Source organism: Seriola dumerili, unplaced genomic scaffold, assembly GCF_002260705.1.
Source record: "Seriola dumerili isolate Sdu_G_001 unplaced genomic scaffold, Sdu_1.0 BDQW01000079.1, whole genome shotgun sequence".
NCBI classification, from domain to species: Eukaryota; Metazoa; Chordata; class Actinopteri; order Carangiformes; family Carangidae; genus Seriola; species Seriola dumerili.
In genome coordinates, this window is record NW_019174334.1 from 1,532,927 (window position 1) to 1,821,284 (window position 288,358).

The following is a 288,358-nucleotide window of genomic DNA, read 5'->3' on the forward strand; positions in this document are numbered from 1 at the left end:
GACACACTGTGTGACAGCCCAGAGATGAACCCTCACTAAAGCTATCTACTATCAAGATAAGGTATTTCTACAAAAAGGTAATAATCACTTTTGTGCGCCGTTTCCACTTCAGAACATGTTTGTGATTTTGCCTAAAATGGGACACAAGATGTTGCTTGTTAATTCCAGCAACTTGTAATGATTATAAATGATTTCCTAAAGCCCGGGGTGATTTCATCAGATTGTTTTGTTTTATCTGACAATTACACCAAAATCTAAATATGCACAGTTTATTATTACATACGGCAAAGGAAAGCTCGTCGCAACTGAGCAGCTGGAATTTGTTTGTTTGAAAAATTACTTAAACAATTAATGGATTATGAAATTAGCTGCTACTTGACAAAAAACAGCTTATTGTTTCAGCGCCTGAACTGACATAAATAGAAATTTCTAATGGTCCCACGTTGTTTGATGGGAGCAGTGACACAGAATCAGTGACTGTCTCTGTCTCTTAGCTCATACTGTTGAAGTATTGTGTTAAATGCTCCAAGGATTAAATCTGGGAAACAGATGTGCTAATATCTTAGCGAAAGCACCATGGCTGCTGTCATTGCTGCATATGAATTATTCCATTATTACTGTATTATGGAGAGGTTTCAGCATTTGTCTATAGATGACATCACCGTCGCAGGCTGTCTCCTCTGAGCAGGAGGAGACAGCCTTAACTTAACATTTATATTTAGACTGAGCTATACAGGATTTTAAGAATAAACATTGAATTTGTAGTGGGTGAATTTACTCTGTACTCTTCGCACTTGACCCATGACCCATGTTTCCACAAAGTCCTTTACAGCATTGTTAAAGGAGTAGCTTTGTTAGTTTTGGACTAAGCCACACTAGCTGCTTCCTATTGTTTCCAGTATTTTGGTAAGTTAAGCCAACTGGCCGCTAGCTGTAGCGTCATATTTCATATTCTTCTGTAACTATTCACTAAGAGAGTGAATTAGGAAATTTCCCAAAATGTTGGAAGTGCTTCTTTTTAAAGGTTTTTTTTTTTTATATTAGAACAAACAAAATCAGGCTGTGAAACGTGTAAAACAGCTGGCGTGATTCAGAAAACATACAGCGGTTAGATCTACGATACACATTCAATAACTGTTTACTTTGCCCTACTTGATTTCTTTTTACTCGACATATAAACACTCAGCTACAGCTTCACCACATCTGCCTCGAGGAATAAGCCAGCTCATTTTATAGAACTATAACTTTTCCTTTCTTGTGCTGCCCACGCCTGTATTACAAAACCAAAACCAAAACAACACAAATTCAATAGCTACCCTGCATACACTGACACACTCACACACACAAAAAAAAAAAAGAAAAAGAAAAATCACATTGTCAAGAGATTAAAGATTTATAAAGCAGACAAAGAATGTATATATATAAATACAGCTATAAAATTTTAAATTGAGGGTATTGTTTTTGAGGAGTCGTATTATCTAATCAGAGATGTTTTAGTGCTTTTAAGGCATATGTGTTTTGGATTTGTTTGGCTAACAGTGGAGCATTGCTGAAGCCTTTGGGGTACTTAACCATTTGGAAATGCCATAAAAGTGCAGCGATAGAGAACGGTTTATACTCAAGGGCACCAAACATTCCAGCTGAGGGCTCTCCACTCCTTGGAGCTCTATAGAACGTTAAATGAAATCTGGTATGCATTCTGTAAACCATTAAACCAATTGACACATTAACAAGCATGTGTGCCAGCCTGCGTGTCTCTGCCCCCATGCTGGAAATGAAGGCCAGCTGAGGACGTTCACACACATCTCTGCAAACACAGACGTGTGTGAACGTCCTGAATGTACAGTATCCTCTATCTCTTCTCTCTGTGTGTCGTTTGTAGATCAGTGCTTTTCCAGTTTACTCAAAAATACTCTTTTTGTCTTTCTCTTAGTTTCTCTTCCTCTGTTGTTTTATCACAGTTGCCACATGGTGTCTGTGTTTATTTGGTTGGCCAGCACGATCGGCCAATGGGCTGTCCATTTCAGCTAAAGCTAACAGACCGGACTATCACGGCCTGATAACAAGTGCTGAAAGACAGGATTTTTGTTGCTAATATGAGGTCAAACAGCGGAGAGTGAAGCGGCCGTTCGCTGCTGGTTAATGGGACACGGCAGAGTGTGTTTTGTCCCATTAACGCTGTGGAGTCATCAGGATTCCCCTGATTTACTTCATCACTTGAGGGTAGAGACCAGAGGAAGGTTAAACTGTCAAGGTCTGACTAAAACAATTTGGTCATCATCAACAAATGTCTGGTGCTGTTTTAAACACCCAGCAGATGAGATAATAAGGTCTTTCTTTTGGGCTTTAGTTTTGTTTAGTTTAGCATTATCAAATGACACACATCTAAAGTACAAATATCAGTGAGGAGACAATTTTCTGTAAGTTGCAGACTCCACTGTGTTTTTTGATGATTTTTGAGTTTCAGTGTTTTCTGTCTATTAAATACATTCATTTCATTTACTGGATCAGCCAAAAATAGACATTAATTTCTGGTTCTTTTGCAGTTTCTCAATTGATTTTCTGGGATGTTTAACTATATCATAATATACAGTATAGTATGTGTTTTAAATTTTTTCTTTTTAACTTTTTTTTAATGTTGTTGGAGATGGATCACGTCACCAGGTTTTTTCTTACATTTTGAAGTAAAATATATTGATATATTATGATGTAAAAATACATACACATTACATATATCATGACAGAGGATTCACATCCACATCTCCCACTCATACCTCACTGTAACTTATGGTTTGATATCTTTGTTGTGTCCCTGTAGGTGGACTTTTGGCAGCCCAACAGTGTTTCTCTCATCTGTCACAACGCCACCGTGGATGTCCACGTGAAACGCAACAACACGCGAGACCTACGTGCACGCTTAAAGCAGGAAGATATTGATTATCGGTAAGACCGGAAAGACCAGGAGCCATAGGTGCAGAGACATACTGCAGTGCACATGCATGTTCGTTAGTGTACCCTCACATATTGGGTGATTTTGTTAGCAAAGCAAAGCCTTTACACCCAGCGATACATCTGCTGGGCATTGCAATTACCCAGCTTTCCCCTATCCAGAATATATGATTTGCACATGCAGAGTCGGCCGCAGTTAGCATGCAAAAGACCTCACACTTCCTCAAAGCTGGGACACACATAAACACACACATACACACAGCACATCAGAGCCTGTCTCCCAGTCTGCTCCAAAGAGCAACCCTTTCATCTCTCTACCCCATCCTTCATCAAAATTAACGTTGAAATGATGGAGTTTTATCAAAGCAGCCGCGGCTGAAGCTAGACTTCCATTGTCATCTCTGTCCTGAGGGAGGAATTGCAGATCTGAGGATGAGTTTTTTTTTTTTTTTTTCTACTCTCTGTTGATTGACTTAGGATTTTTCAAAAAATGGTTTACACTGCAGGGGACACAGTCTTTGGAAGGTGGTTGAGGTTTTGAGGGTGAATTTTCGAGAGCTCTAACATCTCATTTTTTTAATCTGACTTTTTAAAACGTTATTCAAGTAGTTATGGATAAAAACGTACATGTAGCTTATGAAGAAGTATATTTTAGGGGAATATGGCTGCCCACATAGCTGCTGTGAAAAAAGATCACATCATCTGTTTTACGTTGGCGTGGGATGTGAAGAGGCATAGGGTCTGATCAGACAGGAAACAAGTCTTTAGACAGATAATGATGGTGATAATTATGGTTTCGGCTCATTTTCAACACATTTTATTTGCTGGTAGGCAGCAGCGGCATAAATGGTATCGCTTGTCCTATCAGACAGAGTGAGTGCTGATGTGGAAATCTGGTTTAACACTGGAATAGAAGAGGATGAGTGAGAACAGCTGTGTAATTGACATTAGATATGTGTCAACAGTAGATCCAGGACCCCCTGCGCCACCACTTCATACTCAACACTCAGTAGATATATTACATTCAGTTAGAATATATTGACATTAGGGACCCACTGTTACAAAATATTAAATTTGAATATCTGTATTATTTTGATTTTATATTCTTGCATGTCACTTGTGTTGGCAAATGTCAAACTGTGACAGCAAGAACATTTTGCTTACAAACACACAACATAGAAAAACCATCAAAGTGTTTGTAAGTTGCAACTACAGGCTTTATTAAGGGCAATTAAATCATTCATCAATACTTTGTAGATGAGCAATAAGTAATCCATTAGAACAGTCACAACATTCAGGCTTTCAGGTTGTGAAACATCTTATAAACCCCCTTTGTGATCTGTCACGTTTCACCGAAAGCTTTTGGCATTTTTATCCTCCCCTATCTTAACATTGTCTTCCTCTTTAACACCTAACGCAGGGTGTTTTGCTTTGGTATTACTTTTTTTTTTTTACATTTTGTTAACTAATTGGACAGTCATGAATAAATAAATAAAATACATATTTGCTGGATTATTGCAGTGGAACAATGTAAGCCTACAGCCCTGCACTAACATTTGTAAAATAAGTGCAGGATGACTTCTTATGAAGTCAGACTCTGTAGTATTTGCTTACTCACTTCCATATAAGCTTCAGTAAGTCATGAATATTGGTGTATTGTATATAATCATGATGTATTGCTTTGTAATAATCCATTGAGATAAATTACAAAGCTAAAAGACAGACTATGCTATGCTGGAGGAGGATATATAACCTGACCCACACTATTTTTCATGATCTGGCAACCCAAATGCTTTTAATAACTGATCTATAAAGCCTTTTTAAAAGATTTATTGACCAATAGTTATGACATTTGTCACAAGAATCTCTGTATTAAGAACAGGTGCGAACATATGTACAAAAGAAGAAATTTTTTTTTTTTTTTTTTTAAAGTAAGTAATCCACGTAAGTGTCCCGACTCTCCCCATCCACAGGGTGTTTATCTCCAATCTGCAGAAGGAAATTGAAAAGCAGACAGGATATCGCTCCTCTCGCAAGCGGAGGTCAGAGTCTCAGTATGACTACGAGGTTTACCACTCTCTGGAAGAGGTAGATGCAAAACAAAACCCACCATCTTACCTTACCTATCCCTCTCTCTCCTCTGCTCTCCAATCTAATGCACGCACAGAGCAAACAAAACGACCTCCCTAAGGTGCTCTCAAACTCCCAATTACCCCATTCCACAGGTCGCTCTCCCACAACCTCGTGCTCTCACACACAGACACTCACTCTACGTCAGACACTTCACGGCTTCAGAGTGTTTATTTTCCCAGGTCGATCATGCTCCCGGTTCATGAATCTGTCAGGCCCTACGAAGCAGCAGGAATTCCACACACACATCCCGAGAGCCTACATTAAATCTTTAGTGCTCTGAGCTTTGATCCTCTCCTCCACTGTAAAACACACACACTTACACACATACACAATGTCTGCACTAATGTGTGACTGTGCAGACGCATCCTGAAGGCAAAGACAGAACCTCACACGAATTGACGCACCGGAGCATATACACAAACATCACACATCACACTCATAAAAACAGTAGCATCTTAGAAAGTTTTTAACTCTATCCAGCTTTGAAATATTATATTTATTCCTGAAAAAAAACTTATTAACAATTCCTGGATTCACATTCTAAATTATTTTCTGCCCTGAAGATCCAGAGCTGGATGTTTGAGATGAACAGAACCAACCCAGACCTGGTTGAAATGTTCTCCATTGGGAAATCATACGAGGGAAGACCGCTGTATGTGCTTCAGGTAGGAGCGAAGGCATGAGACACACACTTAAAAAAAACAAAACACAGCTTCATACACATGCTGCTGTAAATCTGACAGCTCTTGTCTCCTGTCAGCTAGGAAAGAGAAGTCGTCCCCAGAAGAAAGCCGTGTGGATCGACTGCGGAGTTCATGCTCGAGAGTGGATCGGACCTGCCTTCTGCCAGTGGTTTGTCAAAGAGGTAGTCTTGTTTTTCCTAGCCTACAAATTTGAAAATGAAATCATTGTTTGAAGTTACGGTATCGGTTTGCACCATCGCATGTTTCTACAGTGTCTCTACAGCAACGCCCTACCTTCCTGAACGTAAGCCTGAATGATGGCCTGCAGCGAGCAGTCTGTGATGTTTGGTCTCTTCGGTCTTCGAGAAAACATGAACATCTGTTCGCTTGTCATGCGTAGTTATGCAAATACTTAAGAATACCCTTTATCGTTCAGATGTTGAACATGGACCAAAACATTTACACGAATTCCATCACAGCCTTAAAGTCTTAGTTAGTACCCTCTGAAGTGTGGACGGTACACGACCAGAGTCAAACATTAACTGCAAGAACCTTTTAATTGCTCGTTTTGTACTTAAATGCCAGATGAGTGGGATTTGTAACACAGTGACTGCCAGGAAATTCTGGTAATTAAAGGAAACTATATGAATATCAATTTAAAGCACTGAGTCGTGGCCTGTTTTGAGGAATTCTTGCATTATGAACCTCAACTATACTAAAAAAATAAACAAAAAAAGGTAATAAGGTAATGATTTGTTGTGCTCTAGAATCATTCTGTTTGCATACACTTCCCTGAATGATGGATTACTTCTATCTTATCATAGAGAGACAAAAATCAAAGTACATTACTAATTAACCTTTGGTCATTATATGGACTTACATGTTCAGAAGGCAATTCTTCAAACAAGGATAAAAGGAGAGAGTAGGACCTGAGTGAAGGAAGGAGGGAAAAGCAGCAGGAAATCAGAAACAGATTTACATAAAAGTAAATAAGGGGGGGAAAAACAAGGGAAAACATTTGATTTGGGAACAGTCAAAGATGCCCTAACCCAAACACATGCCCCTAAATGCGAGTTCACTGTGATGTAGTAGCTCGGGTTGGCCACCGGAGGTCAGAGTGCTATCTTTGTTCACATTAACCTTGGCCTGAGTCTGATTAATGAGCAGGTATTAAGCTGCATTAGATCAGTGCCTAGATCTCCTCTCTCCAGCCCTCATTCCTACTAGTATTAAGCCACTAGAGCGGTGCATTCATTGAACTGAGATAATGAACATGCATAAGCTTATAAAATCTTAAAAAACAATGTGTGCATACTAATGACATATAATTGTATTGTTAGACCTCAGTCTAGATCTGTGTGGTCTAGTAAACTGTGTAATCATACTGATTTATATTATAATTACAGGCCATCAGCTCATACCAGTATGACTCAGTGATGAGACGACTGCTCAACCAGCTCAACTTCTACATCATGCCTGTCTTCAATGTGGATGGATATCACTTCAGCTGGACCACGGTACATTAGGGACTTTCTACTTATGCAATACCTCACCGTTGATCACTTTCATTTTCAAACAGCATTTATCAGAATTTTTTTTGAGCTAGTTTGTTTTTTTTTTGTTTTTTTTTAGGCATTTTACTATATTATTCTGATACTTTGCAGAATGCAGGGCTCAGTGGAGAAATCCCTTTATTTCATTCAGGTTCAGTATTCAGATAAAAACTGGTAACTCATTGCTCCTACAAGATATGAATGCATACTGTAATTGAAAAAACCCAATAGCAGAGAGATAATGTATTCTTTGTCATTATGCAGCGCTTATCTCTGTATGAGTATCTATGTATACTTCAGTGAAAGTAATGCCTGTGAAAACTGCCTCTCACTGTCTCCATATCTGTCTGTTAGTAACAGACCCACTGAGGCTCAGTGAGTGACAGATGGATTATTTCGGAGCTGGCAGAGAACTGTATTTGTTGGATGTGTGTGACAGTAAGTGGACATACAGTGACAGTGTCTTTTTTATTTTCCCTGTAGGATCGGTTCTGGAGGAAAACACGGTCCAAAAATCACAAGTTTCACTGCCGAGGTGTGGACGCTAACAGAAACTGGAAAGTGAAATGGTGTGGTGAGTTTGCACACACACACACACACACACACACACGAACCCTGCAGCTTGGCAAGGCTGCTTGTAGTCTGTTGCTGATGTAGTCTTTCCTGTCTATTAATGGGTGTAAGCTGTGGATAAAATATTTGTGTGGTGACAAAAGTCTATGTTTGATGTCATTTAGTGTCTGTTGGGTGGTTGGTGGTGGGGGGGTGGGGGGTGGGGGGTTCTGCTGAATCATCATCACTCCGGGAGGACTCTGAGAACACAGCAAAGATTTATGTGGTACAGACAGACATACAGAGATATAACGTGAGTTGCAAAACAGAGTGATTGAAGTACCATGTGTTACGTCCCCAAAGGAACATTAGCTCATAAAATCTGGCTATCTGCGTATCTAAATCAGAGCTTTTCTAGTTGTGTTTAAGATTGTAAAAACAGTGTGGTTCTCGGGCGGCACGATTCATATGACACTCATTACATGTGAGGATCTGTTTCAGTGTGCTCTTTTCTTCTCTGAGTGAATCCTTTCAGAACGAGTCACGGTCTCGTTCACAGGTTTATGTTTACTTTTTGCGTCACTCGTTTACATCGGACAAGGGCACATGCACTGATGTTCACTGTTCGAAGCACAAACAGTGCTAATGTAGTATGTTAGAGGAAGAGACGGGGGCAGCGTGCTTGTCAGAACCTCAAACATCACAGCATCCAGAAACATTTATTCCTGTTTGGTAGGTCTTGGCAGTGGGGTCAGTGGTTCTCTGTAAAACATTTTGGAGCTGTATTGTCTTTGGCTTCTGTTATCCTTGGCATTATGATGTGACTGGTGATTTCAATCTGTGTCTGCATTAGTTTTTCCCCCACAATATTGCTCTCTATGTCTTCTCACTGCCTGCATAGTCACCGTAGCTGGACTGGGTCCAGAATATATTGAATCCACATCACGGTGCCCAAGCTCTTTCATTTTTTAAAGATATGATAGAAATTTGAGCAAAAATTAGATTTGAACATCCAGATCTGTTTCTTAATGCATCCTTTGAGGGTTTTAATCATAAGACTGTAGCCTCTGCTCGCCTTTACCCACTCCCAGATGAGGGTGCCTCCTCTCATCCCTGTGACGACACCTACTGTGGTCCCTTTCCTGAATCGGAACCCGAAGTCAAGGCCGTCGCCAAGTTCCTGCGTAAGCACAAGAAGCATGTCAGAGCATACATATCCATCCACGCCTACGCCCAAATGCTGCTTTACCCTTATTCCTACAAGTATGCCACTATCCCCAACTTCAGCTGTGTGGTAAGACATTTGTTTCTTAGTAACAAACCAATAATAAACCCATTATTATCTATCTGCGAGAGCTCCTTCGTTTTTTAACCAAATCAACCTGATATTAAATCCTACTGTGAAGAAACGAGCTGACCTTTTGCTTTCACTTTCCAGGAGTCGGCGGCTCACAGTGCAGTGACAGCCCTGTACTCTGCCTATGGAGTGAGGTACAGATACGGACCTGCCTCCACAACTCTCTGTGAGTTTATTGTATCTCTCAAGATTAGCAAACCAAACAGAGCTACTATTATTACTGTTGTAATCTTTTTTTCTTGCTCTCTCACAGATGTCAGCTCAGGCAGCTCTATCGATTGGGCGTACAGGAACGGGATCCCGTACGCGTTTGCGTTTGAGTTAAGGGACACAGGATACTTCGGCTTCCTCCTGCCCGAATCCCTGATCAGCCCGACTTGCACTGAGACTATGAGGGCTGTGAAAGCCATTGCATCAGGTCTGCTGAAGAAGTGCGAGACAGACAGGGACAGATTTCCATATATATGACCATACTGTAGGTCCCTAGAGCCCCACCCTCACGGCTACTTATCTGAACACCTCATATTCCTCTGAGATTTCATATTAATCCCAGATGTTATCAGGTGGAGAGCTGCAACGGACAACCAAAGCATAATTTGTTTTTCTTGTTTTTGAGGCTCTTCACTTTATTTTCTTGTCTTTCTGATATGATATGAACTGATGGTGGTGGGTTTTTTGTGCCAAAAACCAAAAATCCTTCAAGTAACCAGCTTGTTTACATACAGTAAGCTCTCACACACACACACACACACAGTGTCAGAGAGCATCCTGTTGGATCAGTGAGCTACAATTTGTGCCATCTAAGTTGTGAACATGAATCTGGCCCAGGACTCTCTCCAGCATGTAATCCTCTCTTTGTCCCCCAAGATTTACTGTAGCTCTCCACTAACAAAGAAACAAACAGGATTGATGCAGATTTTACTATCAAATAAGCTTTTTTTTCCCAGTGAATGGCAGTCATGTAAGCACTTGTCATGATACAGCAGCACTTTTTAAACACATTTAATATTTTAATGTCATCCAAAGATGTGTTATATTAAAATAAACGTCTAACAAGTTTTAGTTTTTTAATGAATATAAGAGCATCATTGATTACTCATTATTCTGGTTGCTGTTTTATTACTTTATTTTGGATTAGTCCTACCATGTGCCAGTTTAGACTCAATCTATGCTGTTCACGTATTAATGCCTTTATTACTGCAATATTGTTGGTGTACATAATGTGCTATCACCTGACAATCTAGGGTTTGGTTTAAATGGATATTTCTTTTTCTCTTTTTTTTTTTTCGTTAGACATGTTTTTTTTTTGTTTTTTTTCCTTTTCATTTGGTTCAGACTAAATTTGGAAAGTCTAGCCTGTCAGTTCAGCAGCTTACTGTGTCATTACTCAGGTATGGATCAGTGACAGGGTCAGAAATGTTTACCTTTCACAGCTTATGTGCTTAATGTGAGACTTTAATAAATGTATAATATCAGACTTGAATAAATGTTGTTATATAACACAGTACATATTTATCTTGTCACATTTATTACATCTTTACATACATTTATTTTGCTCTGTTTTTGACTTTATCATTAGAAATGCACTATTTATATAACGCCCCCGCTTCCATTTATCAACAATGAGAGAAGTGAGATGTCACATTTGCAGCCCTTAATTGTGTTCTATAAATGTTTTGTACACATATTCATGGGCATGTCTGATAATAAAAATTATTATCTAAGGGACATTTATTATGATTAACTTGCTGACCTCTTTAATTAAGAAATTATAGCTTTAAACACTTTTAATCCAGCGCTCTCTACTATATTTTTCTTCTCCACTCTTCATCTCCAGTCTCTGATTCTGCAGCTCTTATTTATGGATTCAGAAATGGTGGAACTGACACGCAAGACAGTCCAAAGTGAAAGTGAACTCTCCCGCCCACAACTGCCAAATCTGTGTTGTCAAATTGCCAGATTTCCAGGATGTATTTGCTGTTGGATTTTGCTAAATGTTATTCGAGGCTGTAAAAGGCACTGTAGCAACATTAAACGCGTAGATACACAGTTATAGGTGAAGTGAAGCATTAAACAGTCACGGAAGAACTAAACACACAGGTATGATATTTGCAACATAATGACAAACACAAATGTGAGGGGCAAAATCTGAATACTACATATTCATGTTTCACAAAACGTTTCACGCATTTGTGATTATAGTATTGTGAAAAGTGGAAACTTTGAAGACAAATAATAATAAGAGGCCATATGGAGGACTAATCATGTCCTTCCAAAGTAATACATGCAACATATTAACTACCACTAGGAAACAGCTGATTCTCTATTAAAATGTTTTCTGATTATGTTAAAGTTTTTTTTTAAAGGTATTATTATTCTGAAGAGGAAAAACATGTGTTTATCAATGGGCAGCATAAAGAACTACAATCTACAATTGTTGAAGAAATTGAGGTGGGATTACTGCTTCTCACTAATCAAGTTCCATCAGGAAGGTGCTAGACTTCCCAGAATTCTCTGCAAACCCATATAAGGGTAAGAAGGTCGACCTTAGGGCTGTTTTGCCTTGTTTACCTCACAGTGAACTAGATATTGCCAAGCTGAGCCTTCTATCGGGACATATTACTGTGATTAATCTTGAAGAATCAGGGGGAGATTGTCTGTATTTGTTAGTTACTTCGTATCCTACTGACATTATACATAAAACATCTTGATCTCACCTGAATCAGTACTCATGAACATATCCAGGAAACACTTCCATTCAGTGATGCTGCAACCAATATACCGGATTATGCAAAACCTATCCCATGCAGTATCAGAAACAACATTAACATTTACATTGATCCAAGGCTGCAGATTATGTTTACTGTTTGAAACTCCCAAGATTTTCTACAATTTTTGTCAGGAGACTATATTTCCTTTGCCACTATCTGTGGAACGGTGAGATAACAAAATACAAAACAAAGTAATCCCTGTTGAATGAGTGTTGAATTGGTGCTTGGCATATTGACACTGCCACCCCTTGTTGTTACTGTATCAATTATTTTTCCACACAAACAATGATGTGACTAAACTAATCATTTTATGTACAATTAACTAATATTTATTGAAGTCTTATAGTAAACTTAACACTATATTAATTTTCCAACCAGTATTTTTAGTGCATTTAACAAAAATCTTTTAAAACATAGTAACACATTTGTAATTGTACATTTGAACTGTATGTTTTATGTCGTTTAAATTTTCTTTTACGAAACTTATTGTGTGCATTAAGTAAAACATTTTTATGCGGTCCATTAAGCTTAACAATGCATTCAAATTTAATGTTAAATATGTAAATTGAATCGTAGCACAACTTTAGGTTTTAAGACAAGACAAGACAAGTAACTTTATTATATCAGGTGGGGAATTTGTATCGTTACAGCTGCAGCAGGATATAGTTGAGGGCAGGTATTAAGCATAGTTAGAAAGAAAGAAAAATACATCAAGAAAGAATATTTACATTAGAAAACAATATTTACATTATTAGTGTTTGCTTGAGGTGTAACATTACACATTGTTTTTCATGAAGTGTTGCACATATGTCGAGCAGTGCCATCTTCCTCCTGATCCTCCCTGACTGTTCTCCTCAGCTCATTCTGCTCCCTCTGCAGGGCCTTTAGATCTGGAGTAACCCAGGGATTTTTGGTAAAAAAAAACAAAACAACTTTATTGTCTTGGTGGGTACAGTGTTCTGATGTGGTATGTGATACAGTGTGTGAGACTGTTCATTTCTATAATATATATAGGCTTTTAAAATCACATTCAGACACAGCCCTCTACATAATACAAGATTCTATATATAGTCTTAAATCCTGCACTTTAAGTATAAATGTGAATATGTTGTTTATATTTAAGTGATGTGAGTGAATATGGGAAAACCTCTGCGCACACAGACGCTGATATGCTGTTTAATTCATTACATGCATATATTAATATCAAGTATTTTACATATGAGTTTAGTAAGCCTGTATGGGCTTCAACATGAATATGTGGAGAAAGCTTAGCTGGGAGCCGACACTCATGACACCTCTTTCCTCTTTCTCTCTCCCTGCTGCCTCACTGCGGCCGTTCTCAAACGTACGTGACGTCGTTTCCTCTCTCCAACATGGCGCAGGAGGCAGGTCGTTAATGGAAATCTGAGGGATTTACCCCACCTTCTGTGTTTATTTATGTTTGTCTGTTAGGGGCTCTGCGGCTGACATTTGTAAGGGAATACATTTCCATTCGAGGCGGCTGCACCCCCCCTTGGGACCAGGCACACCTCGCCCCAAATTCCGGTGCGACATGTTTGAGGGCAAAAAGACGAAAAACATGTTCCTAACACGAGCTTTGGAAAAGATCCTGGCCGACAAAGAGGTGAAAAAGGCTCACCATTCACAACTGCGCAAAGCCTGCGAGGTGGCACTAGGTAAGTTATGTTGTTTTAGCATCACATTTTAGACACGTCACGCACCCTTTCACTTATTAAGCGGTTATCCTGCAACAATGTCGCAGTGTTGGGCAACACAGTGTATTTTCCATTCATTGAATGCTGGCTGCTGCTGTTGTCTTATTGTTTTACGTTAAAATTCAGCTAAACCTGCATATTTAATTGACGTGGCACGGGCTAAGTGGAAATGATTCCGTATCAAACACGGAAATGGTGCAGGAGGGTTGGGTGTTTGCAACACTGAGCCGATGCTGCGAAACTAGTAGCGATGTGAGAACAGGCCGAACACCGGACAGAAAACAAAGTTGTTGAAGGCTGTATCCTCCTTTAATATCAAGCTTACCAACAGCTACACCATAAACATTCGTCAAGTGCAAACTATATTTATCTAAACTGTTTAATTGTATGGCTTTGTCCCCATAAAGGCGAGATGTTTGCGTCTCTTCCTGGTACACACGAGACGTGGCCGGCCAATACAGGGAGTGTTCAAGACACTTGTGTCTTTTATTACATCTTTTATTTATTAACTAGTTTAATCATTATATATGCTTGGCCCCCCTCTTCCCTGTTATGTCGTAAAACTACATCTGAACCAGGACAGTGAGAAACAGAAGGTGACAGCTGTCAATAGCACCTTCATGCTAGAACAATGTCAAGATATCGGAAATAATGAAACCATTTCCGGTAATGACTTAAATAAAATGATGAAATAATGAAAAATAAAATGTATACATGTGATGTTGGCGAACGGTTTGATTAGTTGTAGCCACCACGATAAGAATAATTAATATGTGTAAGAATAACTAATGAGATACAACAGATTCTCTGTTCTTGTAGCACGTGTTTCGTCATTAATACCAATGGCTCAGCAGGTCTTGTCTCGTCGAGTACGCTTTTATTTTGAAGTCAACATCGGTTAACGTCCGGTTTTAATTTAACTGTATGTGGTAACTTTATGAAACTATTTGTTAGCAGGTGTATTTTCTGAAACGTGTTATTTGGGGTGGCTGTTAATAATAAACATACACATTTTACAACAATTAGGGCAAACAGAAATTCACATTGGATCAGAGCACTTAATAGTTTACCTTAATAATTGTACAGTTAATGTTTTTTCACATGCCAGACTTTTTCATCTGCTCTGTGTCTTGGAACACCCTGGGGTTTTTCTTTTCTGCAATGGGAGTAATATGACACTGCCAGAGAAACAATGAGTCCATGTTGTGCAGTAGCCAAAGATCCTACCTGTCCCAACAATAGCTGCCTTTATCAACGCATTCAGCTGTTAGGTGTTCTGCAGTTGCCATGAAGGCTAAATACACGATGATGTTTGTCTAGGCTTGCTTTAATGTTTTGCAAAGCCAACCCACCCACACAAATGATATATTCCTTCCCACACTTCATTGTCAGTAGAGAACCAAAGAAAAAATGTGGTGAGTGTTACAGGTTGAGCTTCATTGAGGGAGCATAGCATGGATTTAAAGGGAAAATACACCCTACACTGGAATTTGCTGCACCAGTGATTTATGGAGAGTGAATATTGTTCCTTTGCTTCAGAATCGGAGCATGAAGACATGAATTGGTGATATAATCAGGTGACGCTCATTTGTCCATTGTAAGTGAATTAATCACTCACCCTATGGGCTTTATTGTAATGTTGGGCTTCCAACTGTGAGTCAGAAAAAACATAAACCAATAAAACCATCATGGCTGCCTTCTATCATATAGCATCTAAGCAGTTGTTCTATTATTCGCTGTTAATGGAGCAGCCTCATATTTTTTCCAGATGACATCATCACTACAGTCTGTCTGTGTGCTGCTGATTGAAATTCACCACTTAACACTGAATTCTATTTTAGGGTGTACGTTCCCTTTAAAAGGCAGCATTAGTCACACAGTCAGTGGTTGTGGGTCTTTTCAGGTCAGAAAAGGGAAGAAATATTCAAGTAAAACCTCAAACATTGTATGACAGCACAGCGCAAAAATGAAATAATATAAAGTCTCAGCTCAGTTTGATCTCATAATTAAATGTGTGTGCTGAGTTTAACTTCACAGTGCAGCTCAGCCATACACTCAAAATATATGAAATCTCTGCAATGAGCGTAGCATTGGTACAGTAGTAGTGCATATCAAAAACGACTTGGTGACCCAGTATACTGAGTGACTTACATAATCCCCTGTAGCTCTTGGGGCTCTGAGACATCTCAGAGACATCTGAGCGTGCCTGTGCCAGAGTCAAACCTCTTTGCTGTCACTAAAAGTCTTCCTGTTGTAGGTTGTCTTTGTTCAAACTATACATTGTTTGAAATTGTCCTTGTATAACACAAGATAGTATTTTTATTTCGCTTTTGATTCCAGTCTATTTAGCATACAGATGTAGACTCGTGTTTATGTATATACCTGGTAGTGACTCACTGCAGGTTTGTTACATAAAGGAACGAGGTGAAAGGTTCTTGCTAGGCTACCTTTGCCAGACAGTCCACCCTCATAGCTCCCAAACTGACCTTTCTCTTGGATTATCAAAATATCACTTAGCAGTTTCCCAAAAAGGATAGCATCTCAGTTTCTCACACACCCCAAACTGTAGCAGGGTCCTGTTATCTTGGATCTCACTGTCAGCTTCGTTGAGACAAGCTATCTGATAGCAAGGAACAGAAAGTGGGTAAGACTGACAGTTAACTCAATATATCAAAGGCCCTCAGGCTGTATCTGCCCACCACCTCTTAGAAGAGGGCATAGAGGCTTTGGTTCACTGTTCTCACGCATTACTATAATCATATGATGTTGGCTTTGTGGATGGTCTTCTTGTTTTTGAACCCAACCTGTCCCCCCTGACTTGAGAAGTTCATGTTGCTTTGCTGCTGATGAAAAATAATCATACTGTGAATGTAACACACTAAATCAGGCAACTCTGTACAAGCTAGCACGCTAAGAGGAGTGAGAACTTATTTCCAGGCTAGTAGTCACTGAAAGAGTAGAGTCCCGCTGAGCACACTGCTCATTATCTCTCCCCTTAGGGTGTATGATCTTAGGGTCAGCTGCAGAGGTAACGGCAACCTTGAACCTGTTGCAGCTGGAATCTTGATGCCTCCTTTCATTTATAGTTTACCTGCGGATGCAGCAACTGTAAAGAGAACTCCACTCTCTTTGAATTCTCGCTATCTTGCTGTATACTCAACATTTCTTTGTTTTTTCTTGTTACTAAATTATTTACTCAATACCTGTAGCTGTACCTGAACTTGAGTGTTTCAATACGTTGAGTGTGGTGTGGTCAGAGTATTGTACAGATGTAGTTTTATACCGACATTTTACTGAGATTCTCTGAACTGGCTGTGCTTTCGAAGTCACAGCTATTCTTTTCTGTTATGGAAACCTAAACGCATCAATGTCACAAACTGTGTATTAAGATACTTGAGGGCAGTATGGACAAAATTAATATTATGTCACTGTTATGGTCTTTTCTCTACCCATATATTACAAAAAAATCATATAGAAGAAAATCTGTGTTAGTATGTTTGCCAGCATTTACCTATTCACATTCAACAGACACAGAGTAACATGGGTATTCCAATGGATACATCTTTATTTCCACCTGATGAAATGTATTATTTGGTGGTGTTTTGTTCCTGCTTTGGTCCACTTACTCTTGAGAAAAACACCGAGCTCTCTAGCCTGTTAGATGCTCCATTTTCTTCATCAGGAACTTGTTTACTTCAGCTGTTAGGGTTAGAGTAAGGGCACTGGGCACTGGGCAGGTAAGCTTTAGTTGGATTGACTGGTCTTATTTACCAGGAAAAGCTTACTCTGGTTTTGTAGGTATTCCAGAGCAGTTGTAGGTCAGGTAAATTATGAATTTCAATGATGAAATTCAAAGTTGTTTTTTGAGCCAGTGTCGTGCTGTCAAGTGGCTTGTCAGCTCACTTGCTCTGAGGTATTGACAGTTTGAGTGCCTGTGGTGTATTCCTCAGGGCCTGAGGGTCTGACATTAAATCTGAATGTTTTGCAACAAGAGGTACTTATGAGAAAGGGAATTACAATAAACCAAGACCTAGCAGCTATTCTGACATGGTACACTGATTCTGGGCAAGCTATGATGGTAGTGTTTTTTTCTTTTTCTTTAAATGATTCACTCCATCTCCTCGGTAGTTCATGGACATTATGATTTCAGAAAGTTTGTTGCAATTATTTAATTCTTTTAAAAGTTGGTTTTATTTCTTTTTTTAGTTTTAGCAAGATACTGGAGCTCCTACATTTTTTTTTTTTTTATCTAAATCCATTTAAAAAACTGTCAACAATTCAAAGTCAAAAGGTGTCACATTGGTCCCATTAGTTTTATTCAGAGCGTTTCAAGAAAAATGTTCCCAGTGTTGACATAAATATCATGTGCAGAGAGCTCTCAAAGATCCCTATGAATCTGTTGTTTTCATAAACTCTGAACTATAGAAGCAGATTTGAAGCAGTTTTCTTAATTGATTGTTTGCCACATTATTATCTATAATCATGTGATAGTCAAAAGCTTTCCCAACACACCTACGATCTATTAAATTCTTAACACAGTTAACAATCCTGCCAGCAATATACAAAATTTAAATAAACAAAGGTTTCGTGCTCATATTTGGGATTTTTCCTTCAGTGTATGATTTTATTAAGCCCAAACACAAAACACATGGGTTGACAGGTTTAACTAATGTCGCTGTCTGAAGCAGAAATCTGTAGCAAACTATATTCTCTTCCAAGGTCAAAAGAACCTTGAATAAAAGCTGTAAGCACAGACAAAATCAACAAGAGTTTGCAAGCTGTTCTTTTGCATCAAACTCAAGGCCACCGCTGACACGAGCCACCTTTTCTTCATCATCATTAAGAATGGTGAACACATGCTCCTCAGTGATAAGCTGCACCATAGCCACCACATGCTGACCCATGATAAGCACCAGGCTATAAATGGTCCCATTTGTTAATTAAGGTTTTTACCATGACTCCCCAAAGACCCACACAACTCTCCCAAAATATGAAGTGCAGGAGATGAGGGCTCTCTACTCTTACTGAATAATAAAAGCCTTTCTGATTTGTTTACCTGACAACTTTTTTTGCCAGCATCCTTCATATTCCTGACAGAAATTCATCAGCCCAGAAGTTGAAAGCAGGCAATTTCATTCTAATTTCCATTCAGTAGAGACACACCAGGTAACCTACTGAAACTAGCAGGCATTTCTGGGGATGAGAAAGTGTAAATGAGGAAAGAAATGGCAGCCATCAGCTGCATTTTTATGTCACCTTAATTTGCCGGGGTGCTGTAAATGTTCATGGCACTGACTGAGTTATCCTAAGGTTGTTCCACTGTTCATCTTTAACTGGAGTCAGATATATGCACTTGTGTCTACAGTTCAGTTCAAATTCTTATCAATAAAAAAGACAGTCATACTTTGATCCACAGCAGAGCTACAAACAAAGGAAGTGAGATCAACACTTCTAGAAAAGCAGCCAATTCAAGGACAGAAAGCAACACATTTCTCACATTTGAAAATCCTAAACCAGCTAAGGTTTCGTTGTTTTTCTTGACAAGTGATTTGAAAGACTAACTCATTGTTAGTATTGTTGTCAACTTATGTTTCAGCACTCTGTTGTTTCATAAGGTCAGATGGAATAGGGCAAAAGGTCCTACTGGATTCTGAATCTGCAGTATTTGTCAAAAAGTCCAGTAAATGTTGAGATCAATTGTTCCACAGTCAATTCTACCATTTCATTTCCTTGAAGGAAGGGGAGAAATGAGAGAGGGTGAGGCCTCATGCCTGGTTTCTGTCTCGTTTTTCCCCTCCAGACTAAGTGCAGACGCTTAAGCTGCTTGTAACCCCAGAGGTTGACTGGTATTCAGATAATGAGCAGTGGAGTAGTTAACATGGCATGGCCAGTGCTTGCTCTGAAAGCATAAATAATCCTTTTATCTATATGGAGGAGACTCTTTAGAACTTAGAAGGAAAAGTCTGTTTTTTTTCCTTTCCACCTTCTTATTTATTTTCTTACACTGATACCTCCATACATAATACATTATTTTTCTCCACTGATGCCTCCTTTAGTCCTGGGACAGGTGATAAATTAATTATACCGCAAACAGATGAAGCGAATGAGGAGGGACCCTCCTCTCTCTCTCTCTCTCTCTCTCTCTCTCTCTCTCTCTTTCTCTCTGTTTCTATTTATCTGTTTTATCCATCCTGTATCGATCCATCATTTGTATTCATTTAAGGAAATTTGGTACCAAGCTAAAAATTCATCACAATTACTGTGGGAGGAGGGAGCCAGTTAAATGGAAGGAAGGGCTGTGAATAATAAAGTAAGGAGGAAATGTTATTCTGAAGAAATAACAAGTCAAACTGAAATTAAAACAAATGGTTGCTATGAAATCAGCATATATATCTTTGGTGTTTGATTTTGATTTGTGTACTTACCTTGGCAAAATTGTAATTAAAGAATAGAAGAAATAAAATTATTTTTTTTTACAGTGATCCATTACAGTGGTGTTATCCAGTGTGCATGAGGTTGTTAACTTTTGCTAAGTCCCATCTGTCCTGTCCGAGGCCTTTCGTTTTTCCGTGACTCTGCCTTTCTAAACATTACTTCATGTTGTAATTCAAATCACAGGGTAACTTCATGTTCCTTGATGGTGTGCCGGACACCCTAGTTATTTCCTCTCATCACTTCTGGACCCATGTAACATTTGGAGCCCCCATTCTTTCTTTCTTTTTTTAAACAAGTAGTCCCATGAAGGATAAGAAACATCTTGTAGGAATGCTAGCAAATGAGGCTAACTAGCTTCCTCTTTTTCGAGTAAAAGTTAGTTAGCCTAGCTTGCTAACTTCCACCTTCTGAATGGAATACAAATTTAACAGCATGGCTGGTTCTTCCAAATGTACATTGTTAAATTGCTAAAAGTACAAAGGTGTAAAGGCCTGTTCTCGAATGCCACTTAATAACTGTGATGGGAAATACCCAGCCAGAGGCTTGAAATAATCTGTTTCACAAATATGCCCAAAACAGATTTCATCCTCTTTTTGAAATATGGGTCATTGTGATTTATATTTCATTTCACAAAAACTAAAGAGAATTCAAATTTCAGTTTGACCGAAAGCAGTGAAGAAGTGAAGTGGTTGTGAAAGCCTCACACAGAGCTCTTGGGTGAAGTTTTTACTCCATCATGGCTTGCCACTAAACATGCTGGGCCCTAAAAGACAGCAGGCATGATGACAAAGGCACTTTGAGTGAATTTAGGAGGATGCAGTTCAGTGCACATATTTATCCTCCATCGACTCACTATTAATCTCCAGGTTGTGCAGCACAGTCCTGCGCAATAATAAAAATAACCCCATTTTAGAGGTCCGAAAGTGCAATTCATAGCGTTAGAAGCAGAGAAGTGCCAAATCATGTATCTGGTGCAGAGTTATTAAAAATGAATTCATTTCAATAACAAAGCCAACAGCTGAGTAATCAAGGGCTTGTGGAGGCTGAGTGCTTTGTGACTTTTTGGCTAGAAAATGAGAGCCTTGATTCAGCCATGGGAGTGAGACTAGTTATTAGACACAGGCTTATGCAAGAGTGAGTGAAGGGGCTTGTTGGATACACACACACACATAGACATAACATACACATACAGGCATGCGCACACACATGAACGCACACGCGATTAGGTAGCCCAGACAACCTCAGACAGGGTGCCCCCCCTCCCCAAATGTAATTACTGCTGTGCAACCTTTCCTTTCAGCCTGGACAATAGAAATGTCAGGGGTCTGATTTTTCTCAGGCTCTCCGTGGTGGTCGCCCCCTGCCCCTGTGTTTTGCTGGAGGTGGAAGTGGACACCTACACACTGATTCATCCTTAAATTAGCCCACCTTACAAAGCTACAGAGTGGTCTTCGTTATTATGCCTGTGGACATTATCTTATTACAGATTATCTCACAACGCTTCTCTCTGATTAATGAATGGACTGGGGACAAAACTTTCACTTTTAACATCTTGCACCATTATAAAATCACATCTTGTGTCCATCTGAGTCCTCATCAGTGTATTTCTCTCCCCCTCTTCTGATACACTCGCATCCTCTCTCTCTCCTTACCTGTGTAAACTTACCACACCGTCAGAGGTCCATATCTGGAGACCCACAGTCACTGTAACCACCAGCGTTTTACCGGTGTTAAAACAATCTGGCACTGATTGAATTTTAGCTGATCACTGAATATGGAATGGTTAGTGCCAACCATTGGATCCATGCCAGATGCAGATGGGCCCTAAGCTCTTTGAAATGCAAATGCTACTGCAGGAGGCGGGTTATCCTTTCCAGTTCCTCGCTCAGGTGATGGAAACTGAGTCAAAGGCTGACCTCTAACCTTTCTTCCTTCCTTGCTTCCTTCCTGTGCTGCAGGATTTTAATGTAAAAGGCCACACACAGAAAAAAAAGACACACATCTCCCACTACAATGTTAAAATGGGACCTAACATACTTTCCCTGTCTGGCAGCCTTGAGCACACACACTCACACTGCACATGTACACAAACCACAGAGCTGGTGAGAGACAGGTTTATAAAGCTGATTTGTTTTGGAGGCCAGCCTCGTCTTTTGTCCCTGTTTTCTCTCACTTTCTCCCGTTTTCCGTCCTCACTCTGTGTCTGTGAACTCGCTGTCCCCTCCCAGCGAGCTGTTTTCTTGCTGCTGGTCTTGTGAGGTACTGCAGAGCGTCTCCAGTGAGCTGTGTGTTTATCTCTCTCCCTCCTGCCGGTGGAGCAGCCGCGTGCAGGCTCTGCTGTGTCTTAATTGATGAAATGTTAGAGCGCTCCTGAGAATTTTGGTGTGTGTGTGTGTGTGTGTGTGTGTGTGTGTGTGTATACTATATTTGTGTATGTTTGATTGATATTCTGTGTGTGAACATCTTGCTGGCAGAATGTCTAGTTATTGAATTAATGTTGATCCAACAGCTTTAGTCGGCAAGAATATTTGCCCAGGTGGGCGCAGCGTCCCAGACTTGTCATTGTATGGTTCTATACACAGTTGAAGTCTACTGTAAATGATGATACCATTCAGAAGAGCTCACTATAGTACAGAGTAGCGTAAGTGGATCAGGGCACTTTGTTACACAGCTCTTTGTTAGGGTTTCTTAAGCAACAACCTCTCCTCGTCTCCAACCTTATGATTAAGGGTATATGGGTTGATCAAGGCATTTTAAGTAGATATGTATCTACAATGTTACTTCGTGTACTGTAGTCCATTGCACCACAAATGTACCATCTCTTGTTGAATTTATTCCTGACACACAGCTTTGCAAAAGAACTGTAGGGCTGCATGAACAAATAACTATCAGCCGGGGATTTGAAATGAAGTGTCCACATTGACAGCATGCGTCAGTGCGCAAAGCAAGCAGAGCCCCGTTGGGTTAAAATAATGGTTGCTTTGCCTGGATTTCGGCAACATTTTGCAGATGCACTGTACCTCAGACGAGCTGCTGGACTTCTGTATTTGTTTATGCTTGGGATGAATAGAAATCCTGTCCGAACCTTATGCAGGCATGCACGCGACATTTTCTTACTAAGGTGTCTAGCATACCTCACCAAAATTCAGACAGTTTAAAAAAGAAGTTAATGTAACAAACAATAACAAATTATTGAGTCACAGAAAAATATGTTAATTGTTATTCCAAACTTCTATGTGTACTTCCCTTAAGCTTGCTCCACCTGTCACCTGATCCAATCTCTATCTTGTCAATAACAATGGAATGGTATTGAACCTTTTGGGATGGACAGCTTTGTCATTTAACAGTCTGCATAAATGAATCCATACAATGCCTGAAATGACATCCATTACTTTCAAGAAAGATCCTGTGGAACCTCACTTTCTACCCATTACATTTGCTTATTGCACTACTGCACAACTCAATTCAATTACATGAACCCAGACACACCAAGGGGGTGGGGGGGAGTTGGGGGGCCAGGGCCTGCGATTTCTGTGTTAATGGTGCTGGCTAGCTGACGTCCCTGTGGCGAACACTCCCAGCAGGGTGCTATGCTGCTGCTGGCTGAGGAGCGCTTTGTCACGCCATTCAGGGAGGGTGGCACCCAGGAAGGAGGAGACACAAGTTTAGCCTGCCAGCAGTTCTCGTCAGCAGTTGGAGACAGGGAGCAGGCTGTTTTGTCATGCTGCCTTGAGAAGCAGTTAGACTTTGATGCGATACAGCATGAAAGGGGACTGCCTTTCTGCCTGTAGGTGTTAATGGATGTTGTATTTACTAAAATGCATCCTCATGTATTGTAGCTGAACCCCCCCCCCCCCCTCCCCCAGCGCATACAATCTAGTTGGCCTCACTAGTGTTTATTTATTCAGTGAAGCTGGTAGGGTGTAAACTGCAATTCTCCAAGGATGGTGGTAGTAGTTGCTGCAGGAGGGGGAGCTCATTGCTCATTCACACTCAGCTCCAGATATTCAGGGGATTTGAATCGGTAACCCCTCCACAGACCTGCTTCTAACAGGGGGGGGGGGGGGGTTCCCCAAATACTTCCCATGCTGATTCATCAGCCTTATCTATGACAGCTGCACATTTGCATCCGAAGAGGCTGACTACACCATTGTATAGCTGATATTTAAGCCATGATCAGCTTTTGTTGTAGCTCAGTGTAAGTGTGATTGACGGTATCACTGATAAGCCCCTTTGAAACACGTATTATGTAAGGCACTGCAGAAACCTGTCTCCGCTCATTGTCAAGTTCAACGATTGAGTGTGATGTTGCCGTTTTTCTGTCTGGATCAGGCTGTTAATCCTACCATCACAGTCAGACACTGTCACCTGTAGCTGTGATGGTGTTATTCCGTTCTCCCTCAGAATAACAGGTGTCCTCCTCCTAGGATTTCACTAGACCTCACATAGAGTACAGTACTGAACACACATATACCATCCATACTCATGATTGTTCCGTGTAAGTGCGACATTGTAGCAGCTGTGCTCTGTACTGCTGACAGAGGTGGCATTTGGTTGTTTTGCGTGAGCTGACTTGAGGCTGAGGTGCTGAAGCTTTTCTTTTGATGTCGTCATCATCTCATGTATTTTTCACAGACGGTTGTTGTGTCGGTGTCGCATGTCAGACTTCGCTGTGCCGAGGGACCCGCGCTTTAATAAGTCTGTCACTTAAACTGATGCACAGGGATGTTTGTGCAATGTTGTCTTCACTAGACATGAAGAGCCGCAATAATAAATATGATTCTAAGGAGAATATGTTTCATAAATCACGTTGTAATGGTCTGCAGCATTGACTCAGCAACTTATATGGATGTCATGGTTTGTAGACAATAGCTGAGGGCGCAGGGCTGGGTGTTTTTTTTTTGTTTTTTGTTTTTTTTAATTTCAGGAAGTTTTTTATTTCCCCATGTAGAGGACAAAGGCTGTTAATATTGTAGGTGCTTCAGTATCATTTGTCACTGGGAAAGTACCTGACTGGAGAGTGCATGAATGCAACCGGCGGCATTCATGCATGTCCATTTTGTACTCTTGCCTACTCTCAGAAATCTCCCTCTCCCCACTCTTGCCTTTATCCAGGCTTGGAGACTGTAGTCGCTCCAGAGCAGAGTGGAGAAATGATTAGCCAGCTTTTGACTGACCTTCTCCACAGCTTAGAGGCAGCTTTAGGGGGTACTTGAATAGATGACAACCTCAGGGTATATGGGATTCCATATAAACTGAAACCAGAGTAAAAGGCTCACACTTAAGTATCTGGGCTGACTTTGGTCAGGACTGGAGGGGTTAGCTGGCCTTTGCGGACACTGCTGCTCAATCCAAGTACTAGCAGAAGTAACTTCATTCAATAATACACCAGAGAAAAAGGAAAATTTCAACATGTATTTGACCCATTTGTCTCTTGATGATGAAATATATGTGAAATGTAGGCCTGAAATGACTGTCTCCAAGGGGGATTTGGCATACTGACATTAATGCTCATTTAATGTCTTACTGTCATCTACTGTAAGGATCTGGGTCAAAGTCAGAGTAAGAGGAAAAAGTATCTTGAGGACGAGGAAAATTGTTGAGGTGATTCATGGCTTAGCAGGCTGTTCTCAAACATTATAGTGCTCTCAGAGGCTTTATGTTGAGGTATGGTCTGGGCTATAGCTCACAGGAGAGCAGGATGACTCCCTCTAATGCATCTGGTCAGTCAAATAGGTGTCTTATGTATGCTACTTCCCCTATAGGGTTTAGTAAAGGCAATGTTGGAGTGTTTCAGCCTCTGTGTTTTTAAGAGCTGCATCACAAGGGCCATTAAATGCATCCGTAATCCCGTTCTCACCTGCTGAGGCATCAACACAGCACTAATGTACAGCAAGTATTATGATTAAAAAGTTATTTATTTTATAATTTATTCTATCATATGTAATTGTGCCTTTGTTTTTGCAATTGTATTTTCACAAAATTATTTCAACTTCTTAGATATTATGTTTTTAAGATGTTACGTATATTTGAAATGAATACACCAATTGTGGGCATTGTGGTAGTGTGTTTCAGTAGTTGATTCACAAAAGCCCCTCAGTGGGCCCCTGGTCTTTTTCACATGGACTCATTAGGTTGAAAAGTGGTGAGCCATTCAGTTTCATCTGCATCACTGTCGTTCTGCGTGGAGGAGGTTTTACCCACTCCACTGAGCTACTGCTGCTGTTGTTGTTTCTCCTTTTTATTATACCAGGGCCTTGGGACAAATCAGGGCACAGAACACGGCGTCTTCAAGGTCAGCAGTATTTAGCATGACTGCTGCAGAGAGGTGGGAGAGGGAGAGTGGGGTTGGGTAAACAAGTGACAAAAAGCTGCCATTTCTTGTGTCATGATAGCTTAAACAGAAGGAAAACAAAAGCTCATATTTAACCAACTATTTAAAAAAAAAATTGTTGAATTTGTTTTTATTCCCTACAGTATTTTCTTTAAATTCTCTACTAAATTAAACTTGTTACTTTTCTTCTACCCATAAAGTATTCTCAAGCTCCTATGGCTCTTAATGTTTTGGGCAGTTTTTGATTTATTCTGGGACACTTGAACAGACTATGATCAGCCACCTGTGATGAAGATATCATAGCTCAGTTGGTAAAAATGAGTGTGTGTTTGTGTGTTTTTAGTCCCACTCGGCTATCTGTGCCTTCTTTCTGGCATATGTCTGCGCTGTGTAACTGCGTGTGTTTGTTTTGAAACCGGTAGCTGACAGATCAGTCGTGATTCCACAGCTTTAATCTGCGGCTTGTGTCTGCCCAGTCCCAGAAGTATCCAGCACTTATATATCTATTCTTTCTCATCACCAACACCACCACTCACTGTTGCCATGGTTTCACTGTCCAAATCCTGGGGTGACAGCTCCTCATCAAAGCTTCTGACACACCAAGCTAATTATCTGATACTTACTTATACAGTCAATATGACGGTCTGCATGTCTCCCATCAAACTGTCTGCGTGTGTGCCTGCTGTCCGTATTCTCGTTTGACTTGTGTGTGTGTGTGTGTGTGTGTGTGTGTGTGTGTGTGTGTGTGTGTGTGTGTGTGTGTGTGTGTGTATGTGTATTTGCATAAATCTGATAACCCTGCGCTTCAGAAATCATTTGAAGTGAAGCTAATATAAAAAAGCGGAATAGCCTGTGCATGTTTGTAATTTCACACATCCAGGGAAAGAGACCTCCAGGGTCCTGCAGTAACTTTTGCTCTATGTAGGTCTGTGACAGAGCAGCAGACTTACATAGAGCAAAGCAGAAGAGAGACAAACATGTAGTTTCTTCTTTACAGCACAGTGTGATATTACACTGGTATTCTTTGGGGTCCAGCTCTGATGTTGGGCTTTATCTATTGTGAAAGGGAGCTGGGAGAGATAAAAGGTTGGACTGTAGTTTGAAGGGGATGCACAGGGCACAAGCAGAGAGTGAGAGGATTACATTGATTAGTTTTCATTAGTATCATAATACAGTGTTCCTGATTGTGATAATTATTACTGAAACAAGTAGTCAATTAATGGATTAGCCGATCGACAGAAAATTAATCAACATTTCTGATAATAAATTAATCATTCCAGTCATTTATTAAGCAACGTGTGAAACATTTGTTGGTTTCTCCCTCTCAAATATGGAATTTTGAAGTTTTTCTCCATTTTACATTTGAGTTTTTCGACTGCGGGTCAAACAAAACGAACAATTTGAAGACGTCACTTTGGATTCTGGGAACTTATGACAGGCATTTTCAATATTTTTTTTAATTTATATATTTTTTGACATTTTATTGATTAATCACAAACAAGTCACATAATTAGTAATAAGCAGTAATTGTTTGCAGATGTAGTATAAAACAACTGATTTATTGACTGAATATATTTTGTATAGATCATACCATATGATATGTGTACGGGCAGGACAGACAGCAGCAGTTAAATTAGTTAATATACATTCACCGAGTAAGTCGACACCTGGTGGATAAAACATTTCTGCATTAAGACCATTTCAGTGGCGCACTCAAGTCACAAACAGAATAAAACAAACACAATGTAATGAGAGGCTTCCCAACAATGGTTCCCACAATAAAAAATCAAAAGGTCAAAGACAATATGAGAACGCTGTCATCATTATAACAAGTTAATTGGCACGGCCTGGTATCTCTCGGCACATCCACTTTCTTCTACACATCTCCATCAGTACGTTTGTATCTCTCATCTCTCTGATTTAGTTTGTTTCTGTTAAGTGTCATGCCTCACGCTGCCTCTCCATCTTACTGTGGCAGCTGGAGTGCATTTCAGGTCGAACATGCTTTAGATTTATCCGTCATGTGCTTCGAATTCAGTGCATACAGCAGACATTTTTGGAATAGCTGCTTTTGTTCCAAGCACTGGAGAAATAATATCCTGTCAGCTTTTGATGTTTTGTTAAAGGTGTGCCTTTCCACACTGGCTGCATTGAGGTACTGATATGACTTTCACTGACATGACATTTGTGGTTTTGCTGAAATGTCAACTGATTGATTAATTGCTTGTTTATTGCTAAATCATTTATTAGTCATTTATCAAGCAAAAAATGCCAAATATGAAGGCTACTGGTTCTAGCTTCAAAATGAGATGCTGAGCCTCTTTTCTCCGTCTCATGTTGTTGTACATTTAATACATTTCTTACTTTTACTACTGTTCATACATTGGGATTAAAAAAAAAATAATAATAATTATTATTACATGGTTACGTGGTCACAATTCTGTTCACTCTGTCTCAGAATTAAGACATGAAAAGATGAAAAGATGATATGTGCTTGGATCTCAAGTCAGATCTGGATCCACATGGACTCATTAGCACTTTCACACAGGTCCTTTAGTGACTGCATGTACAGATTGGTGACAAATTAAAATTCCTGCAAAATGACAATGGTGAGTATACAGTCACCAGATCTCAGCCCAGTTGAATACCTGTGGGAGATTTTGAACAGATGTGTTAGACAGCACTCTCCAGCACCATCACCATAACACCAAATGAGGGAATATCTTTTGTGTGAATGGTGTTCATCCTTCCAATAGAGTCCAGAGACTAATAGAATCGATGCCAAGACACATTGAACCTGCTCTGGTGGCACGTTGTGGCCCAACATCTTACGAAAACACATTATGTTGGTTTTCTCTTTAATTTGTCACGAGTCTGTATTTAAGAAATGTACAAATTATGAATAAATTATCATGTCCCTCACGAGTCGTACAGTAAAACATGGTTGAAAACAGCTTTAATTTAATTTCACACAGTATTAAGTGCTAAATATTCTCGACAAGTGAATTTCTTTGAAAGGACTGTTAGCCTTCCAGCAGCGAAATAATTGAGCTGTCATTGTATTACTTGGGTTTTTCCAACCATCGCAGGCTGGTGCAATTCTGTGAGGACTTTGCCGATTGCCACTGTGTTTTAAAAAGCTTCCTCACTGAAGGCTCCCTTTAATGTCTAGTACCAATTGGCCTCTCGTTCGCTCTCGCAAGCTCTATTTCTGTCTCTATTTCTCTCCCATCCCTCCCTCTGTGGGTCTGTCTCTCTTCTTTTTTTCTTTTTTTTTCTGCTTTTCGGTGCCAGTGCTCAGCAAGTTCATACAACAGGAGATCTGTGAAATAAACACAAGTGTTGGCCTGGCTCACGGACACGGTGCTGAGTTAATAATGATTACATTTTCGGGACGGACTTGCAGCCGAGGCAATACATCCAGCAGGCACTCGGTGCTTGGTGGTGAGATGTAAACAAGACCATTGCCATGACAACACAAAGACATTCATGTGGGGAAAAAAAAAAAACCCAACTTGCTTCACATGTTTTCAGCTTGAATACTTTTATCGCAAGCATGTCTGAGAATTCACAGTATTCGTGCACCGAGAATACAAAACATGTCGTGCAGTTATATGTCGTGTAAGTGTCAGCACAGCACAGTACAGTATGTAGGCTAATCCACTGGGAGGGAAATCATGGACTACATACACACACATTGGCTTCCTAAAAGGCTTTGATAAGCATGATCTGATCTGACGTGCATAAACACTTAAGTTGTGCATTCAAGAATTTCAAAAAAAAAAAAAAAATCCTCTAAAAACCATCCTTCATAAATAAATTCAATTCTGTGTGCTGCCAGGCCTGATATGTGCTCCACTCCCCATGGAGTCATTAGCTGAGTAAAATACTGCAGAATTAACATTCCCCATGGCTCATAATTGACTAATTTAACATCTCTTCCCTTTCTCTTTTTGTTTCAGAGGAAATCAAAGAGGAATCAGAAAAATTAAGGTAAGCAACTGATGAATTATACAACACAATAAGGCATCAAGGGTCATTTAATGGGTTTTAGTCTCTGTTTCTGCAGGCGTGGTAAAATTCATGGCTCAACTGCAAGCCTCTCTGTTGCTTTCTCCTGTGTTCAGACCAGTAAACGGGATTAGAACATTGTGTGTGCAAGAGCATGTGTGTGTGTGTGTGTGTGTGCGTGTGTGTATATGTGTGTGCAAGCCTCTAGTGTGTTTTTGTTTGTGTCTTTCTGCCTGGCCTGTTCCCAACAGCCCCTTGCCTTCTCATTAAAGGCTTTCTTCATGAACCCCTGCCTAATGCTAAACTTGTTTTTTAGAGTCTGTGTGTGCGTGTGTGTTTGGTGTGCTCGTGTATGGGCTGCCAAGTAACGTGGGCTTTGGAATGAAACATAGCACAAGTGCCACCTCTCCTCTTCAGCAACCTTTCTTCCTCCTGCTGATTCATTTTTATTTCCCTCTAACATTCTTTATCCCTCACTGTTGTCCCTCTCACTCAGTCCCTCCCTCCCTCCTTCCACATACCCCCCACCCCCCACCCCGCCCTTTTTCAATGCCCATTATATCTCCCCAGATTTTCCATTCTCTCCAAATTAGCATTACCAGTAACTGACTTCATCCAAATTATGCCCTTAAGGTTAGGACTTCTAGATCAAAGATAGATAGATGTAGAAGCTATGATCAGCCACACCCAACTCATACAAACGCTGCTGCTTTTGGATTCATCTCTGGTATTTTACAACTCTAACCTATTTTCCATCATATGTAGATGCAGTAGTCCCGCAGTTCCACTCAGGAATACATTTTTTTGTCAGCCTGCCGCCCTATTTAAGTTCTTTCTTTTTGTGCATTTATTGTGTAGCGTAGCATACAAGGACAGATTTAAAATCCCAACATATTGGTGGGCATTATTTAACACTATATATGTAATTTTAGCTCACTATAGAAATATATATTTTGATATAACAGATTTTCTGTAAAATCAGTTGATCATGTTGATGTAGTAGATTACATTTATCTGGTAGATTAAAAAAAAAATGGCCACATCATATTAAAGTGAATATGATTCCCAAATAAGTGAAAAGATTTACTGTTCATTTACACATACACATCTAGAAAATGTAAACTTAACTGTAACACCACTTAAAGACCTGGAAAAGGAAGTATTTGACATTTCCAAAACAATCTAGACTCAAGGTCCACTTACTCGCTTGTTCTGGAGCTTTCAACCATATCACTCATCGGCATATGAAGTTTGCTCTGTTGTCATGGAACTGTAGATGTTCAAGCTTTTCTCCTGAGCACTTTTAGGACTCCACCTCCTGGAAACAACCAGCTTGGCTCTGTTCAAAGTGTCCTTTGAATAAGTAGTTAACATGTCATAGCTTGTTTATTGAATCTATCCAAAAACTGAAGTGTAAAATGGACAGGTTCTGGTATTATGTGCTGTTTTAGCCAGGAGCAATAACCCCCTGGAGTCCTATTGTCACTGTAAAGTTGCAGAGATACCAGTGGAGACCCCAGGTGGTACTGATCTTCTCATCTTACCTGAAAAAGAAATATTTCCAAAAATGTCAAACTATCCTTTCAGAAATTCCATGACATGTAAGTAAACTTTAATTACTGATGATGACCATGTGATACAGTACCTTCAAAAGCTCCAGACCAAGCGAGTAAGTGGACCTTGAGAGAAGACGGGGTTTATGGTTAGAATTTCTGTCAACTGCTGCTTACAAGGATAAACAGTCAAAGCTCAATGTTTAAGACGCATATCAGTGTTCTTATAACCAAATAGCAAATTATATTTAATCACATTTCATATTATATTAATTTACTGCCATACAGATACAGTACGTCTTCTCTTCCATGACAAACTACACGCTGCTAGCTTTAAATGAGGGACCCAACAGTAACAGCAGCGAGTCAGGGATGCGCACCTTGCTGTCTGATGTCAAATCAATGTCCATATTATGTTTTAGAAGCAGGCTAAGTCCGACATTTGGGCTGATTATAAGGGAGAGAGCAGGCCAGCTGACATTAAGCAGGGAGTCCAGGAATAAGCATGAGTAGAAGTGCTCCCTGCAGACACACAACACAATAGCTGAGAGAGATGGAGGCTGGGTCAGACCATACTCGTGAGACGACGCAGTGGATGCTCTTTGCTGAATCACAGCTTCACTTTGATGGTGTTGTTGAAAAGGTTTTGAAAATGGCGAGAAAGCTGTTTAAAAGATTCTAGGTGTTTGTGCCTTATCTTTTGTTCCCTCACGAACTCCTTACTTTTGTTTTGAGACAGCTATAGTAATAATTTTTTTTTTTGTTCCCTTCCTTACTATGCTTTTCAACCTTCCTCCCTTCTTCTATTTGTCTCTATGATTTCTTGTTTCTTCCGTTAATTCATCCTTAATTCCTGTTATTCATAGTCTGTTTCCTTTTTTGTTTCCAAATAGCCCCCTTTATAATATTTTCAACCCCCTCCCCTCCTTTACGAGGCACCTCATCTCTCTTCTTCTATTTCTCTCTATGTTGGTGTCCTGCTACACTCAGTGAGGTCGTCCCTCTAAGAAGAGCTGAAGTCACCCTTTTTCATTGCCAAGGCATAAACAATGCAACCCTTCCCTCTCTATCTGTCTCCCTCCCTCCTTCCCTCCCTCCCTCCGTCTCTGGCTCTCTCCCTCTCCCTCTTTTCCTGTTCCTCTCTTGTTCCAGCAAGTGCAGTCTGGGTGTGGTGGTTGTGCTTGGGGATGCTGTAGACACATGGCTGCTGATAGCAATGGTCCATATTTTATGTCTGTTTCTCTGCGCTTTTAAAAAATTCACAAGAAAATAGCCGTATCATTTGATTTGAGGTATAGTTACTACTCCGAGGCCAGGAGATGCTTCGTCAGCATGAACACATGGCAAAGTCTGAGCCTGGATAACAAACCTCTGGGGTTACTACCCCTCCCTTAGAGAGCTATAGTGAAAAATTTGAAGTAGTCAGGCACCGTATTAAATTCAGTGTAATAAAGATTTTGTTACTCTGCATTTTCCCTCTGAGGAACAGGATGCAGGGCAAGACGTTTTTAGGTTGAGCAGGTTTAATGTCCTGTACGAGCTGTGGATGAGTCTGTTCTGTACAGTGAAACATACCATTCTTAGCACTAACTTCTTCATGCACTGTTAATCATGCCTGGATGTCAAAGGGGGGTGTGAGTCTGTTAGTGCGATTTTTGAACTCTGCTTCTTCTTCTCCAGTTGACGGACTGGACCGTGCGATCACTGCGTTTGTCTCACAGTCTGTATCTCTTTTTCTTTTTTTTTTTCTCCCTGTATTGTTCCTCTCTAGTCCCCCCAGTGGAGACGGCAAATCTGGTTCCAGCACTTTACCGCCAATCAAATCAAAGACCAACTTCATTGAAGCCGACAAGTACTTCTTGCCGTTTGAGCTGGCATGTCAGTCCAAATGTCCCCGCATTGTCATCACCTCGCTCGACTGTTTACAGGTCAGTGGCAGGACAAGTTGGACCGCATACCCCCAAATGTTTGCATGAGTGTTTTTATATGCCAGACCGCTGTATGCTAGGCTCTTCATTTGCAATATCTTTGAAGATCTTACACAAGCCCTTTTGCGGAGTCGATGGAAAAACATTAATGGAAACTCATTTAGGTCATTATGTGGAAAATGGTAATAACAATATAATGGCTAGCAGGCCATATTCTCATTCATCACAAATTGTGTTTGTACGTGAGTGTGCTTATGTGCCTGTGTATTTACATTCTGTTTGCATGTGTATCCGACTTGTAGAAGCTGATAGCGTATGGCCACCTGACAGGGAGCGCCCCGGACAGCACGGCCCCAGGCAAGAAGCTCATCGACAGGATCATCGAAACCATCTGCGCTTGTTTCCAAGGGCCGCAGACTGATGAGGGCGTTCAGCTACAGATTATTAAGGTGTGCTACTCTCCTCGTCTTCTGCAGCATCACATTTGTTTGTTTTGTGGTCACTGCTGGAAAATTAGTTGAAAATTTTTGCCGCCAAGGTAGAAGAGCACTCACAGTTCTGCCTGAATGATACATTTTAGATTTTATTTTAGTGTTGATTGACTGTTTATCCTCAAAGCTTGACTGCTGACAATAGGCATTATTGGGTAGAAGCTTCAAACCTCCCACAGGCTGTAAAAACCTCTTAGCGCATGAAATTTGTTCATCAATTTTATTATCAGTGAGATGTGAACTGTCATTTGTGTTGTTGGACTGTGGGGGAAAAATATATTTAAAAACTATGATCACATCTCTCCTATAATTTGACATTTTGGCTGATGTGACTGATGTTTGTGGTTTGACACTGTAAGTGAGTGTAAGAGCTGTAAGTTACCAGGTCCTGAGCAGAAGAACTAGTAGAAGGACTTGGGGAAACCTTTCAGGCTGCTTTTTAAACATGACACGGTCATGTGAACTTTCCACAGCATTTATGTAGTGAAGCACACGTGTCAAAGAGGCTTTAGAGACATACTGACATTTGACAATTGGAGGTTCATGTCAGAAATTTTACCCCATAGCTCATCTGTAAAAGTTAAAAATAACCACTTTGTTATAAACTCCAGACAGTATTATTGAACCATGATACAGAAAAAAGCTTTTGATTGAGTCAATATGAATATAAATACAGAAATTTTATTTTTAAAACTATTCAAGTATTGTATAATATCCCAAGAGCAAGAGTAAAAATAAATGGAGCCATATCGAATGTTGGTCTGGAAAGAGGGACCAGACAGGAAAGTCTATTGCAGTTTGCAATGTTTATTGAAGTGTTATGTCAGTGGGTCACTCAGGATAATAATGTTACAGATGCTAGGTCAAGAACATAAAATGTTTTTATTAGCGGATTACATTTTAATTTAGGCAAATTTGTTTCCAGGTGTCTGTAGCCAATAATGATATTTGCACCTGAGGTGGATAACCAATGTTGATAGCGAATGTGATTATTTACACCCCATCTATAGAGGGTTTATATGATTTTGTTTATGCAATCTTTGTAATGGAAAGAATCACCTTTTCCATGAGGCTTTAAGAAATTAAATTTGAGGAAATTTGGAAATGGAAAATGTAAATATCCCTGAAAAGTCCTTCTTTTGTTTAAATTAGTTTTTTATCCTGTGAGTCCAAAATAATTTATGTATTTCCCTATATAATATATAATTATGTTAATTATGTAACTTTTTGTTATTTTACACAGTCTTTCTTTACCATTTCTTCCAGGCTCTGTTGACAGCGGTAACCTCTCAGCACATAGAAATCCATGAGGGCACCGTCCTGCAGGCCGTCCGCACTTGTTACAACATTTACCTGGCCAGCAAGAACCTCATCAACCAGACCACAGCAAAGGCCACGCTCACACAGATGCTCAACGTCATCTTTGCACGCATGGAGAATCAAGCAGTATGTCTTACCCTCATCTTCGCTTATAACACTGAATGTTTTTTTTTTTGTTTTTTTTTTACATAGAAAGACACACATGAGAGAGAGGGCAGTCACTGTCTGACGAAATAATACACTGACGAAAGCAGATAAAGCCAGTGTAGCAGTTTCTTCAATCACAAACTGCAATTCTTAGACTTAAAAAAAAAAAAAAAAAAAAAAAAAAAAAAACGAGGTTGCAGTTTTAAAATGATGCAACAAATTACCAATATGTAAAGCTATTTTGGCATGGATTCAGATTAGATTGTAATATAATGAAAGTCATTATATTCTGTGCGAAAGGTTTCTGCCTGATGGGTTTACTCAAACCGCATATTCCTGATTTAATTAAAATCTGTTTGCTTTACGTCCAGAGGGACATTTTAGATGTTGCCTTCAAAAAAAAAAAAAAGCTTGCTCTAATGTCATTTTTTTCTTTTTGAATGACACTTTCCCCCTCTTCACCTGCCTCCCTCCCTTCCTTTTGGACACATAGCTTACAAATCACAAGCTATCTTGGTCTCTGGCCTCCAGAAAGCGTGACCGCCAGGTAAAGCGTGCAGGACTGCCGTGACTTGCCTGATCCGAACTCTTAAACTCTTCTCTGTGTATCTGTATTTGCGCATTAAGCTTTTTCCTCATTCATTCATGCACTCATCCGTTTCCTTCCTTTGCTCCTACACTGCACAGGAGCAGGTATGCTGTGTATTTCTTCCACCATATGCTTGCCGTGGCTTTTGTTGACTTGCCTACAAATCATCTCGTTTTCCTGCACCAATTTACATTTTAGTTTAAAGTCACACCTGGGTGTGGTAAATGTTTTATCACAGGTCAGCTACGCCTGCCTCAGTCCTGGCAGCTTTTTGGTATATTTTCTTTCTCCAAAGGCCTTACATAGTTCTTTTAGAACAATGAGCAACTAGTATTGAGTCAGACATAGACAGAGAAATATAACAGAACAGTCAGTGGTAGCGACAGAGACAAGGCAGACTTTGAGGCAGTGGCCTATTGTTGTGTTGTCACCGCCTGCATAGTGTTGTGCTGCTGCACAGGGAGATCCACTTTCTGTGTTTGTGTGTAGATGTATCCTCCTGGCTGCAGCTCAGCATGGTATGATCACACACACACATGCACACGTAGGGTTAGTCTCGCTCACTCTCACACGGCCTTCACTATCCGACTGAGGTGGCATTTAAATAATGAGCTTAGTTTGCCTGTGCTGCCTCGCCTGTCCCCTCCAGTCGAGGTGTGTTTGTCTGGCCTTGTTACTGTTGTTCATATTCAATACTAATTGTCGCATTCAGAATACTTTGTCATTGACTTTAGGTGTTTACATTTAAATGTGACAACAGCAGCATCATTTAATTGGAGGCTAAATCTTCTGATGGAAGATAACAAACCGCAACGGGTTTAATAAAAGGAGTTTGTGTATGAAGTAGATATGAAATGCAGTCGGCTTGTGAGAGAAAATAACTTTCTGTGAACGTCATAAAACAGATTGTATAATTGTGTCCTGTGGCTAGAAAGGGAGATGAGACAGACTACAGAAACAGATTCACATTGGCCGTCAGTCTCCTGCATTTGGCAGATTTATACTGTGAATTACAGCTATGAATTTCAAAGCAAGTCTGATTTAGATTGAAGGATCACCATCTATCACCATTGGTTTGTAAATGTGTCACACTGTTTATATTTCCAACTGTAACCCATGTCTCTCTTCAGTTACTGTGCTTTTTCTCTTTGAGTCACTCAAGTCTTTTTTTTTTTATTTTTAATTTTTAACATTAACGCCCAACAAATCTACAAATGCACTTGGATTGAAAATGCACCATGGGCTGTTGTTAATTTATCTTGGCTGAGAGAATTTCCACTGCTTGTAATTGTTTGCTCTCTGTTTTTGGAACTTGTATTGGTGTTTGCTATGACTGTGTAACTGTGCATAAAAGTACTTTTTTTCCTCTATAACCAGCAGAGATTAGAAGTAGAGATAGTTTTATTGTCCTCAAAACCAAACTTTACCTCTGCCATGTGGCAATCTGTTACCTGAAATAACACACTTTTCACTAACAGCACGCCACAACCACGTGCAAATTTCTTGTGACCCACTTTTAGCTCATGACCTACCAAGCTAAAGCATAGCAGCGCTTTCCAGCACTCCCCATATGAAGCAGTGGTAATACATGTCAGTCATGCCGCATCAGCCAGGAGTCAGGACATGGCTGTATGAGCCATTTTCCACCAGAAATACCTCCTGCCACCAGACTGAAATAGAGCCAGTCCACACGGGCCAGCATGAATTGATTCCACAAAGTTTGTCTCATTGGTGTTGTTGTGGCGTGGCCTACTTCTCAATGAGTGCATAGTCATATACATAACCATAAGAAAACACATGTAATATATGCTCATACCTTCCTGATGTTACAAAGAGTTTTGAAAAATAGTCCCATAGCTGTCTTTTGCTCTCTGCTTTCACATCTGGAGGTGTTGTGGCTCTGCTGTGGGCTCACTCAGCCCTCAGGGAATCTAGACAGGTTGTTCAGACTTGTAATTGTTGTTATGAGTTTGTTTATACAGTCTTAACCTGTCTTTTTCTCTGTGTGCGTACGTGTGTGTTGCATGTGCCTGTTCTCTATGAATGCTTTTGCCGTTCTTTGTGGGTGCTGTCTGTGGATGTGTGTTCTGTTTTGTTTTTTATTTTTTTGAATGTGTGTGTACCCCCACACCACCCCCCCACTCCCCACCCCTCCCACAGCTGCAGGAAGCAAAGCAGCTGGAGAGAGAGCGGCACCGGCAGCACTCCCCGGTCACCCAGCACACTGAGCCAGACTCCCCTCAGCTCCAGACTCACATCCACCCGCCGGCCAAGGGTCCAACCCAGGAGGCCAACGGGCCCGTCACCCCTCCAACCCCCAGCGTCACCATCCCATCCACCCCGTCCACCCCGTCGACACCAGCCCCGGAGGGCAGCAGCAGGTCTGTGTCGGGAGAGCAGGAGGAGCAGGGGCCTGTCTATGAGAGCCCTGATCCAGAAAATGGTTCTGATTTCTGCGTGGCTGAAAATGAACAGACTGAGGCAGACCAAGCTACTGCAGCAGCACAGAGTAAGTCTGCCTAAAGGGGCCTATTTTAATTCTCTTGTATTTTTGAATACCAGAAAATTTAGTTTCTTTACTTTTCATTATATCAGCAGGCGAGGATAAAATTTCAATCAGTGAAAAAAATCCCATCATTTCGGCCATCACATGACCGTCACATCAAATGAAAATCACATTACTCAGTGTCAAACACTATCACAGTGACTTTAAATTTATTTTTTATCCACACTCATAAACAGAATTGTTTAAGATCATATATTTTAAATATTGCATATCTTCGTTGGCATATTTTCCGATGGAAACATTAAAGGTTATAATGAACACACTGAATACGCACATTAAAAGCTTCACTTTCTCAATCTGCGTAGTTTTATTCAAAGAAAATTAAGCAGCCACTACCATTGTTTACTATTGTAAAACATTTGATACCAAATTCATTGAGAGAACTGGTGGAGAATATGAGGAGCAGAATAAAAAACGAAAAAAAGTCATTCAATGAGTCTGTAATTTTATGCACACTGGCCCAGAAAGCATTATGCCTGTAGCAGAATAGATCTGTTGATTGCATTTTGCACTATTTTAGTTACATAGAAAGGATGATGTGTGTCCCCTGAACCTGTGTGTGTGTTATTCAGATGCAGCAGCACAGCAGCATCCAGAGGCGGGTGAAGAGGAGGAGGGGACCCCGAACTATGAGGAGAAAGCCCAGGAAATAGTCCAGAGTATTCTGCAGGAGGTTGTCAATACTGTTGCAGGAGGTGAGACATGTCCTATATGTAACTATTTTTAAATTGATGTGTGCTCTGAGTAAAAACATATAGTCAAATCATAATTGTTTTTATTTATAGGCACATGCTGTAGGAGTCATTAGACTGATTGTTAAAGAAATGAGTACAAAAGAAAAATTTACTTATACAAAACAAGTAACTATCAAGTCAGTGGCTTCTTGTTATGGTGCATTACAATTTCAATGAACAACAAGTTGAAGTACCAGAGCCACAGTTACCTCTCTTGTCTTTGTTCAGGGCAGCTCCTGTGTGCACCTTTTGTTTGCTCACTCTGTTTGCTGACTGTGACATTTCAGTAGAATACAGATTATTTGAATTTTCACTTCCCCACCAAATACCTGTGCAAATCCACAACTGACTCTTGCAAATGCAGTGGTCCAGTAGAATGCAGCTCATCTGAAGAAGTAGCCCAGTGTATAATTTTTCCTCTCATTATTTGTACATCTGTTTCTTTAATGCGTATGCAAAAAAAAAAAAAAGAGACACATTGCAGATTAACCAAGCTGCACCTTACATGACAGACAAACTGTTTCCAGACCGGTGCCCCAGCACCTCTCTGGGTACAGATTGTGTCTGAAAGGCAAAGAACCAAAAATCTCTAAACTCAGCCCTCTGTAAATAAATAACAGCCCACGTTCCTGGGAAGCAACACTATAATTTTAGGTCAAGTCAAGCTCCCTGAAGTTCCCTCAGATGCTGACAAAAAGAAGGCATAGCAGTCTTTCTTTGTGTATAAAAGTAAAAAAAAAAAAAAATCTTGTATCTTTTTATGGTAGCAAAAAAAAAGCTCCATAAACTCACAACACACAAAAGAAGAGTGCTTTGGCGTCCTTTTTTCAATTCACTTTTACCCTTTAGCAGCAATTTGACGAACAGGCTTCAATGGCTGCGAAGAACATTGAACAGAAACGCACTCTGGTATCCTCTCTTAACCTGAAAGTTCCCTTAGAGTGCTGTTGAACACGCTGTCTGGCCAGTGTGCCACTGTAATTTTCTCTCTTTGTACTTGACAAGAACGTCATGCCAAACTTCAGAGTAAGATCTGACAATTTAATGTTGCCTTGCCAAGCATAAAACATTCAATCCTGGAGGAGGATGAATTAAAAATATATCCACATATTGAGGCTCAAGTTCATTGAGTCACCCTTGTCAATCTAACTCCTCCCTGCTCCATCATCACCACAGGACACTGCCTGGACCCTGCGAACCTCTGCTCTGACACCAAGGAGTCTGGTGGTGAGGGTGAGCCTGCGGAGTCAGAGCCGGCTGAAGCGGTGACAGAGGGCACACAGAGCTCTCTGGAGGACGAGGGCACCCTGGGTAGCGACAGTGAGCACATCCATGCCAACGGGATCCCCGGCACGCCTATTTCTGCCAGCTTCACCCCCTCGCTGCCTGATGACAGACTGTCTGTCTCATCCAATGACACTCAGGTGAAGGACGGACCAGGGGTTGTGGAAACAAAGCATGATTTATACACATTTAAGTCAAGGGCGAGTAAGATCCACTCTCATTAAGAGCAAGTAGAATTACACAAGAAATAATTTTAGCTTTGAATATAAATCTTCCTTTTTTTTATATGCATTCATATTTATTTGTCATGAGTGTCAGCTGGAATTCACCCGTCTTCAAAACTATTTAATTTCTCCTGTATGATGTAACATTTTCGAGCTGTACTGGCTGAGAGCCAGAGGAAAATTAACCACTTGATTTAATCAAAAGACAAAATAATGACAAAGATTGTCAACACACTAGGGCCACTAAAGCCAAGTTCTGTAATTAAAGTGAGCATATTTCCTGGAATGTCTTATGTAATCATCCATCTTTTCAAGCTATATATGAACTCTGCAATTATGTTTGATTGCACTCCTGGGTGATCAAGGTTAAACAAAACTAATAGATGTGGGAGCTTGTAATCACACTGTTTATGTTGAGTAGGCTGGAGGATGTGAGATTCAGTGGAAGAAGATGTTGCTAACTGCACGCTGATTTTCCTGTTTTTGTTGCCGTGCAGGAATCAGGAGCAGCACCGGGCCAGCCGCCTGGTGCTAAATTCTCCCACATCCTCCAGAAAGATGCCTTCCTCGTCTTTCGCTCACTCTGCAAACTGTCGATGAAGCCACTGTCAGACGGACCACCTGATCCTAAGTAAGAATTAATTCCATGTTGTGTGCAAGAATAGGATTTACTTTTAGCTTAAATTTCATGGATTGTTTCTAAGTGTCTATGTGTCTTGTGCACAAAGAGTGAGAGAAATACACTTTTAGACAATGGAAGGAAGTGCACTGTTGTCATACAGCTGTAAACATTTACCTTGCTTTTGTCTCCAACATCATGGATTCACTTCCCAAATTCATACAAGGAATAATTTCCATTGGCTAGTTAAAGTCTTTTCCTGCCTGACTATTTTATCTGATAATCAGTCGTACCGGCGATAAAGAGTAGCTTTGGATTTAAGATATAAATATATATATATATATTTAAGAATAGTCGACTGAAAGGAACATTTATTTGCAACATTTTTGTTAAGCGATTAATCAAGCAATTTTTTAAGCAAAAATGCCAAACTAAATCTGGTTCCAGATGTGAATATTTGCTGGTTCTCTGATAATAAATGGGAATATTTTTGCTTTTTTTAACTGTTGGTCCAACAAATTTGACCAGTTTAAACGTGGGCTCTGGAAAATTGTAATGCAGATTTCTCAGTATTTTCTAATATTCTAAAGATGAATCAATTACTCAGGAAACTAAGTGACAGATTCATCAATGATGAAAAATAATCAGTAGTTGTAGTGCTACCCCTGAGTTACAATATGGGTGCATCCCTTCCTATAAAGGCTGTACCAACTCACTTAACTTTAAACAAACCCAAATGTTAATCTCTCCTTTACTCATTGCTACTTTACTTGCCTAAACATTAAAGACAGTGAAGATCAGAGCTTCCACTTCATGTCGCTTCCATACAGTATAATATATATATATATAGATTTAAGATTTAAGAAGATTTATAGATAATATATTTTAGATTTTGTCGTTTGGATATTTTCCAGCTTTCTAGGTGTCTGTATAGCTGGTGAATATATGTTAGTCAAGTCAGAGTAAAAAAAAAAAACGTGGCTAGTGCTCTGTATGAGTGTGTTGTTGTAAGAATAGACATACAATATATCGTGGTTTGAAATGAGGAGTGCCTCACTGATAGTAGTATTTTGAGAAATGGTGATGAAGAAGACAATGAGGCATTGCTCAACATTTTATGAATCACTTCCTGTTTTCATGAAGCAGAGAATCCCCTTTTAACTGTTTCCCTTTTTTTTTTTCAAAGCAGCATAAAGGGGACAGGAATAATCTGATTTTGCCAACAGTCAATATTTCTTCTGGTCATGCTCTGTTTGCCAAAATAGAGGCATCTGATTGCCTTGTCCTGATAGCAATATCTTTTGTGAAACAGGATTTCCTGCATCTGGTTTCTGTGTATAACTCAATTCACATAGTGTCTGCTGTGTGACTCTGATGTTTGTTTGTTTACTTTTTTAAAATCTATTTCATCTTTTCTATTTTTTGTGTCTGTTGGCAAAAATGTTAGCTCAGCCCGCACTTGAATAGCTTTCAAAATGAAAGTGGTGAAAATGCAAAGCAGCAGTGTGTGTGTGTGTGTGTGTGTGGTGTGTTTGTGTGTCTTTCTGCCTGTCTTTCTGATGAAGGCCATGTCAATTACCTCAGCACTGATGTGCCATGTCAGTGCCAGACAGAAACCTTTTACTCTTCTAACAAGGCTGCTCTGCCTGATGTTTCCCTCTCTGTACCGCACACATACAACACAGCACACAGGCTGAACCGCTGCATTATTGTGACCTTAACTATCAGTAACTACTTTATATCTTCATGGTCGATCAGAAACAACACTTCTACTCACCAGAGGGCTTATTATTTTCCTGTTGGACATCAGAGGTTATTTTTTGTAGCACAAAATGTACAAAACTGACCTGTGTTGTCAAATGGGAGATTCAGGCACTCAAATCCAAACAAGGATTATTGTTGTATACATATTAAATATAGACACATCCTCTTAACCATGGCTACGCCCGAATTTTGTCAAAGCTGATGTAATTCCCTCTTTGTTGTGTCCAAATTATATGTCGGTTATCAAAAATACTGACAAGTGAGAATCTGAACTTGTTACTTGTTGTTACTAGAACAATAAATGAACATGTAAATCTCTTTAACGCACCACAAGTGATTTGCTTGAATGTGCAAAACTAACAAGCATTGTGTCATCCATCCAAGTGTTTTATACAACCCTTGGATTGAGATTTATTGTTGCATTTTTTTTTTATCATGACTTCATCAGCAAATGACCATTTGATAAGAACAATTACTAATAATTCCCTCACTTCAAATTGTATAATTTCAGATAAATATGATTTTTGTTACAATTACTGTGAGGTTTTTGTTATAGTTTAGTATAATCCTATATCATTTTCCCCTTTTTTTGTGTGTGTGCACATGTTACCATGTAAACGTGTGTCAGTTTGCTGTCTCATCTCATCATGACCATTTTTCTAACTTGAGTGACAAAGTGTCAGATTTTCCCAGTCCTTGGCAAAAAAAAAAATGTCCATATTTGTGACCATTTGCAGTGCAAAAAGTAGAAACACATTTTTGTTGTGCCACATAAATCCTGTTTTGTCTGCTCGCCAGAGATGGAAGACATTGCAGAGAAGCAGCCAATCTCAGCATATAAAGTAGCTGAAAGTATGTTTTTTTTTTTTTTTGAGCTCTATGGGTTTTTTTTTTTTTTTTTTTTTCTGTCCTGCTGCTGCAGAAAAACAGTTCAGACAAGCTGAGGCTCCACACGCCGAGGAGATTTGATTTAGTTGTCCAAGCATTTCTTTGAAGGCTGTTGCAGATTGTAACTCTCTGATGGAGAGACACGGTATGATGCGATGTGCATTACACTGCTGTTTCTTTGAGGTGTAACTTTGCTTGAAGGACAAATCATTTCACTTATAAGAATTTGGTTTAAGTGAGCCTACTTTCTTTTTTTATTGTTAGTATGCCTGAAATGTTAATGCTCATCAAATTCGATAATGTGTTCTAAGAGTCTTGAGCAGATGGCTGGTAAAAATCCTTTAAGTTGTTTTATTCAGCAGCCAGCCTCATTTTCAAAGGGTTAGGGAACACAGTAGAGTAAACAGCCAAAGATACAGACATGGAGCTGAAATTTATGCACTAACAAACAAAAATACACATAGTCCATATTTGCTCTGTTACTGTGTCATCTCCTTCCCTATTAAAATATTCAGCCTGACTTTATGATAATAATCTATTGAACTTCACATCACTACCAGCACTGTCTCTTTTGCTTGTTTTTATTTTCATGGGTAAGTGTAATAATTAATAAGACACTCCCTCATTTTGCTGAAACCCCTCGCTTGAACCTCCTCAGGTCCCACGAGCTGCGATCGAAGGTCTTGTCCCTCCAGCTGCTGCTGTCCATCCTCCAGAACGCCGGGCCCATCTTCAAGACCAACGAGATGTTCATCAACGCCATCAAGCAGTACCTGTGCGTGGCCCTGTCCAAGAATGGCGTCTCCTCTGTGCCTGAGGTCTTCGAACTCTCACTATCCATTTTCCTCACTCTGCTCTCCCACTTCAAGACGCACCTCAAGATGCAAATCGAGGTAACGTATTCACCTCCGCATTTTGTGCTTATCTATAAAATGTCTCTGTTGTCAGCCTCCCAGACTTTTAAGTGTAAAGGTAATGACAGACAGATTTGTCACAGTGGCAGTCTTAATACACCCCAACGAGTTGAGACCATAAGATGTAAAATTTTCAACTGGAAAGCTTTTAGTGTGACTCAGTGAAGGCCATCCAATAAACAATACACACTTTCTTTCTGATAACTGTTACCTGCTACTCTTATTGTTCAGCACCATGCTCTCCATGATGTTTTGTCTTCAGTTTTCTCTTTCCATTTTTTCCCCTGTTTCCCCTATTTGGATTCAGATAGTGTACGCAGAGAAAACCTGATGAAGTAGTTGGCTAAGTATAGTAGCTTTATTTATGTATCCACCCACGCAGCAGTTTCACACCTTTTCTGGCAGTTGACAGTCTTTCAAGAAAACACAGGAAATTCATGACTGAAGTGAGAAGGTGGGTGCAAAATATTAATTTCAACACATGAGTGCAGCATAAATTCATCGTAATCTTTTTTTTTTTTTTTTTTTTTTTTTTTTCCTTGAAGCATCATTTTTTCTTTTCATAACAATATAGGTTATAGTTTGGTTCCAGTAGAAAATACACAAGATGCGCATCAGAATGGAGGCTCTCATCTTTTCAGTATCTCTCTTCTTTCTATTACCACCGGTCTTACCAACATCTCAATGCAGCAGGCAGCTGGTATAAATGATATATGGGAGATACGGTTTCTCACAGAGTGCTGCACACATTCTTCCACATTGGTGTAATTGAGTCGCACTGTTACCTGCTTTCTGTTGCCTACAGTTTATTGTTCTGTCTGAGTTTCGAATGTGTGACCACCACCTGCTCTATTTGCTGTGTCTACAGAAGTGATATCATGTGGGTGGGGGGTGGTGGGGGAGGGTGGGGGGTTCTGATGGTGTTTTCCCTTTTGTGTGCCAGTTGTTTTCCTCACTGTCACATGGTCTCTCTGTCTGCAGGTGTTCTTCAAGGAGATTTTCCTGTACATTCTTGAGACGTCCACAAGCTCCTATGACCACAAGTGGATGGTCATACAAACCCTCACTAGAATATGTGCAGGTTTGTGTCACTGTTTTCACTCCTTTAAAGCAAATTAGCCCTTTAACACTGATTCTTTGTAGGTAATTAAAACATATCTGTACTCTGATAATGAGGCAGTAATGGAGGCTTAGAAGTGAAGCCTCTGGTACACATAAACCAGATGTTCTGCAAAATACTTGTCAGCTAAACATTTAATTACATCATCCTTTTTTTTTTTTTTTTAAATGCTTCAATTAATTCAATAGTTATAATTAACCTTTGATAAAGGATATAATTATTCCGATGAATGCGTCAGACTCCATAAAAGCGGTGCACACAGTTTAAATGTGTTTCATAGATTCTCATTGACAAATTCCATCTGTGTCCTGTCTGTCTCGCTCAGATGCCCAAAGTGTGGTGGACATCTACGTGAACTATGATTGTGACTTGAATGCTGCTAACATATTTGAGCGTTTGGTCAACGACCTCTCGAAAATCGCACAGGGTCGCGGTGGCCATGAGCTTGGCACAACACCACTACAGGTTATATATATTTTCTTCTCCTTTTCTTTCTAATAATTTATTTTATGTGGTATTACCATTATTTATTGTGTTAACATTGAACATGTTTTTTTTTTTGTAACCCTCTCTAGGAGCTGACCCTGAGAAAGAAAGGCCTTGAATGTCTCGTGTCCATCCTGAAGTGCATGGTCGAGTGGAGTAAAGACCAATATGTCAACCCCAACTCCCAGACCAGCCTCGGTAAGACACCGATAGCAACGTGAATGTAATTTATCAAGACTATCTGGCAGCCGTCATACCTGAACTGAATACAAGATACAAGGAAATGACCTTTCTCTTCATTCTGATTCTGCACACCGATCAAATATTTAGTCTTTAGACACATCACTGCCAGAATTCATGTTTCTCTTCTAGTTCAGGTCATAAGCAGAGAGGCTACACATAGAATAATCTGTTACTGTTGAACTGGTCGTCCCATCACTCTTGTCAAAAGCTGAATTAAACTCCAAGGGGAAGTCTGTAGTAATCTCTGGAAGGGATTTAAAGAGGGTTTCGTTAGATTGCACAACGTGATGCACGTAACAGTATTCTGTATTATTATTGACAAGGAGTGTAATTGGTGGCTTAATTGGCTTAAATACATCTTAAATGGTTTTTCCTCAATGATCTGGTATTTGACTTGTATTTTGGAAAGTGTCATAGATGAGACTGCCAAGGTTATAACTAGTCTTTCCCCTGGTCACTCGGTTCTGGCAGCAATTCGTCATTGGGGTTAACTGGGGTTAGTGATAAATCTCATATCCATCAGCCCGGCTGCAGTCAGTTGTAAGATTGACAGTTGGCATTCATCAGGGAAAGCTACTGCTCTGAGAGGGAAAGCGAGCATTCATAAACTCAGCTCCAGCCAGAAGAGAAAGCGAGATGCTGCCCAGAGGCCAGCACAGACAGGCTAATCCAGAAAGTTTAGTCTAAAGCAGAGCGATACCTTTAGGTCGAACTGTGATGACATGCCCTTCTACAGCATACCCTGTGTGTGAGACTGGCTCCTATGTCTTCTGCACACCAGAGAATCTCTGTTGTTTGCCAAAGGTGGAGCTCAAACTAAAGAGAAAGTGCAACTTTGCAAAAGGGCTGGATAGATATCCCACAAGCCCTTGGAACTAACCACAGGCTAGCCTCAGGCTAAGCTGTCAAGGCCAAACAGCAGAGGAAGTTACATTCACTCACAGGGACGTTATCTTGCCAAAACTCATGACAACTCATTAGCAATGTAGCAGAAGCTCGTCAGTCAGAATTTGAAAGATTAGATTTAGCCTGTTGGCTGTTGAAGATTTTCTTTCTCACAAGATTATGATTTCTGATTTCAAAACACAGAATTAGTGTAATGCATAACAGGATTATAGAAAAATATTCATCTCCATTCTTTCAATTGTCCCTTGTGTCATTTTTCTCCCCTTTTTGGATGACTTCAAAGCAAGAGCAGGTAAAACAGTACAAAGTGTTTGCTACAATGTGTTGCTGTGATGGGAATCGTCCATATTAAGCCCTGTTGTGTCTGTAGCATTAGACAGTTATGTATTAGTCTTTGCATTATGTAACATGTGTTGTTTTTAGGGTTTCCTGTTACCCACTTACACCCATAGATTGTAACCAAAGCCAAGTTTGGAGTTACTTAAACTAATTGTAAAAAGCACTTGTGAACTAAATGGGTAAAGATGCTACTTTTTAATTTTATGAAAGTGTTATTAAGTGTTTCCCCAGTACACAGCATAAACTTTCAGTTTATTTTCCCCTCCTCCCTTTGTATTCCTCCACCTTTTTCTCTCTCCTCTGTAAGCCTAAGAATGGGAAGCACACTGCCAGCTCACATTACCGCGGCACTGTCCTGAATGTTTTAAAGAGTTTCCGATGGGTAATCAGACGCCTGGCCTTAACACAGGGTTACAGGGTGTACCCGCTCCAGCAGCAGCAGATCCCCGAGCTCGTCTCTGCAGGCTTAAGAACCTTTTTCAGCCTCTAAATTCTGGCTGCTTCCTCTTTGACTCCCTGGAGCCTTTTAGATTAAACCACCTTTTTTATAACAGCCTCCTCCCCTGCCCTGCCTTGCACCTGCTCTGCGTGTCTGTGTGAATAAGTGTGTGTTTGTTAGGCCGTGCATGTGAGTAACGCCAGTGTGCAGACCCTCCCTGCCAACAACAATCATTAAGAAGGCCTCAGGGTCGTTTTGATCCGTGTTGCAGTTTCCCCTTTCAATTACTAAAGTCTCTCTCCTGCAGTTCTAGCTGTAAGTTAGCTCATTCTTAAGCCTCCAGGCTCAGTTTGTGCCAGCAACAGAGTTTCAATTTAAAACTCTCATCTTTGTGATGATTTGAGGGGGGTTGCTTCTCACAGTAACAATAGAAATAGCTGGTTTATTTTGACTCATCCCTTCTGGGTGATCTCACCTTGTGTTTTTCACTCCTCAGGCCAAGAGAAACCATCAGAGCAGGAGAGCACAGAGACCAAGGCTCCTGAGACCATAAACCGCTATGGGAGCATCAACTCTCTGGACTCCACAGCCTCATCTGGCATCGGCAGCTACAGCACCCAGATGTCAGGTACTGACAACCCCGAGCAGTTTGAGGTCCTCAAACAGCAAAAGGAGATCATCGAGCAGGGCATTGACCTGTAAGTTTTGACACACACACACACACACATTTTTTCATTCTGTTGATACCATGGTACTGTGTTGGCTACATGAAATTTTGTTCTCTTAATTCTACACAGCTTCAACAAGAAACCAAAGAGAGGAATCCAGTACCTTCAAGAGCAAGGCATGCTGGGTACAACCCCAGAGGACCTTGCTCAGTTCTTGCACCAGGAAGAGAGGCTTGATTCGGTAACAAATCACCTTGTTTTTGGTTGAATTCTTGTCTAAAAACCAAACGCTGTAATAAAACTTATCTAACAACATGGAGTTACTGTGCTGCTCATGCCACAACACATTTTAAATCTGTGAGGGTGCACCGATCACACAGCTGATCTCAGTCAAGGTGTTCTGACTAAAACATGTGTTTTATGTATCAATCAGAAAGTGTTGTTTTATAATAGGCACAAGGAAGGGTTTGGAGGAGAAAAGAAACAGAAATGAATCTTTATTGTACAGAAATCTTACCCATAAATGATTAAAGGGATTCTTAGATAGAATTTGAGAGTTTGAGAAAAAAAATATGTTAAATATCCCCACATGTGTAATTGTAAAGGCAAACAGAGAGTTGTGGTTTGTGTTATGATGAACTTTAATTTGAACATGTCATTGAAATAATTGTAAAATCATTTCTGGCCGCAACTGCACTCTTGATGTTTTGTTACTGCATTTATCTCATTATTCATATCAACATCATCGTCAAGCTTCCATCTTTCTGCCAACTAGATTCAACATCAGCACCTTTATTGGGTTTGTTTTTAGGAAAATTGACATATAGCAGCCGAAGAAGCAGCAAAGCGCTTGGCAAATAAACACATAGCCAGTCCAACTCTGCCTTTTGTATCAGCTAGCCAAACCACGCAGAAGCCGCACAATAATCTAATGTCTGTCCACGAGCATTAAACAGCCACCCAGCCACTCTGACCCAGAGTCTTATACAGTAAATGTTAAGTCTGTCGAGGAGCACACTCTGGCTTGATTGGACAGCCTTGAGCGCGTCTGTGCACAGTGGTAATCAGCAATGAAGAGTGTTCATAGCATCTGTTAGAAACAAGGGCCCTTAGCTGCAGTGGCATCACAGCAGCAGCAAACAGAGTGGATAACCATGGAAGTGTAACGTGTATTTATCCAATCCACACTTATTGGATGGTCCTGCTGTTAGTGGTTCTTATTAGCTTCTAGTGGAAAGAAATAATATGGACAGACAAATAAGTTGCTCTTCTGTGGTGCTGAAATTGATTTTCTCCCTCTGCTTTTCCCTCTTGTGGAGAGGGAAATTATAGGTGCAGGATTTTAGACTCATATGTATGATATTGCAGTATGAAAAACGCAAGACTGACCTCCGCCCGATCCTTTCTTAGACCCAAGTGGGAGAGTTCCTCGGGGATAATGACCGTTTCAATAAGGAGGTGATGTACGCCTACGTGGATCAAATGGACTTCCAGGGCAAAGACTTCGTTTCTGCTCTAAGGATGTTCTTGGAGGGCTTTCGGCTCCCTGGAGAGGCCCAGAAGATCGACCGGCTCATGGAGAAATTTGCAGCAAGATATCTGGAGTGCAATCAGGGGTGAGTTTAGATGTTTTGATTTCTGGTTGGAAGACCCTGACTATGGAAATAGCTGAATTTGATTTGGCCTACACGCTTGACAACATGCTGTTCTCTCTCTCCCTACTTGCCACTTCACTTTTCTAGGCAAACCCTCTTTGCCAGTGCTGACACCGCATACGTCCTTGCGTACTCAATCATTATGTTGACAACAGACCTTCACAGTCCACAGGTAAGCATCTCACCTCAGCGAGGTGGCAGCCTTGGGGGACAGCAGTCATTCCATCAGATATCAGTGCAACATAAATCAGAGCGATTTGCATGAGCAGCTTTTGAGCCATATCTTTGTTGTCGTCTGCAAAGGTGAAGAATAAAATGACAAAAGAGCAATACATCAAGATGAACCGCGGCATCAACGACAGCAAAGACCTACCTGAGGAATACCTCTCAGCCATCTATGACGAGATCGCGGGGAAAAAGATTGCCATGAAGGAGACGAAAGAGCTCACCATGAAATCCAACAAGCAGAGTGAGTCTCACTGCGATGAGATGAGCCGTTTACCTGATATCTTTGTTGCTGTGATGGTTTTGGGTGAGACTTACAGCCCCCGTAGGTGTGTCAGCTGTGAACTGATTGGATTATCTGAAGATGCTTGTAAGTCATCTTCAGAGCAAAGGAATCACAGTAACCCTCATTCAGGAGTTACATGCACTACTGTTATAGCTATTTTTGAAACGTCATGAGAATATACAGCAGACAGTACATTTGCTTACTCACATTTGACATCAGTTGTTCAGTGGGAAACACTTAAATTAGCTTTTTAAAATTTTAACAGGCATAAAGAGGCCTATTGTTAAATTTTTCTCGACATATTTGATCTTCTTTTTGAAAGTTTGCAGAGCTGGTTGGATGAAAAGCTGCAGCGTTTTCCAGCCTGAGCTTGTTTGGTTGCTGTAAAAAGCTCTTTGTGGGCATATCTGTGTAATGTTCGACTCTCTGGTGTTGACTCTCGCTCAGGTGTGGCGAGTGAGAAGCAGAGGCGTCTGCTGTACAACGTGGAGATGGAGCAGATGGCCAAGACGGCCAAAGCTCTGATGGAGGCCGTCAGCCACGTCCAGGCTCCCTTCACCAGCGCCACACACCTGGAGCACGTCAGGCCCATGTTCAAGGTAACACAAGGAGACGCACACAGACGCACCGTGAGGCACATACACACCCTTTCACACACAAAATTGGACAGCTCATTCCTTTCTGTTGCTCCTCAGCTGGCCTGGACACCCTTCCTGGCTGCTTTCAGCGTGGGTCTTCAGGACTGCGACGACACCGAGGTGGCCTCTCTGTGTCTTGAAGGCATCCGCTGTGCCATCAGGATAGCTTGCATCTTCTCCATACAGGTAGTGCTGTCAGAGCTGGAGGAATAATTACTGTGTACCTCCTCACCCTGCACTGTTTCTGACACCCACTGCCTTGTCTTTTTGTCTCTGTAACAGTTGGAGAGGGATGCATACGTCCAGGCCCTGGCGAGGTTCACCCTGCTGACAGCCAGCTCCGGCATCTCAGAAATGAAGCAGAAAAACATCGACACTATCAAGACCCTCATCACTGTGGCTCACACTGATGGCAACTACCTGGGCAACTCCTGGCATGAGGTTTGATATCCCTATCTGTCACACACTGTATTTCCTCACAAAACTCTCGACTATCTTACCTCACCCTATCTATCCTCCTCGTATCTCCTTTCCTGCTTCAAGCAATGAGCCACAAGAGGCCTCCAATAAAAACCCTGGTACCGCTTTTAGTGATTTTCAGGGAGTGCAGTGCAGATATTTCACATAGCTGTCTATTTATTGGGCTTTGGAGTCAGACTGGTGCAGCTCTACCATTCCTTTAAATTTTGGCCTGTTTTGTTCCTGGCTCTTGCCTGATATCCTCCTCCCTTTCGCTCACTCAGCAGATATCCCTCTCTCTTCCATTCCGTCTCAATTTGCACAATGTCCATTTCTATTTCAATGTCTCCAAATATGTCACTGTCTAAATATGTCTCCTCTCAGATCATGAAGTGCATCAGTCAGTTGGAGCTGGCTCAGCTGATCGGTACGGGGGTGAAGGCACGCTACATCTCAGGGACGGTGCGGGGCAAAGAAGGCTTTGTTGCAAGTACCAAGGAGCAGAGCAACGATGAGTACCTGGGTCTAGGTCAGTGACATCTTTCTAAATACACGCTCCTATTTTTGCATTGGGTAGGGTACTTTTAGTAAATTGGTCAAAGCTAGACTCGCTGCAGCTCCACTAACTGTAAAACATGCTCATAAAAGAATGATGTTTTTAGATGTCTCAATCCTCTTTGCTTTGGTCTGTAGTCGGAGGGACGGTGGACCGTAAGCAGATTGCCAGCATTCAGGAATCCATTGGCGAGACCAGCTCTCAGAGTGTGGTGGTAGCTGTCGACAGGTAATGTAGTCACTCTATACTGAAAAAAATCCAGGAAAACCAAACTGAGTTGCTTGGGTTGGACTCCTAAGTCTGTTTTTTTTTTTATATAATTCCTTCTCAGTGCACCATAAAGGGGTATAATGAACCAATTATTATAGTTATGTATACATATATATATATATATATATATAATTTCTAGAACATTTCATGGTAGCAGAGAAGGACAAAAGGTTCATCGATACTACAGAAACTAAAAAGCATAAAGATGGTAATCAGTTATTATCAAAAAGGTACCATTTCATGAAAAGTAGCACAAATTAGAACCCATTCAGAGGATGTCGAGCATTCACTGGTTATGCAAGCTGTATATTGTGAAGAGATATATATTTCTTTTTGTTCACATCCCCTTATTTTTCTATCAGCTTCTGCTAAGTGCAGATTTACGTTGCGAAATTTGCCTCCTAAGTAATCATTGTCATCTTTCTCTGCTTTAGGATATTCACGGGTTCTACCAGACTGGATGGCAATGCAATAGGTGAGTCTACCTGAACTAGCTTCATACTGTATTATGCCTGCCTCTCCAAGGACAGGTACATTCTAGCTATTTTTGATCATCGTGAGTCACTTAGCCTGCAACAAAAGCAAAACCTTTTTTTCTTCGCTCATTGCCAACATCTTCTGTCTATTCGTCAGTTGATTTTGTGCGCTGGCTGTGTGCTGTGTCCATGGATGAGCTGGCCTCGCCCACACACCCACGTATGTTCAGCCTGCAAAAAATAGTCGAGATCTCCTACTACAACATGGGCCGCATCAGGCTGCAGTGGTCCAGGATCTGGGAGGTTATCGGAGACCACTTCAACAAGGTGGGTGAGGGTTGGTCACTCGCTACAGGCTTGAAAACATGAGACAGAAGCATATCTTTAAGGCATGGGTGCAATTCTGTTGTATTAAATTCTGTTGCATAAATTGTTTTAAATATTGACTAGCTAGATGTCCCTAAAGCCTGAGGGTAAACAAGAGACAAACAAATGTTTTTTTTCCCTCTCCCACCTTCTGTTTTGCAACATGATTGCAGTCACTGATGAACACACATTGATGCCAGAAAAGCTTTCTGGCAATTCGGTATTGAACACACAATTTTTCAGCGAGGCTCTGTTTCTCACTCGGTAGCGAACTGCATTTGGCGTGTGTAAAATGAAATCCTCAAAGTAGTCATTCATCATACCGGAAAGTAGATTTTAAGAAAACATTTTTTTTTTTTTTTTACCTGGGGGGGTTAACTGTTTTCACCTGGATGCTTGTTTCTCAGCTGTATCTCGTACTGAAAGAACAGTTTGTCCTTTAGAAGCTGCACTTGACTTGTGAAATTTAAGAAAATGTAAAAAAAAAAAATAATAAATAAATAAATAAAATGTTGAAAATCCAGCGTGATGTTACTGAAATATGTTTCATCTCTGTGCAGGTTGGCTGTAATTCCAATGAAGATGTGGCAATTTTCGCAGTGGACTCTCTCAGGCAACTGTCCATGAAATTTTTAGAGAAGGGGGAGCTGGCTAACTTCCGATTCCAGAAAGACTTCCTGAGGCCTTTCGAGCACATCATGAAAAAGAACAGGTAAAAAAAAAAAAAAAAAAAAAAAAAAAAAAAAGACTGTACATTTAGTTGTGTGTAAGTGCTCATGTTACAACACCAATGTAAGCCTGTAGTGCTGGTTTGTGCGAACACAGGGTCTGTATTGTGGCCGAGTGGTGACTATTTCTGGGCTGCAGACACACACTCCCCTCCTCCCCTCCACCCCAGTCGCAACTCTCTGTCTTGACTGTTATTCATTCTCTTTCTGTCCGTCTTTTTCTTTTTACTGCAGTGAGTAAGCATATTGTTTGGTTGTTCACTCAGAGCGAAAGCAGCAACACAACATTTCCACTGGCCCATTTGAGTCGGTTTGCATTTACCCTTTCAGTGAATTTCCTTATATGGTCCAAATCTGTCTTGAATGGAATTTTAGCAGCTATCGGTTATAAATGAGTTTGATTTGGCCGTCGTAATTATCTGCGTGCAGCGCGTCTGAAGGCAAGCTGTTTTACTGCACCACACTTTTCATTGATGTGAAAGAGGAGCAGTGTAAGTACAAATCCACCCACACATTGAACAGACTGAGAGCTTCAACAGAGAGGAGATGGCAGGCGGCCATGTAAACCCTGCAGCGCAGTGTGGCCATTAGACTCACTCATATTGCCCTCCTCTGTGTGTGTGTGTTTGTGTGCGTGCGTGCGTGCGTGCGTGCGTGCGTGCGTGCGTGTGTGTGTGTGTGTGTGTGTGTGTAATGGTAAGTGGAGGCAAAGCTTTTCTCTCATTCATAACTACTGAGCAATTAGGAATGCTCTTCACTATGGCAACAGTTGCTGTACAAGCCTGTTGTACCAAGACTAACCAGTGCTGGAATAATGATTCTGTCTGAAAATGGAATTGAGGATGTTATTAGGAGCTTTTAAAGCTAATTGACAATGAAGAGATGAATTTCTGTCTTTTGACTCTTATGCTTCTTACTTTCTTCTTCACCCTCACCCACTCTTTCCCTCCCCTCCCTTTCTATCTGCTCTTCCTCCTTAACTCTTGACCCATTCCTTTCAATTGTGCAATTCACACCTCTATCTCTTTTTCCAGGTCTCCCACCATCAGAGACATGGTGGTGCGCTGTATAGCCCAGATGGTAAACTCCCAGGCGGCAAACATCCGCTCAGGCTGGAAGAATATCTTCTCTGTCTTCCACCTGGCTGCCTCGGACCAGGACGAGAGCATTGTAGAGCTGGCCTTCCAGACGACTGGCCACATCGTCAGTAAGTCCAACACACACACACAAACACACACACACACACACACAACCTTCCTAATTTATTTTCTTAATCAGTTACATTCATCTTGTGGTCAGCATGTATCGGCTCTGACATTCAAGTCTTGCTCTTTCTCTCCATCTTTCCCCTTCCTCCTGTCTTTATCTCCCTTCACCCGCCTCTGACTTTTATTCCCAGCGAATGTATTTGAAAAGCACTTTGCCGCCACCATCGACTCCTTCCAGGATGCCGTTAAGTGTCTGTCAGAGTTTGCCTGTAATGCCTCCTTCCCCGACACCAGCATGGAAGCCATCCGCCTCATCCGACACTGCGCCAAATACGTCTCAGAGAGGCCACAGGTCAATATCCGGCTGGTTTGTTTCTTATTTAAAGGTGCCCCGTTCATTGTCTTCATTCATTGTGAGGAATGAAGCAAAATGCGTTGACTCAGCGGTGCTTCATATTAGATAGAAGATGAATAATGTTGGTTTGTTGAAGCAGCAAATCATGGCTGTGATAGGAACAAGAATAATAAAGATGATGAAGCTTTTATTAAACATAATGCGTCTGAACAACACATTCAAAAAGCAACGTCAAGGCTGTAATCATTTTCTGCTTCAACTAGAGTACAGGGATGAATTAATGCCGAGGTGTGCAGTTGTATATCTATCTCATTCTATCTATTCCAGCGTGTATCAAAAGATTTAGCGCAAACAGCTTCGGCATTCCACTATCATTCTCCTCATGTTTGACATAAAGAAGGAGGATCTGTGCATCAGGAAAGCATGAAAGAGAGAGAGAGAGCATGTTCGTGTACGTGTATGTATAGGGCATCCATGAAAACGTGTATCTGTGTAGGAGGGTTAATTCTTCCCTGAGGCAGAAATGGTAGAGTGGTGAATATGCCTCCTGTTTTCTCTGGCAGGCCTTCAAAGACTACACCAGTGATGACATGAATGTAGCGCCTGAGGACCGCGTGTGGGTGCGGGGATGGTTCCCCATTCTCTTCGAGCTGTCCTGCATCATCAACAGGTGTAAGCTGGATGTCAGGACCAGGTAGGCGAGGGTTCACCTTTAGCCTGCTATTTCAGGGCTTGAAATGTCTGTATTGTTAAAGGTGTGAAACTTGATTTTTTTTTTCTTTTTTTAACACATATGACTCGAAGTTTCAAATGTAAAGGCAGCGATAAAGATAAGTGCAGGCTCTGTGTAGTCTCACTGAACATTCGCTGTTTGACTTTAAAATGTGTAGTAAAAGAGCAAATATCTGCTATGGCATCAAGGAAAGTACAAGTGTGTGTGTGTGTGTGTGTGTGTGTGTGTGTGTGTGTGTGTGTGTGTGCGCTTTTCTCAGGGGGTTAACGGTGATGTTTGAAGTAATGAAGACGTACGGGCACACCTTTGAAAAACACTGGTGGCAAGACCTGTTCAGAATTGTCTTCAGGATCTTTGACAACATGAAGCTGCCTGAGCAACAGACTGAGGTATATGACAAGTCTTTCAACCATCTCATCCTGTGTTTTAGCAGCTGTTTGCTTCGTCCTCTGCGGTGGAAATCCATACAAATACTGTGGAACGCATGCCCCTAAAACATCACAATACAACAATCTGTAATCTTCCAGTATATCGCGGTGTTTCACCGAGGTTGTGTTTGCGCCCTCAGAAAGCAGAGTGGATGACCACCACCTGCAACCATGCACTTTACGCCATCTGCGATGTCTTCACCCAATACTTCGAGTCCCTCAATGACGTCCTGCTGGATGATATCCTGGCTCAGCTCTACTGGTGTGTGCAGCAAGGTGAGCAAACGGCAACCTCTTATTTACCCTGTTATTTTTACTTTTAAACAAGTAGGGACTTTTAAAATTTCCAGGATGCAGGGCCCATTAAGGCTCAGATTGTTTGGGAGGCCAAACAATCAACCGTTACAACAGTTACTGGAAATAGCTTTAAACTGGGCTCGGCTGCAGAACTAAGAGACGGCCTCTGAGCTTTCATGTGTTGCATCAATACTGGCCCATCACTTAATAAAAAGAAGAAGGTTAAGAAAGAGATCAATAACCGTTTTTAGTGTTTTTGAGTTGTTTATTAAAAAATAGAAAAAAAGGAGAAACCTCAGCAGGCTTTATAAATCGATACATCTTACTTTATTTGTCACTCCTGTCTTTTTCAAATTACCCTTCCCTCGTCTCTCCCTCCTCGCGGTCCAACCTCTCCTCCTCCTCCTCCTCCTCTTCATCTCTGCGTCTGTAGATAATGAGCAGCTTGCCCGGTCAGGCACCAACTGTCTAGAGAATGTGGTCATCCTGAACGGAGAGAAGTTTTCCCCAGAGACCTGGGACAAGACGTGTAACTGCATGCTGGACATCTTCAAGACCACCATCCCACACGCGTAAGCTGCTGCCCTGATTACAGAACCAAAAAAACAAAACAAGCCGTGCTTTTTAATTTACATACAAATAAGGACTTCAAATCTCTGTAATGATTGGAATCATAAACCTGACATTAGTTGCTAAATGACAGTGGTAAAAGGAATTGTTATTTACCACATTCAATTTTGCTATGAATTTCTTGTGTAATCTGATTGTTCCAAATACAAACCAAACAGAAATCTGTAAGGAGGTAGAAATGATAATCAACAGAGACTTTAACTAAATTAAGACCTCGTTTAGCTTGATGTATTATCCAGCTCAGACAATTTTCTAGTGTGGAGCTTGTTTGTCATTTTGTACGAGGCTGAACATGATTTATTGAATAAATGCTTTTCCTGTTTCCCAGGCTGTTAACATGGAGACCAGCGGGAGCAGAGGGAGAACACTTGACAACACAGAGCCTGTCAGACAAACAGTTGGTGAGGAAATACAATATTTTTCTGTTTTGCATGCGAATGAATTACTGTTTGTTCTGGTGCTTGCATGCGGTGCAGATCATTTTTGTGAACTTAACATATTTTCCTTTGTGATGTTTGTTGAATTTTATTTACATATCATTTTCATTTCTCTCTTGTTTTAATTTTACTGCTGGGAAACAAAATATTTGTCTTTGTCTTCTTTGGTTTTAATTTGTTATACATAATTTATATGCCTGTGCTGTGTGTGTATAATTTGAAGTAATGTAAATTTATTGTAAAGCAGTAACTCTTTCCACTTTGCCCTCAGGACTCCATTTCCCAGAAGTCATTGGACATCCAGTCCCGCTCTGACGACCAGCATTCCATCAGCAGTGCTGACAGGGTTGCCATGGAGAACCGTCGGCAGAGTCAGTACAGCGCAGCCTCAGGCATGTGTGAGGACGGCTCCAGGGGCAGGACCCCAACAAGTAAGCATGTTGATACGTGTTGACTGACCACCACTGTTTGTGTGTGTGTGTGTGTGTGTGTGTTCTGATGGACATTTACCTGTATGACCCACAGAGGTCCAGGAGCAGCGCTTATTCTCAGCCTTGCTGATAAAATGCGTCGTGCAGCTGGAGCTCATCCAGACTATCGACAACATCGTGTTTTTTCCCGCCACCAGTAAGAAGGAGGATGCTGAGAACTTTGCTGCCGCTCAGGTATAAACAGCTGTGGCTCAGTGATAATCACCATCACTAATTAGTATTATTGTTTCAAAGCTAGATCATGTTACTTTAACATGGTGCATCATTCTTTTTCAAAGCTATGTGATTTGAGAGAATAATAATCTGTCATGTGTTTGTCTTTCTGAAGCGGGACGCTGTATATGCAGCAGACGTCCCAGTGGAGACCCAGAACCAGGGGATGTATCGCTACCTGACCTCTGAGCAGCTCTTCAAGCTGCTGGACTGCCTGCTGGAGTCCCACCGCTTCGCCAAAGCTTTTAACTCCAACAACGAGCAGAGGACCTTGCTGTGGAAAGCAGGTGGGGCAACAAACCAGCATCTGCAGCTTTGTTCCTTTGCTTTGGTTGAACCTTAGGGCACATTACCAAGCTGATTGTGGAAGGATTTTCTGTGTCGCTTCTTGTGGCAACTTCGCATTTTTGCCTTCATGTGTGTGTATTCAAGGTTTCAAAGGAAAGTCAAAGCCCAACCTGTTGAAGCAGGAGACCAGCAGCCTGGCCTGTGGCCTGCGCATCCTGTTTCGTATGTACACAGATGAGAGCCGCCAAGACGCATGGGCGGAGGTCCAGAGACGACTGCTCAAGTAAGAAACCACATATGTGACCACATGCATATCCTGCTGTATCACCACTGCGTCTACTGAATCTTCCAAGAAATCAGTGGATCTGAGAACGACGCCCACTCGGCTACCTCCATTGACACTTTTCTAATATTGTTCTGACACAAATTATTGCGGTTAAGCTTCAGTTCTCTTCCTTCCACCTGTATTTTCAAGCTGCCCACAGACAGTGACTGTAGTGCACCGAGAGCATTAGCACAGCATTATGAAGCAGACTGTAGACTTCCTAAACAGCCTGAACCACTGATCTTGGTAATGGTTTCTGTTGTTGTCGCTCGGCTCCCACTAATGATGGTGTCTGCTTTTCTTTACGATTGTTTATCATTTTTATGTTCAGCAGGAGTAAACTACTCCTACTCCTACTAAACATATGTTTAGCGACAGCTGGAGGAATAGATCGGTGCATATGCCTAGAAATGTGCCCTCACTTTGACAGAATTCAAAAGCTAATTGGTGCATTTTTTGTTGAGACTTTGCAATGGAAATATAATGAATACATTCAAAACTTGTCTGTGTAAAATTAATATGCGGCAACACGCTTGTACAAAATTTCTGCTTGAATAAACTGGCTCAGTAATTTATTTATGGATATCAGAGTTTTGGGTCTGATTAGGTTTCAAAAGTTTAAACTTCCATCTTTCATTATTTTTAAGTTTTAAGATGTCCTGAAAAAAATGAGAATGAATACATGAGTTAATAATACAGAAAGTCTTGAGGGCAGTTTCTAGTTCTCGGGTCCTTTTTAACCATCATTTGTGCAGATTCAATTGGCGCCATATTAGGGACCTTTTTGCCAATACATCTGTTAAATATTAATATCAGCTGATAGTAATCGGTTCCCTCAACCCCCGGTCTATGTGTGCGTGTGAGTATATGCATGTGCTGTGAGTTGAGGTCAAACTGGGGTTAAGCTAAAGATGTCTGTCACACATTCACCATCACTAGCTCCAATGTGGGGATAAAGAAATCACACTTCTCCGGGCAGAAACGTCAATAGCCACCTCGGAGGAAGGAGAAATGGACACTGGCACTCAGAGGAGGGGAGGGGAGGGGAGGGTTGTTTTGATGTTACTATCTACAGTCGGTTACTCACAGGCACAGCTCGGCAGTTCTCTGAAACGGATGCCGTGCGCTGTATAGATCCAAAGCAATCAGCACACTGATCTCTCATTGTTCAGTCAGCACTGCTGTCGTCGCTGCATCTTTATTCACGCGCCTTGCAAACAGTCGTCACCCCATTTCTCTCGCCGCCTCACCCTGATATTGATGATGATATCAAGATAAAGCAGAATCATCGCCTGTCTATCCTACTTGCATTCATTATTAGAGAGAAGAGGAGAGTGAGGAGGAGGAGGAGGAGGAGGAGGAGGAGGAGGTGGAAGGGTGGTGTCTGCATGTGAGAGTGGCTCAGAAATCCTTATTCACTGAGACACTGTTATGTGTCATCAGGCCTGTATTTTGTGTTGCTTCCCTCTTTCTCAAACACAGCTCATCCAACAAAGGCACAGATTTATTCTTAAATTGAACAAACACACACACACACACAAACCCTTGTTTACCAGAGGCCTTGTACAGCACACATGCAAGTTTGATTAGTGCAGGGTGCAGGGCAGATTTGGGAGGTGATTAACGTCACAGAGATTGGAGTGCAAGGGAGCTGTGAGTCTGGAGGAGGAAGAGGGAGGGGGATGAATGGCTAACAGATGGCGTTGATGTCAGGAGAGGGCCGCAGGGTCAGACAAGAAAGGTCAGAGGTCACGTCAGTTTTCCTCAAGCTTGAAACTGTGAAGAAAAATGTCTAATTGTTTTCATAATAACCTCAGTCAGTGGCTTTAATTAGCAGTTACTGGGCGAAAACGATCTTCATCATACTCCCCTTGGCAATTTTTCATGTGATAAGCAAGGCAGAGAAGCAGATGCCGTCTTGCCACAGTACATTACAGAACAACACAGCTCTTACTCCTTCTTTCGTAACACCCAGTTTGTTTGTTTTTTGTTCAATGTTCTCGCAAAGTATTAATACATGTTTCTTTTTCTTTCTTTGTGTTTCTCCTTGTCCGTGTCCTGTAGTGTGTGCAGTGAGGCTGTAGCATACTTCTTGGCCTTGACCTCAGAGAGCCACAGAGAGGCCTGGACCAACCTGCTGCTGCTCTTCCTCACCAAGGTGCTAAAGATCAGCGATGAAAGGGTGAGGAGCCGAAACTTTCCTGACCACTATGCTGTGTGTGTGACCTGTCGCACACATACCAGATCATTTACAACTAGGTCTCTTATCCAAAAATAACAGATGAGGCTGAGCTGTGAACCAGAGTGGTATTTCAGACCATTGGTATAACGAGGAAAAAATAATGGCTATGCTTTTTGATAGTTTTAGATTTGTGGTTTCATTGTTTACTAAGATCATGTTTATGGTGTCCTGTTATACAATTTTAAAAGAAACCTCAAGACAATCAGAAACATATTTTTGGTGTGCCCATTTTCTAAATACACCAAATCAATGAGAGGGGGGGGGGTCTCTCCATGCTGATCACATTAAGGGTGCAGATGGAACAATGCAGCAGAGCAAGAACAGAATTGATTGCATTTTATGGATTAAATCATCACATTGGAACCTTTTTGATATTTTAAGACTTGGAGTCATAAAACAAATACACTACAAAAAGGATGAAGGTGCAGCCCCCCTCCCTCATGCGCAAAATTGAATGTTATGTTTTCACTTGAGTCGTTGCGAGCTCTTTATGGAGCTCATCAAAAGATACCAGAGATTGATGCTGTCACTGAACAGCCAGCATATCAATGAGATTTTAGTCCTTAAAAGTGTCACTTTATTCTGTGTAGCACCAAGCACTAAGATTTCTGTGCCTCTGTCTATGTCTCACTCTATCTTTCTCTCTGTCTCTCATCCCACTTCCACCTTTAGTTCAAAGCTCATGCATCCAGATACTACCCTCTGCTGTGCGAGATCATGCAGTTCGACCTGATCCCTGAGCTCCGGGCTGTTCTAAGAAAGTTTTACCTGCGGATTGGCCTGGTGTTTAACATTGCACAGCTACCCGAGCCTCAGCCGACACATGCAGAGCAGGAGACAGATACGGAGGTGGGAGAGGAGGCTGGGGAGGAGGCCCAGTGATGCTGCACCACAAACAGCCTGGAACACAGAGCTCCAGTGAAGCCTCCACCTCAGATCTGTGCGACTGCGCTGTGGCTCTGTGTTGCCTCAGCGCCATCCATGTGGTTTCTGCCGAACACTTGGCCTAAATAGCTGACTATAAGTCGGCTATGTGCTACCACCCACCCGCACCCTTAACCCTGTCACCACACACACACTCACTCACACACACACACACACACACACACACCTACACACTCAAACAGCCCAGATGGAGTACTTGATATCACAATAAAAACAGTAATGTCTTGTACAAGGTGTAGCGATGCCTCCACTGGATAAAACTACTGATAAACAACTGACAGTCACCCATATCTCTGATCTGCTCAGAAGGAATATATTTCAAAAAAATGTGTGCTTCTTACTGTATATTTAAAACATTAAGAATGAATGGTTTCAACAACATGCAAAAAGACATATTCAGTAACTATGAAATGTGACCTTTGTCACACATTGATAGTGATGATCTTTCTGTCTGCACCGCAGATGGCTAACATTAGTATTGATAGCCTCTTGGATGAAACTAGTTGTACAGATCTGCCGCTATGTAATATAATCTTATAACACTAGATTTCATTTATTTTTGTTTATTTTTTTCCTCCTATGGATTTGCTGCACTTGATCCTCTTTTTTTGAATGCACTGGAGATTTTACTTTTATGATAATTTATTTGACTGTACCATCTCCTGCAGATTGTCCTATACAGTACGATTTGTAACTGAACAAGACCATGGAAAGTGAAGGGTTAAATTATTCCATTTTATATGTTCTTAGGTTTGTATCGAAGGTAGATGATAACTGGGCGTCTGAAACTGGAAGACAAGAGAGCAACCTGATGCTAGCTGCTTTTGATTCACTAGTCTGTTTTCATGTTTGAGTTTAGTTTTCACTCTTGTGTACAAAATCAAAAGTTAATAATATATTTAATGTTTTTTTTTTCTTTGGTTTGGGGGAAAATTATATGTATAGAGAAAATGACAAATGTTAGCTGTGCTTTAAGTATGAATGGGATGCATTCCTGCTCATGGATGTAGAAAACAAAATGTATATGATACAGCAATGTAAAGTTTTCTATGTTGCAAAAAAGATTATGTACAACTTTCTGTACAATACATCATCTGGCATCCTAATCAGGTTCTAGGTCAATAAAGTTTTTGAACTTGGTTGATTTGAAATGTTGAATCACTGACTTCTAAATGATATGCAACTGCTAGCTCTTTATTATCCACTTTAATGATCAGCCAGGACAACATTGAATAATAATGTTTTTTATCATAAAATAATACTCTACAGTGTGTATTTATAACTAAAATAACTACATTAAAATGTACAGTACATATGTCTATGGTACATTCACAGATATTCACCTTATCAAACATGCATAGGCTAAGTCGAAGCCGTTAATTGTGTGTGGCTCAGTAAAAAGTGTTCTTTTCCTGCAGAGAGGAACTGACCACAGTGAGTTTTGAATAAGCTGGTTATTGTCTAATCTAACAGAAATCAATATTTATACTGGAAGATTCTGGTCTCTCATAAGCTTTTGAACTAATGTAACCAAAACCCATATTTAACATGTAAGACGGTGTTAAGTGATTCAAGCATCATGAAGCAAGGACATTCTTTCTCCACCACCACCTGCATCTACAGAAAAGGGAGGTTGGCGAGCCTCACTCAGTGCAGTTTCCCATCCTTGGAGATCATGTAATGAGAGCTATGTGACGCAGTCTGTCAGCCACGGTGGAGCATCCATCCCTCTGTTTGGCCTCTCTCTACGGGCTGAGCGTTTTACAGAAGCTGAGGTGCCAGGCCGCAGCCAGGGCTCTGTGGCAACAGTCTCCACAGAGACACGCCTCTCCAGAGCAGAATGCAGAGATGAGACATCCCTTTCATCACCAGACAGCCTCTCTGGAGAGTACAGAGGTTTATCCATCGCACATTTCTTTAGGCACACATTAAAGGATTCTTAAATATAACATGTTGTACACACATAATACATATTTCTGCAGTTTCACAGTTTAGAGTCAAGTTATTAGTATAAACAAACAGACTCAAACATTCAGGAAAGCACTGTAACAAAGCCAAATTGAGATCAGGGTTAAAAATCCAGTTTAAATATAAAATTTGAACGCACTGCATTTTAATTAGATTCAGTGTGTATTTACAAGAGAAAGCTATGTTAATGGGACAGTCTCAGTGGATCAATGGCTATGTGCCCTTCTATCCGTTGTTATTGTTATTTAAAAGTTTCTCATGGACAACAGCATGGAAATTGTTTCATCTCACCTGATTTGCTGTTATGTTCCCCAGTGTGCGAGTCTTGTCTCGTGATGCGGCGCTGGTTGTGTGTTCTGACCTTGGCCTCATCGTTCAGACTGGTCGATGACGGCAGAGACTGAGCGTATGTTTGGGTCTCATGCTCCCTCTGATCCACAGAAATCTGTTAAAGTTGTAAAATTAGAAAAGTAAAGGGACTTGAGTGATTCAGTACTGAAAGCATCAGAGCGGGATACTGCTTCAAATCATCAGCGCCATACATCATCGTCATGTCTCCTCCGTGGGGCTGTCCTCTCCCGATGCTGTGCTGAGGGCTGAGGGGATCTCTGCTGATCAACTCGCTCTTCACATGCATCACCACTGTAAACATCTGACAAAGCCCAAAGCCATTCATCATTAGACACACCTCTTTACAGCTGGACAGAGATTAGGGACCTAAAAGTTCATTCAGTTCAGATATGTGTAATGTGAAAGAGATGAAAATCAGTCTATCCAGCAAAACTTTTTTTTAATGAAAGGAGGGGAGATGGAAAAGGGTAGGAGGGAAAGTATTAAAAAATTCTACAACAGGCTTTTCAACAATTTCTGTACTGCCATCATTCCCAAAGCCTGGCACTGTGCTATCGCCACCCTGCAGCTGTCAGTGGCACCTTGCACCCAGCATTGGCAACAGCTGCAACACAGAGACATGAGCTGGCATGTGCCACAAAAAGCCTGGCACAGAGACAAAGAGGTAAATTAGCCTGGCACACAGGCTGTTGTAGTGTGTTATTGTGAGGGTGCATGTAGCTGACCTCCCGAGCCATGTCACCTTTGTAGAAAACATCTGGAGCCTTAGAAAAAGAAAAATCCCAGAGTGCATTGTGTATGTGTCTCCACTGATGTAAACATTGTTTTCTTGCTTGAAAGAAAAAAGAAAAGAGGAACAGGGACAGCCTTTACAAACAAACTATGTTTAGCCAGGCTTACCAATAAAAGCAGTCTCAGATGGCAACATGGAGTCTCTGTGGATGAAGTGCCCAGGTTTGTTCCTCTGAAAGAAGATGCAAACAAAAGTAGGCGCCAATAAAATATCTCTAAGCCAAGCAAGTCTGACTGTCAGAATGAAAATACATATAAACTCACAGGATTATAATGGTTCAGTTGCTGGTCCAAAAAGTCTGGAGAGAAACACAGCAATTAGTGAAAGAACACAACAATTTGAGACTTTTGTTTGTGTGTCTGTGTGTGTGTCTGCTTGCTGACCGTGCTCTTCTTCTTCTCTCTTCATGAGCCTAATTTTGCGTCGCTGTTCACGTAGAAGTGCCTGCTGTTGGATGTCTAGACTTTGTGCGTCAGTCGGAGGGTCAGGGTACATTTGAAGGACCTCCTCACGGGATGAGGTGTCTGACGAACATAAAGGGAAGAAGAGGAAGCTCAATAGATATTTGTTATATATGTATATATATATATATATATATATATATATATATATACATATACAATCAAGGGGCTGTCAGGTTGTATTCTTTGAATGATGCAACCATAACAGTTGCATTAGCACAAACAAATCTAAGGTCAGGAAGCACAGACTAGAGATAATTAAAAAGAAACCAACAATTTTCATATCTGAGCAGCTCTAATTGCTCCCTCTCTTACTGTCTCCCTCTCCCTCCACTCTCTCAAACAGCAGGTTGGCTGTTGGCTCCACGGCCTGGCTAAAGCCTTCCCACTTCATTCCATCAAGGTTTGAAAACAGAGAGCAGATCTTTCAGATGTTAGGTTGGCAAAAATCCAAAATTTACATGTGGAAGTTTGATAAGTGATTTAGTCAATTGGTCACAAACTAGCATTTCTTCCAATTTTTTAGGTTTTACAAGCTGCAGCTCCGCGTGTCTTTCAGACCCCTGCATTAACTCGGTCTGGGAACACATCCAAAGCCATTTCCTCGGTCGCTTTCGTTACATTCTCTGTTCACACTGCCAAGCTGCTGTCACTGATGGACGTCTCCCATGACCTCATGAGATTAAAGTTTCAGTGTGGCTAGAGGGAGACAGAGGACTGATGAGACTCTGGAAAGTCTGAACCATCTGGCAGTGCACAGCCGGTTTAAGACTGCAATGATCCTGTTCCTGCGTCCTTACACCAACACCATGACCAAGGCAATTATAAAAGGGTTCCTCAATGACTTCCTCAAAGTTGGAAAAGTGGGTTGGTTCAGAGTATAAAAGCAAAGTAAGCAATGTCAAATTCGTTTCAGTTCAGTGAAATGAACTGATTTGCCATGGAAAGGTGATGTGTGAATACATTCAATTAATTTATAAATAAATATAGGCATTTGTGAATATCTTCCTAACATAGGTTAGTTGGCGACTCTAATGCCTTACTATACTATTGAATTTTTTTATCTTTGCTATTGCTATATTATGCCTTTTTACCTTACTATACTATTACTTTTTTGCCTTACTTTATGTGACATTTTAGTGCCTTACAATACTATGACTTTTTATTCCTTGCTATACTACAACTTTTTATGCCTTACTATAATACGACTTTTTATGCCTCAATATGCTCTTTTTTTTTGGAGTGAAAATGAAAATGCAATCTGTCAGTCCTCTCATCAAGGCAAGGTCATCAGTTAGGATGTCACTTCCTTGCTACTTGTTTGTCTGTCTGGGGCAGTGGCAGCTGCTTGTTTTACCAGGGCATAAATGACACAAAGATCCACTATGATACACAGTGTTTAGTGTTGAACAGTTGAACAGCTTCTCCCCACCCCCACTTCCCATTCACTATTTAAAATGTATCTTCATCATCATCACAGGGCTTTCATTCCCACAACATGAATGTTTACTGTCGCCATGGGAACAGGTGTCAGTTTAGTAGTTAATGTTAGCTCAGCCTACATATTAACAATGAACAATAAAATTGCAATACGTCACTTCTTAACAAAACAAATATCAATACCATACTTTCAAAGACCTTAACCAGGTCCTGTCACTTCATATCTTACAACTGTTGACGTGGTGCACATTACTTGTCACCGATTATTTGGGGAAAAAAAACAACACATAGAGGACTACGTGCTCTTAAAGAGTAATACAAGTCACTTTTAGTTCAGACTGGTGGAGAGTTTGTTTCAAAACTGTGTGTGTGTAAAATTGAAATCCACAAGTGTAGAATTGAGATCCACAAATGCTTTTTTGGTTCACAAATAGAAAATTGATTCATAAATGTCTGTTTGAAAGTTGTTGTTGGATGTCTAGACTTTGTGCGTCAGTCGGAGGGTCAGGGTACATTTGAAGGACCTCCTCACGGGATGAGGTGTCTGACGAACATAAAGGGAAGAAGAGGAAGCTCAATAGATATTTGTTATATATATGTATATATATATATATATACATATACAATCAAGGGGCTGTCAGGTTGTATTCTTTGAATGATGCAACCATAACAGTTGCATTAGCACAGTGATAAAGAACAAACAAATCTAAGGTCAGGAAGCACAGACTAGAGATAATTAAAAAGAAACCAACAATTTTCATATCTGAGCAGCTCTAATTGCTCCCTCTCTTACTGTCTCCCTCTCCCTCCACTCTCTCAAACAGCAGGTTGGCTGTTGGCTCCACGGCCTGGCTAAAGCCTTCCCACTTCATTCCATCAAGGTTTGACAACAGAGAGCAGATCTTTCAGATGTTAGGTTGGCAAAAATCCAAAATTTACATGTGGAAGTTTGATAAGTGATTTAGTTGTAAATGTTAGGAAGATATTCACAAATGCTTTTCATTTATTTGTAAATGAATTGAATGTATTCACAGATATTTTTTTTATTTGTGGAATTTGTTTGTGTATTTGCAAACGCAATTATATTTGCAAGATATTTTTGTGAATTTGTACATTTATTTTTTGTATTTGTGGAAGGTGTTTCCTATTTACAGATTAAACATTTATGCATGGATTGCCCATCTATTCAAACAAATAATACTGAAACAAATCTACTTCCATAGAAGATGGCACTAGAAATCAGAAAGTCACTGCTCATAATACTGTAGTCATGAAGATTTAAGGCATAGCAATCTAATAGAAAATTGACCAAGGGTGTTTTTTTCTTTCAGGGCCTAAGGCTGACCTGATTAGTGAGTAAAATGTTCCTTGATAAAATGAGACCTGTGTCTAATTAATGAAGTGTCTTTCAGTACCTCTGTATTTAAGTTGGTTGAACTCCCTGATGTTTTGCATGTTGACACCTGCAGCATCAGAGTAAATTGCAGTTGACGGCTGGTCAGCTTGATGCGCTGATTCAAAGGCATCCACTCTCGGACGTCTTCTGGGCCTGAGCAAAGGAGGTAAACCCCACAAACAACAACAACTACCTTTAATAACACGCAAGCGTCTTTCTGATAATGTGGCAGTAGCACATTATCCTGGATGTTTTTCACCTGTGCACAATGAATAAAACAACCAGTTAAGTTTCTGTGTAACAAGCTTAGACTGTAACCAAAGAATAGCCATGAAACAGGCACAAGTTCGAGGCCATCTCTCAGATGATTTGGAGTAAACTAATTTGAATATAAGCAGAGACTTTACAAGTAGCTTGTTATACATAAATCATTTTTGCAACACACATATATGGTTAGTAAGGCCCTGTTGAAGAGCCCTTCAGCAACATTCTGAATCCCTATTGCATCCTGCACTTCAGCTGACCTTGCTGATCTTGCAAGGTGATGACAGATGAAAAGAAAATTTCCTGTTGGGGATCATGCTGTTATATTAGTTCAGTAATGAGCCCCTGAAACAAATCTGAATGGAGAATAGAAGATAGCCAATCTGACCTGGGTCACTTTCATTAACGCAAGAATGCCTTTTTAAATATATATATAGCAAATCAACATTGCCATTAAAAAAGACAGAATTAGTATTGTGTCTTGCCCTTAATGCATCTGGGGGTGCATTAGGTGAAATTGGATCTGAAAGGCTACAGCACATCTAATAACTCATCTAAATTAACTAATTTTAAGCCCAGAATTACCCCTGCTGCTGGGTGTCTAACAGTATTACCTGCTAGGGGGAGTGTAGTGACTCTCCTGTCGATCTGTTTGGCCCAGCTGAACCTCCAGTTGTCTCTGCTCTTTCCTCAGGTACCTACGGAGGGCTGACAGCTCTCTGATCACTTCCTGTTGACCATCTAAAGCAAGCAGAGGGAGTGAGAGGAGACAGACACAAGGATGGGAACAATACATTTTTGAGTAACAATTTATGATTTACAAGAATTAGATCTTTTAGAGATGGGTGGTGTACAGACAAAGACAGTCTTACCTTGTAGCTGGGGTATTTCCTCAGGGACTGGTTGGTAGTGTGGTGCTGACACAGTGCGCTCCTATTATGTCAATTTTGAACATTTTTTATTATAAATTCACACCATTACATTACATGTTTGATGTAAAAATATTTGCACTGATTGACTTACCGTCCTGGAGGAGAGTTGGCTCACAACAGAGGGAGAGGGAGGGCTGGATGCCACAAGGTTTGTCCGGTTCTTTTGCAAGGCTGGGATGGGAGGAGATGGCTCTCTCTGTACATTTATGAGCAGAATCACGTTTCTTGACAAAGATGTTTAATAAAACTATAGCTGCAGTGCCAATGTCTTTTCAGGTTTACTGTACCTCATAACTCAACTGCGTCCGTTTTTCCTCTCTGTCCCTGGTTACCTCAGGTAACCTCTTCTCAGTCTCTTGTTCCTGTCTCTTCTTCTTTTCCTCATTCTGACGATGTGTCTTAGGTTCATTGATCCAGCTTTGGTTCTCCAGCCTGTGCTGCAGAGAGTAAAGACAACCATTTCTCAGTGGCAAGTCCATTGCAAAGAGAACCCCTGCCCCCAAATATGCACCTCTCTTGAATGATGTACTCTTCATCAAAGAGATGAAGGCTCCTCACCTCAACCCTCTTTTTCTTCTTTTGCTCCTCCTCATATTCCCGCTGTATGCGAACCCTTTGCTCTGCCAACCTCCTCTCTTCGTTCTCCTCCTCAATCCTCATTCGTTCCCTCTCCTCTGCCTGCTTTCTTTTGTTTTCCTCTATCTGTTGGTATTGACAAAGTAAAATTACAGTTACAGTGTATTTACAAATTCTTTAATACAAGTTCTTGGGAACATTAAAGTAGTTGGAAACAATAAACCGTATTCAGATTTCACAAAAAAGACACTCACACACACTAAAGCAGCTCATGTTTTGTTTGATCAGTGCCTTTGCTTAGTATTCAGGCAGTTACCTGCACAGATTGTAGAGTGTGGCCTACCTGTTGTTCAAGGGCTTCTCTGTATCTGTCCTGCATGGGGAGCTGCTGTTGAGTTGTCTGATCATTGAAACCTACAAGGACAAGTGAGACAGAAAGTAATCTATCAATAAGGAGAACAATGCACACAGCATACACACAGATGCTCAGTAGAGAGTACACAAAATAATCTAGATGACAGATGAATTTGGCACAGTTATCCAGAGGGACTGAACACTACCTGATAGTTGTGGGGAGATGGGAGTGCTGGCCTCAACTCCAGGAGTGTCTCCGTTCCTCATCAAAACGTTTTGTGTCTGTTCTCTATTCTTGAACACAGGATTCCTACATGACTCCTTATTGATCTTGTTCCTTTGATTCAAGTCATCTGAGAGCATGGAAATATTTATAAGTAACTAAAATATGCAGTAATAAGAGACTACCCTGAACAATCATAAAAGAATCTCAGGTTTAGCAGACCTCGTAAGGAAGTGAAAGCCAACTTACGAAAAAGGTTGCCATTTTGGTCTTTAATCGGAGCGCCACCCCCACTTCGCCCCCAGGGGTTGTAGGCCTTCATCTCAGCCTCTATCTTGGCATCATATCGCTCCTTTTCTTCTTTTTCTCTTCTTTTACGCTCCGCTCTTTCTTTGATCTGGACACAAGGATGGCAGGATGTTTGAAAAGTTGATGCACTTTCAGAGACCACCTCTGTCCCTTGATATAGTGTAGTGAAAGTCTGTCTTTGTCTTGCTACAGTGTATTTCTCTGCCCATGACTCCACCATGATCTACTGTCAAAATATTGAAGCCTGTCCCTAAAATCAGCCGATGCCTGGGGGTCCTCTGCCATCAAAATGGAGGAAACAGCCTGTTACAGGAACCATTAGCATATCAGTCTGTTGCTGCCACCCTCAACCCTTTGACTGAATTACCAAATCTGTAAAAAACACCTTAACACCAGTTAACAGAACTGTAAAGTGGGCACAGAGAATATTTCCATTAATAATTTGAGAAGTTAGTTTGGGGTCTGTTTATGGCGGTCAGGTGATATATCATAGATCTCATGATGTACCTGCTGCCTGAGTGCTTCCTGGTAGCTCAGTGCACTCTCTTTCCTCTGCTTGGACTTGTCTACAGGAAACTCTCCAACATCCAGGGGTGACGCTCTATACTGATCAGTTGCTCTAGAAGCAGACAGGCAGAGTGACAAATGATAAGGCAGAGAGACACAGTTATTTTGCAGTGAGGGCCTTCTTCTGGAAGAGAGGAAAAATATCTAATGATCATTGACTAATGTAAAAGCTATCACACCCTACAAATTGATTGCACATATTTTGAAAATGTTTAAAATTGTGCACACTGAATTAATCATCTACTTAAATAAATTTCTATTCTAAACATCAAGGTGGTTTGATAGACACTGACTCAGTGCAGCGACTGGGTCTGAGAGGAGGTGGTTTCTGAGGAGAACTCTGGACATTCCCAGACTGCTGCACCCTTCCAGGTAGATCATCTAATGAAGAAAATACACAAAACACAAGATAATAAATACACACAATTCAACAGTTTCATCAGCTATCTGCTGCCACCGTCTGCCAGCTTTTCTTTCCAACATTACTTTTATTTTACCCAGGCCGGGGCAGAAATTTAGCTTTAAAATAAAAATTGAAAGGAAATAAACGTCACCAAACAGACCAGCTGGATGAAGTCAGATCCATCTGGATCTGCTAAACTCATATCCAATAAACTGTACGGTATATCCCCTTAGTAATAAAATCAGTTCTGCTGTAAAATGAGATTTATGAATTGCTATGCCAAGTCCTCTTGGCCATTGATATGGTGATAAAGTGGCTCCATAATAAATGCTAATTCTCTACAGAGAGGTCTGGGAGTTTATTTAAGGCAAGGTGAATTACTCCCATCTAAGGTGATTGTGCCAGATACTGCAAGTCAGTTAATGACCATGAAAATACTAGACACAGTGTTGACCAGTCTTGCAAAAATATCGAGTTGAAACTCGCTGGAAATGCAGTAGGTAATCCATCACAGTAAACAGTAAAGTTGTTTTTTTATTGTGTGTTATTGTTGCTTTTTGTTTGTCATGACTGCACTTTATGTCAGTCTGCCATTAAAACCACATTGCTAGAAACATTTCTCAAAATTAAGAAACTATACTTTGATAGTGAGGAAGATTAGGATCCAATGGATTTCTTGTTCCATAGTAGTAATAGGGTGCATCATATGGAGTCTTGTAATTATTAGTTACAGTGGGAGGTATTGGAGGAGGAACACCAGCAACCCTGAAAAAACAAAATCACAGATACTTCAATGAATATAAGCAGAGTTGTTAAGTTCACCCATGTAAAGGAACAAAAAGCAGCAGTGAACTACCTTGGAATGGCCAGCTCTCCAAGCATGTTTGAGAAGTTCCTGTGATAGTCCTCATTAAAATAGTCCAGTGAAGGGACACCTTGTGCTGCTCCCATCACAGACCCAGGCACCGTGTTTCCTGCCAGCTGACTGAGAGCTGTACTGTAGTCCACCTGGGAATTTCCCAGGAGGTCTCTCTGTTCTGTGTCTTCAGTAGGTTTGTTATCTTTTGGCCTTGGATTTGGGTCCTTCCCTATGGCCTGTAGATCTATTCTGAGCTTGTAGGGAACATCTCGTATCCATCTGTCATATTGGCGATTTACAGCTCCAAACTGCTTAAGTCGGTCAGGCTGAAGAGGTGATGCATCACGGAAAAGAGATCCATCACAAGAATTCAGACAAGAATATTGAGAAACCCTCTCAAAATGTGAGGTGTTGCTCAAGGCAGTGTTGTGACATCACATCAAATCATTATCATCAATGATTGTGATAAATAGTGACATAAGAGAAGTGTGTAATGAGCTGTAGAGACTACTTCTACAAGATTACAAAACACAGCATTAAATGCAGGACTGTGACGATTGTATTACAGCAAGATGGGATCATTATGTTATGTTATGTTACGATGCTACATAATATGTTTTAAAAACTGTATTAATTTTTTAGCTCTTTCTTGTAATGCCATATTCCTACCTCTTTTTCAGGGTCTGTGGCTCCAGTGGCTGCAACCCTCAGCTCAAGTGTCTTCTCCCTGAAAACAAATGCAAGTGCAAATCATCCCATCATTTCTGTCTTGTTGACTACTGACATGCCAACTCCAATGAAATTGTTTATTTAGGGAATAAATACTTACCTCATCTTGTTTCTCTGTTGTTCTGCAATTTGTTTCTGAAGCTCTTGCATATACTGTTCTTTCCTCAACCGAGAGGCCGTCTGCTCTTCTGTTGCCCCTGCATGACAACAGAGAGTCATAAACATACAAGTGATGATGCTGAAAAAAGATTTCAGGTGACAAATTCCATCAGTAATCACACAAGTCAATAGATGTCTAAAAGCATCAAAAGATAAAACTGGTATTTACCAATCAGTAATCCAGTAGCAAACTCAGCTTTATCTTTGCTGCTAGCAGGTCTAGATCTTGCAGCCATCCTCATGCTGTCTGTTTGGAGGCTATTGAACACAGATGCACAGACAGAACCAGACACTCCACAAGATACCCTTATACAGTGGATAAGGATAACAGCACAGCAATCAGTTTCCTTCTTAGCCACACCCAGCTACTATTTTACATCAACACTGCCTCACAGTTTGCCTGCAGAGCTTTCTGGTCTCTAACACAGAGATGAAGAGTGAAACCCCATTCTCCAATAAATCTGGCCCCTCTGATAGAACTGGGGTGAGTAATTGTTTGCCTGGAGCTGGGCCAAGGTTCACCCTCGTTCACTGCCCCATACGTTAAAGACTTACTGACAGTAGCTCAACATAATGGCATAAACCGGAAACAATGAAATGCAACAGCATGTAAGAGAAGTGCTGAAGAGCAATAACTAAGTATGCAGCAACAATCAATACCTGTCTGGTGTAACAGTTATCCTGTGTACTTTATTGATTGAGAAAATTTATGTGACTATCCAGGAGGATGTTATTGGCTTTTGAACATTGTATGTGAATACGGTTGCTATCTAGAATGATTCTGTCTCAGCAATACAGTTCTCACAAAGAAATGGATCTTTCTTACTCTGACTTCCAAAGCCAGTCATTGTTGTTCTGATCATGAACGCCAGGGGCCTCCACCTCCTTTATGTCCAGAGGAGCTCTGCAATAGAAACAGACAAGAGAAGAGGAACTATATTACCATGCCCATTACTCCATGGTGATGGCGAATACCAGTAGCTCAAAATCATACTTAGGAAAAAAGTTACACCTGTTAGCTCTGTGCTCTCTGATTCTCCTCTCCTCTTTGTACACAGGCTCTGGGTTGTGTCTGTGCTTTCTCCTCCTGTGTCTGAACTCCAGCTCCTCCTCGTTGTCTGTGAATAGCTCCTCCTCAGAGGTATAGGGCTCTTTTGGTCTACAGATTTGCCAACGTCTTCGCCCCCGATAGCCTGGTTCCCAAGTCCCAGTGCTTTTTCCATTATCCACTGCATCAGTAAGAGTGGCAGCATCTCTCCTGGATGCAGGGCACTCCCTGGCAGGAGGGGGTATGTTTGTGTGGGTGTTGAGGTTGGGTAGATGAGAAGCTGGAGAAAAGATGCGTACAGCATCTGAAGCTTGAACCTGTCCAGGCTGAAAGTGAAAATGTGGAAAAACTTTAATTTGAAAAGCATTTACTTTATACCAGTGTGCATTAAAAGTTGCAAGGCACATAACAAAAATCTTTTTCTATAAACAATGTATTTTGGTTAGAAAGTAGAATTGCAAAAAATATAAAGATCAATGTGCTTCATTGTTTATTGGCTATTCTCATTACCTTAGAAGTAACAGGAGGTGTCCCCCTCTTTAATCTTCTGATTTGAGTTTTTTCCTGGAGGAAGAGGTTGTATTCTTTTTTTCTCTCCTCTCTCAGTTTTTCCTGTGAGAGAAACAAATGTAGTCATGTCTCCAAAGCAACCATCTCATTCAGGCAGGGCAGCTACATTTCGTCACTATAATCATCAAAATTTCTATACCATTTCATGTCTATTAGAAAACTAAACATACTGTACAAAGTGATTAACATACAGTAGGTCACCTTCTGAAAAAAAGACACCTTACTATATTTTTCTCATATCTCAGTTAAAAGTTCCCCTACACACTGAATATTCAATACTTAAAGAAATTTCTTACACAACGATTAAGACAATTGTTGACAGACACTTCAAAGCAGAGGGATCTATTTCTTGCTAAAGCAGGTACCTCCTTCCATAATAAAGTACTTGTATTGTATACTAAACTTTGACTTTCTCCAAAGTTCAAGTTGATCAGGTTTTCTTTGGTTAACCTCACTCAACCCAGGTGGGACTTGAACCCACAATCCCCAGCTCCGGAGGCTGATACCTTATCCATTAGGCCACTGGGTCACAATAGCCCATTGTTAGTAAGTTAGTTAGTTAGTAAGTTCTGAATTCACTTGTAAACAAAAGCTGTTGCCATGAAATACATAGCACTATATAATCAACAATTTATATCACCTTAAGTTGAGACTCTACAGTATATCAGGTCCATCAGTGTTGTTGTGAACAAGTTATATCAAGCCAGGGGGAAAAAGTCCAATTTTGATGACCGGGCAGAGTTACAGTACCTGCCTTTCAGTCGTTATGTCACACTCAGACACACACACACGCACACACACACACAAATGTACTTGTCCAAGTACTCACCTAGGCACACAAAATACACAGACACACACCTTAGCTGATATCTTCTCGTCAATAGGTAAGGAGAGACCCTGTATTTGTGGATGAGGTTCTCTAGGATTTGGATCCTTTTTCTGGACGAAGAATATGACAACAAAGGGATGTTAAGTCAGAAAAATGCAACAGAGAGGCAACTTGAGACATAAACATGTTTGTACTAATCATTTAGTTTTCCAAAAACATCATCAGACCTTGGCAACATATTGTTTATAGTCAAGCTGAAGCTCCTGCTGAAGTTTCTGTTTTCTCTTTTCATAGTCAGTTCCCAGCAGCAAACTAAAGCCCAAGCCTGGAAAATATAGCAAATACAGTATAAAACACACATTGTATGATGAAGACTATACTCAAAGAATGCAACCTGTTCACTCTCAGAGACTTGCACAATACCTCTGTCTAGATTAGGAATTATTCCTTGTGCTGCTGATGCTGGAGGCATATTTACAGTCTCACCAACCGTAACTGTGGAGAACATTCACATATAATAATCTAATTAATCTCTAACATTGTTATGCTCATTGATATTTACAAGGGTTTTCAATATATTGATATTTTACGTACCTCAATTTGCATGAATGACTGGTGTATCCTTCTTCAGTGATGGTATATCTTTGTGTATTTCCTCTTAATGTCCTCGAAAAACGTCCCATCTTCGTCTATTTCTATGTACAGCCAAAGAGTTGAACCAGTGTACAACAGCTAATATAACAAATGTGTACTTGTTTAAATGCTCAGCCATAACCCTGGCGATAGAAATAAAACAGTGCTGTAATATATATCACTCATGTTGAAATAATTTGCCTCCACAGACCATAACCTGACAAATGCTCTTGTCTAGACTGTCTGCAAGGCGTAAAGCATCATTCTGTTGTTAGGGGCAACCATAATACAAACAGTCCTCCCAGGAGAGGCTAACTAACTAACCTAGCTGACACCAAGCCCTAAAACAAAAATATATGACTGACGCGTCTAACACGTCAAACTCAAACTTAGTCGGTAATATTTACTATTTGATATCACTTGTCTAAATGGTTATAACAATATAAACCTTTGCGATAGTGAAATTTACAAACAACTAAGCTAATTGTCAAGTACCAACCAGCCTTTTTAGTCCTTTAAGTCTCGCTTTCGGGCTTTGTCGTAAAGAATTTCGTTTCGTTAAACACATTACCATTAGTTTCAGTTTTATCAATTCGTGAAACACCCCAACCCTCTCCAAAAGTACAGTGTTGCAAGTCCACACAGGCCTCCCAAACAAACATACCTGTCTTTCTGGAAAGCACCGCTAGATGTCAGTGCGTCCCCAACGGTTAGTTGACTTCCTCTCAAGGTTAAACCATTGGTTTCTGTGAGAGGGGTGGCTGTACTTTAACACGAGTATTAAACACGGAAAAATCCTTGCAAGCCGAATAAAATTGTTACATGTGTGGTTCAGTTTTAATGTAAAAATGTTGTGTAGCATATAAACACATAAAACTCATATGTATATGACATTAAGACAAACGTCCCCTGCGATTGCATTTTGGCGTATTGGTATCGTTCACTGTCATGGCTCCCTGAGCAAGTGGATGTTTCGCCCTGTTACGGTAACAAATACTTGAAAAAACAACAGTACTTCGCTTACTTGAGCAGAAATAGGGGCTTAAACGACTAATTTTTGTGCTCAGCTAAGTCATCATGGCGGGCAGCAGCACTGCTCAGAAAACATGGGAGCTATCTAACAGCATGCAGGAAGTTCAGAGCATAGATGAAATTTACAAATATGACAAAAAGCAACAACAAGAAATCCTCGCTGCGAAGCCATGGACAAAGGAGTAAGTATACAATAGTACTGTTGTATTTAGTGGTCAGTTTAATTGTTAATGTACATTTCTGGTATCGTCTGGTGTATCACGGTACGTGTTTTGCCATAAACTAGCAGTTGTTTGTCAGTTTGTTTGTCAACACCAGTACAGCTAACGTTGTGTGGTGTGTACTTGCAAATTGATCTACTACTTAAGATTATACTTAACGTAGCTAAGTTTGAATATATATGTATATTTCTTTGACCCCGCAGCCATCACTACTTCAAGTATTGCAAGATCTCAGCTTTGGCCTTGTTGAAGATGGTGATGCATGCCAGGTCTGGAGGGAACCTGGAGGTGATGGGCCTCATGCTGGGGAAGGTCGACGGTGAAACCATGATCATTATGGACAGCTTTGCCTTACCTGTGGAGGGCACAGAAACCCGAGTCAACGCACAGGCTGCAGCGTATGAATACATGGCTGCCTACATTGAAAATGCCAAACAGGTCTGATACTGACTTCCACTCACCTAAAGGACATCTCAGTTAATTCATAATTGAGAAGAACAAACCAAACTCTCCTCATACACTGTTAAGAGTTAAATCATGTCGACTTGCAGTGCATCACTGTCTGTAGATGTTATTAATTGTAACCACATTTTTTATTTTGAGACTTGGGCAAATGTTACTCAGTTGTTCTAAAAAAAACCCTTGTTTGTAATGTGTGGATTAAACATACACCAACAGGTTTATTTCTCAAGATGAAACACAACTCTGATATTTTCTCGTCAGATGATATAAATTTGTCTACCTTCAGAGATTTTTCCATGTTTACTATTTAGCTATTATCTCTGAGTGTGTTCAGGCACTGTTGCAAACCAATGAGCAGGACTACTGTATGGAAATATTGAAATTTGTATAAGGTTTTTGCATCAATATGATGAAGCGCCATGCTCTGTAAAGTATTTAATTTGTTGGATTAGTCAGAAGCAAACAGTCCCTTCTGGTTATTTCATTCACAAACTCTTTCTCAATGGATTACAGATCAAATTTACTATATCTCTATGTATCAATATCACAGCAAGAAATTACATATACAGCGATCGAGGAGGGTTATCCATATCACCCAGCCCTGTCTCACCTGTTCAATACTGTTATTAATTTCTGAGTCTTGGCTCAAATGGCTGTGCAAAAATATGCTTTCTAACATGGCTGCACTACCACCATAATTTAGTTCTGTTTCTGTGACTCAGATTAACAGTGTCATATTCTTAAAAAAGATCCCAAAATTGCCACTTCTACACTTTACCATATACTGGTGGCAATGATAATATTCAATCATTATTTTCATACTATTCGTATTTTTCCATATCTGTCGTATTGCTGTATATAACTGCATTTTGAAATAGTACAGGCTTCATGTCTTGAATAACAAACTACATCTAATCCCTCAGGTTGGCCGGCTGGAGAATGCTATTGGTTGGTATCACAGTCATCCAGGCTATGGATGCTGGCTCTCGGGCATTGATGTCAGCACTCAGATGCTCAACCAGCAGTTTCAGGAGCCCTTTGTGGCCGTTGTGGTAAGACAAGAAATAGTAACCATTGTTATTTCAAGTCAAACACTTGTTTTATAGTGATTTCTAATTATGCCCCATTAAAAACTGTATTCAGGAAAGTAAGTTCTTTTCTTTCTAAGTATGACAATATGTAATGTGGTTGTAACTGAGAAGGGGGTGAGATTGTTGATGTATGAGTTGTAGGTTTCCATGTAATACAGATGAATAATTAGCTATTGCAACCATATATGCTATTTACACTTCATTTGGTTTAGCAGTCTTTAAATGCCATGGGCGTCATATAATTAAGTGTGTATTTTCAGCACACTGACAGCCATAGCAAAGGGCTCCTGGTGGCCAGAATTGAGTAGTCCCTTGAGGTCCGTATGACCCCTGACTTTGTTTTCCTGTTCTACTGTATCTTGCTTCCAACAGATCGACCCCACTCGGACTATTTCTGCGGGGAAAGTCAACCTTGGCGCCTTCAGAACCTACCCAAAGGTAAAGCAAATATAGCAGCAGTTCTCTTAAGTTTCAAGTAATGAAAATATTAGCTATTAATGCTTTCTGGTGCATTTGTGTTTTTGTTCATATTTGTAGTTTTTAAATTTTCGTTTTATTGTTGTGTATTTATTAAGCTGTATGAACTAGAATTTGTGATCTTGTAATTGCCTTTTTATCTCGTTAATTAATTCCTTGTTAATGTAGAAAAGCTTTTTCTTCTGTTGTTATTTCTCAGTATTTCCTCTTTTGGATTTTCAGGGTTACAAACCTCCCGATGAAGGACCCTCCGAATATCAGACAATCCCTCTGAACAAGATTGAAGACTTTGGTGTACACTGTAAACAGTGAGTGTTGATATACAGTATATTACAATGTTGTCACCATATTGAATACTTACATAAGTATGTAAATTATTTTTAAATTAATTACAGTAATTAAATACAGTTTTGTTCTTTACTCTGTGACTGAATACATGTATGTCTCATGTTTTTGCTTTGCTTTGCTTTTGATTTGTCTTATGTAGGTATTACGCCTTGGAGGTAACTTACTTTAAGTCGTCCCTTGATAGAAAGCTCCTGGAACTCCTTTGGAATAAATATTGGGTCAATACCTTAAGCTCCTCAAGTCTCCTCACGGTATGTATGCAACTTCAAAAATCAAAATATTCACTAATTGTTTGACATTTTGATTTATGGTTAATTATTACACTATAACTCATTGAGACATGTGGTCACCAGCTTGTGATGTTGTGATTTATTGCAGCCTGTTAGCAAAGCGCCTTTGTTTATTGATGTTGGTAATAAGCTTAATTTAGACTTTTTAACAAGGGAGATAAGTATTAAAGCTGGACCTGACTCCAGTGATACAGATGCTGTCATAGTTCACTGTGGATCATCTCCTTTTCCCCTGCAGTTCATTCTAAAGATTGAAAGCCCCTCATGTGAATTCCCATTGTGGTTGCAGTCACTCTGTCCCGAGCTTGACTAAACAGTCTAAATAGGCATCAGGCTTATCCAAACAGTTAGCTCTTTGGCATTCTGGATGAAGATGAATTGACTAGATGTCAAGAATGAGCTGCTCCATGGGTGACATGCTTTGTCAGTTGCTACACTGTCACCCTAGTCAGGGGCCCCTGTGTCATTGTGTTTTAATTACCTTTTCCACTAAAAACACGGCCTCACCTTAAGCAAACTTTTCCCTGACTTCGTTTCATTCACCACAGCGCACAAAGTGTTCCTATAGCTTGTTAGACAGATTTGTTGCCATTCTGCAAAAATTCTTCTTCTTTGTGGAAAATCTGTTATATAGCTTTTGTTAGCAAATTGTGCATGAATTGGTTTCTGTGTGCGCGTGTGTGTTTGTGTGTGTGTGTGTGTGTGTGTGTGTGTGTGTGTGTGTGTGTGTGTGTGTGTGTGTGTGTGTTGGATGGTCAGAACTCGGACTATACCACGGGCCAGGTGTTTGACCTGTCGGAGAAGCTGGAGCAGTCGGAGGCTCAGCTGGGCAGAGGCAGCTTCATGCTCGGGTTGGACACACATGACAGGAAGTCTGAGGACAAACTGGCCAAAGCAACACGAGACAGGTAAATATTTTTCCTTAAACAACAACTCGTGATTTTCATTTATTTTGGGCAGTATAATTTCAGTGTTGTTTTGGCTGTAGCCTGCTTTCCCATTGCTTTCTCTATATTGTACATCCTAAAAAGAACTTTTAATTAATTTCATTATATTTTGTTTCTGCATGATTTACAGTATTTACCAACTCTACTGATTTGTCAATAGTACACTTTTATCTTTATTTTAATTTAATTATAATCTCATAAGAAGTTGTTTTTATTACATTTTAACAAATAATTTTAATGACAATTCTTGTGTGTTTTAAAATCTTGTTGAATGTTTGATTTAATGCTACAATCAAGCTTATGCTTATTATTGATTAATCTGCAGATTATTTCTCAATAAATGTCAGAAAAATACCCAGAGTTTGAGTTTGCAATGAAATAAAACAGAGAATGATTAAAACAATTAATCAATTATAAAAAAAAATAGTTACTGATTAATTTCACGTCAATGGACTAATTGATCATCAATCATTTCAACTCTAGACTCATTTTATGAGTTGTGGGGTCTATTGGTTTTTTTTTAAAACCCTTTTGAATTACAAGTAGTGTGAATAAAAACAGAAAAAGAACAATGTAAACCATGTAGCATTATTACTTTTCAATGATTTTGTCTTATTTATACACTATAAATAATTATTTTTGTGATTAAAACCATCCAAAATATCATTCAAGCTAAGATCACCAATGTTTATTAATAATAGTTTCATAGTCATATCTGATTCACGGATCGAGAAAAAGTACTATTAAGAGGTTACAAATCAGAATCACTATTTATTACTCTTGGAAGTCTGCTGATAGCAATGTAAATCTTACATCTCTATGTACGCTGTATCTGTTTGGGATAATTACTAATCTCCATTTTTTTCACTGTGCTTTGTTTTAGCTGCAAGACAACCATAGAGGCAATTCATGGCCTGATGTCGCAGGTCATTAAGGACAAACTCTTCAATCAAATCAACACATCAAATTAAACCTGAACTATTAGCTGATTGATTACAGTCTCACCTGGAAATGTTTTCTTGTGCATGTCTAGCACTTATTGGTTTATGGTTTAACTGCTAAGAGTAGTATTATCTGTGAGTTCTCTTGGGAGTACTTTTTTTATTCAAATTCTTCTTTTGTCTTTGAAGTAGCTAAGGAATACACCCAGGATTCATGCTGCAAAAAATAAAACCTAAAAATGCAACCACTGTATGTTGGTATTTCATACTTTTTAAACAAAATCATGAGTTTATTTAGGTCTGTCTTATGCAACATAATGTATATTGTACCTGGGAAATTGAACAGTTTCACCGGGGTATATATCTTCAGTCCTATGTAAATATATCTTAAGGTGTGAGGTACTGCAGCATTGTTTCCCGTCAGTTGCTAAAAATCTTAGGGCCTATATTCTCCTGCACCCGAACATTTAGATACACACTATGGACACATTTAACGCACAGCCTAACCTAGCATCAGTCAGTCTTTCGAGTGTAGTCTGTCATAGCGTTACATAATGGAACAACAAACTCAAGTTTCTGCATACGCTCACAGGGAATCAGCTGCCATGTGTGGGATGTCTCTGCGGAGTCACTCCCAGCACAGTTTGGCTCTCGGTGGTACACAGTCCGGCAGAGTGGCCAGCTCGTCAGGCTGTGGTGTGGCAGTGATGCAGTGCAGAAACAGAAGCCGTACACACTGGAGTCTATTCACCCAACGTGTCTGCTCTCCATCGAAGCAGACACTCACCAAGTCTGCCTTTTTTTACAGACAGCCACTTTGACATGGGTTTGTGTCATGTCTTTTTTTATGGTATTGTAATGGCTACATGTATATTTTTGATGTCATGTATTGCAAAGGAGAGAATCCCAGTGGGACAGAGGAGGTGTCTGTTTTTTCTCATGCGCATGAGTTTTGGCACCACTTCTTATAATGATTTTCTTTTACCATTATTTAAGCCATGTCTTAAAATGGAGGGTGTTCAGTGTAGCGGTTCAGGAAGGGGAAACTTATTAGATTATATTTAATGTAATTTAGGATTTTGAGATTGTTGTATAGGTTTTCTGCACACACGTTCTACTGAATAGCTAATGTTTTTGCCAGATATTTAAATGTATTACATGGATGACTGTCACAGTACTGAGAAAATATTTAGAGTATGCACTTTTAAAATAGTTTCATCTAATGTTTGGTCTTTCATGGTGATTTAAGAATCAGTGAAACATATTGAACTCGTTGGAGATGTAAATATTGTGATTATCACCAGATGGACATTTGTATGCATGACTAAAGGTGGAATAGGAAAAATTATGTAAATTCTAATCAAGTCAAATTGTGGGCAGCCAAAAATCCATTACCTGTGAATTTTATTTTATTCTTTTAACATTTAGCAATTTTATAATTCCAAAATATGTTCCTCATTACTAACAAAAAGCTTTTACAGATTGCAGTGGAATGCCTTTGCCTTTGCTGTCCACATAAAAATAAAACCTTGAACAACTGGGAGATTTGGCACTGATATGAGAGCAGCAGATTGATGAGGCTCATGATTAATAGTTATGGGAAGATACAGTATTTAGACCCTATAGATCTAATGACCCTACTAAGATCAGGCGATATTATGTTTAGTTTGGCTCTCGGCAGAAATAAATCTACAACCGTGGTGCTGTGTGTGAAGCTGAACCCAGCTAAGAAGGTGCTACATTTCCTTTCTGCCATGTGCTCCTGCATAAGTGGCAGCAAGTCACTCCCTCACAGGAAACCCAGGTCATGGCATGAAATAGATTAACAATGCAGGGGTCACTGGGAGAAGAGAGTTGTGGTCCTGACTTGGTATGTTGCCTTGATAGACACTATAGCCTGGAAAAATGTCCTTGTTGCTGCGTAGAGAGAGCAAGTAAGAAAATATGAACAGAAAGTTTTAGTTCCATTTAGTTCAGTTGATATGATTTGTGTTCACGTGTGTGTCATAAGGACATTGTTCACCTTTTTTTTTTATTTGTATTTATTATTTATTTGTTGTATTTTGAAATACCACTTACACTACAAAATAGATAACATTAATACATTTTGTAAATTCTTAGACCCATAATTTATCTATATCAATTTCTCTTTTATTTTTTACTTGCAATTACACAACTAAAATGCCAATAACTTAAATTAATATGATGTTTAATTTAGTAACTATTGGTCTTTTTCTAAAGTTGCAACAATGGTTATGAATGTGTGTTTGTAACATTAATAATATTGCTAAAACTAACTGAACAAACATGGCTGCTTACTTCGTAGGTGTTGCACCATATTCTGTGACTTGTGTGACGCACTACTTCCGTGGTTTCCATGGCAACAGTTTTGCTTGCCTCAAACAAAACAGCCGAACTTGCGATACGTACGTAAAAATGTTTAGCTAGCCCGCATTTTAAAGTTTGCTACTCACCAGAGAGGTAGGAGAGTTTAGTTCATATTTTACACATGTTCAAATTCATCATAATAAGGGGAAAATCAGGCTAAATGTGGTTACAGAAAATGCTGCAGTGTTACAATAGCTTTTAAGCTAACTGGAGGCAGCCTAATGCTTTTTAATATGTCCGGGGCGAATTTTTAATTCATAACACCCTTCTGAGATTTTTTCTGGGACTTCTCTGACTATGTGGATCCCACCTTCCACTGGTTATCTGCATTAACTTTAATAGATATGTCTTATCCCTTGCTCACTGCACCCGGACAGCCTTGAGTGTCGCACTTTATTTGACAGTGATTAACTGCTGTCCACAAGTCTCCAGAGAGAAGATGCCCAGGGGTGTATAAGTTCAGTTAACCAATAGCTTATGTCCATACTTCAGCTCAGCCGTATCGATCAGTGCCTCTTGTCTCCTACTGCTCGGTCCGATGCTTTGAGATCAAGTGTGGAAAAGACCCGCTGTCACATCTTTCTTCCATGCGCTCCCCACTACTATATTTCAGCTTACTGTCACTATTAACACGTATTGACTGTCGTATAACTAGCAGATGGAGAGGTGATGTATTATAATGCCTATTTGCAAAGGGAGATCAAAGTGCAATTTTATATCTCAATGTCAGGTCAAGCTAATATACAAGACCCATGGGTACTGAATAAGAGGAAGTAGTGGGAGCTCTGCTCAGACTGCTTGGGGAATTGACCATTCTCATTACAACACAAATTGAGTGGCCACTCACCCGTTGGCCTCTTCACAAGTTTCCTGGTGAATAGTGATGTTTTCTTTCATCAATTATCCCTAATTGTGAATTGACAGTTAGGCTTTATGCCATTTAAAGTTCTGTACAAGGTTAATGTTTGTCTGTCATTCCTGATTACAAATGCTTAAGTAAGTTGGTATTAGTAAATAGTTCATCAGAGTAACATTTGTTTGCCTGCTAAGGTCTATTTCAGCTCATATGTGTCTTTTTTCTTCTCCAACAGACAGCTGTAGCCACTGCTGCGGGCTGAATGCTTGGCTGAAGCTGAAAAGGATCCTCTCTGAAGCAGTGTCTGTGACGGGCCACCATGGTACATCTGAACATAGATCTGATTGCTAAATCTAGAAACCACTTTAAAAAGAAAAGGGGCCTCTCCTTCCCAGAGTACCTCAAGACACTTACCCACCTCCACTTTTCAGGCAAGAATATTGAAGATATTGTAAGTAGGCATAACTAACGCTGACATTTTAATTCTGTGATTTTCTTGTTCTTTTATGCCTGACGTTGTCATTTTATTTTCAGGGTGATCTCTCCATGTGCAGAAACCTCACTGTTCTTTACCTCTATGATAATCAGATCACACACATTTGCAACCTTGGCTTTGCCTCCAACCTCACCCATCTCTATATGCAGAACAACAACATTACTCATATAGACAGTCTCTCTAATCTGCAGATGCTCTCCAAACTGTAAGTAGACAATTTTAACTGATTGTTGTCCTGTGCTGTTTTACGTTTGTATAATCATGTGTGTGTTTTGTCTTCTCTGCAGGTATCTTGGTGGAAACAGAATTACAGTGGTGGAGGGCTTAGAGCAGCTCACTGAACTCCAGGAGCTTCATCTGGAGAATCAGAAGCTGGCACCTGGGGAAAAGTTGCTCTTTGACCCCAGGACTCTCCTCTCACTCGCTGTATGACCTATTTTTACACTGTTCACTACAAATATAGTATGAGAAAAAAGAGGTTGATACATACTCCCCACATAATTTGGTCTCTCGTCATTTGAAATTATACATTTTTTAAGTAATCAAAAGGTTAGAGGAAAGCCTAATTTTAACTTTTTATACAAAAGGATATTTGTGGTGTATCAACCCGGTAGGTTATCACATATCTCTGATTTCTCAGAGACGAGTGATCCATGTAAAAGCAATATTGTGCTTGGATTGATGATGTCAAAGAGACCTCTGTTGCTCTCTCTGGTCTGACAAATCAGTTAGGTCTGTTTGCTTGAAGGCAGGCCATGGATAAACACACCAAAAGTCTCAGCTTCTTGTTTGTTTGGATAATTAAAGAAATTGCTGTGCAAATTTAAAGAGTTCCAGCTTTTTATAAATGTGCCGTTATAGAACTTCAAACCAAGATGAATATTTAACAACAGCACTATCTACAGTATGATTTGGACATGATCCTAGTAGTTCAGGCGTTTAAAGAGAGCAAATGTTGATGCCTAATCCAAATGGATAAAAATACTGTAAAGTGCAAATTTATTTTGGGCACACACAATAGTTCTGTAATGTGCTTCCTCTCAGAAGCTGTGACCATAAAGAGATTATCTGACAATTATGGTTATGTAAACAGACCTATTAGGTGTGTCCATAATAAATATGTGTTAAAGTACTTTGTGATTTTTGCCTTTTTCTGGGAAGTTTTGTTACATATTTGAATAACTGTAAGGTTAAACATTCAACCACACAGAATGTACCTTGTTTAAGTGTGCTTGTTTTTCTCCTTCTCTTCCTTCTCTCCTGGAGATGCTCCTTCAGGGTCCACAATGAGATATTTGTTTGTAATAGTCATTGTATTAACTGTAAAATTAACTGTGTAAATTTAACTTTGTGAATCTGAATTCTTTACACAGGAATCTCTTTGTGTCCTGAATATCAATAATAACAACATTGATGATATCAGGGACCTGGCAGTGTTAAAGGAACTCCAGCATTTTTATGCCTCTGACAATAAACTGCACAATATGGAGGTAAATATGGCTTTTTAAAAACGTAACTAAAAGTGTTTGTGAAACAAGTTGCCATTGAAGAATTCTTCTCCGGTGTAGCAGAAGTAAATACTGACTGCTTGCTGTACTCTGTGAAGTCAAAGGAAATAATACCACACCATATGCATGACAGCGTATTAAAGTCAACATACCGTCTAGTAGTTGATCAGGTCATCATAAACATTGTTCCGTAGCTTTCTGCAGTGATGTGTGAAATGATATGGAGAACAGGGTTCTAAAGAACCAAATCCTGCAAATCCTGCTGTAGGTTCCCAGTCTCCATGACTTGCACAGGGTCAGAATTATTCAACAAATCAGCGAGCCATTCCCCTGAGACTTTTCTCACTGACAGCTTTAAACAAGCACAAGTTTCTCCTTTTCCTTGGGAGGCTGATTTTTCCTCTCTGCCTTAGAATCCTCTATTTGATACCCTAAACCACCAGTACTTAACTTTATGGGAGATTCATCTGTGGCAGAGATATGATTTATGCTCTCTCACTTCTTTGAAAAATGACCTGCTTGTTTTTGAGGCTCACTCTCTGATGGCAGTCATTTTTCTGTTTGTATTGATATATTAACTGAAAAGGTTGATGACTTCATTTAAAAGGACTTAAATTCTTCTTTTTTTTAACCAGGATTTAACACTGGGATGACACATTGAAAGCACTTTATAATTGAATACTTTGCTAAGGCTACTTTCTCAGCATAAGTGATTTCTTTTGCGAACGGTGATGCAGGTAATTGTTGTACACGTGTCATTTTTAGCAGAAATCTCCTATAATTTATACAACCCATCTGCCACTATTGATTCTGCAAAGACAGCACTCTAAAGGATTGATCCATTTTTCTGCACCATTTGGTCAGAATCCAGAGGAAAAGTTATGGATTTTTAAAATAGATTATGACAGGCAGTCAGCCAGGGTGACAAATGGGGAGCATCTTCAGAGGCCGTTAGCTGTGTGCAGGGCAGAGAGGACAGGGGAATCGAAGCCCTGGTCAAATACAGGTTCATAACTGGCCCATCATTAGTCCAGGCAAGAGAGCCAGCCAAGCTCAGTGAGTATCCAGCCTTTGCTGTTCTCCACGCCCCCGCGTGGGGGGCAATTTGGCGCTGGGCTGCTCTTCAGTGAGGGCCTTCTGAGTGACGGCCCTGACACGATCATTTATCAAAGCCTGGGAGCGCGCGGTGCTCAGGGGTCCCCTCTGAACTGATTGCAGCACGAGCTGGAAAAGTGGAAGCGCTTTGGCCAAGACAGGAAGGCAATGAACAATCAGAGCGTGTCCAGAGAGTATTCATATTTCCAGGCTTGGATTAATGTGCCTTTAGATAAACATACAACTGCAGGCAACTCGCTAGAGGAGCCAGCCTCACACTGCCCCAGGAGAAAACTTGTAGTTACATGACACCGGCGACAGTGTTTATTAAAATAGACTGATATGTTGTTTATGCACTTTCCACTGGCCCTTGTACTTAACATTACCATTCACTTATAGCATGTCCTTTTAAAGTTTGTCTGATGTTTGTCTTTGATTAGTTATCATTTCATAAAAATGCATTACTTTTGCGTTTTACGTTTCCTGTTTAGTTATTGAGCATAGCAAAGAGACACAGTATTGCCATTTGAAACATTAGTGGTTAAAACAAAAACAACACACGTTAGGTTAAATTTCTGTTTTTGTGCATTTTCAGGAGTTAGAGGATGTGTTCAGTCTCTGGCCTCAGCTGCTTCAAATGGATTTGAGTGGCAATCCTGTGTGTAAAAAACCAAAGTACAGGGACCACCTGATTACTGCATGCAAAAGCCTCGGTAAAATATTATTCATTTTGTTGCTCAATGGCATCCTAATCTGTAAATGCACTTTATTGCTTTGAATTACCAAGACTATTTTTTTATTTTATTTTTTTTTAAATCTATCTTCACTTAATGGTAAAATGAAAAAAATATACTGTTCACTTTTGAATTTCAAATTTTTCTTTTGTTTGTTTAAATTATTTATTAATTTTTGCAGAGGTTCTCGATGGAAGGGAAATTAAAGAATTAACCAGACAGTTCCTTATTAACTGGAAAGCATCTAAAGAGGCCAAGAAGAAAAAAAACAAGACACACATGCTGTCTGTACCCTTAACAAGTAAGTCAGTAAATTCTGTACTTTTTTAATTGTCCTGCTTTTTATTTGCTATCCTCTGTTTTAGCACGGCAATGTCTTTGATTTAGTGATGTATTGATTATTTACATGTATTAGAAGTTTGATAATACTTGACAATACTGAGAAATAGCTACATCCTTATATACTTCTTTAATATAATTTGGAAACCACAAAAATAGTGTGAACTGGATTTTTAAAGACTCACAATATTTTCTGCTGGCATCACTTTCATCATTCTTTACTTCATTATGCTGGGTTAGTTTTGACACATTTGAATTTGTGTGTGTGTATTCTATGTATAACTTTGACTTTGTTTATATTCCAGATGACTTTAACATGGGTCAGGGTCCACATCCTGGTCACATCTACAGCCATCCTAGCATGCAGAGGTGGAAGCCGCAGCAGCCTCTCAGGTCCAGTTCACATGGATCTCAGTTAATTTGAGAGTAGACATTTTTCCTGGCTCTATTTTATTATTTGCTTTTGTAGACATAAAATAATGTTATATGTTTTCAACTATAGAACCAGCTGTTTTACAGAATTGATGTGTTATATGACGAAATGATCAAAATTCTTTCTGATGATGTTAATAGGTTTTGATCTCTCAGAATTCTCCCCAAAATCAAGAAATGTTTTTTAGATCAGTGTTATAGTATCAGTTATTTTTATTTCCCTCAGTCTTCCTGCTTGACAAATAACTTTCTATTTTGTGATTATGTTGTCTTGATTAACAGTTTTATTTATGTAATGGGAATATCATAATAGTGCTGTCAATCTCTATTAAATATGTACTAAATTTTAGGCCACAGTCTTTGAGGGAGAACAGTTCTATGATTGTTGACCCATAATCTGATAATGCTTCCTCTTGTTTTTATCTGATCTCATAGGGTGCAAAAATTAAAGATTCCTATGATTGGGCCTCTCAATCATGTGGCTTTCTCCTCAGCCATCTGCAGTCATGTGGATGCTTAAGACAAACCTTGCAAATCCATGAACTCCCCACCCACAGCCCTAACAGGACTAACAGTGCTACTGCTTTATTTAGACAACTTGGTCATAGCAGCTGCAGATCCTTTATCCTTGTATATTAAGGAAGTCATAGAACAATCACTGTCGTCTGCCTGGTGTGATGTCCAGGAACTCTTAGCTGCAGTATTCTTGACCTCATGAATTATATAGTCTGCCTTATCTGATTTCAACAACACATTAAAATGTTAAAATGATAATGATAGCAAAGATAAAATGTATATAACGAAATCTGCATTGTTATAAATGGGTTACTGGGGCTCAAATTGTCTACTATTGTTGAAAAAAATTAAACAATTAAACAATGAATGAATGGTTTGCACACTTCCACTCACTTTCACAGCTGGTTCATTTCTAATTACATTTTTTGGGTCTGAGGATATAAGTAAATTTATCCAACTCAAACTGTTACTGCTGATATAGTGTGTGTAATTTTTCTTCTGCATGCATTTGGTAAATAAGTGATCCACAAGATTCAGAGTGGCACGATCTAAATGATCACTTTGCCCTACTATTACAAGGCTTTACATTATCCAAAGCTAACAACATATGCTTCTATTCAAACAACTGTGATCAATGATCCAGCCCTCTTTTATAGCAAATACAGTAACGGATCTATTTGTTGTCATCGTTGTTGCTAAATGTTTGAATGAGTTTTAAGGATCCACGTGGGTGTGTAACCCCTGAAAGATGCAGGGTAATTAGGGAAACAAGCTTACTTAACCTTCTTTAACTTCTCCTTATAATTAGTGGCCGGGAGCAATACTGTTACTCCATCCCTACAAAAACAATGTTTATTAAGAACAGTCCTAGGATATACATATTATGAATAATTCCTTTCATTAATTTGCCGACATCTCCGTTTGGAGCCCTGGAAATCAGAGTGATTAATTTATGAGTCTAGCAAGAATTTCCTCAATGCCTGCCTGTTGATTGCAGTGCTGGGGTTTATTTATTAGCTGTTCCAATGAGCTTGCAATTCAAGACACCCTGGCAATTAGTCAAATGTTTTGCATATCACCTTACGCTTGTCAGCTTGTCTTCATGGTCCATTGCAAATTGCGTTTTGAAAGAGTAGTCTTTATTTTTGACCATGACATTTTTGAGGTAATTTTGACTAAATTTCTTCCCGTTACCACTTTTTGATAGGCTTAAAAAAAAATACAGTGTCGGGTTCTCAGCCAATTAGAGTGGGGTATGTCCTACCACATATCAGTGTTAAAGGAAAAGAGAGTTCTGCCTCTGGCGTTGAAAACGAGCCTCTGCTGCCCACAGACAGAAATAAGTTAGGAAAGGGAAAAGAGCAGTGTTCTCTATTGCGAGGGAGTGTTATGGGGCGAGTGATTAATTACGTCGGAGTGAAATACTTGTCCACCGCTTTGTGTATCCAATAAATTAAGGGCTCCTGAGAGTTTTACGCACACAGGTGAAGTGTTGGATGCGCATACAGGGACTGCTGCGCACCTTTCTGCAGACGCACCACTTTATAAGGATAAGCTGGACGTCGACCGGGACTAGAGCGAAGAGCAAATTCTCTGTCCTATCGAAGCCCTCTTTGGATTGCCTTCATGTCGTTTTTCAAGACAGCGCCTTTGAGAAATACCAGAGGTAAACTCCATATCAGACCATCAACCAGAAACTGTTCTTATGAGTTTGGCAAAATTCCTGGCACGCACTTCATTTGTACTGCAGGTCTTCTGACATGCCACTGAGCAATCAGCATACATTTGGGTGTCTTTGGTGTAGCTATGGACAGCTGTCTGTTCTGTCATTTGGCTTTTTCACGTTTTGTTTGTTTTTTGGGGATGAGCTGTAGACTTGGAATGTGTTATCTGTTTAATTTGGAGCACCCTGCAATTTGACAACAGACATTTTTAATAATGAAAACTTAAGTTATGGTTTAATAAATAATGCAAATGTAACAACTTTAAAACTGTTGATTTCGACAAGTTAAGTCCAACAAGTTCAAAGTTAAGTTAAAGGTAGAACAATTGTATAAGTAAATAATTAATAACTTGTCTCTAAAATAGTCTTTTCAGTTATAACTTCAGTTCAAATAACACGTGCCATAAAACGACCTGGTTAAACTACTTAAAGTGACGTGTGTTTGTAATATAAATCTTCAGGACTATAAGTGCACCCTGATGGTTGGAAGACAGACGCTCCGAATGGACAGCGGTACTTGCTCCGGGGCGGTGGTGGATGATAGCCCTGCATCTAGTCCCAGCTCCAGCCCCAGTCCGGACGGTCGTCGTCGAGAACTCCAGCGGGCCAGGGTGCTCCAGACCGGCGGGCTCGGCGGGCTCGGCGGCAGAGGACGCCCGGCAGCAGCTAACGCAGCACGGGAGAGGAGCCGAGTGCAAACCCTGAGAAACGCGTTCCTGGAGCTACAAAGGACTTTGCCGTCAGTGCCGCCGGACACCAAGCTGTCCAAACTCGACGTGTTGATACTGGCCACCACCTATATTGCCCATTTGACTCGAACACTACAGGAGGAAGGCACGGAGGAGGGAGAGAGCACAAAACAAACAGAGGCATTACACTCTTTGAAAGGTGAAGGCTACCTGCACCCAGTGAAGGTCAGTGATAACAACAACAACAACAACAACAACAACAACAACAACAACAACAACAACAACAACAACAACAACAATAATACTAATAATGATGATAATAATAATAATAATAATAATAATAATAATAATAAAGGTCTGTTAGATTCGTTTTTGTTGCCAATTTGTCAATATAGACAACATTATTAAATTATTTTTGATAAACAATTTCTGAACAAAACTTCTCACTACACACTGTAGCTTAAACTGGAAAAGAGAAAAAATCAGTAATTCTTACCATATAGATTATGTAACAAAATTTGAAAGCATGCAACAACATCCTCGGTAGTATTTTAGATTTTTTTATTAACATATTAATTATCTTCCACAGAAATGGCCAATGCGATCCAGACTGTACGTCGGGGCAAGCGGACAGTTCCTGAACACCACAACTGCTTCAGAGTCAGAGAACCAAGGCCCATCATCGTCCTCCTCCCAGTAATAGGCTTAAATAATTTGTATGAAACAATTTCATATTTGCATGAGTTCATGCTGTTTACTTTGGCAGCAGCATATGTCTTATGATTGTAGAACAATTAGCCTTCCTGATTTCACTTCCAATAAGCCCTACCAATAGGAAGACATTGTAAATTAATATATTGTGTGAATTATATTGTAAAAATTTTGAGAAAGCATTCATTATGTTTCTGTTGTTATTTTGGCTAATCCTGTTTGCCCTGCGTTGTGCAGTTCCATACATGTCCCAGGTATGATATTTGTAGAGATTCCATGGGGTAACGAGCCCGTCATGCTTGAGGTGTGCACTTTGAGTTGAAACATTTGCACTAAATGCATGTGTGAATAACTTAACATCTGTCATGTGAAGTGGTCTGTCAGAGAGTCAACAATAGAGGCTCTTCATCTCATGTTCCTTCTTATTTTTACATGCATGGTTGTAAATGTGTTTGTGAATAAATGACTTCAGTGAAAGAAGACGAGTCTCTTCGGGTTCTGACGATTATAAATAATCAATGAAAATGCCCTTTTGTCAATTAGGAATATTTGAAAAAAGAAAAAGAAAACGTACAATAATTGGAAGCCCAAATTGAGTTTGTCTGGGCATAATCATTATTATACTTACTATTATAATTATCATTAGTTGTAGTAGGAGTATTACTATTATTATTATTATTATTATTGTTATTATTATTATTATTATTATTATTATTACTAGTAGTAGAAGTATGCTTTATTTATTCAACACCGAGTTATCAGCTATATATTTGCTGGTCATTTAAGATTTTTCATAATCAATTTATCATTCAGGCGGTCAGCTGTGGTTGCTTGTAGGTTAAACAAAGAATTAGATTTTAACAGGTGAAATTAAGTGAAATTAATTTGCAGCACAATTACTGCACCTGGCTGGAGAATATATAATACACCTCTAGGCTGATAGGTTAGCGCTGACTTTAGAAATCCACTGGGCTAAACGTCAAAAAAAGAAGGAAAGAAAAATAGATATTTCAGCTGTGTTTAAAGTTAAAAAGAAAGCAAACAAGAAATATCTACCTATATTTATACAAATCAACAACAGACTTTTTAATGGAGTTAAATAAGAAAATGAACCTATGTAGCTACATTAAACATTTCAACAATGTAACATTTCAGTGGAACCAGAAGTGGTATGATGGTGCTTGTGTCTATTCGACACTCAATCGACACTCGATCACTCAATTTTCATTTATTTAATTTTGTTGGATTAATTGATCTGACTCTATTATATAACTTTTTCAAATATTGCTAAATGCATGGGCAAATCACAACATTTTAAGGAGAAAGAGTAAGGGCAGTTGCTATATGTTTAGTCTAGACAGTTTGAAGGAAATGAGGTTGTAGGTATGCAAATTGTTGGGCAAGACGACTCGTGTATGTTTTAAATGTAGTCAGTTTAAGAAAATAAAATTAACTATTAAATCCACCATAGATCACTAATTTGTCACAAACCTCGTGCTTATATGCCATGACATGGAGAGAATGCATGAATTGGTTATTTCTGTAGTTTAAATATAAGCGTCAAAAAGTCGGAGGTGGTTGGTGCTGATTACTGAGTCACTGTTCAGCTGTGCACTTCAAGTGTTGCAGTGCGCAGCTCCGAGGCGCATTTACTGGGGGACGGACCGGAAATTCTCCCTCTTGTCCTGGAGAGACCGTGGCGAGCGGTCGTGCTTCCTCCCACGTCTTAACTTAACGATGACTTCTGCAAGATTAATCTTCAGTACGTAGGTAGGCAATGGCGAAATTGGTGTTTATGTTTCTGTAGTTTAAAATGTTGCAATTCCTTAATATGCTTCTAAGCTAATTCGGAGTTACCTCTTGGAACGTCGCTGTGGGTAGTTAGCATAGAGCTAGTTAGCATTCCGACCACGTGGACAAGAGGAGCACGTGTTACAGTTGCCTTGTAATAGTTTTCTTAATAATTCAAATACTTACGATGAAGTTTCTCATCTTGCTCTTGTAACAAAGCCAGTCATTATTGGTATCTTGCATTTAGCATAACACGTTAATTTCTCTCCGCTCGTCAATGATGTAAGGACGTATATCGTGACGCACGTGGAGTTGGAATGGTATTTAATGTTATATTGACTATTAAAATGCCCTATTCGGCCCGTATCACGTCTGATATGGAATCACATCTCATTTTAAGGTGTTGTTGCACATGTGGGCATACATGTCGGTACAAAAACTAATTCCACGCTACACATATACCACAACGGCAGACTGACCCACCAGTAATTCGGTTTCGATGTCTCACTACAGACAGGTCCGATCCCTTAAGCAATGCAATAAATCATTCTTTTAGACAGTTCAAAAGGGAAAAGCGCCCTCTGTGTCATTCGGCTTCTTACAGCACTGTCCATATCTGGTTTTGTCCAGAGGTCAGCAGAACAGCGGCTGGTCAGGGAATTGCCCTCTCCCATTATTTCACTGTGGAAAGTCATCATGATCCCTGCTGAGAACGTAAGGTCATGGCAGAGGTCGTGACCTGCTGTTGAACCCGTCCTCAGACCTGCGATGTTAGCCGTGCTCCCAAGCTGTGTTACATTGTACCCTCTGACCTTCATGTAATCAGTCAAAAGTCGTCACCATATTGGCTATTCCTTCAGTACATCTTATTCATGCAAGCTGAAAATCAATACAGCACTCCAGAGAGTAATTAGTTGTGAGGATTGGTTAGGTTACTGTGACAGACTTGTGGGGTAAAATCATGGCTGTCTGAAGGGATGACCTTGTATTGAAACTAACTATAAAAATTGAAAATGTATACGAATTTAAATGTGTGACTTTTGTCTTTTTAGGAGTGCTGATGAAGATGGCTAATTCCAGCTATGTCCGGCACACCTGATATGGTAACATTAAGGTGCATGCTAGTTTTCAAATAAATTTTAAAGACAAGTTATAATCAGCTCAGGAGAGGGCACATACATGGTGGAATCTGTGTACTCAATGATCTTTTTATTTTAGATGTCAGGCTACCACCGCAAACTACAGATGGCGAAATGCTGGTCTTCACTGTGTGGACCTTAAGGTGAGTGCTGAAATGTTGGACTGATTTTGTGTAGTGATGATTTTAGGCTAGAGGGCATTCCTGCTGCTGGCACAGTGATGAGTTCACTTTTTGCCGTTTACCCATCAGACAATAAGGTGGTGAAACTGTGACTACCTGAATCACCAGCATAAGATCAGTCGGGACTGGTTTTTACAAAACGTGGCTAATGGCATGTAGATTTTTTAGAAGTTAATCTCAATCCTGTTATTTCTTGTTTTTTCCCCTTAGCATGTTATCTGAGGCATCTATGGTGACAGGAGATGCACCTGATCTAATCCTTTGTTTCCCGTGCTGATCAGGAGGTGAGTTCCTACAATTTATTTCTTGCACCGCTGAACATTTATGCTGCTTTAACAACATTGTTGTATTTTAAATGATTTTGGTAGAATGACTTTAGAGGGCATTGCTCAACTTGCCCTGCCTAGTTAAAGATTTCCCAACCTGGTTATTGAAGTTTTATCAACTTAAATCTGAGGCAGAGATATTAGACATAGCTAATGCTGTGCTGAGTCTTAGATCTTTTTCAAACATTGAGCACTAGAAACTTTTGAAGCTGGAATAGTGATGAGTACACCTTTTCGCCGTTTACCCATCAGACAACACAGTGGTGAGATTGTGACTACTGAATTACCAGCTGCACCCTTAGTTTTGTCTACAACACTGTTGTCCCAGTGAGCTTGACTTAATGTATTTACAACAAAGGTTTCACATTTACAGAAGAAACAGCTGTGTATAGAACTAACACATTCATTTTCCATATTCAACAGATAAGCAGCCGCTGTAATGGAGCAAACACATGAGCGTCATCCTCATCTCATCCCTGGTAAGTAAGTCCAATTCTAAAATGTATTCACTGTTTTGCATTTGAAGTGGCCGGTTCATGTCGCTGCTTTATTTCCTGTCTTTAAATAGTAATGATGAGTTCACCTTTTCGCCGTTTACCCATCAGACCAAAATGGGCTGCTGAGAATGTGACTAACTGAACTAAGACAAAGTTGTGACTCTGTAGAAATCACTGTATTTTGACTGAAACTGATTTATTTATTTATTTATTGGCAAGGTTACAGAGCCAGTTGATTGACCAGGTGTCTAAGGGAAAACCTCATTTGAAAGGTAAGTATCGACCCCCAAACCCTGTAAACTTGTAACACTAATGGTGTATTAAGATTTAGTTGACATTTTAGTTACTTTTAGTTTAGTTTGTCTTCCTCCAGTCTGCCTCGTTTGTCTGAATGTCTTTTCCATGTCTCTTACAGTGTTGCTGAAGCAGATGGGGTCACAGGTTGACAGAGACCTGACTTAACAGATTTTTTTTTTTTTTAATAAAATTTGTAAGAAAAATGCCTTGACTTAATGTTCTGAATTATTCTGCATATTTTTGTGTTTTTAGATGTTTTTTTTTTCCTTCCAAATATGTATTCAGATCTTGGTCACCTATTACCAGCATCCTTCTATCAGCATTGCATTCAATTCACGGTATTTTTGTGTACCTGTATCGATTCGATGAATATACAACTATGAAAGGAACAACACCCATGGTCATTATTGTGGTGTATGGTTAGTGTGATCTTGTTCTGCCTACCTGTGTTTTTGGATCTTCAAAGAGGTCCTACTCTTCTGTGATGTATGTTTCTGCTCCTGGTGCGTAAGTGTAAATGAAGCGCAGGATATTCTGGTGTAGCTCATCCAGGGTCGTGTCTCTCCTGTGCAAACCCTCCACATCTCTCAGGTCACAGGGAAACACTGCATCAGGTGGAATAACAAGAGCAGAGGCTCCTGTAAGAAGAGATGGACATCTTTTGAAAAACAATAAATAATCATGGCCACTTATGTATTTTATATGCATCTATTAAATGACATACTTCTAAACAGAACCATATAGTTGAGAAAAGCATTAAATTGCATTAATTACATAATGAAAATTAATAGAACATGATGGAATGATTGAGTGTAAGTACACTGTTTATTAGTGTCAGTGAGAAGGGCAGGGTGGTGATTGGAAAAAAGATGTACCATGCTTGAGAGTGACAGAGTTTTCACAGAGGAGCACAGCAATCACAGCATCTTCCTCCAGCACACGTGTCCTGAGACATAACTTGCAGTGGGCCTCAGCCAAAGAGATCCTTTGAATAAAAACCATGAAAAGGACCATTTATAAATGAACGGTTGCCCAAGTAATACACTGAATGAAAAGTAGTTTAAATTTGTAACAAGTAGGATGGCAACAGATAAATTCATCAAAAGTGGTACAGGTCATGTAAATATTTTGAAAATTAGTACATAATTTGACATTTTCTTCCTGAAGTCTAACTGAAAACAGATTTATTTTCATAGTTTTAGTTCAACATAAAATATGTCACCATAGTGAAAAAGGTTTGTAAACATATGTCATAACCAAATGAAAAATAGTCATCTGAAGATGTGGCTTGGGTGAGAGTTCTCCACCTAGTGGATGATAGTGACATTACACTGGACACTGACTCTTGATCTCTTTAGTCTAGTTGTGAGGCAGAAAGGGAAGATGGAATATTAAAACAGCAATTATTTAGTCTAATTTTGCAGTAGAGTGCTTACAGTAGTTTGATAGAGGCCACAGACATCTTGACACCCTGACTCTGTGTTCGGACTCTACGGCTCGCCATGTAGTAACCGTGGATTATCTTCTCTGCTCCAGGACTAAGCTCCACTTGTAAACTTTGTGCGTGGGCTAACAGCTTGGGAGATATAGAATTGAGAACAGCAATTGCAATTTAAGGTAAATATATAGGCATGAAAATTAAGGCTGTGTATTTTAATTAAAAAGCAATACAAAGGACGTGGCAAGAGAAAAGAGAAAATGTTTCTTAACCTCCTGGTAGTCTTGAGAAGAAAACCCCCAGCAGGATGGGTAGAGGGGTTTTCCAGGCTGCACTGCCTGCTGGAGGGTGTGGACAGTCTGGGCAAGAAGGGTTTGCTCTCCCATCATATCCCTACACTGAATGACCAGGCCAAAGGCATCTGCCAACTGAATTGGTACGGGACCCATTTCCTGCTCACAAAGAAGAGACAGGACATCGAAAAGCTGTCTTATGTGCTGTTTTCAAAGTGGTAACCTGCTGGCATTCTAAAATGATGAGACAAACCTCTAAAGAAACCTCTGTTTGACTAGTTATACAGTTTATTGTCTACCTCTTCCCTGCAAAAGAAAAAAACAAAGCAATGATTATTCTCAAGGGCTCTGCTGTGAAGTAATGTTTTCTGGGCAGGGCACTTCCTTCAAGAAAAGTAAATTGTCTCAGTTTCCTGTTTTGCCTGTGCTGTCTACAAACAACATCTGAGTTGAATGAGATGTGACATTTTCTGAGCTCAATGTACTGTGCAACACAAGCTTAAGTTTCATCAACATAAGAGACAATGTATTTTCCACAAAAATCTCAATTTAGACCTGATAGTCCACATTCAGAGTATGTTTTAAGTGAGCTATACAATAGTAATACAACACTGTATTGTGATTGGACTCACTGCTATTCCCAGTACGTCACAGTCTGCCCTCCCAGACCGCTGAGAGGGGTCTGTGAGGGCCCAGAAGCTGCACTGGATTGGGAAGGAAAGCTGCTGGTCAGCATCCTCGCCATACTTCTTCCCCGGGATGAACATAGACATTGTGCGGCCCTCCAGAACTGAGAAAAAGTCATAAGAGGAAAGTACACCAGTTACTGTATTTTGTAGAAATTATCCATCATTTTTGTAGCTGACAGACTCTTCTCCTTTTACCTAGGGCCATAATTTATTATCATATATGAATCACTCTGGTGCTATACCTGACTGAATGGAATCCAACCTGTCCTTTTTGTAAAAGCCAAGATCTCCCAACATGCATATGCCCCCAGTAGCTAGCAGGGCAGACCCAGCATGGATGTTGGCAGTGCCTGCTCCATGTTCGTCCCGGGACAGAGATGCAAACATCTCCCCTGAGGCCTGATGTCTGACCCCACGACATGCCAAACCCAAGCTGTATGCCATTAGTCTAGCACAAACACAAAGGGTGGCGGATAATGACAAAAATTAAATCTCAGGTTCTGTATGCAGTTGGTCCACTTAGAATGCACCAAGTTGCGTTAATTCAAATCACTTAACTTTCCTTTACCTGTCTAGTATGAGAGTGTCAGTGGTGACAACTAGGAGATCCAAGTAATGAAATGTGTCTTTTGCATCTGCTCTTGTCTGCACCAAGCTGAGCAACAAACACAGCTTTAGTGTGTTGTAAAAGCCTGGAGGAGCCATGTCCAACCCAAAGTAGTGAGCTACAATGGCTGGGAACCTCCAGGGAGAAGAAGCTGTGGCCTTCAACAGCTCCTGGAAACTGACACTGACTTTATGGGGATCTGTAGGTAGAATTGTGAGACATGGTAGATATTTCAATATGGTAACTATGCACGATGTTGCATATAACATATGAAAATCATGTAGACTAATCAGAATATACCGTATCAAAAAGTGTTGAGATTCATATCTGTTATCAATATGTCTGTGCCAGGGATTTCTGTTGATTTGAAGCAGGATTTAATATGAGATCATTTACTGCCTTACACTCTGGCTCCCACAGTCGGACGCTATTTGCCTCAACACTCCAGGTAATGTTGGGCCACTGGTGCACATGCACAGGAATGCCTAACACCCTGTAGAGTCGACCGATTCTCATCGAGTTACACAGCTCATCTATGTGAATAGGGGAAACAAAGCAATAAGACTCAAAGGGGTTGTTCTCCACTGCCTAGCGATTATTAAAGAAACATGCATGCCACCTACAAACCACTGCCAAGAGAAACACACAGTGAGGCCATAAGAACAAAGATTTCTCTGTGTGCGAATTGAACAGCCAGCTAATGAGTGTTCCTTGCACTTATTAACATATATGTTTAGTAACGGGAACCCTGTGTATTGAATTCCTCACCAGGACTGGGTCAACAGAATATGTTAATTCTGGTGCGGAGATTTGCTAAGCTCTCAGGGGTACCGACTTGACAATGTTATTAGAGGGGACAGAAACACTTAATATCCCTCCTTGAGGCACTGTGTGCGGCTAGCTGCACAAAAAATCTGTTTATTTGAACTCTCCCCCACTAAGTTTTTGTTCCAAAGTTAGCCTCATTTAGAAAACCAGAGAAAATTAATGAGAACCCTCAATACATCTGACTGGGTGTAAACATAACCTATTACAACCACATTATTCAGGACTGGGAGTGAATATAACAGATGAGAATAAGATTTTACAAACAAATATTACACTATTCAATTTTGTGGATATTAATCTATAGTACAATATGTCCTTTATAAATGAAACTGAGCCTTTTAACCAAGTAAAACTCAAATTACTATTTTGTTCTATACTATGCAAACAAAACGAGTGCTTCACAGAATAGACTCAACTACACAACAGAGTCTCTGAAGCTGGTCAGGCCTGTCAAGGACTCTTCAGCAGACATGAATGCTTGACCTGCTCATTGGTTGATGGACAGTCTCCATCAGAGAACAACTTTTAGCTGTCATGCAGTATACTGTCAAACCTCATAACACATAAACCAGGGGGTTTTCATTGCTAAGACTCTTACAACAAAAGCTTTAGATGATTCAAGGCTGAAAACACAGTGGAGGAATCAAATAAGTTCTTACTAGAGGTATGTTTATTGTAAAGTTCAAAATCACCTTATGGACTCTAAAATATAACAGGGATGTGTACTTACACTCCACCAGAGGGAGAAGAACTAATTTTGTGCTGTTTAGTTCACCATTTATTTAGAAAAAAAGTCATTCTTGTGTTGTGTCTGTAGCTGTTCTTTGATGTAAAAAGAGACTTGAATATGCCAAGAAACACAAAGAGATCAAGTCCTGCTTGAAAAAGCAGATCAGGTGAACTTTATGAAAGTCCTTACACTCTGTACTGTTTATATTATGATTTGTATTCTTTGTTGTTTTATGATTGATTTGCTCTTATGTGGACCTTTGATATTGTGATGTGTTTTTGATCTATGCTGATCATGATGTGTTGTAATACATGCTGCTAGTGCACTTTTTTTCACCTGCTGACACATTACCCTCACCTCTTCCGGATTAAAATGGGATGTAAGATTTCTCTAACATTTATGTTGCAATTATCAGATAATTTAATAGATCACAATAAATATCTGATAAATTACTACATATATATATATATATATATACATACACACACTCTAAACTTGTCTGATATAAACCTACCTCTGAGAAACAGTGTGACAGACTGGTATCTGTGTTTACTTTGCTGATGGGCATTGAGAACATCCAGTGCTTTGACATGGATGAGCTCCACAAGCTGTTTGTCTGTCTCCAATAGGACACACATGCACACATGCAGATTATAAAAATGAATACTCTTTTCATTACTTCTACCCAGTAACCAATTCTGGTAATGTCTGCATTGTCACCTCCCAAAACTCTGAACTTCACATCCTCTTTCAGCTGGGAATTGCAGTTCATGCAGCTGAAGTCATTTCTCACAGTAGCTGACTCTGTGGCTCCGGGTGCATGGACTCGGATGTGGTGAAACCCTAGAGCCAGCATTGCAGAAATATAATCAAATGTGAATCCACTTAAAAGTCTATGAATACTGCTTGTCTGAGGATTGCTTTAAAAACATACAATTTTGTGTGTACAAACCCAAGTGTGTGTGTGGTGTGTCTTTATAGTCAGTACTACTGGAAGCTCAAAGAAACCTAAAATGAGGGTTGAGGTAACAGTGTCTTCTCTGAAGTACCTGTAGAACTGGGGCAGTCATCATTAATGCAGAGGAACCGGGCCCCCTGGGTGTATTTTGTGACCCTTGTCATAGCAATGACCAGGCCCTCCATAGAGACAGGCCTCATGGGGCCATATTCACGTGGAAAACTACAAAGGTCCAACATGTACTCAGGGAAAGGAGGAAGGTGTGTCAACTTCAGAATCACATTCACCTCAAAAAAGAAACCACACAACACATTATTACAGGAGAGTTGATAGTCCAGTCCAGTCAGGTGCAAAGTAACATAGCGTACTAATAAAGTAAACACAGTGTTCTCAATAACCACAGCAAAGAAGAAGCTGTACTATTCATACCTGACTCTCTGTGTGTATTTTTTCAACAAGTGAAAGAGTCTTTACTGCCAGGAAGCAAACCTGAATGAGGAATTAGGCAAAGGTTGTTAACCTTACAGTATAAGTTTACATTTCATTTTAGATAGCTATTTACTCAGTTTTCACTTACAGACTGAAACAATGCTGTTGCCCTCAGGGGGTCATGAAGAACACAGTCACCCAATACTGGATCCACCTCTATGACATCAGAAGGGTTCACACTGATACAAAACCTGTACACTGCCTCGTTGTGTTGAGGATCTGGAAAAAGGGACAGTAGTTAGTAAAGTTGAAATCCTACCTTAAATGTAGCTAGGTGCTTTTAGTCGTCATGCTAACAACTGGCGTAAGCTAATTTTTAATTTTTCTCACAGCAGGCTTACCGCTAAATTGTTTACAGTCTTCGGTCAGTTTCTGAAGGCCACCACTTCTGTCTAAATAGAACAGAACTGATTCTTTCAACGATAAATTGTCAGCCATTTTCATTCAATGGTAAAAAGGTAAAACGTTGCAATAAGTTAGCATGACTGGCGTTTATAGGTTGAGTTGCCGCGCGAGCTTGAACGACGTTGCCATGGAGACGACTCAGCAAGGGGGCCAGGATATGATGCGATTGACTGTAATAATTTCATCAAATTCCACATTAAAGATAATGATGATAATAATAACAACAACAACAATAATAATAATAAAAACAAAGACACTCTCAGAGTATGTTTCTTTGATTTTTTTTAATTACTGTATAGGAGTATAGGACTACTGAATTACCAGGCAAAGCAAAGCATTGTGGATTTTAAATTTCTGCAATTATGAATAAATGTTAAAGCAAGAATAGCACAAAAATAAAAACAATAAAAAAAAACAGAAAAAAAACAGTTTACTCAATACTCGCAAACACAAACTGAAAGGTAACTGAAAAAGAAGACTTTTTTTCTTTTTTACAAATGTGACCTATAAACCAAAATGCTTAATTCAGTGGTCTCTCAAGTAATCCCTATTTCCAGCTTAGTTAGTATGAATATGATACACAAGTTTATTTTTACAGTAATTACATGGACAAACACCCTTCAGTCACCCTACAGTCAAATGGTGTTATTTTAAGTCCAGTGAATTGTTCAAGTTTTTCAGAAAACTACTTATTGATGTCATTTAAGGGACAAATTTAAGACTTTATAAAGGCTCTTTTAGAAACCACCAGAAATTACATTAATAGAGAATGGCTGTCCTTAGTTCTTAAAAATATCATCTGTTATGTATATATATTTATATAAATACAAATAAGTAAAAAATAAAGACTTTTCTGGCGCTCTTTGTTTCAACCCAAATCTGTTTTAAGTGCTGTTTCTTCTCAGCTGCTCGCTTTGGCTTCATAGAACAAGTTCATCATGGTATAAATTTCTTCCCTTTAATCAAAAGAAGTTACAATGGTTAAGGCATTGACGAGCTCATTGGAAATGTTTCATTGGAAAGAGTCATCAGAAGGTGGGGCATAAGAGAAGCCCAGAAAGGCATCGTCAGCCTCCATTACACTGGCATTGACTATGGAATGTTCTTGAGACCAACAGATCGAGCTGGAGACCATCTCTTCTGTGAACTCAGGATCAAAGTTTGAGATATCAGAGTAAGAGCTCTGTGAAAACATTGGGGGAAAAGGGAAAAAAAACACGGGTAATATTAGCAGTCGTGGAACAAATGCAAAACAAACTGCGTGTATTCATGAAGGTTCATTTGATGACATAAAATACAATAAAGTTCTAGATTTAGTTAGTTCTACATTTAGTTCTACATTTATCTTGATTTTACAAAGTGCTTTAAAATGGGATGAAAAAGTTAGGAGTCAAACATATGGAGGTCATTGAAATTACGAAAAGTTTTCCAAGGTTTTCACCAGAATACAAGACAAAAAAAGAGAAAACTCCAAATCATTACATGAAATTAAGTTTCAAAATAAATTTTATGAAATAGTTTGAAAGATAGTACTTAATTAAGAAACCTCCACTGTTAATTGGAGCACAATCTTGTACAATCAAATGGAATAGAAGTGCAATAAAGTCTATTACTGAATTGCGTTTGACTGAACAGGTGTACCTTATAAGCCTTTCACACGTATTTCACTTTGTTTAGTGCCAATGGATCAGACAAATGGCTCTATCCAAGAATCTCAACTCATAGCAGATGAGGATCTGCACTCTATTAGGAGCCAGACCTAATCATACTATTAAAACTAACAATAAAATGTTTGTAGACCCACACAGATGTTTTCAGATATTCAGTCTGATTTCACCTCTGCTCAGATTGATGTAGTGTGGTCTGTGCACAGTCACATGAGAAGAGCTCTAATCAGGTAGGGAAGTGAAAACAACAGTGTGGGTACATTATACTGTGAAGGTATTTGAAATCATTCTAAATCTGACTACTACAAATTCACTAAAATACAAACTGCCTGTCTTGTTCTTAATGCACTAAATGCTGCATTGTGGATTTACTGGATGCATGCAAGTGTCTTTTAATGAAGCCAAGAAAAGTCAAAATATGATAAAATTTTGATAACTGAGAAAGACACAAAATGCTTACCACTCTGGGTATGAATGGGGGAGAGATCTTCTTTTGTTCAAGGTCATCCCAGTTTATGGAGGAGAAGAAGTTGTGTGCTTTGATCTCATTCTGAAAATGAAGAATACATATCAACCTAGACATAATTTTGTATTGATAGAAAGTTAGTGGGAAAAGAAATCATCAGTGCCATAAAATTGTTATGAATTAGCAGGTGTATGGTGTATACAGATCAGCCACCAGAGGGAGCTCAAAAATTGGACATTCTGCTGCACATGTAGTGTCTGTATTTGGACAGTGCAAGTGCAACGATCCCACTTACAAAGTCATCCATGGACCCCAGTCTGTGTGTTCTGTCTTTCTCCAGCAGGCCCTGGAGTATAGACCAGGCGGTGCTGGTCGCACCAGGACGCATCGCCAGCGGCTTGTGGAGGATGTTGTCATACATCTCATGTGTGTCCCTGCTGTAGAATGGCGGCTAGGAAATAAAAAAAAAAGAGAGAAGTATAAGTCAGTGTGACAGTACAACAAGGTGCTTGAACATCTAGCATTAAAACCAATTGTCAGATTTTCTGCAGTTCACCAGTACATCCTGTCATTACTAAAACCTTTCTGTGCAAAAGTAGTTGAGGCTACCAGTCAAAGAGAAAATAATCATAATCACTGTCAACTGTGTGGTATACTGTGAAAAAAAGTACAATGCAGAGGGAGATTTAGGGGAAATAGGGTTCACAGTAAAAACTCACCAGGCCGAAGAGCATTTCATACAGCACTGAACCCAGGCACCACCAGTCTACTGTATTATCATATGGCTGCTTCCTCAGGACCTCTGGAGCCAAGTACTGGTCGTTGGAAGCACATAAACATAATAACATAACATTAACTTTGACATTTTGCTTCTGGCTTAAAATACACCAACTAAATGTATTTCAACTATTTTTGCTCATTAAAACCTATTTTACTCTCTGTAAAAAGTGACTTATATCCTACACATACAGCAGTGTGGCAAGTTGGAATATGCTTATACTTGTAAAATGGTTAACCACACTTTATTCCAAAAAGGCTGTTAATGATTGCTACTTTTTGACACTGAAGGTGAGACTGGTTTTGAAATACCCTTTTGCAAAATTGGCAGTAAGCAGACATGTAAATACCCATACCTCAGGTGTTCCACAAAATGTAGTGGTGGTGTCTGTCTGGGAAATGCCTTCCTTGCACAATCCAAAGTCTGTCAAAACGATATGCCCCTTTAAAGAGAGGACACAGGGACGATTTTAGACAACATGTGCCACACAAGCAGCTCATTATCCGCAGGGACTGAGGATTCTATTGTTGCCCAGGAATGTTGGCTGCAGCGTAGCTCAGTCGGTCCTATTCACCGTTCTTTCACTTTCTCATTAAGACTAGGCAGGAAAATCATTAGTAAGACCTAATCCAATCACACGCATTCTGTTCAGCTGGAGCTGGAAATGACACCGCTGTTCGCTGGTGGTCCAAATATTCCTGGATAGTAATTAAATTTGAGCTGTGTACTGTATGTTATGTCCTTATGTATTAAATATATAGCCATTGTTCAGGCACTGTAGTTCCATAAACTTAAGTACAAGCACTCTCAACATAATATTTAACTGAAAAAAATGGGTGCTGTGCCATTCATGCATATTTTCTGGAATTTACTGTCATTATTGTTATAGTGATTACATATAACAAGTGGGTCTGGTTAAAAAACAGGAATACTCACTTCCTGGTCAAGGAGGATGTTTTCTGGCTTCAAGTCTCTGTAAAAAATTAAAACCAATCAATGAATTTCATTGAGTAACACAGGGCTGAAGGATTTAGAAAAGTTAAAATTCCCCATTGCAACTCAACATTCCTGAGAAAGTGTTGATGAGCCACCAGAAACAGTATGTAGAATTGTCTTAACATATTTTATATTAATTTAACTGCAGTATATTTCTGTAAAATTAGATTAATATCTAAATGCTGCTTCAAAGACCTCTGTACAATGTTTGGCATACAAATGCAGTGATTAACTCAAAAAACTTGATGGCATCAACATTTATTTTAGTAAAAAAGAAACATCGTAGTAGTTTGATCAATAAGAGCACTTCATAAATGTAACATTAAGCATGTGTTAACTTACATAAACCTCCATCATACCTGTAAACAATGGTGAGGGAGTGCAGATATCCCAGTGCACTTGCCATTTCAGCAATGTAGAATTTAGCTCTGGGCTCTGGAAAGGTCCGCTCTTTTTGAAGATGGAAGAAAAGCTGAAATGAAAAAGTTGCAGTTGATTATTATTATTCATAGTACTCAGCCATTATATGACAGACACCTTACACTGACTGCAAAAACTAATGCACCACTGAGCTGTTAAACAACTAACATACATATATGTAACATATATGTATGTTAGTTGTTAACACTGGCACCTTGACTGGAAAATGTAAATACTGATCTGATTTTATTTTTATCTTTAAGGTCTTAGTAGTCATCTTGTTGAGAAAGGAAAGAGGCGGATTTACTTGGCAGCAGATTGTAGTTAGTCACTCTCACAGTCAGTCACACATGGCAGCTTTAAAAGGCTGAGCACACATGAACGATATCCACTGAGGAAGTCACACTCAGAGCCATTCTTTATTCTGAGTAATGCTGTGACCTCTAATAAGGATTTTCACACATGAAAGCATGCTAGCTACAGTGCTTCTCCGAGGAATTGTATGAAAGCTGTTTAATACATATTTCCTGTATTACTGCCATTCTCAGCTGTTATTGACCTTGTGACTAATTTCTATGTGACCACATTATTCACAAAACTAAAAACAACTCACTTCTCCTCCATTGATGAAATCCAAGACGAAGTATAACTTGTCTGCGGTCTGGAAGGAATAATGAAGCCCAACCAAGAAAGGGTGTTTCACGTTCTTCAGCAGCACATTGCGCTCTGCCATGATGTGTTTTTGCTGATTTGAAAAAGGATAATTTAGTAGGAGACTAAAAATTCACATACACATGCCTGATATGTGGACAGGGTCATTTTCCTATTTGATTGTAAAATTACCTCCTTTCTGTTGAGAATGACTTTTTTCTGTAAGACCTTGACTGCATAATACTTTTCATCATGTTTCCATTTTGCAAGGAAAACCTGCATCACAAAGGAGAGGAATCATGTTAAACATTGCATCAACAGTGTAAAGCAAGGCAATTCCCGGTTTGACTCTCACTTCCTACGTGGAAAGGCCAAAACATGCAGAACTAAAACTTGTTGCTACCTCAGAAGACAAACAACACAGAAACACTTCAAAACAACTGTAAAAATACTGTTATAACTCACATAATGTAAGTATAACAAAAATATAACAGTCAACATAATTCTGCCAAGTTGATTTGTTAAAGTGATTTCAATGAAATGAAATTATTACAATAAGGAACTATTTTATTTATGTAAACAGTCTTGCAATGTTGTGAATGTTCACTCTATGCTGAAAAGAAAGTAACTGTTCTTTCCACTATTGCATAGTTCACATACCTTCCCAAAACTCCCCTTTCCTATGACCTTTAAAAAGTCAAAGTCTGTGGGCTTGGCACTGAAACACAAAATTACAGCACATTAATTTCACAAATGTAAAAATGTAATTCATGTGATTACACGATTGCAAAGTTTAAAATGATTACTAAACACCAATGCAGCCCGCTTTGTACTAAAACATAACGTTTTTAAATAAAACATACTGTGGATTTCCAGAGGGTCCCAGGTTAATGTTTCTGGAGGTAGAGCTGTTCTGTTAAATAACAGAGAAAACATTATCAAGATTAGCCACAAAGATGTAAGTAAAGACTAAAACTGAGACACACGCAAAGCTGGCTCACAGGCAATGAATCTGAAAATTCCCTCCTTTATCTGTGCTACACTGACAAAATGAGCAGAATTTGTTTATTACCTGTATTTATTTTGAGTAAAAACTACAACTTGGGATACAGAGTCAATAAATCTCTGGCATAGCCTTGGACATAACAAAAACAGAGGTGGACCAACATATCAACATCAAAAGATGTAGTCATCAGGAAAACAAAACAATAAATGAAAGACAAAGAAGAAAATGATCCAGTCAGCAGAAACTGGTTGACTGGTTTCTTACTTTGTCATCTTCATCCTCAGAGGCATCTGAAAAGTTTTGCATTTTGTCCATCAGTAGAAAGGTCCTCACATCTGGACTGAAAATTTAAAGAAAGACCAAACAGTTAAACAATAGTAATAGCAGCAAGTAAAGCAAGACCCAGCAGAACTTTCTTTATTTTCAATCTCAATCATATCAAGCCTGGCTTGACAATTTTGATCTCATTAGTTTATTGGATATAGATCATTGACGCCATTCATCTTAACACAGTCGGTCATATAATGACAGAGAGAACACCAAAACTTACTGGTTGCAAAGCTGAGGATGTGAGACAATTCGCTTGATGAACTCATGCAACCCTGCTCTTCTTTGCTTGATGAACTCTATTGGATGGATGAATTTTATGTGTTACAAAAATGAAATCAAACACTGCCCTCAAGGCCATAAACATGCATCAGGCAAAAAATTGCATTTATGCTTTTGACATCTGGAGCTGGGCTTCTGTCTGGATGTGTGTACTGGATTATGGTGTAAGGAGTTTTTACATCACTTAACACGACATAAGCATAGAATGAAGACTTACCGGGGTCAAAGTTATCCCCAAATATCCTCTTGGCTGGAATTTTCAAGTTCATAGAGGGAAACTGCTTTCTTAACTGCATTAAAAAACATGAGAGCGACAGAGAAAATTACATAAGGGCTAGGAAACATCTATGGTCACAAGTATATAATTATTCTAAATGTCAATGTGATCAGCAAGACACAAACGTTACTTCATATGCTATTAAATCAAAATGTCACTTTGACACCACTCACTATGTTGTAGAGTTTGTCAAACTCTGCGTATCTCCTGAAGACAAACCATTCCTGTTGTCCAACAGAGACCATCACTTTGTAAACCTAAAAAAAGGCAAAGACAGTCCATATAAACACAAGGAGTACTATCAAATGTTAATATGGTCTACACTGACATAATCATTTGTAGAATTAACTTTACTCATGCCAGCTGAATATGAATGAACAGAATTTTTTTGCACACACCGTGTAACGTTTTCTCTTGTCCCTCTGCTCATTGTGGCAGGGGATGCTGACATTGGGGAGACTGGATTGCTCCTCCATCTTAGGGGCTGTCGGCATTCAAAGGTGCAAGGTCATAAAGTAATGTGTCCTCCAGGATAAAACTTCAAGTATACAGCTGGCCCATCCCCATTCTGGGTCACTGCTGCAGAAGAGAAAAGAGAACAGACCACTCTGTTATTCAGGAAGTGAAACTTGTGTGTTCGTCTGCTCGCTACACATTTCATCCTGCAGTGGCTATGTTGCCTACACCTGATATGATAAACAGTCATCCCTGAGTATTACTTTATAAGCAATTATTCATTTATTAATGGTACTTATAATTTTTCATAAAGGTATTTCTTTGATGTTTGAGACATAGCTCTGTTCATTCTTCATCTATTAATCTGTCCCTCTTTTTTCTCACTAGTGGCCCAGAAGTCGCAAAGGGCTGCTTTTTTCAAGCCGTGATTGTCTGTGTTACAAAAGAACACTTGGCCACCACTTGCTTGCCTGCAAGTATCTCATTTGGCTTTAGGAAATGGCCCCATTCCAGGCGATGTTCTTGTAAATACAAATAAATAAATACCTCACTCAAAAGGAGTTGTCTGGTGGGGACCTTGACCTAGATCAGTGCTTGCTTAAAGAGTAAAGATTGTTGCAAGAGCGCAAAGGCAACACCAGGCAGGTCAGTGAGCTGCAACATGTCAGTAGGCAGGCTCCCTCCTCCTGGGTACCCAGTTAACACACTCCTTCCTCTGAGTGTGAATATCTCATCCTGCCTCTCATCTGATTATTCACTGCGAGAAAACACTTTGATTAAATGGGACAATATCACCAGAGCAAACTCTAGGTTTTTCTTTTGCTATTAATGGAGATATTCATCACCTTCATGTGAGAGATATGAGTCTTTATCTGCACAGCCTCCTCCACATGTATTTATCTCACACACACCCAACATGTGAAAGCATACAAGCCCACATTCATTCACGCACACATATACACACACACACACACACACACACACTGCCTCTCTCATACATGCTGGGTCTGTGGCATTCTCGTCTGTTCTGGTCAGTGGAAAGGTATTTTTAAATAACCTTCCAGGGGTCTTTGAAGCTGGAGTTACACAATAGGTTAAGAGCAAACCCCCCCCCGGAGCTGCTCTTCCCCAACGTTTAAAGAGGGAAATCAAGCTAACTGCTGAGGAGACTCCTTCCCCTGACAACTGTTAACAAAAGGTCAAGACCTCACTTTCCTGAAGGTGAAGAAAGGGGGCAAACTTCATTACAATGGCTAATAAGTCAATTACAATCAGTACAGTTGTAATAAATTTTATCTATCTCCTGTATTCATCTGAACTGGGGAAAGGACATAAAACTATTATATGTACAGTAAATACTAAACACTGTGTGATCTGACTGGATCTCTGTTATGTAATGTCTGTTTCTTTTACAACAAAGCTCTTTGTCTGCTGCTCTGATTTGTCCATTGTTTGATTTTCGTGAGGTCAGCCTTGTTTGTTCGGTAGTTTTTGTCCTTCTAACCACAACTGTTGCTACTCTCACTGTTGTTTGTTCACAACACATGGAAAACCTGCTTTTGCAACAACTTTCTCGCTCTGTGTATTGATCCTGAATGCATCCTGGAGGGATATCTCATTCTGCTCACGTTGGAGTGAGGGAACAGCAAAAGAGCAACCCTCTTTAAAATGCATGTGCGCTATCGGAGAGACCTTCATGGCCTCTTCATCACTAGCCCCTTTTTCTCTTTTGTTCCTACTTTTGACTTTCCTTTAGTTTCACTTTCCCCACTCTCATCAAGACAATAGCTTTAACAATTTCATTTTTCACAACTGCTGTTATTATTGTGCTGAAATTGTTAAAACTGGTTAAAACTAGGGATAAGGTTTTTTTTTTTTTTTTTGTCTTTTCATAGGGGTAATTTAACCTATAAATTTCTTAGGCTATGAAATGTCAACAAAAAAAAAACAACCACGATTTCGCAGGACCCAAGGTGACATCTTAAAATATCTTGTTTTGTCCAATCCAAAGATATTAATTTTATAACAACATAAAACAGAGATGTGGATGGAATCCTCACATTTGAGATGCTAGAAGAATTTTTGGCATTCATTCTTGAAAAATGACTGAAACACCTATCAAAATAGTTGCGTACTAGTTGTCATTTCAACTAATCGATTATTCCAGTAAGAGTTTCAGCTCTAATTAAAACTAGATCTTTAATACACTATCGGTATAGGAAATCAACACCAACAACAAATTTACACTGTAACTACAAGGTTTGTCCCCTCTACCAGCCACTTTGGAGGGAAACAGATCCTATCTGTGTTTTTAAAACCTGAAGTTTGAGCGATTGTGACTGGTACACACACAAAAATGGCCGGCTACTTTCCTGAGCTGCCTCACATCTGGGCCTGTTTTCATGGTTAACTGACTCTGTACGTCACAGGGTAGGACCCACTTTTTAACATTCCAGAAATATTTGTGTTCAAGGGGGAAATAACCTATAACCATCTAGTGCAACTTACATTTTCAGCTGACACTGATACTGCTCCTTCATATGGAATGCTGCTGCTCAGCACACCCACAAACAGACATTGTTAAGTTTGTTATAAAGAATGAAAACAAGCCTGGAAAAGCATGATGAGTATGAAAAGGAACAAAATTAATCATGAGCATATTCCCTAACCACAGTTTACGCCCAGCATCCCCTGCATTCATTCCACAACATGAATTAACTTGTGCTGACAGCCACAAATACGCTGGGCTACTACAGGGGATCAAAAATAGCTTTCTTCCTGCTTTGCTCAAACACACATCCTTGCCTGTGGATATCCTACAAGGATGTTGAACATACATTTTTCTCTGTGTGTGGCTGTGTATCATGCGTGACAAGCACATTTAGCGAGCAAACAAAGCAGAAGTCACCCCAGAATGGTAAATCCCATGTGAGAGCTCAATCAGGCATGCATCCACTGATAAACACAGAAACAAGGACCCATGCAAGCCCAAAATGGTTAGTGGAGAGAACCACACAAAGGCCTCTTTTGAACTTACTCGTGAGCGCATGAACAGGAAAACTACCTATTTCAGACAACCTGTCAGATAGAGCCTTTATCATGGGTAGGTTTTAGCTTCACATAAATACCAATACATTCATTATTATTAATCTAATTATCTGATTAGGTTCACTTAAAATGTTTAAACTTTAAAATACATTTGAACAGTTTGGAAAAATGTCAATTATATGCGTTATGCGTGGGATAAAACGGAAAGTATCTCAACATAATGCAACAGAGACAGATCTCTGATTGAGGAGGTGCAGCTGGAGACGTGTGAGGGGCATGAACTCAAGTCAACCCCAGTACGTGCAACCGACCTCAGCATCTGGACAAATTCCTACCCTAACCTGACTGTCCAGACGGCTTACAGACATCCACAGTCAGCACACTGTGTCTCTGACTTCCTTTTAGAAACAGGTCTGAATCAGCTCACGCACTGACAAAATAAATGGTTCATCAGCTGTAAAAAATTAGAAATCACAGAATCTTAGACGATCTAGCTGGTCAAGGCTTAGAAAATTCACATTAGGTCTACGTGCGAGATTTGAATTGATGTTAATTGGTGTTTTTAAACTCCCACACCACAGTTATCACAGATTAAATCCATCTTGCTATATTTCATAACTTTAAATTTGTCTTGTTATACAAATCATGACCTCCAAAGCCACTTGTTACATCAAAGAACCAGCTGTTAACAGTCTCAGCTCATGACAAACCAAAAGTAAATTAAGCAAACTTAGACACTAACAGAGTTTGAATATAGTCCGTGGAGAACACAGAGGAGAAAATTTGATGTTAAGCTGGGCTTTATGTAAAAGGATGACTAGTGGAAAAATATTCACATACACATCATCCACCTTAGAAATATTGACGTGCCACTGGCCATACCACACAGCTGAATCAACACCCAACATGGGATTCGTTTTGACAGTCTGTGAGGTTTGTCACATCATTTCTACATTCAGAGTACAATTATATGGAAGTGGATAACATTTCCGCAGACCACAGCATGGAAAGGGCCTGACTTACTTCTGTTTTCTGTTTTGTTTTTGTTTTTGGCTCAACCATTTGGTAAACTTTAGTAAGATTTTTACCTGAGGCTACGTGTGTATTTGCACCTGTACAACTTTTTAAATCTCGGCAAAAAGATCACGTGTATTACAGGAAAAAGCCTAGCATCTACAGACGACGAGAGGAGGAAAAAATGAACCAGAGGAGGGAGGAGCTGAGCTGAACACACACACACACAAATTGAATACCGACACGCACAGACACACACGAAATGAAAGGTTTGACATGTTCTAACAAGCTCCCATATGAAATACAAACTGTAAGCAATACAACAAAGGCTCATAATTACACATGTTCTGAGATTGTCGTGTGTGCTATAGTAGCTAACTTAACTTTGTTTATACTATTTTGCTTCGGTTGAACTTCTGTTCAGTGTGGTCTCCGAATAGTAAAAAGTTGATGTTATGTAATAGCTAGGTGAGATATTACTTACATACAACGATATATTACTTACATTAACATAGTGATTCGAATGCTAGGTAGACCCTACAGCTAGCCAGCGCTACGTTAGCTAAATGAGAACAAGGTAACGTTTACATGGACATCACGTACCTTACAGTATTTTGATGCAGTATTCATCTATTTTCGTTGTTCCAGTGGGGGTATTTCGCTCTACAACATATAAACTGCCAATGAACCTAACATTTATCCCGTTTTAGTTATGACAAAAGCCCCCAACCCCACAAACTTTAAGTGTAATTTCTCGCTGCCCATAGGCGTCTGACAAGTGAGAGAAGCAGGAAACATCAGTCTTTCCTGGCCGTAGAAAGTTCCAATGAAATTTGTCACGGGACCTCACAGCTACAACCACTGTTAAGTGACAGAGAACAAACAAGTGTACTTCCGATACGGCATTTCAAAATATAACCAGAGAAAATACCAGAAGTAGTCATGTGGTTGAATACTGATAATACATTTTTTTTTTTTTTTAATGTACATTTTACTACACTTGATTTAGACTAGAACAGCTATAGCTACCAGTTAAGTTGCAGTATAAGGTTTTATACAAAACATACGACCATCTTATAAACCAGCTATAACATTAAAATTCTGCTTACACATAAATGCAACAGTATTAATAATCAATTCATTTTCAATTCTATGGTTTTAAATATCATTTCCTTTTTCTGTGGTATTTTTATAGTGTGGTATCTGTACTTTGATTATTAATTATTACCTATTATTTGAGGTGATATTGCAATTTAGTGGTGCCTATACTCAGATGAATCTGCCATTAATCAAATTACTAAAGACCATGCTCATAATAAATCCTGCCCTGGGGTATTTGCCCACTTGCCAATGACATGAGCAGCAGAAGAAATCTGCTCTGTACAAGATGGCCTTCAAGATCTTTACCCATGACATAAGTTGAAAATAATGGAGTAGTGTTTGCATAGCACTACAGAAAATACAAGTTTTTAAGACAGCTTTTCATACTTCTTCTGTTATGTTTATCTAGTATTACAATATCATGACATGTTTTTGTGATCACACTTCACGTAATTATTTCTTTCGAATTGACACGATTCCAAACAAAAGGCTTTTATTTTTCGAGGCAAACTAAGTATTTCCGGTCTTGTTGTGGTTCCTTTAACACAACTTTTTTTAGACTGAGAAATGACAACATTGAGAAGTAAAACAGTTAAACAGTGTCACCTACAGGTAGAAAGGCAGGACATGCGTAACATCCAAAAATCCTCCTGATCACGTTAATTTTACATAGACAGACAACGAGAGTTCATCGTCCATAAACGTCAGAAAAAGAAATGAATAGATGAACAAATAGGAATGTTTAAGATAATATGACAATTATGACTTAGTCCAAATATAATATAATACATCAAATATTCAATAAAAATTATTAATGAATTAATTACAAGTGACAAGTGTGGAATATCTCCGAATATATCTCCAAATTAACAAATGGGGTTTAAACTTCGAGTGCTGATATGTCAAAATCCATACAGACGCATTGCACCACTTACCCCTTAAAAAAAAGCTATGTCCCGAGTCGACCTACCTGCCATGAGCTGATACTACGCAGTCGAATAACAACCAGAGATGCTGTGATAAAACAAAAGGAACAGTGCAATTTGTAAACATAACATACATGAGATAACATAAATAAACACATTTTCAGTGGTAAATATTGTCTTAATATGCATTAAAGCAATAAACCGTGCAAAAAAGTTTTGTCCAGAAGGTGTCAGCAGAATACAATCCAAAGGGGCTGTAGAATGTATTGTGGGCATGCAAGAGGCTGAATGCTGTAAATATTCTCTAGAACCTTTGCATGAATATCAAGCCTTTAATATTATGCAGTTATTATCTGATTTATTACAATAGCTTCTATCCCTTGCAAGTCACCACATTGATGTAATGTCAATGCAAAGGCACTGGCCTTAGGAAGCAGCAGCATAAAGTGACATAACTCACCCATAAAGCACTCCAATATAGATATGCACCCTCTGGTAAAAAAAAAAGAGAAAAAAAGCTATATTCCATGTTCAGTAAAGCTATCTGTTTTTGTGAATACGTTTTATAATACGTTTTGTTCAACATCAACACTTATAACATTTCAGCCATGTGGATTAAGGAACAGAATTGGAGATTAGATTCATCGCGCTTGTTTCCAGTGAAATTGAGGGGCTGGAAACCTCCTGACACCCCCTCAAGGGGGCCCCTGAAAGTCCCCGCACCCCATATTGAGCCACCACCGCCCTGATGAAAAGATCCATTCTCCTGCATAAGGTGACAGTACAGTTATCTGAACTAACGCCCGCCTCCTCAAAATTTTAACCAATGAAACTAAACCTCCTTCAACTTCTTACCAATCACCCGCCAACATCTCTTCATCTGTGACCTATCAGTTTCGAGTACTGACTCTTCTTTTCACAGCCCCATTCTTGCCCAATCAGAAGCGAGGCCGCCTGCGCAGAGGGCTGGGCGCGAGAATCGGCGGGATGGACAAAAATCATAACGCCAAATAGAAGTGCAGAAAAGTAAGATAGAAACAGCCCGGACAGAGAGTAATGGGAGTAACGTGTTAGTCTCTCCATCTTAATATCGACTTTTTGTTGCGATATTTTCTTTTTAGAGAGAAGTAACAGAAGAGACACAGTGACGTTTTCCTTTGGAAAGATGTTATTGACCACAATCAAGGCTTTTACCGACAGAGCGTAATGTTATGGACTGCAATAAGTTAGCGCGCTGGCTAGCCGAATAATGCTAGCTAGATACTGCCACGGCTCAGAAGAAACCAGCAATGACTGACAGCGATTTCTATGGATACACATCTATTAATGTGGATTTTTAGAGAACTGCCAAACACAGGTTCGTCTTTGAAAAGGTTCAATCATCCCACCGACTGTCATGGACAACGCGAAAACACGCAGGTGGGTGCCAGCAATAATAGTACAGTGCTGATTATCCAGTGCGCTAGCCATCTGTCACAGTAGCGAGTGCTTCTGTGCAGCTCGAGTAAAAATAACATCAGTTGGGTTTCGATCAGTGAGCTGTGAATGCGGAGTGGACATTCACACGGCAAGTTTCATCTCTGACAACTTAACATATCCTGCATGTGCACCTGCACAGTTATATTATAAGGAGGTCCACCTATGAGATTTATGAACGGTAGTGAATGAGGAGTACCTATAATAGATACATAATAATGAACGGTTCCTCTCTCAGTAGCCTGAAAATAAGTATGGATAGTGTGAAATATAAACGATATTTAAAAGTATAGCTTGTAAATCCGAAACGTGTTCTAAACATGGGCTACACTGTTGTTTTCTAAATGTTGTTGGAACTATAAAGACAGCGAATAATATATTTTGCTCTGCATGGGAGGCGCGCAGCACACAACAGTAGTTATGTAACAGCAGCATCATTGGAAACACATTACTTTAAGGTGACAGGTCAGTCAGATAAGTTGCAATAAATAAAAGTTTTTACAAGTCAGATTCTGTGCTCTCCGAATCAAAAAACAAGGCACAGATAAAAAAAAAAAGCTACGTCAAATAAAATATGTTTCATCTTTTGACATTTGGTCCTACTGCAACACTGTGTTGCTGCCACAAGAAAAAAAAGCCATTGGGGAAAAGTACCTAAGAGTTTCCAAAGCCCTCCTTTGTTCTTCAGAAACCCCACTTTCAAAAAGTACCTGAGAAGACACAGAGTGTGTTTGTGATTAGACTTTAGAAGTTATATTGGCCTCATGAGTTATAATGACCAAGGTCTTCAGAATATTGATTGTTTACATTCAACAACAGTAAGATGCATAATATTAAAGATATTTCCAATCAAGTGCTGTCAAGTTTGTAAGTATTTGTATCAAAAACATACAATTCATGATAAAATGATAAGTCAATTAAGTTGTTAGTTGATCAACACAATATCAATAGAAAACTATATTGATAATGGATTCATCTTATCAAGCCACTGATCAAGCAAAAATGGCAAATATTTGCTGGTTCCACCTTATTTAAAGTGAGGATTTGCTACTTATTTCAGATTTTTAATGTCATAAATTAAATAGGTTTTGGACTGTTAGTCTAGCAATTTGAAGAGGTAACCTTAAGCTGTAGGAAATGATGATGGCAAAAATGAAAATAATTGTTAATTTACTGATAATTATGTGCATTTATTTTGAATTAGGTGTTTTTATCTCATCCTCACCAAATACCCCTCCTTGTTTTCACATCTGGAGAGAGTTCATTGGCTATTTTGAACTGCACATCCTGTATCTTACAATATCCTATTAACTGTTTATGACTAATGATGAAAAATCACTAATGCAGGTATTACAGTGAATGGTTGGTACATTGGGGTCTATGTTAAGTGGGTAAATAAGGTGTTAAACAAAAAGTTAAGAGGTTATATAAGTCTGGCTGTTTTTGAAACTTTTTGAACAACTGGACCGTTAGGACTTTGCCATTCCCCTGACCACACCCCAGTGCACCGCCTCCTCCATCTAAATGACGCACACACACTCGCACACCTCTGGAGGTGAAAGAGCCTGTTGATGTGGGATTGCCCCTCTCCTGCAGCCCCTTCATGCCCCTCCTGCCTGTTCAGCCTATGGTCCAGAATCATTTCCCCACTTCGCTTTGCTCTAGTGAGGGAATCAGGCCACACCAAAATTTCAACTGGCATGTTCAAGTTTCCACACTGAGGAAGAGCTTTCAACCACAGTCTGATACAAGCCCTGAGGAAAGCAGTGTTTTCCTCTCATGTGTGCTTTCAAGTACATTGTGTATTTGTGATTGCTAAGCTTTTCTATATGGTAATACATCTTGGGAACAGCAAACTTAATTTCTCCTTTATTTATTTAAGTCTGCTCCACTGCCACAAAGAAAGTGTTGCCCAGCAGCAAGTTTTATGGGAACACAGACATCCAGTGTTACCTGCCAACTTCTTGTGTCAGTAGAGAGGAATTTTGTGTTCTTGTATGTAGTCATACATGAATACATGAATACATGTTGTTTCTTTCTTTTTCACTCTGACAAGGTTCTGATAAATCCTATCATGGTCCTCTAGATAAGACAGTGACTCATACAGGGTTATCATCTTACTAAAAACATGTTACTTGAGTAATTTTTTGCGTTGCTAGAATGACTGAAATCCTTTTTGTGTTCCCTTTTACTCTATTTCCTTTTATTGCTTGTGTTGGCTGTGATCTTGAAACTGTAGTGGCCGACCACAACCAGCGAGTTTACTTGCTAACTTGCATACAGTGTGCATTGATGTTCTTCTTACACTAATTGAAGCTTGTCAAATGAAATTGACAGATGCTGCTTCATGGGTCACAGTGATTAGTTTTCAGTAGCCACATCTTTCTCCACACTTCTTTGAACCTGCATCAAAGAACAAGAAAACCTAGTTAAATTGACAAATTAATTAAAAATCTACTTAAAGCTGAGCCTTTCCCAAGTATTCTCCTTTACCCTGAGAGCCTGCTCACTGACAGAATATCCTTATAGAGAACTTTGCATGTATGTATTTGCACAAGCATAGATTTTAATTCATGTCTAATCTGGGTACAGCAGTTAGTAATTTCCATGCATTACTATATTCATATTGCTATTCCTGCTTAGAATCATTTACCTTATAAAGACATTTTGGCTTCACCAAAAAATCTGCTCTTCTCTTACTCACTCCACATTTGCCCTTTGTTTTTTTAGCAATGATGAGGATGAAGAGCTGCACTCCACAGATCCAGAGAGTAAAGAGAAGAGCAAAGATAAAAAGACACTGTGCAAAGTAAAGTGGTCCCGAGATGAGGTAAGTTTGTTGGGAGGTCTGCACTCACAGGGGTTTTGTAGGTTATTTGAGTGTTTGAAATGGAGACTTTACACTGCATGAGATTTGTATTTTATCTTCTTGTAAATAAGAGCGTGTTTAAGTACATCATAGGGGAATATTATTGATCACTGCTGTTATTTTGTTCAGTAATACAATGAAGAAAGTTCATCCTGTAGTGCCTTCACTCTGTCTCTTTTTCTTTCTCTTTCCTTCCTCTCCCTGTTTTAAGGATGAAAAGCTGAAAAAGCTTGTCGAGCAGCATGGAACTGACTCCTGGAAATTAATAGCCAACTTTTTTCCAGTAAGTATACAGTGTAATGCATTGTGATAATTAAGAATATTATGTCATTGCTTCGTGCAACACCGGTCCACCCTTTTCCATTCCAACAGTTAATAACCACCCGAACCATTTAGAAATCCCATAATTCACATTATTCCTAAATAGGATGTTTTCAACAGTGATGGTGAGTCATGCGAGCAGTGACTGGAGAGGCAGATGTATTTACAGCTGTCATGAGTAGGTATAACTGTGAAGCAGTGGATTGGTGTAATGAGGTGTTGCGCTTTGTGTGTCTCTGTCACAGGGGAGGACAGATGGCCAGTGTCAGCACCGCTGGCAGAAGGTGCTCAACCCTGAGCTGGTGAAAGGACCCTGGACAAAAGAGGAGGATCAAAAGGTAAGAGGAGATGGGAGTTTCTGTTCTGGACAGAAAGAGGGAAGACTAAATAGGTAAATGATAGGTGAGACAGAAGGAAGCTGTTGGGAGTGCTAAAGAGCTTAGTTTAAGTGAAAGAACACAATACAAACACAAATGCCACACTGTGCAATGTATCTTTTACCTTCAGACCAACAGGGCTGTGCACATGCGCAAGCTTCCTTCCCGCCAAAAACTTCCTTTGCTTAAGCTTCTTGTTTTCTTTTTTGCAAAGTCAATTCTCCACTACGTCATCCGTAATAAAACACAGACTTTCCAAGTCACTAGTTTAGAGCCGAGCCCTTCTTTGTACAGATCGAGGCTCTGATGTCTTCCACAGCTCTAAGATGAGCAATGCATTCCTTAAATGGATCACTGTTCTTCAAGAATGTCAAGAATGGTTTCTCATTCCTGTGAAATCTTGGCATCATAACAGAAACAAAGAGCTATCAATAATAGCCGGGGCTGCCAGCGATGACATCACACCGTTTTTCAGCTGGAACAGAAACAGCCAAACAAGCTCTGCTGCTTCAGTCAAAGTTTTCTTAACACTGGAGCTGCTGTTGGCTATAAATACGCAAAGAAGAAAAATGTGATTTCCCTCTTGATACAAGCTTGTAGCCTGAATGAATCCATGTACGGTCTTACTCCATCCTTTCATATGAGTGTGTGGATTATAATGTTCTGATTTAGAAATCAGAACCACCTGCTAAATATCCATCCTTTGGTGATGTTTGTCTAGGTTATCGACCTGGTACACAAGTATGGCCCCAAGCGTTGGTCGGTGATCGCAAAGCACCTCCAGGGGAGGATCGGAAAGCAGTGCCGTGAACGGTGGCACAATCACCTCAACCCAGAGGTGAAAAAGTCTTCATGGACTCAGGAGGAGGATCGAATCATCTATGAAGCCCACAAACGTCTGGGCAACCGCTGGGCAGAGATCTCCAAGCTGCTTCCTGGACGGTAAATATAACCTCACACATTCATTCCATATCTCTGCATCCAGTTTAAGTAAAGAGATGATAAAGAGGTGATCTGGTACAAAAATCCCATCTCCTCCCCAACAGGACAGACAACTCCATCAAGAACCACTGGAACTCTACCATGAGGAGGAAGGTGGAGCATGAGGGCTACCTGCAAGATGACTGCAAGACTTTGACTTCCTCTCATACCGGAGCGAAAAGACGCCACCACAGGCTGTGTCCTCCAACTCCAGCAGAGCCACAGAACTGTGATCGCAGCCCCCTGTCGATACTGGGGCCCAACCAGGTCCACTTGCAGTTTTCACTTCAAACTTATATGGTGTTTTAATCTCTTTTGTTTTTGTCCTCAGTGAGTTTTTACCTGAGCGTGTTTCTCTGTGTTTCAGATGGGGGGATATCCATATGATCCTCACAGTGGACATGTGATGGACAGTGTTCCTGAAAACTCAGGCTTCATACCGGTGAGTCTTTGTGGGTTTCTCTGCATGCTGGTGGGGACAACTTGTCACATTCTTTATTTTTCTGGACTTTCTGTAGATATCCTTGTGATTGCTAACTCTGGACTTCAAGTCAAATACTTGAATGTCCTGTTATTTTCATCTAACATTCAATAACTTACAAAAGGGGGTAAATCTCCATTGCTCCCGTAAATATTTTATGTGTAAATCTGTTTTTTTTTTTTTTTTTTGTCTGGTTTTCTTAACTCTTTCCTTTCCTCCTGTCCTCTTGACCTCTCCTCCCTGACATTTGTTTATTCCAGCCATCCTGCCTGGATGATCCTGACAGAGAGCAAAGAATTAAGGAGCTTGAGCTGCTGCTTATGTCAGCAGAGAATGAAGTCCAGCGACAAGTGCAGTGCAGAGGTCCATGTGTAAGAACACACTCTGAATGTGTGTTAGCATATTTAGCCAGCATAGCCCGCCTGTGTCTGTAGCTTACATACACTGTAAAAAGGGTCATTTTAATATTGAATATGTTACTTAAAATCAAATTAAAGTGAGATAAAGGCAGAATCTTACAAATTTTCTTGAACCAGATGTTATTTTTTAGCCTTTATCTGGTTTGATTAAATAAAATACTCTGACATTTGACTCTAAAAAATTCCCAAATCCCATCTCCTCAGTTAACTTTACCTCGCTTTAAGGAAAAGAAGATTTTAATGCTCAAGTCTAATTGACTCAGTGATGGACTTTTTGCAGTGTATACATGTGAAAACAAGATTGGTACACATCTATGCGTGCCTGTAGCCTGGTTTGCTGTAGTGTTGCTATAGTAACTACCTTCCCCATCTTGCTACTCATTCAGACTGGCCTGAGGCTTTGCTTGGTAGCCACCTCCACCCCCTATTACCATTGTTCCCAACATGAACCTGCTCCCTCACCCCCCCCCTCCCCTCCCCTCCCCAGTCCCCATGGCCACGCTCAGCCAGCAGTTTGGTTTTGAACCAAGCACTCTCTCCTGTTCCTATTCTGTTCCCCTCAACATTGTTTTCACATATCATTCACCGCATTCATTTACTACCCCATTCTTCACAGACTTCATAGTGTAAGATTTAGTGGTCAAGACTGGTTAAATACAGTGGGGTCCACTTTAGTCTCAGACTTTTGGACACCACTGTATTTTATAGTATCACCAGTGTTTTCCACATTTTCTTCCTAGTCACAGATCATTTCAAATCTGATGCATATTTACAATAATTTTACATGACATCTGCCAGTTTCACATCAAATCAGACACCAAACTGCAGCTGGATCCAAAGATCTAACACCAGTGTTGTCTCCCTCCTGTCCCTCAGAGCTTGGAGCAGTATTCAGCGTGGTCAGACAGCGTGTCAGATGACACGTTGACCACAAGTAGCAGCAGCCTGGAGGAGCAGGCAGAGAGAAGACCCTGGACAGGACCTGAGATTCCCCAGGGTCCTCCAGCGCCGCTTCCTGTCTCTCCCAGCAAGTTCCTGGCTGTGGAGGCCAGCACTGTGCTCTCCACCCTGCAGACCATACCAGAGTTTGCAGAAACCATGGAGCTCATTGACTCTGTAAGTAAAAGAAAGAGCACAACAGGGAACAAATGGAAAGCCGTATGAATTTGTTGAAAATACTCAGGAATATATTAAAGATCTACTGTAGATGTGTCTTGCTCTGCAGGACCCTGTTGCATGGAGCGACGTGACCAGTTTCGACCTGTCAGAGACAACGACGCCGCCCAGGCACAATCAGGCAGGCTACACCACTCTCCTGCAAGAGAGGACGATTGATAATTCAATGGGCTACACAGTCAATACATCGACCGCCATTTCAGGCCGAGACAAGAACTGTGCTTCATTTGGTCTGGGCAGTGTCACCTCCCTGACTCCCATCAACTCATCCAAACCCTCCCAGGGATCCATTGGGAGGAGGAAGAGAAGAGAGAAAGGGGAACCGTCTCCTTTGTGCGACAGGACCTGCTCTTCTTTTTTGGAAAATAACTCAAATTCTCCCAAGAAAACGCCCACAAAGTCACTGCCATTTACCCCGTCCCGAGTAAATGAAATCTGTTTTTCTTCACATTTCATAATCCCAAAATTTGTGGTTGCTCTGGTCATGTGACTGACGTGCCTCGTGTGGTTGTTTCCCCAGTTCTGCAACATATCGGGGGTGGAGCACCTGAATCTGGATAACCCTGCCCTCACCTCGACTCCCGTGTGTGGCCAAAGGTGTCTCCTTTACACACCGGTCCACAAAGAAACCACACCTAAGCACCAGAAAGAGAATGATGGGTAAATAACTATATAAAAAGCAGTATACATCTTTCCAGAGCTGGCATAACAACCTACTGTTACTATTCTTTGTGGGGATTTGCCACAACGTTTAATCAGCTAGTTAGAAGGAGTCTACTCTGTGTGTAATATTCTCTGTTAACTCTCTAGTTCACGGACCCCCAAATTCCGTAAAACTGTAATGATTCCAACCCCAAGGACACCGACTCCTTTCAAAAATGCTTTGGCTGCTCAGGAGAAAATGCACGGGCCCCTGAAGATGGAGGTAAGACGTCAAATGCGGCCTTCTGTCTGCATTTACCTGTGCGTCTGCATTCATGATAACTTTCTTATACATACAGTCTATGCCTGCCTGCTGCCGTGGTTACATTTATGTGTCCTTGTGTTTTTCAGCCGCAGCCTTTGGCATTTCTAGAAGAGGACATTCGAGAAGTTCTGAAGCAGGAGACTGGAGCAGACATCTTCAACAGAGCAGACGTTCAGCCAGACTACAGAGCATGGAAACATAATGTATGTGTTGCATGCACACCTTCTGCCCCATGATTAATCTGCTCTGTTATCAGAAGAAATTAATAAATACAAATGTTTTTTTGTTGAAATAAATATTTTAACACATACTTACAGATATACAAATTAAAAAATGTCCCTAAACTTAATCATAGCACTAAAATAAAATTGCAGTCTGTCGTTGATGGAAAAAAAAAAATTTATGTTTGTGTCCTTTGATTTCAGATGGATGGCCCAGCTAGAAAAGTGCGCAAGTCCCTTGTGCTAGACCCTTGGGGGAAGGACTGCCTCAACGTCCAACTCTTCCAAGAGCAGCTCAACAACGCACAAGTAAGTCACTTCAAGGACACTTGTTTAAAATCACTGGATCAGATCCTGTAGCTAGATGTGAAAACTAACTTGATAACTATTACTGATGTGTGCTTGAGTGGGGCACCTAACCTCTCAGTGAACAGCAGCAGAGAGATGTGGTTTACTGCTACTGTATTCATGCTTGACCTGTTGATTCGGCGTTTGGAATTGTCTCTAAGTGTAACAAGACATTTAACACGCTTTCATATTTGAATTGAATTTAGTGTCACCATTCCTTTTCGTTGTTAATCTACTGCTTTATTATAAACTACACCATTCACTGAAGGTCATATTGCAGGTGCCAGAGGAAAGTCTACTGACAAGCTCCTCACTGATCACCCCCGTCCCTGAGCAAGAGGAGTGCAGCCGCCCTTTGACGTCTGCGAGAGAGGAGCCCTCACTCGTCCCTGTACATCAACATCGCTTTACGAGCCCACGGGTGAAGAAGCTCCCCGCCTCCCACAAAGCACCAAAACACGCCGCTGTGCAGGTATGTGCGTCATTTATGGTTTTATGGTATAGCAGCGGTGGCAGAGATCTTCTGCCAATATGGTACATTGCAAACAAAATGATGTGAACTACAGATACAGGGTCGTGGAATAATAGCTCTTGGTCATTTTCTCTGCAGGTGAGTGAGTGGGAAGCAGTGGTTTATGGGAAGACGGAGGACCAGCTGATTATGACAGAACAGGCCCGTCAATACCTGAACCCTTACCCGTCGTCTGGCTCTACCTCAAGGGCCCTTGTGCTTTAAAGCCGTCCCTTCGCTGCGCAGGCAACACTACTACGCCCATCCAACAACTAAAACCTCCACTGAATCCTGTAAGAGACAATCCAGTGAAGACAAATGATTTTATTTTTTTTCTTTTGACGCAGAAATGCACTGCCAAGGACGTCCACAAAAAGGCATGGCTGCTGGTTTTGTTTTTCAACACGTTTCTAGGTAACTGCCCAAGTACTTCGTTGTTTATAGATTTGGCCTGTACTTTCTTTTGAACACACACAACTTGGCTACGTGAGCAGTTTTGTACAGATATGAAGAAGGCTAGATTTTTTTTTCTGCACTAGTCAGTAATGTTGAAACAACCTGCACATACCGTAGGCTGTAGAAATAGTGTTTATTACTAGCAGTGGCTGCTTCTGAGTTTTATATTGTTAATATATTGTTTAAATAACAAGAAAGACATTTTATGACGTAACGCTACTCATTGTGTATCTCCTCCAACTTGTTTTGCTAAACTGCCCCATTGCTGTGACCAGATAAAAGCCACGTACATGCAACATTTTGTAGCTTATTATCAAGACCCGTGTGTTTTTAAAATCGCACCAGGGGTTTCTAAACAGACACATACAGTACAGAATATCATTTTAACCGTCGCTTTTACATCAGAGACACAAAAATGAAGGCGTGTGGTTTTTCTGGGACAGCAGTGTTACATTGCTGAATGCTTATCCATGGTGATGTGAAGTTTTTTGCGGATGGAAATAGGAAGCTGTCAGTATTGCACTACTGAGTTGATTTTGCTGCTGAGAAAGGAGCAATGTTTTTAAGGGCAAACTGGATAGCACTTGTGATGGTATCTTTCTTTTTTTTTTTTTTTTTTAACAACACGGCGTTTCCTTTCCAAGGCCATAGTGTCCGTCGAGACATCGGTTGAATGTATTTCATTGCAATGTACATGTGTAAGAACCTCAAGAATGGAAGGGTACCTTTATGTTTATTTCTGTTTGTTTTATTTATTATCTGACAGCTCTAAAGCTTAGATATTAATATAAATCGGATACCAGGAGTTTTTTCTTTTTTTTTTTTCTTTTTTTTTTTTAAGAAGTTTAACATTGCTGACAAAACAGCCTTAAAACCCTCACTTACTCTAAAAGCAGTTCTCTCTGTAATCCAAAATGAATAGTCACCATTTCTTTGGTCAGTCGATTCAGTGTGTCACGGCCTGTGCTGACCAGTTATCATATCATCAGTGTTCTACAACAGGCATTTGGTCAAGAAGGATTTACTTTTTATGTGAAGGCTGTAGGTTTTATTTATTTAATGTCTACTAATTTATTTATTTCTTTAAAAAAAAAAACATTTAAGAGAAATTATTGAAGAATTTTATTGTCTTTTTCAAAATCAGGATTGGGCTACCATTCAGTTTCATTACTCCAAGTTAGAAGAACATGCACTGCCACTAATTTAATGTTAATTTCTTTTCCTGAACTGGCAAGATCTAGCAAGTAATCATTGTGTAGTTGAATCTGTGATCTTGTAACATATAGATAGGACATTTTTCTTCCTTTGATTCAAATGTGCTCTTCGAAATTAGGTAGCAGGACTCCATCTCCGACCTCTAATCATAGACAAATTGCACTTTTTACTCATCATTTAATTTTAAATGTTTGTTCGTTCATTCTGATGATGTAGCTCTTGTCCCCTTTTTTATTTTTGTTTTTGTGTGCGTGCATGTGTGTGTGTGTGTGTGTGTGTGCAAGATGGACGTCTCCCCATTTTGTAATGAATGCTGACATTAAGATCATGCTGCTTGGTTTTAAACATGTTCTCTTCTCCTGTTCTGCTGCAGACAAATGTGTGTAAATACACTACATAAAAGCCTCTCATAAAACATTTTTAGACAGATGGCTGTGGGCAAAAAAAAAAAAAAAAGAAGAAAAAAAAAACACAGCTAACACAGACCATCCTTTTACAACAAGATCTAAATTTGACCACTGCAGCATCAAGTGTGTCAACAATATTTTATCCTGCTGAAATGCCCTTTGGCAAGACCCCATATCTCTGCCACTCACTCACTATAAAATGTAATGTAAATACACACGACTTTTGGTGTGATTCTGAAGAAATGTACTGCTGCACTGTGCTTCCATGTTAACAGATTGATTCATTTCATTTTTAACCATCCTGAAACAATATAATCTGGTTAAGTAACACTACAGCTATAAATGGTCTTTGTATTATCGGCATTAATGGATCCAGTATTAGTTATAATCTGGATTATCCTGCATTAAGCATTTGAGTGAGAATAAGAAGGGAATCTTGTCAGGGAGATCAAGTGGAAAGATCAGGAGTATAGCACACAACTCTAAAACAGAAAGTAGACTAACATCCACACAAGACATTTGTATTTCAATCCGGTGTCTGAGATGTGTCTAATCTGTATATATTTGTGTTACATGTTCTTTTTTGTTGGTTTGACTTGTTGTGTTTGTACATTCCATTTGTTAAAGTCCAAGTTAATATGTTTGTATGTTAACAACACTTGGCCATGTAACATCATAGGTTTTGAGGGAATTAAGTACATAGACAGGATAGTAGCATCTATCATATACTACTGCAGTTATGCATGAGCAATACACAAGATGCTGGACTTTGCTTTCATTTACAAGGTGAATCACAGATGTAACACTTGCGCTATGTTTTGTAGCATTTTCAGTTGAACTCATAACCAAGGTACCATAGAAATCTTGCCAACTGTCTTTGTAACCATGTACTTAATTTGGAAAAATAAATGCATTTGTTGCATGACTTCCATGGTAATTTTCCTGTGTAGTATTTCTTCCACGTCTTCCTTCTCTGGCGAGTGCCCGACTACAAATTAGCGTATGTTACATGTTAATAAAGATTTCTGACGATTCTTTAGTTTTTCTGACATGCTCACAGCGGGGATAACAACCTCTTGAGTTCTTGCCAAAAACTGATTTCTTGAAAGCCATTTCCTTTGGGGAAAAAAATGGAAATGGGAATCCGCTAGCTTTAATTGTATTTTGTCACATTTCCCCAGGTGGAGTTGACAGCCGAGCAGGTGAACTGTAGAAGCCTGGGTTGGACGACTGATAGAGTGGTTTAAAGATGACGCCCCCTGTAATATCTGTATGTATATGTTGGGATGCTGTCAACTTGGCCTGGGGTTTAGGGACACGAGCCCCCTCCATCAGAACAAGAGGCCTCTCCACAGGGTCAGCTGCTGGCCCTAAAGGGGCCCACTCACCCATGACTTAATGCCCCTGGGCTCCTTTGTCCTCGGGGCTGTTGGTTTTACAGGCCCATTCACTCAATTGCCCCCCAAATGGAGGGAGGCAAAGAACGTGACGACTTGCCTTATGCTGAAGGAGCAGCAGTGCACACGCATACAAACAATGCGCACATAAACACACGGGCACCGCATGCACGCCATGTCCACTTAATCAATCTGTCCTCCCTTCTCTCTCATTCTTGTACAAGAGGGTCTTTTGTTCTTGTTTGACCCACACTGAGAGTTGAAAGATGTCAGGGACCTTTTGCCTCTTAATTGGTTATTGGCAGCAGCCTTTCCACCTTATGCTTCATGCATGTATTTAAGGGAAGCAATCCTTCCATTATAGTGACTTATTGACACGTAGAGAGATACCTGTTGTACACAGACGTGTTGGATTTACAAAGCTGTTTCTGTGAGAATTTTTTTTTTAAAAGTTTGCAATCTTTTTTGCAATTTTTTATTCCAATATACTGTAACACTTGACATGCCGTGGTGTTTACAACTCCAATTTTATCACCCAGAACAGGTCCTGTCCCTCTGTGTCTTCTGTCACTGATTTAACCATTCATGGCTCAGTAAGGTGTGTGTGTGTGTGTGTGTGTGTGTTTTCATATGTGTCTAACTTGTACACTGAAGACATGAAACAGCCTGCAGGCGCCCGACCAAATCTCCTCTGCCTTCCTCCTCTGAGCACACACCCATAGGCAAGCGCACCAACTCTCTCTCTCTCTCTCTCTCTCTCTCTCTCTCTCTCTCTCTCTCCCTCTCTCTCTCTCTCTCACACACTCACACACACACACGCACACACACACACACACACACACTGTTTGCCTTTGTGTATGCTAGACAGCAGATGGCAGCCCATTATAGGGCTGACAGAGCAGTCATCTGGCAGGCACCCTGTTACCCCTCCTCCCCCTCTCCTTCCCCCCATTCCCCCGAAGACACCCAGCACAAAACAGCAGGGATAGGACACTTTTAGGCGGGAGAGTCCACAGCCCTGGGATTGTGTGTGTGTGTGTGTGTGTGTGTGTGTATGTGTGTGTGTTACTGGACCCTGGCCTTTCTGCCCAATATAGGTCACTGTTTCCACTTGTGTGTGTCAGCACCGTGTGAGGTAAGCCAGCGCACACTGTAAGCTTCTCTTTGACTGAGGACTTGCTATGTTTTGAAGCAACAGTATGTGGCCTTATCTGAATTTGAATAAATCACTGTCAAGCATATATAAGTGAGTGCCAATCCCAGCTATAAGAGAAGTGATATGTCATACAGCTCTTATTTATCCACATATTATACAGAAACCTTGTTAAAATCTGTAATCTGGTTTTATGTTTCCTACTGAAATAGAGCCACAGGCTAGAGATAAGCCGTAACAGTAACGGCAGTGGAAAGCCCTCTCAGATATTCTTCTAATGAATCACAGTTTGCTCAAGGGGACCAGTGGAGCTGTCTTTTTTTGTAACATTTACGCCCTTCCCTGTGCAAGACATGCCTCCCAAACACTGGCCCCAGAGTGACTGCCTCCTACTGCCTTTATTACAAAGGATTATATCAAACGGTGGGGGAGGAGGAGGAGTGTGTTTCCCCTGCGGAGGTCAAGGCCAAGGTTAGGATTAGGTTTGGTGTTTGTGTCCTCTGCAAGGAGGTAATCTACAGCCCACCCTATAGAGACCCCGCTACGGGGACATGCTGGGAGGCACCACAGAAGAAGACTACGTGTGACTTCTGAGAGCTGCTTTGTCGTTGCCGGGGCAACCGGCACAATCCCTGGTCCTTTGGCGAGGCTTTCAGCAGGCCTCAATCACACTTCCTTTCGCTTGAGAGAGTTCTCTCTCCAGCACTGTTAAATAGGAGGGAGGCCCAGTGTGTTCAAAGGAAAATGAACAGGAGTTGAAGTATGAGGTAATATACTGAGGCATGTTTCCACTGAAATAAAAAGATGTTAGCTGGTGAGCATTTGCTGGTTTTATAACCATAATAATTATAACTTGAATATTATACAGCCATATATATATATATATACATATGTATACACAGATTCACATGAGCAGATGAAGTAAAGAAACATGAATGATGAAACAGACAACTGAAATAACATTTCTCCTAGGTAACAGCATCAGAGTTGTAGAAAAAGGATAAACTGGATCAGATGCATCACTTGTCCCATCACTGATCCCCTCTAGTTAATACCCTTAATAACACTTATGACTGCAGTGACAGTGATTATATATTTTTCAAAGCATATATCTGGCATTTGATCTTGCTTGCTGAAAAACAGCAAAAAAAAACAAAACAAAAACAGCAGCTGCTCAGCTCTCTGTAAATTCAATCTTTCAGGTATGTTGCACTTCTGGCCACGCCCCCATCAATGACGTCACAGCAGGCGCTGTCCATTAGATGTAATAGGCAAAACACCTTCTGTGACGTCATTAATTTGCGTGTGTCTGTGTACGTTCGCATTGGGATGGATTTAACCTCTTGTTTCTTGGAATGCAGCCAAGTCAAGAAAACCGGATTTGGCAACAAGTACTTGCTCAAATCGGGATATTCGAGACCTGTCTTCGATATTTCAGAAGCTTCTCTCCTCACCCTACAACCTGGCAGTCCGCCCACCTCAGTGAACTCAGCTCAGCCACCCAGGACAAAGAGGAGGGCCTCTTAGTCACCCTCGAAGGCCCCGTTGGTGGCTCCCTGGCATTCACTCTTTTTCCGGCACTTGGACAAAATCCTGTGGAGCAGGCCTGGGGATCTGTGTGTCTGAGGTTGGGAGGCCACAGGCTGAGGCAGAGGGATCTGGGGCCTGCGCACCAGGAAGGGGCCCTCGCGCTCACCCTGGCTCCCATCCAGCGCCATTCCTCCTCCCCCTCCTCCTCCACCTCCTCTGCTCCCCCTCCTGAGCGCCTGCAGAATGTGTCCACTGGGGGACAAAGAGGAAATAACAAACACAAAGGCCCTGTTTATTCCTCGTGACCCAAATTCCACCGCGAGCAGACAAGACAGGCACGGAGTTGTACAGAGGGTTCTGTGTAGTGTGTGTGTCTATGTGTGTGTAAGCAAAGTTTAGTGGCAGGCCGTCAAATATAAATACCCCCTACCCTCACACAAACTGCAAGAGAGATACAGTACCCTAGCAGACAGCTCTAGTTGTAGCTGTAGTAGCTAAAAGATTTAACATGTCCCTTATAAAATAATGAATATTTGACAATACATCGTAAAAATGATTTTAAGAATTTGATTATTCTGTCAAACATTTCCACATCCTTTTAGATGCAAAACTACAGTCTTTCCTTTCCCTCCTGCTTCTCTTTGGCCTTAATGAGATGCAGTGTAGTGAGAGGGGATTGACTAGTGTGTGTGTGTGTGTGTGTGTGTATGTGTGCGTATGCACTTCTGCATGTATGTGTGCGTTTGGGGGTTTAGTAATCAGTGTGCTTTGTCAACTAATGAGAGACGAGAGGGGCCACCTGTTCAGGGGCGCTGGGCGGAGAGCAGTGGGATGGGACTCGGGGATGGGGGATGTGGGGAACAGCTGCTGGGTGCCTGGTGTGTGTGCATGATGTGTATGCATGCACCTTTTGATGGGGGGATGTGTATTTTTTATTATGGCTGCTGTATGGGTTTACACTTACTTTCCATATCTACTGCGTACGCCTGAGTCGTTGTCCCACGCTGAGGTTCTCAGAGATACACTCCTTCGCGGGCCTCTGGGAGGAAGATTCGGCTGAGAGTGAAAACAAACTGCGCTTGAGTTAAAATTGTCTTGATGTCCTGAAATAACCCGCACACTGTCTCTGATGCTGTCCTCTATCGGTTCTACTATTTTCACACTAAATCAGTTATTTTTGCTTTATTTTCTTTATCTAGACATTTGTGGAACAGAAATCTAAGTTTATTTGCACTATTTGATCCTTAGATTGAACATGTCTTTGCCATTATATGATCTGTGGTTTTGCTATAGTAAAAATTAAAGTATTGTCCAAAACTAACTTAAAATATTATATCAAGTCTATTCATACAGCAAAACACACTAATGACGGAAACATTACCATATTTATGTATATAATATGTAAATACGACACTCAGGGATTCACAGACACATCAAGTACCTGTTGTATCATATTTGATAAATACATTTTCAATATGGCATTATGACACAATGCATACAGAACTTATAATTATATACTGCTTCATTCCAGGAAACACTAATGTTAAAATATTAATAAAATTACTCTTACAATTACTTTCTCAAAATGAGCTAAATGAGTAGCTTGGTAAGTCATCTGAGTGCAGCGCTGAGCCATCTTGAATTTGATAAGTAAGCAATTGCACTGTTATTCACTAAAGAGCAGTTAACATGTGCCAGACTGTACACAAATGGTGATTTATGTATTAACCATTAATAACAGCTTAGAGGTCTCAAAAAATCATGTGATTTGTATCATGTATCACATGATACAAACAGCTTTGTAGCTCTCCTGTTAAACCCACCTGTAAAGGGGATGATCTCAAAATTCTAAATATTTCTCTGTAACTTTAAATGATGAAATGATTTAGTATAATATTATAATAAAGTGGGGGGTTCACAAGAGCCAAATAAAAAAAAGTTAGCGTTAGATTAGAGTCTGAAATATCCTGACTTTTAGTCTCTAGTCTGTGCCAAGATCCACAAACACTGGATCTTACATTTCCCATAATGCAACTCATTAGTTTGTAATGCAGACTTTTTGTTAGAAAAATGTTAGAAAATCACTATGACATCATCCGGGTTATTTTTTCAAACCTCAGAAAACTCTCACTAAAACATAACACAGTGTTTTCACTGGCTAAGTAGTATTCCTCATAATGAGTTAACTAAACTCAAGTTGTAATATTAGTTACATTAAATATTCATGATTGAATATGCAACAATCAGGGTTAAATTGTGAGAAAAATACTAGGTATTATTATTATTTATTAAGAATTTACCACTCAAAAACCAAACAAAAAGAGAGAAATATCTAAATTGAAATAATCAAAATTATTCTGAGAAGAAATAATGTTTTTCTGTACAGTCCCATTGCTCACAGTATTAAACTGAAGCCTACACTGTTATGGAAGAGGAGAACAGAATAGAATACAAATGACAAATCTGCCCTCAGATATAAGCAGCAGCAGCAGCAGCAGCAGCAGCAACAGCACAGTCCAGTCATGCTGCATTGCTGAGCAAATTCAGGGGCAAACCAACCTGGCTCAGCTCCATCACACAGGAGGCGGGGAAGTAGCCCTGCTGGCCGTCCTGCAGCCGCCCAAACCACCTCTCCTCCTCATGTTTGGACAGCACCAGGATGACGTCACCTAGAGACAGCTCCAGATCATCTGGCCAGTGTGGCCTGTAGCTATGCACCACCACCATCTAAAGGACAGAAGGAGAGTAACAGCCAGTTTTAGTCTGAATTGTGTATTTCAAACTTCAAGAGGCTCTTTCACATTTTTATACTAAATTTAGATCAGGTGTGGTTGGTCGCATTGCTTTGTGTTCTAGTGTCAAAAGCTGTTGTCAGTGTCCGAGTGGTCTTTGCAGTTTACAGGTCAGACTCAGTGAGGAGAGAGGATTATGTGTCAAGACTCAGAGATTAACTGCTGTGCAGTGAAATAGAAACCCTAAATCTGGGTCTACTCTCCATTATCTGTTCCATCTAAATATGGTGCATGTTCGTCAGAAGAATTAGATAAATGAAACACATAATGGAGTTACAGGAAATTGGTTGACTTTACATAACATCAATGTCAAACTCATATCCATCAGTCCGGGTATATGTGACACTTATGAAATTGTGAATTTTGCTTTCTATTTCTGTCTGACATGAGAGTGTAAATTAACAACATGCAGCCAAAGATCCAGCTTTATATTAATGAATATTTGATGGATTTTTCTATTAAGAAGAACGGTCAACTTGCCTTTTCAGCTTCTGCTCTGTATCGATACCTCCCTGTTAACCATCAAAAGTGGAGATGAATCAGCAAAAAGGTTAGTTTCATCATGTACATTTGAATCTTCACGTAAATGCATGTGCAAATGTATCAATGCAACCATGACCTTCAGTAAATGAGCTCTCTTTAAGGAGAGAAAACAAAAGATTTACCCCATTATTTCTTAATCATCTGCCATCTTTCCCCCCACCAACAGTGCAAATAATGTCATGCTAAGCCACGCTTCACTGCAGATATGATTCCACTCACCTTGTGGAGCAAGGACAGTGGTGAAGACTTCAAAGTGTTCATTGCTGTGCATGTAGATGCGCTGCATCTTGAAGATCTGAAACTTGCACACTGACCGAGGCTGCTGCGCTCTCTCTCCACTACCTTTAAATAAATGCAGCTGACTAATCCACTGCAGCACTGACTGGAGCTGGACACAAGCAACAACACATCCTTGCTAGGGTGCAACACACACAAGCATGTACTGCACAAGACTAGGGACAAAAAAATAAATAAATCTGAATTTATGGTAGAAAAGTGAATGATCATTAGATTAATGTTTGAGTTTTACTTAGATTTCAAGGTTAAATATCACAGATCTTTTTTCAACAATTTTGAGTTGAGCAATGGAATAAAAGGCGGACTTCATCCCAGAGATCATGCTTGACCACCTCATCATCATGCCAGTGCCTATTGTTCTTTGACCATCTGGTCACATGCAAGATAAGTTTAGAGGCCACTGCCACCGCCCGCCTGACGTGGATGAGAATTCATAATTTTACCTCATCAACAGGGCTTGATTGATTTAGGGTTATTGACTGTGTCCCATTTTCCAGTGGCCTGGGTGAGCAGGGACAAAGATGAATGGGCTTGGGACAGAGTGGCGGATTGCTCAACAGATGGTGATTGAACACCCCCCGACACCACCACCACCACCTCCCCTCTCCCGCTCCGGTGCGACGGAGCTTGGCTGTGAGCTTGTGTCGGCGATTAAAAAGCATCCATCAATAACACGTGAGATCACTCAGCCAGATGATCATATCTGAGCACTGGAAGTTTCTTGCAAGCCTGCAACAATTATGAAACATGGCATTTAATAACCCATAAAAGGTTGTGATGAATGTATATTGAACTTCATTAACTTTATTTTCTGTAACAAATCTCAATAGAAAAAATGTGCATTTTATCTTCCCAAATAATTACAAACCGTTACCAGGAAATAAGGTTGAAACCCTGTCAGGAAGACCACGGATTAGCTTGGTGAACTGTGCGAGGAGAAGTGTGTTTGTACACATGTCTGAAAGAGGAAACACCTGTAAATGGATGAGACAACTAATTAACCTCATTATCTATGGCCTCGAGAGTCCTGCAGAATACTCTGCTGGATTGCAGCCCCTCTGGGTCTAAGACAGCTCTCTCTCTCAAAACAGACAGAACATGAAATTATAAACCTGTGCAGACCAAAATACCATTCAAGTAATATGGTGACTAAAGAAATGCTACCTAAAGTGTTATTAACAGCTTTAAATGGTTTTAGGATGTGTACAAATGTACTAAAGATGCCAATTCTTGCATCGAGAGCCCTCCACTGCACTTCTCACTGCTCCTAATTCAGTGTGATGCCTCAGTCTAGACACCAGGGCCAAAGCAAAGCCTTACATAACCAATAACCACAGCTAAGCTTCTTAGAAAACTGATCTGATGTTCACTTCTCGGAAGAAGAAAATACATGAGCACTGGGCAGCTCAAAGTTCAAGCATTTATCTGTTAAGACAATTTAGGGTAAGTACGAAGAAAATATGGGACGTGCAACAAATATATATTGTGACCCACATGTTTTACACTGGACATGAGCAGAGATGAAGGAGATATGATAGAAATATAAGATTGCTTTATACATCAACCATCTCTGCTCCATTAATTATTCAGGCTGACATGCCATCACCGGCCTGTTTGTTACTGCAGTTGAATTTAAGGAACCTGACAAATGGAAATATAAATATAATATCAAGATCTTTCATAGCAGGTTGGGGCAATATGAAAATATATAACATTTGTCAACTGTCAGACTTATGTATTTCTTAAATATTATATTGACACCAGTGCTTTTCTTAGTGTCATCTTAGAATTTAACAAGTTTTTGAACATTTCTCCGGGCATCATCACGGCGTAATGACTTCACCATTACTCCAGTACATCTACTGTCTTGTTTTCTATTGCGGTTCTGTTACACTACAGCAAATTATGGTGTACTGTTTTATGCTTTACAGTGCCACACATGACAGCTTTGACGATTACAGTCAATTAACAAGTGAAGGAAACGTCTAATGTTTGGTGTTTTGAATGTGTTTATGAGCCCTCTAGAACTCTTAGATCATCAGGGACCAGTCTACTCAGTGTTCCTAGGGTTAAAACAAAACAGGGTGGAGCTGCATTCACTTATCATGCTACACATAACTGGAATAACCTTCCAGGAGAGATGTTAGATGTGTCCCAACTAAGGCTACTTTACAAAACAGGCTAAAGACCTCACCTCTGCTGCTAGTTGCCTGTGTATGAAATGTTACAATTCACAATGCTGTGATAAACGTGATGCATTGCCTTTTATCATAATGTGGTTTTCATTTTTGCTTCCTATGTTAGATTTAGAGTCCAAAATTAGATGTGTAGACTTAAATTTTTTTATTATTTCCATTTTAGATTGATGTTTAAAAATGTCTTGTTTTGTCCAACTAACAGCCCCAAACTCAAAGATGTTCAAAGTTATGAAACAGCTGGAGTCAGGTGATGTTTAAAAATAGTTGCTGATTCCTTTTCTGTCAGTTGACTAATGGTATGTAGAATGACACTGGGGAACAATAAGCAGTTTTGAAGCTACTATTTTGTAAATCAGAATATTTAATATCTTTCATAGCTGTGACGACTGTAAATTCAGCATTCAATTAAAAACAGGAGAGGAAACAATATCACCTGATTTTAATTTGGGCTGCAAGATTTAAGTGTATTTATCAGTGTTTTACATTAATATTACACATACTGGGACCAATTTACAGTAAAACTAATTTACATAAAGTGGAAGAGCCTCAAAAATCCTGGACAGTCACAACATCACACCCATCATTCACAGATGAATCAAACAGTCACTTATTGCATCATGAATGTCCAGTCCAACGCTTTGATGCCAAGGCACAACAGATGTAGCAGGACGCAGGAGATGAGAGTCCTCAGCGCTTCCCAGGTTTAGATCTCTTCTTTCCTCCACCACCTCCTCCTCCTCCACCTGCTTTCCCAAATTTGCCTTTCCCACCCTTTCCTTTGCCTTTTCCTCCCATGTTGCCTTTGCGTCCCTTCTTCCCTGCTCCCTTCTTGTATTTTGCTGCGGCCTCCTCCCTGTCCTCCTCTCTCATCTGTTTGTTGACAGCCTTGGTGATGTCCAACTTGGGCTTCTTGCTGTCCATGATTTTCAGAAGCTCCAGCTGCTTCTGCTTCTCATTAGAAAAGTCACCAATGAGGGGCTCAAACTTCCTCTTCTTGCCTGTGTTCTTTGGTGGTTTCTCTTTAGGCAGCCGGTCCTGGAACCTCCCCGCGGATGCTGTGGAGGATCTGGCCACACTGACGGCTCTGGCCAGCTCGTCTTTGGACTGCTGGGCTGTAGGGGTCAGCCCCACTCCTGGGATTTTGACTTTCTGCGCCCTGGCGATGTTCTTCAGCCTGTTGAACTCGTTCTTGGCCACCCTCTCCTTCTTGGCTTTGACGCGTTTGGCGAACTGGTCCTCATTCGGGTCTGCGGTCTCCGGCACCTCAATCAGCCAGTCCTTGGTGTCATCGTTGGCCCTCTTGTAGCCCCAGCGCCTCTTCCACTCCTTCGCAGTTTCATCCCAGACCAAGTTGGTCTTCTTCTTCTTCTGTATGCCCTTCAGTTTGGCGAACTGCTCCCATTTGGTCGGAGGTTTGGGCTTTGGAGGCGGCTTCTCTCTGGGCAGCGGGGTCGTCGGCTCCGGTAGTTTAGCCACTATCGCCTCCTCGACCCTCTCCGTGGGCTGCTTCCAGATCTCGTTGATGAGGAGTTGTGTGTTGTCACGAGCTAAAGACCGCAGGAAGTCCTCTTTCTTCTGCTCCTTGAAGTCCCGGGACTCGATGCGGTTTTTGTCACACGCCAGCAGGTTACCGACGTCAAACTCCAGGTCCAGCTCTTTGTGGACGGAGATACTTCGCAGTTTTTCTGCCTCTTCTTGCTCAGCTTTAGCTAACAGCTCTTCCACACTGCACGCAGCCATGTTGCCCAGTGCTGTTAAATGTTTCACTCCCCACGTGCGAACCAGAAAAACACACGGAACTTCTTCCGGGTCACAGTTCGCGTGGGGAAGTTCCACCTGTGGCCACAAGAGGGTGACATTGTTACATTTCCTCGTGTGAGTTTTTTTTATTTTTTAATTCAACAACATACAGACAATGAACCAGTCATAGTTATAGGGGAAACAATAGGAGTGAAATGAATGAGCCTACAGGAATAAATAGATGACAAAAAAGCCTAAAAAAAAACCGAATATACATAGAAAAATATGTATAGCTACTCATCTTTTGCAGTAATATGAGAAATTCCTTTCAGACATGTTTCAAGACACATCAAAATACTCTGAATTTTTACACAAAAGTTTACTTCATTTTAAAAGATCTTAAAGATCTTAAAACTATGCCTACTGCCTCTGGAAAAATCCAGAATCTATGAATATGCAAATATTTCTTAATACAAACATTTAACTTCCATCACCGCTTCACTTAACAGTCCACTCTCAGTATATGTGCACTGGAAGTTTCAAGTCTCCACTTTGAACTTATGTAAGTTGCATACTGGACCAATGACTGGCTTCCAAACTTTATGACCCCACAAAATCATCTCATATCTATAAGTCTGAACTGAGAGGCAGGGTGAGCTCAGAGAAACTTTCCCTCATGTGAAAACAGTCAACTAGTATCAAACTGTGTGCATGCGTAAATCATTCCGCAGAGAGAAGCTCAAACATCCAGGTAAAGTAATACTAAGCAAAACACATTTGTTTTAGTGTTTTTTTTTCAAAATTTTTCTGAGCACAAGGGTTTCTTGTCCATGTTGATTTAAAAGTTGAGTGTTAACGTTCATTCTTGACCTTGGAAACAGCGGCTGACAAAACATGCCAATGATCATGTTGTACAACAATCTCAAATTCAATATTTCTATATAGAGTTACATTCTTTTTTAATTGGCATACTTGAAATTAAAAATCCCCATAAGTATAAGCATATGTATACTTATTAGTGCTCATTAGTTGGTTTTCATGCTGATTTTATTTCTTTCATTTTATTATTGAAACAGCAAAAACAGCCAAAATGCAAGTGCATTTCACTTACCTGTGCTAAACATGAAAGAAAGAATAATTCTAATAATAAATAAACTGCATTACTAATTATTTGAGTGTACAAACTCATTTTGTATTTAATATTAAGATTGATCAAAATACAATAATTATATCAGTGACAAAATACAACAGTGTGGGAAAAAACCTAAATAAAAGTGATATATATTTCTTTGCAGCACATATCTTTTCCCCGCTAAAGTTAGGGATACTTTGGAAGCTTTTTTACTTGAGTATATATTGTTTATAGAGTCAAGAAATATATTAAAGTCTTCTTTGGTGTTTTCTTCTCTGTGAGTTTCTGTGCCGTGACTTTTATAATGGCTGCATGTCATTTTAAAGTTCTGTGTGATAAACTTTATAATAGGATTACTGTAAGTGTTTTCATGAGAGATTAAATTCAGTAAAGTATTAATATCCTCCCCTCTCTGTAATGTATTCTGTATGTGTTTCTGCCATAGATCCAGGACTATAATAACTCTATTTTTGCCCTTGTCTCCACTAATTTGGAGGGGGGGGGGGCGCGTGGGGGTCCTATTACGACAGACTGGCTGCCGGTTTCTCTACGACAGTGGTGTTATTATTTTGGGCTCCTGTAATTACATTCATCACCACACTTGCCATGTGAATGCTAACACTCTGACAGGCACAGAGATAAGGTCACAAGTGATGCTGTGTTTGGAGATGTGAGGAGGAAATGCGTAATTAGTGGCCCAAAGTCCCTGTTGTGATTTAGAAAAGGCTATAAGGTCCTCTGTGACGTGGATGCATATTGTCTAAAAATCAGCCAATTTAAACACAGTCCACTAGTTAGTCGCTGGCCTCAGCTGCCTGCATGTGTCATCCACTGTCTCCACAAGTGTTGAGGATTTTTTTGCTGACTTTTGATCCGGGGTAAGTTCATCCAAACGGGATTACTTTTCCATGGTGTTTCTCTTATGGAAGAATACACAGCACAGGCCAGATAAAGCTCTCTTTGAGCTGTGACCATGGAGCAAAGTCATTCTCACTGTCAGTGTCTGCGTCTCCACAGCTTTTAAATGTGCTTAAGAGGATAAGATTTCGAAAGAGTTCTCTTCATAACACATTAATGCTTTCATGTGAAAACCCTGGCAGGTTTCGATTTTTTTCATTTGTTAGTTTCAGCCAAAGGAGCTCAGTCCTCTTTATCAACTAGATTCTTTGACTCTTTTTTTTTCCCTGCAAGCCCCTGAAAAATTGATGTTTTGGACTTGCAGGAGGATTTTAAACTGACATTAGTCCTACCTGAGTTCCTAATGCAGAGTATCGTGGTAAGCAGTAACATAAAATATCTCAATAATGGGGAATTTCTCTTGAAATTTTGTAAAGAAAATTAAACCTAAACTAGGTTTTTTATTTTTGTTTTAAGAAATGTCTCCCCTTACATAACAGCCTGCGGAGGCTTGACCCTGTTTATTCACAAACTCATCACTGTAATTTATATGGTCAACTGAATGGACCTCCCTGAAAATACATGTATATCAGCAAAGTTCACGTATGTCTTTTTGTCCTATTTCAAACAGCTAGATGGATGAGCCTCAGAGTCTGAACTGTGCATAAGACTGCATTTGGAAACACTACCTTCATGTCAGGCATTCAACCCACACATCCAAAAGGGGTTTTTAGGAGGAATGTAACTATTCTAAATAGTCACATTTGCTCTCTTATGCCTCTCAAGGTGTCATGGTATTGTGGTAGACTTTCTGGTTAAATAAAGGTTAAATCATTTTTTTCGTTTGCATGTACTGTTTGTATGATAGTATTGAACACAAGGGGGATCATGAACAAAATCCTAAACATTTCTTTCTCTATACACGACCATGAACTTGATTATTTAAGCAGAATATATCACATAAGTGAATGTATCTTCATTTTGAGGGCAAGGCTGACACGTAATAAAATAACTGAGATATAATGAAAAGATTAAGCACCTTTGCACAGCTACGGTTTTTTTTTTTATGAATGAATAGAACTTGTGAATGGTTCACTAAACAGGGGCAAACCCGTAACTCTAACACGATCAGTGTTTTGCATTATTTAAAGGGCTACAAAAACCGTTCATGCCACATTTTATAGCCCTATTTATAGAATGCATGCACATGTGCAGTTAAAATGCTGTGTTTCTCCGGTTTATTTGAAGCTTTTCACACAGCTTTTCACGGGTTACAGCTGTATCTCTATTCTGTATTTGTGAAAAAACGTTGGTCATGTGACGATGTGTGCGCTTCTCTTTTTGTCATCTTCATCTTTAAATACCTACTAGCTGGTGGCCATGATGATCCATGAATCACAGGGGGAAATAAAAGACATTCATTCATGCAAAAACGAGCCTGAGGCTTTGAAACTTCCCTCTCCTTCCCAAAGTTGACCTGTTAGCATCAAAGAAGAGGTGAGAGCGCTGGAGGGCCAGATATAGAAGGAGAGCAAAATAATCTCATCAGCACCATCCTGGCATAAATCAGACATGATTAGCTGCTGACAGTTTGCTTGTGTATTTATAGTCGTTGCATTATTACATAAAATTCTTTGACCTACTTGGTTGGAGGACAGAGAAGGCTTTTTTTCACATTTTACAGTATTTTGTAAACTATATTTCAGTTTCTGTCTTCAATAACAACATGCTGTATTTTTGTATGTTTTACAAGGTGATGTCCGCTTTTATTAAGGAAAAAAAAGGGAGTGAGCACGCATAGGAGACATTTCAAGGTTCATACATGTCATAGGAGCATATAGGAGGATTAAAATATTCCCTGTACATACAGTGAGCCTACAGATCCATCACTGTGGTAAATATGGGTAACAGCTTCACGTGACATGATTTCTCAGACAGAAATCAATAAAAGGGTCTGTCTGTCCGCGTTAACCCTAAGCTGCTCATGCAAAACACACAATCCACATGACTGCGCTGTTAGCTGACAGGCTTAGGCACTTTTGTAGATTACATTCAATACTTCCTGTTTCCACGTCGAGAGGGAAATGAGTGTCCCCTGGCGAACGGAGTTTAGTTGGCTGACAGTTGAGGTCAGAGCTTTTTTATTGATCTGCTGTGGTTGGGACAGAAACACCATTTGGCCCAGTGCAATGCCTCACAGCTACCTGCTGCTCCCAAACTACTGCCTGCGCCGCATGGTACCTCACACTCTAATAAGGACAGGCGAGAAGATAAACTGCATCAACTGCTTTTTTGCAAGGTAAAGAGGCATCAACAAAGGGTTGCTGTCACTTTGCTGCATCTCTTGTATTAATTTCAAACCTTTTAAACCATGACAACAGAGGGCAAAAGGTAATCCTGTGTTTAGACCTCATGCTGTGCCAGGTATTACCCAGCTCTCCGCAGCCAGATCACAGTGGGTGTGCCGTTTGCAGGTGAGCAGGAAACAAAGCTGTGGTCTCCCGGAAGTGAACACTCTCTCCCTCCAGGTGAAGAGAGTGAAACAGTTCAGCTGCACCCCAGAACCTGGCCCGCTTCCTAGAACCAGCACGGCATGGAGAGGAGAGTCCTTGAGATATCATTCCAACCACATTACCAGTGTGTGTGTGTGTGTGTGTATGTGTGTGTAGCAAGGATACCAGATCATGCAAGCAAGTGCATGACGTATGTGTTTGTATGTGTGTGTGTGTGTGTGTGTGTGTGTAGCAAGGATACCAGATCATGCAAGCAAGTGCATGTCGTATGTGTTTGTATGTGTGTGTGTGTGTGTGTGTGTGTGTTTGTGTGTGCTGCAGTGGCTCCATGCTGGATGTTGGAAGCAGACAGAGCTGGGTAGCGCCTGGTGTCATGGCAACTTACAGAGGTCGTCCCTCAGTTTTGTATTCAGCAGCACTGTGGGGGCTTATCGCAGTGACATCATCGGGTACACCCTGTACTCTGATGAGCCAGAGCCTCCACCAAGTCCACCAACTTTGTGAGAATAATGATGAAATGATTAGTAAGTGATTAACAAATCTTCAAGTCTCCTTCACCAACAGCTGGTACTTTTTTCTGTATTTTTCGGCATCAACAGTCAGTCAGGATCCACATACAGCACTTCACTGCAGGTCACAGCCTACCCATCATTCCCAGTCAATTAAAATGATATCTATCTATTTTGAAGTATTTCAGTAAGACTGAGCTTAAAGGGATAGTTCTCATTTTGGTAAATAAGCCTATTTGATGTCTTGTGGAGACAAGGGGGAACAGCTAGCATGGTTTGGCATGTTATATCTTGCCTGATTAATCCATACAAAACCGAGGTGTAAAAACAATACACATGGTTTAACAGGGTTTTATTTTGGTGGGGTGAAGTCACTTCCTGGAGCAATCTCCTGTAAAAATATTAAGTGTTATTTTTTCACTTCTGTTTTCATACTAATAAAACAAAAGAGATATGATGTGTTTATTGAGCTGGTAAGTGGATTTTTTTTTAAAACTTTGGACAGAGCCACACTTTCTGTTTCCTCCTGTTTCCAGTCTTCATGCTAGGCTACACTAAGCTAAGCTAATTAGCTGCTAACCCTAACCCTGTAGCTTCATATTTACCCTACAGATATGAGAGTGGTATCAACCTTCGTAACTAATTATCCGAAAGAAAGTGAATACGCCTATTTTCTAAAATGCCAAACTGTTCCTTTAAATTCAGCACACAATAACTGGATAGAGATTTAATATATTAGCAATGCAGAAACATTATGGTTAAATTTACACTGTCACAGATCCTTCCAGTCTTTCACCTCATGATCACGTCAAATTTCCACTGGGTTTTATAACTTGTGGAGTGTCTTAAAATAGCTTGTCATCTTCTTCTACAGCCTGTGGTATTTTTCACATACATATAATCAGATCCCCCATCACACACACACACACACACACACACACACGCACATGCACACGCACACACACACACACACAGAAAAAGAGAGAGAGGAGCAGAGACACCAACTTTTGCCGAACCTGTGCAGCCTAATGTGTCATCCAGCCCCTCGGGTAGAGCCTGAGAAATCCTCTTTGAAGCCTCGGTACAGCTCCAATAATGAGGGGGCTGAGCGCCGGGCCCCTACGTGAGGGGCATCCAGGGCCCTTATTGATCCCCCGTTAATTAGTCCATAGGTGCACACTGGCGCATAATTAGACTGATACTGAGCTTAATGAATGCAGACAGCCATTAATTCCTCTGGGGAATTGTTCACTGCAGGAAGGATGTAGAATTTGGTCAACCACACATTATTTTGGGAAACAGCATGCTTGTTACAGATATGACGTACACACCGACAACAGCAGAACAGAATGTATATAGTTTCATGTATAGCACTGTTTTGTAATGCAATTTAAAGAGCACTGATCAGTTTGTGTGAAAATGTGACTTACAAAAAGACAGAAAGCTGTCTTGATGATATACCCTCACATGCGTTATTACAGACAAGAAGGCTTTTAGCCACTAAGTGCTGCTCAACTTGACGCCCACCATTTGATGGCAATGGATCATGGGGAATGTAAAAAAAAAAAAAAAAGATACAAAAAAATGATGATACAGAAAGAAATTGTTTCAAACAAAATATGTATTCTGACAAGTGACAAATTGGCCTTTTTAGAGATTCACTGAAGACCCTGTGGAAGTGCTGTCGCCTCCCTTGTGGGATAGTCAATCAGACATTTTATTGAACTTCAAAAACTCATACACATTTGCAATAGTAAAGCGTTGAGCAGGAGATGCAAGCGAGGACGTAAATGATGACTCCAAATCAGTGACGCAGAGCTCAAGTTTAGAGATGAACTTGTCTTTTGGCTTCTTTTGCAACTCAAGATCATTTTTGTTGTTTAAATGATTCCACTATAGTGGCTTTGGTGTTTTTGCATGTGTATCCCTAATCATGGACTGACTTGACAACAGCGCCGTTCAACAGGAGCAACTCCTCCTGGATCAGTCGATGTGTGACTCAGAGAAGCGGTGCTCATTAGCAAAAGGGCAGAAATCACCTTGCTCTTCTCATCCTCAGGGCCACTGTCACTTATCGCTAACAGAGTGTCAGTGCGTTGCTGGCATGCTAAGCGTCCCTGCATGATCAGATTCATGTCGGAGCGGAGAATCAGTGATAATAATATAGAGACCTTCTCCTGCTGTGATGACTGTGTGACTCCTGTCAGCCAGTTTGCTTTGTTCTCCCGAAAGTTGTCTGATCAATGCCGCGATTAAATGTTGGTCACGCATCATGCAACCCTTTGGCCTGACATGATGCAACAGTCACTAATTGCAAGCTACATTCACCCAACTGTCCTCTCTCGTGGCATGACAGACGCCGAACAGCATCAGGATCCCAGGGGAGGTTCCTGAGCTATAAATAATATGGATCACATACATCTATGCAGGGACCCTCAAGCATCGGTACGCTCGCTTTGATATGTAAATTTAATCCGTGCCTTTCCCCACCCCATGCCCTAGAGTTTGAGTAAGTGAAACAATTTAGAGGAATTTCACAGGGCGTCTCAGGTTTAGAATACTCAAACACCCCTGGTTTCTAAAAAAAAAAAAAACATTTGATCTAGGAGGTAAAGCTTAATTTGTGCTAAACTGTATTAAATTCATCAGGTTGAATTAAACCTTAAGTTGCAAGCTTGTATGTTCACACAAATGAGTAATAGTCATGATTTTACAGCTGAAGCTAATTCATCAATGAACTGACAACTCTGTGATTTGCATTTAAAAGCCATTCTTAGGTATTTGCGAAACGTAGAGACACCACGTGAAATATGGAATTTATACCACATTACAGTTACAAATGCAAAGGTGACTGTCGGCTTTAAATGACGACTAAAATTAAAGTATGTTTGCCCCTCAACATGAGGCAAATACCTGACCTCTACAAATCACGACAGCAGTAAGTAAGTGCATCCGTGAAAGAGAAACAAATGGACACTTAAAAGTATAGCGGTTAAGTAACTCGAACAAACAGCCTCAGATATGACCACTAAATTGAACTGGCACCTCTGTCATCATTCTTCAGAAAACTGTACATTATGACCTTCAGCATACAAAACTTGAATGTAAGGCAGGGCTGCCTTTTAGACACCACTTTTATCTAACGCCTCTGCACAAAGAAGCAAAAAAACCTGGCGTAAGGAGCACAAAACCTTCCCCACCTCAGAAAATGAAAAGATCTGAACATCAATGAACTTCTACGGGTAGTTTTGGATCTCAGCGTGCAAAGCAGATTTCTACCTCCTTCATCCTCCAGAGGGATTTTTTTTTTTTTTTTTTCCTATTCAATAAACAAAGTTTCAGACTGTGACAGCACCTGAAGAAGGCTTGAATCTCTTTCAAAGCAAAGCGCGACACTGCTCCCTCTTAGGTGCTTGATATTATTTGGTGTTTCTGTTATTTCGTCCACACTTGCTCAGGCTCTGAGGTTAGATGCGAAGTGGTGGCTTTGAAACGTTACACTCTTGCTGCTCTGCTGTCATTCTGGACTCCACAGGAAGTGAAGAAAGCCTTTCATTTCTATTATTCGCAGTTGCTACAAACATTCTAAGTTCTTTCATAAGAATAAGACATTGCGCTCACACATCCACTTTTTCACTCAAACAAGCACCTCAGAGTGAAATCAAACATCACCAGCCCTGTGCTAATTCTCAGGTTTATTTTAAGGGGTTTTTTTCTTCCCCGAGACTTTTCTCTGGAGCAGAGATTTATGGGTAATTTACACCCCAGTTTCATTTGCTCATTGCCTGCGTACATGGTGTCAATGGAGAGTAATGCGTGTGACAGCCGCAAGGCCTCGACTCCATATGTACTCCCAAATAAAACATGATGATTCAGTGTCACAGATGATTTACAGCAGATAACGGATGACGGATCCATTTTGTTATTCTTTACGTGCTGTTACAGGCGGGGAGGAGGGGTGCAACAAAGCAGCATCTTGACTTTAATTGTGTGAATCGCCGCAGGCTACGTACAACCTACTTGTGGTTAGTTAGGCTCCTGTTCATTCTGCCTTGTTTGAAAGTCATTGCCAACCCAAGTTAAACTAAACTATGTCCACCCCGGGGCTCAGTGTTATATCACACAACTCAATCAAGCAGATGGCTGCGCATACTTATAGTCTCAGCTCTTGCTTTCTGCCGGAGGTTTATTAGTGCAAAGTATACATTGTTGTGAGCATAACAGAAACACAAAGCCATGCATACATGCATGTGCGCTGGGATACAAACACAAACTTGTGTATAGCCGAGAGCGATGGCTTCCAGCTCAACGCAGGGCGGGAGATTGGTGTTGTGCCAATATCTAAATCCCTCATCTAATTAATGTTTACATAACTGTGGCTAATGTAATTCATGCTCGCCCATCTTGAGAGGGGTCAAGGAGCTTGGGGAAGCCCACCTGAGTTGACAATAGCCGGTGTGGGAGTTGAATGCACAGCCCAGTGAACTGGACACATCAGGGATTGAGAGGAGGAAAAAAAAAAAAAAAAAAAAAAAAACACACTCTAATTACAAAGCCCAGCTTGCAAATGTTTGGTCACAGAGCAATTCAGTAATCAAATTGAAAGTTCCAGGAAAACTTATTTGTGAGTGTTACCCATGATCAATAAATATCTGCCTCCCACACACATCCTATCTAATTTAAGTAATAAAACATCTTTGCGTCGAGATAACTATGTTAAAAAGACATCATTTCAACATGAAAGCAAAGTAATTAAACAGACATTACTCACTGGTATGTAAAAGTGGAAACAACAATTAGCTATGTAAATGCAGTTACTCAAATATAATGACCCCAAAATTGAATTAATTTCTTCTATATTTATAGTGTCCTGCCGCAGAAAAAAAAACGCTAAAGCAATCACAGCCTGCTGCCATCACAGAGCACTTAGTGAGTTTTAAAAGGCGCTGTAATTTAATGGCAAGGAATCATGAAAACTAATCTAAATTGCTGTCTCGACAGAGCAACGGCGTCGAAGAACAAACCTCACCTTTACTACATTTGACATATACTGCTGTATTATTTTTATTTTCAAGGAAGATAATAAAATACACACTTTCTCTATTAGCCAACTTATTCTGCAAAAAAAAAAGTCCATATAAAGTACTCAAAAAGTTGTTTGTTGTAGGTTGTCACAATGGCAAGAATAAGTGTGCGGTGAGAGCAACACATTCAATCTTCACTGTTTTGTTTGTGCTACGTCACAGAATGAAGGTGAAGGGGAAAAAGTGCATTGTAATAGTGGAGATACAGTAGAAATACATGTGAAAGTGACATCACTACATTTACTCATTTAGCAGATGCTTTCATCCGAAGCAATTTCGAAGTGAGGGACATCACTAAAGCCTCAGTGCAGGAGGAGGCCTTGGTGTAAGTATTTAGTACTACATCTATTCGATAAGTGCAAGAGGATCATGTAAAGAAGTGCATAAGTGCTAGTTAGGCACATTAGGGTGTTAGAGGAGGTGCTCTCAGAGGAGATGAGTCTTCTTGTGCGATTGAGTTCAAGTAGGTGGGTGCAGACCCAGAAGTCAAGCTGACGGCAAGCGTTAGTGACGTCAATTTGATTCGTGATGATCAGTTATGATGACGTTCGTCTTCCGTCTTGCTCGTGACTCGGAGCGATCAGAGATTTACTGAGGGTAATGATTGTTAAGCTGAACTGTAAGGTAAAATAAAAAAAATACAGTGTATGGCAAAGATACAATTTTGTGGATATTGGAGAAGCTTTTGTAAAGATTAGGAAGATGGTATAATATGAACCTTACAACAAAGAAGAGATTTAGAGGCTGAGGCAGGATGTGGTAAAGCAGCTTAGACTACATACAGAGGTCAGTGTTAGCCAGCAAACTGAAACTGTTCTATAGACAGATAGTGTTAGTCAGACAAAGGGTTCAAAAGAGCAAAACTTGATGCTAAGAGAGGCCAGACGTAGGATGTGTAGTGGTGAGAGAGAAGCAGCTGCAGCTACATGGACAAAAGCAAACACAACAGGGCTGCAGAGGTGTCACTCAGATAACCATGTATGGAAAGAAACCCCCAAAAAAACAAGCCATTGATAAGCGGCATCAATGCTTCGCCAGCAGGATACGCATAAGATCTGCCAAAGCAGCTGAAAGCAGGGACAGTGGATAAACCTAAGGAGCGTATAAAGGAGGAAAAAAGATGGAGGTGCTTAAAATTACATTATATTGTAGGCAACCGGCAATGTGCTGTCATCACCTCGGAAGTTGTGTGTGAAGACCACGCGTGTCCTCGGGGCGCAGACACAGCGGTGCTTAAACATATCAGGATGCAAAGTCTTTCACAAGGTCAATATGCTTGGCAGAATAACAAGAGCCTGGCAGCTGCAATTGAGAACATAATAAACAGAAACAATTTTTTTTTTTTACCCTTAAGCAAAATTGAACACATTAAATAAAACTTTGTAGAACTAGGAGGAGAAAAAAGCTTCACTTGCTGGGCTAAAGCTAGGGCGGCTAGGAGAGTTGGGGCATTAGGAAACCCTTAGGACATGGAGATAGAAACTTTAGCTTATCATATAAGAAATTACATGTTGTTACTGTCCGGAGAAAACCACGTATCTCCGAAATCACCAAAAAAAACCAGCTGAAGAAACAGGAGAATTTCCTCAACCCACAACTCATAACCCAGGTTTCCTCCCGCGTTGACTCTGCCAGGGATAGCTACATCACATCCTCTGTACTGCTAAATGGTTGGATGACCTCCCATCATCACTGGATAAAGGTGTGTATGTGTGTGTGTGTGTGTGTGTGTGTGTGTGTGTGTGTGTGTGTGTGTGTGTTCGCGGGGCAGTGAAGGACAGAGCAGTCCCTGGCACCTCTCCCGTGCCTGACAGCTGTCTCTCCATAGAAACGATGTCACTCTTAGAGTCGTCCAGTCACTCACACTGATGAAATTATGAGACAGGACCAGCTTGTTTTTCCTAACTACCTGCAATCCATCTCTCACCGCATCTCACTCCTCTCTCTCTCCTACCTGTGCGTTTTCTGTATCTCTCCTCATAAGGCCGTCTGTACTGCGTATTCACCCTTTCCTCTCTCTGGAGGGTTAAGCCTGACGTTGAAAGGCTTCTGACAGAGGAGCTTCAGATTAATGTGTGTATCTCTGCTGATTGATTCATTACATTAGTTTTATTTGACTAGTTCAGTTGATTGATGCCGAGCTCTGGAAGCTTTTAAATTACAGTCACTCCATCGAATTAATGACAGAGAACAAAGTTCAGTCCGGCAATGATTCTCTGACACCCTTTATGCTTTCAACACCAAAATGTATTAATTATAAAAACATTTTTATTCATTGCACGGTAACAAAACCAATTTCTTTCCACATAATTTGTATTTTGTGTTCAGTTTTGTTCACGCTCACGGTAGAGAATTGTGTTTTTTTTTCCCCTCAATCCTCTATGAAGAAAAGACGAGTATCTTTTCTTTTCCTGTGCTGTTCTCAGATTTTTCCCTGAGCCGCCGTTTGGTGTGATTGTCTGTTTTTTTTGTTTTTTTTATTTTGGCCTGGTGCCACTGTGTGATCAGCGTCTGTTAGCTCCTCGCTGATGATCAGAGAGAAACTAAGGAGGGAACTCAAGACACCTACACAAACAAGGAGAGAATAGGAATACTTTGCAACTACTTTGCAGAGAAACAAAGAAAACAAATGATTAGTCATTTGATTTACTCAAGGGTAAAGCATGCTCAGCTAATGAGGTCAGTTATGTACAGCATGCTTTTATTGCACGGACACTCTTTTAATTATTCTCTAATGCGGTAAACACTGTAATCAAGACTATATTTCTGTGGCGAGGATAGTCCCATTTCTGCACAAAGGGCAGCTCTTTGACCTCCATCAAAATATGTAACCCACCCCTACATTTATTGTTTTCCTCATTAGACTATTTTGAATGCACTTTCTGAAAAAACAACAAATACATCTCATCCTGCACAAACACAGCTGATTTCACTGCATCTTCACTGGCTTGCATCCTGTCTAATGTGGTGGAGGACATCCATTATGTGTGCTACGGGGCAAATGCCCAGCGCGATCATCTCAGGGGGCTCGGGGGTTTGTGCACATTTGCTTTGAGCGGCGGCAGGAAAGCCCCCCTGTTTGTACACACATAGAGAGAGGGCGAGGCCTCCTCACGAACTGGCGACGTTCGGTCAATTGGATGAACTTTTCACCACCCCAGACTGAGGATATCACGTCTCCGACCCCTTGAAGAGAAAAATCCAGGAAGTGAACGCTGACATAATTGATGTCAAACGTGCCTTTTGCATCGTGTTGACTGAACTGGTCATCGCTGTGTGGTGATATATGTGTATCGCTGTTATCTTTGCAGTCTTGGCTATCCTCACGCTGAACCGTAACTTGTGAAAAAGTTGCAACAGACATGCTTGGTTGAAGAAAGGCAGAAAAATAAAGCACACTGCCCTCACTGCACTGACAGTTCTCTCTCATTAGCGCTTCTCCGGACAGCAAATACATCTTCCACCCGCCAAAACTGACTGTATCTGCTCTTCAATACAAAACATACAACAGGGAACTTCTTTGCCACACACTTTAAAGTATTACATAAGAAAATAATGGTTATATAATAACAGCCCAAAACCAATTTAATCTGCATCTTGGCAACTTTGCTCGGTCTTATGAACTTGTTTTGGATCTTAACCCAGATAAAAAGCCCTTGTATAAACATTTCTGAGGTCACCATTGATCGGTGTAAGACAGACCAAAGTGACAGACATCCACAGAGACAGGAAGAAACCCATTCAGCCATTTCAGCCTTTATGCTTGTGATTGTTATTTTAAATGAGGGGTAGCTGCACTGAAAGCAAAAGAGATTTTTAAGGTCATTGACGCTCAGAGACAAGCTAAAATAGAGTCTAAAATAAGGAAAACCATTTGAAATGTTTCTTTTCTCTGGCTGTTTTCTGTCACATTGACCCATATGATAACTGTCAAAGTCAATGCATATGATGTTTGTCATTCTGCACTGAGACCTGGAGTTATTTTTGCTCTCCTGTCACTGATCACACTTTAAAAAACAGCATCAAATTTGACAGAATTACTTGGGTTATAAATTATTCAAAACCTGAGCCATGACACTACTCAATGAACACGGTATCGGCATTGTATGTTCACATTAAGGAGCCCCAAAGAGCCAATTATGGTCAGAGTGTGTTATTAAAGAGCAAAGAAAACTGGGTTACAATTTTGATGGAATGGCTTTGCCCTAGATTTCTCAGAAATGGCCATTTTTGTAACATTACGAAGCAGTCAAATCTACACCGTCTAAGAGGGGACATCTGCTGCTTCACGGATTGGAGTAAAGAATTATTCAAATAAGAATCACTGAAATAAAATATCACCTAATATAATGTGAAATCATGCACAGAAGCAGAACTGTCATTAGGCCAAACTCTCAAACGTATCTTGTTTCATGAACATAGGAGAATGAGGATGAAATCCTGAAAAGATTTACATATACACATATACAATGTGCAATGTATAGATTGGAAAGTAGTTACAACTTACAGTATTATATATATATTATATATATATTTTTTGACTCAAGAGTGAGCGACACATCCTGCGTCAGCGCTGGATGGAATAAAAGACAATTCCTTGTTAAATTTTGAACACCAAAGGCGACACGCTCTGGTCCTGTAAAGTCGTCTGAATCCACACGTGGACCAGTGACGCGGCCAATCACCGAAAACATTTATAGTTCCGTTTCTTTTGTCTGTTTCCACACAATTACTCTGTGTCTGAGCAACCTTTGCTAAAAACTACAGCCCGCAGCTGTTCTAGAAAATTATTGAGCCCTTTGTAAAAATGAAACTATGTATTCGTGGCCCTTTTTATAGAAATTTATGGCTTCAGTTGGAACTGATGGGCTCGAGGCAGAATGTCACAGACAGGGTAGAGATGTCAGAAAGTAATGAAAGCTGGGGCTGACAGGTTGTTGGTTTGGAGGTTTCACAGGATTTGTTGTCAACAAGAAAATGATACATAAACCCCAGATTTATCCCTTAATTTAATGTATTCAGTGGATCATGCATAGACAAGCACTGAGATCCAAGTATCAACTATCCAATTTAAAGATAAGCTTTTTGAATGAACGAGGATGTTTAGTCTCCTGATTGTTCATAATCATGGCTGGATTTTGCAGTTCAAACTTTCAGACTTATAATAGATTAAATATTGTCTCCACAGACCTCATTTTCCCCCCAAGACCCCTGTGTGAAGAGACTGGCATCCACTGTGTGAACAGGCATTAGGAAACCCTCTGATTTAACACCTTCAGAGGTACGCATGCTAGATTCACATGGACAGAATGGCCCTTGAGGGTTTTGCTGCATTACGGACAGCTTTGCTTCACATGTTCTCATGCAGGCGATGCACACACTGTTCAGCTGCATGCAAGCCATAGGAAAAGCCCAGCTGTCTCACATTTAATTTTTCAAGACGTGATCAAGAGCTGTGGAAGATTGTTATATTTCATATTACAAACGCAATGGTTGTGAAATGCTGAGAGCTGCATCAGGACAAATTCAGAATAGTTCCGTTTTAAAAAGCACTTGACTTGCACTGAAGAATAGTTGAGCATCAAGTAAACCAGAGGGGATACTGACAAGCAGCTTTCATCCTGCATATTTAACGAGTCTGTTTAGTCTTAAACTGCCATGACTGAATATTTTCATACATTTAATTACTTAAATCCAGTGGGCTGGTCAAATGAAAGCTTTGTGTAGTTTTGTGGTCAATTGTAAAACAAGAAATGCCATTTCTGTAACATTTCCAATGTCTTTTTTCTTAAGATGAAAGGCCAAGCTCCCACTCCTATTAAAGAGGTGTTTTTATAACAGGTTATATCACTGGGCTATAAACCACAAGGACACCTGAGCTACAGGACTGAGGTCAGGTGGTGGTCTAGGTGCTGTGACCTGGGCTCTGCAGTTCAAGCGAGCAGCACCAGAATACCTGTTCATTCTCATCTAAACAGCCAGAGTGACCTTGTTTATTAAAATGAGTTTGTCAAAGTCGAGCAGAACACCGGAAGTATTAGGAAGAACACAGCTCAATCTACTGGGGAAAGCGGCCCAGTTACTTAGGAGGGGACAGTTTGTCGTGAAACACTTGTTCCTCTTTGTAGCTGATCACAATTAGAAAGGCAAATGATAAATTAAAAGAATCGGTTGCCATGGAGTTTCAGGGATTCTGCGAAATCCCCTCTCAGAAGCAGCTGGCAGCATCTGCTGAGGAAATTCAACTTTACACAGTTAAATCCAGTGCAGTGGAAAACATGATTTTCATCATTTTTTTGTATTTTCTACCTGCACAGGACAGAGTCAGAGTCAGAGTCAGAGGTCATATTAAGTGGCAACATCCCAATTTCCCTGCAGGAATCATTAAAGTTTAATCTAATCGTCTGAGCGACTGGCTCTAATTGAGGAAACAAAGGGATAATAATTTAAGCCTGAGTCTTTTCCGGTGTGGCATCGCAGGAGAGGATTTTTCTCCCAGTCATCTGTTCAGGGACAGTGATTTGAAAATGAGGTGACATGAGCTGACCACAAGCAGTCACTCTGTCATCTGGCGGTGTTTTCTATTTGTGTCAGGCAACATGTGTTTCTCATGATGGGACCTGACACCTCCCCCGGAGCAGCACGGAGCATGATGAGCGACAAAGTGGAGAGGCTATAGGAGAAACAATTTCACGCCGACCGCAAACTACGCTCTGATCCACTAAAATGTCAACAGATAATGTGTGAAATTTGCAAGATGGCAGAAATGTTTAAGAAAAGTCCATCTTGTGCATTTACAAAATCAAATTTCCCCCTCTCCTCACTCTCAAATTGACTGTGTTGTACTTGAGTGCACAGTATGTGCTAAGTCACTTTGACCTCTGCATATGCTGTATGTCTGGAACTTAGTTTTTCCCCGGGCTGAATGTCTGGGTGAAATGGATTTGCTACTCAGGATTAATGGGAAGGGTTTTACCATATTGTGAAGGGTTACTTAACAAATACAGTTCATTCAGAAAGTCTTCAGACCCCTTCAGGTTTTTTCAAATCTCGTTATGTTCCAACCTGCATGCTAAAATAGAAAATAATTTTTACCTCATCAATCTAAACTCAATACCCCATAATGACACAGTGAAAACTGAATTTTCAAATTTTTTGCAAATTTTTTGAAAAGGAAAAACTGAAATATCACATTGACATAAGTATTCAGACACTTTGCTATGATACTTTAGCTCAGGTGCCTCCCATTTCTCTTGATCATCATCTGAGATGTTTCGACACCTTGATTGGAGTCCACCTGTGGTAGATTCAGCTGATTGGATGTGATTTGGAAAGACACACACCTGTCTGTATAAGGTCTCACAGCTGACAATGCATATCAGAGCTAAAAACCAAACCATGAGATGGAAGGAACTGCCTGCAGAGCTCAGAGTCAGGATCGTGTCGGGGCACAAATATGGGGAAGGCTACAAAAATGTTCAGCTGCATTGAAGGTTCCCAGGAGCACAGTGGTCTCCATAATTCTTAACTGTTCTGCAGACTCATATGTACAGTAGGTTGCGGGCAGGAGTGGTATGAGGACCATACGTTACTAAGGGATCTTATAACTGTCTGAAACAGCTATAAAAATGGCACTAGTGTCTTTTCTTGCTAGATTCCCTTTGACAGAAATAAATGAAAGTGTGTGTGCGCACACACACACACACTCATGCAGACAGGGATGAGAGTTACCAATTTCATTGCTTATTCAGACCATACACATAGAGAAAAGGTTTGGAACAACCAGGACTCTTCCTAGAGGACAACCATCACTGCAGCACTCCACCCATCTGGGCTTCATGGCAGAGTGGCCAGACGGAAGCCTCTCCTCAAGTTTGCAAGAAAAAGCACCTAAAGAACTGATTGTCCTTCTGGAAGTTTCTCCCATCCCCACACGGGAGTTCAGCCAGAGTGACCATCAGGTTTTTGGTCACCTCTTGTACCAAGGCCCTTCTCCCTTATTTGCTCAGTTTGGCTGGTTGATTAGCTCCAGGAAGAGTCCAAACTTTGCAGCAGAAATGTGTTTGTAGTCTTCCCCAGATCTGTTCCTCAACACAATCCTCTCTCTGAGAGAGGCCCTGCAGGCAGTCCCTTCCTTTTCTCTGATATGCATTATCAGCTGTGAGACCTACATAGACAGGTGTGTGCCTTCCCATATCATGTCCAATTAACTGAATTAACCACAGGGTGGACTAGAAACAGCTCAAAGATGATCAAGAGAAATGGGACGCACCTGGGCTAAATTTCAAGCGTCATAGCAATGTGTCTGAATATTTATGTCATTGTGATATTTCAGTTTTTCCTTTTTAATAAGTTTGAGATAAATTCTAAAATTCTGTTTTCGCTTTGGCATTGTGGGGTATTGAATTTAGATTGATGACGGAAAAAATGATTTTCTTTATTCGAGGATGAGGCAGCAGAAATGTGAAAAAACCGAAGGGGTCTGAGGACTTTCTGAATACACTGTATGTTGTGCTTGAATTGAATTGTACCAACTTTTGCTCATCGTTAATTTGTAATGTTTTACTGTACGCGAATAAACAGACATTAGTATTAGAAATTTCATTGCATTGCACTATAGCTGAAGTAAATGTGAAACAGACGAGTTTAAGATTCCAGCTGCATGTTTAAGATTCTAATGGCTTATCTGATGTTGGATTGAGCTCTCCATCTTGGAAGAGTGGTTTGGCGGTTGCAGACCCCTTCTGCAGAGAGGTGGCCGAGGAATCCATGTGGCATAGATAGTGATGTAGTATGTGCAGCAGCAATGAATCACTGGGAGACAATGCCCCTCTCTCAGCCTGAGCTGTTTGCAGATGCACATTCATTGAAAAACACGGATTAGATGGAAAACTGCTTTGGAATCATTAGCGTGGTGCAATACAGAGACAAAGTCAACCCTGAAGACTGCACCAAAATCTACCTGTTGTATCTGCAACTATTTGATGCATTTCCAATATGTTTGTCTTTTAATCATTAATCATTCATACAATGTGGCAAAGCAAAAGTTGATCATAAAGACCAGTCACTGTAGTTTGTATTTAATAAGGGAGATTTTTGTCAGGTAAAGAACATTGAAATCTGATTCTGCACACAATTGTGAAGATCAGCTGTGACTGAGAGGCAAGAAAAAAAAAACACAATTTCAAACTTATCTTGACTTGATACTCGGTCTTTCACTTTCAAGAGTATTTTCCTCTTACAATTCAAGAACCTCCAAAATTTATTTTTAAACTTACTCAGTCGGATGAAAAATGCCAGCAGGTGTGGCACCTATAGGGCCTATTCTGAAAGCACAGAGGTAGACGCTCGTGCACACGCGCGCACACTCACATATGACTCATCTCATCTAAACTAAAGCACTTTGTCAGAGGCGTCCATTCACGTTACACCCATGCAAGAACGCGCAGACTCAATCTCAGCTTGGAGCGCGACACTTATAGTGAGGTTGGCTATATAAGTCCATTCAGCATCTACTCTTTAAGTAACTATATACTTGTTTCTTCAAAGAAGTGAAGGAGGGCGGCATCTCGCCAACTACCTGGCAACCTACACGGCTGTACTGGACCTCCTCTAAAGACTGAAGGTATGAAAAGCTTCATTTATTTTATCCACATATGTGACATATTCTCTTTTCCTCGGCACGACTTGCGCTTTGGTTTTTACAAACGTTTAGAGAAATGTTTTTTTCCAGATTACAAAGTGGATTTTAGTCCTCAGTAATCGCATTGTAATTTCAAACTTGATTTTATTTCATAGTAATGGAAACAAGTGTAACGTCAGTAAAGGCAATAATAGTTTAACTTCCACAGTGTATCCATTAATGAGCCAAAGATACAGTATCTCTTTACGCGCAAATATTGCACAGTTTCAGAGACCCATCCGCATTGCTAATAGACATGAGGGTGAATCACAAAATGTTTTACAACAATAAATAAACTCTTAACACTTTAATTCGTTGTTACCAACCCGTTACATTATTGCTGTGCCTGTTTTACGTGCGTAAATTCGTCTTTACGCATCACATTTCACACTAGAGTTAAATTGAAAAGCAAACATATCACATGAAAATAATCCGGGGATTTCTTTTGCTTCTCAGATTCCTGTTGATATCCTGACATGAAGCTCAATTTACTTGGTACCACCGTGATTCTGCTAGTTGCCTTCTTACCGCGCTACGAATGTCGGGCTATTGAGAGCCCTGGCGGTGCTCTGCGCGTCCCAGCTCCCCAAACCCAAAACTCCCAGCAGCAGCAGCAGCAGCAGCAGCAGTCTGGTCCCATCCTGGAGCGGCTCGGAGAGGAGTATTTCATCCGACTGGGCAACGGGGACTCTAACTCTTTCCCATCATCGTCCATGTATCCCGGCGGATCACCTGCCATCTACAACAGAGCCTTGCAACTCCAGCTGACGCGGCGTCTTTTACAAGGGAAAGTTGGGAACATCAGGGCGCTTATCAGCGGCTTCGGAGACCGCGGGGACGAGTCGATGGAGAGGGGAAGGAGGTCCGAGGATCCGCCGATATCCCTGGATCTGACCTTCCACCTGCTTCGGGAGATGATGGAGATGTCCAGGGCGGAACAGCTGGCCCAGCAGGCGCAAAATAACAGAAGAATGATGGAGCTCTTCGGGAAATGAAGACCTCTTTCCAGTCCGCCAAAGATCTCCTTTCCCTTTCTTTACTTTCTTTCTTTTTCTTTTTCTTTTCTTTCTTTCTTTCTTTTTGCATTTTTACCATCAGCACAAAACATGCTCTGTACAATATAGTGCTGCTGTATCACTCTATTATTTATAGCTTTAACCTCAAACTATGGAGCATAAACGGGCTTGACTTATAATGATCCGATTGTACCCTGCCATTTTAATGTTGGTGTCAAATCTGTGGAATTACACGTTCTTCACATTTGAGATGACATATTTCTGTTTAAGACATGAAATACTGCATTGACAAAATTGGCATTCTGTTTTGGATTATGGATCACTGTATTTATGATATTTATGTTTGTTAATAAACTTATGTGCAACCAGTCATTTTCTGTTGTGCAAGAGAACGTCTTATATCTATATTTTTTAATAAAAAATTAAAAGCAATGCTTACACTTCTCTGTTGACATCCTTACAAATGAGTTAATAATAACTCCCATGAAAACAAACTATTCCCAGCTACTTTAATTACTAATTTGATTAAGATACACTTTCCAACTGTTTCTTGACATACAAATTTGCAGATTGAAGAAATGGTTAAAGGTAAAACACAATTGGAGCGAGCTCAAATGACCACTGCATCTTGAGACTTGCCTACACAGATATCGATTGACTGAGAATGTTTTTTCTATCTGAATACAAAAAATCGTACACGTGTGTAACCATGGCATTGCTCTGGAGCCAAGTCGTGGGTTAACACAGTGCCTCCTCTCCAATACACACACACACACACACAAAAGCTGTAACAACAAAAAATTAACAGAAGGCTGCTGTTAAGAGCGGCTGCAGCCATGCAGGTGAAGAACATTCACACAGCATCCTTTCTCCTAAACCCTTAATCCTCAAGAGGCAATTCTCATTATACCAGCAAAAGACAACCACAGACGGCTCAAAGAGGCACCACTGATAGCTAATGAGTGTGAAAGACACTGTGTGTGTGTCTCTGTGTACGTGCATGCTGTGTTGATCCTTGACCCACAGTGTCAGGGTAAACTAAACAAGAGCTGTGGATGTGAGTCATCCTATTCTGTTTGGCCCACTTAGCAACTTGGGGCTTAGCGCTGCATTGAGCCCATTTGTAAAGGATCCAACTCAGTGAGAGATGGTGTACAATAATTAGATGGGACTACATGGTGGACTACCTCAATAGTGGAGTCACAGCAAGGTGAGACCATGGCAAGGCAGCAAATACATGAGTGACAGCCTGAGGCTCACTGCAGCCTCATCCGTACAGTAGGTTGCGGGCAGCAGTGGTACGACGGCCATACATTACTGAGGGATCTTATAACTGTCTGAAGCAGCTATAAAAAGAGCACTAAGGCCTTTTCCAGCTAGATTCCCTTTGACAGAGATAAATGAAAAAGAAGTGTGAAGAATAGATAAAGGGAGGGAGAAAGAGAGTAATAAGTCTTTTTCCTTTACACATGCGCGCACACACACACACAGACACGGATGAGTGTTACACAAAATCTATTTCATTGCTAATTCAGACCATGCACAGACCTGAAGCAGAGCGACACGTGTGGCAGGAAGATGAAACTGAGGGCTGTTGTTCTGTTTGTTAATCTGGTAACAACCAAGACTTGAGAAATACTTGAAGTTGTTTGTACAATTCAGTTTTAATGACACATATAATAAGCCGTAACATTGCAAAATGTGACATTTTGTCTGTAATAGGAAAATATACCTGTGTTGCACAACAAAGAATATGATCACATAATGCAAGCCGGTTGTATGTATGAAATACTGAAATGTCACACTGACAGTTTTTTGCTTGGGCTACCCTACTCATAAAGTTATATCAGTCATTAAAATATACGACAGCGAGGAAAACCTGACGCACTCTCGTCTATCTGTCTAATGATGTAGTTTAAGCTGGGAGTTGGAAAAGGTCAGCTACATAAAAAATGAACTTGACCATATCTGAATTTTGGAAATAAGCAATAAGCGTCACTCATAGCCTGTCTGTCATTCAGTTTATCCAGACTGAAAAGGAAGAACCAAAACATTTATTTAATAGAAAAAAAAAAAAAGCATAAGATCAGTCAGTATGAAATGATGCACGCTAACACAATCACAATAAGAGATAAAGAAGTGAACAAATACTTCTGTCTCTTCATTTACATTTACCTCAGTAACTCAGACTTTCCCTCTGGCACCGATCTAAATCTGTCTCACTGTTCCCCAATCTGGGAGAAAAAGTATCACAATTGACCTGAAATCAACGTCTAGGAGCAACACTTATCCTGCTCCTGGTTTAGGTGTCGTCTGTGCCAGCGGCTGACAGCTAGGTTGAGGCTGCGCTGGGGGATGAGTTTATCTGCTGGGGGGGAGTAGGTTGGACGGAGGCGGCTGTAACAGCACTGCCTCCAGAAACAGTCTGGGCCCCCTCTCCTTCCTCAGCCTCTACCTCTTCCGCTTCATCCTCGTCATCCTCGTCTTCATCATCTGTAAACGGAACAAGGCGGTCAGATAACTGAGCTATACGCAGTAAACAGCAGTCGTGACCAATCTCTGTCCTTTCACCTTCGATGAAGTCGATGCCGCGCAGGGCCTTGCTCTCTTTCTTGAAGTCGACGTTGTAGTGATCCATATTCTCATAGCCGCGCTCAACTTTATCCAAGTGCGCTGTACTGGATGCTTCTGCAATCCTGAGTGCAAAAGGTGCAATTAGGGTATTTATAGGACAAATTCACCCTCAGACAGTCAATGTAGCACTTGTTCCATATCATCAATCTGTGATGTTTAGCACATTCCACAAGTTATTTTGGGATGCCACTGCTAAAGACAGGGATTTGCTACATTTCACAGAATTACTTTCTGTGAAGCTTCCAGACAGCAGGTGTAACCTTGCTCGCTGCATTAGGCTGGTGATTTTATGTGTAGGTTCTGATATAAATGTGATAAATGACTCACTAGAAAATTAAAAAAAATAATAAAAAAAACTGAAAGAATAAACAGGCGCTAAAAAAGAAAACATATCCAGTAGTAGTGTTTAACAGTGTTAAGTTAGAAATATGTCACCTTCTTTACATAGCAAACATACTGTATTTCTCCTTACCCATTGTAGGTGTAATTATGGATGCATAAAAACATGTACTAACTTTTTGAGGAGAGGCTTTGTGTTCTGAAAGAGATAAGAGAAATAAAGACTAAATATCCATTCAGCTTATACATAAAATATCAATAAGTGTAACCATTTTATATGAAGTTTATGCCAAAATTAAAACAAATTTTGGTCACCCATTCTGACTCTGACCTGCAGGAATAAGGCCATCTCTGGCTCCTCCATGGTCTGGATCCCCTTTTCCACGATCTTACAACTCTCCTCCAGGTGGTCTCCGTACTTCCTGGTCAGGCCCCGTATATAGTTCACCTTCTCTTCCTGTTCAGCCGTCACCTTCTGACTCATCTCCCTCTTCTTCTCCTCCAGGATGGAGTACAGGTGGTCAAACTTCTCACACACCAGAGTCTTCTGCCTCCGACCATTCTCCTATACGCTCCATAAGTGAGAAATCCATAATTAATCATTCATCACAGTCCTCTGGGTGACAAATGTACTGTATGTAAATGCAACTCTAGGGTACAAGAGAGTTTAGCATATTTAAAACCAAAGATCGAACACAACAAAAGTGAGGCGATAGTTGTTGCCTTCTGTGTACGTGTGTGTAAATACTGTAAACGACAAATTTTGTGTTTAGCCTGTCTTCCGCTCATGTGGTAGTGCCATATGTGCAGGGAGGACAGTGAGGCTCATTCTGCATGTCCGTCCTGAGTGACACCACTGAGGGCGACGCATGGGGGACTGGAGCCACTCCAGCTTCCTCTCCACTAAAGCCAACTGTGGCACGTGAACCATAGGAAAGCTGTCTGTTCTCCCCCCATCAATTACACTGCTCGTTCTTAATGTCAGTGGGCCAGAGACAGGGGCGCCCTGCTAAGTGCATGAAGAAGAAAACGCGGAAAAGAGAGAGTAAGACCGACTGAGGCATCATAACATTAATTTTCCTCTCTCCACCTCTCTGTCTAAATCTCACAGACAGATAAAAAGATAAAAGCAGCGAGAGTGGTGATGACAAGGACACATTAGTCTGTCGGTACGTCTGTGCAGGTGAGTGCAGGTGCATTAGTGTGTGCACTGAGCGAGTCTTGCTGCGTGACTGAGCGGCCAGGCGCTGCAGCAGTTGGACACTGACCTCTATGGCACGACAGGCTTCCTCTAGCTGACTAATGATGCCTTGCATCCGGTCGTTGTTCCCAACCATCATGGCAATCCCGTCACTCAGCTCTGTCTGGGGGGCAATGACATGGCAGAGTAAACACCTAAAATCAAGTGTGAATCAAATCTGGGACAAAGTTTATGATGCATGTTAAATGTACATCACGATGTAAGATGGTCATATTGAGATGTTCATGTTTTCTTTTTGAGAAATGACATTATTTAGACATGATACATTTTCACAAATCTATCTATCTATCTATCTATCTATCTATCTATCTATCTATCTATCTATCTATCTATCTATCTATTAGATATTTCAGGCCTCACCTTCTTTGTCTCATAAATGCTGTTAATAGGTGCCACCTCACAATCTTTGTGAGCTCCAAAAACTTTACACATGGAGCATGTGGGCACTCCGTGGGTCACACAGAAAATATTGATCTTTTCTTCTTCATGGACATCACACATGGGCGTTTCTTCCTTTCTCTCCGGCTCTGGCTTGCTGCTGTCGAGGTGTAAAGAAAACAGGGTTACCTTCTAGATTAATGTGCATAATGATGTGATGTATAATGTCAGCTTGATAATGTCAAAGGCACACATGTCAGTAGCTTACGGATGATCCATCACATGATCTGTCAGCACTGTAATCAATACATCAGCATTACACTTACACTGTGCATTATACAGGTGTGGGTGCAGATTGATTGATTTTTTTAATAGTTTCTGCCTTTTCTGAATAACTCAGACCAACATTTTCAGGACTATTCATCCCACAAGAATTACTCAAGGTATCAGTTAATTGTCCATAAAATATGTTATTTCCCACATCATCTTGATCCATACTGAGGTTGAGCATCCTGGGTTTGTGAGTGTTGTGGATCTTATGTCATACAAGCCTTTTGGCTATACAGTCAACTACTCACATTAGGGAAATCATCTGTGTAGACATATTACTAAAACTAGAAAACCTCTTGGCACCCAGTCCAGCTCTCTGACTCAGACGCCACTGGCACTAAGGCCACACCAGCAACTGCTACACTTCGTGCCATCACACCACCAATTTGTCCTAATTCTCCTTTACTAGCTTTATTCACTGCCCCCATGGGTAAAGGCAACTTTGACTGATAAACAAAGCCTGTCACTGAGCAGTCAAGGTGTACAAGTGCTGATAATTTCCTTTGATTTTGTGTTATATTAAGAGAGACTGAATGTGTGTCTGATCTGCCTCACCTGCTTGACTCCTGCTTGAACATATCAATAATATTTTCAACAAGCAGATTCCTCTGAAGCCCGTAAACACCATGCCTGTCCAGGACCACCTCGTGTCTGCAGGATGGGCATCGGAAGCGGCCACCAGACGTCAATGAGCCACTTCTTGTTGTGGGAAGGTATGGGTTTGAAGCCTGTAAGCAGTTAAACATTTAAAAGCCCAATATTTAGTATGATGACACAGGGTTTTAATGGATACATTCATCTCACCTGTAAAATTGAATTTAAGCAGTTATGAAATGTTAATCCAAGGGACTCCATATTACAAAAGTGTAACCCCATCACCAAAATGTTCACATTGGTTGAGAAGTGTTTTAGGGACCACTTAACAACAACTAAATCCAAGTTCTAAATGTTCACTGATGTTCAATGATTTTTTTTTACATTAATGTTTGTAAACACAGCCTTAAATGTTTGTTTATGATTAGCTGTGACACATAAAGTGCTTATTTTCTGACTAAACCTATACACTTTCATGTTAGACTATACAGTACATCTGTTATATATGTCATGTAGTTACTATCTGAATCTTTACTACATCAAAGATGTAGGGCAAGTAAAAATACCGATGGGTCAAATGACAGACTGTTAGCTGGAGATGTTAATACAGAACAACACCGCTATTTGAGATTATAAATATGTTTCCCATAATGTTCAAAACAAATCAGTGGCATTTTGTTCAATTCCTTACCTGGAAAACATCATTGGCACATTTTCTGCAGAGGTTGTGCTGGCAGGGTAGGATGACCACAGGTTTTGTAAACATTTCCAAGCATATGGGACAAATCAGCTGTTTCTCCAAGTTATCCATGGTATTCATTTTGAAACAAAAACGTTTATCCAAGCATAAAAGAGTGGCAAAACCTAATTTAACAAAACTACAGGTAAAGTTTCTCGTCCGTTTCTAAAATCAATCTACGGTAGGCCTAGAGTTAGGCTGGAGAGTGGGCCTGCTGCTCTTGTCCTAACGGGTGTGGGCTCCTATCTTGCTGGTGTCAGTTCTGTTTTTAGCAGCTATTGCTGTCATGTCACAGGTTGCCATTTTTACCTTGCCCATATTTGAAACTGTGTAGGGCAGTACTGAACAGCTGCCTACCAGACTCTACACTGCTATCAGAGGTGACTGGGTGATGGTACAGAGTGTGTGTGTGTGTGTGTGTGTGTGTGTGTGCGCGCGCGCGTGTTATCAGCTGCAGTATGCTCAGTGTCAGCTATAGTATGCTAACAATTAAATGAAGTCATTTTAACGTAATTTTAATGATGCATCTGTGCTTAAGCGCTCATGTAACAAATATGTTTAAACAATGGACGAATAGCTGTATTTATAGAAAAGGTATACACTCAAAAGTCAATATCTGTGCTAAGCCCAGACATAAGCATTAAAGTTAAACATTTATCTATTCGATGTTAGCCTGACGCTAATGCTAACTTTTTAAGAAAACGAGACACGTGACGGGGACACACTTGCTAGCTCCATCACAGGTGATGCAAGTTGTCCAAAGCGACAAATATCCGATCTTCCAATCAGTAATTCTTTACACCAAGATGACAATGCCTACTAGAAGGTATGTTACAACAAACGCAAATTACAGCTGGAATGGAAAGCAGTAATTTACTTAGCATTGAACAAATTGTCGCGTCTGTAAAATTAGTAGGTACCAAGTTTTTGTCTAGTAATAGTTAAGCTAGCTAGCTCTTTGCACTTGCTAACGAAAACTAGCTTAATGCTATCACACATGAGGGTTGTGTCTAACCTTGGTTGTATGTTACTCCATTGTTAAAATAAGCAGTTAAGTAAATAAATTAAAAACAACCCGATGTGAAGGTAATACTTTGATATGAATTGGTACAATTTTATGTAAACAAAAAAGAGCTTTGGAGAATGCGGGCATCGATCCCGCTACCTCTCGCATGCTAAGCGAGCGCTCTACCATTTGAGCTAATTCCCCTTCGAAACTAGCTCTTTCTGGCGCTACTATTTGAAATTAGCCGTTCATCGTTGTCTGGACAGTAGTTTGTCCTCATATTGCTCTTTTATTTGTTGTTCAGTACCTGAAGAAGTTTTTTTGTGTTATGCAGAAAGGTAAGGTGAAGCGCTAGCTAATTTAGCTACGTTAATGCCAACAGCAAACTAACGGTAGCTAAACAGAACTTAACTTTAACGTTCATTCGTGATTTAATTGCATGAGCTGTTCATTGTTTTCGAAGCTTGTTAAGTTCACGTCTCTGTAATGTGACATTAATGACAGGGTCTCCTTGAACACGGCATAATTTCAACGATTTCGCATAAGTCGAGGTCATTTCAGCTGGAGCGAAATATAGCGACGAAAGCGAAACTGCGTTCATTCGATGTCGTTCGTCTTTGCTCGTGTATGTACACGATTCTTAGTATGATTTCATAAGATTACAGGTCCATGTTGTCGAGCAGCTCCCTTCGATAGCTCAGTTGGTAGAGCGGAGGACTGTAGCGGATACATGGTAATCCTTAGGTCGCTGGTTCGAATCCGGCTCGAAGGAGAGATTCTTTTTCCCATAATGCAATTGGTGTTTTCCCATAGCTGCGCCAAATAAAGGTAGTGTAATTAGAAACGGTGCTAAACTCTTTACATGCCAGTGTTTTGTATTGACAAATAAGTTAAAGACAGTGTACTCTGCAAAGAAAAACAATGATTGCATTGGTTTGATGATGTGTCACTAGAAAAACTACACCAGAAAAGACGTATATCAGTTTCTTGTTTTTTATTATTATTATTTTGTTTAGCTATTCATACAACTATATTCAGCTTAACTCATACTATAGAGAATTCACAGTCTGACACATTTCGTGGTTTTCTCCAAATTGCTAAAGCAAATATAAACTTACTAGGGAGAATTTGAAAGCAGTGCCTAATGTGATGTCATTTTCTGTTATTCTGATATTATAGATGACAAAAACAGAGTCTTTATATCGAGTAAAGATTTTGAAACATCCTGATCATCAATTGCCTGACTACCCTCTGTTAACCTAGCGAAAATTAAACATTTGTTGACAGAATGAGTAGAACCTTTGGTGAAACAGTTTTTCACTGTCAGACAAGAAGGCTAGTGTACAAATGTTCAGCACAGCTTTGATTGCAGTGGAAGTCTTGTCAGTAAACATACTGCATGCTCTGCATTGTTGATCTGCATGTTAAATAAAAATCACAATCACACCTGCAAGCACTCTGTTCATAAGGGAGTTTAAAGGTAATTGTTTAGAGTCTGATTTGGTTGCAACTAGTGATGAATACAAACATTATCATTTGCTTTGATTGTGAAATGGCCTATAACTGCACTGCAAACACATTCAAATGGATTACTCAGAACCAATTGTCTTTGTTTGTAATGGCGGACATGTTTCTATGTTGCTGCTCAAATGTTGTAATTATTTTACATACATCTATGAAGTCTGAGTGTCCTCTCAAGGATGGTAGATAAGTGAAATCTCTCAAAGAATGGAAATTTTGCAGTTCCTCACTGCTTAATGAAAATATTCTTTAGTTAAAAACACCAAACTTTTAAAGTTTCATGAGATGTTTCCAAAAATGTAATAACTAAAGGTATGACTTATAAACACTTGTTGTTATCTTTGTAGGTATTTGAATGGATCCAAACCTTTTTGTGTTGACTTTTTTCAGGAGGAATCTCACATGGCTCCAGATCTATAGGTGGCTGATCTTCCACATTCCTCAGAGTGCATGTCCATGGGTTTACACGTGTGGCAACAGCTCAGGCAGCAGCCACTTTCAAGGTCACAGACAACAAACAATCCCATACATGGATTAAGAGTATTGAACAATCTCCTGACAATAGACAATGGCGATAAATTCACTTCTGTGGAAGCAAAAGTGCATGAACTTCCACATTCATACAATACCTTTCATGAAAAACCAACTAGAGAACATAGAGGAGGTGATAATATTTTCCTGCCCATACTGCTCAGCTACATATAGACCCAGGAAACTGTAATTGTTGTACATTTCTCTTCTTTGTAACATCTGATAGCAATGAATGAGCATAGTTAAGATCAAGAAGGGTTGTTGTCAGGATGATATTTCAAAGCTTCATTTCTGGAAGAAAAAAAAAAATCCAGCAAAGAAACTTCCAAATTTTCTCTACACATACCAGGATAGTCTTGCTCAAGGTCACTTCAATATATAGAGACAAGAATAGCAAGGGATCAAACAATGATTAATGGACCCCTCTACTAGCTGAGCTAGTGCCACCACATATTAGTGCCCTTACTCAGGGTGTTTTTCCATTGTTGGGCTGCTCAGTACCTGTTGATATTTTAAACAAATGTTTATTCTGTACATTTCATTATTGTTTTGGGTTTTCAGGTGTCGATGTTACTATTGGACTGTCAGTACTTTGTCAAAACACTGTTACAGATAATAATAAGGTATGTTGAACTATAACCAAAGTAACTCAAGTCAAAGCAAGCATGGCATAGGATCCTCAAAGTTATGGCAGCTTGTGACCTATCTAAGCATACCTAATCTGGTTTTTCTCTGACTCATACAATATAGCATTTTCCGTCATGGCACCGCTATTCCTGGCCACATGGCTATGCACACAGTGCTTTTCACACAGGCACATTAGAGTCAGTCAGTGATTCAAATTTAAACATTTTAGACAGATGTTATCACTGAAAATGAATGAATGCCATTTTACAGCTTTCCCCCTAATATGCCTCTGTTTGTTTAATTTGGTGTGCATCCAGGGACACCGGACCACTGGTTGGGAACCACAGCTGTAAAGACACAGTAAGTATATACCAATGTAACACCTCAAAGGTGACAATCATGCCTTGAAAAGATAGCTAGACAAATAAAAATAGAATGGAAAAAATCAGCACCTTCATACCCCACTCTTAGCTATAAAGTTTCTGTGAGGTGTGTTATGTAAAACTGTGCAAATGTAGAATAGCAGACTCTTTGATTTTTAACATTATAATATATGATAAGTATAGGCATGTACATTTCACCTCATTTCTCCTTCCTGTTTATACCCTTTCCTGTGATCTGCTACAATTGATGTTTTCTCATCACTTTGTCATGCTGTGGGCATACCACTTCATTCATTTCTAATCAGTAGTTTGAAAAGGCTAAACTAGTATGATTACATACAGTATTCATTAACTATTAGCATGGACCGCTAAAACCCTTTAGATGGCTTCTAAAAGTGAATTCAGATTAGATTCATTAAGAAGATGTTCTGGGTTATGTCTTTGTGATTGAAGTGAATTCATAATTTTTAAGCCGTTAATGTCTGACTCATAATAGTGCAGTGCCTGTTAATAGAAATGTAATAAAGATTGATGATTGGCAAATTAAGAGCAGTATGGAGACTTATTAATGATGAAAAGCCAATATGAAAGCCAGACAGTGCTGCTTTTGAGGCTGTAAGCTGCCATTTTGAGCTTGGTGTGACCCTAATGTTCCTCTGTTTTGCTCAGTGGTGGCACATTGTGTTTGAGTATATAGTAAAAGCATCCGCAGGTAATTCTAAAGCCACAAAATACTCAACATGAGGTGTTACACATGCACTTAGAACACACATAGAAAGGTCTACAAGCTCATAAGCAAGATAAAAGTGCATATGGGACCAGAATAGGGAGCAGAGCAAAGGGTGCCATCTGTTCTCTAGTATGAATATTTCAGTTAGGTGGAAGTCATATTGTATTCATACAGATGGTAAGCAGTCACTGCCTGTGATTTAAAAGGTCCTGGTAAGCATCCTCAGACAATACCGTCTATTTCTGCATTTCTACATTCGTCCTAAAGAGACCCACTGAAATGAAATTCCTCAGTTAAAACCTTAACTTAGGATGTGATCAGGAAAGTTTTACCATTATACCCTAACTAACAACTAAAAATGCTGTGACCTCACTGCAAATGTAATCCTATAGAAAAAAAACTAGTAAAGACTAGTATAAATCTACTTGTAATTGTGAGAAATAAATAAATCAAGGTAATTATGAAAAGTAAACCATAGACAGAAAACTGTTCAGTATTTCCTGTATTGTTTTAGAATGTCAAAGACTTGATTCTTTAAGTTGAACACTGAAAGTCAGTCCGTCGGTCCTTGGGCTAAATGACCATTCAATGTGAGAGGTTGAACTTTTGGTGAGTTCACGCTTGAACCAGTATGTAATGATTTTGGACAGTATTTGTATTCTGTAGTGATTGATTGATGAGTGATTTAATGTGTAGTAAAGTACAAAAACACCCTTGATTAAATATTAAATTTCTCAAAGTTTAAAAGGTACTTAAAAGTTCACAAGACAGCTTTTTAATTATAGCAACAAGAGTAAATGTAATCTGTGAATCCCTTGGTCATTTCTATTGCACTCATTTTTATTGCACAAATAAACAAAAACATTAGTAACAGATGGCTTCACACTTTTAAACAATTTCACAAGCAGACACGTGTGCAGAATTCGTGATAATGTGCAAAATAGAGTTGTTTTCACATCTATTTTCCTTTTTTGTTTTTTAGACTGTGAGCTTCAGAACATCCTCTGACATGGTTCCAAGTCCATGTGTGCCTTTAAGACTTCCCAGTGGCTTCTTGTGTGGAGGACTTCAGCAGACCCAGACCAGAGAATAGATCTTCTCTTAAGGTAGACAGTGACTCTTGCAGCATTTCTGACATCGTTCTTCATCACGACCTGCTAAATGGAAGCCAGGTCAATGACCATGTACTGAAAATCTAACTAGGCATTTACATATTTAATTGAAAATACAGATATGTTTTTCTTGTTATAATTGTTACACCTTTGCTTTAGTCCTCCTTTTTTACATATCGCCAGTTGTTGTCAAGGTGGCAATGACTTTTCCTGCTTGAACTCAACTCGATTTGAAAGTTCTTACAGTGTCCTTTTGACTGATTTTTAGGACATAACTTCTTTTAGAAGCAGCAACTTCTCAGATAATTGGCATTTGAAGCAGGAAGAGCATAAATTCTTTTAGAATTTAATTATGCAAAACTTCACTTCAGACGGATTGAACCAAGCAGTCTTTTGTTCAACCAAGTGAGGCTACTGTAAAAACAAACTACTTATGCAGTACAAAAACCCAAATAATGATGCATTGAAAAAAGTTGAATGCACATTTACACCACAAGCCACATTCTGTTTTACTTTAGATACAAGTCTAAAAAGTCTGAAGTCTCTGCTGGCGAGCCTTGGCATTTTCCATAATTTACCACACTGTTTCTGGAATGAGCTCATTAAGTATAAGTTAATAGTGGATTCATGTGATCAATTTAACCATCACACTTTTGTTGAATGTCATATTTGACATAAGAAAGATGAGGTCAAACAGTCAGATTTCCATATGGAGTTTTATGTAACATCCTCTCCCATACAATGACGTAAAAGAGACGTCAGTCTGTTTTAACAGGCACCACTGCAGCTCGTGGTCATGGGAAGCTGAGATGTGCTCAGCATTCAAGTGCTTCTCTCAGCCTGGCTCAAACATCACACCCTCTGCACCATGTGGAGAGCAGTCCACATTGTCTCATCTCAAACACTTTAATTCACCGTGTAGTGAAGCATGGTGATTTCATCATCCAGCAGCTGGGTGTTTACACAAGAGTCTGCCTGCATTAAGCAGGTTACACTAAGGGTACAGTAGACATGCAGAATGCAGGCATTATCATTATCAAGTTATTTGAAAGACAGTTGTACAATGGTGTGTAGCCTTGTCTCTGAATTGTTTCTTTTAACTTGTAGACTAAGATCCTAAGAAAGAGACTTGGAAAGGTGTAGGATAAAGTGGGATAAAGTTTTCTTTGATGCAGAGATAGTGTGACTTAAGATAGTAATTCCCACAGATTTTGTGATTTAGTCTGTAAATTGGGTACACAGTACACAGCGTATTATCTGTGACAAAACACACACCCTCTGGGATTGGCCAATTACTCATCGTTTAAATCTGGATCAGGTGTCTCAACAAGTGGTAGGTGGTTGTATCTTGGTAACATAATGAACTTACCTATTCTCAACAAAGAAATCCATACAAGCTGTATTGCCAACTTATTTTTTATGTATTTGTTTTACATTTTTTGGTCATTTTATGCCTTTCTTGGATAGCCCTAGTGCGAGATGACTAGTTTAAATAACAAGCTTCACTATTACACAACATGAAACTTTGGACGATTGAATTCTGTTGTTGTTTCTGCTACCATTATTTTTCATATATTTTTAATTTTTTTTCTATTCATCAAAATGTTTTTGAGAGAAACAATGCCAATCGATAAACAGTCTGAATTTAAATGCTGATTAAAAGAGCATCATACTGAAGCCACTACAAAGGTGTGATTGCAAAGCCCACTCACCTTTAACACAGTAAAAGGGTGCTATCTAGTGGTAGAAAGAGGGCAGGTTATGTCCAGTAGATGCACTATTGCCTACTGACATCATTGCAGTCGTCACCAAACAGGGCTTACATTGTACTTGGGGTTATGCTGCTGCAGTTAGATCTTATGATTCATACTCTTCTCAGTAAGTATGAATAATGTGGATGGAAATGAGGTTTGTCACTTCAGTGATACATAAATAACTAATTACGTTTTCACACATTGGTGCTATGTAGGACTCTGTCATTATGTTTAACACTTCTGGACTTATTTTACACTAGCACCACATACTTTTACCTCTTGCACATATCTAAATATAGAAAACCTTTGATTAAACTGCAAGCGTTGCACAAAGATGATGTTTCAGGTTTGAGACATGTTTGTATGTGGGAGGCATTATATAGTGTAGTTGTCAGTACATTGGAGAATATAAGCCAAATAGAAAACCTAATATGAGTTTATTACTGCACAGTTAATACCATCTGATTAGAAACCAAACTAAAACCCTACTGTTTTAAAATAAACTTGAGATACACTGTTATTAGCCTCATTATTTTTTTAATTAATTTTTGCTCCACGCCGTCTTCGTAAGGGCTCTTTTTCACCACAAGATGGCTCTACATACACACAACGATACATCTTTATGTGTTTGTAATGGCATCTAATACAAGAGTATACTGCAGTATAAAAACGCTGTTTCTTTCTTTCAGTCCATCCTGACGATTACAGTTAGACATTTTGATATAAGTAAGATAACTGTTAACTATAACCGCAAATTTAGTTAATAATTGGGATGAAAATGCAATTAATTTGTCAAGAAACATTTAAAGAGGATGTGCAGTTATGTCACATACAATTTAAGAAAAATCAGAAATCAGGAATGTGTGCAAACATGTATTTGTGTGTTAATGTGTGGTGGTGTGTGTGTTTACAGATGCACGTATAGAATCTGTCAGAGAGCACTAAAGGTGTAAAACTGCTGCGCTGGCAATGAAGCACTAGCTAATAACTCCACTGATGCTCACAGTGTCGTCAGAGGGTAACAGGTAAATCAATTAGGGACACCAATGCAGATTGCAATCTGCCTCTAGAGAGCTCTCAACAAGACTAGAGTCAAGGGGGAGTGGAGCATTAGGGGCCTCACAAGCAGATACAGTACCTGTGACCTCAAGGGGAATCAGCAGGTATGCAGCTCACCTGTTTTATCAAAGCTCCTGAGGCTGATGCTAGAGTAGTTAAACACATCTGCCATACTAAGAAAGGTGTGTCTGTGCATTGTGTGTGTTAGTTTGCATGTATGTGTGAATGTGGCAAAAAAAAAAGGGGCTCCGGAAGAAATTAATTAACACAAATGCTTCCCAAATCCTTTTCCCACATGTACACTTAGAGGAGTGAGTGTAAAATATGTGCTGTCCTGTGTGCACACATGTGACATGCTATTGACGTAGTCATATACCAGATGAAGCAGTTTCAGAGTTGTCTGGCAACAACAGGTTTATAAACTGTGAATACAAAAACAGTACCACCCATGTGTGGTTGACCTCTGTTCTGTTTGGAGCAAATACCTTTAAAAGTCAAGATGTGACATGTTAGTCATTTACACTAACACTTGAGGAAAAATAGCAGTTAACATCAAATTAAAAGGTTTAGAGTGTATTTGCAGCCACAAGTACCACCATCCAGGGTGGAAAGTAATTAATTAAAATTACAGTCATAGAGAAGCTTTTAAATCGTTCAACTTGTACAATATTACTTACACTATTTCTTATTAAGCATTCTACTCAAGTTTGCAAAGAAAAAAGTTGCTGAGAGCTTCAGTTATTGCTAATTTAAGAAGATATTAAATACAAGTTTGATCCTCTGTTCCCTCTAAATAAATTCTCAAAAAATCTGTTGAATATGTTCACTTCAGTACTTGGCAGGTACTGGTGAACTGATGAGAGTTTGTGTGGTAGGGCATGAGTTGTGACATGCTTTCAATCAGAGTACTACAGTTGCTTTTTAGATGAACATACTATAACTGTTATGTTTTGCTCAGTCAAAACAGCTGCTGTTGTGGTTTCAAAGACAATCACTTCACCTAAGTCAAATTACTGTAAACCTCTAGTTCAGTTTAACATTCTAGTTCTCTTTCCACCCGCACCAATATCTAAGGACACATTTGTTGTTGTGTTATGTTTTTCAGTGTTGCCTTAGTTGCCTGGAAAAGATGCAGGACCTCTTTGTGGGGGGTATGATTGTGGGGAACTACTTTCAGACCCATGGAAATGGGAAGGGGGGGGATTATGCCTCCACTGGCACTGAGCCTGACTGTTGCCATGGCATCTATTGTCCCCCAGCACATGGGTATGGCACAGAAACCTCCAGTGAAAATGTTCATGTTCTAGTGCCTAAATGCTGTATGTTTTTCTCTGAGATTTATTTGATTCACTCAGCTGCAGTATGAGATCAGCAACACCTTATCATGCAAAAAAAATCAATAGGCCAGTATCTCAGATGCATTTTGGTGCAAACAGATAAAACCAAACAGTACATGCAGGCAATAAAATGCGAAACTCTTGTCTACTTTACAATGTAAAGTGCATGTGTCTTGAGTCACCACACATAGTCATATGGAGCAAATTGTCTCAGCCTAACAGAACTACAACATTTTGCTGTATTTCCTAGGCTGTATTTCAAACTCCCGGTGAGTCTCAGCTCCCAAGTAGTATGAGTCATGAGAGGAAGGTAATCACAGGCAATGATGTGGACCGCTGCAGGGCAAGCCCCGTTGTTGAGGAATACCCTTGAGAAAGTCCACGCCGTCTGCAAACGACTGCTCATATAGGTCTTGGGATCGCCCTGACCGCATAGCTAATCCTTAAAGTCGTTATATACCTCGTAAGCAAAGTTGTCCAATCAGCGTTCAGGTTACTATACCTGCCTCGGCGCCATTGGTCGAGCTTAGACAAGGGCGTTTTTTACTCGCTCCAACAGCACCATCTCTGGCAGGTGGTGTGTGCGTTTTTAAACCATACAGTAGGCTAATGTTTAGGACGATAGGTAGGTAGTTGTAGAGAAAAATACACACTTTAGGTTGTTAATTTGTCGTTTTTCGGTTGATAGTTTTGCGTAACGTGCCATTACGTGTCCTTTAAACCCACCGGAATCGCAGTGAATGAGATGAACGTCGGGGTTCCCCTCTCTGAGCCAGACACTTTCTGCTTTACGGTCAGCGGTGAATTAGACAACTGCTCCTTCATCATGCAGCTTCTGAAAAAAGACGGAAAAGGTCTACATTTTGATTATATTTCGCCAACGGTTTCAGTCTGAATAAGAGAAAACCTCCCGGCTACGGCTGACAAGGTCTAACATCTTGGAGCTGCCTCACTTCATCCACCGGTGTTGCATACAATATGATATGTTGATGACATTTTTGGAAGTGGTCGTGCCTTTTGTTTTCATTTCGGGATATGTGATATGCGGATCTGTAAACGCCACGAAACGCAAATGAGCGGACGTTTTTTTCTGGTTTGAAAATGAGGAAGCGTTTTCATAAAGACCCAGAAAATGGCAAGAAGGTCTCGTTGTCCGTGGGCCTGGATTTGAGTAAAATGAGAAGGAAAGGAGCAAATGCAACAGCAGCATGAAAATTTTCCTACAGAATGACACCAAAGGAGGTGAAACGGTGGAGGTAGAGAAGACGCAGCATCAATGAAGGCGATCTGGGCAAGTTTTGAGTCGCTCATAATGAACAGAAATACTTTGCAGCTCGATAGCAGATCGTTACCACAATATTGAAAGATTTTTTCGGCTTGGGGAGATTTTCTAATTCACCAGACATCTATTTTCGCATTGCATTTGTTATCTTTTTCATTATATATTTGATTTTTTTTTTTTTTTTTTTTTTTTTTTTTTTTTTTTTCTAAATATTTTTGATCCGGATCCAGCCCCGACTATTCAATGGAAGTATGTTATCAGCTGCCGGTTTTGCCTCTAGACAGGCCGGTTCCCAAGCATGTCCTCAGCCGGAGGGGAGCCATTAGTTTCAGCTCCAGCTCTTCTCTCTTCGGGGCTCCTGATCCAAGACAGCTGTCACAGGTAAAAAAAAAAAAAGAAAGAAAAATAACTCAACTTATCGTAATTTGTGTATCATTTAGTCACAGTGGGTTTGACTCTGGGAATGGCACAGGCCTCAAAACCGGCACCTTTTTAACAAATATATCAATAATCCACAGGAATCTTGCAGGTGGTTGTTGGATATCTAGGCCCTAACACACACAGTGAACACTCACTTGCACAGATGCACGCAACATTTTCTTATCTCTTAGACCTAAAGCACGCACCAAGTAGCCATCTCTTAAAACCAGTTTGCATTTGTGCATGTTGCCTACAGATAAAGGCCCTCTTGGCTTACACTTTAGCCAACAGTACTCCTGGGACTTGCTACATATGTCAGAAGGAACGTGCCACACTCATGTTTATGTTAACATCCCTTGACACATTGACAGAAGAAACATAAATCATTGAGTCATACTTCAACTTCCTGCTTTCTCATAGTCTTGAACTTTTGAAAATGTGCCTATGGTAAGCCTTTGTCTATATTTTTTCTCTGTGGTGACAGAAAAGAACAGGTAGGCCACAATAACAGTCTTCATGTTGTGGGCTCAGGTTTTGCTTGACTTTCATGTACACAGAAAAACTGTCACGCCAGTAAAATGCATCCCAAATGCATAAGCCAAGCATTGAGACACTGTTGTGTATGAGCTTGTGTCTCAGAAGATGAACCATCCATTATGCCGTTGTCAAGTACACTTGCTCAACTAACTGTAACACACGTGTGCCTGCAACTATAGCTCAGAGAAAAGTTGCACATCAAGTCATGAGTCAATGAACTCCTTCCCCACAGTGGTACAGTTTTTAAAATGAAATAACAACCTTACTATTGCTTCAGTAGTTTTGCATAAAAGCAGCACAATGTGTTCTCATCTCTTTGGGTCACATCCCGCCAGTTGTTCATGAACAAACTCTCACAGCATTGCATGGCATCTCCAAACACATTAACTAAGTATTAAGTCACCGTCTTTGACTGTGTTAGCGACCTCTTCAATGGGCTGTCCATTAGTGCTTTGTGCGGGACCCTGCTCCACATAACCACCCATGTGTGTCTGCTTTGAACCTACCACACCATCACAGGCAGCTTTTTCAAAGACTAATGCATAGCCTTCCATAGCATAGCATTGCCTTGGCTATCAAAGGCCCCCAATGTATGTCCCCCTCAGTGGGTTTTTTTTTTCACTGGGTTATCAGTGTTTTCAAGAGATGCCATTAAATCTTGGATAAATTGGTTGGACATGACTTTTTTGACCATCAGTTCAGCCATCCATCCATCCATTCACTCCATACTTGCAATCATTATCCTGTCACACTGTCATCACTATGTGCCTTAGTTAGGAAGAATTATAAAAATATACTGTTGGCCTTTGCAGGGCAAGTGAGGGATTCCTGGCTTTCGGAGACTTAATGCTAAGATGGAGAAAATCCATCTTGGCATAATGCTACGTTGCTTATTCTCTGCATACAAACACACGTGTAAGGCTATTGTGTCTCGTGTTCAGGTTCACCAGTTGATATCTCAGTTGGGCCAGAGTTCATTTTCAATCGGCAGGTGTGAAATGTGCTGTTACTGTGAAAAAAAGGTTAATTTCCTAAAAGCAGTGCACTCTGTAGTGTTAATCGAGCTATCAGTGAAACAGTTATGATGTATGTAATATTTGTGGAGACATTATTTAAACGCATAAGGTTTACAAAGACTTTAAGGCTTTATGTAAAAAAAAAAAGAAAAAAAAAGAAAAAAAAGCCAGCAACAGCGAGGGGTTCATTAATTCAACATAAAGACATGCTGACATTGTCGTTTGTCTTTTTTTTTTCTCCCTCAACATTGGCAGAACTGGGTTAACATACATGCACGCATACGGCAATGTCACTCAGCCTTTGTCACGGAGCAATTACACTTCTACAAATATTGTGTTTCGGGCCCTATTTATGACCATAAGGGTGCATTTGTCCTTGGTGGCTGCTGTGTTTTTGTGTGTGGTTCCACAGGCCTGTTGTTTGTGGAAGCAGGGCTGGACTACCATTGCAGAAAGAGGCAGTTAGGCATGTGCCTGGGCTCTGTGGGCAGTGGTTTGGCTTGCTGCCAGACTCACAGATGGCCAGAGTCTCAGTCTCTTTTCTTTCCCTGGCTATCTTGTTCTGCTCACTCACAAGCTCCCCTCTTTCTTTCTCTTTTTCCTTTACCCCCCTCCTCCCCTTCCTCCGCAGATGAAGACATTTCCTCTTGTAAACAGAGGACGAAAGAGTAGAGTTGAGGACGTGATAGAGTCTCAGAAGAATATGTCACTCTGTGGTCATGGAATGCTTATGATTGGGTGTGAATATGCTGTTGAAGAGGCGTTGAAAACGGCAAAGGCAATAAATAAATGGGCTCATTTATCTATTACAATGCTGCAATTGTTTTTATTACAAAACATGTTGGCTGATTGTTGATTAATTCCCAAAAGTGAAGTGGAAGATGATTTGCATGTTGCTTGTATGTAGTGATGCGTGTTGGTACCCTCTGGCTTCTCTGGAGTGAAGGGCAAACACAGCACTGAGATGAGGTTCATGCAGAACTAAAAGACCAGGAGTACAAAACAAGAGTAGAACATAGCAAAGAGTTTTGTGGTTCCCATAAAGTCACACATATATTTGCAGCATAAAGGTTGTTTGGCATTACTGCACACATCTCAGCCACTGCAAGGATGTGTGCTGTCATGATTTGATACTTAACTAACACACACTCACACACAGTCGCATCATTCTGATGAGGCTGTGTAATTGAAAACTTTTTCAAAAAGAAAAAAAAATCCAGCAGAGATACAAGAATCAATAAACAGATGCGTGATATTGATGTGGTCTGAGTAGTCACATGACTTTAGGCCATAATGGGAGGAAAGCAGCTTAGACCGGAAACACTGATCTGTTGTCATCAGTCTGTCATATCACAGTCAGAGATACCATCAAGTGTACGTTAGTCACTGACCCTAGATCGACTCCTTCTCATTTTAGATCTTTAGGCGCAGGAGATGATGTGCGTAAGGGTGGAAGACAGCGCTGCTTGTTTCATCCACAATATGGATGTTTCTGTGCAGAGTCTGATAAGGAATACACAACAGTGCTTCTTTCTGAGGGAGTTACTGTGTTGATTTTAACTGAACCGATAAGGGTTTTTTCTGCTCAGTGCCATCGGATTGACGTCGTTTCAGGATGTGGTAAGAATGCTGAAGGAGCCGTTCAGACTCTGAGCCTGGTGTTTCACAACCTTTCACACAAACTTTAACCCTTACATTGCCAAAAGTTAGGTTTTCTCAGAAATTAGCATGAATGAGCTGGAAAGCACGGTGCTGTTTGTTATTAAGCAAGGATGTGTATTATTTAGTAAATATACTGGAGCCAAACCTTACATCCTGTCTTCATTTAAACATACACACTCTCCCTCTTTCCCTGCCCGTCTGTCTCTCTCTGTAAGGGGCCCCTCTTATCACATGACCATTCTGTTTTTGTGCCGCAGTGTCGAGTGCAATCGGGCGTGAGAATGTGGCTCCACACATCAACACACTAACGGACACAATGTCAGGGGCCAACTGCTCTGGCTGAATATTAATCATATTTCCTGTAGTTCCTATAGACATATGAGATGAGCCTGTACAGGAAGGGATAATTTAGTTACCAGTGTTACTAGTTTTAAACCTCAAATAGTTGTCCAGTTGTCCACAGGTGAGACCTGGGGTTTGTTTGCCCTCCTCAGAAGCTTAAGACATCCAAAAGAGGGGGGTGGCTTTAAGTTGGCCCAGAGAAGTAATTAGAGCCTGGGGATGATGTTTGAAATGAATGAAATTCCTGCGCAGGGTTGACAGCAAGTCTCCCCCTTTCCCCACCCTTGATTTTACTTGTTTCATAGAGCACAGCTAAAAGCACATTTATACAAGGCCCCTTAAAGCTCTCTGTGTAAAGAAGGATTAAATCATTTTATGACACTTAACCTGCCATTTTAAAAAAACAAAAAAAACATAGGCTTTAGATATATTAGCCTACTGCTCGACAAACATGCTGCTTTGGTCTTTTGCCACAATACTGCCCTGTCATTCGCCGACTAAGGCATAGGGCCAATTCACCCCAGGCCTCTCCTCAAACCAGCAGCCCTCTCTGAAACACTTGCTGCAGCTGGAGTGTATCAAAGTGGACAGTGTTCTCATAAAACACTCTTACAACAGGTAGACTCCATCTAGGGCTTTTGTGTATGCAGCAGCTGGTGCACAAACACGCACATACTCACTCACTCCAAACCTGTCCACATTTATGGCCTAGCACTCAGTTACTGGAATGTGTCGTCCCACACAGCACAGCGCTGCAAGAGGTCATAACTCAGAAGGAAGCTTTCAGTTTATGAAACCGTGCTGAGTCCTGCTGCTTTTATCTCGGGAATTTACATGTGTGTGTGTGGTATGCGTGTGTGCACTGTTTTGTTTCTGATATGTCAGTTTATAGGAATACTGCTGGCTTCCTCATTTGCTCAGCCCTAGCTGACTTACTGACTATGCAATAGGCCTGTCTTCAGCTAAAACCCAATTTTAAAGCTAAGTGACATCGTAAACGCAGGTTTTATACTTGTGTTTGAAACAAGGAAGTGTGAGAATGCTGCAGTGTGCACTGTACCGTTGAATACCATTCAAAGGTCGTAAGACTACAATATCAGCTCAATCGCAACGCTATAATGACAAGAGAGAATGTTTGAAAAAGCCACTGAGCTGTTTTAAATATGAGTTCTTGCAACTCAGCCGGTGCCTTTTGATTTAAACATGCAGATACACAGTACATTAGTCTGTTTGCTTTGAGCAAACATTCATGGGAACAAAAAGCAGACACTCAACACACCTCACTCGCAGAATTTCAGAGTCCAATTAGGTTACTTGAATACACATTTCTGAACATTTCTGATGTTGTTAGCATCTATTTAGCTGTAGGAGTCCGAAAATGACAAACACTGAAGTGCTGGGGTTACTTACACAGTCTGAAGTTTTGACATCATGTGACCCCTTGACCTCAGAAACCTTAGTGGCGTGACCCCAGGCAGTGGGACTAAGCAGAGAAAAGAAACGGAACCATATGTAAACAAGCTTATGTGGAATTGCAGGGAGCACAATAAACAGGCTGTTATGCATGTAGTAGACCCCAAAAAAGCTGAATTTGGCTAGTTCTCAGACTGCTGTGAGCAAATACCAATTGACTGCAGTTCTAGGTGTTCGGCTAAAGGCACCCAAACGGGATGACATGTTTCCATATATTCCTCAAAAATAAGAGTACAGTTTTACTTACAGTTATAAAACTTAATGGAAGTAAAAAGAAAAATACGTGGCCTGCAACCAATTTGTGACATTATTAACCAGTTAAATGTACCTACAAAGTTTGCTTTAATCCAGTTTGGTGCCTCTTATGGTTGTAAATCCCAATTTTTTTTTTTTCTGGAAAATACTCCCAAGAGTAATTTCATTTGAAGTATATTCATAGGCTTATTTCACAATGAAATACTAATAGTCAGTTTTGAGTTAGCTTCCTCACTCACACAAGCAAACAGACAAAATGTAAGTGGTAAAATAAACTAAGGTTTGAGTTAGCACTTAACTGTGTACTACTGAGCTGTGACTTGATTTGACTACATATACATGTATATTCCTGTCTGGAATACTAATTCTTGGGGCAAGGAGAGATTTAAAAAAAAAAAAAGACCTGTTGTATTTCTGGATGTTTCAAAAGGTTATCTCTGTCCAGGATACATCAGAGATGGATAGACGATGACTTAATTCCTTAATAAACATGTGAGTCCAACTTTTCCCTTTACACCCTAGTTTTGCATGAGCCTGAAGAGAAAAAAAAAAAAACACCTTAGGCCGACAGGTCGGTAGAAATTTTAATCCCAGCCTCGCCTTGTTTGATGCCAGAGGCTGTGGGTCAAATGCAAACTGGCAACCAGTAAGGCTCAGCAGTGAAGCCAAAGCATAAGCTACTAGACGCTGGCACTGTATTAATGTCATTTGAAAAATCCAACATTTCTCTCTTCAAATGAAAAATTTTTCCTGCAAAAAAATTTTGCTATTTCAATTTCAGTTCTTGTCTATGTGTACCCTGGTGGGCTATTTGAAACTCATTCATCAGGAGATGTTTTTAAGGCTTGTTTGAGTGTATTTACTTGCTCAGTCCCGTCCAGACTTCCCAAAGTTTCCCATAGTCAGTTATGACTGACTAAGATGGTGTTTAAGTGGAAGCTGAAATCCAAGCTTCAAATGTTCCCTAAGAAACCCATTTGTGATGTCTCAGGTGTTTTGTTTGTGCTTTTCTTCAATCGGTCTATGATCAACTGGCAGATTTCCATTAAGCTGGATGCCTTTGCTGTGACTCACCTGTAAGCAACCATGATGAGAACCTGAGATATGGGCATTGTACCACACATCTTTCAAGTTGGTGGATTGAGATTCACCTCTGCTGTGTCTGTTGTTTGATTGTCTTTGTATAACCAGTCCATTTACTTTGCAAAACTTAAGCCGGACCCACAGAGTAAAATGCTTTGAAAAATACCCAAATCTATTTTAGACGCTCAACAGTTTCTATCAAACAAAGGAGTTAGCAGTCGGTCACTATTCTCAGTGACCAAGTCAGGACCTCCTGTAGCTGCTGGTGGAAAGGTTTTATTATTCAGTTCACTGTGAACTCAAGATGCAATAGAAATACAAACAAGCACAACATACTGTTTCTAAAAATCCAAAACAGGCTTCTGACTTTTATAATTAAACAATATTTTATCTATCAGGTTCTGATGCTGATACTAACATGTGAGTACAGTGTGGAAAACTTTTAGATCAGATGCGCAGCTCAAATGGATAGGTATTTTAAAAAGGAGATTAACTTCTGCTGCACTGCATTCTGAATGTTTCATGTGATTGAAATTTCTGATAAGCATGTACAAAGAATGACAACAAATCACAGTCGTCAAACTTATGTTAGGTTTAATAAATGAACTGCGCATCTGTGAGAGTATCTGTATCTGTATCTCTGTCTCCCTTATTTCCCATCACCCTCAGCTGTGAAGCATAAATGCCCAAACACACACAGCTTACAAAGGGACTGAAGTTAATGTCGGACCATGACAGGAGCACAGGCGGATGGTTTCGTGTGTGTTGGCACTGCAAGGCATGGCAGGGGTGTGTGTTGTGGGCTGACCGTTTCAAGGGTAAAATGTGACTTTGCCCTCCATTCACAGAGGGAATGTGACATTGACAAAGTGTTTTCTCTGTCGCCCCCTTCTTACAGCTCACAAGGGAGCACATGCCGGTATCCACTTAAGTGCCAACTGGTGGCAGCACCAGTAACAGTGTGCGTGCGTGCGTGTGTGCATGTGTGTGCTGCAAGCTTTGGCCAAAAGGTTTGCTTGGGCACTTGTTGGCAGGGCTGGTCACTCTTTTCGTTCCCAGCCCGAGAGCCAGAATTATACAGTTCCCACGCATGTTACAGCCGATACCAACCCTCTGACACACACACACACACACACAACCATTGACACATGCATACACAAAATCAGACACACACAGCCCATGCGTACATACACACAATCTATAATGCTCACACTAACCACCGGTGCTGTGTGTAAACACAGAGGCCTGTTGACACTAAAATACAGCTTTGCAGATTACCCACCCTGAGTCAAGCTGTTTGCTAGCCGGTAAAATATTAGCTTTGGATTGGCGGCTGTCATGAGCTTAGAGGACAGACAGTGTCAAGTTGTATGTGTGTGAAGGAGATTCATAGTAACCCTAAGGATATGAAGTAATGCGTATACAAGCATGTACATTTGTCTTTGCACGTGTTTGTGGTGTGACCAGTTCATAGTTGTCATTAAATGGTCCTAGACAGATATATCAGCCCTATCACTGTGCTATGGTTCAGTCTTTATATCATATGACCATAGTATGACCTTGTCTTTCTATTACTTTTTTTCTTGTTTGTTCATGGTCTCAGTTTTTAAGAGTATCTGGAGATATAACTACAAAACTCTTTGGCTTTCTTTGGACTGGTGAGGGGACCCCTAGAGGTTGGTTGGTGTGGAGGTGGCCAGAGTTGACTATGAGCTATCTGTCCAGTCAGCCCCTTTGTCATTCAGTCAGCCAGCAAGTCAACAAGTTGTCTATCACCAGGCCAAACACTAGTCCGTTTCATAAACAGTCTGTAGTACCAGACAGTTAGTCCATCAGTCTAGCAGCATGTCAGTCAGTGAGCCAGCCGGCTGGTCATACAGGCTCCCTGTGGAATGGGTAACCCTAGATGAGGGTAGCCCCAGAGGGGAGACTGGAGAGTCAGCCTGGAGGCGGGCCAGGATGTGTGGAGTGCAGAGAGAGGTGAGCCAACACCTCAGTGTAACCCAGAGCAGCTGTCTGTCGACATAGCAAATATGCACTAACCACTGTTACACTTGCTGCAACTACCACTGTTGGCACTAAATGGTGTTGTAGGTACAAGTGAAGATGAAATGGACAACTTATCAACTTTATTTGCTGGGATCTTTTATCCATATTTTGTTCCCCTTCCGAGATCAACAGAAGAACCTTAGTTCAAACCAGATATAACATTGTTTAATTTCACAGTAGATCAGTGGTAACTCCAGAAATGTAATGGGATTTTTTTCTTGTTTCATTTTTTTTATTGTTGATATGTTTGATGCAACACTGGAAACTTTCCAGAGCCAGTATAAATAACTTATTCAAAACATGCACATCTAATGTTTCTTTCAGGAAACTGTGATCGGATTTGACTTAATGTAATTTGATTGTTGACTCACTCAGAGTTATAGTGTTTATTAGAATGGAAGTTCTGATCTCAGAGTTCAGTTTACTTTAGTTTATACTGTATATTATGTCGTGCTTAGGAGTGAATGATATGAGCGGTAAAGTGATACACCAGTAGGAATTTGTGCCACAATTTCACGTTTCATGTTTTGACAAGTTTGCATCAGGTTGGACATCCCTGTCCTTTCAGGCCTTGAAAAAGCATGATCACACACCATCATGTAGGTGATGTATGTTCATAGCACAAGAATGGCACTATGAATAGATGACCTCTTACTGGAAGAGAATCATGGCTATTTTGGCCTGTCCTGATCCTTGGAGGACAGAGATAAAAATATTTTTTTCTTGGTTGTCTTGTAGTGTGAGGTTTGTGAAAACTCAGTTTTGACACCTGATCAACTTCAGATCCACCACTTTGGTTCAAACATGTTTTCTGTAGAGTAAGGGGTGAGCTGACTAAAGCTCATCACGGTGGTGGGATTTATAGTAGTTTAATTGTTTATAAAGATATACAGTTGCTTAAGGTGACAAATACTTTTCAATTACTACTCTTCAATTTTTTTATGTGCAGCATTCACCACTAAGAAACCCTTTAACATAGTAGCACAACGCTGGAAACTATGAAGTTGCTCAACACTCCTGTTCATTCTCCAAGATTGACACAGCATCCTTACTCTGTTTTAGCCTTACATTCAGCCACTTCATTGCCTTTTGTGTTTCTTCAGTACACATCGTTGAGGAAAAAATCGAAATCAAATACCCAGATGTAGATTTAGATCAGCTTTCAATGAGTAAACAGTTCGCAGATGGTCACTATACTTGATGGACAGCCACACTCCCTGGAGCTACTTTTTAGAAAAAAGTCTGTTTGTGATACAGCTGGAAGAAGTGTTGAGTTTAGATTATCAGATTGATCTTGCAAGGAAGGAAATTTAGATATAAAGATGCTGTCCAGAACGATATTAATTATTAAGTTGTATGTATGAAAAAAGGTATCAAATACTCTGCTATTGAGGAATGGGGGGGGGTTGTCAGGCCTCATCTATTTTAGTTGTCAGTTCCACTGAAGTCAATTCAAATACAAATTCAAATCATTCAAATTGTATTCACCTGATGACGTCAGATTAGGGAAGAAATATTTTCAACATATACTTTTTAATACTTTGTGAATTTTCTGCTGTACTGTATTATACTGTAAAAAATATGACCGCAAACCTTGATGAGGGCAGATCTATTCTGAAAATAGATCATAAAGTAATTTCTGTTTATGGGAAATGCTGTGTGTGTGTGTGTGTGTGTGTGTGTGTGTGTGTGTGTGTGTGTGTGTGTGTGTGTGTGTGTGTGTGTGTGTGTTTGTCCACATCACTCAAATGTTTCTCACATGACTGATAGCAGCAGTGTAAATGCCATATCAGGCTGATGATATGGAGCTGGAACATGTTTATCAGGGTAACGGTGTATGCACGCACGCACATACACACAGACGCAGACACACACACACACACACAGCAGATTAGAACCAACAGTAGCACCACCTTACACCACCCTCAACTTTTCAAGCTCTGTGAATGTATTAAAAATTGCCTGTATTTAGTATTTTTGAGGTATGTGTTTCAGGGGATATGAGGTTGTGATCATTAGTGTAATATAATAATATAACTGCAACATTATATTGGTACAAACTTTGAACAGTTGTTAATGATATTCCTTTGTGTCTGTTCAGAGACGAGGGGCCATCTCCTACGACAGCTCTGACCAGACAGCACTGTATATTCGTATGCTAGGTAAGTGTTTCCCCACTCTTGATGCATACACACACATACTCACACAGTGTCACAGAGTGTCTTTGAAGTTTGATCAGACTTGTTAAGAGAACAGAATTTCATTTGAACCCTAAATAGATTAAAGGTTCACTGCCGGAGTGGGTTTTTGTGTTTATGTACATGTGTCTGTGTGTACATACTGCATGTGTGTGTGTCCATTTGCCCAGTGCTGCCCTGAGCGACTCTAAACAGGATAAGCAGTTTAGAAAATGGATGGGAGGATGCAGGGCTCATAGCTCTGCGAGGCAGATGGAGCCAGATGCGTCTAGGAGGCAGCCAGCTTCGGCTTCCTAGTCAATAAGGTTATTGGGGATAGTGGTGAGATTAGAGCCTGGGTTCACCCCTGACATCAGTCTACCACACACACAGATGTGCCTTCACATGCAATTTTTACCACTTTAATTAGTAGATCTGATGCTGTTGGCTGGGAGTGAGCAGCCACAAAGAAAGAAAGTAGAATTGCTCACAATGTTATCCTGTCGCTGTCGTTCATAGACATCAGAATGCTGCTGTGAAGCGTGATGAGTTGGCAGGGAGCATTAAATAGTAGGGGCAGTTTAGGGCTTACTGAATGTCTTTGTTGAAATCCTGTTTACTGTAGCTTTCACATTATATTGCTATACTTTGCTCCTCTCCAGCTTGATAATGCCCTCGAGTTGACTGCCACGTGTATCTAGTCAGAATAGCAGCAATTTATTGAGCTGACTGAAGGAGCTTTAGCTTTTTAATCATTTTACTTGGCTAAGTATGATGGCAGGCTCATACGTCACCAGCATAAAGCATCTGTCTCTGTAGATTTTATATTAAATTGTGTGTGAGGAGAGGCACGCTAATGCAGACTGGTGTTTGCGCGGGCCAGGGTTCAGTCCGCCAAGTTAATGCTGATGTGCTTTCAAATAGCAGGACTCAGAGCTTTCACCACATCAGTTATAATGACATGACCTACATCCACCCCAGAGCGCCAGCACTAATGCACCGCAGGGGAAACATGGACCCTGTGACTCTTAAAACACACTAATCACACAAGCACACACACGCGTGCTGAACCCTAGCACATGCATCTGCAGATGTGACAGATATACATGTGGGCACATACACACACTCTCACTGTCTAGGAGTGCATGAATTATAGAGTTTTTTTGGTCATAATTTAGTTTTGCATGTGAAATGCCACTGATATGGATTCACTCTCCACATTCATACCAACGACTTTACATGCAGCTATTCAAAAATAATGTTGAGCATCATTATACCTTGAATTGTAATTCTTAGTTTTTGGTATTTTGATAGGAGCTTGTGTAGTATTCAAACAGCTGTTTGCAAGTAAGTAACATGCTGGTTGGGGGAACACACCTGTGTGACTGCTTTGAATTTAATCCTAATGCACACATGAAACAATCAGAAGTGCCAAGCTGGAAACATACCATTGCACCGTTTAGCACCTTGATCAGTATACTGCCATTTAGCGTCTTGCCATACATAGATACATACATAGTTGCCTGGAACGACACACTAGCATTTTACTGCATCAGTGTCATAGCACCATCCTGTCACCTCACTATGCTGTCACTGCTCCTGACTGCAGTCTACAAACAGGCTGGCCGCCGTCTGGCCCATCCCTGTTCCTGTGCCTGACTAATAAAAACAGTCATAGATGGACTATAGGCCACTCTCAGTGGCTCTGTGTACTAATAGTAGAGCAGACTGTCCTGACATGGCATTGCATGCTCAGCTGTTGGATCGACTTGACTGTCCATTGAATTTTCTCTTCTGGGATGTGCGAGTGTGTGTTTGTGTGTGACTGTGCCCGCATATGGATAATATACACCAGACTTGGGTCAAATAGTATTTACAAAATCACATCTTTTGCTTGTTTTAGTTTGCTTAGAGTACAGAAATGTTTTTACCACACTGAGCCAATAGAGGAGTGAAGCTTTCAGTGCTTAGTATAAGATAGATTATTCCCTTTAACTCTTATGAAAAGCTGAAACATGATGGTGGGATTTTCTGATGCTGAGCTATAGTAAATGCATATCCATTACCATATTGACGAAAAAGCAACAACACCATATCTATTTTAACAAAGATCAACGATTGATTACGTTGTTCACATTCAACAACTACAGTTCCCATGAGGCTTGGACACATGTTATTCTGGCTAAAACATGAAGGATATATTGCTGCTCAATTCTAATGAAAGTATCCATTGTTTTGTTGTTAAAATGAATCTGTTACATGTGCTTCACAAAAGGTTTTATCATAAAATATCAGACAGGATAGTAAGAAACGCAAAAGTAACAAAAAACAGTTTATAAAACAGAAATAACATCAGCAAAATTGGCAGTTAAGTGAGGAGAATATTAGTGAGCTATTTATCTATCTATTGCCAGAAAACCAGAATGAGTTTCAGCTTTTTAAAGGGATCAATGAAAGAAACTCTGTGATCAAAAAAAAAATTGTCTGGCTGAGGCCAGTGGAACTGAGGCCTGCTTAAAAAGGGTTAGGGTTTCAGCTGTATGTTAATGTCGTGCTCTGTTCATTGTCCTGTAGTAAAGCTCATCCTTGTGGCACTTAAGCAATATAAATTCCAATATATAATGCAAAGAAATAATTGTAAATACTACTTGGCCTAGCACATTTACACACCTTTCTTTTCAAGGAGCATGAATCTTGAGGAAATAAGTGCTGATTTCTTCTAGGAGATGTGAGAGTGAGAAGTCAGGTTGGATTTGAACCGGAACGAAGAAGCTCCCACCCATACCTGTGCATCGACTTCCGCACTCTTCACAGTGAGTATGAATCACAGCCAATTACCTTGACCTTCCAGCTATTATCAAACTGTAGCTCCACACACAGTTTGTTCCTCTCCAGCAAGATTGACAGATGTTTGTGCACTGCTTTCATAAATTATTTCACATGGCGATAAAGACCAAGGTGTTTTCTTACTGTAAACCTTGTGAGAGGCTTTTTATCAAAGCTTTGTGAATAGGTGTGTGATAAAATAACCACCTTCATACTCACTGAAACCTTTTTATAAAACATTAATCAGGTACAAAGAGTGTGTGTGTGTGTGTGTGTGTGTGTGTGTGTGTGTGTGTGTGTGTGTGTGTGTGTGTGTGTGTGTGTGTGTGTGTTGACATTTTAACCCAAACGTAATCCTACCTTGTGCTGACGTGTTTCCGGATTGCAACCACAGTTTATTCAGACACAGTGCTTTTGTGTGTGAGTGTGTGTGTGAGAGAGACCACTGACAAAGCATGTCTGCTGTGTGATCCCAGACGAAAGGCTTATGAGTGGGCGGCTGTGTCAGCAGCGACTGTTTGTATATCGCTGTGTTGGTGTCACAACCCCACCGAGTTTGTGCGACCCAAATGATTCTCCGAGCCTAATGAGCTTCTGAAATAAACATGTCCTAAAAAACTGCTTCTCATATGTTACATCTTTTGTAAATTATTTAATGTCTGTGTTTGTGTCTGTGTTTGTGTGCGCAGCGCGGCTGGGCTGTGGGTCCACGTCAGCCAGCTCTGCTCCAGAAAGGAGGGTCCACAGACTACTCAGCTTCCAGAGGTACCTGCACTCATCCCGCCTGCTGCGAGGACTCCCCCAGCAGATCCCTCTCCACATCCTCGATGAAGACTACACTGGACAGGCCAGAGTATGACACCCACCTTTATATAATGATGCTATTATGAGACTGGTAGAAATGCACATGATTTGCTTCACATCACTAATTCTGTACTTCTCTTTCCGCTCTCCTGCAGTGCATGCTGGAAAAAGTCGGGAACTGGAATTTTGACATTTTCCTCTTCGATAGGTTGACAAACGGTTGGTAAAACAGGATCTGAATTACTGTTCAGAAGTTGTCTGAAAAGTCATGATAACAGAAATAATGCATTAGCTCAGCTTTAGGTTCAATGGTGCCATCTGTTGGATGGCCAACACAGAGGATTTACTGTATGAAAATGAACACTGTTACAGACTCACTACATTTTACTTTGTAAAGACAAAAACACCTTACATTCATGAAGTTTTGGGTCATGTTGAAGAGGATACAAGACTTATGAGATCTTTTACAATGCAGCTGAAGTGGAGTTTGACAATTCAACAATGTAAACAGATAGGTTTTTTAACAGGCCTAAAAAATAACAGCTTCTTTCTGCACTTTCTTTGTTTTGAACCTGTTTACATTCATACAGCAACAATATTAAAAGTAATAGACATTTCTGCACTGACAGCAGCCTCATTAGATCAGAATGTGCTCCAGCCACAGGATATGTTCTGCCATGTACCTGTCTTGACATGTTGACTGTGAACCTCAAAAACAAGAGAAAAGGACCACAGCGCTTATGATTAAAAATCTCAAACGAGTAATTATTTAAAATGAGAAGAAGGCGAGGTATAGGGCATGTACGCAGATCACATAAAACTCCTGCGATACACTGAGCATAACAGATCAATGTTTAATGGTGCATTTTTTCCTTTTGTTTCATATGAGTAAGAAGAGACAACATGAAAGCTGAGCGCTCAGTCTGATCTGTCTTCTTGTTCAGGAAACGGCCTGATCACCCTGACCTTCCACCTGCTGAACCAGTATGGGCTGGTGGAGCTCTTCCAGCTGGACATGGTCAAACTCTGGAGGTTCCTGGTCATGGTCCAGGAAGACTACCACAGCGACAACCCCTACCACAATGCTGTCCACGCTGCAGATGTCACACAGGCCATGTACTGCTACCTGCAAGAACCCATGGTGAGACATTATTTTGTGTTGTGTTTGGCTTGAGAAAGCACCTTTAACTCAGTTGGTTGTTCACCAATACATAGGCTGCTTGAATTTTCTAAATTTAAAGGAGAATAGAATCTTCTCTAGCTAAGGCTTCTTGATCTAGCACCGTGCAGGCTTTCCTGAACAACCATTAATCCATCTAATGAATGTTATCACATGGGTTTTATATATAAATCTATAAACAAAGATTTTGCATGAAGAGTTGCAAGAATGTCAGTATATAACTAGATCTGAAAGTGCTTCACTGAAGGAATATTTGTGTTTTGATGATCTGTCATCATAATCTTGTGTGTGTTATTGTCTTGTTGTGAGTGCAGCTTGCAAAGTATCTGACCTCCTATGACATTCTGCTGGGACTGGTAGCAGCCGCCACTCATGACCTGGACCATCCTGGGGTCAACCAGCCTTTCCTCATCAAGACTGACCACTATCTAGCTACACTCTACAGGGTAAGACCTCATAACAGTCACTGTTTAGCCTGCCAGAACTTACTCATGAATTTACTGAAAATGTATGTGTCTGTACACAATTCATTCCTTTTGAACTCACAGAATACCTCAGTTCTGGAAAACCACCACTGGAAGTCAGCAGTGGGCCTGCTCAGAGAGACTGGTCTGTTCTCCCATCTGCCTGCTGAGGACAGGTCAGTCTGACACTGAAATGTTGCTAAGCACCAACAAAAAACATCACTACACACTGTGCTAGATAGCACACAGGGGAAGGTTATGCATGTTACTTCAGAAATGGAAGTTATTTTGAAGGGCTTTTCTACTTAGTTGTATTAAGACAATGCCATCACACTTCATAGTCAATGCTTAGAAAAAGATTATTTTAATAAATAAATGTACTTTCTGACCCCTCAGCCTGAACATGGAGAGGGAGTTGGGCTCTTTAATCCTGGCCACGGACATCAGCAGACAGAATGACTACTTGTCCAGGTTTCGCACGCACTTGGACCAAGATAACCTGTGCTTGAGCAACGCCAGCCACCGACACTTCATCCTGCAGGTCAGTTACCTCCTCTGTTGTACATGCACGACTTCTGCATCTTGGCAAACCTGCAGGCTCTTATTTTGTTTTTATCCCCACCCTGTGCAGATGGCTCTGAAGTGTGCAGACATCTGTAACCCTTGCAGACCCTGGGAGCTGAGCAAACAGTGGAGTGAGAAAGTGACAGAGGAGTTCTTCCAACAAGGTTATCTTCATTTCTGCTGCTTGCTAATGTCATTTATCTTACTCTTTCATTTTGCCCTTTTAACTATTATTATTACTTTAGTTCTGTTCATTCTGTATTTTTTATAATTCTATAATAGTAGAACATATGTATGCCATAACATAGTTGATATATTGATTGCATGTATTACATTTCATTATGCCCCTGTAGGAGACATTGAGAAGAAGCACAAACTTGAAGTCAGCCCACTTTGTGACAGAGAGAAGAACACAGTTGGCAACATTCAAATAGGTAAGAAGCTGTTTTGTATATTTGTTGTATTCACCATACACTTACATGTATTGAATATTTATTTTTAGCCATAATCTGCATCTGCCGCCTCTTCTACCACTTCAGGCTTCATGACGTATGTGGCGGAGCCGCTGTTTGCAGAGTGGGCTCGTTTCTCCGACACGCGTCTGTCTCAGACCATGCTGGGCCACATGGGGCTGAACAAGGCCAGCTGGGGCGGCCTACAGCAGGAACAAACCTCTGTCTCCGAGGAGGCGGAACCCAGCACAGCCGGCACCGACACAGAAGACGTTGCCGCCCGGAGGGAAGGCAACACAGCTACAGCCGCAGGAGGAACCAGCTCCAAAGAAATACCTCAGGGAAACAGAGAATCCTGACACTCCTTGTGTGCCCTTTCACCTCAACTTCCTGACCCCTGACCCCCGGCCTCAAGGCCTCATCACACACTTGGGGCCCGGTGGGGCATCCAACGGCCTGCATCCCAGCCGCTGCCCCACCTGATCCTAACACCTTGTTTATGTTTTGTTGCTTTTGCCTCCCATCTTGATAAACCACTGATTTTATTTAATTTATTTAATTTTTAATTCCTCTTTTTTGGCATAGAGCAATACATAGATACCTCATTTGGCTACTGCTGTATTTTCTGTTATTTGCTTTGTTTTATTTATTTGTCCACTGTAGTTTTGGCATTACTGACTGATCACACCACTTTTTTTGATGGTGAACCTTAAGGGGAAAGCAGTATGAGAACTGAAGAAGACACTTTTCTGGTATTTTGAAGTGCCATTTGAAAACAAAGATTTGAAGAATGATCTGAACCTAATTGACTGAGACAACTGGAGTATTCAGACATGAGACCCTCCTCAGACTTAAGAGTAATGCCGTGTTGCATTTGTGTTGAAAATTCTTCCTCATGTAAAAACAAAAATCAAAAAAAAACAAAAAACAAAAAAAAAGAAAAGAAAAAAAAATGTGACAAGCCCAGTCCTTTTGCTGCCTCTACGAAGACTGTTTACGCATCTCCTTGTTTGTTGTTTCTTTCCCTTGAACTGAAGTGAATCATGTCGGCTCCACGGTTTGCCTTCGAAGCACAGATGTGAAGAACCACTTGTTTGAACTGTCATCCCACTGTTGAAGCCATGAGCAGAATCTTATTCAAACACACCAGATGCCATAAGTAACCCCACCTGTGCTAAAATATGGTCTTGCACTCCCAAATAATGACGGTGTTGGGTGTGCAGCTTCGTCTCCATGACATCTCCAAGACATCCTGCGAAGGTTAGCCCCTTTTCTGATGATGAATCTTCCAGTGCTGGTTGAACTTGGGGTAGCTTCCCTCCCACACTGGAGATCAGTTTCTCACTGCACATGTATCTCACCTGGAACTCCACTCAACGCAACTCGACTCGCTCAGGGTTTTGCCAGTCTCTTATAAGGAGGGAGAGGGGGAGGAGGTGACTGCGGGCGATGCAAGGTTGTATTTTTTTTTTTTTCCTGGCTAGGATCTACTGAAGGAGACTCTTCCTCTCCGCAGAATGTCTCTCACAGCCACATGCAACCTAAAGGTCTGCTCGATTGATGCCTTATAACTATGCACAAACTATGCTAAGTGACCAAACCAACTTCTGTTCCCTTCAAGTGCATGGTGTGCTTGTCTTTGAATGCACTGTCCAATCCCTTTGCCTTTTTGTTGTGAGGAACAACTCCAGCTGTCCTTTTTTTGTACGGAAACAAAATGGTCGAGTGACTTTGAACATTCCATTTCTTTGTGTTTGGTTTGTCTACTTTGATTCTGTATAGTGGCACAAATTGTGTTTGTGTTTCAACATTTTGAAAGATAACAGGTGCTTTTCTTACTTTAGCTGATTTGTATTTTGCTGTAAGTGCTGTAAGACTGTTGATAAAACTGTTTACAATTTGTTGCGACAGCCATTTTTGGGAAGACTTCAGTGTCGAGCCAGATTTTGTAAAAGCTTTGCTGTATTGACCTTTTTGATACATGCCTGTTGCAGTTACAATTTGAATAATAAAACCTGTTGTTGACAAATGTTTGACACACAGTCAAAGTATGTACTCTGGACAGTGATCGCTCGATAATATAAATTGTAAGTTAATGTCTTTCACACTTAAGTCCTGTTAAGTTCTACTGTGGGGCAATTTTTCCTTCGCCTTTTACCGATCTTAACCACTTAGGAATGGCGCAAACATGAGGGCAGGTGACTTTCATAAGAAGGTTACACTTGAACCATACAGACATAAAAACAAGCAAGTCAAGATAGATCATAAACTTTTATTTAGAGATTTGACAATTCAAGTTTATTTTCATAGAGGACAACTTTTCTACGAAATTCTGAATAAGTTTAAATCACTCATTTACAACTGATACTACCAGGTCTCCTTCCCTCATAAAAATAAGAGTTGACTTGAAGCAGCAACTACACTGACATATACTGGTCAGAACCGAGAACAATGTGCAATCAGTCACTTTGAACAAAATACTGCCTAAAAACCTGACAACTTAAAGGAGTCACTATCTTATGTGTCACATTTCCAAATTGAGGTACAGAAATGATCACTGGCATGCATGGATGANTGATCTTAACCACTTAGGAGTGGCGCAAACATGAGGGCAGGTGACTTTCATAAGGTTACACTTGAACCATACAGACATAAAAACAAGCAAGTCAAGATAGATCATAAACTTTTATTTAGAGATTTGACAATTCAAGTTTATTTTCATAGAGGACAACTTTTCTACGAAATTCTGAATAAGTTTAAATCACTCATTTACAACTGATACTACCAGGTCTCCTTCCCTCATAAAAATAAGAGTTGACTTGAAGCAGCAACTACACTGACATATACTGGTCAGAACCGAGAACAATGTGCAATCAGTCACTTTGAACAAAATACTGCCTAAAAACCTGACAACTTAAAGGAGTCACTATCTTATGTGTCACATTTCCAAATTGAGGTACAGAAATGATCACTGGCATGCATGGATGATAGATACTTTTGGGATACTGATAACGGTGGCTACCTTAGGACCCATGAGTTTTGTCGAAATAAGCAAGAAATATTTTTCATGTTAACTACAATAATGCAGCATTTCTGTAGTGTTGATGTTGAACTGCGAGTCTTAAGTTCCAGGAAAAGTTGAAGTGTTTTGCAAGAGACAAATCTTATCAAAAGGAGGTGCTGATAAAGAAAACAAAAACACTGCACATGTACAGTCAATAACCGAGAAATATGAACTTTGTTTAACAGTTATATGGCAGTATCTTTCCCTCACCATTAAACATTCACGGGAAACAAAAAAAAGGGAACATGTAAAGGTCAAATTTGGCAGTTAAAGGCAGAATATCGCAGATCACTGGAATGTCTTTGGCTCTTAAAGCGGATCGTAGTAAAGAGATAAATTACGTCTACAACTGGGATGCATATATTTGAATCATCAAAACACATGCAAGCCGTGGCAAAACTGGCAACTAGGACACAACTTAGACAGGCTCAACTTAAAGAAAAAAAAAAAAGGGATGAATCTAGGACATAATTAACTGTGTTAAAAACAAAATTATCTACTTAAACCTCAACATAAATACATGGATCCTGATCATAAATTAGTCTACATGTCAGCATACATATATAAAACAGTACATCACAATATGCCACAAGTAAGAAAGTGCTTCCTTTCTTCTGTGGTAGAAGAACTCTTCAGCTTTCACAGGCCCTTTAGAAATGGGAATGCAAAACTGACCAACTATGCTATGTGCAACAAGTTTTAACGAAAACCTAATAAAGACTGAACAATAAATCTAATATCACTGAAAGATTCTGTAGTGTTGCTTTAACATGCGCGAGTGCTTCTGACACTTTCACTCAGGACCATGATGGATTTAAACTCTGCCGACAGAAATACAAAACATTCAGTTAAACCGAAAGAATTTGTAAAACACAAAGCTAATATAAGTTATAAAAGTGCAAAAAAAAAAAAAAAACATGGTCGGGATGATCATCAGATGAAACACTTGTGAGATGACTGATACTTGGAGCAGCCTGTCATCTAGTTCAGGCAGAATCCCTTGTCCTTCCACAGAAACAGCAGATATTAAAAATGTTGATAAGGCACTTTAAAACGTCCACACACACACAGACACACACACACACACACAGTGACCGGTTCAGAGCAACTTCCTTTTTCCAGTCGCTTTCAACATGTGCTGCCCAAACTGTGAAAACAGACAGGAGGCAAAATAAGGTACATGACAAACTACACACCTCTGAGACACGAGTCACATCAGTCACATTACATTCACTTGATTCCAGCGATGATGACATGCAAGGGTGGACCCTTAAATTTCATCTTAAAATGTTAGATGATATGTGAAATTCATATCTACAAACACAGACAACCACCTACCTAAAATCAAAACACTGATTTTTTTAGTAACCTTTTTTTTGCAGTTAGTCCTCTAATGATGAATAAGTCTGTGGCTTTTTTTTTTTTTTAGATGATTTTTCTTTTTGGTCTAAATATACCACCTTCTAGTTGTCAATCAGAAACTCACCAAAGGGGTTTCAGTTCGAGGTTTCACGTCTGGAACGGGAAGTTTGAAATCCTCCTGGTCATCTTGTCCACTGTCGTGTCGATAACGGTGGGCAAACTTGCGCTTCAGGGCCTCGGCGATGAGAGCTGCGGCGTCTGCGGGCTCGCCGGGCTTTACTTTGGCATCACCTTCCACTGGACGACTATGAAGGCACACAGGCGACGAGGGCAATTACAAAGTCGAATCATTAGCGTTTGATTAGTTGTGTTGTACACAAGCACGTCTTCCCATTTATAGCAGAAGCTCAAGGAGATACATGAGTACATTTATCCGCGTTATGATGAAGTTAAATTTAGAGGCAGAACAGATGCATAAAGTTGAAGGAAGGGAATGCTACCTTTAATAAACTTGTAACACTACACCATTACAGTAATAGCTGAGGAACACGTCTACTGACTTCAAAAAAACCCTTTGCATGAATATGTCTCAAGTCGCTTCTAAGTGGAGGCCCACCTTTTGACTGATCGCAGCTTGACTTTGTTCATGTCCTTCAGGACATCGAGCATGCTGGGAATTTCTGCTGGCCTTGAATCCAAAACTGTCTGGCCGTCTGTCTTCTTCCCTCTGCGCTCTTTTATCAAATCAATGGCTGAAAATGTCCGCTGGAGACCTGGGGGCGGCGGCAGTGGTGGTGGTGGTGGAGGAGGAGGTGGTGGAGGGGGAGGCAGGGTGCCACAGGGTGGAGGGGGAGGAGGAGGTGCCCCTGTGGTAGCAACTAAAGTGAGGAAAAGTGAAGAGGAGAATTATAGCTGTGTAACGTGAAATTCTGCTGCCACCTAGGGGAAAATTTGTATGACTGCAGTGCAGCAAAAAGAGGAAAACAACTCAATGCATTCATGCAATAGGGAGGGAGTTGAGTGTATGTTTTGGAAAGTTGTGTGAGGAGATACCTGGCTGGGTGATCTTTTCCTGAGCCAGTACGATTTGCGCTATCTGAGCTCTGAGTTTGGCAAGTTCTGTCTCCAGTGCGCTGATCTTCTGAATGGCCTCATCGTTGGCGACTGTCGGCCCCTGGGGGTCCGGAGCCCCTTGGTGCAGGCTGGGCAGTGACCTCCGACGGGGTAAGGGTCTTCTCTGAGGATGAGGCTGGCGGGCTCGAAACATGAATCCCTGTGGCATCCCTGACCTGTTTCATTTATTATTACGGATGGTCAACAGAATCGATTTCCTAGACTCTGCTCACAGAAATAAGTTGATTCTTTAACATGAGCTGCAATGCATATCTTTATCTCCCTCTTACCTGGGTCTGCCAAAGTATTCTTCATCATCACCCTCCTCCTCATCCCTGTCAATCCAGCCAATATCAGCAAGAGAGGCCACCTGACAGTTCTGCCTCCTGGCGCCAGTCAGGACACCAGCGTCCTCGGTGTACGGATGAAGCTGTCAGAGGAAAACACCAGCCATATTCAACATTTAGACATACAAACAAAAACATGCCAGAGAAGAACACACACCAGCACACATTACAACACTGCACTTCAACAAAAAAAAAGTTTACAAAACTTGTTTACAATTAGACTTGATTGATAAAGGAAGTAACAGGGTAAAAATGAGGGGGCAGTTCAGAAGGAGGAGGGGAAGGAGGGGCTGTTGTTAATGAAAGGCTTCAGGTAGCGCAGAAGGTCTTTAATCAGCTCAAGGTTGTTGAAGATTGCTGAACAAACTGACCTAAAGCAGACATACTGCATTCCTCATAGCTAGGGAGGGTGGCTGGAGACAGAAGAAAAGAAGAAGAGAGAAAGCAGTGTTGAAATAGACGGGAAAGAAAAGACAATCAAATCAGTTTTTAAAATGACACGCCACTGAATTGTAATATATTACAGACGATTCATTTGTTAACAGTTTTAAAAAAAAAAAAAACCCATGAACAAACATATCAAAAAATATATCTGTTCTTGTGACTTCTGACGTTGCTCTGTTTATGGTTCATAAATGAAAACACTCAGACAAGCAGAGGTAAACAAAAGTTGAAGAGGGTGTGTGATCTGTCGTCACATGGCAGTGACTCCAACAGCAGGGACAGACAGACAGAAAGACAAGAGAGGACAGGGCTATGTCATGAGGGATAGATTAAAAGAACTTGAAATCACATGGGGGACAAAATGTCTTCATCTGAAAATAAAAGATATGCATACCGCATTTTCAAAGACTATATGACACGCCACAATAAAAACGATGATCCTGTTAACCTTCCCTCACCTGAAAATGAACCCTGGGGCAGGGTTTCAGAGGAAGACTAGTAGCTATTCTCCTCACAATACTTCTCGAGGACCCGTAGGGCTTGGCTGATCCAAAAGCCTGCAAAACAAAACAAACAACATAAACACACAATTTACATCACAAATGAATGTCACTGTTAATTTACTGATTAACTAAATGTTGACACACAACCTCTCAGATCTTGCAAGTGAGAAACCTCAACTATGATATTTCAGATGAGACAGATTTCGAAATGTATGGGAATTTAAAAGACACTAATGAAGCCAGACATCAACCCGGACTCTCACATACCAGGTCCATCTCGATCCGTGCATAGTCTTTACTCATTTCTGTGGATGTGTTTCACCAGGGCATATGGACACATGCTTCAACACCAAGGGCATCCTCACCAAACGGACATCTATAACCAACACAAAACAAGAGTGAGGAATTCAGGTTGAATGATAATGAAGCACAAAAACTTACAACCAACAATGAAAACTTGAAGAGATAAATGCCTCTATGCAACACCTGAGTCAAGATGCTCCAATACAATACACTGGCATACATTCTGTTTCAGCCTTTAGCAGTACTGGTTCATATCAATTCCTATGTAGCAACAGAGTAAGTATAAGTTATGATCTTTCGATGAATTACATTAAAAACAAAGCGTTTATGACGCTTTTATCTAAGCAGTGGCAGTGATCGCAAATCTGTCGATGAAGAAACACAGTAGGACGCATATTTACCCTCTCAAATGTAAAAACAGCAGTGGCACAGTCAGACACGTAGCGCGATTTTGTTATTAAAATTTGGCTTTGTCATTTTGTGTTGTGATTTTATGCTTGGCTTGACTGCTGTAACACTGAAATTCACCAGAGATGAAGAGAGCACTTGAAGCAGTCTATCTATCTACCTACCTATCTATCACAGCGAGACACCGAGAAACGTGAAAAAATTACTCACTCGCATTTATCAGACATATATTAGTTAGATATTGTTTTCATGCTAACGGCTGGCTAACACGCTAAGCTAAATTAAACGGGTGGCTGTGAACTTTAGCGGGCAGTGTGGCTAACTGGTGCTAACAACGAAAGCGGGCTAACAAAGTCCAGTTGTATAGAACAGCTGACAAATTTATTAAGATCTTCCGATGATTATCCCTAGAGTGAAAGGCAGCTACATGTGTTAACGTTATATTTCTATTCAAAGATAAATGGTGTGTGCGTGTGACTTTGAAACCAACTTACCGAGCCTGACGCACACTGACAACTTTATAACTTTTTCCACCTTGTCGGATTTCCACTGCAAGAGGCGAGTAATGTAGGAAGACCCATGGAATACATTTTGAGCCAATTGGATTATAGGGACTACAATAGATAGGTTGTGACTATGAAACGTCACCATTGGTCATTTAAGTTGATTGACAGATAAACTCACCAATTAGAGTTGACCTTCAAAATAAAACTATCTGATGATTGGGCTGTGTATCAGTCGATCACGGTACACCGTCAAATCATATATCATGAATCTTGTGGATGTTCGTTATGTTTCCCTACATTTCCCGGCGGAGCTGTGTCCGAGTTAAACTGCAGGGATTCCTATGGAAAACAGGGATGTCCTCATTGACAAAACAGCTGTACCCATTTATCTGCCACAAAACCCAAACACCGTGCCCAGCTGCTAGCTAAAGAAGCATAGTAAAGAAAGAAGCGCAGGCCTAGCTTTAGTGAAATTATTTTGTCACGTTTGTTTTTAAGTTGGCACCGGGACTCAGCTGTTTCTTGTTACGTCGTTTTTGCATCTCTTGTAACTGAAGTCAGCCGGGGTTGTCTCATGTTTTTACTAAGAACTGGCAAAAAGGTATGCTATTAATGTCAAGTAACATTAGCTAGCCTAGCTTAGCTGCTGAATCGCCTCTGTACCACAGGGCGTGATTTGAGGTGAGGTTGGGGGTCGTGGAAAGTGTCTTTGTCAGAGACGAGTATTTGTGTTTTGGCTTACGAAAATCACAGTGTGTTGGCAGTAAACCATGAGATCAAACCGCATGATTTTATAATTTGCCTACCAAAGCACGCTAAGCTATTTGATCTTTCATGTCATGACTGCAGTCTTATCAATGCATACCAGTAAAATCGGTAACTTTACAAGAAACACTAACCAGTCAGATTGCCTAGCTGCACATTTCAGAGGTTACTGCTGATATAAATCCCCAGTAACTCAAACTAATCAGTAAAACGTGGTCTAAGGCAATTGGATAGTAGTAAAAGTTAAATAGTAAGTGCATGTCACAGACTACTTATTTTGAATACTGTTTTGCACCAAGTTATTTAAAAAATCCTAAAGGTTGCCGTATTTGCCATATGCATAAAGGCATTTGTATCAGTATTGCAACGATTCTTTAATTGATCAGTCAATTCTCAGGAATATCTTTGTTAACAATTCTGACAGTCAGTTAATGTTCATGTGATTCAGAAAAAGGAAAAAACAGACTAAACTTTTCCAGGTTCAAATGTGAAGATTTGCTGCTTGTTTCTATTTTATATTATTGCAAATTGAATATTTTGGTCAAGAAAATCAGCAATTTGCATTGCATTTTAGCATAGAATGAAACCTAATTTAATTACACTGTACATGTAAAGGTCAACTAGGGACAAGAGTTGAAAATTAGCAATAACTATAAACTCCCTGAGCAACACATCAGTTTCATGCTCTATTGGAACTATGTTAAACTGCATCGTCCCTGTTAAATGAATTAATAAACTAAACTAAGACTCTGGGGAAAATGCAACAGATATTTTTACCCATTTTCTGACCTTTTGTAGTCCAGGCAGTTAATTGAGAAAACAACAGATCACTTGATACTTAAATAGCTGCAGTCCTAACTAATATAAAGTAAGCTCCCTGATCTGCCTCACCTTTATCTTTTCAGTGAAGTGAAGAGGTTGGTTTGATGTGCGTGACATCACAACAAGAGGCACCATGAGTGCGGAGCTGGATGCACTGACTGTGGTGAACCAGCTGCGAGATCTCGCCGCAGACCCCCTGAACCGGAGAGCCATAGTAGAAGACCAGGGCTGTCTGCCAGGTCTCATCCTTTTTTTGGACCACCCCAACCCACAAGTCGTCTACTCTGCACTACTCGTAAGCAGCATACATATTCACATAAAGAGCCTTCAAAGTACAGATAGTTACTGTTGCATAAAGGAAAAGATATAAGTTTGGAATACGCAAGAAATTTGATCGTGTAACATTCTTATTGAAATATCTACAGCAGTTTGGTTGATTCAATTTCTTTTGGTTGGATAGTGAACTGAGTTCCCTCCTGGCTCAGGAAACTAGCTGTTTTCTGCTCATGTCAGAGTTTGTGCCTCCTGCTACCCAGCAGGCTCCAGTGACCATTTAAAGGCCATTTCCTCCACCACTGAGTCGCAGACATGTGGTGGCATTAAAACAGCCACATATTTAAAAACACTGTCCAATGGTGACATCTGCTGTCTGTATTGTGGTGTAAACACAGCCGAGTCTTGATATTGAAGCCTCTCCTCAATTCCTCCACCAGCACCACCCTTTTGTACAGTAAACGACTTGTAGTGTGCGTACAAATTTAAGTGGCTTTACATAACAGTTGCTCTTTGTCGATAACCCGTGAAGTGTAAACACAGGGTCGGTGCATGTGTATTTATATTGGTTATGTAATATTTTATCGTTGCACACGTGTTCCCATTTTAAAAGCTTTCTCTCTTATAATATCACAGAGGGTCTGTGAGCTGGATAGATAACGGTTGCCCTTGTCCTTGCAGGCCGTCCGCTACCTGGCAGAATGTCGAGCCAACAGGGAGAAGATGAAGGGCGAGCTGGGCATGATGCTGAGTTTGCAGAATGTCATGCAGAAGCAAGTTCCTGTCACCACCACATCACACACACACACACACACACACACACACACACACACACACACACCCACACACACACACACACACATACACACACATATGCTCACTGTGCACTTTCTTTACATAAAACCTTAACCTAGGATTTCTTTTGTTTTGCACGGACAACGTGTGCCTGTCTGCAAATTTCCCATGCAGGACGATGTCCTTCCATTTGCCATGTCAGGATGAATGTGATTAAAGTTGAATTAGAATAGGGTGGTAACCAGTTAAATTGCTGTTTCTGCATGTCATAGATTTTATTGCATCCTGCCACTTCACCACAATTTCTTGATGAATCCACATGCATATTTTTACTAGTGTAGGCTTATATTTGCTCTTGTTTTGTAGTGGATTTACAGATGTGGCTGAATTTGCACATGTACAGTAGTATATTGTAAGAATGTTCCTGTGTTGTTTGGTTTTAGTCTAATATCCATTGTTTTATTTTATTTAATCTCTATTTTCTAAAAGAACATGATAAACACATTCTGGTCATGAAGTGTTAGAGGGAGGTCTGGATTGAGGTGGTGTTGTGCTCCAGACCACTGGTCTTACCCAAAGCTCTGTGGCAGTTATGCTAAGTGATTGCAGTTCATCATTAGCACCCTGATAGGAATAGACCTATGTTCAAGTGGCCGACTGTAGCTTGTATGATTTTGTCCCTCCCCCCCCTTTCTCTTCCTGCGGCGAAGCTCTCGCTCGCCCTGAGGTAACCCAGTCACTTCAGCTAGTCAGGGGTTGCATCAAGAGGAGCCCTGCAGTGACAGTAGCAGCTCTCACTACTCGCAGTTCAGTCAGTCTGACTTTGGGTAGAGGTCGATCATAGCTGGACAGAGTGGGAACACATAGCTCTCGGGGAACGTCTAGCATAGTTGCACGAAACAGGTGTGAATACCATTTTTATTCCTTCAGCTTATTAAGATCTGAAGCTCAAGAGGATGTTGCCTGTTACCCATTGCATAAAGTGATGACTAGATAAAAGAAATCAATTGAATAGTGTGTTTGGCTCGCTGAAAGGCTGAAGGGCTTCCGTCAAGCCCGAGTAGGACTGTGTTGTACAGTGCCAGGCTCCTAGAGGACAACCATGCCAGACAACTGATGTCGTATGTGGTTACTATAGATGGAGTGATGAGTTTGTGACATATAAAGCACCATAGCCTGCAGGGGTATCCCAGGATCCCTCACAAAATATCAGTTCTGGCATTACAACTGCAACGGAACTCATGCACCTTCTTCAAGGCAATTCTGCTGCCCACTAAAATATTTATGCTCTGCTATGGATTTTATTTTTTTTCTAAAAGGTCAGTAAAAACCTGAAGTGCAGGCTTCATTAGTGTGAGTCTGAGTGTGGTGGATGGCATCATTGTCTTTGGGTACACTAAGGAATTTTGGGGTAGAGGTCTGTCACTGTATCCCCCCCTGTGGCAGCTGCTAAGTTCCAAGTCTCCCGTGGCAGACCAAGAAGGATATGGTCAGATTTAGGCTAAACCCATCGGAGCTTACAAAATGAGAGCTTAATGAATTCATTTCGGTTTCGAGCATGATTCACACTTCTCATCATGATTTGCTGCCTTTACATTGGTATTATTATCTTGCATTTCAACAGAAATATCTTGACACGCAAGTGCCTATGCTTGAACGTCAATCATACATACCTTCGACTGCATTGCACCTTTAGTATTGTTACACATGTAAGCTGCTGGGTGGTACCGAACACGTGTACATAAACAACATTTTACAAATTAAACAAAATTAGATGTCTATATTTTCTTTGATGGTTTTTATTACTCTCATCAAAGGAGTACATCACCTGGGGAGACCAAACTGCTGTCCTCTGAGATCTATGAGATTCTGCAGTCGGCTGGTAAAGAAGAGGCCGAACAAGCAGAAGCAGCTGCTGCCTCCTGCCGGCGTAAGGCCCAGTTCTTCCTGGGCTCCAACAACAAGAGGGCCAAAACTGTGGTGCTGCACATCGATGGACTGGATGACTCTGTAAGTGTTTCACAGTGTGCGCACAGGAATCAAGACAACGCATGCACAGATATCTGTTTTTGGCGCATCATGTTTGCTGCTGTCATAATCACAGTGCTTCTTAGCTGTATCTGTCTGGCACAGGATAGGAGGGTGGAGGGGTCAGGTTGTAAATGTCAGGCATTGAACAGCAGGACGTTGAGATTGAACCTGAATGCTGCTCTGCAGGAAGCTTGCACCTAGCCAGATTACATTACAGCAGACAGACGGCCTCTGGTGGGCTGCATCACTATCTCTACAGCAGAAACACACATCGCTGAGGCAGCTGGAAACTGTAGCGTTTTACTCTATAACATGTTGTATGTAGCAACTGATGTTTTACAATATATTTTTATGCCCACATTTGATCTAACTGAACTGTAGCTAATTCTGTATCATTCACATTTCCAGTCTTATGCTGTATAATGTTCCTTTAAGCCACAGTCATTTCTTAACTTATGACATGCTGGCCTTGTTGTTTCACACATCTGTTCATACCTTTCACCTGGTTCCTGCCTGTTGTCAGACTCGAAGGAGCCTGTGTGAGGAGGCCTTGCTAAAGATCCGAGGGGTCATCAGCTTCACCTTCCAGATGGCTGTCAAGAGATGTGTTGTCAGGATCCGCTCTGACCTTAAAGCTGAGGTACGTGTCTGTCCGATGCAGAGGAAAAAAAACACCCAGGAAGTTACGGACACACACAATATTTTTGCCTGCGTCTTATAACAAATGATTATCAGTTGTAATTTTGGTCAATACCAGCTGTTTATATCAACTTGTGTCCAGCTTCAGTTTATGGAATAAACACCACCTTATCAGTCCTAATTGTTGTGTTTGATGATATTAAAGAGGGAAAATCTGCGTCCTTCAGTCATTGCAAACATTTTAAGAACTTGATAAGTGTCATGTTTAATCAGAAATAGAATGCAAATGGCTCTCATCATACTTACACTGCATCCAACTGATTGGCTGTCCCCTGGTTTAACTTTAATATCAGTCTTGGTACCAAAACCACTAAAAGCCGACCAATATATAGTCAGCCTATGTTGGGAACAGGATTGTCGTGAATGAAAATGTAAGTCACTTGTTCTTCTCGCAGGCACTGGGCACAGCAATCAACTCCACCAAAGTAATGACGGCTCAGCAGGTGGTGAAGACAGAAGACGGAGGAGAGGTCAGATTATATTCTTGTTGCTGCACATACAGACTCATTTCTTTCACTCGGGAATAGTCGACTAATGGGTCAATGTGTTTGCTGTATGTTGTGTTGTATCTCTGTACCGGGAGTGTAGCTCTCCTGCCTGTGGCTGAGACTTATCCACACTGACATGATTAGCTAGTCACATCTCTGCCTCAGCCTGTAGGCTAGTTGCTTTATGCCAAACACATGACCAGTCCCAGTTGTACCTTTTTTAAAGCAGTGTGTCACCAAACCTGCAGCACCTAACAAACTGTACAGTGACGCTGTTTTTGAAACTGCTTTAATAATATATTAGATTCCAAAGCATTTGTTTTCCAATAATCTGTGAAAGAATTTTAATAATTGTTGCTCTAATAATTGATAGTAATTGGCTTGGGTTGCGTTAGTAGTCGTACACAATGTGGCCAGCAGGGGTCAGACCTGCCTCAGTCATGTATTCTGGCTCCAGATGGTGATTATTTGGCCACAGTCGAACAACTGTGTTTGACATTGAACCTGGAATCTTATGAATTGGTGTTTTGAACAAATTTCATGTTTTATGGTGAAAAAAAAACATTTTTTTCAATGTGTCTAATTTGTATTTGTGCAGCTGATGCTGCCATTCCAGGAGGGCTCTGAGGTGCTGGTAGAGGAGAACACGGACATCCCAGACTACCTGCCTGAGGACGAGAGTCCGTCCCAGGAGCCGGACAAGGCTGTCACACGTGTAGGCTCTATCACAGACGGAATAGGCTGGCTCAGCACGGCTGCCAACTTCCTGACCCGCTCTTTTTACTGGTGACCACTTCCTGTGTTCCTCTCCCCGCTCACTGTTTTCCCAAAAGTACCATCCAGCTGCAGCGTTAGCATCTCTCAGCCTAATCCCGGACTAAGCCCTGCCTCTCGGTCCTACACTAGTCTAGACTCCCCTCTGTAAAGCACAGAGAGCCCGGCCACACGTGTGCAACAAGTGCTGGACTGCTGGGTGGAGCCTGCAATAACTTTAACTTGTGTATATATTTAGCTACAAACCTCACTACGGGCTGTACGTGCACAATTATATACTAGCTGCATTTGTATCTCACACAACATAGTCAGAGGACTTTTAATCAGCCCGAAACCAAATAGTATTCTGGAAAAGAGTTTCATGGCGTTGAGAGAGTTGACACGTGGCAGGTGTATTTCATTGTTCTTTGGCTGATTTTGCGTACATTGAAAATTGGGAGTTCCTTTTTTCTTTTTTCTTTTTTTTTTTTTTGCATGATTTTGGTTGCTTTTGTCCTGGTATGTTTCCCAGTCATTGTCTTTTTACTCTCTATATGTTTTCATATTTGTCATTCTTTAATTTCCTAATTAAGCAGATTTTTTTCTTTTCATCCCTCTTGAGATTTTTTTTTTTTTTAGCATGCTATGAGTCTTTTGTGCCAATCTTGCCCGATGCCTGTGATTGTTGCGTGTGCCTTTTTGACATTTCACTGTAATTATTATTTATTCATCATTCATTCAAATGATTTGAGAGCATGTCAGATGTAACATTTGTGCTTCCCTAACAGCAGCCAGCCTCCCCCGGGCTTTTAGCTCATTGAGGGACATCACTTCGGTAGAAATAGTAAACTAGACACCAGCAAGAGGCTGCAGCCCATTCAGCCACTGGCTCACACGCATATGACTGTTGCATACTGAAAGAGGAACCGATTAGCTAGCTGGCTGATTAATACACCACCGCTCATTGCATTTAGCTGTTGCTGCCACAGATCTGGACTCCGATCAAGCTTTTAAAGCGGGAAAAATCAAATGCGAGTTCTGCAGTGGCGGTGAGCTGACTGACTGCTCCTTATGTTAATTGCACAGACTTTAGGCTACCTCCGCTTTCAGTGTCCCATCTCACATCAGCATTAAGGTACTTTTAGTAAAACCCTAGATCTGCATGGCAAAGACAAACCTGTTACCCGCCTGCTTGTGCAACCGGACTCCCACTAGCCTTTTTACAGTATTGTGAACCCGCCTGTTCAGTTTCATTTTCACTCTAGCCAGCAGTGTCCTTAAAACAAAGATCATGTCAGTGCACACTCTCACACACACACACACATACAGAGGACTTACTAATGCTGTCATATGAGCAGTAGCGGCATAATGTAACAAGGGTGTGGTTATGTACATTTTGTAAATGGTGCCTGATTCTCAAAGATCTCAGGCGTTAACATGTGAAGGAAATTTCTGTTTTTGTAATTCTAATTCGCATTTTATGTCACAATTTAGGATAAGAGTTTGTAGCAGCTAATGCTAATGCTCTAAGTGAGTATTTTCCAGATTCTTTAGCCCGTACCACCCTGTGAGTCACACCAGTTTTAATTATTATCTCCTCTGACTCGTGTGAGTGTCATTAACTATGATACACAATGCTGACCAGGTGAGTTTTATTGTTTTGATGGTGCAGAGACGTCACAGTTGGTTGAGGTCAAACTGATGGAATGGCACAGAATGACCTGAATAACGTGAACGGATGGCGGCTATTCTCTGGAAAAGCAATAATATTTTGCATTACATGCAGTCACTATAGTTCAGCAACAGCCTTCAAAATAATGTTTCGAATAAAAGCAGTTAGTTAAAAGTTAGGATCATCATCAGTATTAAAATTTCTTCATCTGTCCATTTTGCACAGAATTAATCTCTCAACCGCATCACGTGTCTCTGCTCATATTGCAAAGAAAATACTTGAAAAATTTTTGTTGATCAATGTGTAAATTTCCCTTTACTGTTAGATTCACCACATCTGTAAGGCTGACAAAGAACCGCAAATTAAGTCCTCAGAAATGTAACATGTGTACAGACTTCATCTGTCATCAAATGTAATATAATGTAATGCAAATCTTAAAACTGTAGATTCCCTTACACTGTTAATGCAAACAATGATAAATGTAAAATCAACCGTTGTCTGGCACTTTTTATTCTTAGTATAATTTTTGTTTCGGGGTGTAGTGAAGTGTTGACCTATGATTTCCTAGTATTAGACTCTCATGATCCTCAGGTCGTCTCATCTTCCTGGCATGTGCAGTGGTCACACCAGTGATCCAGACCTCACTTTGTCAAATCAAATTGCTGAGGGCAGCAGCCATTCTTAGCAGAGAGAGGCTGAGAGTAGGGGGGGGGGGGGCTTCAGTTTTCTTTACTGGTGCATAAGTGAGGTGCCCCAGGGCAATCCTGTAGCCTGCCCACCACCTCCCCCAGCCTCGGTGCTGGTAGGCAAGCAGAGGCAGCAGCCAGCCCCAGCTGGAGGCCCTGCAGCCACTGCTGCTGCTGCTGCTGCTGCTGCTGCTGCTGCTGATGATGATGATGCTGCTGCTGCTGCTGCTGCTGCTAAGCCTCCAACAAGATACTGCGCCAAGCTGGAGAGGAGGCCTTCACTGCTCTGCTGTATCATCTGGATGGACAGTGACTAGAGATGTTTAAGGTTAAGTTTGACTAAACAATTTTGAATTTGTACAGAATTTCACTTTTATTTCTCCTGAGTATTCCATAGAGAAACTTTACTGTTTTTACATGAAGGCTCGGCAAAGAATAGAAAACCTAAATTCAAATTTCATCCAGGACACATCAGAAAAGAAGTCGAAGAAAAATGTCAGTAGTGTTTAAAGTAAGATTTTTAAAGTGGAATGAGATGGTTCGAAATTGTAAATCTGTCACTTTTTGCGTGTTGTAGTACTTTAAACCTGACTCAGGTATATATATATATATATAAGTGAAATTTGTTTTCGTTCTTTTATTTGTACACAGAAGCTCAGTCAAAGTCCATCTAGTAACTGAGCTTTCAGTTATATCACATAATTTTACATCAGAAAGTTATCTCAGTGGTCAAAGTAATTGTAAATGTAGAATTTTCCAAGGTTTTTTTCATCCATGTTGCCCTAAAAGTTAAGTGTAAAACCTCACATTTAGCCTCAGGTAGTTAAGGACAGAGTTCGGTCTTATTTAGCATCCAGAGGCTATAAGCATGTACATTAGATCATGTTAACACAATATGTCTACATTTCAGATGTGTCAGTTCTTGATGAAGTATTGATAAAGAAAGCCTGGATAAATATCAACCATCCACAGTGACCAAAAAACACGGTGCATGGGTGTCTGGCCTGTGAGGCCTCTAAGATCATATTTCTCACACATCACCACTAGAGAGAGACAGTAAGCCTGACAAAGAGAACAAATGAGAAAGTGTGAGGTCCAGAGTATAATCTCAAAACATCTGATGAAACACTTGTTTGTAATTAGATGACCTACGATTCCTGATGCTCTCTACAGCCTTGCTGAAACTGCATTTCCATCTGGCCGGTTTGAGCAGGAATCATCATTAACACACTGCACCCATTAAAAATGCTTTGCTCACCTCAGACTGTTATGTGTGTAGACTAATGCAGCCATAAGGTTGTTTTTAGTAGTTAATATAGTGTGCACCTTTCTCTGCCATGCCTGAACACTAATGCTCAGCAATTTTCAGTTTTAAATGATTTTCTTCAAGGGTTCATATGCTTCCTTATAATGATATTACTTCTCATTAGAAGTTTTTGCGCGCAGGAGGACATCCTCCAGAGAACATCAAGTGGGATTCACCTCTCATTTTCAAATTAAAGCCACAGACAATTTCACTTTCACTTCCCCTTGAGTTCTTTGGATAAGCCACGTTGCAATTTCCACCCCCTGTTTCATCCCCTTATCAGATAAAATACAATCAGACTCTCCTGTGCACAGTCCTCATCCACCCTGGGCCATATCAGCCCAGTTGCATATATGGGCATGAATGTGTTGTCGGTATCACCCTCCCACCTGTGTGTATTTGCATGGTTAATCTGTGCAGGGGGGGGGGGGGCGGTTAGATAGGTGCGTCTCATAGCCCCACGGGCTCTTGAGGAATTTTATAGGAGGTTCAGCTCCCAGTCAATGGGATCAGCCGTAAATCGCGCTCAGAGTGTGGCAGGAAATGATGTGACTCCGGCAATTTATGTCAAATAACTTTTGAGGATGTGTGAGTGTAGCGATCAGCGCTACCGGGGCAGCGATAACTCTTCCGCAGGGGGCCCCGGTGAAGATTTAATTGAGACATTTTTCTTTATCTGGAGCGGAGCGCCGGAGCCGTGTTGTTGTGTAACGAGATGTAATGTCTCTCTTTATGCGGGGGTCAACATCCAAGATGAGGGAAGGTCAGGGACTGACTGTTTGAGCATCCAATTTGCTCACGTAATACCGGCTCCACAGGGAGCTGGGTAAAGACACAGAGTATTAAGTTACACAGACTGACATGAGAGCCATGGGCTGTAGGAATATAATGCATCTGGGTGAATTCATGTGGAGCCTTCCTGGGTGTCTAAGGAAAAAAGTTAAGTAATGTAGTTGCTGAGTGTGACCCATTTTCATTCGACTCCACGGTGGAAGTCTTGCTACCACTTTATTATAAGAGCTATGAGGTTTTTAAAGTATAACTAGCTCTTTGTAACACTCAATAAAACTCTCACTTCTTTTTTATTGATCAGTTATAAACCACTTGTAAGGGCAAACTGTGGGTTGCCAGGTTGTGAGAAATGCCCTCAGTTTATGCAGTTATTGAAGTTAACCATTAATAAATGCCCATGGTGTCTCACTTTCTAATAGCCCATAATAAAAGTCATTAATAAAGGGGTTTAATCATCAAGTCTGCAGCTGTAAGTGTTAAATAGTCAAACTGTCCAGCTAGTCAAAGGGATTTCCACAACCTGGCAACTCAAAAGTTGTTCTTCTTAGTATCTTTTAATTTATATAAGTATTAGTTAGCATAAGTTAGTGAGTATCAAGAAAACTGTTAGTAACAATGTATAATTCCTCCATGAAGGATGTCTCAGCAAAGTATTCACTACCTCAATATAAATATTTTCCATTACAAGTCAAAGTTCTGTATTGAAATGAATTTAAAGTGAACGTGTAGTAATCCTCATAATATAGAATGGTCTATAACAATATTAGGCTATATATTATTACACTGTATAATTATTACTGGTGCATGTTAGCATCCATATAATGTTATAGCTGCATGGTAAAGGTGAATTTTTTTTACTACTGTTGGCAGTGTAATCTGCCACAATGCATCATATTTTCTAAACTTGTGGCTTTAAAATATGAATCTGCAGTGACAGGACAATTCAAAAGTATAAAAGTCCTGCACCTCAAAAGTGTCAGCAAAATGTTCTTCAAGTAAAACTATTCATTATGAAATATTATGATGCCCAGCAACATTTTAAAGCTGTCAACAGTTTTTACAATTAGGCTATATAACAATGTGACATATCTTATGCAAACATTAGTTATAGGTCTTATATGTAAAATCTTAATTAACAGAGTAACTAGTTACTAACTATAGCTGCTACAAAACGTGATGGATCCATCTTAAATGTGAATCTGTGGCTGTATAAAACAGTGCAAGCACCTCAAATTGTAGCCTACTACATGTGCTTAGTTACTTTTCAATCTGTAAAGTTACTACAGTAACTGCCAAAAAAGTGTAGTAGCCTGGAGCAAAAAGTGAGAAGGATCTCTTCTCTCTTCACTACCACTGAAAAAAACACTCTATCTGATTTTCAGGATAACATCATCTAATCGTATTTTTCTATAAAACTTTAATCTCTGGTGTATATTTCCTGCATTGTGCATCTCTTTGCTGCTCCTCCTCCTGCAGCAGCTTGCATGGGGGGCCTTGATGAGATGCATGCGCACACAGGCGGCTCATAATTGTGGCCATAGCTCATTATTGTCCCCTCGGATGATTTGGATCCGCCGAGGGGAGGGGAGGGGTGGTGGTGGGGGTCTCGTCCTCTGACACCGCCACGTCCGCCCGGCGACAACCACTGCAGGCACTGATTGGTGGGATGAAATATTGCCGGCGAAAATTAAAAGGTCCCAGTGTCAAAATAATTCATGATATGCATATCTTCCCGGCTTGATGAAATCGCTGATATCTGGATTAGGCGGATAATAAAAGCGATCAGGCTACAGTTAAACTGTTTCAGCAGCAGTGGGGTCGGGTGTCTCTCTGTGTGTGTGTGTGTGTGTGTGTGTGTGTGTGTGTGTGTGTCGGTTGGGGGGGGCTTCTTTATGTGTCAAGAGAGTTGGATTGCAGGGTCAGGATACAACAAGTGTGTGTGTGTGTGTGAGAGAGAGAGAGAGCGTGCACGTGCGCGGATGCGTACACCTATGGTCAACCAACATGTCAGGTGTGCGGTGCAGTTCACCGCACACTCAGACCCGTGATTTGAATATCCGCTGTAATTGTCCCAAAACGGCTCATCAGTGGATCTGCCCGCTGCCATTAGGGCCCAACAATATGGTGTGACATTCAAATTCCCCTCAATGACAGGTTATTAGGAGCCCCAAGCAGCCGGCACATAATTAAGCACCGTAACGTTGACCTGTAATATGAAGTGATGGCTCAGTCGAATAGTGGGGCAAAATGAAATAGGTGCTTTGTTAAAATCCAGGAGAAGTGGGGGATTTTTCACACATGGAAACAAAGTGATCATAAAAAGAAGACAGCTGTCAGTGAGGGACAACTCAAAACTCAAAATTACAGAGGCATATAACAGATTATGATTCTATAACAGAGAGGAGGGTGAGATAATAGTCATGGGTTCTGTCAAAATATCAACAAGAGTTGCTAATACCTAAATCCTCGATACAGTCATGCAGGTTTATGCTATATAATTCACTTATAGTCCATTTTTATTCACAGTGATGAACAAATATTTCAGTCCAAAAAACAAGGAAAAACAAACAACCTGAGAAAAAAAAAATCCATGTGTGACTTTCATTTGTGACACTAAAAGCCTATTACACAACTTAAGACATGCTGTCTGAGGCCCCCGCTTTCCCCTTTAGAACAAGTGGACGTTGTGATGAGCAATGGACCCATCTGTTGTGCCCTCTTCTCCAACTGGTGTGTGAATGTGATGTAGTCTGCATAGGAGCCATTTCCAAGTCGGAATATAATACCAGTGGTACCTGGGAAATATTCTTTAAAAAAAAAAAAGACAAAAAAAAGAAAAAGAAAAATAAAAGATCTGAATGTGTTTCGGCGTGGAAAAGCAATCACGTCTGTGTGTTTAACATCAAAGCGATCCTACAGCTGTTAAGACAATGCTTTTAATCTGCGGCTGAATCATGTCAAACTAGAATAAATGCACAAGTTTCATGACCCACTTCTGCTTCTTTAATTGGACCCAGAGCTCACCTTCAGATACTGGGGCAAAACAAGTCTTCATGTTAAACTGTGGGCCAGAGGCCTGTGTAATGGTGGGTTTGTGGCAGGGTTGCTGAACAGAAGGTCTGCACTTCCCTCCCTCCCTTCCTCCCTCCATCTCTCTCCCTTTCTCTCTCTATCTCTCTGCTAGCCCCCCACCCCCCCCACCCCCTCTCCCCCCTCCCCCCTCCCCCCCTTTCATAACGGTGGCAGATGGCTGCAGATGAATCCCTCATAATCATGTCAGGACGGCTCCTCCGATCCCAATTCATCTCTTTAAACACATTTCATCAGACAGAGAATTACACAAAGATAAAGGCGGCCGGCAGACAACAAAAGCACACAAAGATTGTCCTTGCAAACAAGTGTTCCTAGTCCCTAACACCACTTAATCATTTGTGCTCCTGTTATTGCTCCTCACCCCCTGTGCAATCAACTCAACCCCATTTTCCTCCTCTGTCTCTCACTCTTACACTCTTTATTTATGTTTTTCCATACCGTTAATTGTCTCTATCCCCTGCTACTGTCTGTCCTTATTAAGCATAAATCTTTCTAACAAGCTCTCCTCTCATCCCTGTCGCTGTCTTTTTTAAAAAGACAGGTGTGTAAAATCCTCTCCTCTCCTCATTGACTCTCAGTTTCTGATGGCTGCCCTTTTTGGAGGGGTGATAATTTGCCACAAAGTGAATTGTGACTTTTATCTTCCCCTCCCTCTCCTCCCCCCCCCCTGCTGAGACCCTGTGTCACCCATCCGCGTGATGCCGTTAATTGTGGATCAGGTGAAGTTTGTCTCACCTCATTTCAGGGCCATGCTCTGCTAGGGCCATTCTCCCCACTCAAAGGCCACATAATTTCACAGCCTCCTACTTCTCATTAATCCCTCCTGAGTGGCTGCTCTCCGAGTTCCAGATCACAGATTTGTTTTGCTCTTGTTTTCTGACTCGCTGCCCTTCCTGCCCCACCCACTCCTCTCCTCCGCCTTCATATTAACCCCTTTAGTGAGACCCCCCCCCCCAGCTCCCTAGTGTGCTATGGTCTTCAGTGTATGCTCATTCGCACATTTCCTTTACATTTAACTGCCAATTCTCCTTATATCGCCCAACTTTCCTCACATTTTCTCCCTTGCAAGACCTCTTAGTTCTCACTTTGGAGATAAAAGCTATAGTCTGCTGTTTTGATCAAGAAGACATGAAAAGGCATTTGTGGCGTCTGCTTGTGATGCCAGTATCACCTCTCCTTCCAAAACAACTCCACACCCGGCTGCATTGTACATTCAACTGATAAAACCTGCCATCTCCAGCCTAATAAATATCAAGTGACAAATTGAACAAAACAAAAGGAACTGGAGGAAAGCTGTGTGTTTGTCTCGGCACATGTGCACGACAGTCAGACTTCCTCATTCCTTCCCTGCGAAACTTTTTTTTTTGTTGATTCATAAATTATTCATGAGGAAAAAGCTGAAGATCTCTCATTAACATAAAATAACAATTTGCTAATTTATGGAAACTCTTAATTACTTGCCTTATTTGCCATGACCATATTAAATATTCATAAATATGTGATTATTTCTTTGATTTGACTGTCGTTCAGTTCAATCTACTGTTTTTGCTCAACAATAGCGGCATGCCAGCTTCTGCTGTGTGTACCAGCCAAAACAAAAACCCAGGAAAGAACAATGAACAATATTGTGCATTCAAAGAAGAAGCCTTTAATTCTTTGACTCTTTGATTTCAATACACCTCTATCTTATATTATCCATATGCTAATTTTGCAGCTTTGTGGTTGATGTTTATTCCAATCCCTTTCTATATGAGGAAAAGGTCTTTGGCTGTGAATGTCACAGGTCAAACTGTGAAATGAACGATCCTCTGGGTATTGAATGTGCAGAGGATGAGATTGTAACAATCAACTCTGATGTGAATTAAATACATTGTAGTTTTTTTTTTTAATTTAAGTGTAACACATCTGGGAATAAGAAAAATGTGATATTTACCAAACTGTATGAGCACCAGAAGGCACTTTAACTTGGCATTACTAAAAGAGAACACTGAATATATAAAACATATAGTAAAGTCATATTTCTGGATGTAGTCTAGCACAGAAATACTAGGGAAGAGCAAAAACTCAGACTAAACAAGCTTGTAAATCATGCGGCTGCAGCTTCATTTCATTGCAAGTCAAAATCAAAAATGCATTCATTCATTTGGCTTCCATCCAGAACTAATCATGTCATTTTCCGTTCTGTAGCCTGGAAGTCAGCTTTCACTCCAGTTCATTTCGATTTACTCAGAATTGAAAAAGACTGAGAGGGAATGCAAGAAAAGATGAGTCTATCGTTGAATATCTCCTCTTGTCTTTATAGCAGCAAACAGTTGTCAGAGGAAGACTCAGCCAAGTTCTTGGGAGAAAGCAGAGTCTAGGATCCCATCTGGGACGACTAGATGAGGTCTCTTGCTGTCATCGCGTCTGTTGTCAAGGCTGCATTTAACCTCAAATTTACGACTTTGTTATATCAGAATTAATTACAGATATTTCCCCCCAAAGTGAGTGACGTTGACGAAAACGCTAAGCACAGGCAATTTAGCTCTATTTGCAGATTAATTTGGGCCCACCTGTGATGCTTGGTGTGCTAAGTAGGTACATCAGTTTTAATTACAGACCTCGCAGAGTGGGTTTAGTTAAATTACAGTATTAATTATCACATTTACCAGATATCAGAGTGACAAACGGTTGTGGAGAAGCACTTCCCTCAAACCTCCTGTTTCTCCAGACGATAGCATCGTGTCTGTCCTTCAAACAACCTTCAGACAGGTGGATATGATGGAAGACTTTGTTTCTTCAGTGAATCTGAAGGAGATGCATCTACCTTGATTCACCACCTTCCACTTACTGCCAAAAATGTCACTTCTGAAGCTTCTGACATTTCATGCTTCAACAAAGAACCAGGTCTAATGAAAAGTTTTCTTACCATATGGTAAAATTAGGTAGAATATTGGAAAATGAAGGCAACACCTCACAGAAATCAAAGTGGTTACTCCCATTATAAAGGGAAAATAAGTGGCCTTTGTCCACATCATTACCCTCTTCATTCAGTCGGCTACATTAATCTCTTCAAGGATAATACGATTCACGCTTGACTGCCACTTCACCAGTCTACATCTGAAAGAGAAAATAGAGACCTTTGACCCGTGGGATCATTACAAATGGAAGATATATAGAACTACGAGTGATCAGTTTAAGACATTAATCTTCTGCATGTTTATATGAGGTCAACATTGTAGTTCACTAGCAACAATGAAAAGAGGGGCAGCTTTAAGAGGTTGATTTGATCATTCCTATTTCATAAACAGGATAAATATTGACAGATCTTTATTAACAAGAGGAGCTACGGTAAATGCTTATAATTAAAAGAATGAAAATGGAAAGAAATAGCTTGACAATTTGGGAAATAGGTTTGTTTTCTTTCTTGTAAAGAAGATTGATACCACTCTCATATCTGTGTGCTGATTAAGAGGCTACGGCTGGTTAGCTTAGCATACCGGAAATGGGTCTGGCTTTGTCCGAGCTAACAGAATCACTTTCCTACATGCCAAGAAACAGTCTGGAACACAATCCACTGTAAAATGAAAACATATTTTCACTCTTGGTTTTCTGTTAAAGCTGCTATACCATTTTTATATTAATGATGGATCACATGACTACTAGTATGTAAAAGGCGAAGTATTACTGCCTGACTCTGGAGTTCCCTGGGCTCTGTGGAGTTTTATAGCCCATTTTAACTTATTGTTTTGCTTTTCTGGCCTGCAACTTTACTCTTTTTTTTTTCTTACTACCTCTTCTTACTGTTCTCATTGCAGCTCTGAAAACCAACTGTACACTAGGCTATGTGCTTAGCACTGAATAGCAGACAGAGTTAGCAATTAGCTTGTGAACATAGTGGAGCATTTAGTAAATTAAAAAATACAATGCTAGGATGCATGCAAACCAACACATAACTAAAAGCAGAGTGAATGTTGGACTTGGCCAGAAACACAATTCCAAATGAATGCTAATGTTGCTCCGTATCCGCTGGATGTGTAAATAAGCAACTATTAGCCACTACTACCACTAGCCTGCATGTTCACCACATCAATCACTTATTGCAGGTTGAGTCTGTGAGTTTTAGACATATTTTTTGGTAGAGATTCTGTAACCTTAGGACATAACCACGGGAGTTGTTTCCCTATGTTTCTATTCTTTATGCTAAGCTAATCGGTAACTGCTGCAGCTTTACAGACATACAGCCTTGTAATGGTGGCATTGATCTTCTCGTCTGACTCTTTGCACGAATGCAAAATGCAAGAATACAAAAAAAAGCCATTCCTTTAAAGAGGACTGAGGCAAAGCAAAGCAATAAATTCCACAGTCACTGTCTGAGCTGGGAGACAGACACGAGCTCTGTTCAGAGGTTCACCGCAGAGCTGAAATGTGTCCAGGACTGGAACTGGAGAGAGAAGGTCCTCATTTAGCCCTTGGCTGATGTTCTCTCCCACCAAAGTACTATATTAATCATAATCACACAACACCATTAGACTATGTCATTCTATTAAAGAAATCACATTATCATACATTTCATTAATTAAACTCGAACCCAGTCCATCCACTCTGAGGGGCGCTTCATCCAGAGGGTGAGAGCAAGAGACGGAGGTGGGCTGGGACAGAGGAGGAGGGGCGTAGGAGGGTGGCAGAGGGCAGGGCACTTCACCACTCCACTCACCATCTCTCCAAAGTGAAATCAAGGGGACAGATTTGCATGTCATGAGCTCCTGGGGTGGGGTACAGCTAGAGGCTTAGACAATAGTAACTGATGATGGAGGTGGAGTGGGGAATGTTGGAAGCAAAAAAAACAAAAAAAAAATCCTACTGACAAGTGTGTGTGCATTGGAGAAAAGCAAGAGGAGGAGATGGAGAATAGGAGAGGAAGGACTGACTCCTTAAATGTTAATCACTGGCCTGGTCACAGGGTGATGCTGTATGGTATGATGAGGATACAGAAACTCCTCCCTGACACAAACACACTTCAAGTGGCAGTGAAGAGACACTAGTGTTACTGATAGAAGTCAGCCCAAGGCCTTGTTAATATTCATTTCTCACTGTCTGCGTGTGGGCTGTAAATGTTACCTATAAAGATGTACGATTAGACCCAGATGAACAAAGGAAATGATACATGTATGTTAGTTGGTTATGTTCTTTATTGAGTCATACACATATAAGTGCCCAGCCCACAAGGACTTAAACATTTGTCAGACACTTCTTACAAATAATACTTTGCAAACAAAGATCTCAGGTCCCAAACTCAACAAATAAACGCTGCCACAAAAGTTAGCTCCCTGAAACACAAATTATCCCCCAAGGAGAACTCATCAGAAATGAAATTTTATTTTTTAAAAAGTGTAACTCTTACATTATCATATATTGAAGACTTAAACATGAAATTGACTTTATTTTCAATCTCACCCAAATCAGATGTCTTTTCTCTTCAAACAGACCATTAAACCTGCTTTTTTTTTCTATATGTAAAGGTAATTTAACTGTAACTATACACACAGAGATCTTTGACAAGAAAATGTACTTTTGCATATTAAATTATATTACTGGAAAATGCTTTATTATCGCTGAACTTTTAGATTGATACAAAATCCTCTGCACCTTCAGTCAGTATGATTGCTCTGTTAAGATATCCTTGTGTTCTCACAGCAAACAAAACAGTTTTCTGAATAAAATGCATGCTATTTGCTGAACGTCATCTTAAATTTGCAGATTTTTTTTTTTTACTACAGCCAAATAGCCAGATGAATTGTGTCATATTTCCTCCCATCTTCTCTTGTTTTCCCAGTTTCCGTCTTAACAATCACCTCCTACTCTGCAACATTTTCATCTCTAAGTCTATTCTATTTATTTTCTCTTTTTGCTTTTCTTCCGCGTGAACTCATTCAGTGTTTTTACTCCATCTCTCCATCCCTCCCTCCGTCTGCCCTCTCTCTCCCTCTGCATCTCCCTCTCTCCGTCTCTCTGGGTCTGATTAGCATGTGTAGTGTATGTTCCGTCACGCTGTAGTGTTGACCTGTGCTGTCATCTCCCTGATTACCTCCCTGATTCACTTTCCTTGTTTAGTAATGTGCAATCAATCATAATCAATTAGCCAAAATGTTGAATCATTAAAACCATTATCATTAATTAAAATAATTATCACTTTCTGCCAATGCTTCATTACCAGTGTTGTCTAACGTGTCTGCCGCACACCAGACTTTCCTGTTCCTGCTTTTTTCTTTCAGAAGTCAAATTTATAAAGTTCTTTTTAAAGCTCTGTTGATGATGTGTGCAAAAAAATCAGTGATTGCTTTACTTTTGTTAATAATAATTGTAGAGTTTGAAATATGCACAATTGAAAAAGCTACAAATGATGTGATTAATAGTTGAAAAAGAAAAAAATATACTGATAAAAAAAAAAAGTTTGGTGTACAATGCAAGTGCATAAAGATATTTTTCAAAATATAAAAGTTTGCTTGAACGTCTGAACTTGTCTTGTCTGAAAAACTTTCTAACAGCAAACAAGCAGCTCCTCTTGACATGAACTCAAGTGTTTTCTCACTGCTGCCTCCTCTGCACCACTGCTTTCTTTCTCTCATGCTTGACCAGAAACTGTCTTTTCTTCCACCTCAGACCTACTAGAGGCCTGTTCCTTAAAGGACAGAGCAGAGATGAGACAGGGGAACCTTAATGATGTGTAAACATCCAGGGAGAGGCAGAGCGCTCATCTAAAAAGCCCTGAGGGAAAAAAAGAGAGGCAGACAGACATGCAGCTCACTTAGTCCAGTGCGCTGCCTCAGCCCGATTGGTAATTCCAGACGACTGTCAGCCCACTTCTCCTCTGTGCGCCTGTTGAAACCTGGAATAGACCTGTCACTCCCTAACCCTCAATAATTGCTCATGTCAAAATTTCCTTGAAAGTGGGCTGAGGCCCCTGAGGGTGTTGAGGGTGCATCTGAGTGTATGTGTGCATAAGAGATGTGCGAGTCTGTGTGGGCGTCTGTTTTTCCAGCCCAGCCCATTGGGCAAAGAAGGGGTCTCCTCGCTCGCCTGCGCCGACACTGTGGAGGAGCATCGCTCACTGCCACCTGGGGAAAGCAGGCGTCTCATTGGGGTCATGCCACCCCAGTGGAATGTGAGTCAAAAGGAAATGGGCCTGAACATTGCACAGTATCCCCAGTCTGAGCTCCATTAAGCTAGGCATCCTCACTCTGGGATGGATGTCCATTATTACGCAGAGCACAGGGACCATCCATTGAGTTCGCAGTCACCCCGCTTCATGTCATAGATCACTACACTAAGGCCAGAGAAGAGAATAATGAACCTATAGTGACCGTAGTGTTTTTCCACTCCTTGGCTTACTTGAATCGTTACACAAAAAAACCCACAAACCACTGTGCAATTAAATTAAACAGAAGAAATAAGGCAGAAATTCTTCAATGCCTTACCCTCTTTTACCGACATCACCCTCAGTGGATATGTCTGTCTCTCTGTCTGCTCCATCCCTCTAATCTCTGTTGATGCCCATGGCACCGCCTGGCATGAAGGGGTGTCCTGCAGAGAGGAACCACAGAAAACAGGCTGCGAGGCAGGAGGGGTCTCAGAACATGTGGCACCCCTCTCTTCCTCCACCAAGAGGCCCCATGATCCTTCACTGGAGCCCATCATGCCCACCTGATTGCATTATTCACAAATGGTCCTAAGGAATGAATGTAATTCTGTCTCATTAAGGGCTGTGAAGTGTGACAAGACGGCACTGAAAATATTTGAGTTTTACCAAAATAGGACGGGAAAACGCCTTCAAAATAAAACATATGCAGAAAATTCTGGAGCCTGCAGTCACAGAAATAAAAATATATTTTTAGAAAAATAAATCTGAGACTGAAATTGTAACAGGATTGTAATTCCACTACAACAAAATAGGATAAATCTACTGTACATGTTTGTGATTTAGCAGTACAGTAATGCCTTGATGTAACCACAAAGCACTATGATGAAATAGTTTCATAGGAGCAAGTGCCCAGAAAGAGACAAAAAGACATCCCACTCAGTCCTGGGTGCCTCCACCTCTGCCTGTTTATGATGAAGGGCTCTTTTTGGTGTGAGAGTGAAAGAGACAGGCTGGGCTGGCTGTCATGTCATAAAGGATGCAGTCAGAGAGAGCAGACATGATTTCATGGCTAATGATTCCCGCACTAATATCAGTGTGGGCTGCAGAGGGGATAACCAAGTTGAGCTGTCTTAGCTCAAATGATTCAATTAGGCCAGCTGTCCCTATTTGTCATGGCTCAACTGGCTTCTAGATTACCTTTCCAGAGTGCATACGTGCCTCTGCATTGAACTTACCAGCTCAACAGTTTCAGAAAAAAAAACAGAGAATAAAGAGACAGAGAGAGAGAGAGAGAGAGAGAAATGGAAAGAAAGAAAGGAGCAGCGATGGGGAAGAAATGAAAAGAATGCAGTAATAACCACATTATCCACTTAAACGCTGAGGCCAATTACAGAGATAAATGTGACTTTTTTGTTTTGCAGAGCATCCTTGGGGTGAAATCCTCAGAGCTTTAGAGCGTGCTAGAGTGACTGGAGAGATGCTATACATGGAAATGTGGTCAGTGAAAAAGCAAGAGAGACGAGAGCAGAAGCAATGTGAAGGTCAAGAAATAGTGAAAGGAGAGGAAAAGAGGGCATTATTAATCTCGTATACTTACTTCTTCTCTGTTGTTTGCTCTATTATTATTCTTGAGATGTCTCAAATGTAAAAATGTAAAAATGACACAGCAGAGGAAATGTGGCCCATACAGTGCTGCTCCCTCACTTTTCCTTCTCTCAATTAAATACGTGATAGGTATTAAATTCAAAGAAGCATTAGAGTCATTAGTGTTGATTGAGTTGATGACTCCAAGGGCGATGTCTTCTTCCTTTCACTTTAATGTGGTTAAACGTAAATTTGTGTCAACTAACCTCATCAGATCTAATTAACGCAATTGTCAGTTTTGGGTCAGGGAGTACAAAACCAGGATGGGCAAATTAAAACGGTAAAATATCTCGTTTATTAAAAGTAATTAGTTATGTTAGCATTTTAGCGCTGTCAGTTTTTGCATTAATATAGCACCTATAAAGCAGGAGAGTTGTATCTGTGTGTAATGTGAGGAATAGCTGGATTAGACACGTTTTCCTTACAGTTCAAATAAACAACATCCCATTAAAAGCAGGGACATTTTTTTTTCTTTTTTTTTCTTTGTGGATAGAGCACTCAATGCTTACGCGACCATGAAAACACAAATGATGTTTCATTTTTCACTTCTTCATGGCTAAACAACTACACATTATTGCACTCCACAGAAGCCAACATTAATACGAGAAATAAAAGCTTTTATCCTCGTGGGAGACATCAGAGCAGCTTAATGGGACAATACTCCTTAAAGATGCTCCGTGTGTACATCCACTGAACTGCTTATGGTCTGATGACAATGCGAGTGGAGATAATGAGATAACACTGCTCTTTACATTAGGGCAGCCTCTCATCCCTGTAGCTGTATGAGTGGTGCGTGTTTCTTATGAGGAGAACAAAACTCTCTGTGTCCTCCATCACGTCACAAGTAAAAAAAATTATGGCTATTCTTTTGAACTTTTTAGCTCAATAAATTATTCAGTTCTATCTATCAAATAAATATTGTTGATGTGTTTGTCGTTGAGACAGCTGCTGACATGGTACAGGGAGGGATAGTTCAAAAGTGTAAACCTATGATATGGCAGCACTGCTCGATAACTGACTGGTTTATTGGCTGTTAACACCAACACACACCTTTGTTTGTTGATGTAGAAATGCATGGGAGTAAAAGTAATGAAATATTGATGATGAAAAAATTGTATAGTAAAGTATAAATCGTTTATTTTTACTTGTGAAGTTGTCCGATAAAGAAAAACATATTTAATTTTATTTTGACATGTACTGTAGATATATATATATATATATATATATATATATATATTCTGTATAGATATTTAGGAACAGATCAGGCTGCAGTCGAGTCATGTGGGAAATTTGAGTTTCATATCTTTCTTCCCAAATGTTGTATTATTGTTTTATTGTTTTATTGTTGTCTTATTGTTTGTTTTCAATATATCTACCTAAGGATTGAAGTGGGAAATGATTCCTGACTTGTGCTGTTACCAACAATAAATACCATGATTCCTTCAAAGTAAACTGTAGTAAATAAAGTAAAGTATATTCCATATGCATACAGTATGATCAAATTGCACTGGTGGGTACCAACTACCTAACAGATTCTTTTTTTATTTATTTTATGACGGTTCACAGATCCATTTCTGGCATTCTGGAGACTTAATGAGTTCATATATGCAGCTAAAATTATTCCCATATCACATATCATGTGAATGAATGAAATGGGAATATTTCAATTAGTCTGTTAGCTAATTAGGACGAGATGAAAATGATTTTGCTGAGATTAATCTCAGTAGTCTGAGAAAAAGTGTTTCATTTCAGGAGGAAAAGTCAAAAATTAAAGTCAAGACCTGAGACTTTAATCTCAGTTTATTGAGATTTATTTATTTATTCAAATGTTTTTTACGGGTTGTGCTGCTCAAAGCTGTTTTTAATATTTACAGCACATGAGATGAAGTTAAACTCACAAACTGTTGGCATATATTCAGCATTAACATTAATAGAAAACAGCAGATCTGTGTTTGTTAGTAAAGCCATTTTGTCTCCTTTTGTGCTGAACTGAGCGCTGTGCAGAACGAGGGCAGCCTCATCTCTGAGCTGTCAGAGCTCTGACTGGGATCTGCCTTATTACAATGATTGAGAGAACAGGCCTTTGCAGCAAAAATACCATCCAGAGACTAAAAAGGCCACATTCATACAACCGAGTTCACACATTTGTCTTCATTAATCCAATTCTGTTCTGTTTTGTCAGTTTTGCTACCAAACACTTACACAGTTATACACTCAGCGCACAGATAAAAGGACCAGATATTGCCAGAGGTCACAGAATTGATACAGTAAATAGGAGAGCTTCATGTTATAGGCTGTTGGCTAAGAGGGTCCCATGGGTGCTGGTGTTTTTGACTCTTTTAACACAAGGAGTATGATGATGGTGACATTTAGTGTAATGAATCACTCATTGATTGATCGCTGAAGAAATAAATTGAGAACATGTTTTATCTGAAGAGTGAATATTTTTGCATTTTTCATATATTATTATTCTTCATGAGTAAAAATCACCTGTTCTCTTCTTGACCTTCAAGTAATAGTTTTAAAAAAAAGCAGGAAGATGAGTCAGAAATGAATGATTTTAGATTCATTTAGCATATGTTCTAAGCGTGCTATTTTGCTGTTGAGATCTTTACCACTTGGGCCAAATAGCGACTAACACCCAGCCTCGACAGGCCCAGGAATACAGAGCGTCATTACTGCCTTATCTTTAGAGATGGAGCGAGGTGTCAATGACACTTCTGCTGCATGCAGGCAGCAGCTGAGCTGTGAGATGTCCTGGCACACAGCACTGTCTTCCTGGCCAGAGTTTTGTAGCCAAACACCCAGAATCTTTACCTTTCAATTACAGGAATATTCATCACTTATATAGTCACTGATACATTTAGGACGTTTTTGGAAATAGGCTGATTCAATTAGTTGCAAAGAGTTCGATGAGAAGCTCGATACCATTCTCATTCCTGTCTGTTAAATATGAAGCTTGAGCCAGGAGCTTATCCAAACATTAAGACTTTGGGAAGAGGGAAAAAAGAAGGAGCTACACCTTCCTGAACAGAAATTTTAATATTTTTATTTATTAATAAGCTCAGCAAGGGTCTTACTAATTACACAAATCACTCATTTTTAATCAAAATATCACTTGTTAACAAACTCTTCTTAGGCTGTTTAGGAAACAGGAGGCACAGGATGTTACAAGAAGATTATAACATTATTTTAGTCACCTCTTTGTTCACACACTATATCCGTTCTGGCAATATTCATCCACCATCAGAGCGCTCTGCCCGGCTGGAGAGCAAAGAGACAGAGGGCTCATAGAAAAACCTTTTCACCTGCTCCCTGCTCACCCCTCCTCCTCTCCTCCATGTGTACCTGCAACACTGGGCTGCACTGCATCATGGGTGCAGCTGAGGCCATGCCAAAACCCAATTTGGAACGTGTCCAGTACTTCATTGGAAAGTAATGGTTTTCACTGAACTGAGTTATGACCAGCTGTTTGCAGACAGTCTGTGACATACTGATGGAGCAGAACACCGTATGTTGCTTTCCAAATCAAATGATACAAGGAGTGTGACAGTGTGGAGAAACATCTGTCATTAGCAATTTTCAGCACGCTCCACTAATTCTGGACAAAATACGCCTAATGAAGTTACTGCAGGAAACTTCAAATATTGTCAGTGCAACAAGGCCATGAGAAGCCGGTGCTCACCAAGGCCTGTAATCTGATTCATTTGTTGTGAGAAAAATACAGAAGGAGGAGGGTAATTGTTTTTGATCATGATGTTTTAAAATGCAAATCGCAAATGTTCTTCTTTAATCCAAGAACAAAAAAAACCAAGAAATCAAGGACAAGAGGGTGGCTGGCTTTTCTTTATTGATGTCTCCTCCCTTGTAGTGGCGCTTCATAGATGGAGTTTCTGTATGGGGGGACACAAAGGCTTTGATGGGTCTGGTAATCAACTTCAGTCACCAGATATACATGGAACTCATATCTTGTATTCTGTCATCTGTAAAAGAAACCCCTGTGTTCGTAGTACAGACGACCCAGTTTTTCTCCACAGGTTTTTCTCACAGGTTGCATCTTCGGTAAATTCAGAATCTGTAAGTAAAATGAATCTAAAATGTAATCTGTCACAAGTTTTGTTTTATAATTTTTGTGTTTTTTTTTTCTTTTTCTGAATCATAGCTGTTGATATGCTTTGGCACTAAATAGGATTGCCTCCCATTGCCTTTATGGTTTAATACTGAGTTGAAATGTAGAATATATGTCTAGCACTAACCATATTCATTTGGCTACTCTGTGTTTGTAATTTGCCAGTTTCCTAAAACTGTCCTCAATTTATTCAGACTCTGCTGTGAGGATGAGAGGGTTTGTGACAGGCAGCTCTGCTGAAAGTGGTCCTCTCCTCCAGAACAGTTGTTGTAGTGAGAAGTGTTAGAGACGGGTGGGCGTCTGGACCCAAGTATGCTGCTCAAACACGAGGCCTGTGTCTATCTGGCAGCCATCTCCACGTGGCAGAAGGGCCATAAACCCGCCTGTGTTAATTCTGCCGTAATTATCATGGGTGCCACATGTTATGCAGGATGTCCTACCACTGCAGATCCACTCAAAAGTTTGCAGTGAAATCCTTCCACACTGCTGCTTAAAGCTGTGGCAGACAAGCGGATGCAGAGGGTGACAGTTGGCCATTGTGATTAGAAAGGGCTGCTCCTGGAGCCCTGCCCCACATCTCATTTCCTGTCGTGGCCCTTTGTAATGATGTGTTTTATGCGGTGCATGTTGGTGAATAACTGGCTGCACTGAGATGACAATAATCACCCATAATGCCCCTAAGGAGGGGGCGGCCTCTCTCAGGGACAACATTAGTCATAAATATGCAAAACGGCTGCTGTCCTTACTGCGTGCTATTTCACAAACGCGCTTTGTTTCTGTCTGAGGTTTTTCTTACTGTACACTGAAAAATATTTTATTTCAGAGGCTATAGCCAGCTACAGAAGTTGATACATTTGATACCCCATGAGACTCGTCAATTTTACAATTTGTGCATTTCTGTAAATCAGAGAATCTTACACAGGGATGCACAAGACTGAACAAAGCTCAAGCAGAATAAGAATGTTTTCTTGGTTGCGCAGTTTAACATTTACCCAAAAATACAGCTGTTGATGAATCAGTAAATCACCATTACCCATCACTCTCAGGCTCAGTCATCCTCTTGCTGTCAGAGCTAATAAGTGGTCCTCTCCACTGCCTCATCTTGAGTCTCAGTATCCCCCAGGAGAGCCACAAGCAGCCCCTCTCATCTGCCCGGGCCGTGCTTTGGCAGGACTACGCGGTTTAGCACCCCGAGAAATCCTGCGCTCTCTCCCAGTCAGTGTAGACGGCTTTGTGTCTCTCTCCCATCTTGACCTTCTCCCACTCCTGCGCTCCTGTCATCCATCTGTCAGAGGAGGCTTTCTTCCTGTTGTCCTGTGATTCTGACAAGATCACCCACATGGTCCCATCTTGTTGTCTGTTCACAGGGAGACAAGCTGCACACACAGCCATTGTTTCTCACATTCTGCCGTAAATTGAATATCAGCATTCTGTCATTTGCATGAACACATACATAATCAAACTTTAGAATGTCTAATCTGAGCAGTAATAGCATGCACTCAGCATCATCTGTGATAGTAATATCAGAGCGTCTATCTTACTCTATCAGTGCTGTTTCCTGGACTCTGAGCAGTTAGACCAGGGCAGTGGGATCCAGACATGTCTGTCAGGTCGGTGGATGTCTCCCAGCCTAGATCTGCTGACGTTGATTTGTGAGCATAATGCCTGATTATAGGATGGATGACAGATAAATTTTATCAAAATTAAGGCACAATTAAACATTTCATCTCCACTAATTACTGGCTGTAGATTTGGCACGATGACCATGTGCTGTAGGAAATCAGCAACCATAACACATTTTAATGGGGCACAGCTGTCTTACAGCTTGGTAATATTTGCACAGTGCACCAGAACTGTAATTTATGAGACAGAAAGAGGGAGAAAATCTGCATTGGATTGAGTGCCAGAATAGATTTTGAATTTATATTCTTTAATGGGGTTTGGATTTGTTGCTGGTGGTTGTTCCTTATTAAAGATCGATGCGGACGCTGTGGTGTCCTGGAGTATGTCGGAAGAGACTGCTACTGCTTATACATGTGTACAGTGTATGTGAATGTTCACTAAACTTATATTAACGTTTCATCTCACATCTTCAACCACAACATTAGGATTTCTTTGAGAGGCTCATTGCAAGAAGAGAATGGTAGCTGGGTTTTTTTTTTTTTTTTTTTGAGAGTGCACGCTTTGCAGGCTCTGGGCAGACTCGATGGGTTCACGCTAAAGTAATCAGCCCCAGTATCCACTTGTGCCAAGGAATAAGCCTGGGAAATTCACCAAAATGTGGGAACAGCTTGGGAACAGATTGATGCAGAAGGGTGAAAAAGGCTGAGAGTGAGTGTATGTGTGTGCTGAAATGGGCGGGTATGTGTGGATGTGCTCTCGGAGCTAATTCCAAGGCAAACAAGAGGAAGCTTCTTCTAAGTAACTCAGCTCTGGTGTGCTCCGATGGTATGTCTCCAGTGGCGTCTAGCATAGCCTCTTCAATTATATGGAAGTTTGGCCACCAAATCCCCGCTAAAACAGATAGCTGATGCATTGTGAGGAATGTGAATTTGATCATTTCTGCACTGATTGGATGTCATTCACCTGAAATTGGCTGTTATTGGATGTTTTATGTCAGAATATTCACCTCAGCAGAGCCTGGAGGCTAGAAACATTTCCTCATACTCATACAGCTGACTTCTGCAGCAGCATGTGCAAGCCTGTTGAATTTCTCTTGAACAACACACCGACTTATACTGTACCTACTTCAGCAATGCCTCTCCAGTATGTTTGTCTCATAGGGACATGAAAAGAAAACACCAAATCCATGTAAGTAGTATACAGCCTTCTTTAATTTGCGGGAAGGCCCTCCAAAGCAGAGCAATGTGATCAGTTAATTGATTTTATATCATACATACCTCAGTGTACTGATATCATACCAACACTGTTTCACCAACGCTTCAGTGGACCAGGCAGAGAATGAAAAGGGCTCGGCTGGACTATGCTGGCATGCTGCAGGCTCTGTTTGGTTGGAGCCCACCGAGGTTAATTTAACTGCTGTTTTCTGGGTGACACCTTCAGTCTGTGACAGGCCTGCGAGGGCTGGGTGCTTGTGGCACTTTCCATGATACCCCACCGATCTGCAGTTGGGTCCAGTTCAGGTGCTGCTCAGAACAGCACACCCCCTGAAGGCCCTGTTGACCTTCTTTCATGAGCGATTATTTTCATGTTTAGATTGGTGGTATCATGGTGCTGTGTGGTCATTTAGCCAAGCCAGACACTCTGTCTATTTGATGGACTTGTGGCAGGTAACAGTAGCTATAATTATGCTAATTATTTTTCATGAAATCGCAACAGATCATCAGTGAGATAGATTGAGGTTTAATAGGTTCTACAGACAAATGCTCTAGGATGACATGCACATTTATTTATTTTTTTAGGTTAAACACAGTTGTTTTTCTAAATAATTAGCTATCAAGATGTATTTACAGTCGCTATTCAGGTTGCCTTGGCAGTGTTTAACCAAAGTGATGCTGCAGTATGTGGCCACAGAGCGTTTCCGCTTTGCCCTGAGCTGAAATGTGACCACAGGCTGGCGTACAGTATGTCAGTTTGTACACCGTGCTGGAGACTGACGAGGGGGCTCACCCTCGCAGATAGCCGGCTGTTGTCCTAAAAGTGCAGCACATTGCTGTATCGCCCCAGGACGGAAAATCAGGGACAGCAAAGGACAATAGAGTGCGTGCTGCATGTTCAACTCAGATCGACCCACTCTTTTAACAAACAAACAGCGATTTAATGGCTTTCTAGTACTCACACAAAGGAATAATGTTAATGCTTCGCTGTGGATATGCTACAGTGAAGATTTTGATTTATGCAAGAATGTTTCTTCACTCATTAGGTCAGCTATGTGCTTGAATAGTGCATCTTTGCTGAGGGAATCCAAACATTAGATTAGATGTAATTGAGAGAAATGAAGCCATGCTTCAAGCAGTTAAGCCTTTTGCATTAAAGCGTGCACTGAAATGCTCTCTGTTAATCTCTGATCAAGTGGGATATTACCTCTCATGAAGAGCTTAGTAAATGCTCATCAAGGCATTACACCGTAAATGCCTGAATAATTATGAATTCCATTTTGCCTCCCTATAAAATCACAGTTTACCAAACAGTGAACGGCATTTAAGTGAATGAACTTTAGGATTCTAAAGAAGCATGACAAATGTGTGGTGACGTTACACATGTCGGTTTTAAATCCTGAACATACTCTTCACCCTCCTGGTCATGCAGTACATATGTCAGGGATAGGGACAACAGCCTCCTGCCAATGTCTCATACCAGGCTGAATCTGTTTGAATCAGACTCATGCATGAATGGACATTTGTGCTCACAGACTCTATCACACACAGCGTAGTGCTCCGATTATTTTATCATGACAATTTCCAGGCACACACACTGACGCCTCTTTAGAAGCACTTGTTAGTGTTGATCAATTGGCCCATGTGGTCACACAGCCTTTGCCATGATCCTGCAGGAGACTGTCAACATATCATGTAAAGGTGTGACAATGACAGTGTATGTCAATAATCCTTGATGTCGCACATCCAAATCACAATGTCTATTACATGACAGTGTGTTACCAAGACAACGAATGTCACCAACACCCATGCTCACCTAATGTTTATGCCACATGCCATATTTTCCCATTATTCAGGATTAGAAACAGGTGTTACTGTGTGTGTCTGTGTGTGTATGCAGATGTATTAACACAACCATCACATGCCCTGAGTAGATCTGTGTTTGTTTTTTTGACAAGTGGTCCTGTGTGCTATGTGTGCGTGCGGGTGTGCGTGTGTGTATTGTTGTAGGCCAGTGACAGCTGAGGAAGAGGACTGTATTTGTGGAGGAACAGCATGGCTGCAGAGAGGAGTGGAGATCCTGAGGGAGGCCTAATGGTTCCACTCCTTCCTGCACAGAGATAAAGACTCATAATAAGCGTGTATGCTCACCATCTGGCCCTGTGCATGTGGCCCTTATGGAGGCGAAAGCAGCGCAATCTGTAAACGATCAGGAGCCATGGCGCTCCCCCTAGAGAGGCCGCCATGCAATCAAGGTGACAGATGGCAGCACCACTGCTGTGGCCTCATGAAGGAGATCAAAATCACCTTCAATAAACTCTGACTGGAATGGGCACAGGCCCCTCAAAAAGTCAGTTTGTCAGTCAAACTGTGGCAGCTTGCTGAAACAGGGGGAACACACAGCGGTCCGTCCGTCCACCGCCTGATTTCCATATTTTCCGTCTGACTGAGCCTGAACTGTGATCTTTCTCCAGTTGTCCTCTCGACTCGTGCCGGCGTGGGCGAGCTGGCTGCCAGGACTAGCAATGCTACTGGGGGAAAATTGAGAACAAGATGCTGCTAATGTGGGGCAATAGGAGCGGATGGTGGTGGAGAGAAATTAAATAACTGACTGGTATTCTATTTTTGATATGACAGGACCACCATGATTCGCCTCTCTTTGTATATCTAATTAAACATTTATACACACTAACAAGAAAACCACACAAAAAGCAGCATCATTATACAGTAATGCATCTCATTACCATAACATAGCTTTACATTCAGTGGAGCGCTCATACTTAATTCCTTGTCTCCTTGATAATTTTTTTGTTTTAACATCTGATGGAGCAGCATGGTCCGGCCTCCGCACCGTGTCTGTATCTGAGTGTTTGTGTCCTGAGCATGGAGACAGAAATGCTTGGGAATGCTATTTCACACATCCCCTTCATCTGATGCGCAGCTTCTGTCAGTGATGTGAGAAAAACAGCCTGACTCTCCAAGCTTTTTTTTTTTTTTTTTTTTTTTTTTGCACCAGTGCAAAAGTTCAAAATTGAAACGCCATCTGTTCAATAAAACTAATCTAGGCAGGGAGAGCTGCTTCCAAGGCTGTCCTGATTGGATGTGTTTCTTGTCTTTGAACTCTCTGCCACAAGGTTCACAATCAACCCAGGATATTGTCATTTGCAAAAGAAAACACGTTTATGTTAATTTTGCGCAAAAACGGGTCCTTCCACAATTTGTAAATACTTAGATTATAAACGTCTTATGCTTTTTTGATCATATTTTTTGATAACATTCCTATATTCCGTAGTTCCTCTATGTTATTAATTCAGCTGCAGGCACTTTTATTGTACATTGTATATCTGGATTCAGCCTCTTGACCATCTACACTCTTTAGTTCTAATGAAATGAGAGGCTGTAAGTACTTTCGGAGAAAAATCAATTGTCCTCTCTTCCGCTGCAGCCCTTAAGCACTCACTTAGTTAATTGCCACACTTATTTGATTAATTGGACAAGTTCCATTGTAGTGTCTCTTTACCTCCCATGTTTTATAGAGGTGTCCTGGATTACTCTTAATCATCCACTTTTAAACATTTTTACAAATGTTAAATATGTGCACTTTAACTAATAATTAGATCAATTACACTAATTAGTATCATAAGTTGAATTGAAAACAGTAAAGTGGCTTGCAGGTTTCATATCCATGGTGTGCTGTCTTTGTGACTCCAGTCTTAAATCTGTGACCAGTGGCTGTCTGGATGTACTGCAAGAGCGTCAGGGCTCCGGTCATCCCACTTAAGGTTAAAATAATAGTACTTAAAAATTCACCCAAATTGAATTGGTTTTATTTGGCCAATACATTAGCTGTGAGACCAGAGAGGACTGCACAAGAACTAAATCTTATAAGGACTTCTGTAAGCATTAGTTAGGCTTTACATGTACTAGTTTATGTTCATACATGCTGTATATTAGAGCTGCCAAAATCAACCACGATGTTCATTTGGGTCCTAAACGGTTATTACTGTTATGAAAGAATATGTCAAATGTTACTGTTGATGTGTATTTTTTTCATAAAATATACAAATTTAATGATGTTGTTGTGGTTGAGCCATGATGAATTATTTTCAAAATAAATGTAGCATACTTAATAAAGCACCTGAACTTGACGTGAGTAGGCTATGTTTGGGATTGAGTATGAAACACTTCATCTTCTCCCTTTGACTGGCGTAAGATGTAACATTGTGACACAGCTATTGCTCTCACATACTGTTAATATTAGTAAAGAAACCTGATTATTATTTTTTTATATGCATAAATGTCTTAAATTGCAGAAATCCAAAGAATTGTATTCCCAGAGGCCCCAGGTTCATTGTGTTGCATTTGGTTTGTGTTAATTTGATAAACTGGTTGACCTTGTTTATGCAAAATGTCAGCTAATGTGATACCTTGTTGGCTCACTCTGGAGCTTTCATTATTTGAGTGGAAGGTGGTGGGCGGGGCTTGTCAGTTCACCTACTGGAGGGTTACGTACTGCTGCGTAGCAAGTTTGGAGGCGGTTTTGAATTGAATGTGGGAAACTGTACCATACCTGTCTGCCTGTCCTTAGTGGAGAGCTGCTGAACTTGGCTTTGGGAACGACCAATTTCAACGTGAAGAAACTCTCTGACAGATGCACGTCGCCTGTTGGATGGAGCTCTGTTCATGTTAGCAAACATTAGCCTTTAGCTAACCTCAGGTAAGCTTCCAGCAACCAACTGCCTTGCCCTCTACCTTCTGCTTTAAAAAAATTCAACCAGAAAACCACACCGTCCATGCTGTACAGCATCAGAAAACAAATATAAGAATGTTTTTAACAATTTGGTAAGAGGAAATGTGTTTTTAACAGTTAGCAAAGGTGCCGTAGAGACTGTTAGCCTACAGTCATCCTCTGCAGTGAACCTGTTGTGCTGATGTTGGCTTCTGTCCTCAAGGCCACATTTTATCTTGCAGTACTTGCACTGGACCATGGAGCAGGAGCATTGTTGATGCTAGACTGATGCAAAATGGTGACTTACATTTTCAATAAGCTATAGCTAAAGCTGCAACTACTGAATTATTCATTATCTGTTGACTTGATTTCTTAATTAATCATTTTGGCCGTAAATTGTGCGGACATCCTGAAAATTGGGCATCACTTTTCCCCAGAGCCCATTGTGACATTCATTTACAATTGTATAAATCAGCAGCATATCAAACAATTAATCAAAATAGTAGTTGCAGGTTAATTTTCTGTGGATTGATTAGTTTATTAATTGGCGAATAGTTTCAACTGCAATGTTGTTAATATCTATGTGAGCAGTGATGGAGGTCATTTGGTGGTTTACACAGAACATAACCTGCTCATCTCTGTCTTTTCAGTGACTTTCAGTCATCTAATCAGAGCATTAAGGTGGAGGTTCATTCTGCAGCCTTATATCATGATGATGATACTGTATATTTACCCAGCAGGGAAAATGGTATTCACAGACACACTTTCTAGAGATTACAATATCAATGCCATGGATGTGTTCTGTAGATGGTTCAGGGAAATTCAACTTTTCAGTTAGTTCCTCTTTAAAACATTACAAGCTTGTAAGAAGAATTATTAACAGTATGTGCATAACAATTCAGGTCAATGCAGCAGCTGTATGCAGTAAATAGTAGGAATTACTGAGTGGTATAGTATTTTGTTTGACAACATGTAAGGAATCTTCTTTAGCGTAGATAAAATTGTTACCTTGAAGTCAAGATCAAGTGTAGGGGTTGATGTGTGTGTTGTGATGTTTGGTTCATTTGGTTTCTTCGTCCTTGTTAAAGTTCTGCTCTGTTCTTAAGAGGACATATGCATATACATGTGATAGCAGCTTTGAACCCGGTTGAACCTCAGAACCAAGTGTTCCTTTTAAGACTTAATGAACGAAATGTGACGAAGGGCAATTGGGTTGATCCCGAGTGGAAATTTTGGCTTTGGGGTCTTGTGTGATTGGATTAAATCATACTGATTCATGAATGAGCTCACACAGTCCCCATTGCTTTGTCAGATGAGGATTTTAATTTGAACCTCACCTGATGGATGCTGGTAATTTATGCTGATTAGAAATAAAGCATCATATTTTCCTTTATCTCCCCCCACCCATCTGAACAGAAGATTTTTCCAGAAGGGTATAAGGATGGCGGTTGATTAGTTGTAATGTGACCGCAGTACCCCACAGGCTTAAATTTATGTCCTCCATTTGAACTGTGGCTGCGTGTGCTGTATACATCAGGTTTGTTAATGAAATTTGTCGCCAGGAGGGAGTCGGTGGTGGCTGCAGTCGTTCAGCGCCATGACACATAATTGTGTGAAATCTAACCTTTCAAACTTCAAGTCAGCACTACTTTAATTGTAATATTATTATTCCCCACATCAAAATGTAATACACAGCGTTCCTTTATGGATTATCGCTTTCAGACTGTCCATAAACTATTAGAAATAATGAAAATGCCAGAGTTTTATTTAATTATTGTCAATATTGTCTCCTGTTGCTTTAAATGTTACACTAAAACGGGTGAAAAACAATTTGTTTCACATGGGTCACATTAGCAGTGTCACCATATAACAGCACTACAGAACCTGCTGTGTGTGAGGATGAGTGGCAAAGTGAGTTCAGTGCTGTTCTGCAGTAACATGTGGAGCTGTGTATGCTGCTGTCCTCTCCATCCTGTCTGGGAGTGTATGACTGACAGGTGTCAGGCTTGTCATGGCCTCCCAGGCTGGTGTGTGTGCAATGTGCAGGGACAGGGAGAGACAGAGGTGGTGGAGAAGAGGGTCGACGAGAGAGTCTGTCATTTCATTCAGGCTTTCCTCTTTCTGACACGCATCCTCACCCCCGTATTGTCTATCAGCATCAGCAGATGACTGACAAAGGAACTGCTCAGCTACAGACAGGTCCACACGAGGCTAATGTTCGTGCGTCTTTGTATTGTATGTACTTGAAAGGCTTAAACAAGTGTTAACATGTAAAATAATGCCATGCCGCTGCTTTGTGAGGTCAGTAAGTCCTCACAGTGATGACCAGACTCTTATCCAGACCTTGCAGGGTGAGCATACAACACAGTGCAACAGAGCCTGCTGCCTCCTCACTGCCCTCTCCCCTTTACAGTCACTGGCTGACTCGACTCTGGCCATCAAAATGCTGACTGCTTTCCAAAAACTTGATTTCACAAATGGAAAAACAGCATCTGCTTTCCTACAGTTTCACATATGGCGGCCATAGCTGCTCATATGAACTGAAGCAGGTAAGCAGGGTAGGGGGTTGGCCCATGGGGACCTTGAACAGAGGGCCTGGCCCTGGGGACGCTGCTGGGCCACTCTGCAGTTAGGGCCACGCTGTCCTGAGCCAGATGAACCTGCATATGAAATGATGCCACAGCACAGAGAGCTGGGGACCATGAATATGAAGGAAACTAGGCTGTACACCTGTGGTGTGGAAATTAGAAAATTGTTTTTGGAATGGGTTTATTTTTTTTCCCCCTTAGTGAAACAGTTAATTGTTTTAGCATTTTAGTCAAGATCCATTTCAGGATTAAAACCAGGAGGTAAACTGAGGCAAAAAGTGACTGTTTGATTTTCATAAACCTGCAATCCGGTGTGAATGCTATGATGCTATGATGATCATGGTTATTACCTCTGTAAAAAAGGTTAAAAGGTTATGTTTTAGCAAAATGAGTTTAAAAAAAACCCCAACATTTTAACACTTTTGCTTCTAAACTTCTGTTCTTAGTTTGATAGGAACAGTCTGGAAAGTGTAGTAATTGTAGTAATTGTCTGAATGTCTGGATACAGATGCAAAATGTGTAAAGGTTTTCTGAGAAAATGTTGCACCCATAGCTTATAATAAGTGCGGCAATGTAACGCCAGTCTAAAAGATAAAACCCATCCATTGTGTACTTGTTGCAAAAGCAGTGGTTTAAATAAAAGTAGGTGTAACAGACAGTGAATATTGAGTTTATCCTTAAAAGAAAATGTTCAAATGGAACCTGCAGCTCCACCCATGCTAATTTATTAAAGTTAGTCATTAAAGACACCTAATGTCGCTTTCCCTAAGTTTACAGTTTATCACGTAATCAGACCACATTTTACTTCCCATTCATTTCTCTCTGGGATGAGGTGTGACACAATTAAGTCTGGTCCAACCTGGTCGTGGATTGACCTGCTCCCTTAGACTTTGTGCAGAGCTCGGTCAGATTGAACTTTACATGTGAAACTGCAAGGCCCTCAAATGTCCAAGTTTGAGAGAGCAGGTGGGACTGACCTCTCAGTCAGGAAATTCTGTTATTCATACTAGCACCTGCAGTTTATGTTTATTGTGTTTCCTGCTTTTTACTACCCCACGCAACTGCACCATAGTGCTGTGTCCACACCATTCCCACAAATACAGTACGGGCTGGCCTGCTTTTTTTTTTTTTTTTGCAGTTTTGTCTTTGATCTTGCTCCCAATGCTGTTTCAGGCTCTTGTTTTTAAAAAATGTTTTGTTGACCGCCTCGCTCTTCCTCCCCTCCGCTCCTCTCCCACTGGTCTCGCTCTCCAGGCGGTGTTACCAGTGATCACAGCGTGACAGACCTTCCTTGGGGAGCCAGGAGCACCATTTACAGCTCTTTTGGTGTCAATGCCTCCTGTCTGCTCCAATTTCCACCTCACTGCTGTATCTCACTGCACTTGCCCTGTATTTGTCCCTACTCAGGACGCGCACATCTATTATACAGTATTAAACAGGCAGAGATGGGTCAGAGTGAACATTGGCAGAAAAATACACTGCCACCCCAGGGTTTTAACCTTTTTATGTGAGTTGTGCTCTCTTTTAAACACACATACAGATGCACACATGCTCCCGCAAACACACACATGAACGAAATAGAGATCAGCTATCAGTGGGTTAGATCATTACCAATAACTGCCTGTAGGCAACCCAGAGTAGGAATGTGTAATGATTGCTAATTGCCTTGTTAGTATGAAAACAAAGCAGTGTTCTTTTTTTTTTTTTTTTGTGCTGAAGGACTAAATTACCAGGAAACAAACAAGTGGATTGGAACATGTGAATAAGGATGTTTTTACATGAGCATCTGTGGATACAGCTGCTGCTTGCTCTGACCATCCTGCCTTCTCCTCTCTGTTTCTCTCAGGCTCAAACAAACAAAGCCAAACAAGACAGCAGCCTCATGTTCCTGTTTTGGGTAAGTGTTATAATCTACAGGCCCAGTTGTTTATGAAACCAGTTCATGTCTTCTTTTTTTTTTATCTGGTGAGCAGATGAAAGCCATATCCGTCTATGTCTCATGGTGTTCCAGTGGCAAATCTCTTCTGTTTTATGAGTTCGATTTTATGTTGAGAACATCAGAATCAGTCAACCACAGCACCTACTTATGTACGTTAGTGTGGTAGATTAAGGTTACCACAAGTTTATCCTCTGGTAATGATGGTGATAAATGGCACTCCTGGGTATTTCTTTCTTCTACAGTGACGCACAACTTTAGCAGAAGCTGTCATGCTGATGATGACACACACACACTCATTTGCTTCTGTTGTCTGTCTTTTATTCCGTCTCTTCCTTGCGCCTTTCTCTTCATCCCCAGAGAAATTTGTTTACCTCGGCAGTCACCTGCCACTGCAGGAGCCAGAATGAGATTCAGGAGCCTTTTGTCCCAATCAGCTTTTCCTATCAGGCTAAATGCTCTCTGGAGACGGGGCTTATTACATGACACGATCCGCGGAGTGGATAAATGGCCATCCATGTCACGAGCCGGACCCCACTCCTTGGGGGGGTGGGTGGGGGTGAGGAGACAGACAGCTTGGGGCCCAAGAGATGAAAGGAGCCTACAGCCTTATTGACGTTTTAATCACAAACAGTTAGCGCTGAATCAGTCCGTTTGCAGGCAGAGATTCACGGAGGCTTTTCATCGGTGCTTTTTGAAAATATGCAAGGATTGAAATGCAGACCTTGCTGACATATAATTTACCTGCTGTCAGTCTGTATGGGCCTGTTTTATTATGAGTGCTTGTTGCGATTGTTCCCCCCCCCCCCCCCCACAACACACACACACAACACACCAACACACCACAACACACACACACAACACACACACACACACACACACACACACACACACAACCCACCCCCCACCCACAACACACTCTCCCTTCACATCTTCAAAACACCTGAAAGCTTCAGTTGCATGATAAAAAGCTACGTGTGAGCATTGGTTAGATTTACAAATTGTCATTTAGTCTGGGGTGAAGTTAGTCTGAGGTCAGTTCTTTAGTGAGTTGTCATTCTGTAGACAGAAGTCTCAAGTGTCATAGTCTGAGGACAGTAGGTCTGATTTGTGTTTGTGAGGACATAGGAAGAATGAGCAAGCACTTGATCAATGCAAAGGTTCTGTTAAGTGTAAAGGCAGGAGCCGATGATTGCAGTGTTGTATAAACAACGATGATGGCTTTACTTTATAATCAAATGTCTATTTATGTCCATCTGTCTAAAAGTGTTTAAGGATGTTGACATCCAAATGAGGTAAATAGTGCTGGTCATGTTTCTTTTTTATAAATGGTGCTCTAGAGCTGCAGCATTGAAGCACATGCAGGTATCTTCCCTGGTGTTTGTTGATTCCTATGTAATAATATTTGCATCCATATATTTGGTATGATGCCTTAATCTAACTTTTGATCTCATAGTTATCATTATATTCATAGGACCAACACAACGACAAATTTGTCTGACTGCACTGTTGTCTAAAACGCTATATAGTCACATTACAAGTACGGCTTTTAGTGAGGGGCTTGACCAACATGTGGACCTGTTGAACACAACAAGTCAGGGCGTATTCTCATGGGGCTGTTAAATGACATTCTGAGATATGTAAGAAATCATAAACTAAAGTACAAGGGGCAGATTGAGAGGACGTGGTCAATGTAAATTGAAATTCTTTCTTCATTTATTGTTTTTCCTTTAAACGGATGACCTTTGACCCACTGTTCATTGTTTTAAAAGCATAAAACATTCACATGTTATAGGGTTGTTTAAAGTCAAGTAATTTAGTATGCAGGATTAAAGCAAATCAGACAATGTTTGCAGTGTTTGCCTTTTGGATGATAGGATTGTGTGTATAATTCATATGCAAGTATACGTGTATTTTTACTTTATATGCCGCATCACAGTATGAAATATGTATCATAACATCCTGGTGTTGCCTGAGCAGAGTCCCGTTCTAATGCTCATGAATGTTACCTCAGTTTACCTCTGTCTCATCCGATCTCTCCCTCAGGATTAGAATGTTTAGAGAACATTATACACCGGGAATTTCAAACATTAGCGTTTCTGCTAAATTATTCATTTTGCACGCTTTTATGTGAGTCGGAGAATGCAGCGAGCAATTTTCCACACCCAGAACTACACAACTAATTGTTAAATGCACTCCACTGGGTTTTAAAGATGTCGCCACAGACTTTTCATCAAACATTAACGCGTGGTACCGATGATTTCATGCAGTTCACTCTTAACATCTCGCTTTTAGTGATGCTCTGAAAAAAAGCACAAAAACTAATCATAAATTACAAAATGATAATGGGAGGAGGGAGAGGGAGAAAAGGCCCGGCTTCCCGACCGGTCATAAGTTGATCATCTTAAGCTCCGAGCTGCAGGTAGGTGATGACAGCTGCTTAATTTGGTTTTGTCACCAGGGTGACTTAATCCTGTAACGGGCCCCAGTGACAGCGGCCTCACAGACGGCTGAGAGACGGAACGGCACTCTGGTTGCCCGTTTACAGATGCAGCAATAGAAACCAAGGTCACTTTAATTAACTGCCAAATTACAATTTAAACGATAATACTAATCACTCACTTTTGCAGTAGCAAGAAGCTACTAGCTGTCATGTTAATTTAAGGCTGCGGGGGAAAATGGACATTTCCACGTCTGCCTCACAGTAGGGTCTGAGTCTGTGCTGCGCTGTTTTCATTTTCTCTGTGTGCTGCCACTTTCCTGCATCAAGAACAGGGTGACCTAACTGTTTTCTACAGTTTTTTTCCTTACTTTACTGTCCATCCCAACATCTTCTTCTCTGTCTGTTTGTGTTGATTTTCCTCTCTCATTGAATCTCACTCCTCCTCTCCCTTGTCACTCTCTCTGAAGGATTTCAATTAGATGCCACTGATGCCTTTGTCTGTGTGTATTCCCTGTAGTGGTGCTGGAGAGACAAAAGGGCTTTATTATCGCAGCTTTACCCTGTAAAGTATCTGGAATTGAAATGAATGGCACACTCAAGTCCACATAGACTTGTTAATGGTTTTGTCTAAATATATAAAATATAAATTTGTAATCAAGAACAACTTACTCACACACAACCTCAGGAGATTGGCTGAAATGTTCACTGCTGCCTTTGAGTAGCTTTAAGCAGAAGTTCAACAGTCTGAGAAATATGCTTATACGCTTTCTGAGACTTAGATGAGAAAACTAATGCCACTCTCATGTGTGTCTGTTAAATATTAGGCTACAGCCAGCAGCCAGATAGCTTAGCTTAGCACAAACACTAGAAACAGGAGGAAACAGTTAGCCTGGTTCTGTCCAAAAGTAACAACATCCACCCAACAGAGAGGTGCTGGTAGGTAAAGCTGGTGAAGGTCAATAATTAAGATGCCATTAATTAACTTTTATACAGATTATCTTTTCAATTAATCGTTTTGTGTATGAAATGCCCACCATTTCCCTAAGTAGAAAAATTTGAATAGATTGTTTTGTTCTACTAACTGTCCAATAATTGACTACTATGAAAGCAAGCAAATATTCAGATCTGAGAAGCTGAAACCAGTGCATTAGTTTTTGTTGATTGAGTAATCTATTAATTGTTTCAGCTCTTCTCTCGATGACTTTGTGTCGTGGAGTCTTAACCTTTATGTTATTGTGGACTGTCATGGAGCCTAGTTGGACAGTGTAGAGACTAGGTAAGTTCCAGACCATGGGATATTTATTCAAGCCAACCTCCACCCCATTACAGTTACTGCCCATCTGCCACTGCTGCCACTCGGAGCCCTCCTAAAGGTTACTCATTTACATATGGGGGGAAAAAGCGTCCACTGATAACAGTGCTTCAATTAATCAATGCTTCATGATTAGTCCCATGTAAAATCCCAGCAGTTGGTTAAAACTCTGCCTGCTTGCCTCGTTGCCACTTTTCAAATGAGGTCCTGGAATGCCGTGACAACTAACTGGAAACAACTGAATGGAAAAATTCATAATTCTCAGATAAATTATGATGGGGTGCCTGAAATTGATTTATTATTGTGATCGTTAGCCATATGGCGCAGACTGCTTCCCCCCTCCTAGCATTCAAAAAGTCTGCGATTACAGGGCCAGGTCAGTGCAACCTTTACCACTGCAGGAATGAATCTTAGTCTAATCAGAAGCGAAGGACAACAGAGAAATTTACTTAGATTAGCTGCATTCACAATTAAACAGTGTTGGATATAAATACAATCCAGACTCTGGGTCCTCGTGAGTCTTAGGATGAAGAGAGCAGAATGTTGGTATTTTTCTGATGTTAAAGGAAACCTAAATAGAAATAGTTACCTGAAAGTAGTTTAACAAACTGCTCACAGTGTGACATGATGTTCAAATTTAAATTTTTTGAGCATTTATACCCGCAATAACTGATTTTCTTTTTGTTTTTGGCAAATTGGGGGCAGTTAAAACAATCTGTTAACAACTCTGACATATTATCACCTTTTAAGTTCATACATTGGACATGTTAGGTAACAGTTGCCTATTTACAGTACATGTCCAGGAGATATGGAGCAATATTTGTACTCATTTGTGTTCCCAGTCACCAGGTGTCTAAGTCCAATGCTCACTCTCCTTTTAGCCCTGTTTTTGGTCTCTACCAAGCTCCTGAATAGAAATATATGGGTCTTTAGCTGCTAAATGCTCCACTATGTTCATCAGCTGCTCGCTAACTTCGTCTGCTGTTTGGTGTTTAGCAGGAAGTGTTCAATGGGTTTTTTTCAGAGACTTGTCACTGAAAATAGCTGCTGCTGCTGCAGCTAAAAATGATGCTATGGGAGCGATCAACAGAAACAGCCAAGTTGTGGGCTGTGAAACAATCATACTTAACTTGAAAACACCAGGTAAGCGGGCCTCGTGTTGAGAATTCTTTGGCATAACAGGAAAATTAGACTGACAGCCATCTTCATATTCTGTTTCTCAGGGGATGAATCGACAACTTTACATGATACTTTATTAATGAAATCCCTCTTGGTCTTGTTCTAGACTGTCGTTTTTTCATCAGTGTGTCCTCTTGAGTCCTTACCCCTCCTTCTTATTGCACAAGCAATTATACTAAAAGTTAAAGCTTTAGGACGAAATATCCTATTTGTAATTATTTGCATGTGGCCTGCCAACATTTACATTATCATCTCTGTCTCATAATAATTGCCTCGTCCTCCCATTGGCTCAGGGCAATGTTGTATTAGATTGTAATCTCCAACACTGTTTCCTGACACAAACTTGGTGTGTCACTGTGATTGGCGTGGAGGAGATGACATGACAGAGCTGGTTTTAGGAGACTGACAGATAGTTGGCAGGTTAAGGCTCCCCTGTTGGGTGCTGCACTGCCTCAGGACAGTCACCTGTCAACTCAGGTGAAGGCTCGTCATAGCTGATGACTGGGAGCAGCAGAGTGGATATAATGGGATGAGCAGACTGACACAGATGTAGTGCAGGACTCCCTTTGTTTGTGGGCGAAGGAGTAGACCTTGCTTCAGTCAAGTGGGCCGCCATGCTGAATAAAGAGTTTTAGCACTGTGGGTGATGTGTTGGCAGTTATGTTGGACACACACAATTGATCCAAGTAATGTTCAGGTGGTTATGGTGTCAAATTGTTCATCTTCTGTTCGTCTAAACCAAATAACCATGAAGTTATTATTTATAAGGACTTTATTATGGTATAGATGTATAAGATCAATTAACTTTTTTATATAATGTGAAGTGTTTGTAGCTCTTCAGTGTCTCCTAATAGTGAGCTAATTGTTGCATCCTTTAAGATAACTTAACATATAACATAATTGCACAAGAATCTTGTTGTTGTCCTCGCTCCATCAGATATTATCCACAAATGATCCAACTTTCATGAAGATTTTAAAGGTGAAGAGATTTTGTAGTGACTTTGTAGTACACGCTTCTTTGGTGAAATCACCGCCTGTGCTTGTGTGTTTGACCGTGTGCATGTCTGTGGTTTTTGTGAGCTGGGATCTGGGGGTCACTGCAGCGTGTCCACCCAATCACTGTTGCCGTTTTTGTTGAGTTTCCTCAAAAGACCGTCCTGCCAAGCACAGAGGGAGCATGTGTCCATCAAAGTCAGGCTGATATGAGGCGTGAGGGCTGAGGCCTGCTCAAAAGATGTAAGGGTGGGACTGACTCATACAGAAGCTCAGGAATCAGCATGTCACTCTCAGCACAACATACTGCCACAGTGCATCAGCACACACTGACTCTGCAGAGAAACTTCAAGCAACTGAATCATATTTAGATGCAATATGGAGCAGTAGATGATGAGCAGGGGAAATACTTATCTAGAACAAAGAACAATATGTAGTGTCACTATTGTAGTGATGTAGTGATTGTTTTAAAGATTTATTACATGCACATATTCCAGGGAAGATGTATCACAAGGAGAGGAAGAGGAATGTGTGTTATTTCTGTTATTTCTGTAGTTATCTTTTAATCTAGCATCATCTGATCATGAGCACATCCACATACGTGGTATAAAAGAAGACGTTTTGCCTTTTACATTGATCAATGGTTAGGATGAACTCAAACTGGGAAAAATATATTAAATAAGTATATAGGTTTTTTTACTTTTTGCAATGGCAGTATTTGATCATAATCATCATAGGAGCTTCTGTCCACTGTAACACACACACACACACTCACCAGCTAGTGCTCACCTGGCTGCTCTCCACCTATTCTGTATTAGCAGGTCTCTATATCATATGTCAAATTGTCTGCTCAGTCCCCCAGGCCCCGAGCGTCCATCAGTGAGGCCTGTCAGTTATGAGGTCCGATCTGTATTCATAACTTCTGTCAAAGCAGCGCCATCCGCGTCTGTCCTCCCAGCCTCTGTGAAGAGCAGCAGCAGTGCTCAGTAATCTGGATATAATCTCTGTAACCTGCTCAGATTATGGAGCCTCCTGGCTAGGTCTGAATGATATGCAAAAAAAAAAAAAAATCATATTTTGCGATTATTTTGGCAGATATTGCCATATGAGTCATGATTTCAGTTGAAATGGTTTTGCATTTCATTTTCATTGAAAAAAATAATAAAAATGATGATGATGATGTGATTTTTTTTTTTTTTTTGTTGGGTTTTGTACCAAACGCTCTCGTATACGTGGAGAATATGATTTAGGCCGGGGGTTTCTCTGTAGCACCACAATGCTTCATTTATGGTATGTTGTGACACATTTTACCTTTCTCAAATAAATTGCAGCTCATGTGATTTGGATATTGCACTCGGCCATATTGTGATTTTGGTAATATTTCTTGATTTCTTAATTGTTCAGCCCTATTCCTGGCTAGATACAGAGATGTGTCATTATAGTGTAACTGCTCGACTTACCTGTTGTCAAATCATCCTCTAAGGTCCTGAGTCACACCACCCCCCTCCTACAGCTTTAGACCTTACCTTGGACCCTTGCTCATCTGGCTCTTTTAACTTATGAATTCTGGTCTGTTTCACTGCGAAAGGTAGAGCTTGGGAGGGTATCATTTTTGTAGCAGAGACAGTGGATTGATAGCATTGTGCGACTGTTTCATCTGTGTTTTGGTCTTGAGAGCTCATTGTAAAACAATAATATATGCAGCAATAACTAAATACAGCAGTAATCAAAGGTAATTGTGTGGTAATTACAGCAGAGTCCCTGGAACACTTTGTGAGAAGCTTGTTTTCATCTTGTTTGCTGTCATCCCGCACTGCTGCAGGTGATTCTCCAGTCCCACTCTGTTCAGGGGCGAACTTCAAAAACGACATCTGCATTGTAAATATTGAGATAGGCTTGTCTTTATTGGGAAATTGGTGTTTTTTATAACATCTGCAGCTGCCCCTTTGCAAATGTGAACAAACCCTGCAGCAGGAAATGATGGCTCTCACTGGCAAAGTGCACATCAAGGTGCTACCCACATTTTACCTGTCCCTCTGAGGGGTGGATTTGATCAGTGTGCAGTCAAGAAAACCTCTCGTTAATTAATGGGACCTCCATGAGAGGTCAGCATTCAATACGCCAAAGCCTTGCAGATTCAGAACTTCAAAACAAAATAGTGGTCAACTGTGGTTGCCTCAAGGCTACGCTGAGTATTTATTTGGTGTTTTATTTAGCATGTTGTTTTCCTGATCGCAGGCTGTACTGGGGGCATCTTAATTCTCTAAATGACTTTTTAAGTAGTGCTTCTGCTCTGCATGACCCTGCTGAGTGACAGGCCATTCTAATCCTTTCTCACGAGGGGAAACAGCCTTTATTGCAGCCTCTGGTTTGTTTTGCCCTAGCCCGCAACATAAGGCATTTAACACTCCCATAATTAAGTAGCTGAAGCCAAAGTGCTCCGGCCAATCTGAGGCCATCGGCTGCCGCTGATTGACAGATGAGCAGAGAGACAGTTGAAGTCCTACTAACATCATAAATTGTCTTTTTAATGTACACATTTATTATAACAGCTGTGAATAGACCAGGGATGGTAGAAAATGTAGATTAATTTATGAGTAATTTTATTGTGTTGTTTCTTGAATTAACACTTTTTAATCACACAGCAAAATGAATGTATTTGACGGAGATGGGCTCTCAAACACAATATTACATGCGATACTGGGGGAGTCTTGACAGTGTCCCTGCTTGCCGTTTATCCTGGTCTCTACTAGCCAACTGGGTGAAGGATACTCTGCCTGTTTCCCCACCCAAACTCTAGGTCCCATCTGCTCAGAGAAAGGCACAACATTTGTCAAAGTAGACTGGATAATGGCTTTGGCATCCTTATTATAATCTCAGCATAATCTTCATTTGTCCACTTTTGGCATCGGGACACTTCTGGGTTTGGGAAATCGGTCAGGACTCTTAAGTGTCCTCGTTTCTTTTTCATTAGCTCAAATCTAGGCATGAAAGCTCATTTAATTCCAATTTAAAACATGATGGTTGTGTGTTTTTTAGATGCACACAGAGAGCTGAGTTTGTTTTCCATCCTGCTGTGATTAGCCTAAATACAAATCCCCAAATTAAATCAGTCGTAGAAATAGAGATAGAAATAGTGAGTCTGATCGCACTTGATGATTCGCCGTTGTGCGCTCCGAGCGATGCGTCTCTCTGACACAGTTTGGCGTCTAGTGTAACATCATGTGTGAGGCATTAGAGTTAAAATCTGATTCCTTCATCAATAGATCAATATTATAACAATTACTACTATTAGAGATAGAGCCACTTGAATAATATTCCTGTTATCAGTGAATAATCATATCAGTAGGCGAAGCATCAGAGTACAAGGTAAAGAAAGAGGTAAACAGACTTCATATTTGACTTTATGCATGTAAAGACAATAGAGGGACAAACTTCATATCATGTCTCTCCATTCTCCATTAAGGTTGTGGCTCTCAGTTGACTACTGCTCCCCCTGTATGTGGGTCACACACACCGTTCCCAGCTGTGCAGCCCAGTCAGCTGTGCCTTTTGCCATGCCCGCCAACATCTGCTGCACAAAAACAATATCCAGCTTTTAGCACTCAAATGGAGGTTACACCATATGCCAGCAAGCCACTTAGTTTCTGCCAGGGGAGCTGGGGCCTGGCCACACTCGCCGAGGTAACAATGAAGGAGAGCGACACGGGGATGTGAAGGAGAGCTCATCTTTCTCCCTCCTTTTTTTTTTTTCCTCTATTACTTCTTTACTTTAGCTGTAGCTGTCATTTTCCTTCCTTGTCTCAGTCTTTTAATTTTATCTTCTCCTTGTGTTTTTTTGTGTGTGTAGACCATTCTCTCCCTTGTACTCTCTTCTCTGCAGCTCCTCACTCAGGCCATCGATGTGTGCCAGTGTGCATCTGCTCAAGGTGCTTTGGCAGCATCACCTTTTGAATATTAATGTACCACCTAAACAACAGTTTGCCTGCAAGGTCTGCCACAAGGTCTGGTGAAGTGCATGTGTTTTGCGTGTGTTTGAGAATCATTTGTCTTAACACTGATTACTATTTATTGTATACTTGGCAAATCATTTGAACAAGGCTCTAAAATACTTCCAGTTCTTTCTTGAACTTGTCCTTTTTTAGAGAACTGGGATACTGATTGCACGAAATGCCATTTAGCTATTTAAGACCAATTAAGAGTGCAGATCTGGATAGTATGGGCTGAAGTGCTGCTCACTATGCTAAGAGGTGATAATGGATTTTTAATTAAATATGGGAACCAAAGGTCCCAAAATGGAGCTTACAGCTAACCAAGCAGTAGCCATTTGGTGACTGTACAGACAAGGTCCATTATTGTCTCTCTGGCCTTGAGTCTCACTTTCTGCGGTCCGGCTGCTGCCTGCTCCCTTCTGGCTCCCGCCACAGCTTCTCGTTATTAAGAAAAGTGCAGTGGAAAACAATAATGATTTTAATGAGACAAAACCTAGCGTTAATGATGTAAGTGTGAAACGATTGTTTTTGAAGTGTTGCTTTGTTAACAGCGACTTCACATTTAATCCATATTCACAGCTGGTGATTATTTTTTACTTTACTATCATACCATAATGTATATCAGTTAAATGCAGGAATCTATTTATACAGTAAATCAACAAATCACTGTTGTTTCCACACAGAAAACCTACACATTAATGTGCAGTGCCAGTGATTATCATACTCATCTCGTGCAAGCTCTTGTCCTTGTTCAGTCTTTGGGGGTGGGAGAGGAGGGGAAGACTGACAGAGTCACTCACTCGAGGGGTGGGGGGGTGGGTGGATTCACTGAGAAGCTCTGGGACAGCAGGTCGGGGCTGCCTTCTGCAGGTCACGGTTTCACTTGTGGGTATTAATTTGGGAGGGTCCAGCACACGACAGCTGTGTGTGTGTGTGTGTGTGTGTGTGTGTGTGTGTGTGTGTGTGTGTGTGTGTGTGTGTGTGTGTGTGTGTGTGTGTGTGTTGTGGGGGGGGTGAGAGTTGGTTGGAGGAGCTGTTGAGCAGTGAGAAATCACCTTGACAGGGTCTGTACTGTATATCATACTTGGATCTGATGCCACTCATGAATGCTGATTAGAGTCTACAGGGAGTTTAATTACTTTCTGCTTAGATGCTGTTGGTGTTTGTGGTTTGAATCTCACAGTAGCAGCTTGTTTATTAGAGGAAGTTGTACAGTCTTTAAAAAAAAGATGGAAAAATAGTCTTTTTTGGCCAGAAAACAACTTTGAGTATCATGTAGTTACCAGCTGGTTGAGCTTAAAATTACAACGCCACCACTAAAAATCTAACCAAAAGGCTACGCTGGCAACCGCAATATATTTTTACTGTTGAAAAATAATTTTGTTTGTAACATAGCAACACATTGCGACTTATTTTCCAAGTTGTTTATACCCACCTCTAGCTTGTATTTATTTAATCCGATTGCTATTTTTTGTCCAAATTCACACATTTGTCACATTTATTTGATCAAATCACATCCGTCTCAGAGTCACTGCTTGTGTCGTAGAAATGCCAGCGCTTTTGGCAACGGCAGCAGATTTCTGTCAGCGTCTATCTTTGAACACCTCCCACATCATGTTCTGAGGAAGTGATTCCTATCCGCTGCCAAAGGGGTGCAGTCCAACAACAAATGGCACTGAATAAGGGGCTGGAGCGGAATGGGGAGGGGTCCTCTCATCCACCGACTGTGCACCGTCAACAAGTAATAAAACTAATCTTGAAGTCCTCCTTGCTTTGGAGAATGTAATGACTCGGAGCAGTGATGAGGAGTAGTTGTGTGGGCATATTGATTGTATGCACTTCCTTGGACAGTCAGAGGAGGGCAGTGCTTAAGTGGAAACAAAGCAGAAGCTGTCAGGGTAGAGTCAGCTTCATACTTGTGTGTGTGTGTGTGTGTGTGTGTGTGTGTGTGTGTGTGTGTGTGTGTGTGTGTGTGTGTGCGTGTGTGTGTGTGCGTGCGCGTGTTTTTCTGTTTGCGCGAAGGTGTCGTGTGTATCCTTGTTTATATTCTGTGAGCCATGTGGGTCTCTCACAGGTCAATAAGAATGTGTGGTTGCTATTATCTACAGTGTGTAACATGCTGTTGGGTGTCTCTATTGTGCTATACATTACAGTAAGTAACACAGACAAACTAGCACAGAAATTATGCTAATGATGACAATGATTATGTTAATTTGACTTTACCAGTCCACTGCGATGATGCCAAGCTCACATGATTATTAATAGGATCACAACATGTTAGTTCACGTAATGGTTAAGATATGCTTACGGTCTTTATATGAATTGTCTGTGACACCAAAAAAAATACACACCAAAATCAGAAATACTCATTTTTATCATTTTACTTATGATGTAGATTCATATTTTAGTTTGACTGTATTTGAATAGAGTAACATTTTAGTTATTCCAATTCACAAATATATTGAAAAAGATAAATTCCTTCAGTTTCTTTAAAATGTTCCTGCAAGACTGTTTCTAATCTTGGTTTAGATATTTTTAGATGTTGTAGCAAACTTTACCGTTCATTAAATGAGAGCTTGGCATGATGTCTCCGTCACATTTAAGGTAAGAAGTAAGTGGCTTTTATCTCTGCTCCAGCTGTGACTTCTCTTCGAGACAACTTTTTAAGGCCATTGCATGACTGCTCAGCACGAGCGTGAGGCCTCAACAAATGCGTTCAGTCAGCAACCACATCTGGGTGTGATGCATCACGAAGACCTGTCAAAAAACTCTTGATTCTTATCAGTGTGAAAAGTGTAGACAAGGATGTAATATTGAACGTCCAGATGGTTTCCAAGCAGAGACAGACGTGCGGTGGCTTGGTGTTATCTTTAATTCATATCTGCTCAGCCGTTCTCCCTACATTGTTAGGCCCTGTCTCTGGGCACTAGGAGATGTGCAACTAATTTAATATGGGGGAACAAACAAACTAAGTTTAGTCAGTGTCACTTTGGCTGGCACTCCAGCTAATTTGTGTGAACAGTATTGTGTATGATATAGTGCAACATAGTGAATGCTTTCTCTTGCAATTGGAAATGACTTTTTGGGGTATGTTGCCAAGAGCTTGATGATGATGCTCAGAAGCCCAGTATGGTTCACGCCTCACTGCTTCAAAGCAACCGCTAAGCTCTTTTTAATGATATGACATACACAATTATTGTGGTTGACTTAGTCTCATATACCTGTTTATGTCTTGTTCAATCACTTCTTGCTTATTTATGCATTAACAAAGAAAGAAGTTGTGACAATACCAAATACTTAAGATTTCTATCTTATCTGAAATTAAAAGACCTTATTAACTAGGGCTTGAAATACATACATACTGCAGTTTCCTGTGTATATATATATATATATATATTTTGCAGTATTTATAAATTTAAAATGAAAGGGCTTCAGGATTGAGAAATAGAGTTTTGTTTAAAGAGACACCTTGGGCAGAGGAGCCTGAGTCAAGTGCCCCCTTTCCCTGAGCCCTCTTTTAACCATATGGGTCTAAAAGAGAGTAGATGTGATGAAAGAGTCAGAGGGTTAATCCACTCATCTACTATCAATTATCCAGATGTACATGTATGTGTGTGGCCCTTTGACTCCCAACAAAAGAGCAGCACACTTCAGCAGCATGTAAATACATTAACAAATACATTACAGTTGCTGGTTGTATGCTGGTGATAAATGTCATAATTGAGTTGGTAATGATTTTATTAGTGAAGAGTATCGATACAGTATCTTTATTTGATTGATTTTCAGTGAAGTATACAATTTCAATGCCAATATTGATCAGATGCTGAGATGATGAACTTTCCCCCCTTGGAGGATAGTTGGCTTCCAAAATTCAATACATCTGCTTTTCAGAGGCAACTGACAAATGTATGTTAATGTGTTGGCAGGATTTAAAAAGTGAAATGAGGCAGCCCATCTTTTCAGATCAGTCATGTGTCACAAAGCCAGAGCCTCAGCTCTTTCCTCTCTCCTCCATGGGGCTGGGATGACCTCAATAATTAAGGGACAATTTTAAAATGCATTTCTAATTTTCTACCAGACTGAAAAGCTTTATTATGGAATAGCTGACAAAAACCCTCCCCTTGAATGGGGGTGACTCCTGGGCTTCCACTAAACTGGTCATGAATGCACAAACCATCTGTTTTTCTGGCCGTTTGTCAGTGTGAGCGTGGCGGAGGCAGCTGTCGGAGTGGCCCCGGTTTGAATGATGGAGCACACAACCTTTGTTTCGCTCGGCAGTAGCTTTGTGAGCTCTGGCTCGTCCCGCTCATGCTGCCCTGCACCGGAATAAGGCGGGAGACGGGTTTGTGTTGTCGGCCCACCAGTCACCACTAAGTTGCCAGAAAGAGCATAGTCACAGCGGCGAGAGATGGACTTGGAGGAAATGAAATGAACAGAGAGAATGAAAGAGAGGGAAAGAAAAATGAGAAAATGGACAGAAGGGGGGGGGGTTAAAGAGAAGGGAAGGTGTACGGCCGGTGAGTGCATTGTGTTGGTGAATGAGGATCTGGGGCATTGTGTGCTGGCCAATCTGTAGCTCAGTGGGTGAGGTTGTCAGGAGCCAGAGCCAGGGATGAGGGCCAGAGGGCCAGGAGAGAGAGGTGAGAGCAGCCAGCAGGGCTGAGGTACTGCAGGAGAGTGCAAGCATGAAAAAGAAAATGAGAGCAGGGAGAAGAATCATTGGCTGGTAGAGTTAAAAAGAGAAGAAAAATGTAGATACATTTTGGTTTCATGGTTTTGACAGTCTGGAGTAATTTTGTCTTATTGAGTCAGATGAAGTTTGTATGATAAGCAAATAAACAATAGGGTTTAAAGGGGAGTGAATGTTGTGTGGGCCAGTTTTCAGAGGGGGCCTCCAGGTTATTACACACTTAAAACATAATTTGCTGGCCACAGTGTGCCTTTATATTTCCAAATTAAATGCCTGCACCGAGTAAACCCCAGCATATTGGAGCGTAATTTAATTCTTATCACGCACAGTGTGTACTGCTGCTCTCTCTACGTTATTTATCTGTTGTTGAGTTTATTAAGGTGATTTCCTCAGACAATTTTACCCCGCGTGCCCTGATGGGGTGTGGGTCACAGTGGCCGACATGACCTAATTGCATACATTTGCGTGGCTGATGCACTTGACCGGAACAGAAAGGCTGTGATTTTTAGGATACAGGGTCAACCCATGTGGGGGGCGTAGATGGTGTTCAGTGTGTGTGTCTTATATCACCTGACACAAGACCAACATATGTCAGCAATATAATGCCATTAGCGTAAAGGTTTTGTATAGAGATAGAACTTGCAATCAGAATCATGAAGCCACATCGTGCTGGGTGATTTTTAGAGACATTATTTGTGATATTCTACCAAACTTGTGGCCATTATTGATGACAGAAGTTGCCTGAAGGCTCCAAAGAATATTTTGGCCAGCTCTTCTTGTGTGTGGGTTTGTAATGCACCATTGGTGAATGGACAAGGAGCCGGTGGGGTCTGTTCTTTGTGCCACAATGCAAAGCTTTTCTCACATGATTTGCTGTTTATTCACAGGCTTCTTATGTCTGTCTGCAGAGACTGTGATTGGTTTAATGAAGTGGCATGCATTATCCTTTGCAGTTTATTGTTATTTGTAACAGCAGATGGATCGTTAGGAATGTCCAGGGTGTATGGCAAGCAGTTTTTTTTTTGTTTTATGTGCTTCAAATGTAACACTTTTGGGAAATGGTATGCTGACATGATTTAAGAAAATCCCTCGGCATTGCTGAGCTGTATGTTACATTTCATTTGGTTTTGTGTATGCAAATATAAATAACATTCTTTCTATTGCTCTTATTGCATCCCATTCCCTTGTAATGGCCCAGTGATGTGGGCTGTGGGCTGGTAGAGCTTATGGTGGTAAAGCAGAGCTTAGCAGAAAGCAGTTGTGTTCTCTCACACGGCAGTCTGAGCATGGCGTTTTTCTGCAGCCCCGGGGCAGGCAAGCACCCAGCGCTAGCACTGCCCGTGCCCGGCCCCTCCCCATCTGTGTGTCACGAGTCAGATCTCGTTAGGGATGACGGCTCTCTGATGTGGACAAATTGTCACTAAGGGGGGACCTGGAGACTGAGAGACACAGCTTTGGCTACTTCGAGGGGAGAAAGTGTAGGGGAAATGCATGTTCAGAGGAGGCCCCTGGAGATAGTGGAGGGGTAATTCTGAAGCCTGCTGCTTGCTGTTAGGTGTTGAGTATCTCTGGGGCTTCATCCATCTTCTCTGTGGTCTCATGTGTAGATAATTGTCTGTCTGGGTGCTCATAGTGGCCAGGAGGTCTGGTTAGGTATCATAAGCTAAAAAATCATATGCAAATCCCACATGTCCATGGCACCACCACGATGGGTTTCTTCCCTTTCAGAGATGTTGAGAATCAGTCCCTAAAGCATCAAAGCATACCCCTTTTATTTAATGGGGCCACTCCAACAAACAAAGTAACCCCTTTCTCTTTCAAAATAGATGCTTGAATTGCATCAGGTGCATATTCCCATTTCAACTGTGCGGATGGAAACCTCCAATAGACTGCCAAGCACTCATTCATGATCTCACACTTTTGTCTCTTAACCTCTAAGGCCCACAATAGGCAGTGTGGTGACAGAATGGCCCCTCTTTTAATGGTTAACGGGCCAAGAGAGGCAGAGCATTGACACCAGGCTTTGAGATGAGGCTGGAGAAGCATATGGAGCTCTAAATAAAATTCAGATCAAGCACAATGATAGCTGAGGTCTGCTTTGTGTTAGTACGGCGCGGTGAAAGAAGGGGGTGGAGTGGAAAGTTAGATCCCCATAATAAGATCGTGAAGCATGAGCAAATGAATGTATGGCTCTGTAATGTGGCATGCTTTTGAGTCTAGAAGAAAATTGCAGCAGCAGTGTTATTGTCGGGGACAAACTCTTCAAACTTTGCCCTTTATTACTCTTCAACGGTTGGCTTCAATGAAGCCTCATCATCCGCCCAGAGTTCTGCTCCTAATCAATGACACTGACAGTCGACAGATTTTCCAGTCTTGCGGTTCTTTGTTAGAGGCTGATGACCTGAAAGAGCTTGGGTGGTAGGGCAATGAATAAGATGTTTAAAGCGAATAAATAAACCCTCCAAAAGCTGCTCTGGTGCGTGTGTGTATGTTTGTGTGTCTATTGCAGTATAAGAAGTGTGGGGGGATTTTTCTCTTTTCCTTTTTTCCTCCCTCTTTTTTCACACTTGCAGAATCTGCGGCCTTTGAAGGACTTGTGAAGCCGAAGGCATCCCGTTGCTCAATCAAACAGATTAAGTCAGTCAGACAAGCAGCGATCTGTCCCATTCAATAAAGTTACTTTTGTCATGCTGGATCTCAGAGGGCCTCATATATGCATAACACCAGGCTTGGACATGCCACTGTTTTATCACACGTTGACTGGATTTTAGTTCACTGGTTTTCTTAGGCGTTTGGATAGTGGAAATTCCTCACTTAAATGGCATTTGTTTGAAGAAAAAAATTTATGTTGAATAGTATTTTTTTCCCAAGTCACTGATTACTTAAAGACATTTTTTTTACACATTTCACTGCTAGCCCACTCCTTCTACTTCTAAGATTAAACCTTGTTAAATCTCTTAATCCCCTGATATGTGAAAAGGTGAGTATGTAGTATTTCTAAAGCACGGGCGACCCGGTAATGAGGACATCTGTTTTCATATGGTCCTTGACACGTAGCACCAGAAATTTGATGTCATCCTGTCCAAACTGGTGCATGGCTGGCAGACAGCATGGCATCTTGTGATTGGTTCTGACAAGCCAGTGACAGCTCTGGAGGTGAGGAGGGTGCATGACAAAGGGCAAGCAGAGGATGAGGGGGAACGGCGTCAGGCTATAGGTCTGTTCGTCTGTCTGTCTGCCTGTCTTTTCTGCCTCTTCTACCCACAACCCCCCTCATAACCTCAGCGGCCCCCCCCCCTCATAGTGCTCTGCCATAAACACTCACCCTCATAATCAGACCAATCAGAGGCCTAGCAACATACAGCATGTTTATGTTGCTTCAAATTAATAATGGCAACTTATTTTTATACTATTTAACCAACTTTGTAAGCATTTGAAGGGAGCATGCTATGGTTTGAGTCGTGTTGGTAAATGTGGCAGCCACTAGGATTTATGCCTAGTATTGTATGTAGATCTCTGATTTAAAGATGGCCACCTGCCATTATGAAAATCAAGGGTTGCTATGGTTCTGCACACAGCTGAGCACTGTGGGAGCCAACAAAGCCTCCTTCACATTGAGCGTACAACAGATTTTTGGCATGTCCCTTTATCATTCTCTCCTCTCCCGGACAAAAAAAGGGAATCCTTTATTTTATAGCTGCTAATGAAAAAAGGGTCATGTTTAACACTCTGACATTTTATTGTAGGGCATGATGACTACATCAGTTGTTTGTGTCTGTGTTGGTCTTACAAGGCAAATTGGATGGCTGTTTTCTCTTCATGTGGCCAGTCTCCAGTGTGACCTTGCATTAGTGCATATGCTCACAGCAGGGTCACTGGTTGAGGGCATGATCTGTCAGCCTTTGTTTATGAAAGGCAGACAGCACAAGCCTGTAAGATAACATATTTCATGCAATTAGTGGCGTGCTTTGCTGCATTACAATTTCTGTACAACCACAGTAAACAACATAGATTAAAGTGTGAGTGTAGGTTTTTTCTGCTCTATATATTCATACATTGTTAATGTTACAATAGCATTTTCATTAAACGTGTCTGTTTGCTCTGCTTGACTTTTAAGCTCAATCTATAATACACCAACTATATCTTGCACAGAATTTATGCAAACGTCAATATAAACATGAAATGCTCGCAAAAAAATGTTGATTGTTGATAGTGTATAAACAGGCTTTCTCATTAGGGCTGGATCTAATGATTACTTTCATTATCTGCAGATTACTTTCTTAGCTGATTCATTGTTTGGTCTACAGAATGTCAGATAATGACAATATATACCCATCACAACATCCCAGTACCTATGGTGACATCTTAAGATGTCTTATTGTGTCTGACCAACCATCTAAAACCTCAACATTCAGTTCACTGTCATAGAAGATGAAAGAAACATGCACATATACACATTTGCACTTTGTTTTTGCAATTTATGCTTTAAAAATGACTTAAACCATTAATCAATAATCACATTCTGTCAACAGACTGATTCATTAATTGACTAGTTGTTTCATCTTTGGAAGTCTACTTATTGAATGTCTGTTCGGAGTCAACCATTTGGCTTTGACTTTGGAAAGAGTAAGGTTTTCCTGCAGTTGGTTCTGATGAAGATGTGTACAGGTTGGGTCTGTATACTTTCTCGGTGAGCTTGATGCTCACATGATTGAGATGGTTTCGATATGATAGAGATAGGTTGACAGAGTCTGTCAACGCCGAGTCGGCAGCAGCTCTGACGACAGGCGCCCTCTGACAGTCGCTCTATAAGGCTTGGTAACCAGCCTTTTTCCTGGGAGGTGTTTGCTGTCACTGTGCGTTGTGGGTGCCTGGCAGCAGTATTTCTCCAGGCTGTCAATCTCCACAGACACTAACCTGCCATGTTAGATTTGACCTCCACAGGGGAGATTACTGTCTCCAAGCTCTGGAGGCATCCTTCATTTTCCCTCTGCTCTGTAGGGATACCTGGGAGAGATGAGACAGGATTGCACGCAATATTCACAACACTCAGACCAAAATATTCTTATCTTTAAAATATTCATATCACGACAACACTGTCAATACGATGAGCAGGGATACGTTTAATTTTAGTTTTAATGATGTTTTAATGGCCAATAATGTGACAATTCTCCATGAAATGCAGGACTACTACTTCTGTATTCCTCATGAATTTTATTTGAAAATATCCCAGAAAACATTCCATCAATATCCAGTATGTGTTATGGGAATGTTGGGTTGTATAGTAGCACTGCATATCCTTGTTTTCGTAGAGCAGAGATGAGTTTTGGATAAGGACACTGGCTGTGACTTTGATACAGTATGTGTGTGGGAGGCCTCAGAAATGCCTGTTAATTAATGGTGTTACATGATTACTCTCAGCACAACCAGTATAGGGTCCAGACTGAAGGTAGTATTTTGGGATGTGATATTTTTTGTATGTAATGTGTGTTAATGTATGGTCATGTTTGTGAGATGTGGAGGAAGTTTCTGATAATATCTTTAAAAAATAAACCACAAAAGGAACAAAAAAATAAACTGGTTATATTAAATACAGGGAACTTTGACTGATTATATGGGGCTTGAGCACTTTTATTTGATGCCTGACCAGCAGTGTTGAAGATTAGGGATGCTCTGGTCTATTTGGATCCGCATCAGGGCTGATACTGACTCTTTAATTGGATCAGGTATTGTCAACACATTACTGATCCACCTTAGATGTCAAGGTCATTATGAAAATCTGTGTTTCTCCTATCGGTTACATTCATTAAGTGACGGCGGGTCAACAACCAACGTTTTTACCACCTCGGCAATCTTTTGCCTAATTTTATCTTACATGAAAGTGATTACAATAACCTCCTAAGTAAGTCAACCACTCCCCATTTCCATGCTCATGTCTGCCAAGTAAATATGAAGATAAGCTAGAAACCACAGCTGTGTTAAGAAAAACTGAATACTGTATTCCAACATGGTGCTTCATTCATTTCTATGAAAAATTTCTCTCAAAGGCTCCTGTGTTTTTGTCGTTGTGCTGTAACCCACTAACTTCCTGTTGGCTTGCAGCACACATCACTGGAATACAATAATTCAATGTTACAGCTCCTCTAGACACTCCAAATTTTATTGGAATGAAAGGATCAAATTGTGATTATACAAAGAGTAATTTCAGGGTGTTTGTGGTGCTCAGAAAAAATGCATTCAGCACTTTACAGCCAGTCCTTTAGTAATGATTGTGAATGTGAAGGAGTCTTTTGGGGACAGTGTGTGTCACATGATCATGCATTGCTGAGTGTGGCCACTACTCCAAAAAAACCCCTAACAGCCCAGTTGTTCTTGGGGGGGGGGCTTTCGAGACACAGTAATGGTGAGTCTAAGCTAAGCTAACTAGCTATTTACCGTACAGACATGAAAGTGGTCAATCTGTTCATGTCTAGTTTAGCTAGAAGTAAAGCCAGAACAATGCAGTGAATGCATAGATGCTGTTTGTTTTTTTTTCTTTTTCAAATACTGTCGCATGTAGACTGTGTTACAATCCCACCCAGCCCCCTGTAAATAATGACTTTCAAGCACAATGAGCCGCTATCCACTGCTTCATACAGTATGTATCACAACATGTTCACGTAAGTTCTGGGTTCAGTTATTACACTTAATTTGAATCATATGTTTCAGGTTTTTGATTTATGTTTTACATGTTTGGTATCTTTTTTCACAAGCTTGATTTAATTTTGGAGTAACATTTGATGTTGTATTTTAATATTTTGAATATTGAATATTCTGATATCTGCTTTGAGCAGGTTCTGAATGTTTAGAATGGATACAGCTGCATTATTAGAGTCTAGTTCGGCACGTAATGATGTTGTTTGAGATGGGCCATCACACATTAATTTACAGCTTTCTCCATTCTTATCATAAATTGACTGGTGCACTAAGAATGGCCGGTTATACAGTCACATAAAACCCTCAGTTATGGCCTGTGTTCTGTTTAGCCCTTGATAGAAATGTGGCGTTGCTTCCTGGTGTATTTCTGTCCATGAAAATTATAATATGGAACAAAGATTAGAATGAAATTATCGCGGCCGGAAGGCATTTACCCGCCTTGCTGAGGCACACTACACAGGGTTAGGCGAGGGGAAAAAACCCTGGTCCCCAAGAATAATGATAATACATTAGGCTGTGAGCGTGCTGGTATTATTGCTGTACATTATGTATGTTCCATTTATACTACCTCACACAGCCCAACCGCTGCTGACGGATAGGTCATTACTCCCCGCACCGATGAACACTTATCAGGCCCCACTGCTGTTTATGGCCAGAATGAAGAGCACTTGTCAGTCAAGGTCACTGCTTTGTGTGTCCTCTTTAATAGTTCCTTCTTCACAGTTGTTGAACTTTGTATGCTAGCTCGGGCCCCCCTCTAAGTGGTAAGGGAGATGGGCCGGCTGCTTTAACAGGGAAATTCAATCTTTTATGTAGTGTAGAGGGACGTCCCTGCTGCCAGTGTTAACAGCTACTCTGTGTGTGTACGTGTGTGTGTTTGAACAGTGGATATTCTGGAGAGGTTTCAGCGGTCTGAGTGGGATCAAAGTACGTTTCCTTTGTGAGTGAGCAGCATTAGTGTATTTGTGTGCTTCAGAGAGAACAGGAAACTGAGACAGATAAAGGTCTTTGCCTTCTTGCTGCAGCAAACATGCTTGCATGTGTGTTAGAATATGTGTGAGAGTATATGATAAGTTCGGGTGACAGGATCCTAAGAGCCTGCTCTAACTGGAGGGCCAATGCTAATGCATGGCTGGTTGCGTTACACCAGCTAGTGCTGAAATCAGAAGTGGCCCACAGTGCAGTACAGGCTTTGGCCCTGGGACAAAATCAGATTTTGGTTGCCTTGGATTCTTTTAGCCTTAAGCCCTCAATATTTGTCATCGCCGCACAAGTCGTATCTCTGTATCTTGTAGCACTATAGGCCTGTGCAAGCAAAAACACACACTTGTTTATCCAGACTGCGAATGTAAAAAGGGTTGCCCCATGGTAACTGTCGATATTATTTTGTGTTAGACTCTGAACATGTTTTTGCGCGCCGTACTTCTTTTCTTTACCACAAAATTAGTTATCATACTGTGTTTACATTTTATTAAAAAGAAAGACAGACATTCAAATTTAATCACTCAAATTTTCCGTTTTTATCAGTGTTGTCTGCGTCCAGCAAAACAACCAAAAAGTAGATGATGAATTAGATTCCTTTAGAAGATGTAAGATGAAATCACAGGTATTACCACAGTGTTGCACCATGCAAGCAACACTGTTAACAGCAGACTCACGGAGTCACATGAGGTTCACATGGATGTTGTTGCTTTTGACATAAAGAAACTAGATCTCTAAAAATCGTTCAGACTCTTTGTCTCAAAAGTCTCCCTTCAACTTCACCCTCCTGTCACAGCCTTATTTTGACTCTGCTGTCATAAATCCAAATGGCCGATGGTTGACAAGGTGCTTTTCATTGTCATCTTTTTTCTTGTAAGTCACCCAACATAATTTACGGTGCTCACCTTCCCAGCCTGTTTCCCCAGAAAACCCTCTCCACAGTCCAACTCTCAGCTGTAAAAATGAACAGTTCCTTTTTCTCTGCTTTGATGCAATGCTGACAGGAGTCACTTTGATATACTTGGGAGTATGAAATTTCGATCCGTCGTATTTTTTTTTTTTTTTTTCCTTCCCTCCCGAGGCTTCATCTTTGCAGACATTGGGAGCTGTCATTTCGCGACACCCTGTGACATGGGTGACACTCAACCGATATGACAGGTGCTGGACAGCAGACACACTCCTAGGCGAGCTGGCAATATTTCTTCAGGTAAAGTGCCGTAATGTGTAAACAAATTATCTTTATCACAGTGGATTTTTTTTTAATAAATTACCACAAAAATATCACAAGCAGAACTCCTCTGGAAAATTAAAAATGTAAAAATATAATGTCATTAATAAGCACTTGCTTTGAATTTTGCAGATTTCGTGACTTGATTGGTTATTATTTGCTAATATTTGAACATTAACTAATGGAGCCAAATTTCACCAGCTCTAAAAGCTTTTATTTGAATTACAAAGTAAACCATTCTTGACATTTATGTCATCTGAGTAATACAATTTCCTGTTGGGGAGATCAGCATGGATGAAGACATTTAAAATTCACAGTGCTGTAAATTTCACGTCTCACGACATGCCTCATGCTCAAGTGCTCGGATATACTTCACTTTGGTACTTGAGAGGTTGTTTATATGAAGAAGTCTTTTCTATCTGTTCTGCTGCAAAGTCATCCATCCTAACGACCTTTGGTCTCAGATATAGATTTAATAGTCAAACACACTGATTTGTATAAGAAACTAATTAATTAATCGTACCCTATAAGCAAAGTCTTTAAAATTTGGAATTTTTACAGCTCAACAATAAACAAACTGACTTGTTGAGATGTGAGATTTGTTGCAGTGTGTACTGGGATGTAGGCTATGCAGTGCGCTCTGGGAGCCCACGGGGTGTGTGTTCACAGTGTTTCCTGGATTAGACACCTTGGTATGGCCTGTGGAGAGATGTTCGTAGTCCGCTGTTCACACAATTTGCCTGCTACAGCTGAGCTGCCCTTTGCCAACAGGCCTGGAGACAGGACGGACAGATTTAGATCCACATGTCGCAGTTCTCTTTTGGTGAATCTCACCATTATTTTATTATGCTCTTATATTTGAGGTTAATTCTTCTTAGAACAAATAAGGATGTCTTATCTCGTATGTTTGGCTCCGAATGTGTCTTGTCTCTACAGTTTGTCACAATGTTTATATACGGTAATTGTGTTTTTCAGTAAGTAATTACAACAAATGAGCGTTATCAGTCCATCTGTGTGAGGGCAAGAAGCATTCACCAAAGTCATTAAAAAAAAGAAATGTTTCAGAAGTCTACACTAATTCTATATGTTTGTGTTCCCACATTTGTATCTCCATTTGCTTTTAATATTGTGTTTACATTCAAAGAGTTATATACATGTTACTATATCTATATCCATCTATATCTATTAATATTAATTACAGAGTAACCTGCCAGTTTTGCCCATAGTAGTTCGCAGCTTACAAGGCCTATTGTTTCACCACACACACACACACGCACACACAAACATGTTGACACGCTCATCTGTCACTAGGAAAACCGCCACAGGCTGTGGCCTTGGCACAAAGACGTTCTCTGAGCTGAGTGAAGATGCTTGGAGCCAAGATGCACCCAGTCAAAATGTTAAGAATTTCAGATGCCAGAACAGACAAGCGCTGGCGTTGATTTGAGGAAAAATGATGTTGAAGCAACTGCAACACAATAGATATATATTACAAAGACGGTTTGCTTGTTTCTGACAACAATATGAAGTCACTGTTCAGTCGTGTTACAGCTTTGAAAACCAAATGAAAAAACGGATTAGTTGAAGATTAAAAGCATTAATTGTTGCTTATTTAGTTCTAGCAAAAGTGTTAGAGCTCAAAAAACTTTTTTTCAAACTATTTTTTTTTCCCTCTGACAGTGCCTGCCAAAAGCTCTTGCTGCCTCTAAAATTAAATCTCCAAAAGAGCTGCAGCATTGCAGAGCTAATGAGACACTGTGTGCAGGGTGTGGTCAAGAAGGATTGTTTACTTCTAAGCAGAAGCTGTAAGTAGGCATTATTATCATTATTTTTGCATCTGCATTCGTTCAAGAAACAGCTGTTGAATTTTGAGCGAGATTTAAAGTGGCAGGGCCTGGAGTTGTTCTTGTTCATTCAGCTAACTTAGCTTTGACATGATGGCTTCTGGCAGAGTTTTGTGCTGAACTCAACATCTGTGACAACCGTCAGCACCACTGACCACTGCTCCCTCCCTCTCCCTGTCTCCCTTTCTCTTCTGTGTTTACATATTTCTCTTCGTCCGTCCTCCATCTTTCCCTGCCTTCCAGGATTGCCCAGTTTCGGGGCTAAAGACCAACACAGAAAATGTGGGAAAAACAGGAACCTCTGATGCCACTAGATCAGTTTCTTCTGCCAGTACCCATCTCCATCACTGCCACATCAGCTGGTCCCAAGGTTGTGAGGTTATCCGAACATCTGGCCCCTCCGCCATGTTTTCTAAGGTCAGTGGGTAGCATCTGTTTATAGACCCCACCACCTTTAGTGTCTCTGACAACGAGGATCACGCTGAGAATACCAGACAGAATGCTTTGATCAGTCATAGATGTTGACAGGCTGTAGGTCGGACATGGTAAACCTGCGCTGCCATGCCTCTGCATATGGTATAGAAGCTATAGCCATTCATTTTCTCCAATTATACAAATCCTTATAATTAAGCTTTTGTTACATTTAAAACAAGTTTCACTTACCATGTAAATAGTGTTTAGGCTAAATACTAACAATAATGGTGACACATTTGCCAAAACCAACAAAACTGATCCTGCTCACAAGCATTGCCTGTCAAGCCAAAGTCTGATATATCTTGTTGCTCTTTGCCACAGAGCTCCATTGTTCTCCAAAAACTGTTTTAAAACATCAGTGAACCATGCAAATGAATTGGTGGGCTTGTCACAAAGTCACAGAGAGGATAGGCCAGTCACATGTACTGAGAGACGGTCCTGACAGTTATGTAGCAATAGGGAAAATATTATCCTTTAAGACTTAAAAGGACCTATGTATCTAAATCACAATTGGGAATACTTCTTCAAAGGTAGGTCATATTAGTTGCATACATTTCTGCATATTTTGTCATGATTCTGTTCTCCACGTATTACATTTTTGTTAAACAGTACCTCTGCAGATTGTGTTCAGGTGACTTGACATCTCTGTTGTTTTATTGAAACATCGCACCTCATGTAACCAGATCTCTTTTAGCTCTCAGATTTTGTAGCTGTTTTTAGTTTGTAATTGTGATTGAAGAGTTTTCTCGAAAGTCCATTTCCATTAGGTGTTGCCATTATTTTTTCCACCCCCTGTACATGAAATACAAATATTTTGCAGATATCTACGAAAAAATATCAGCCTAACATCATCATCTAGACGTGATGATACAATGTCTTCCTAATTCTCGTGTAATGTATGTACTGTATGTCCCTATCCATTTTTATGATGAAGATGGAAAGAGTTTGCTCGGCGTATGCTAACAACAATAAAACCAATGATCTACGTAGGTGATGCAGGGTTGTGAGCCAGATGATTTTGGTAGCAGGCACCTGTCCCTTTGTGTCTGGTCGCGGTGAAGTTTGAGAAGCAGCCGGTGCTGTGATGTCAGGGGCTCTCAGGGGTCAGGACAGGAATTATTGAACAGAGGGTGGCTGACAGAGGAAGCTGGCACTGGGAGCAAACAGATGTTGCAATCATAAAGAAATACACAACCTCTGAATTAAATATGAAGAGCGTGGGCAGCAAGTATGGAGGATGGTCATGACTTTTTTCTTTGCTCTTCGGCCAATCACGATTGTTTGTTGCGAGTTTGAGCGCCGCTGATTGGTCAGTCGTTGTCGTGACGAGAACCAGGTGAATGATCTCAAATTATGCAGGTTTCTTAAGAAGCGCTTGAGAGATGTGACCAAAAGCCTTGAAAAAAACCTTCTTGCAAGAAGACAGCTGTTCAGAACATACTGTAGATTCATTATTCAGAAGCAGAGGGTCTCTGGACGCAGCATGTAATGTCAAAGTGTTTTAAAGCATTTACGCCACAGCAGCTCAGTGATGAAATCTGTAAAAAAGGGACGAATCTGACAGAATGTCTTCAGAACACTGTTTTACCACAAGTGTTTTGTTTCCCAGTCATTTTACAGGGTCTCTCACTCACAAGGAATTACAAGTCTGTCTGAATATTTGATGGCAGGAGAAGCCTGTTTTCAGTGTGAGGATGAGGCTTCAGTGAGACAGCTGAAGCTCTCCTCAGCAGATAAAACATGGTATTTGTACCCTGAGTACAATTCCTGTTAAAACAATTAAAGTGAAATAATATTTTTGAACTTTTTTAAATTTGGTTTTGAAGTATCAATCAATCTGAGATCAGCTTTCCACTTCACCCTCTTTGCTGCAGTTTGAAATAAGAGTCTGCTGCACAAATGGATACATTTATAGGGCTGCAACTGAGCATTATTTTCCTTGCAGAAGATCTAGTGTCACATTTGTTTTGCGTTTATTTTCTTCTTGGTACACAGTGAAAATGTTATCAACCACCAGCAGTGGCATTCGTAACCACACTGGTGCCTACTGACAGGCCTGATTGTTTCCCAGATGAATATCCTAACATGGTAAATTTTCTAACTATATATTAAGTTCAAGTAAATACATCATATAAATACATGATGTATTTGAGCTTTCAATCCACCGCCGCATATCTCTGCTGATTTCTATAAAGTGGATGGCCCTCTGCCAGTTGGGCCTAGCTCGGAGTGCTGTAGTGTCAACACTGAAGAGAGAGGGCCAGAGGGGTGATGTAAGTATTGATACACTCCTTGAAATCACTTTGTCACCGCCAGAGATACCAAGCTGCCGGAGCAAAACAATAGGAGGAAGATGAATGTGAATTCTTGGCAGAGGGTTGAGGGATGCCATTAAAAAGGCAAATGTGATTAATTTTTAGTGAGAACGCCCTCGTCTTGGTGATTGTCAGTGAGGTCGGGCTAAAGGGATGTGACACAGAAATTACTCTTCCTCCTAGCGTCTAATGTGACTCGTCACTCTGAGGAAATATCTGGGAGACGGGGAGACTGACAAAAAGGCTCTCATCTAATAGACTAACTATTTGTCCAGAGCTCATGTGGCAGAGATCTGGCTTGATATCGCTAAGTGATCTATTGCTTAAACACTGCAGATCACTTTTGATTCAACACAAACAAAAGCTTTCCATCTCAAACTGTCACTGAGGGCTTCATCACATTTGTATGGATGAAGGACAAACACATTTTAATACAATCAGGGAAGCGTTAAGTAAAGATACAATAGATTCTTGCTGTCATTATACTTACTTACATTTTGTCCTTTTAAAAAGAAAAAAAATTAACAATGTGAATTTCCCTTTATGTGTCAGTGTTGTCAGGATTGTTCTTTAAACCTGTTTGAACTGAGACTTTCCCCCCCGTGGAGTGACATTTTCCAGGCGACACCATAGTGCAGGCCACACTTTATCCCGACCCCTTCATAAACACGGCAGGGCTGCAGCACTTCCACCGCTGCCTCGGCCTCTTCTGTAGAAGTGCTAACAACAGAGGACAGCAAAGAGGTCACACTAAAGGTTATGTCTTCATCCATTTCATACAGTTTTACACAAATGGTTTTTACAAATGTAACATGTATAATTGTTGCTATCTTGACTACAACAGAAATCCCACCGATAACCCATTACTTAAGATACAGTTGGCATTTAAGCGATGCAACATTTTGTTCCTATGTACTCTGAGTGCGACGAATTCATCTTCATGTCTCTGCATGCAGCTGCTTTGTGTCTCTGCATTGATCCAAGCTCAATTTCTAGATGGTGATCAAATCAGCAACAGCTCTGCTCAAAATCTTCTCCAAGGATGGGTGGATAAGTTGACTAGTAATTAGGTTGGCTCAAATGTCCAGTTCGCTTCCAAAAATGATATGTAATTATGAGGATGTTGTATGAACTTGTGGAAACATTAGTTTAGATAAATTGCCTAAGCTTAGTTAACACTGAGCAGAGCTGTTACATATAGCCATAAACAACCTTCAAACTGTGCACAGCAACACAAAATGATCTATTTCACTCTAAGTATTTAGAAAGTGAGGTTTAAATGAATAATTCTTTTCAGTATTTGCTGATAATTTTCTTGATTAATACATCAGTTAATTAATAAATCATCTTCTCATTTTAGCTATAGTAGAAATCATAGTAAAATCCTCACCAAGACTGGATTACACGTACTGTACCCCTCTTAAAATCCCAGCTGTGCTCTCTGAACATTCGTCTGAGTGCTGAATCGCTTATAAAAGTCACATTATAAACCATCAGAGATCGTACTTGCTTAATCCCTTCTTTCTTGTAATCTTGGATTAGTCCTGGGTTTATACCTCCTCCTCAGGAAATGACTATCCCACTGCTACAGGCTGGCAGAACAGGCCACTGCACACACTGCCGTAGTTTACTTAGTGAGAAAACTGCTCACGTACTTGTTTCCCATTACCACGACCACCTTGAGATAAATGGCTCTTTCTCCCCTCTGCCATAAGGTTTTATATCAAACGACATGTGTTGAGTATCTGACTGCAGGTTATAATGTTTCAGCGGGAATAAAACAATCACCCCTGGAGGTGTTTCAGGGCGCCTGCCTGCGTCGTGTGTAACTGCTGGCCAAACTATACACAGTGTTTATAGATGTAAGGAAGAGGACAGTGGCAGGTGACAGGTTAACTCTGCTGTGTAAATTCCTGGGCCGTGTATGATGTAGCCTGTGATCCTGCGGTCCTTGATTAGATCTGAGCTAGTAAATATCCTGTGATTAATCAAAAGGGCTTGTTCTGCGTGTAGCATCCCTGTGTCACCTTCACAGCTGGGGAGCAGGACCGCCTTGTTTACCGCACTCCACCTCCATCTCCTCAGACCCCAGCCTTATTTCATCGCAGCTCACAGAGGGCCAGCGTATAAGGCTCCTGCAAAACCCAGTGCTGTGGGCATGGTTGGCATAGTAAACTGAGATTAAAAGGAGAACTGATGTTATGGCAGATTTTTATCACATATTGGGCAAAATAATTGCCTATTGTCTCTGTTTTGGTCGTGTGTCTTACTGTCTTACAGTTTTGAAAAGGACAATGCTGAAACATATTCCCTAAACTTATTTTGTGACTGGTGTTTTTTGTGTGTCTTTTTTCTTAAAGGATTAGGCTGGTGATATTTTCTTACCAACAAATGCTGTGAAAACACCAAAAATGATCCTACTAACAAGTATTGTCTGTCTAGCCAAAGCCTGAGAGTCCTCTGTGCAAACATTATTAAAAAGACATAAATGAGCCACTCCGCTGAACTGGCTGACACATTCCTTTATTACAATAAACATTGTTGTTGTTTTTGAGGCAATCCCACATACACTATCCTTCTGCTGTAAATACTCACTACAGTGTATTAATCCACAGCTGAAACAAACAAATTTAGTCCTGTAACTTTTGCTGAAAACTACAGCGTCCAGCTGTTTTAGGAACATTAAAAAAAATTCAAACTGTGTTTGAGTACAGCTTTTAAAGATTTACATCTTCAGTAGGAACAAAGGGGCTTAATGCTGAGTGCCACAGATACTGTAGAGAAGTGTGAAAGTATTGCGAGACAGACTAACACATTGTTGATTTCGGTGTTTTAATAGGATTTGTTGAGAATAAGAAATGTCGAATAACACCAGCCTTATTCTTTAATTACAAAAGTAATTAGCATTCAAACAGAGAATATTCCCTGAAAACAGCTGGGCTACAGGCTCGTTACATCCAGGAAACATGTTAAAATGAAGGCCAACATGATAATAGGTGATTATAGTAATTAATAGACTGAACTAATTACTTCAGCCATTGAGATTCATTTAATGCTGAGGAGTAAGCAGAGCAGAGCTTGTCCAAGTGAAACTGAACCATTTCTAATTAACCATCCTGCTCCGCCACCTTACAGGAGCCGTAACAGGCGATAACTGTTCAGTGGCTTTCTGCTTGTTAAAAAAAAATCCTCTGTGGTCTTTCCTATATCTTCTTTGACATTTTTTTTTTTTTTTTTTTATCTTCAGAACAGTTCACTTGGAAAATGCTTTTTGATGTCCCAACTTGTCAACACAGTCCTGACCACAGAGCATGATTTCGCTGATTGCCACCCCCCTTTCTACAATGACCCTTTGATTGTCATTCGAAGACGGTGTATGGGACATGCTTGTCATGTTAATAAAGACATTAAACCACATGTATCCCTCCACCATAAAACAAAGTCCGGACCTGTCTGGGAATATAGATCTCTAATTGGTTTTGCGTGGTGGTGTAGCAGAATCGTGCTTTCCAGATGTCACCTCTGCCAAACCCCAGTGCACGTCACTGTCAATAGGCCTGAGAAATCTCCCTAACAAGCTTGCGATTACATAAATCTATAGCTGTACTCGTGCCAAAGAGACTGAACAACTTCCAAGGAGACTTCATGTTTGATGTTCCAGGGCTTGATTGCATTTTGAAAAAAAAAAAAAAGAGAGAGCCACTATATTGGGAATGTGTCCAAACAGTCTAGGTTTGCTAATTTTGTCATAGTCAATTTCATAGCACAGTCATAAGGATGGGCAGCGATGGAATGAAGTTCCTGAGTGCTTTGCAGAGGGGCGTGAGTGGGTTTGACAGGCCCAGTGAAATATGCTCCGCTCTACCTTTTTTCATTACAGGAGCAGGGACCAAAAATGCAAATCCAGGGTCCTTTCTTGAGAAGTCATTAGAAATGTGACATATCAAACAACTGGCTTCAAGTGGCAGACCAAATTTTACATTATTGCTACATCATTGTTTTCATATTTTAATTTCTGATATGATTACTGTGGCTTTTCAGACTTACATTTTCAATAAAGAACTGTTTTGCTTTGAGCAGCTCTCTAGTGTCATTGTTTAGATGGCCTCAGCATTCACTTCCATGTTTAATGTGGCAGAAATCCTTGATCATCTGAATAGCAAACACATCCTAAAGAGAGTGAGTGATAGACTGGATCTGTGTCATGGCCTTCTGTGAAGAGGTGATGAATCGACTTAATGGTGAGAAGACCAGAGAGCCACACTGGGAGGGGGGGGGGGGGGGGGGGGGGGGCGGGGGGGGGGGGGGGGGGGGGGGGGGGGGGGGTGATGGGGCACATTAAACGGCATGTTTTTATAGCCTATCAGTATTGTCATTCCCCCAATGTAATTTCAGCCTCTTTTTTTTGTGCACCATAAGCTGGGTTGGATGTTGGGCCTTAAGCTTGGTTAAACACACAACTCTCTCTCATTCCTGGTGTGTGATGATGCCATGTGTCCTCAACAGTATAGCAAACTGACAAACTGATTGAACTCTAACCATGAGAACTGACTGTCAAAGTTAGACCATGAGTACTTTATCACGTGCCTTTTGTAATGCTGTGCTAGTGCTTATTTGTGTCCGTCTGTGCAACACTTTGGTCCAGACAGAAATGTCTCAACAACTATTAGATGGACCGCCGTGTCATTTTATGCAGCATTCGTGGTTCCAGGGGATTTTTAGCCTAATGACTTCGATGATCTTCTGATTTTTCCTGTCCACCATAAGGTTGACTTTGTTCTGTGTGGTTTTTTTTTTTGTGAAATATCTCTGCGACTACACGTGTATTGCCTTGAAATTTGGTCTGCACATTCCCTAACATTTCATCTAGCACCATGATCAGGTCAAATTTAGATTTTTACCAAATACCTGTTAAACTGATGACATTTGCATCACCTCAGCTGTATTGTTTCATGCTGGTTAGCAAATGTTAGCATGCAAACACAATAAATTAACACTGAACATGGTTAAGTAGGTATAATGTCTATAATCAGCGTGGTAGCATGCAAGTACAGCCTCGCAGAGACACTAGTGTGACTGTAGACTCTTGTGGTGCAGTCAGACGGAAATTTCCTTCCTGTTCATATTAGCTAATGTTAGATTCCCTGGCTTGTAAATACTGGGGGGAAGTAAAGTCTGTCTCCTCCTTAACCAGTTATTTCTTATGATGCTTAACCTCACCCCGACCTTACCCTAACCCGAACCCGGCCTACATCTAAGAATTGAATGTTTAAGCATTCATTTCTTGAGACCTTCGGTTGGGACAATCCGGTGTGATTGAACTTGCAAAATTGCAAGGCGTTCTAATATCCAGCGGGTTTGACAGAGAGTGTGTGATTCACCAGTCATTCAGGAAATATTGATTGTTCTTATTTTTGTTTTATCACTGCACAAAGAAATAATACAAGCATTAAAGAAGGGATGTTATTTGGATGTAGTGAGCGCAAGGGTAGTGACAGAGATTAAAGACAGTAAATGTTTGATACGACACTGTATGATGGAAAACCTTTTGGACTGTTGTTATTGGCCTGCTAGCCTTGTTAGGTCTTGCAGGTTATATTTACAACCTTACCAAGGCGATTTCCTGTCCCCTCCTGCTTTTGGCCACACAACACAAGTAAATTTCACCGGGCGGATTTCAGCGCGACTGCACCTTTCTTCTTGTTAGTATGAGGCAAGAAAGCCACATAGGTAAAAGAAACGTATTGGGATTCATCCATGTGAGTGTGAAGGTACATGTAATAAGATCATGTTTATTTGAACTCACTCGTACATGCACACCAGGAGCCGTAAACAGTGAGACCCATTACAATGATATTCTCCTCGAGTATTTACCAGCCTGTTCTCAACGCAAGTCATTATTTGTGACAAATTAGGAGGCTGATTATAGTGATTTGTAAATGAGTGGGGTGCACCTGTCAGTAAGACTCATTTGCTAATAACGACCATCCACTGAATAAGTAATGACCTTTCTAATTTCAGTTGACTCCTTAACCGTCTGGTTTGTATTATTCTGCCATTTCCTTTTGCTGCAGATAGATTCCTCCTTTCAAACTGTGTTTCCTCCTCTTTTATTTAGTTGGTTGTCTAACAGGTGATTGGATATGAAACGACTGGTCAATTAATCGAACTGTTGTGTGACAGAAAAGTATAAACTGTAGCTATTTTGATAATCAATTAATGGTTTCAGTCACTTGTTTTAAGCAAATGCCAAACATTTGCTCTTTCAAGCTTCTCAAATGTGAGGATTCGTTGCTTTTATTTGTAATATTTGATAATAACCTGAAAGTTCTTGAGTTTTGGACCGTCTTAAATAATCACTAATGAATAAAACCATTAGTTACAGCCCCATTGGTGACAATGGAGAAAATATACTGCTCTTTTTTCCCCATTACCTTAATGCAAATCAAAATTTTGGCATCCGAGGTCAAGTTAAAACACACTGTAAGGCCTAAAACATATTTGATCACAATTCCACACTGATCATGGAAAGTGCAGAAATCATAAAACATGAAGGAACAGCAAGAGAAAAGGAGCAGCAGGGTGGAATAACTGGTTTCCCATTAAAAGATACTGCCCCATTACTTTACAAAGACTTTATCGAAATACGACAAGATAAGACAAGAGGGTATGTGACCTTCAGCCATTAAACCATCCTGTTAATTGTCTAATAATAAAATGTTTTTATTGTGCAAAACCCTCTTCAGTATAATTGAATTTCTCTCTGCTTCCACTCACCTTATTTTCATTTCTGTCTTTTTGCTGAGGCTGTGAATCCTCACCATTACTGGTTATATAATGACAGTATAGGATTGGTTTTTCCAGGATTGCCACTCCATCCCCACATCTGGCCATCCACCTCCCCACTCTTCTCCCTGCAAACTTTACATTTAAACCACTCTCATTACAGCGCAGATTACAGAAGCCTATTGGTCCTCATTAGCGCCCACTGATCCTTGGCTGGGCCCATGTCCTAACATCTTTTAATTAGCATTCTGGAAATCTAATCAATGTAATAACTCAGATTAATCTCCCCTTTTGCACTTATTTTCTCCCACTCTTTTATTCCATGATGTTCTTGGCTCGAAGGCTCAAAGACTGATAGAAAGTGGGCTGTTTTCTGAACCTGCCAGGTATGTGACATGAGGGCTGAGGAGACCTTGAAGTGCTCGTAGTTGAAGGGCAAACTGGATCATTGAAATATGTCTAAAACCTCAAAATGCATTTCTGAGATGTAATAATTATTGTGTATTTGAAAAAAAAAAAGTCTTCAACTTTAAGTTGTCGCGTTGTGGAAGAACATGAACATGTCTTGTATCTGTTAGTGACAGATGTAGACCGAGAGCCGTGAGTTTTTCTCTAAATGCCCTGTAAAGCTCTCAGTCCCGAGCCAGAGCCTGTGGTGTGATATGAAGTGAAAGCCAAGGCGGGGTTTGGCACTGGACGGCCATTTTGTGTCTGGTCTGATGCGTGATTTCACTGGGTGTCACATTGGCTACATATCAGAGTCAGTGGTGGTGGCGAGTGAAGCTGCAGGTCTCATTAGAGCATGTTTACGGCAACAGTTGCAGGACGAGCACAGTAAACCAGGACCAACGGGAATTTTAAAGCCACGTTCACACAGGTTATGGTGTCAAAATACATATTCTAGATTATGACATCACGTAGTTCCTGTGATGAATGTAACATCTTGAAAACACAGATGCCAATATTCATTTTACCAGCTTGTAAAAAAAAAAAAAGTAGGGAAGGACGGCTGCTATTAGGCCATTGTGACTAGCGTCCATGCGAGAGAAATCCAATCTCTGCCAGGCCGGTATTCACACACCTTTGTGTACAGTAAAGTGCTGTTTCTATGCCAGGTATCCAGGGCAGACATTTTGGCGCAGCTTTGGCAGGACAGACAAAGAAGCCAGGGTGTGATGGGACACAGACCTGCCATTTCCCAGCAGCACTGGCATGTCTCTCACTGTAGAATGATGAATGGTTACACACGCAAAGCCACACATTTGCCCATGCACCCGTATGAGACGCATAAACACATGCTCATGTGCACGCGCAAAAAAACATACAAGCAACCCTCCTGGTCAGGTCAACCAGGCTTTGGCATTGCATCACACACACACACACACACACACACACCAGCACGCAGTCGCACAAAGACAGACAGACAGGCGTCCTTACTGTAGCGCTGCAATATTCAGAGCCAGGTGTAGGAGGAAGGGGGAATAAGGTTGTGTTTATTAGCTGCTCCCTTGGTGTTCTCTAAATTGCCTTGTTTGCTCGGCACAAGCACACAAACAGATGCTGTCCTCTCTGCTCTGGGTAATTCTCGGGGTCTCTGGGTATTTAGTGAAAGGCCTACCGTACCACACACACACACACACACACACACACTCACTCACACGCGGCCTCATTTGTGCTCGTGCATACGGTCTCCGCATACAAACGCACACATCAGGCCAGAGCGACGTGAAAAACACATTTGCGTGCTAATTTTGCACTGACATTCAGGAGTACAGTCTGATTCACGCAGAGGAAGAAGACATTGTCTCTCCACATAAGTGACTGGAATACCCCCCATCTCGCAAACCTCACAGTCCTTAACCCTCTCAGCGACACAATTTCACTCTTATTAAGAAAATCTGCATTTAGGAGGGACCAATGCTATCAGTCGAAATTAATCTGCTTTGACTGATCCCTAATGTGACCACAGTCATCGAGTAATTATTGTCTGGATGGCTGTGCACCAGCCTCATAACCACTGTCCCCCTCCGTCCCTTCCCCCCCAAAAAGGGCTAGTATTGGTGTGTGAATCCCTATGCAGCGGGCTGGTTACAGTGGGTACGGCAGGCATGTCATTTAGCGCTTGATCAGTGATTCGTGATTAGCCTGCCCTGTATTATTGTGATTAACGTCCACCCAGTGGACGACTGTCCTGTTGTCACCAGTGATACCATCTGAGATCTTGAGACTCTGGGACGAGGGCCAGTAGCAGAACCTGGTAGTATGGGCGACACAAAGCTGCTCACTCCAATGATGGCCGCGTCTTCAAAATGCACACGCGGAACAAAACGCACACACTTCCACTTCTTTTCCCGTCACTCACAAAATCTCATGCATGTAACGAGTGCAGTGCTCTTTCCCCAGTGCAGCTATGTTTTGTCTGTGTGTCTGCTCCGATTAGTTAACCCACTACCTACTCCGCAGCGCGCGTGTTGTGCAGTGTTTCCATCAGGCTGTTTGCCTTGCGTCGCCGTATATGCTGAAATGCAAAGCCTCATCTTTCCACAGTGCTCCGTTTCCCTCTCTCATCTCACACCTCCTCGACCAACAAAGTCGATTTGACCGTGGCTGATTATAGTAACGAAGGCAGTCCAAGAGAATATGCACTTTCTCACTGTACGTCAAATTAGATCAAAGCAAGGGGGGCCCCCACTGACCCCCGTCTCTTCTCCTCAGACGCAGAGGGAGCTTTTGAAAACAGGCCGGTGGACCAAACTGTGGCTGATGTCTCACTACTGCAACACGCAGGATAAAGGAAGATAACCAAGGGAAATTAGGATCTCAGATCCAGAACTTGATCTTAGAGTGTGTCACAGAGAAAAACTAGAACCTAGGTCGAGGTGAAATAATTGGATTTATAGTGTTTGTGTTTTAGTGTGTGAGCTTTATGTAAAAATGCAGCATTTCAGAAGCAGAGAAGAGACTATTTCTCAGTCTGTGCATCTGCATCACGCTTTAAAAACAAATACATCGAGATGTAATATCACTTTTTGGCTTAACTTTATTTTGCTTTCCCATTCCATAGTACCGCAAATTAAATTATGTTGCGTTAATGTTTTTTCAGAAATAAAAATGATTTTTATTGAGGAAGCTTTTTTTTTTTTTTGTTTTGTTTTTTTTTTTTGCACCAGTCTCTGTATGTGTGTATCATTCCTTTGTAATTATTCGCTTAAACTCAGACCCCCTTCTCATGGCTCTTGTGCATCCGCCGGTGGAAAAGAGTCAGTTTTGATTACAAAGTAAACGCTGCAGCATCAGACAGGGGGGTTACATGCTGATGTGCATTCTATCAGGATGATTTATGCAAATTATGCACATTATTCCCGCAGGAATCTCTCTTCTGAAAGTGCCAGGATAAATTGCCGGAAATTAGCCATAAAATTCACTGTGCAGGGAGTGTGAGGTGAAGGCCGCCGAGGAGCCAAGGACATTGGGCCGCCGTGGTTACGCTTGGCCTGGCCTGCCTCCCCCATGCTTGGCATTCATGGCTGTTAAAGACCTCTGCTCAGACAGATACACTGAAGCCTCGAGTAGCACTCAGCACATCAGGAAGATCAGCCAAGCAAGTGTTACACTAACGGCCGGGGTTTCATGCTCTAGTAACATGACAGATTTTCAGCAGAGGGAAGCAGATCGCCTGTTTTTTCTCTCCACATTTTAGATCGAAATCCACTTTATAAATTCTTCTACATTCCTAGAAAGGATGTGATTGATTATGATTCAGCCGCCTCAATGACCTCAAATCCAGTCAGTGTTATTGTTTTTTATGCCTTTTTCATGTCTGTTTTTATGCCTCTGTTTACAATATAGTCGACCTTGTTCATAGTACATCTTAATCTTCAGATTACATTCAGATCAGAAACCTGTCCAGCAATCAGGTAATGTACAGCATGTAAACAAGTAGTTGTCTGTATCACAGCATACAATTTAGGCTGCATGAGACAGAAGCTTCTTTATGGCTTTACCCACAACCCTCTCTGTTGGTCAAGCCTTTCATTTGTCTCATGATCTGTGTGTGTATAAGGGGGAAACAAAGAGAAAGAGTGTATGTGTGTGTGTGTGTGTGTGTGTGTGTGTATGAAAAGAGCAATGAGTGATTCACACTGTTATTGTGTCATCCTCATGTCTTTACATCACTGCGGAAGCCAGAGTTAATGAACATCAGAGACTGGATCTGAAATCCATCTCATCATAGTTTTAATGAACCCTGAGAGGGTCGGGATCTGCATATTGATCAGGACGAGCGATCCCCTCACGCACAGAAAGAAAACTGTACGAGAAAACACACGCACACACACACGTCAATGTACAGACACAGTCAGACCAGATACAGAGATTCCAGCCAGTCCACGTTAGAAATGTTGATTATAAATTTGGCCCGTATCATTCCTTTGCTTTCATTTCAGTTTCCATCAACTGTAAAGCTGTGTCTGTGTATGAAGTTTTGCAGCAGTGTTGTGAATATGTGTCTTGAGTGCAACTGAGTATTGTCGTTTTTTTTTTTTCCTGTTCATATGAGCCATGGAGGCTGCTGGGTCACTGTGAGCGCTACATCCACTCTAATCAAACAGTAGCACATTATCTGAATGTTAAGGTCACACAAATGGAAAGTTCACAGCTGACTGAGGAGCCTTGAGTACAACACAGTCTTTGTGTTGCCGAGACATTGTAATGTAAGGTCTATTAAGTTGATGTGAGATCATTTTGTAGTAGCATTATAGATATTTTGATCAAGTTGTTGGACCATTAAAGCAATTTCTGTGCATGCAAAGTTCCAATTACAGAAAAAACAACACAACTTCAAGTTCTTTTAAAACACAGCACCGTATAAAGATGTCAACAAATCAAATCAGTTCCCTCCCAACGGCATTCATAATAATTTATTTGGTGCAAATATTTGCACAATGAAAGCGCTTTATTTCATTGCACCTGTTTTTGTTTTCTCAAATCCGGAGTGAAATGTTTTTGTGGAAAAAAAAACAAAAAAAAAACAACCTATGCAACAATACAGCCCACTCTGTCCACAACAACACCACAAATTACTGCCCTCTGCCATGGCACATTTTAATCCCAGAGAAATAAAAGAACATCAGATTACGACACAAAGACAGAGCCATCGGTAAACAGGGATTAGGGGATTTGGACTTTAATCTGATTAATATGGAGGCAGTTGGAATATTAGAGATGTTACTCAACAATTGTATTCCAGATGAGAGGATAATCACACATTACTACGTCATTTATTGTACCCTGTTAGAGCTTTCAGAGCTAAACACGCCACCATATGTTTACCTGACCTCAAGGCTGCCTCAGAGAAAAAAACATTCCCACTATAATGAATTAGGAGCTCATTAGGTAAGCAGGGAAAAATATAGTTAGAAATGTACAGGAAGTATGAGTGTTGTTAGCATTCCAGGAATGAAGGAATGAACTTCTTTATTCTCCAGATAAATAGTTAAAATGTCATATAATGAAGTTCAGAGACGTTTTTCTTTCGATTGATCAGGACATGCTGTGAGATTCTTTTTTTTTTTTTTTTTTTTTTTTTTAAAAGTTACAGCCCTGTATCTCTAAACACAGTCACTGTAAACTATCACTATTATAATAATAATATTAAGTTAAGATTTATTGGTTTTTGAACATCACACAAATATCAAACGGGACAGGGGAAGACATAGCTGTGACAGTACAACAGCAAAACAAACAAAAAAGGGAGGGGCCAGCAGCTTTAAAGATCAGCGTAGGTATTACAATGTGATGTTTTTACAGATAATGATAAGACGATAAGAGACAATGTTTAGAACCGAGTGTTTAGCGTAATTCAAAAAGTCAGCTATATTTCTTTTTTTAAAGTGTTGCGTAACTCCCTTAAGAGTGTGACTAGATGATTGTGGGCTTTTCCAGTTCAATAACATCACTCCAGTACAGTGTCACAAAGGTTGCAGCCATATATTTGGCCTCGGTTAAGTAGCTATTCTTGCCTGAAATCCCAAAAAAGAGCAATCAAAGGATCTGGTTGTATCGGCTGTCCAAAAATAGCGTTTTAAAAATAAAGCTCCACAAATTTTATGACAATTCCATAACATATGAGCGAGGCAGGTATAAGAGCCATCTGCACTTTGACATTAGAAATGTATCCAAGAGAAATGCAATTGATTGAAGCCCTAAAACTACATCAGGTTGTGCCTAATACAAACTGAAGTTGTAAGCACTCACATGACATTGCTCTTGTGTCAATCCCAACAAAATATCTAATGAGGGATTCTGTAGGTTGGAAAGTTGCTCCTCTGGTTGAGGAATCTAATAAAAACAAAACATCCAAAGCTATGCTCGTATAAA

The 288,358-nt window shown here is 40.6% G+C and overlaps 14 protein-coding genes, 1 long non-coding RNA gene and 3 other non-coding genes across 27 annotated transcripts in view; 11 read left to right on the forward strand and 7 right to left on the reverse strand.

Moving 5' to 3' along the window:
• The window catches only part of cpa6 (carboxypeptidase A6), a 23,794-nt gene extending 14,099 nt beyond the window's left edge, over positions 1-9,695 (forward strand). The window contains exons 3-11 of the mRNA XM_022744225.1: positions 2,819-2,943; positions 4,923-5,037; positions 5,646-5,747; positions 5,843-5,947; positions 7,172-7,282; positions 7,802-7,892; positions 8,962-9,164; positions 9,309-9,393; positions 9,481-9,695. Coding sequence (XP_022599946.1) covers positions 2,819-2,943; positions 4,923-5,037; positions 5,646-5,747; positions 5,843-5,947; positions 7,172-7,282; positions 7,802-7,892; positions 8,962-9,164; positions 9,309-9,393; positions 9,481-9,695 — 1,152 coding nt within the window. The remainder of the gene's footprint in view (positions 1-2,818; positions 2,944-4,922; positions 5,038-5,645; positions 5,748-5,842; positions 5,948-7,171; positions 7,283-7,801; positions 7,893-8,961; positions 9,165-9,308; positions 9,394-9,480) is intronic.
• A 3,698-nt stretch (positions 9,696-13,393) lies between these two features.
• On the forward strand, positions 13,394-65,105 carry arfgef1 (ADP ribosylation factor guanine nucleotide exchange factor 1). 2 transcript variants are annotated; one of them, XM_022744276.1, is made up of 40 exons: positions 13,394-13,674; positions 30,445-30,475; positions 33,818-33,974; positions 34,277-34,423; positions 35,732-35,911; positions 36,426-36,479; positions 38,682-39,030; positions 39,660-39,782; positions 40,998-41,245; positions 41,827-41,960; positions 45,259-45,493; positions 46,496-46,595; positions 46,960-47,099; positions 47,210-47,318; positions 49,544-49,745; positions 49,845-49,956; positions 51,126-51,331; positions 51,458-51,542; positions 51,674-51,839; positions 52,329-52,480; positions 52,577-52,705; positions 52,802-52,960; positions 53,363-53,507; positions 53,672-53,762; positions 54,239-54,279; positions 54,438-54,607; positions 55,207-55,358; positions 56,409-56,581; positions 56,774-56,934; positions 57,501-57,631; positions 57,930-58,059; positions 58,239-58,374; positions 58,829-58,967; positions 59,354-59,426; positions 59,734-59,893; positions 59,988-60,127; positions 60,282-60,453; positions 60,599-60,737; positions 62,844-62,961; positions 63,694-65,105. In XM_022744276.1, the coding sequence occupies exons 1-40, from the start codon at positions 13,551-13,553 to the stop codon at positions 63,901-63,903; spliced, it is 5,823 nt and encodes a 1,940-aa protein (XP_022599997.1). In that variant the 5' UTR covers positions 13,394-13,550; the 3' UTR covers positions 63,904-65,105. The 2 variants fall into 2 exon arrangements, with proteins under 2 accessions (XP_022599997.1, XP_022599998.1); XM_022744277.1 differs by lacking the exon at positions 36,426-36,479.
• Positions 65,106-77,824: 12,719 nt separating this feature from the next.
• On the reverse strand, positions 77,825-77,897 carry trnar-ccg. Its single transcript has one exon. It is a non-coding gene; the product is annotated as a tRNA-Arg (tRNA).
• Positions 77,898-79,775: 1,878 nt separating this feature from the next.
• On the forward strand, positions 79,776-84,884 carry cops5 (COP9 signalosome subunit 5). The gene is made up of 8 exons (XM_022744272.1): positions 79,776-80,044; positions 80,287-80,521; positions 81,469-81,597; positions 82,009-82,074; positions 82,336-82,421; positions 82,601-82,712; positions 83,511-83,659; positions 84,582-84,884. Exons 1-8 carry the CDS (start codon positions 79,908-79,910, stop codon positions 84,667-84,669), a joined length of 1,002 nt encoding a protein of 333 aa, XP_022599993.1. The 5' UTR covers positions 79,776-79,907; the 3' UTR covers positions 84,670-84,884.
• A 2,139-nt stretch (positions 84,885-87,023) lies between these two features.
• ppp1r42 (protein phosphatase 1 regulatory subunit 42) lies at positions 87,024-93,326 on the forward strand. 5 transcript variants are annotated; one of them, XM_022744301.1, is made up of 10 exons: positions 87,024-87,065; positions 87,758-87,900; positions 88,119-88,334; positions 88,418-88,584; positions 88,667-88,805; positions 89,753-89,869; positions 91,578-91,695; positions 91,898-92,017; positions 92,361-92,448; positions 92,923-93,326. In XM_022744301.1, the coding sequence occupies exons 3-10, from the start codon at positions 88,203-88,205 to the stop codon at positions 93,005-93,007; spliced, it is 966 nt and encodes a 321-aa protein (XP_022600022.1). In that variant the 5' UTR covers positions 87,024-87,065; positions 87,758-87,900; positions 88,119-88,202; the 3' UTR covers positions 93,008-93,326. The 5 variants fall into 5 exon arrangements, with proteins under 5 accessions (XP_022600022.1, XP_022600023.1, XP_022600021.1 ...); XM_022744300.1 differs by having other exon boundaries at positions 87,030-87,120; XM_022744302.1 differs by lacking the exon at positions 87,758-87,900 and having other exon boundaries at positions 87,026-87,065.
• Positions 93,327-95,205: 1,879 nt separating this feature from the next.
• On the forward strand, positions 95,206-96,115 carry tcf24 (transcription factor 24). The gene is made up of 2 exons (XM_022744389.1): positions 95,206-95,640; positions 96,005-96,115. The coding sequence occupies exons 1-2, from the start codon at positions 95,206-95,208 to the stop codon at positions 96,113-96,115; spliced, it is 546 nt and encodes a 181-aa protein (XP_022600110.1).
• A 1,682-nt stretch (positions 96,116-97,797) lies between these two features.
• On the forward strand, positions 97,798-100,563 carry LOC111220985. Of its 2 annotated transcripts, none has more exons than XR_002665076.1 (7): positions 97,798-97,896; positions 98,970-99,031; positions 99,136-99,199; positions 99,449-99,522; positions 99,988-100,043; positions 100,281-100,333; positions 100,477-100,563. It is a non-coding gene; the product is annotated as an uncharacterized LOC111220985 (long non-coding RNA). The 2 variants fall into 2 exon arrangements; XR_002665077.1 differs by having other exon boundaries at positions 97,806-97,888.
• A 93-nt stretch (positions 100,564-100,656) lies between these two features.
• Positions 100,657-106,828, reverse strand: mcmdc2 (minichromosome maintenance domain containing 2). Its single transcript, XM_022744295.1, has 14 exons — positions 106,732-106,828; positions 106,479-106,609; positions 106,331-106,390; positions 105,993-106,188; positions 105,664-105,786; positions 105,458-105,559; positions 103,790-103,918; positions 103,347-103,584; positions 103,021-103,226; positions 102,722-102,879; positions 102,069-102,248; positions 101,795-101,934; positions 101,234-101,343; positions 100,657-100,996 (listed from the first exon to the last, which is right to left on the reverse strand). Exons 1-14 carry the CDS (start codon positions 106,826-106,828, stop codon positions 100,830-100,832), a joined length of 2,037 nt encoding a protein of 678 aa, XP_022600016.1. The 3' UTR covers positions 100,657-100,829.
• A 236-nt stretch (positions 106,829-107,064) lies between these two features.
• On the reverse strand, positions 107,065-119,012 carry sgk3 (serum/glucocorticoid regulated kinase family member 3). Its single transcript, XM_022744323.1, has 17 exons — positions 118,787-119,012; positions 114,064-114,244; positions 113,839-113,922; positions 113,606-113,678; positions 113,330-113,405; positions 113,044-113,119; positions 112,637-112,686; positions 112,434-112,491; positions 111,966-112,049; positions 111,736-111,867; positions 111,062-111,174; positions 110,643-110,679; positions 110,062-110,148; positions 109,648-109,743; positions 109,224-109,379; positions 108,923-109,012; positions 107,065-107,978 (listed from the first exon to the last, which is right to left on the reverse strand). The coding sequence occupies exons 2-17, from the start codon at positions 114,157-114,159 to the stop codon at positions 107,808-107,810; spliced, it is 1,479 nt and encodes a 492-aa protein (XP_022600044.1). The 5' UTR covers positions 114,160-114,244; positions 118,787-119,012; the 3' UTR covers positions 107,065-107,807.
• Positions 119,013-121,606: 2,594 nt separating this feature from the next.
• mybl1 (MYB proto-oncogene like 1) lies at positions 121,607-130,582 on the forward strand. Its single transcript, XM_022744357.1, has 16 exons — positions 121,607-121,629; positions 124,411-124,516; positions 124,767-124,838; positions 125,122-125,214; positions 125,975-126,195; positions 126,300-126,501; positions 126,602-126,676; positions 126,976-127,086; positions 128,011-128,250; positions 128,342-128,734; positions 128,831-128,970; positions 129,121-129,235; positions 129,364-129,480; positions 129,703-129,807; positions 130,127-130,318; positions 130,457-130,582. Exons 1-16 carry the CDS (start codon positions 121,607-121,609, stop codon positions 130,580-130,582), a joined length of 2,331 nt encoding a protein of 776 aa, XP_022600078.1.
• A 12,187-nt stretch (positions 130,583-142,769) lies between these two features.
• rrs1 (ribosome biogenesis regulator homolog) lies at positions 142,770-144,137 on the reverse strand. The gene has a single exon (XM_022744212.1). It carries the CDS (start codon positions 144,083-144,085, stop codon positions 143,033-143,035), a length of 1,053 nt encoding a protein of 350 aa, XP_022599933.1. The 5' UTR covers positions 144,086-144,137; the 3' UTR covers positions 142,770-143,032.
• A 19,640-nt stretch (positions 144,138-163,777) lies between these two features.
• LOC111220981 (corticoliberin-like) lies at positions 163,778-165,267 on the forward strand. The gene is made up of 2 exons (XM_022744291.1): positions 163,778-163,845; positions 164,359-165,267. Exon 2 carries the CDS (start codon positions 164,379-164,381, stop codon positions 164,895-164,897), a length of 519 nt encoding a protein of 172 aa, XP_022600012.1. The 5' UTR covers positions 163,778-163,845; positions 164,359-164,378; the 3' UTR covers positions 164,898-165,267.
• Positions 165,268-166,590: 1,323 nt separating this feature from the next.
• LOC111220979 (tripartite motif-containing protein 55-like) lies at positions 166,591-171,418 on the reverse strand. 2 transcript variants are annotated; one of them, XM_022744290.1, is made up of 8 exons: positions 171,146-171,418; positions 170,416-170,588; positions 169,513-169,687; positions 169,160-169,255; positions 168,223-168,456; positions 168,068-168,090; positions 167,490-167,614; positions 166,591-167,411 (listed from the first exon to the last, which is right to left on the reverse strand). In XM_022744290.1, the coding sequence occupies exons 1-8, from the start codon at positions 171,272-171,274 to the stop codon at positions 167,251-167,253; spliced, it is 1,116 nt and encodes a 371-aa protein (XP_022600011.1). In that variant the 5' UTR covers positions 171,275-171,418; the 3' UTR covers positions 166,591-167,250. The 2 variants fall into 2 exon arrangements, with proteins under 2 accessions (XP_022600011.1, XP_022600010.1); XM_022744289.1 differs by having other exon boundaries at positions 169,513-169,690.
• A 912-nt stretch (positions 171,419-172,330) lies between these two features.
• Positions 172,331-172,403, reverse strand: trnaa-agc. The gene has a single exon. It is a non-coding gene; the product is annotated as a tRNA-Ala (tRNA).
• A 482-nt stretch (positions 172,404-172,885) lies between these two features.
• trnay-gua lies at positions 172,886-172,971 on the forward strand. Its single transcript is given in 2 exon segments — positions 172,886-172,922; positions 172,936-172,971. It is a non-coding gene; the product is annotated as a tRNA-Tyr (tRNA).
• Positions 172,972-182,740: 9,769 nt separating this feature from the next.
• pde7a (phosphodiesterase 7A) lies at positions 182,741-201,868 on the forward strand. 3 transcript variants are annotated; one of them, XM_022744343.1, is made up of 12 exons: positions 182,741-182,916; positions 193,474-193,534; positions 196,273-196,362; positions 197,065-197,228; positions 197,335-197,398; positions 198,124-198,320; positions 198,674-198,805; positions 198,908-198,999; positions 199,220-199,364; positions 199,455-199,551; positions 199,741-199,821; positions 199,927-201,868. In XM_022744343.1, the coding sequence occupies exons 1-12, from the start codon at positions 182,779-182,781 to the stop codon at positions 200,196-200,198; spliced, it is 1,533 nt and encodes a 510-aa protein (XP_022600064.1). In that variant the 5' UTR covers positions 182,741-182,778; the 3' UTR covers positions 200,199-201,868. The 3 variants fall into 3 exon arrangements, with proteins under 3 accessions (XP_022600064.1, XP_022600065.1, XP_022600066.1); XM_022744344.1 differs by having other exon boundaries at positions 196,276-196,362; XM_022744345.1 differs by lacking the exon at positions 182,741-182,916 and adding an exon at positions 193,291-193,354.
• A 667-nt stretch (positions 201,869-202,535) lies between these two features.
• mtfr1 (mitochondrial fission regulator 1) lies at positions 202,536-207,955 on the reverse strand. Its single transcript, XM_022744281.1, has 8 exons — positions 207,878-207,955; positions 206,940-207,048; positions 206,628-206,726; positions 205,669-205,808; positions 205,319-205,554; positions 204,882-205,143; positions 204,390-204,570; positions 202,536-204,050 (listed from the first exon to the last, which is right to left on the reverse strand). Exons 2-8 carry the CDS (start codon positions 206,973-206,975, stop codon positions 204,003-204,005), a joined length of 1,002 nt encoding a protein of 333 aa, XP_022600002.1. The 5' UTR covers positions 206,976-207,048; positions 207,878-207,955; the 3' UTR covers positions 202,536-204,002.
• Positions 207,956-208,320: 365 nt separating this feature from the next.
• LOC111220959 (armadillo repeat-containing protein 1-like) lies at positions 208,321-215,002 on the forward strand. The gene is made up of 7 exons (XM_022744267.1): positions 208,321-208,490; positions 209,560-209,771; positions 210,431-210,522; positions 212,362-212,554; positions 213,099-213,215; positions 213,670-213,744; positions 214,361-215,002. The coding sequence occupies exons 2-7, from the start codon at positions 209,610-209,612 to the stop codon at positions 214,550-214,552; spliced, it is 831 nt and encodes a 276-aa protein (XP_022599988.1). The 5' UTR covers positions 208,321-208,490; positions 209,560-209,609; the 3' UTR covers positions 214,553-215,002.
• The last annotated feature ends 73,356 nt before the right edge of the window (positions 215,003-288,358 follow it).

What these genes read in the sequence shown, in the direction of transcription:
- arfgef1 (XM_022744276.1), top strand. Translation starts at nt 13,551, where the DNA reads ATGTTTGAGGGCAAAAAGACGAAAAACATGTTCCTAACACGAGCTTTG. An exon ending in CATGAAATCCAACAAGCAGA is followed by an intron (nt 51,840 to 52,328) that starts GTGAGTCTCACT and finishes ACTCTCGCTCAG; the next exon opens with GTGTGGCGAGTGAGAAGCAG. An exon ending in ACGTCTCAGAGAGGCCACAG is followed by an intron (nt 56,935 to 57,500) that starts GTCAATATCCGG and finishes TTTCTCTGGCAG; the next exon opens with GCCTTCAAAGACTACACCAG.
- cops5 (XM_022744272.1), top strand. Translation starts at nt 79,908, where the DNA reads ATGGCGGGCAGCAGCACTGCTCAGAAAACATGGGAGCTATCTAACAGC. An exon ending in CCTTCAGAACCTACCCAAAG is followed by an intron (nt 82,075 to 82,335) that starts GTAAAGCAAATA and finishes TTGGATTTTCAG; the next exon opens with GGTTACAAACCTCCCGATGA. An exon ending in TTTGGTGTACACTGTAAACA is followed by an intron (nt 82,422 to 82,600) that starts GTGAGTGTTGAT and finishes TGTCTTATGTAG; the next exon opens with GTATTACGCCTTGGAGGTAA.
- ppp1r42 (XM_022744301.1), top strand. Translation starts at nt 88,203, where the DNA reads ATGGTACATCTGAACATAGATCTGATTGCTAAATCTAGAAACCACTTT. An exon ending in GCAAGAATATTGAAGATATT is followed by an intron (nt 88,335 to 88,417) that starts GTAAGTAGGCAT and finishes TTTTATTTTCAG; the next exon opens with GGTGATCTCTCCATGTGCAG. An exon ending in GGACTCTCCTCTCACTCGCT is followed by an intron (nt 88,806 to 89,752) that starts GTATGACCTATT and finishes TTCTTTACACAG; the next exon opens with GAATCTCTTTGTGTCCTGAA.
- tcf24 (XM_022744389.1), top strand. Translation starts at nt 95,206, where the DNA reads ATGGTTGGAAGACAGACGCTCCGAATGGACAGCGGTACTTGCTCCGGG. An exon ending in GCTACCTGCACCCAGTGAAG is followed by an intron (nt 95,641 to 96,004) that starts GTCAGTGATAAC and finishes TATCTTCCACAG; the next exon opens with AAATGGCCAATGCGATCCAG.
- mcmdc2 (XM_022744295.1), bottom strand. Translation starts at nt 106,828, where the DNA reads ATGGCTGACAATTTATCGTTGAAAGAATCAGTTCTGTTCTATTTAGAC. An exon ending in GAAGTTCAGAGTTTTGGGAG is followed by an intron (nt 105,560 to 105,663) that starts GTGACAATGCAG and finishes TATTGGAGACAG; the next exon opens with ACAAACAGCTTGTGGAGCTC. An exon ending in CCGACTGTGGGAGCCAGAGT is followed by an intron (nt 103,585 to 103,789) that starts GTAAGGCAGTAA and finishes TTCTACCTACAG; the next exon opens with ATCCCCATAAAGTCAGTGTC.
- sgk3 (XM_022744323.1), bottom strand. Translation starts at nt 114,159, where the DNA reads ATGCCGACAGCCCCTAAGATGGAGGAGCAATCCAGTCTCCCCAATGTC. An exon ending in TGGGGATAACTTTGACCCCG is followed by an intron (nt 113,406 to 113,605) that starts GTAAGTCTTCAT and finishes TCCATCCAATAG; the next exon opens with AGTTCATCAAGCAAAGAAGA. An exon ending in CTGAGGATGAAGATGACAAA is followed by an intron (nt 112,687 to 113,043) that starts GTAAGAAACCAG and finishes GTTATTTAACAG; the next exon opens with AACAGCTCTACCTCCAGAAA.
- mybl1 (XM_022744357.1), top strand. Translation starts at nt 121,607, where the DNA reads ATGGACAACGCGAAAACACGCAG. An exon ending in TAATAGCCAACTTTTTTCCA is followed by an intron (nt 124,839 to 125,121) that starts GTAAGTATACAG and finishes TCTCTGTCACAG; the next exon opens with GGGAGGACAGATGGCCAGTG. An exon ending in ACGGGCCCCTGAAGATGGAG is followed by an intron (nt 129,236 to 129,363) that starts GTAAGACGTCAA and finishes TGTGTTTTTCAG; the next exon opens with CCGCAGCCTTTGGCATTTCT.
- rrs1 (XM_022744212.1), bottom strand. Translation starts at nt 144,085, where the DNA reads ATGGCTGCGTGCAGTGTGGAAGAGCTGTTAGCTAAAGCTGAGCAAGAA.
- LOC111220981 (XM_022744291.1), top strand. Translation starts at nt 164,379, where the DNA reads ATGAAGCTCAATTTACTTGGTACCACCGTGATTCTGCTAGTTGCCTTC.
- LOC111220979 (XM_022744289.1), bottom strand. Translation starts at nt 171,274, where the DNA reads ATGAATACCATGGATAACTTGGAGAAACAGCTGATTTGTCCCATATGC. An exon ending in AGATGGCCTTATTCCTGCAG is followed by an intron (nt 168,091 to 168,222) that starts GTCAGAGTCAGA and finishes TATCTCTTTCAG; the next exon opens with AACACAAAGCCTCTCCTCAA. An exon ending in CGGCATCGACTTCATCGAAG is followed by an intron (nt 167,412 to 167,489) that starts GTGAAAGGACAG and finishes TTCCGTTTACAG; the next exon opens with ATGATGAAGACGAGGATGAC.
- pde7a (XM_022744343.1), top strand. Translation starts at nt 182,779, where the DNA reads ATGGAAGTATGTTATCAGCTGCCGGTTTTGCCTCTAGACAGGCCGGTT. An exon ending in ACTGTATATTCGTATGCTAG is followed by an intron (nt 193,535 to 196,272) that starts GTAAGTGTTTCC and finishes GATTTCTTCTAG; the next exon opens with GAGATGTGAGAGTGAGAAGT. An exon ending in AGTTGGCAACATTCAAATAG is followed by an intron (nt 199,822 to 199,926) that starts GTAAGAAGCTGT and finishes CTACCACTTCAG; the next exon opens with GCTTCATGACGTATGTGGCG.
- mtfr1 (XM_022744281.1), bottom strand. Translation starts at nt 206,975, where the DNA reads ATGAGTAAAGACTATGCACGGATCGAGATGGACCTG. An exon ending in GAATACTTTGGCAGACCCAG is followed by an intron (nt 205,555 to 205,668) that starts GTAAGAGGGAGA and finishes TAAATGAAACAG; the next exon opens with GTCAGGGATGCCACAGGGAT. An exon ending in CTCGAACTGAAACCCCTTTG is followed by an intron (nt 204,051 to 204,389) that starts GTGAGTTTCTGA and finishes CTGTTTTCACAG; the next exon opens with TTTGGGCAGCACATGTTGAA.
- LOC111220959 (XM_022744267.1), top strand. Translation starts at nt 209,610, where the DNA reads ATGAGTGCGGAGCTGGATGCACTGACTGTGGTGAACCAGCTGCGAGAT. An exon ending in TCGTCTACTCTGCACTACTC is followed by an intron (nt 209,772 to 210,430) that starts GTAAGCAGCATA and finishes TTGTCCTTGCAG; the next exon opens with GCCGTCCGCTACCTGGCAGA. An exon ending in AGACAGAAGACGGAGGAGAG is followed by an intron (nt 213,745 to 214,360) that starts GTCAGATTATAT and finishes GTATTTGTGCAG; the next exon opens with CTGATGCTGCCATTCCAGGA.